The sequence below is a fragment of the Peromyscus californicus genome, unplaced genomic scaffold (genome assembly GCF_007827085.1).
Source record: "Peromyscus californicus insignis strain IS unplaced genomic scaffold, ASM782708v3 Scaffold_11__1_contigs__length_118956290, whole genome shotgun sequence".
Lineage (NCBI taxonomy): Eukaryota > Metazoa > Chordata > Mammalia > Rodentia > Cricetidae > Peromyscus > Peromyscus californicus.
Window position 1 is genome coordinate 19720012 of NW_026294402.1, and position 288358 is coordinate 20008369.

The 288358-nt window shown below is 41.9% G+C and overlaps 1 protein-coding gene across 1 annotated transcript; it reads left to right on the forward strand.

The window, feature by feature from the left end:
* Nucleotides 1-7420: 7420 nt before the first annotated feature.
* Npsr1 (neuropeptide S receptor 1) lies at nucleotides 7421-199575 on the forward strand. The gene is made up of 9 exons (XM_052754966.1): nucleotides 7421-7866; nucleotides 43788-43920; nucleotides 145089-145192; nucleotides 165504-165597; nucleotides 167320-167521; nucleotides 186182-186258; nucleotides 193499-193585; nucleotides 197068-197248; nucleotides 198230-199575. The coding sequence occupies exons 1-9, from the start codon at nucleotides 7720-7722 to the stop codon at nucleotides 198318-198320; spliced, it is 1116 nt and encodes a 371-aa protein (XP_052610926.1). The 5' UTR covers nucleotides 7421-7719; the 3' UTR covers nucleotides 198321-199575.
* The last annotated feature ends 88783 nt before the right edge of the window (nucleotides 199576-288358 follow it).

Below are 288358 nucleotides of genomic sequence, written 5' to 3' on the forward strand. Positions count from 1 at the left end.
CAGATACATTTAATAAGTGTTTTCTTCTGAACTTGCCTGTACACTATAACATCTTATCTTTTCTAAAAAGGCATTATCAAACATCTTTTAGTGAGCACAGCGTTTTCATTTCAGTAAAATCTAGCTTATTATTTTTCCATTCATAACAACTGGCTCTTGATCAGCATTGGGAAATGGATGCCTTGTCAAAGATATGCAACTATTCTTGGGTAGTTTCATCAGAACACACAGCCTTGAGCCTATGACCCACATTAAAGTGTTTGTTGGTCAAGTGTGAGATAGAGTTAGAGATTCATGTTCCTTTTGCACACCAGTTATGCACATCAGTTGTTTAGTACAGTTGTAAACTCCCTCCCCCGCCTTGAATTCTTTGGGCTCCTGTCAAAACCCAGATGCCTACATAGATGAGGTTTCATTTTTACATCCTGATGTTTTGATCTAATGATCTGTCTACCCATCCTATGTCACCACAGCATTATCTTGGCTTCCATAGCTTTCCAAGAAAATGAAATACCTTAAACTTTTGTTCCATGTTCTTCATTTTATGTTTTGTGGAGAGTTTAGATATGTTACTTTTCTACATAAATTATATCATTTTATCAACTTCTCCTGGGAATTTTGATTATGACTTCAACTTCATCAAATCCTCAGATAAGCTGGGCAAGAATTTGACCCTAATAATATCAAGTCACCCCACCCCCAAAGTGATGAACCTTTATTTTCTCACACCACATCCATTCTTCTCAGCACTGTTTCACAGATAGTTCACCTCTTTTGTTAGGTATGCCTAAGGTTTTACATTCCAAATTTAGACACATCTTATGAATGCAAAAAATGAAATCCTTTCACAAATATTTTCCCCAAGTCTCTCCAGTTATTTTTTTCTCTCCCACTGGGACTCATTATCCAGATATTCACATTTTTTCCTACTGGGAGGATTCCTTAATCATTTTTTCTCTCATTCTTCTCATAACTCTATAAGTGTTTATGTCTTCTGAGAGTTTTTACCTACCTTTAACTCGATATTGTTTCTCCCTATTCAAAATGTTTTATTTCTTTTTTATTCCAAACTACTTATTTTCATAAGTAAACTCAGTATTCTCGGTATGTGTAATTGCATCTCTGCCTCTAATCTTATCTTATTCAAAAGCTTCTTCTTTAAGTTATGAACAGAGAGGATCAGTGCAGAGGGTAGAAGTTCAGCTGCTCCTGCAATATCTGATGCCTGGAACATGCCCATGTGGTATCCCCTTCTCTTGAGTATGGGCACTCCTGACCTGAGGCTTGTTTCAGCTTCTTCTGCGATATGGTCTTACTTTCCCATAGTCATGAGCTGAGCCTGAGAGGTGACACTTCTTATAGTCTCTGCCGTCTCACCAAGTAGCCTGCTGCACTGTGAAGTAACACACAACCCCAGCACAGAAGTCATCTCTGAGCTATTCCCTGGACAGCAGGCCCAGGTGCAGTCACAGATGAGTCCTGATGGGAAGCAGAAGAAGGAGGCTGCTCTGATAAAAACCATCATCACCCAAGCCTAGGAAGACTCAGCCCTTTTGCATAAGAGCTCTGTCCACCAAACCCAAAGGAAAGTGTGTTTCAATGGCTTATTTCCTTTGAAGAAAACCCATATTGCTTTACTCAGCTTAGGATCTAGATTAAAGGATAAATGCATCAAATCCACAGAAACAATGAATTTCATGGATTTTCTACTTGAATTGTGTGATGGATGTCTTTGAAGCCCAACTTTCTTCCAAGTCTCTTTAACCAGTGACACAATTAATTTCTCCTTTGGCAACAGGAAACACTGTTATCTACACTGATATTCATCTTCCACGTGAGTTCATAGCATGACCATAGAGGCAGAGTTCCAGGTTCAGAATCAAAATGTCCCAGGATCTCTGTGACCTTGAGAAAATTACTAAAATTCTCCCAGCCTCAGTTTCCTTCCTGGACATAGGGGTTTGTCCTCTTCTCATAGAATATCCTGAGTGACTCCAGAACTAATCTCCTTGATGCTTTGTGATCCACATCTGTGAAAAAAAAAAAGTAGTAAGAATGGCTGCTGAAGTTCTGCCACAGGTGTGGCTGTGATGGCCTGTGTCCCCAAACACAGCCAGGCGGGCTTTCTCTAGGTGGAGGAAACAGAAAGGGTGGGGTGGGGAAACTCTTCATATCTCCACAGGAGCAAGCAGACAGGGTGCTCTGGATGGCAGCTAGGCACAATGAGATACTTGAGCCAATCAGGTGAGGAAAAGCCAATAAGTTGTGTGTGACATAATTGAGGACCCTGAAGACCACTGCATCCACCATGCCACACTGTCCCATTTCTGAGCCAGCTGTGAAGAACAAGCGCATGAGTTCTATGCCCAGGAGAATTCTGTCGGCAGTGTGTGGGAACCTAGAAGTGAAGCAAAAAGAAATCCTAGATGCCAGGTTTCCCATTTGTGTGTTGAGCTCACACATTGCCACTGTACACTCACCTGCTACCCTCAGGCCTGGCTTGGGTTGCTGCTGTTATTTTTCTGCTGTTTTATAACCTTAGGCTCACCCCCTGGGCAATACAGTATGTATAGAATCAAGTATGAATATAGTGTGAACAGGGTTGAGCCAGAAATCACTCTCTGCATATCACTTGCTCTCGTTAATCCTTTGCCTGCTCTGGGTAGCCCTTTCCCACTCTGACATCTGCCCTATCAAACAGAGTTCCAGTCGGCCTCTGAATGACTCCCTCCAGGATTCTCCCACAGCTTCTGGTGTGTAAGCTTGGCTAACATATATGCAGAAACTGTAAGTGTGTGAATCTCTATTTTCACAGGTAGAATATCCACATGCAACTATCACCCTAATCAGGGGAGAGGATATCTCAGTGCCCAAAATAATTCATTTTCATTATGGTGTGCTTTTGATTGTGCAAATATACTCCACTTTGTTTAGCACTTTGCTGTTCTTGGGTAATTAAGTTCTTTCTAGTTATGAGCAATTATCAACAGAACTGCTGGATTCGTTGTTATATTCTTTGGCTGACATATGTGCTCATTTGTGCTGGGCATTTTCCTAGCATGAAAACTGCTGGGTCATAGAGTGTACATATGCTCAGCTTTAGATAATGCTGCCAAGCCATTTTCTAAAGTGTTCTCTCCACGTGCTGTCCCTAGTAGAGCGTGCTAGCTCCTGAATGAACATGCATTTAGTGCACACAGTAATGAGTTTTATCATGACAGATCAATGAATGCATATAATGTGCTTTGATCACGTTCATCCCAGTTATGCTTTCTTGTGCCTCTCTCTGCTTTCCCCTTTTGTGTCCCCACACCCATTGCTTGCATGTGCTCCCCACACCTAAATTCTACAGAAGAGAGAATGCTTGTCTTTCTGGGTATGGCTTAGCTCACTGATCAGGATGAGCTCCAGTTCCATCCATTTTTTTTCTGTACATGACACCATTTTATTCTTCGTTGTGGTTGCATTAAGCTCCATTGTGCAGCTGTAGCATACTTTATCCATTCAGCCGGCAATGAACATTCAGACTGACTTTGTGACTTGCCAGTGTGAACATCGCAATGTCAAACACGTGTGTGCAGGCACCTCTGTAGTACAATAGTTGTGCTTATTCTGAGTACATACCCAGAGTGGCAAAGCTGGATCATGTGGGGCTTCTGGTTGGTCTTGGTTCTGAGGAACTTCTCTTCTGATTTCCAGAGGGTGTGGACAAAATTTCATTCCCATCAGTATCAAATAAGGAATATGATAGCCCCTGAGCTGGACCAACACGCAGAATTTTCACAATTATCACATAATCCCTTTTAGCAATTGACTTATGATTTTTAACCTATGCTCTGCATTTTGTCTGTGTCCCTAATTTTCTGTGGGATCTTGGGAGGAGGTCAGGTGAGGATCTAAAAGCCACATGTTGTAATCAACATTCTCCAAAGAAGCAGAACCAAGAGGCTCAAGACCCATGTTGGAAATCGAATTGGCTTGTGAGCATAGTCCAGTTCAATTGCAAAGGGGAGACAAGGGCAGCATCCCTTCTCCACAAAGGCAAGAGTTCCCTCTTTTTCAGGGAATCAGTCCTTTGTGGGTGACTTCAACTGAGTGACTGAGGGCTGTCCACAGGGAAGACACCTGTTTTACTGAGCCTCCCAATTCAAATGTTAATCTCATCCTTAACCACTCTTACACACATACCCAGAAAAATGCCTGACCACTCTCTAGCTACCCAGTAGCCCAGGGAAACTGACAAACATTATAGCGTGTTTGTCACATAGCCTGAAGCCGTAGTGTTATAATGTGTTTGTGTACATGCAGCTATGCCTTACAAAAATGAAACAACACATCCACAACGTTGTTTTGTAATGTACTTGTGAATTTAAACTACAGTGCCAATCATTCTCATTGCTATATAGTATTTCATTGGATAACTGCATAGAAATGTATTCACTCAGCTGAGAGGCCTGTGGGTAGTTTCTACCTTCAAATGTCTCATTATTTACAGTAATGCCAATATGTTTAACAGTGTTACAGAAGGTCTTTTTAAATATCCACTTGCATACATGTACAAGTGTATTTCTTGATTGAGAAGTCAAAAGTCAATGGTCTGCCTGATCATGCCGGAAAGTCCCTCACCATCTACCTACTGTCCATGACTAGTGCTATTTTCTCTCCTACTATTCCCATTACTCCATGACCTAACCAGTTTTTCCCTTCTCTCAGACATATCTCTTCAAAATGTTTAAAGAAATACTTTTGACAACAACTGCGTAATTAAATGGACATGCAGAAGTCAAGCTGGTGCCTACTTATAGCCTTCTCCCTGCTGAATATGGTTCATGGTACTGGAAAATTCTTTGGATACTTCCAGAAGAGAAGAGTAAACACCAACCCAGCTAATAAACCCTTCAATCTATAATTGTTACCTTCCTGCAAGATGAGCTGGTACAATTGTGCCATTAGAGTTGTTGTAGGAGTAGCAAACCACTATCTAACTGGATTTAAAGCCCACCCTACGAGATGTAACCCATCCCAGATACTGCTTGGGTGACCAAGAACCTGAGACTAGATAAGCCATGGACCTAGGGGAAAAACAACTACTACTATTCTGCTGAAGGAACACAGCAGTAAAATGACTCCTAATGATGTTCTGCTTGGCCCATAGATCAGTATCTAACTCAACCTTTAGAGTTCAGAGAAGCTTCCTCCTGTAGCAGATGGGAACAAATCAGAGACTGACAGCTGGACAATGTGTAGAGAATGAGAGACCATAGAACACTTGGTCCTAAGTGGGATGTCTCCATCAAATCTCTCCCCTCAGGGGTCAGGGAGGCAGAAAGATTGTAAGGGCCAGTGGGGATGACACCAAGGGACAAAGGTGTTTTGAATACAACAGGACTGATGCACACATGAACTCAGAGAGATGCTGGCAGCATGCACGGGATCTGTAGAGGTCTAAGTTGGATGGGGTCCCAGTGCTGAGAGGAAAAGTAGACACAGGCCCTCATCCCTAACACAGAAGCCATCTCCAACTAACAATGGGCCCCAAAGGAAAAATTCATTTTCTCTGACAGAATCTCACTAGGTATACGAACCACACTTGAGGGCAGGCCCCATACCCAGAAGTAGATGGTCAACACAAAATGAACTCAATGATATTTTCAGAGGTTATTTTTTTGTCTCATAATTCATAGTGCTTTGTCTGAGCATTTTTTTAACTTTATAGGTCTTTTGTTTACAAATTATGGTTTTTAATTTTGTATTTTCATGAGATTTCTGTATGTGCAAATGTGTGTCTCTGTGTCTGTATGTGTTTCTTTTGCTTTTTTTGCCTCTTTTTTCCCCTTCGTTCTGTCTCATTCTGGTGTCTTTGTTGCTGTTCTTTCTTCTTTGATGCCTATTGTTTTCTAATAAGAGAAGGAGAGAGAAAGAAAGGGTATGTATTTAAGAGTGGGGAAGTAGGGAGACACTGGGAAGAGCTGGGGGAGGGGAAACCACAATCAGAATATATCATATGGAAAAAAATCTATTTTTAATAAAAAAAGACTAGTGAAGTGAAAAATTCCCATAGGAAAATGCACATTTTAAAAATGTTAGTGTGATGACCATTCCCAAAGTAACACATTTAAATAACTGTGTAAGCAGAACCATGCATTGGAGCATGTGACTCCAACCTCCTGACATTCTTCTCTCTGAAGTAACCATGCCAACTACATTGCATCAGAATGAAAACGTATACTTTCTTTAGTTCCCTTAATCTTGAGAACATTTTGGGACTGCTGTCTCTTGTTTTCGTTGTGCTTGTGTGTTAAAGTTCTGCTTCAACTTCTTTGTTTGACTGCCAATGTGGTTGAGCATCTTCCCCTGGTCATTTGCCAGCTGGGCTTCTTGCACATGGAAGTGCTTTATCATTGAGTCCTTGCTTACTTTTGACCTTCCTCTAAGAATGCACACTTACCCAGCTCTGTCTTGTTGTCTTCCCATCTCCAGTGCACTGACCTCTGCATGGTGCTAGATAAGTCACACTAAAGTTTTCCCAGGGTATTTCACGATGGAAAAACGGCAGTGGTTACCAAGGGTAGTAAACCAATGGCTGGCCTGCATGGCTCACAGACTGGCTGTGAGTGGAAGGAACCAGGTGATGGGTTTGTGCCTGGCTTGCTACCTTATATATGTCAATCTCACGTCCTAGAGAGTATCTGAGACTGAATGCACATCAGTGTGTGTTACAGGAAATCACCACCATGTAGAAATTCAGGAGATACAGCCCGTTGCTCACCCTTCACCAGCTGGACGATGTTGGGCAGATCATCTCTCCTCTTGGTGTTAGTTTTATTCTGGGGCAAAATAAGAACATAAAAGCCTTCCCTACCTACCCCACAGCCTTTTTAGAAATCCAATGAAAGAATACATAATTGTGTAAGTTTGTTATCGAAGTGATGTGTTTGTTTGCTTACCTAGTCCTCTCTCTGGTACCAAGGATTCTGCTACTGTCCCGTTTCCGTCCTTACCCTGAGTACTCTGGGGGAGATGAGTTCACATAGGAAGCCCCTAATCACATTATGAGAGACTGTAGCTTATAGACAAACAGACCCCCCGCTTCCAAGTGAATGCAGCCTTGTGAAAACCTCAGTGGAAGCATGGGTACCGTTTGCCTGCATTTAGTGAAGCAACGTGTACATTGCCAACTGAATGACTGGGTGAGAATTCTAAGTCCGAGAGCAATCTCAGCTGAAACAAATGCATACCTCTGACTATTTCAGAGGTACAAACATGACCTGAATTAATGGAACAGCTAAACATCCCAATTACTGCTTAGTGGAAGCTGGAGCAAAGATGAGGGTCTACTGCATAGTCAGGAAAGCACTGGACAGGCAAGCCCTTCCTAGGGGGACACGAGCAGGGCCCTGGGGGATGCCCTTAGGATGAGGCCACCCAGGGCAGGTCTGTGGGAGGGTGAGGGCTGTGCTGGCTGCTGGATCATAACTGCAGAGGAGCGAGCAGCACACATGTGGATCTCCCTTGTTGTCAGGCAGAACTCTTCAATGAGGTGGGCTCAGGGAGGGCTCTGTGCCTCCGCTCCGGTGAGCAATAGCCAGAAGCCTTGAGAGGCAGAAGAGGCACTGAGCAATCGATCAGCAGCTAGATACTCTGACTCTCAGGAGGCCAACTGGACTCTCTCACCCGGCTGCAGGTGCAGGGGCCGTGAGACTCGACCCTGCCTGAGCCATGCCAGCCAACCTTACAGAGGGCAGCTCACATGCCAACCAGACTATGCCGACACCAGACTCTTCCCCAGTAGCTTGCACTGAAATTGTTACTTTCACTGAAGAGCTGGCGGCAGAGGAGTGGCGCTCCTTCTACTCCTCCTTCAAGGTAAGTGTCCTGGCTTTAAAAGACGGACCAGGTGGGACTGGAGAGGACTGGGAGTGTTAGCTGCTACTAGGGATGGTTTTCATTTCCCTTCCTTTTCCTTCTTTTTCTTTTCTCTTTTCTTTCTTTCTTTCTTTCTTTCTTTCTTTCTTTCTTTCTTTCTTTCTTTCTTTCTTTCTTTCTTTCTTTCTTTCTTTCTAATTAAGGAAGGGGGAATCCCCCAACATGATGAGTGTAAATAATTAGAGCTTCACAGTTTTCAAAGCTCAGCACTGTGGCGTCTTAAGAATGCAGATGTTTTTGCTGTTTCCGTGAAAATGTGTAACTCGTCAGAAACACTTCTCAATTTCACTGGCTGAGAGCACTGTGGTTAACCCTAGAGTAGTGTGTAAAGGGTCTGTCTCTAGCAAAAATAGTAAATTTTCTAAAACTAGACATTTTCCCTCAATGTAAACTCATTTAGCTGTTAGGGTTTTGTTTTGTATTTTTGAACATCAGAGGACTGGGAAACCACATCCCTAGGGGCAGTGGCTGACACCAGGAGAGAGAGAGCGGAAGGCAGGGAGGACCACTCTGTCTTTGCCGTGTCTTCTCAGTGAATATTAGTGAGAAACAAATTCTTTGAAGAGTTGGTGGTGGTGATATTTGCAACAGGTTGCTCCCTAGAATAAATCAAAAGAACCTGAGTTTGGTGGGCTTCCCCTCCGTAATATCAAAGGATGGTAGCCCTGTCATTGAGCTGGTGCTGTCCTGTTTTATAAAAGGATCTAGTGGACAGAAACAAATCAGGTGTCTAGAAAATATGAGCCTGCTGCTTCACACATGCAAACACTGGGTGGTGGGGCCGTTTCACACCCCTCCTGCCGAATGTGACTCACAGCCGGACCCTTAGTTGTCACCTTAAGTCCTTCATGTCCTAAGGAAAATTCTCCAAATAAACCCCAGCCTTTGCTGTGTTGCTCCTGCTGTTGTTAATAATCCTCTGGTGTGCTTGAGATGATTACGGTTTTACAGTTGGGCTTACGATTACCATGACATCCACTCTCTCCACTCTACAGATTCACTCCCCATTCCCAACTTTTAGAATAAAATTTTCAGCTGGGAGCTGTCCAGGGAGTCAGTCAGCCTCTTCTTCAAGGGCAGAGTCCTGCTGTGAATTACTGCTGTCTGGCTTGAGGGAACCCAGTCCCTTAGACCACACACACACACACACACACACACACACACACACACACACACACACACACCAGTGCTCTGAAGCTCCAGTTCATCACCACTGACTAGAATTTGAACAGTGCCTTTTCTGGAACCAGCCCGCTTTGTGTGCCGAGGAAGCATGGGCTCTGCAGGGCTCCTGCCCACTTGCCTTTGATGTTTATGAAACATGACAATAAGCATACTGAAGAGACTGGCCCTCCCCAAAGGGATAACAATCAACAATAATGCCATCATTCCAAGGCTCAGGCAGTAAGCATTCTCTGCTGAAGGCTCATTTGCCATCTTGGATCCCACCTGAGGGAATGTTTCGAACATGCAAACAAATCCCCATGCCCTGGCTCTCCACTAGTGTTAGCACCCTCTGTCCCAGCGATGTCTTTGTCACAAGACACTGGAGAATTACATCCTCTGTTTCATTCCTGCAGTTAAGCTGGTGCCAGTGCACAAAGAGAAACAGAGAGGAATTATGTCCATTGAAAACCAGGAGCGTTCAATACTCTGCTTCATTGAAAGAAATACACGAATTGACTAAAGCAGAAATTTGCAGATACACAAAAATCAGGGGAGAAGCCTTGGCAACCCAGCCTCAGTCTTAGTGGAACTTTGCTCTGTGGCTGCCTTTGAGCACAAGCAGTTCTGTTACACTGTGCATACACAAGCCTGTCTGCGATTGAAACCCTTGCTAGCCTTGGCTCCTTTTATACCACATAGTTCTAAGGTCAAATGCCTAAAACGTGCCCTATTTACTGCTTCGTCAGTGTGTCCCTCTAATTCATACTGCCTTTGTAAAAAGCAGTAAAAGGAACATAAAACAGAAATGGTGACAGCAGTCTAAGAGGCAGAAATCCCATCAATAGCAGTTGCCGTACATTGCACTTGTTCAACTTTGTGCCAAGAGCCTTGCTGTGTGACCTCCAGAAAGCAACTCTTGTTATTTTCATCCTCTCAGCAGAAGCCCTTGGCTTCTAGCTTCATCTGGGCTTATCTAAATTCTGCCTGTTCTTTAAGGTTCAGTAGGAGTTGCTTCCTCCAGAAAGTCCCCCACCCCCTGAGCTTCCGTGGGCTCTTGGACCGCACATCTTACTGCTTCAGGCAGCTGTCTTGGACTCCTGCTGTAGTATTTGTTAGACAAGTGTCTTACAGATTCTGAGCTTCTATATTGGTTTCACATTCTCTTCTGGACCCAGCACTTTGCTAGGCACATTGATAAACAGTTAGAGCATGAACAAAGTATTCTCATGCTGCTCCAATCCTCAACATTCATTGGAATGGGCAACAGGATGATGGGTTCATCTTGGAAGAAGTGGGGGGACCTGGTGAAACACCATTCATCCCACAGTTCGTCCTCATCCTACATGGTCTCTACCAACTATACTCACCAAGGGAAAGAACACATTCACCCAATGCCTACTTCATTTCAAAGCCAATGGAACTAAAGTCAGTCATGGATTCCCATGACTAGAGCCCTGAGATTCTGTCAATAGGTATGCTCCAGTGTCAGCATAAGTCCTGGGAAATTACACCCATCCCATCCTAGCCCCCATTGTCTCAACCCTTTTAGCCCACATCCCTGGGACTACTTAGCATTCATGTTCTTCTCTGACCCGAAGCTATGTTGGCAGAAGACACAATATCCCTGTTTCTGTCTTTCTAGCTTTTTCTTGACAAGCTTAGAACCTTTCCTCTTATCCCATTTCTATCCCTCCTGCCACTTGCCCCTTATTTTAAGATCTGCTCTCACTGTCTTGCCCTGCTGCATTGTCCTAAGCGTGTCAGATTCCTACAAAACTCAGAAGGGTAGTCAAGCACAGGCTTGCCTTCCACCTACCTGCATCTCTGTCCCCCCCAGCAGCTGTGTGTAGACACACAGCTGTAATCTGGAGGTTTTCAGTCAAAGCCTTGGTGTGCTTCAATTTCCAATTTCATCTACCTTAGATGTCACATCCAATCCGCCTCCCTGTGGTTGAGAAGTCCCAGTATTGAGAAATTATCTGAGCTTTGAGAACCTACCAGTTTTCAAATACGCAACTCATTAGAATATACATAGTTCTGTCCAAAATCAAGACAAAGGCAAAACACCTCCTACAAACGCCCTTCATCCTACAGGGGAGTTTGTTGGCATTGTTTCTGGAACTTAGTGAGTGATAAGCAATCTAATTTAAAGAGAGTGGGAGGGAGTGATGTCTGAATCAGGAAATTAGCTAAATTATAAAATGATGCAAATGAAACTCAGTCTTATTACTCATAGGTGAGGGGGGAAATGTGAATTAAGAATACTAAATATTACCTAACCATGATCTTCCATCAAGCCTCCTTCAGCACAGAGTTGCAAATGACATGCAATTAGTCTAACTATTGTTTGAATGTAAACGGTGGCTCCTGAGTGTGTGAGGGTGATGGGACACAGTTGGTCACTGTGTGTACCCACCCTTCCTGCCCTGCTGGCCTATCTATCACCAGTTTTCTAAACATTATCTTTCCTGCTGTTCTAACAAAAGTAAACTTTAACCTAACCTGTCCCAATGGTCTGCACCATGCGGCAACAATAAAGACTCTACTTAAGTTTCTTCACACTGCAAGCTCTGTATGGTCGGACAGTTCATTCCTAAGACCCCACCTGCCAGCTCTTCACCAACATTTCCACCTTCGTAGCTCTCGGCTCAATACCTCCTTTTGACCTGTCTCCCTCCCTGATGGTCCCCTTTTGTCCATTGGTACCCCATAAGCCTCGGTGGCCTCATTGCCTGCTGGAACCCATCATGCATTTTTAAAGTCTCTTCTAATTGGTTTCTCTCAGTTTGTTCACTTGGGATCCCTAGTTGCATACTACGGCTGTCTCTAAGGGGAAGTCTTACTTAGCACTACTCAAGCAAATGTCTAGTAAAGTTCTGCCCCTTGTTGATTTCTTATGCTATTCAGACCTAGTATACCTGTGGTGCCATCCTCCAGTCTGAGTGGGCTCAGTCACGCATGCAGTCAGTTGTCCAACTTCATGACCTGTAAGATAAGGGCATTGCTGATAACTTCCTAAGGATGGCACAGGATGGACTGGCTGTCTATTAGTGCATGAAGAGATTGTCTTCTGTTAATTTCTCTGCATTATTAACAAATTAGATATCAAGAAGCATCATCTTGGTTAATTCAGAGTAAACTTGGAGAGATTTTCAGTCTAGGGAGGATCTTCTCAGGCACTGGCTTAAGAAAATCATCTAACTCCAAGGATGACCTCCGATGTGTATGGTAAGCCGTGGTTAGGGGCATCCATCCAGTTAGCAACAGGGCAAGACAGCACTAACTGAAAGGAAGTTTTGTTAACCATCCAGAGCATTCATCCTTCTGAACTCCTGTCTGTCTCCTATCTGGAGAAGGGGCTATGTCCCTTTGTGACAGTTCCTTCAGGTTCCGGAATCTTGAACCTCCTCCTTTCCTTTTCTCTTTGCTGGATCTCTCTCTCTCTCTCTCTCTCTCTCTCTCTCTCTCTCTCTCTCTCTCTGTCTAATACACACACACACACACACACACACACACACACACACACACACAAGAATGGAAGTAAACAGTGGTTCTGTCTCTGTTCCCCTTTATCCCAACATTTGCATCTTAAATGTATATCTTCATGACATCTGGGGAATCTAGAGTCTCCCAATTCTTTTATCCTGTGGTCTTTTTGCCTACCAGGCACTTTCTCATCCAGTTCTCTCTCCCAGGAGGAAAAGCAACACAATTATTCTCTCCCCACATGTCTCCTCACATCTCACACTACATACCATCCAACAGTCCCTTCTCTTCAGCCTTCTTTCTGTGATGGGACAATTACTCCCTATGTTCTTCCATACTCATCACCAAGACTCTCTGATCTAAATGATCAAAGACACATCCTATGTATGTGAGAATGTGCACATGTATGTACACCTTTAAACCTATTTATTGAAAATCATTCTTATCATTTTTCACTTAATTTTTTTCATACAATATATTTTGATTATGTTTTTATCCCCCAACAACTCCAGATACTCTCCACCTTCTTACCTACCCAACTTCATGTCCCCTCTTCTCTCTCATAAACAAAAATGAAAATCAAAGTAAGCAAACAAAAAACAATAAAACAACAACAACAAAATAAAACACTCCCCTTCCCACATACACACACAAACAAAAGCATGGATTCAGTTTTGTGTTGGCCAACTACTCTCGGGCATTGGGCCGGCCCTGGAGTGTGGTTGATATACTCCTCAGTCTTGGTCAGTGTTTTATTGCTGGGAAGAGAGACACCCTGTCTAGGGCAACTCTTATAAAAGTAAGCATTAATTGGAGCTTGCTTACAGGTTCAAATGTTTAGTTCATTGTCATCATGGCGGGGACCATGGCAGCATGCAGGCAGACAAGGTGCTGCAGAACTAGCTGAGAGTTCTACATTCAGATCCATAGGCAGCAGGAAGAGAGAGATAGAAGCCCACCCCCAGTGACACAATTCCCACAACAAGGCCACACCTCCTAATCCTTTCAAATGGCGCCACTCCCTGATGACCAAGTATTCAAATCTCTGAGTCTATGGGGGCCATTCCCATTCCAGCTGCCACACCAGGGACATTTCATTGGTTCCAATGGATTTTCCCCTTTCTCAGCAGTATCAGTTGCAAATAGCTTCTTGCTTAAGGTGGGACTTTGAAGGTACATTCTTTTATAATGGAAAAAAAATCACTTCCCTTCAAGTTTTTTCCAATCTTCTCCATGACATGTTCAGATGTTCAGTATTGGGTTGTTTCTGATCTATTCTGTATGGGTACAATCAAGGTTATACATCAAGGGAAAGGGGTACTTGGGCTGTAGTGGGAGGAAGCATATTACTTGATGCTTCAAAGTATCACTTTATCATCCTGGAAATAATTTCCTGTTTATGCAGTGGGTGGCAGTGTCCCAGCTACAGACTCAAGTGAATGGGAAAGTCACTTTGTTTTTCTTCAGTGAGATGCAGTTTCTCTGTGTTTCAGCCTTCTCACTGCAGGGAGAAGTAACTGACTCATCACTAGGTAAAGCTGGGTTCTCAAGTTTTCTCTTTCAATGCATTGCTAGAGCAGAGAAGCTGAGAATACAGCCCTGAGCTGATCTGCACGAGACTTACTTCCCACATTCTCAGTGACTGTGTGACTGGTCTGTTCATCCCTTTTCCAGCCTTGGTTTCCCCATCCGAATGAAGCTTTAGCACATGACCCTTTGGGGGACTGTTGTGAAACTTAAGGGATAAAATGCTCAAAGCTTAAAGAGCATCAAGTGGCTTAGAATAGTATTTAATTTTAGCAATTATAGTCTCAGAATATAATCCTTTTACTACTTCCTGATACTATCTACTGATCTATGAGCTGTGTGGAAGAAGCTTGATGACACCTGGAGACCCTGGAGCACACCACAGTGGTTGTTAATACCAAGTGTGTGGCATGTACCACTCTTTTTAATCTTCATTTTCAATTTTAATTAAACTGCCAAACATTTGGAATAAGATACAGATATCTAGGGAAGATGATATTTCTTACCTTATTATTCTGTTACTGGCTCAATGGCCACTTCATGGAGGGCTCTTTGCCAAGATGAGAAGCTCTGTCTTGCTCAGAAAGTGAATGGGCCCCTACTATGGAAAGAAGTAAGAGTTTTCTAGGCCACCATATAGTAAAGTTACCCAAGGTCATAAATATTTCCAGTTCTTATTTCCCAACTTAATCAATATTGATGCCTACCTGAAACATAATGAATCCCTCAATCTTCTCAGCATTTTACAGTTGGCAAATGATTTCCTTTTACTGCATTGAAACTTCCTCCGTGCTCTTAGGGATGTTAAAAGAACATTCACTTTTTTGAACCAGATGTGAAAATGAAGACAGAGAGAAGTTAAAAGGAGAGACTTCCAAACAAAGGGAACACCGTAAAACCAAAAGGAACTAGGATTTCAGGCTGATGTGAGGACAAAGTAAATGCTGCAGAAATAGAGCATCAAGCCTAGACTCCCAGTGGTTTCATACAGCTCAGGTCATTCCCCTCATGTCCCAGTGACTAGCAGGTCAACCTGTAACCATGTCTTCACATAGCTTCCAAGAGAGATGGCCCCGATCTCCTGCTGGCTGAAGCTGAAATGACTCAGAATTTCACATTGAGCCATGGAGATCAGGAACCCCTTCATGATAAGTATGGAAAATAGGCCTCCCCTGTACCTCTATGCAGGCTCCAAAGCTCCACTTAGTCCTTCTGTAGGATATGACCCTGCAGAAGTCTTCCCAGCCTTTCACGCCACCCTCTAGGCTCCCCTTCTCGCTTTCTGCACTGCATGTACCAGATGTTCCGCCACCTTTGTCTTCTGATAACGACTCTGAGTTCTGTTGACCCCTTGCTCTTCTGTGAAGCCTTAAGGTTCACGGTGCCCACCAGCACCACCATCCTAGTGTAAATCACTCACTATCTGTGAAAACTGATGCTTTCTCTGGACTGCACCCTGCATTAAGTAGTAGAGAGCCAAAGAGGAGTGATTACTGTACTAAGGGGCAGGCAAACTAATACAGCAACTCGGGGAATAGTATTAAAACGATTCTCAGCTTTTTACAACCCTAACTCACAAGGCAGCATAAATATGCCTCATTCTTATTCAATGTAATAGAAAACTTTAAATAAATGTCACATCTAAAATTAAAGTGTAATATTGCAAAATCCAGTCTTATGAACTGTGTTTTTTCTTTCCCATTTTGGTGAGTACCCTTTCCTCTACTAAGTTAAGAATCGTAGATGCATTTGCCTGAGTGATATGCTAGGCGCTGGGGGTGCATGGGCAAATGAAACAGACACCTGAGCCTCAGGCAGGTCTGTCCCCTGGGGGAGACAGATACAGTTGGTGGCCACTTCTGATATCAGTGTGAAAGAAGATGCAGTCAATTAGATAATGAAAAGCAAGGTGCTCAGCAGGGTCATAAACATATGGTCCAGAAGGACTCTAGAGAAAGCCAGTGCCCCACCTAGGAAGCTGGGTCTAGGTAGAGACAGGAGAAAGAACTTGGATCATGTGGCCCATCACACTAATATTCCAGTATTTTTTCTTCCAAACAAGAAGAAATCTTTGATGCTTTATCAGAAAAAAAAAACTGTTAACAGTTCAGACTGTATTTTGGAGCATTTAATCAGAATAACATCAAGATCCAGGGAGAATGCATGTGGGTATAAGAGCTGCATGCTCAGCTACTCACTGGGCATGTGAGATTGGAAAGGAAGAATCCACAGGCATCAGGAGGGATTACAGGAGTGTGAACCTTGGGGAATCAGGCTGGAAAAGGCAGAGGAGGAAAATGAGGTGTGGGTTTAAACAGAAAAGCTGGTTCTAAAGTTTGTATGGGAAGGAAAAGAAAATTATAACAGTGGTGACCTTAGAACACAATAAAGCTTGTTTACAGTCATAACATAAACTGCAGTGTAGATTAAAGAAGCCAGATGGGGAAGAGAGCCCAGAAATCAGCTCACGTATGTGCTTGCATTGCATTCTGATCAAGGTGAGAAGGGAATTCAGTAGAGAACAGGGACAAACCGAATGGGTCTGAGCCATAGCAGCCATGTTGGAAAGTGAAGCTGCCCTATGTGTACAGTCTGTAAAATCAGTTCCAGCTGCATCATATGCCCAAGTGAGAACCCTAATGCCAAACACAGGGAAATACTGGGAAGGCCTTTGTAGCATTGGATTGGTCAAGGGTTTCTTCCAACCAGCTCCGAAAGCTCAACCACACAGAAGAGTTTAGATAAACTGGGCTTCACTGAAATCAAGCGCGACACCATTAAAAGAAGGCGAGTCCTAAGAGATGAGGAAATATTTTAAACTTCCCAAGTCTGATAGAGTGTTTGTATCTAGGACATGTTGAGAATACTCAAAACTCAATAAAAAGAGGATCAATCGTTCAAAATAATGACAAAATATCTGAACAGAGACGTCACCAAAGAAAATGCAAGGAAAGTCCATGCAGCAAACACCACAAAGCCATCCTTCACTCAGGAATGGAGAAGGAGAGCCATAAAAGGAATGACACAATGTGCTGACCTTACACTACTGACAAGACCAAGTACTGGCGAGGAAATTGAGTGTGCTGGTGGGATGGTAAAGGTGAAGGTAATTTTGAAAAACTGGCCATGTTCGTTATATAAAGTTAATCATGCTTTTACTATGTAAGATCAAACCCTCTTTCTAGGGATTTCCCAAGGAAAATAGAACATATTCATTCCTATAATTGGCTTCATTTGATTGCCAAAAACTAGGGAGATAAAAACAAACGTTCTCAAAATGAGAAGTGAATAAACTAACTGTGGTAAAGCCTGTGATGAAAATTACTCAGCAATGAAAAATAATCCAACTTTCTTATGTACACAGCATCATGAATGGACTCTTTCTGTTAGATGGATCCAGTTTCAAAAATGCTACTTGATATAATAATTTCATTTATCTGACACCATTTTCTTTTTGTTCTTTAAATATTTTAATCAATTTCTCATACAACATATTTACCTCCTCCAACTGCTCCTAGATCCTACCCACCTCCTTACTCACCCAACATTATGTTATTTTTAAAAGAAACAAGCAAAAAAACAACAATAACACAAAAACTACAATCAAAACAAATAGGCAAGGCAAAAGGCCAATAAGACAAAGATGCCAAAACAATGAAAAATGAAATTAAGAACTCCATAAAAATTCCATGGAGTTTGTTTTGTATTAACCAACTACTCCTGGATATGGGTCCTGCCCTGGAATAATAAATCCGGGGTGACACTCCATTTGAAAAACAAAACTGATTTCCCCTTTGCTAGTGGGTATCAACTACAGATAGCTTCTTGGTTAGGGGTGGGAGCCCATGTCTACTTCCCTCTCAGCGCTGGGACCCCAATTGACATGAGCCTCTGCAGGGCCTCTGTGTGCTCCCACGATGTCTGTGAATTCATACGTACTTCAGTCGTGTATTTGGAAGACACTGTTTCTTTGTTCATCACCTCTGGCTCTTACAGTCTTTCTGCCTCCTCTTCTGCATAGATCCCTGAGCCTTGAGAGGAGGACTTTTGATGAAAACATCCCTTTTAGTGCTGAGTGGTCCAAAGCCTCCCATTTTCTGCACATCGTTTGGTTTGGGGGTTTCTATGTTGATTCTCATCTACTACAAGAAACTTCTTGGATGTGTGTTGAGTGAGGTACTGATTAGCAAATTACATTCAACAAACTTTTCAACAACAGAAACCAAATGATTGTCATGATTAAGGATGGGGGAGAGAGGTGTGCCTGAAAAGGCACAGGGGAACATCCCTGGATGATTGAATTGTTCTGTATTTTTATTGCAGAGACTGTACACATATCAAAACTCACAGAGCTATACACTAAGGGGGTGAATTTGCCTTCACATAAATTATTCCTTCATACAAATTTTTAGATAGATTAATAGCATGAGTAGTTTTCACAAACCATGCTTAATTAAGGTCACAAATGCTGAGCGACAGTGTAGGAGAAGCACAACTCAGGCTTCAAAAGGACCTGGGAGGAAGGTTAGCCCAGAGCTAACAACAGAGGGAGCTGGGCAGCAGGTATGGCCCAAGATAAGTGTCAGGGGGCCACAGAGCATTGCTCAAACACTGCCTCCTCTGTCTCCTCGGCTCTCCTTGAACAAGGACACTTTTCATTCTGTTCCCTGTGGCTCATTGGTTTTCTTCTCCTCAGGACACATTTGTGATATCTCATATTGTGTGCGTCCTGTGTCACCTCTCAGCTTCTAGTAATGATGTTCCTCAAAGACAGAACTGTCACTTGTCTCTGACTATGTTCCCATCTCAGCAGCTGTGCCTGAGACTCTTACACAGTAAATGATCCTCTTATAGACTGAGCACTGTGCTGAAGGTCTCTTGACAGAGAATTCCTGGGAGAGTTGTGAGGTTCTCCCAGGGTCCTCTTCACCATGCTTTACATGAAGACTTTGGTATGTACATTTTCTCAGAAGTCTCATAATACAATATGCAGTGAGAGTGAAAAATGATGACGGTTCTGTGAACATATGGGATAAATGAGTAAGGGGAAGGATGTAGGACCTGAGCCTGGAGAAGGAACTTGGAAGGAAGAAGCTTCTGGAAACAGCTGTTAGGATGACTCTGGAGTCGGCTTTAACTCTCGCCTTGCTGTTCCTGTTGAAACTCATCTGAATTTTCTCTACCATTAATAGTGGCTTGGTGTAAGGAAATAGGTTGGAAAGTCTTTGAGGTATCAAATGAAGGCTTTTCTTTATCTGAAAAGATAGGAAGAGGACTGGATTTTTACTTCCCCACCTTGAGCTCAGATACAATGTGTGAAGCTGCACCAGCTGCTCTGCTACCAAAAGAGGAAAAGAAAAGAAATTTCAGAGACCAGGGACAGCAGCAACCTGCCTTCAGGTTTCTAATTATATGAGAAAAGGCAGAAGCATTTTTGTTTAAGTGGTTTTATTGTGAATAGAAATTCTTTCCTTTTAAGCTGAAAACTTTATTGGTATAAATATCAAATGAAATGGACATGTTGAGTTGCGAAGCTGAAGCCTTGCAAATGAAGTACAGAGCCAAGCAGTCATTTCAGGAGTCTTTCACTTTGGCAGTGGGAAAGCTGGCTATGTCCAGTTTCCTGTTCCCGTTATCTAGACGGCAACAGGTCCAGCATAGCTTGTATGATTCTGAGTAACAAGAAAAAGATTCTTCCTCTGGGGAGAAAAAGTTTTAAATTTCCTTTAGATGATCCTCATTCCAGATATTAAAAATGTCATTTGCTTAAATAACTTTGGTGTGTGTGGGGGCGCTAGTGAGCATAACAGTGACTCACTTTTCCATCATAGCTCCCTAAGATTTTTTTTAAAAGCCTTCCAAAAGCACAAACTGAAATCAACCAAGAAAATGCAGCTTTAAAGCTTCTGCGGATACTCCGCCTCACGATGTACACTCTTGGGTACTTTGCAGGGCTGTTCAGCCAGGCTTTGCAACTCTGTCTCAGTGTCCTGCACTGGAGAAGGCCTCAATGTGACAGTTCTCCTCGGCTCAGCATTGTTTTAGGGGGAGAAGGAGGAGGCCATCACGGGGGAGTCATGAGGACTAGTCTGAGATAGTCTCAACAAGCCCAGAGCAGATGGCTGATGGGGAAGGGGGAGGTGTTTCCTCAAGGCCTGGCTGCCCAGGTCCCATATATCTTTGTACCTGGCTTACCATGTTCTCTGCCTTTTCCCTCTATCCATCTCAGTACTGACCAATGGCCAGGCTCTCTGCCCTTCCTTTCAGATTCCCCACATATCCATCTGGGCTCTCTGCTTTTCAGGTTCTGGGACCTCTCGGACTTTTCACCCACCAAGACCACTTATTTGCCAACCACAAATGCAAACAGAGGTTTCATGGGATGCTTTCCCTCTTTAATTCTGTCTTTGGAAGTGTAGAAACTTCCCCTCTATGGAGGAATAGATGGCAGGGGAGGAGTAAGAATTGAGTGGATCCTTTACAGAATCCCAGGAAGTCAGGAAAGTCCTTTCCCCCTCAGACCACTCCTTTGACGGTGTCCCTGGTGGCCTTCTCACCCTCCTCAGGACATTCTGCTTACACCTTACATGCTTGGTTAATCCCACCACCTTTACTTTAATCTCATTTCACATCATTTAAACCTTTTCCTCAATCAGCGAGTACTAGCATCGAAACCTTTTTGAACAAACTGATTCTGTACCTCCAGGGTCTTTCCCTACAACTTGTTTTCTAGACTTCCAGAATGAGTTTCATTTCAAAGGAAGCCTTGGGTCACTGAAGATAAGACCCTCGCAGCATGAGCTTCCTGGACACTAGTGACAGACAGTCTATTTTAAAGATTCAGGCTGGGGCGTAGCTCAGTCATTAGAGTGCTTGCCTAGCACATGAAAAACCCTTGTTAGATCCCCAACGCCATATAAACTGGGTGCGTTGGTGCATACCTGTAATCCTAGCATTTGAGAGATGAAGACAGGAGGATTAGAAGTTCAACATCATACTTAACTAGCAAGTTAATTAGGAGATTCTAGAAGTTTCTGAGAGAAGCTAGAACTGTTCTGTTAAACTGGTGCTTGAGTCACTCAAGCCTCTAAAACACGTAAAAGGTCTCCAATAATACTGGGAATTCCATTCACATACAGTTATTGAACCAATGTGTTTGCTCATGAATACTGTTCACCTAATCTACAAGTTAATAAATAATTGAAAGGAATAGTGTGTGTGCTCAAATACGGCTTCCGTCTGATCATCTGCTACTGTAGACTCCAACCTCTGGCAAGACAAGCAATCCATACGCAAGAAGATGCTCTTTGGCCAAGAATAAATTTGATTCCTTTCCCAACACATTTAGTATCTTTTGAGGAGTTTTTGCTTAAACCGAGTAAACATTCAAAGGAAATTCAAGAACACAGAAACTATTAGCCCATAATAAAGCTTAACAATAATTTCTAGAATGCTAATTCTGCCAAGTATTTTGTTGCTTCCATTGATCATTTCATTTGTTTCTTCATTGATTGTGTTTAAGTTAGATTAGGCTGAGTTAACCTGCAAGCCCACACTGTCATGTTCTCGTGTCTGTTTTTTATGTCAGCCCCATGATGTAACATAGTGATAAGATCTCTGATTATTGTAATGGATGTCCCACCCAACACAGACTTCTAGAACCCTAGATAAGGAGAAGAAGGAAAACAAGGAAAGCTAAAGGAGAGAAAATTGGAGGGAGAGAGAAACCGGTTTATAGTAACAGAAGAATTCTAATATTATCAAAAAGAAATAAGCATGACATTATTCTAGGAAGCATCCTGCCCTCAAGCTCCTTCAAAGCATTTCCCCCCTGGCTCAAGAGACTCAGTGTTCCCTAAGGTTGGTGGACCACACACAACAGAGGGGCCTGTGGGACAGGGAACCCCCAAGGAGAAGGCAGGAACTCAACTTTGTCAGCTCAGAGACTGACAAAAGGAGACAGGAACTCCCCTACCAGTGACCAAGGAACATCAATCCACACTCAACAGTACAGAGTCAGTGCAACAAGCCTGTGATCGATAGTGAAAAATGGTTTGTCCTGAAAAGGAAACATTGGGGCATAAGTGAACTTAATAATACAATATTGCCAAAATAGAGAAAGGAAGGAATATTTGGACAATAAAAATAAAGGGGGTGGGCAGGCACGTGATGGATCTTACACCCAAGGAATTTCTAAGAAAAAGTAAAATGATGGAAATAAATTTTTACAAAGTTGATAGAATAAATATTGGGCATAAACAAAGACTGTCCAGGTCTATAAAAAATTTTGAAGGAAATAAATAACAGAAAATAAACATTAAAAATACACATGGAATCTTATGATTCATAGTATATATAATGGTTCTGTGACAAATATAACATGTTGAAGGTCTTTAATAAATAAAGTTCTTGGAGGAGAACACGTTTTTTAATAGAAACATGAACAAACACATTAAATGCAGAGTTAAAAGAATGTAGGAAAAATGTTACTAGTAACCTAAGTAATAAAAATTCAGTAATAAACATGGAGAAAAACAAGCTGACAAGAGTAAGGAAAATTAACATGTAGTTAACAGCTAATGTTCCCAGCATCCTCTTATCTCAAGGAAGGATCGAAAAGTCCTCGGAATACAGATACCTTTGTGATAATAAAGTCTGTCAAACTGGATGTTAGTCAGGGCTCTCTATAGGAAAAGAACTGAGAGAAAACACACACACACACACACACACACACACACACACACACACACACACATACCACATAGACACACAGACACATACACATATACACATTGACACACACACACATATACACATTGACATACACAAACACACACACACACACCACATGGACACACAGACACACACATATACGCATTCATACACACACATACACACATTGACACACACACACACACTACATGGACACACAGACACATACACCACGTGGACACACAGACACACACACATATACACATTGACACACACACACAAACACACACACACACACACACCACGTGGACACACAGACACACACACATATACACATTGACACACACACACAAACACACACACACACACACACACACCACATGGACACACACACACATACACACTGAGACACACACAGAGACACACACAAAAGTAAGTATATGTATGATTTATTAGATTGGCTTTGGTATGAGTAGTCCAGTAATCCAACATGGTTGCCTCATACTGGAGAGACCAAGCAGTTATTTAGTCCAAAAGGCTGATGTTCCTATACTTCCATTCTGGTCTGGAGGCCCGGAGAATTCCTAGAGAGTTGCTGGATTTAGGCTTAATATCACGAGCAGCAACAGGATAAATGAACTTGACAGTGAGAGTAGTGGCAAGCAGGCAAAATACCAAGTTTCTTTTGTGCATAGCCTTTGATCTGGGCTGCCACCAGAAGGTGCCTTCCAAATTTAGAGTGGTCTTCTTGCTTCAGATAGTCTGATGAAGAAAATTCCTCACAGGAGTGCCCGGCAGCTTGTCTTTCAGTTGATTCCAGTTGCAGTTAAATTGATAAGCAAGACTAGGAGATTAGCCATCACACGGGATGTTCAGATAACAGCCCCCATGACCACACAGAGACAGGTTTGGGGTGTTCCCATACCTCCTTACAAACACTGTGTGGTAAGAGATGGACACTGTCTTAAAATTATTAAGCCATCATTATGGCAGGGGCAAGGATATGTGGGAGGATGCAGGGATACCATCCGGAATCACAAAGACTGGACGCTGCTCCATTCTTCATGCTCTTAAGTTGTATGACTGCTGTGTTGTGTAGTTTCTGGTGTGCAGAAATCAAGCAGGAATATTTCAATGAGCTACACTAGTTTTCCCATTTTGCTTCTTTCCCCAACTTCTTATATTAATACCTTTTTAATTTTTCATATTCCAGTTCCAAGTTGAGTTCTTGGTAGTCATCAGGCTACCAAGGCTGTGAAGTACCTAGTCCTTTCAATAGCTACTTTCTCAAAAACGCTGGCTCTCCAACATTCTGCTGTCTTCCATCATCATTGTTCACGGATGAGCCACTCATTGGGCTGGACTTCCATGTCTAGTAGTGAAGAAAAGGGAGATGGATTAGATAGTGTTGGACATCAGGCTACAGGAATAACCTGGTCCAGAGCACTGGCTTCTACTGGAGTAACCAAGGTTTCATCAAAATCCAAGACTTGGATTAGAGTGGCAGTTGGAGCCTGGCAGCTGAATCTGTAGATCTCAGAAAGATGCAATACATCCAACTGGAGGGTGAATAAAATGTGTCTGACCCTTGGCAAGGAAACTGTGCAAGGCTCAGATTGTGCATAACGGACCCAGGAGTTCAGCTAGGGAAGTGAGAGAAAATAGAAAGCTGTGTGAATAGGCTGAACCCTAACAACAAGTTGATGAACAGTCATGCAACCCAGATGAATGAAGAATGGAGCTTCCAGTCTTTGTGATTTGGGGTGGTTTCCCTGCATCCCCCTACACAGCCTTACCTCTGCCCTGTGCCTCTTCTCATCTGCCAGGACTCTCAGCCTCACATTCTGGCCCTTGCATCTGCCTCTGGCCTCTCACATGTCAGCAGTCCCTGCTATATGGTTTGTTTGTTTTAGCTGTTTGATTTTGAGCCTTCTGAATGAGCTAGAAATATTAGAGTCTGAGGTGGGTTGGCCTGTCCATGAGAATCCCTCAGACACCACCTTCCAGACCAGAAGACAAGTTCCTACTACCCTAGTTTTATCAATTACATGCTTCATCAGGAAGAATGTTATCTTTTTAATTTGTTTTACAGCAATTACAGTTGGCCCTCCATATCTGTGGATTCTGCATCCACATCCAAACACCAAAAATTAATAACAAAAATGTCCATTCTGAACACATACAGGCTTGTTTTCTTGTCATTTTTCTCCAAGAAATATAGTGTAACAGTCACTTATACAGAATTTGCATTGACCTGCATAAATAATCCAGGGATGAGCTGAGGCACATGGGAGGATGGGCAAGAGATATGTGCTAAGATTACACCGTTTTAGAACAGATTTGAGTACAGGTGGAATGTGGCAGGCAAAAGGCTGAAACCAATTCCATGTGGGCTTTGAAGGACAGAGTCGTTTGACTTCTACTAGATTGTAGAGATTTGGATCTGATTTATCCAAATGTTAGTTTTTTATTATCTCAAGAGTCTAGAGCTTAAATAGCAATTTAAATGTTAATCCCAGTTCTTGGTACAGAGCAGACACTTCATTTGTTTATTCAGCAAATATTAATTACTCCATAGACTCAAGGCACAATAGGTTTTCAGATGATTTCTAACAGCTGTGGCTTGATGCATTGTGGGAATTCAAATGGAAGCTCAGAATTTAATTGTTTCAAAGCTTCCAATCCACCTCATTTGTGGCTAATAAGGACATCCTCTTGTGGGCCAAGAAATAGGCACAGAGGCCTCTGTTGAGGTGCATATGGAACGTTGGTACTTCTGTTGCTGGTGAATCTAGAGTTTCCTGGCAACCAGAACACTGAGTCTCATAGTATATGAATCTCATGGAGCATACATAGCTCCATGCTCCAAGTCCTTACTGACATGAGAACAATAAGGGAATGAGAAATTAACACAGCCACTAAAGCCTGGTCTGTGGTTTTCAGCACTGCTGATTACACACTCCAGACCAGCTGACTAATGGTTCCTGCACAGACTAGAAATATACCTCCAGTCAGTGAACATGTTCTAGAGACTAAACTAAGAAACACATTGTAAATGGTTATCTGGAGTAGGTTGAATAGCTTTCCTGCTTGGTCCCCGTGGGAAGAAGCACATGTTTAATTCTGTCACCTGTTAAGATGGTTTTGTCACTGAAGAAGATCCAGCAGATGGACAGTCTTTTCTCTGAGAAGCAGTTCTCCTAACGTAGGACAGGACCTAGTGCAGACATCCCGTTCTGAGACTTGGCTTTCAGGGTTCAACTCTGGTCCTCATTATCAGTCTTCCTCTGCTCAGTGCCCTCCCCTCGTGTGTCTGTATAGCCAAAGTTGCTCCTCCCAAAGTGCACTTTGCTCACTCTGTCTGTGAATTCTTTGCTTGGCTATATTCCAGGGTTTCAAACTTGGCTCACCTCATGAGTTTGTAGTTTTACAATGTAGGTTCTGACCAACCATGACTATCTCACCACAGGTCTCTTATTTGGGATGCTGTAACAGTTTGTTCATAGACATTTCCCTGGAAACATTAGTTTGTAATCTCTGCCCCCACCATTTGACTGCAGATTCTGGTTTAGACTACCCTATAACCATCCCCAAAGCTGTAAGCCTACTGAATCATGCCTACAGCTACACCACTTCTGAGACAGCTTTCCCTTTTTGTTCTAACCATCATTTCTGTAAAACTGTGTATCAGCCAAGTCTCCCCTCAATGTGAATACCTCCCCTGGTTCAATCCTCAAAAGTTCATAGAATGACTCTTAGTCCACAGCTACTCTAGATAGCCTGATCCACAGCTCTGCTATACTGTGGAGGCCCAGCCCTCCATTTTTCATGCAGAAGGTCAGCCAATTTGCTTTGCCAGTCCCCAGACAGGTCCAGATATTTCAGAGGTGCTGTTTCCATTTCTGTTCTGGATATCTGTGAAAGAATTATGAAAAGCCTTCAATAGAATAATAGTTGGATTAAGTGCCCATTTATGCATCGCTTAATAGTATTTTTTCTCACAGTGTATGAGTATGAAGATGACATAGATAACACAATGTAGAAACCCTCCTCTCGCTCTAGATGAAAGAGCTGGAAAAGGTGAATATAGAAGACTAGCTGGAATGACAATGTTTCAATTGTAATGCAAAGATATCCCAGCTGGGTTGTGGGAGGGAAGTCAGTTACTCAAAACAAACAAACAATAAGACAGGCTTTTCAAGACTGCATCAGCCGAAGATGGCTTTACAGAAGATTGAAGGTGGCCCTCTGAGAAGAGCATTCCTGCCACGGGGCCTCCATGTCGGCCAGATGGCTACTGACCACTTGGCAGAGCTTCTAAAACAATATGGGATGAGAGAGGATAAGGCAAAGTTCTGAGTACAAGATTCCTAACTGTTCAGTAACTGCCCAGAAGTCCCCAAAGCTTAGCAGAATGGCAAACTATCCATGTCTAATTAAGCATCTTTAGGGATCAAAGATTTGCAGTCTGTCTTTGTCTGTCTCACTGAAATGTCCATTTGGACATACGGTCATCTCTGTTCCAATGGAATTAAGAATTCATATTTCTGCTTTTGGTATTCCAGTCAACCAAAACAATCCAAGAGGGTTTTACTTGGGGCTCAGTACTTGGGTGATATGAACAGTAAAAGCCAAAAAGCTCTCAGTAACAGGAAAATCCTTGCTCCATGCTGAGAACTGAGGTTTTATGAATTTATCATTGAACTTTTCTCTGCAATTTCATTTCCTGACTTGGAAAGTAACAGATCTTTTACTCCTTCCTGTTTTTGAAATACCAGTCTTCAACATCACACAAATAACTGCATCCATAAGAGAAACCATGAAAATGTGAGGGCGCGGCAGTTCTCTAACCCTCACTCAGAGCAGATGATGTAGCTGAATCTTTCTGTCACGTTTGTGATTACTGTCATATGGAAGCCACACATTGCTCCAGCATCCAAACTATGTAATCAGCATTGACCTAAGTCTTACTCTAACCCAGCTCCAGAGTCAAGGTTTGAATCAGAATGAAGATGAAGATGGTTTTCAATGTGAAGGCATAAAGTAAGTCGATGAGGCAATGTCATCGCTTTATGTCAATCTCTACCCAAGATGTGACAGAAATCCACTAAATGGACATGCATAGCATGAATGTTTCCATGAGTAAAGCCACAATGAGAATCCTGGCTGCAGCATTTATAAACCAAGAGACCCACTTGTCTCGGCTGCTTTTCCTTATTTGCAAGACTGAGCAGGTAGACACCACTGACCAAGTTCTGATGGGTAAGTCACCAACATGGAAGGCTTCCCCAGGGATGTTCAGAGCCTGGCATCTGATGACAGAGAACACACGGCTACGTACCGTATATGACAAGCCAGAGAAGCTGTTCACCCTCCAACTGGTAAATAAATACACTTTAAGCTTTTGTTTTCCACTTTCCAGGCCTTCTGTGGAAAAGAGGATTTCAATTACATCTGGATAAATTATGGCTTCCAGTCCAGACAATCCTGACACATAGAGTCAAGTAGAGTGACTAAATGTTTTAGCTTTCCTGACATACTTTCCATTGCAAATGAACCCCTCTGCGTTTGTCATCTACTATTTATTTATTTAACATGTTTATTAACATTTTCTGTGGGCCATTGTCTTGGGCTTCTATTGCTATGATAAAAGACCATGACCGAAAAAGCAACTTGGGGAGGAAAGAGTTGATGATTTACCTTACACTTCCAGATAATAGTCCATCAGTGAGGGAAGCCAGGGCAGGAACTCCAAAAGGGCAGAAACCTGGAGACAAGAATTGAAGGGTAGGCCATGGAGGAGTGCTGCTTGCTGGCTTGCTTCCCGTGGTTTGCTCAGCCTGTCTAGGACCACAAGGACTTAGGCTTACCAGCCCAGAAAGAAGCACAGTTCATGATGAGCTGGGCCCTCACACATCAAACATCAATCAAGAAACTGTCTTCCAGCCAATCTGGTGGGGGAAATCTCTCAACTGAGGCTCCTTTTTACCAAATTACTCTAGCTTCTGTCAGATTGACCTCAAACTAGTCAGCACAGCCATACAGATGCCGACCTCATCAAGGAGATTCAGACTCAGCATCACATTTATGAGCATCCTTTTGAAACTATCCTACTCCCGACCACCCACACATACACCATGTGTCGGTCCTGTGTCAGCTCTGACCGACATGATGTCCATCATGGGACCTTGTGATTCACCTCTTCAAAACTAAGCTGCAGTACCCTGAGACTCCCACACAAGTTGCTGACATTGCCACATCAACCAATTGTCTTGAGTTTCAAGGCCATTGGTTGTAAGTCAGCAATCACGCCACTGAGAGCACTCTGGCTTTAGGCACCAAAAATTCTACATTCAGGCCATAGACAGGCCTCTGTAGGAAACAGTACCTTGTTCCATTGAGGAACTCATATGGTAGAAGAGAACTGACTTCCTTGGTTGTTCTCTTCCCTCTGCATGAACATCATGAAATGAGATAGTGCGCGTGCGCACACACACACACACACACACACACACACACACACACACACACACACACACAGATGCATAAATAGGTCATATATAAGTCAATGCAAAAATATATTTAAAAAGAAAAAAATTACAAATTCAAGTATTGTTTTCAACACAGTTGTTATGCATCTGACTGGAAATTTGCTTCATATGACCACTAGGGGGCATTTAGTCCTCGACTATATTCTGTGAAGGTCAAGAATGAATGATGGTATTGGGTGCCATCAGGATGGGGTGGAGGTAGGATCACAGGCAGAGATACTGCTAAACTTAGATGACAGGGCAACAGATTGATACAGATAACAGGAAGAATTTGAGCAGCGTGTGCAAAGGTAGTGACCCATCCAGCACTAAGCTAAACCTCTCCACCATCATAACCTCAGTCAACCACCAAGTTAGTTTCAGACAGATTTTATTTTTATCGTTATTCTGGTAATAAGAAAACCAAAGTTAGAGAAGGTCTTGCCTACAATATGCCTCACTTGGGCATGGACCAAGATTCAGTCAGACTCTACCATTCGACTTATGTGTGGGAGGTGCTATTCCTGTGACCCTGTTTCCTCAAGTCCTGATACCATAACTCTCCAAATCCTCATGTTACCCTGGTGTGTGGTGTGTGGGTGTGTGGTGTGTGTGTGTGTGTGTGTGTGTGTGTGTGTGTGTGTGTGTGTGTGTAAATACCATGGAAAATTCTCCAGCAGCTAAGTGTGTTCATAGATGAATTTGATAAGGCAGGATTAAACGTGACTGGCTACAACTGCCTTATGCTTTATTATCCCTTGAAGCATCAATACTTTAGGTTATTTAATCTGGTACACAATGGGCAATTAAGAGATGTTGTATGAACTCATAAATAAGTAAATAAATAAAATCAACTCTTAGGGCAAGCCCAGAAATCTACAGTACTGGACTTCCTCCACCTGGAAGTTTCCTGAAGGCGACATCTGAATCCTCAGATGGGGAGGACCTGTGCAGACTATTTGTACAGCATCTGCCCATCGAACCCAGAGGAAAAGAAACCTTGATCTATTGACAGAGCTGTTCACACCTGCAAATCCAATCTCCAGCTCTAAAGCAAGTTCAGCCCAAGATTACACTGACTTCCCAGCACTCCTGAAGACCGGCTTGCTTTTCACTGACACGGCAAACTAGTCAATGATTATGCCTTTAGTCACTGGGTGCACCCAGTGGAGCAGATCTGAGCCCCAAGCCTATTCGGAGCAAAGATTCATGAGTCTGAAATGTGCTGCTAGTTTATACAAAAAGCTGACCCCCACTACAGTCCCAGTAGACAGAAAATGAACTGCTGGAAATGTGTCTTTTGGTGTCACTACTGTCCTTGTGCATGCACCATGCAAACAGTGGACCATTTACACCTGTCACTGTTGACTTTTCTGGAGCCAAGATCTGACTGCCCTCACCGCAGGCTTTATGTGAGGGAAGAAGAACATGAAAGAGATTTAATCTGGAAAGATAACATTGAGTTTCAGTACTGACAACCTGAATTCTCTTGTTCAGGTTTCCTCCTCTTTTGACTTGCCTGTGAAAGACCACTAGAGTGTACATATAATTGAAAAACTTCCTGTATCAAAAAGAGAAAGTAGGAAGCCAGGTTAGAGGGCACTGGCTTCTAATCTCAGCTATTTGGGAAACTGGAAAGAAGGTTGGCAAGTTCAAGACCACTCTGAGTCCAATTTGGGCAATTCAGTGATTCTCTATCTCAAAATTAGGAGGAAAAATGAGGTCTGTGAATGTGCTCAGCACTAGAATGCTTACTGGCATGATCAAGGCCCTAAATGCACTCCAAACAAACAAACAAAAAAAAAAAAAACAGGAGAAGATGTAGCTAGAGTTTTCCTGCCTGGCCCACAGTCAGGACAAATCTCTGTCACCCGCCAGTACCACAGTCGCTCAGACCCAACCAAGTAAACACAGAGACTTATATTGCTTACAAACTGTATGGCCATGGCAGGCTTTTTGCTACCTGTTCTTATATCTTAAATTAACCCATTTCTATAAATCTATACCTTGCCACGTGGCTCATGGCTTACCAGCATCTTCATATACTGCTTGTCATGGCGGAAGCTGGCAGTCTCTCTGTCTCAGCCTTCCACTTCCCAGAATTCTTCTCCTCCTTGTCCTACCTATACTTCCTCCTGCCTGGCTGCTGACCAATCAGTGTTTTATTTATTAACCAATCAGAGCAACACATTTGACACACAGAACATCCCACAGCACTAGAAGAGGATGAGGAAGATGAAGTTAAAGCCTTCCCTGGTAGAGAGGAAACATCACAAACAATCTAACTTTCCCTTTCTTATTCACCTGAGATTGGAAGAGATAGATCAATAGAGATCAAAGACCTTCAAGGCAGGAGTAGAAAAAAAATCACTCCTCTCGCTCTCCATACAGTTTGAGAAAAAAATGCTGGGTATGTACAGAATCAAATAATTTTCATGAAAGAAAATTGCTCTAGGTATCAAAATGCTTCACTCTATAAAACTGATTTCCTGAAAGAAATGGGAAAGTCTTAGAAACTCATCTATATTCTCAGCAGACTTGAATGGACACTGCATTAAAAAGAGGGCATGGATGGGTTCAGAAAAATATTGTTTTAACATGAAAATACCATTACTTCAAAAATCTAGAGTGAAAAGATAATTCGATAGGTAAGACAGAAGAGGACTTAATAAATTCTTATAAAAGTCACAGCAAAGGAGGGAAAGCTAAATATGATGAATACAGGCAGAAAAGAGATGCAGAAAATCTAGGAGGTCCACACAATCACCTAGCCATGGCAGAGGTCAGAGGAAAATTGGCAGGAAACCATAATAGAAGTCGATTTACCTGACTCTTAAAGTTGTATCTTTTAATATTAAAAAAAGTGTCAAGAAGATTCACAGTGAAAGAAGACCAAATCCAATAACTTGGTGTCTAAGTCTCAGAAACACTGAAGGAAAGAATAAAACACCAAACATCTAACTATAAAAATGAGCAGCTGCAAAGACAAAGAAAACATGAGAAGCAAGGCTGTTCTGCACATCGGTGTTTGTAATGCACCTCTGCAGGGTATAAACTGAACACATTGCTGCTCCCTGGCCCAGCATCAGCGGCTGTGCAGGTACAGGAGAATTCCCTCTACCACAGAGGGTTCAGATCCTGCCTTAAACTTCCTAAGTAAAGCTGACAATGCTGTAGCCAGAAATTAAGCAAAACAGAGGCATGGTCTTGAAAAAGCATAATTAATAGCTAAATAATTCTTGGTTTATGACACTTTAATACACCTGCCAAAAGTGACTGCTCAGAAGGTATGTTAAAATTTATTAAGAATCTGAGGAATGTTGTTCATAAATTATTTCAGCATAACTCAGGGGCTTGGGAGGGAATGAAAAGTAAATAATTTGCAAGTTGGGTAACTTCAAAGAAATATATAAAGTGGGTCGCTGTCATATAAGTCACCTTTGTCAATTGGGAAAAAAGTTAAATAAAAGATACCACTTCAAAAAGAAAATATTAAATACAACAAGTGATAAAGTGTTTCAGAAGACTGAAGTCATACTTTGGCATCATCTAGTCAAGGGTTGATGTGGTTCCTCTGCCCCACAATCTCCATACCCATAAACACGAGCAAGAGGTACCCAGGACAGCACTGTCTCTAACAGCTGCAAGCCATGTGTCTATTGAAGTGCATGGAACAGATAACTGGATGCCTGGGGAGGTGACTCTGGCTAAAGCTTGCCTGAAAGCTTCAGAAATCATGTAAAAACCAGGACAGATTTAGCAGCAGCCTGTGATCCCAGCAGTTTAGAGGTGGAGACAAAGGACAAGCTGAGAGTTCCAAGTTCAGTGGGACACTCTGCCTCAGTTTGAAAAACTAAAAGGAGAATAATCAAAGAATGCATCCAATATCAACCTTGGGCTTCCACACATACACACAAGTGCTTGCATGCACACGCGCGTGCACACACACACACACACACACACACACACAGAGAGAGAGAGAGAGAGAGAGAGAGAGAGAGAGAGAGAGAACTGTACATATGTGACTACCCATAGTTACAGACAAATAAGAGAATTATGAATAAATTGAAATAGAGTCATAGAGCAATACTATGCTACAATAAAGCCCTATAATCATTCAACAACATTTATGACCTTTATTATAAACTGAATAGGCAAGAGTCTACAACTGAGACATGTGTTGAATGTGTCCCCCAAAGGTTAATATGTAAACTTGGTCTCCAGAGTGGTGATGTTGTAGTGGCTGAACCTTAATGAAGTAGGACCTTGTCGCAGGCAGTTAAGCTACAATAGCTTAATTATAGTGTTAACTGGAAGGAATTGTTGGAGAGAATAGGTCCCATGGCCTGGCTCATAAATCATGCTTGCTTATTGTCTTAATATGATCCCTCCTTTTATCAATGTTCCCATCACAATGGTGTCTGCCAACTTGTAATGTAGCCAGGAGCCCTCACCAGAGTCAAGAAGATGCAGATCATATATCATGCTCCTGAATCACCAAAGCTTTGGGTAAATGAATCACTTTATGCATTACCCCTCAGGATCAGGGACTTTGCTATAGCAATCAAAGCAGGCAAAAACATGAAGTATAAAGAACATACAAGGTTTGCCTGGAGACATGGCTTGGTTGGTAAAGTACTTGCTTCACAAGCATTAGGACCTGAGTTGGGATCTCCAGCACCCACGTGAAACCCTGTATCTGAAACCCCAGTGCTGGAAGGAAGGAGAATGCAGACAGGCAGGCCAAAAACTCTAAGTATTTGTCACGCACAGAACTGGAACACATTTATAAAAGGTAGTTCCTGTCTTTGTGGGGACACTGAAAACACTCATTTCCATCCTTCAGCAATGGGAAGAATGGATTCCCGGGTTAATTAGCAATTCTGCAATATCTGGATATCTACTACTACTTTGATTCACTCTCTCCCATCTAGGAATGGTGTTGTTGGAATTAGATGCATGTATGCATATGGTAGGTGTTTGTAGATCTTTTGTAGGTAGGTTTACGATTTAAAACAACAGCTAAACTTCCATTAAGTCCAATAGAGAGTCACTTTAATAGCTTTCAATGTGTCTTAATATTAGAAGGCAAGTAGCTACTAAATAGATCAGAGGAAGTGTTTCCTGCTGTTACAGTCCAAATGGCAGAGCAAGGAAAGTAACTCAGGTCAGATTTCATTTGAAATTAGGTTTGCTTTGCAATGGTCTCATCCATAAACCTGAGAACAAGGCTCCCTTATTTGGGTGCTAGGAAGATCAAATAAGGGGATATATATCAAGTGCCAGGAAGTCCCTCATTCAATATACTGTGATGTAAGAAAAACGTCACAGTTATGTGGCTGCTAAGACATTCATTCTGATACTTCAGTTGGACATGGGTGATTTTTCTTTGTGTTGGCATATCTGTGTTAATTTGAATGTATTGGCTCCCATAATCTCAGAGGGAGTGGTGCTACTTGGAGGTGTGACTTTGCTGAAGTGGGTATGGCCTTGTTGGAGGAAGTGTGTCACTGTGGAGGTGGGCTTTGAGGTCTTTTGCTTAAGCTTCACTCAGTGTCTCCATCTCCTTCTTGTTGCCTGCAAGATGTAAGACTCTCAGCTACTACTCCAGTACCATATTTGCATGCATTCCACCGTGCTCCTCATCATGATGATAATGAACTGAATCTCTAAAAGTGTAAGTGAACCACCCCAACTAAATGTTTTCTTTGTAGGAGTTGCCGTGGTCATGGTGTCTCTTCACAGCGATAAAAAACGCAACTAAGACAAAATCTTGTTATTTTTGATATCATGTATTGATGGAATTTTTATTATTAAGAGAGATCCCTCAAGATGATCTCATCAGCTTTTTCAAATCTAATTGCCACAGCAAACACAACACCCTTGAATGACAGTTCTTAGCCCAGCCTCATTGCTGGTTAGTGCTTCAACCCAGGCCTTTGGATTGTTAGCTCAAGTAGGCCATCTGCACAGCCCTGAACTCTTGACTTCCTGTTTCATTTCTTGACACTCTATTTTGGAGGCATTGCCATCTCTTACAGACTAAATGTCTGTGCTGTCCCTTTCTTTCCAAAACCTGAGTGAGAGACACATCTATTTCTTTTTTGTGGGAATGGAGAAGTCCAGCCTTCCCCCATCTCTTCATTCCTATCATATTGATGCAAAGTTGTACTCTCCCTGTTATGGTGAGCACAGGGATAAGCAGGCAGCCTTACCTCCCACGCAGCTTTAAACATGGTAAACAGCAGTTCACCTTGAAGCTTTAGACATGGTAAACAGCAGTTCACCTTGACCTCTGGTAATCTTTTTATGGTATGTCAACAAATGTGGGGGAGCAAGTTCACGTAAGTACCAGGAAAGTGAAAGTGTGCAAGACCTTGTGAAGAACAAGGCACTACAGGCAATAGTGTCCTTTCTTGGATTTTTCAATGGTATCCACGATGAAATCCCAAAGAAATAGTACATCTGGAGTCTCTGTGTGGGATAATGGAGGTGGCTACTGGTGACCCACCTCCTTTTTACACTAGGGTTGAAATGAATGTGTTGCAATGTTCAGTGAGTGCAGTATTGGAGAGATCTCTATGGGCCTACCATTATCAGATATTAAGTGGCCCAACCCTACAGTCTCTCGAGACAGAGTAATTGTTAAGTGCTGATGAACGCTGGAGTATATCATTTGAAGCCCACACAATGTCCCACTCAGACTAGGGTTGGCTTATAATTTACTATTCAAATCGTGACACTTGAGGACATAAAGGTCAGTTTACATAACTATTTGGTAAATGTCCATACAAGGATCATCCTAAACAAACCATACTATGAAGTTACCTAAGTCATAACCCAAACTTTGAGAAATACTTTTCAAAGGCCTCCAACACACACAATGCCTTGTAGCTGTGATCATAGTTCACAGACAAGAATTGTTTACGGGGGATTGTGGACTTCCCTGACAGTCTAACCTGTTTGGAACATATGGGGCACGGAGATAACTACATAAATACCTTAGAGAAAGATAGCCCACACTGGTGTCTCAGCACTGTATGAATCCATCAACCCCTGCAGCTCCTTCCATGGGCTGAGCAAGAGTACTCTGTGGCCCCACTGACTTTACATACCATATCACCTGCCCAAGGCCTCCTTCACCCTTTCCTGAACCACAGGCACCTCCCTCACCATCCTTCCTGACAGTACAGTCCACAAGGACTGTATTCAGGACATACACACTTGGTCCCCTCCCTAGCCCTCTATTGTATCAATATCCGTCAGCTCCACAAACGCACCTTCCAAGCAAAATTAGCAGCTTTTACATCATTCTCCAAGTTGATCTACAATGTTTAAAAGATAAGTTCTCTATGATCAAATCGATTGTTCATGCCCCACTACCGGAACACCATTTGCTGAGTGGGAAGTGTCAGTATGATACATGGAAGAACCCCTTGCTGTGTCAGCCCCTGGCAGGGAGTTGTCTGTCTAGCTCAAAGCAGCATTTCTCTAACAAACTAAATTTCCCCATTAGAGCCCAAAGAATCCTTTCCAGGCTAATAACGTTACCTCCTTGGGCTTTCTTGATGCCATTCATAGGAAGATTGCTTCTGAAGTAGCGGGTTATCCAGACATATAACCTTTCAGGTGAGCAGAGGACAAGAGTCAAGGCCTCTGACGTGACAGTTAGCAAGGAAGTGATTCTCTAAGTGGGAAATGACAAGCACATGGGAGGTAAGGTATAGGTTATGTGTAGCCTCCAAAACAGCGAAGATCAGCCCTGTGGTTCTCCCATTCTGTCTCCCTCTTCTCTCCACTGCCAGTCTGCCCCACTTCTCTTTCATGATGCGCAAGGCCCTGGTCTATCCAGAAACTCTGGTCTCCATCTGCAAATCTAGGATAGAGAACTGAAATATTGCCTGATATACTCTAGGATTCACATAAGTGCTAGATTTATTCTGGACTTCTGACAAGGATGGAGACTTCTGGGATATCCTAAGAACTTCCTTCCATCTCTGTAACCTGGCAGGGAGGCTTAGGATTTAATATGGCAACCAAAGGGACCACATTCTGTCATGCTTAGGAGCAAGTGAGTGAGACAGTCTGACTCCACCCAACTCGTTGCCCAGTGTGCTCCACTCCCACAGCCTTAGAAGCTTCTCAACATTCTATTTTTACTAGATTGTGTGTGTGTGTGTGTGTGTGTGTGTGTTCTATGCCAGATGTTGACATCATTATTCTCCATATAACATTTTAAAAACATTTTTATTAATTCATTGAGAATTTCATAAAATGTACTTTGAACATATTTTCTTCCCTCCCCCAACCCCACCTGTAACCTTTACCTTCCCCTCCCTTACAACCCAACCTTGAGATTTCTTTTTATTGGCCCCACTGAGCCTGGTTTGTGTTGTCCAATTCATCTTAGGAGTGGAGCCTGCCCTGGCATGTGGAAGACCTGTAGAAGTTGTATCTTTAAAGAAATCAGATCTTCTGCCTCCTGCAAGCTGTCAAGTACCAATAGCTCCTCAAATAGCGGTGGGATTTCATGCCCCCATCCCCCTTTGCATGCTGGAACTTTGTCTAGCTTGAATTTGCAAAGGTTTTGTATAGATCTGTCACAATTGCTATGAGTGAACATACGCAACTGTGTCTAGAAAAACAGCGTCCCCTTGAAATTACCCAGCATCTCTGGCTCTTGCAATCTCTCTTTCCCCTCTTCTGAAATCTAGTCAGTAGGGGTGAAGCATCCAAGTTAGTACCAACTCAGTTTCTCCATGCTCTATGACTCGAATGTGGTGTCTTTAGCCATAGGGTAAGCCTATACTGTATGATTATCTACAGGTTTAGCAAGAAACTTTGTCTCAAAACAATTTAGGATGTTACTGTCATTTGCTGACCAGTGAACTCCAGGGATCTCTCTACCTATCCAAAGTTAAGATTATAGACATGTACAACTGTGTCTAGCTTTCACCTGTGTGCTAGGAGTCATAACTCAGGTCCTCATATTGTCACAAGAAGCACTTAACCCACTGAGCCATCTCCCCATCCTCCGTTCATCTATTTTGTTACATTAATGCATGTATGTATCTTTGTATGTGTATTATGTATTGCATGTGTATATTTGTATACAAATATGTCACAGCACATGTGTAGAGAGCATAAACAGTTTGTTGGAGTCAGTTCTCTTCTTCCACCATGTGGGTCACAGAAATCCAAGTCAGGTTCCCAGGCTTGGCAGTAAATGCCTTTACCCACTGAAGCATCTTTCACTTCCCATCAATGCACTTTGAAGTGAAATATTTTATTCTCTTGTGTGAAAGTATCACTCTTATTTAGCCACTTCTGCTGAGCAAAACAAACAAGTTGTACAATCTGTTGACTGTAGTAAATAACAAACAAATATACATACAACATATTTGTTATTTCATGCATATGTTTATAAACTATTATCCAAAGCACAAACAGGATATACACTATAATCAAAATTATATTTTCTTAGAACCACATTTGGCTATAAAGAAAAATATGTGAGTAAAGTCTAAAAGTTTAGAAAGGAAATCAAGAAAGAGGCACATAAGCCATGAAACAAAATACATAGCTTTTTTTTTTTTCTAGTTTTAACTCTGTTATGGCTTCCACCAGCTGTGGTAACTATGTGAATTCAACTCTCCACTTATTGCAGTAGCAAGAACCATTTTCGCATTGCTAAGGAATCCAGCATGCATTATCCCTTTGATGTGGTGGCTGTAAACCTGGGCTTCCTTTTTAATTCCACGGCCAGTCACTGCAATGGAACTAGCCATGGCTAGTCATTGAATACATTTCTTGTATTGACCAACTTAGGAAAAGTAATTTTTAAAAATAATTGATCTGGAGAGAGGAACTTTGTAACCTGAAACAGTTTCCTGTTTTCTTCTGTTTAAAACTGCAATCTCTTAGGTCTGGGAGTGGTGGGGCGTACTTTTAACCCCAACACCCCAGTGGTAGAGGCAGGAAGATCTACATATTGAATTCCAGGCCAGCCAGAGATACACAATGAGAATCCCTCTTTTAAAAAAATAATAAAGTAACCAAAAAACCCAAACTTTAAAGAACTATATTATTCTAGTGAGAATGTAAAACCTTGCTCCTTCCAAATGGCCACTCTAACTGGATAGAAATTCATTGAGATGTGTGGACTTTGATTCTGCCTAATTTCAGCATGTAATGTATTTTATTTGCAAATTCTTCACAATAAAATTTTAATTATTAGATAAATAAATGAAATGAAAAACAATAACATGATATATAAATCACCTTGCTATTCATAAAGTATGCTTTTAAAATCTAAAATAAAATAAAACTGTGAAAATTTCAGGACAACAAATAAATCTGGAAAGAATTATATAAAGTGAGCTGAGCCAGACACAAAAAGACACATATCATAGATTCTTCTCCCTGCTGGGAAGCATGGCCTTTAATAAGATCTGATTATGTGTGCAGGTCTGAATGTGGGCATTGGCTATGAAAAACATAAAGGAGTCCTCGTGAGAGGAAAAAAAACTGTTTAGGGAGCCGATTCCTAGGTGAGCAATTGAACACATGGACACGACAGTGGGAAGCAGGTGTCTGGGGAAGGCCACAAGTGGGGTCAGGGAAATGGAGAAGCTGGGAGGAGGGGACTCAGCAAAAACACATTTAAAATGTCATAATGAACCTAATGTTTTGTGTGCTAATTGACAGTAAAAAAACGTTTTGATGATGTTTGCCTTGGGAAGGGAAGTTGATTAAAATGGAAAGGCAACTGAAAAGGATATGGTCTGCATTGTTCCAGTTTCTTAAAAAGGAATCAATTCTTCTGTTATCACATAACTTAGAATTAATTTCTATGTTAATTGGCAAATGGTGTTAGTTTTGAGCTTGGCATGCACAGAGAGTATCAGTGAAAGGCTTATGAGTGTGAGCATATATACAGATATATAAATGTGTGTGTGTGTGTGTGTGTGTGTGTGTGTGTGTGTGTGTGTGTGTGTGTATTCCTTGGTTTAGTGATGCTTCAGCTCCTGAGTTTTTTACTTTATGGTGGTGTGAAAGAACTCAGTATAATTTTTTGTGTGTGTTTGTGTGGTGCTGAGGCTACCACCCATGGCTCTGTCAAGGGTAAGTAAGCACTTGACACTGAGCTAAACTCCCAGCTCTATAAATGGTGCTTTGAATTTTGAATATGGAATTTTTTTCCTGGGATAGCAATGAGCAGTTTGATTTTCTTTATGATGCTGGTGTGTAGCTGGAGAATTTCTCTCCAGCTCCTGCCAAGTCCCGCCACTTCCAAAGCCCACTTATAAAATAAACACACAGACTCTTACATTATTTAAACTGCTTGGCCATTAGCTCAGGCCTATCATTGTCTAGCTCTTACTCTTATATTTAGCCCATTTCTATTAATCTATACTTTGCCACATGGCTCGTGGCTTATCGGTACCTTACATCTTCCTTGTCCTGGTGGAGGCTCCAGGCCACCTCTCCCTTCCCTTCCTGTTTCCTCAATTCTCCTCTCTGTTAGTCCCGCCTATACTTCCTGTCTGGCTATTGGCCAATCAGTGTTTATTTATACGGACTGATATCCACAGTACTTCCCCTTTTCTTCTTTTTCAAAAAGGAAAGTTTTAACTTTAACATAGTGAAATTACATATAACAAAACAATTATTGAGAAAGAATTACAGTTACAATATTAAAGAAGATATTTTATCTATCTTATATTTGTGAGTTTAAGATTTTATATCTAACTTATCTTTTATCATAACTAAGGAAAATTGTAACTATCTAGCTTCAACTACATCAAAGACCTTAGAAGGATATAATATTACCTGAGAAACGGGAGAATACAAACAACTTTCGGGAGTCTTGCAGGGTAGACAGAGACAGCTGACAGCCTGGACAGTCATCCAAAGTTCTCTTGTAAAGTTGGGACATCTGTCTTCAGCCCACAGGGCTAGAGTTTTTAGTCATTTTTTTCTGTGTCCTGTAGAATATCTGACAGGTTTTTTTTTGTGTGTGTGTGTGAAACAGGAACCTAAAGGACCATTTTGTCAAACAAAATTCAGTGGTCACCTTTTTATGGGTCTTGTATGTCCAGTCAATCAAGCAGTCCAGGAAAGAACAGTTTCTTGCCCAAATGGCTATTTTTGCCAAGGTGAAGATAAACTCCATACAGAGTGTCTTCGATGCCCATTCTCCTTTCTGAAGTAAATCGGTGATGCCAGGAGCAGACATGTCTCATTGTCCAGAAAATCTAAATTTTTAAAACATTTTAAATGCCATATTCTGTAGGTCTTTGAAGTGTTTGAAGATTAACTATCTATCTGAAATACATCTATGTATACCTAGAAAACTTAACTAACATGGCTACAAGTTTGACTATCATAGAAGACTAATTATTAATCTATATTTCTTAATTATCCATTATAATCTAAATGAGTTACATAAATATAATACCTCAAATGAGAATAAAAATATATATACAGTATAGCAAAATTAACTTTAAGTTTGTATCAATAAACTAAAATCTATACCAATGTAAAACATTTTAAACATAAACTAAAATGTATACCAATGTAAAACATTTTAAACAAGTTGTTGTTCTTTAAAAGTAGGTTCATTAATCTACCCTTTTATCCTATCATATCTATACCCTATATATCTATATCACTGGTGGGAACAGGGAGGGTGGTGCTCAGTGAGCCACACTGTCATGAAAGGAAGCAGTTGTTTGCTATGATTTTCCAAAGATTGCATATAATATTTAATACTTTCTCATAAAATAGATTTTTATGTTAGATAATTGTGTCTAAGTGTGACTTAATGTGAGTGTTCCGAACACAGCTAAGGTTGGCTAAGCTATGGTACAGGCTGGAAAGTATTTTTCTGGACCCTTCCTTACTCCCTTCCCCACCCCTGCCCAGGGAAGCTTGACCCCTTACAGAAGCAGTGGAGTAAATTGATGCAAACAAAAATTCTTCTTCTTTGGCAAGGAATTTTAACTTTGTGTGAGAGGTTAGGTTATATAAAAGAACACCACAGTCACAAGATGTGAAAAGAAGTGTTTAAAGATAATAAGATAGGTAAGTAAACTCTTCAATTTGGTGAACTATTGTGCAGCTATCAAAGGTGAAGTGATGAAGACTTGGTAGTGACGTTGAAAATACTCATAGTATAATATTTAAATGGGAAACCATGATAAAATTGTATATTGGGTATGACTACAACTTTGCAAAATTACACATATAGGGACAGAAATGAAGTGCACTAAAATGTTAATGTAAATGTAAATGTACTATGATGATTGATGTGTTAGATATACTAAATACACACATGAAGTGATATTTTCAACTTTAAAGGGGTTTGTTAGTACACGATCCCATTGAAAGCCCACTCACTGCACAAGTCTGCTCACATTGTGGAGGAGAATCCCCTTCACCCAAAATCAACTGCTAATGGATGCTAATCACGTCAATAAAAATACTTGCTTTCAATGTCTCAGACTCATGTTTGGCCAAGCAGCAGAGTTTCCGAATCTAGCTACCTAACACATGGAATTTGATCTGTACTTGAGATTCTTACATTCTTGGCCCACTCCTAAAATGATCTCACCTGGATTGCTTTGGCTGATTTGGTTTTGATTTCTGGCTTCCTCTGGATTCCTTTGGGCCCATGTCCTTTCCCCACAAGCCTCACAATATATCTCACCTTGAGTCTAGCCTAGGCAGTCCCTCTGTTTATTCTGTGCTATGGATATCAAACAGATAAAATGCTCCATTTGAAGTGAGCATAAAAAACATCTTCTGAGGGACTTGGCATTTTAAGTGAGTGGCATCCCTGCTCTTCTTTTTATTAATTATACATTATTCAGCAGAACTTTAATATTACCATCTTATGAAATTTGTCAAAGGAAAAGAGAGAGATAACCCATAATCATACTACCTAAAATAACCACTGTTAACATTTTAGTGCACTTCATTTCTGTCCCTATATGTGTAATTTTGCAAAGTTGTAGTCATACCCAATATACAATTTTATCATGGTTTCCCATTTAAATATTATACTATGAGTATTTTCAACGTCACTACCAAGTCTTCATCACTTCACCTTTGATAGCTGCACAATAGTTCACCAAATTGAAGAGTTTACTTACCTATCTTATTACCTTTAAACACTTCTTTTCACATCTTGTGACTGTGGTGTTCTTTTATATAACCTAACCTCTCACACAAAGTTAAAATTCCTTGCCAAAGAAGAAGAATTTTTGTTTGCATCAATTTACTCCACTGCTTCTGTAAGGGGTCAAGCTTCCCTGGGCAGGGGTGGGGAAGGGAGTAAGGAAGGGTCCAGAAAAACACTTTCCAGCCTGTACCATCCATCCTGGGAAGCACCTGGTCCTTTACCTGCTCTGTTTCAAGCTATTCTATTTCTTGCAGACAGAACAGCTGATAACCCTGTGGGTCCTGTTTGTCTTCACCATTGTGGGAAACTCTGTTGTGCTGTTCTCCACTTGGAGAAGGAAAAGAAAGTCCAGAATGACCTTCTTTGTGACTCAATTGGCCATCACGGGTAAGTGACTATACCAGCAGGAGAGAAGAAAACTGTATGCAAAATTCCTGAAGCATTATCAAGTCTGATAATTTCTATAGGGATATAAAGGCCATGTTGGAACATTTCCTCTAACAAGTTTAGCACATTTACATGTCCATAAGATTCCATCATAAAAATTCCTCTGTTAACAACGTGAAAATGCTGCCTTCAGTGTCGCCACAGAAGATCTGTAGGGCTTCAACCTTGCTATACACAATAGCCTCCAGGTCATTTGATTTTATCATCCTATTTTTAAGAGCATGAGGAATATATTCTTCCTAGAAAATCAACCACCATAGTCTACGTTTGATGATAAAATGTGACATCTCTAGTCCTTTGCAGATTAAAGTCTATGGACATTGCTTTCAAAATACAAGTGATGTGGAAAACCTCTGCTGGAGAGAGCATGAAAATAAGTTGATATCCCGGATCTGAAAGATCAAATATGGGCATTGGGAATGTCCGGTTCAAAAGGTGTGAACACAGCACATCTGGAAGGGGAAAGGACAAATATGCCATGTGAGAAACTGCACTTTAAAGGAAGGTCCCAAGCCAAGGTCACAGTGGTAGAGGGCCTACTCAAAAAGGACAGGAAGGGGTGAGGAGGGAGGGAACACTGCTCCACAGGCCTGAGAGAGACTGGCCAAATGAGGCTCACCGAGAGTCCATGCAGAACCAGGCATGGGGCCCAGGGGTATGCTAGCAAGATGGATGCCACAGCAGTTTAACTGGTGTTAAATTATAGGAAAAGTGTAAAAGCAAAAAAGATTGTAATGTGCTACAGGAAAGATGGTAAATGTTCACAGGGGCTGCTCATCTCATCTCAACATGTGCTACTTACTGCCTCAGCTACAACAATGCCTGGGACTTCTTGGGAATTTAGTTTGAGCCATGATATGAGAAATAAAATACTATTTTTTTCTCTTAAAGAAAATTGGTGTACATTGTATTTCTTTAATAATGTTGCAATTAATTTTTAAAAATTCTTGCAATGTATTTTAATCATATTCACTCCCCTCCTCCAACTACTCCAACACATCCTTGCCCACCCAACTTTATGTTCTGTCTATCTAACCATATCCGTAATATATATTATATAATATATATATATATACATGGGTGTATATTATATATGCATATATTACACATATGTATAGAATATATGATATATAGAGAGAGAGGGAGAGAGAGATCTATATAGAAGGATAGGTAACCATCTCTTTATATCATCTCCACCTCTATCACCCCCATCTCTATCATTTCTATCTCCATCTATATCTCTATCACCTGCTTTTCTACCATCTCCATCTCTAACTCTATCATTCCTTTCTCTGTCTCTTTTTATTTCTCTTTCTCAATCTCTCTTTAAACCCACTGATTCCAGTTTGTTTTAGTCAACTACTCTTAGGTATGGGCATGCCCTAGAGTGTGGTCAACCTATTAGTGGTCACATAGTTGAAGGAAACTAAGACTGTCCTTCCCAGAACCTATCAAATGCTAATAGCTCCCCAGCTAGAGATGCTAGAGATGGGATTTTATACTCACTTTCCCCTTTCCATTCTGGGGTTATTTTTCCGGCCTGCATTTGAGCAGTTCTTATGCATGCTGTTACAATCACTGTGAGTTCATATGTGCAACTGCCTTGCTGTGTTCAGAAAATACTGCTTTCTTGAAGTCATCCACTACCTGTGTCTCTTACATTTTCCTACTCCCCTCAACCCCTGAGAAGATCCCTGAGCCTTGAGGTAGAGTGTTGGCTTAGTTAGGGTTTCTATTGCTGTGAAGAGACACCATGACCACAGCAACTTTAATAAAGGAAAATATTTATTTGGGGTGGCTTACATTTTCAGAGGTTCAGTCCATTATCATCATGGAACATAGCAGTGTGCAGGCAGACATGGTGCTGGAGAAGTAGCTGAGAGTCCTACATCTTGCAGGGAACAGGAAGTGGTCTCTCTCACTGGGCACAGCTTGGGCATATATGAGCCCCCAAAGCCTGCATCCACAGTGATACACTTCTTCCAATAAGGTCTCACCTACTGCAACAAAGTCACATCTCCTAATAGTACCACTCCCTATGAGCTTAGGGGCCAATTACATTCAAACTACAAAATTACACTCGCTGGCCCCCATAAGCTTGTAACAATATAATGCCAAATGCATTTAGTCTAACTTCAAGAGTCCCCATAGTCTATCACAGTCTCAACAATGTTTAGTCTATTCTGAGACTCTCTTAACCATAATCTCCTATAAAATAAAAATAAAAAGAACAGATTATATACTTCCAACATATAATGGCACAGGATATACATTACCATTCTAAAACATAGGGAAGGGAGCATAGTGAGAAAATACCTAACCACAAGAAGACAAAAAACCAGTTAGGCAAACTCTAAATTTTGCAGCTCCATGCCTGGTATCAAAGCACTCTTCAGAACTCCAACTCCTTTCAGCTTTGTTGACTGCAACGCACTTTGGTCTGGTTCCACTCCCTATTAACAGCTTTCCTCAGCAGGTAACCCATGGCTCTGGCATCTCCAATGTCTTGGGTTCTCCAAGGTAATCTAGGCTTCAACTTCACAGCTTCACACAATGGCCTCTCTGGGCCTCCATTCAGGGTCATCCCTGACACATGCCTGGCTTCAGTGGCTTTCCTTAGTCACAGAGGAAGATTCCATCACCCCTTTCATGTATCCTTAACTCCAGAACCACGTGACCAGAGTTGCTAAGTTCTGCTGTTTACTAGGGCTGGAACATGCCCCCCGCCCTTCAATTACATCTTCACCAACTTTCTGTTTTTGATGGTTAGACCAGGCTGGCCTCAAACTCAGCAATCTGCCAGCTTCTGCCTTCCCAGGTCAGACAGGCTGTTCTCCCTAGTACCTGCTGAATGCTCCTTGAGGAGGGATCTTATAAATTGTTATTTTTTGGTTCTCAGAGATGCCTAAGATTGTTCCTTCCTGAGTTATGTGATTCTCCTTTCTCCCACCAGAAGGGCATGTTTCAATTCAAAGAAAATCACTAGTAACAGGCCTCTACTCTTGCCTGTGGAGGACTACTTTTATTATGTTAATTAATGTGTGATGATACCTCTTACTTGTGAGGGGACTATTCCTTGGGCAGGAGATCATGGTCTGTATAAAATGGGGAAGGGGAGCTGAGTACCACCATCCATCTGTTGCTCTCTGCTTCTTGACCATGGATGCAAAGTGACCATTTGCTTCCAGCTTCTGCTGCCTCTACTTCCCTCCCATGAAACCTGGAGCTGTGAATTAAAGAAAGCATCTTCCCTACATTGCTTTTATCTGTGCATTTTATTATAGCAATAGGAAAAGAAATTAAACCTAAAGCCCCCCCCCACTTCATTTTCTAACAACTTGCTGTGAATTGTACTACTTGAGTTGTGAAAACCAATGCCACCATTAAAAAGATATGAGAAGTTAAAGGGACCTCTAGTCAAGAAGATGAGGTATGTGATGGAAGTCTCTCCCACCAACGGAAGTCCTACTTCTCACTCTTAGTGTCATCCAGCTCATGCTAAAATGCAAAAGACCACAAGAGAGGGTGATAGAGCTGTCTTTCATTGTGTTTCTTGGGCTGCAATGTTGGAATCCACACTAAAGAATTGTGTATTTCATTATAGTATGAAAACTTAGAGGTGGGAAGGATATTGACCTGACATTTAAACTTTTTCCCACAAATCACAAAAGAATAATTGAAATTTTATCATCTATCACCAAATAGGGAAGATGAATATCCTATTTTAATTCATAATCTGATTAACCAGGATAGAATTTATCGTGGTGTTGTAGACAATGTTTTTATATTTTAAAACCTTTAAAGGGTCACATCAGAAGTATTTCAAGTGAAGAAAAATTTTGAACAAGTAGAATATTCCATAAGTCTAAGATTGAGGTTCAGGGTCCTAAAATGTGGTATATATGGAAGCTATTGAAAGGACTCCACAAACAAGGAGCGATGATCTCTGAGGCTTTGGTAGCAAAGCTGAGAAGATGTGAGTAAGGATGGAGGACATAAACAGATGCAGGCATCCTTGAGGAACCCCATTCTTAAGAGTATATGCACCTATCCACATCCCTGTGACTCCTCCAAGGTTCCCTAGCCCCAAACCCCTGTTATTGTTGTCTTTGGCTGCCTGTCTCCCCTGGTTCCTCCAGGTCTCCTCCCAGCCCTGGCTTTCATTCTCATAGACATCTCATTTTTATCAGATCATGTAACCCAGTACACTCTTCTTTTGTTTTCTTTAAGATTACCTGTAGAAATATGAATTTTTGTGCTTAAAAGATTTTAGTGAACATTTTAAGAAACATAATGAGATTATTGAAAAGCAAATACCAAAAAATTGCATACTTTATGTTCTCTCAACTGTCAACTGCCACTAGAATTTCTCAGTTCTATGTTGACTCAATCTTGGGTCTTATGTTTACTTTTTAAAAACTTTTTATTTCTAAATGTCTGTTCTCATATGTCAAAGATGTCTAATTTTTCTTTGTATTTTATTTTTGCCTTATTTTTTACTCTTACCAAATCATACCATTTAGATTTCCAAGACAATAGGTTTCAGTCTTTTTATAGAGAGAAAATAAGTTCCTATCTAAAGAAAGAACATCAGAGCCAGTTACAGTGAGGGACACACCAGCAAACACCAGAGTCAGTTATACTGAGGGACACACCAGCAAATACATGGATTCACATTTATGCTTAAAATTCTCATGGCCAAAAACAAAAGCCTTCTGAATTATTTTAAATTGTGAGCTACATGGTTCCAGTTATGAGCATCTTGTGTGGTCTTATTTCAAATAATTTGAACTTGTCAGTTTATACCAAATACTATAACCTATAATAATTAGAAAGAACTTTATCTTTATTACTAAGTGTCCATCAATACTAAAGTGAGCTCAGATTTGAAGGTAAATACGAATTTTTTTTAATCCAAAAGAGTTATAAAATATAGTCCTCAATAAGTGCAAAAATATATAAATTTTTACATAGCATATTGTATAATATACACTTACTCTAAAGGAGGTTAGTTAAGAAAGGAGATAAAAATTTTAGAGTTATTAGACCAAAAGATCAACTATAATAATAGTTGCGTTTTGTACAGACTAAATAATCAAACCAAAATAACAAGTTCATCATATTTTAAAATTTACCAGTTATACTCTGAAAAGATACATGTCTTAAATGTAGCATACAAAAGTTTAAAATTGAAGAGGAAAAGAAAAGGATAGTGAATGAGTATTGGTTAGCTTTCCATTACTGTGACAAAGTAGACAATTACCTTGTAAAAAGACATTGTTTGCTTTGGTTTATGATTTCATAGACTTCAGTCCATTGTGACAGGGCTGTGTTTCCTTTGGGACTCTGAAGAGACAGAAAATTATGGTGGGAGCATTTGACCAAAGACCCGCTCACCTCCCGATGGCCAGAACAAAGAGAGGTAGAGGAGGAAACAGAGTACCAATGTCCCCTTCAAGGGCACACACCCAGTGGTCTAACTTTCTTCTACTAGGCTCTAACTCCTAAAGATGCTGTCACCTCGAAAGAGGACCACAGGTGAGGAATCACCCCTTTACCAGCACATGGGCTTTGAAAGAACATTCAAGGTCCAAGCTACAGAGATCAGGTAAAGGAATTAAAAATCGCTAATATCTCAAAGTTAGAGGCAAAACAGACAGTGCCCGTTAGGCTATTCCCAGTGAAGCCTTATCACACAAAAGACCACAGAACTGTATGTATGTCTGTTGGCATACAATCCAGCCTGGCACAAGATTCCAAGCATGAGGTATGCTCTACAGCTCTCCACTCAAGGGGGCATGTATGCCTGAGACCGGAACCCTAAACCCTAGATTGTTCTAGCTGTAATATGATTTGTCTTGCTGGGTTTTGGACTTAACTGGGTTTGTTATTTCTCTTTCCATGTTTATTAATTTTGGAGCAGAGTACCTATCTCACCATGATGTTTTAGAAATGTGTTGCCTATGTTGACTTTACAAGTTCACCGCTCTCTCAAGACATGCTGTCAGAGAACACATGCCGTGGCTTCCCCATTTAGATCACACTCAAGTTTATAGGGTTTTTTGAGTGAAATGAACATATTTCCCATGAGACAAGGACAATCAGTTCTGAGAGCTGAGAGGAGTGATATGGTTTGTTTGGTGCATGGTGTTAATTAAGGCCCAATGCCATCAATGTGGCATTTCCAGACATGATTGGGTCACATTGGCTCTATCTTCACAAATGGGTTATCATGGGAGTAGAGTGAAGAAATTAGCCTCTCTCTCCTCTGTGTGTGTGTGTGTGTGTGTGTGTGTGTGTGTGTGTGTGTGTGTGTGTCTGTCTGTCTGTCTGTCTCTCTGTCTCTCTTTCTCCTCCCTACCTCTTTGATTCTCTATCAATCACCATGATACAGAAAGAAAGTTATGACCAGATTTTATCATGTGACTTTTTTTTGTTTGTTGTTTTTGTTTTTCGAGACAGGGTTTCCCTGTGTAGCTTTGGTGCCTTTCTGGAATTCACTCTGTAGCCCAAGTTGACCTTGAACTCATAGAGATCCACCTGTCTCTGCCTCCTGAGTGCTGGGATTAAAGGCATATCATGTGATCTTTGACTTCTTGGCTTCTAGACTGTGAGGAAATAAGTCTCTATCCTTTATAAATTATTCAGTCTCAAGCATTTTGTAACAGTAGCACCAACAGACCAAGATATTAAAACCAGAAAGCAAACTCTACAGCTGCAGTAAATGTTTGTATATTCATAGTTCTTCTTCTATTCTCAAGAGATTCTCGTACCTTTAGCTTTGTCTTGTTATTTGCTTTGAAGGAACACAAAGGGAGATAAGAGGGCTTCTAATGCTAAGCCTGATCTATTTATTGGCAACTTGGCTTGTAAATTCACAACTGTATTTCTCTTGAAACAATTCATCACATGTACACTCAGAATTATTCTCTATGCAGTTTATTTGCAGAGCATTTCACGCCAGTGCAGAGCGGAGGTTTCGATCTCAGAAGCCTTCAGGGGTCCAGCAGGCAGTGAAAATGAGTGAGACAGGCACAGTGGAGGCCCAGCTGACTGCAGCGAGCACCCTGCCTGAGGCATTCAGACCCGATTTTTCTCAAAGACTATGCTGATCAAACAAAATGCACACTACACATGATGACCATATTTGGCCTGAGGGTAATTTGTTAATAACCACAGATATAAAATTAAAATTAAGAATTTGAAAAGCTTGTGTCATTATAAAAGTCTGGCACACAAAGCATGGATACCATCTGCAATCCATGAGGGCCAATATTAAGCTGCTCAGTTTAGCTTGTGAGGAATGAAGGACAGGGATGGAGGAATTTTTATTTTCAATGGTTTGCACAGAGTTCATTTGAGAAAATTTAAAATCTGTTGTCCATATTGACCATGCCACAGTAAGATCTCTCCAAAGTTCTTAATTGTATTTTAAAAAAATAAACCTAAAACATTCTGTGCTCAGTGATCCTAACAGTAGAAATAAATATATAATGGAAAAATTCCTACCAACAACACGATGATCACATAGCCATCTAGGTTAAAGAGAAAAATCCAGATCAGCTGATATATGCTGAGCACTGGGATTCTGATAGGAACTCTGTGTATTGAGTTTCTCCACATAAAGGAGAAAACTCTTTAAGACACTGGACCTGGAGCAGAGGCTTCTGGTTTAAGCGCATCAGAGTGAGCTGTTCTCACTTAAAGGTGATGATATTAGCATGTTCATGCAAAGAACAAGACTGCAAAGTACAGCTGTCATTTATAGGTGACTTCCTCCTGGCATCAAGGAGAATATTTTAATTTAAGGGGCTGTATTAGTTACTCTTCTGTTGCTGTGAGAACACCATCTTCCATGATGTTCCCTGAGCCATAGGTGCAAGAGTTGTGATGTACATGTGCTGAGCTCCTCATGATCTGTGGATATCTCTATTGGGGTCAGTGTGATTTTGAGTGTTGGTCTCCATTTGCCGTAAAGAAATGCTTCTTTGATAAGAGGTGGTAGTTACACTTACCCGTGGATATAAGGATGAGGGTTAACATGTAATAAGGGATTACATTGGCCTACCAAAGTGGCGGTAGTAGATTCTTTCATAAGGCCATGACCTCACTAGCCCAGGAAGCTGGTTAGGTTTCCAGTACCAGCCATAGTTTCTCTCCTATTGAGATGGTCTTAAGGCCAACTGCACAGTTATTGTAGCTGGAGAATTTCTCTCCAGCTCTCGTCAAGTCCCGCCAGTCCCGGAGCCCACTTATAAAATAAACACCCAGACTCTTACATTATTTAAACTGCTTGGTCATTAGCTCAGGCCTATCATTGTCTAGCTCTTACTCTTATATTTAGCCCACTTCTATTAATCTATACTTTGCCAGATGGCTCGTGGCTTATCGGTACCTTACATCTTCCTTGTTCTGGAGGCGGCGGCTCCAGGCAATCTCTCCCTTCCCTTCCTGTTTCCTCAATTCTCCTCTCTGTTAGTCCCACTTATACTTCCTGTCTGGCTATTGGCCAATCAGTGTTTATTTATACAGAGTGATATCCACAACAGTTATTGTCACTGACATGTGAATGCCACTTATTGTACTTTTATGCATATCTTACCAAGCTGGTAATTTCAATGGTTCATAGATGTTGCAGCTGGGTAGGTCTGTTTAATTGATTCTCTCCCTTGGTACCTTGCATAGTATTTTCTGGAATCATAAAGCTAGACTGCAGGAAATCAGCTTAAAGGTCAGAACAAGATTGAATCATCTCAGTCCTGTGTTAAGTGTGTGGTGTCTTCAGCAATAGGAGCTGGCCACTCTCAACCCCCGAGAAGCAACCAAAAGTTGCATGAGTTGTTTATATTGTTTGTGGAGTTACTTGGACTACCCTGACCAACGGAATCTCATGCTTGGCTTTGTTAGTCTATGGTTCTTGTAGGGACCATTGTCAGCCCAAGCTTAATGTCTTTACACATATACTTCTTTATAAAATAATATTACTTAAGGCTTTATCAAGTAATTTTGGTGTTCATTGTTCCTCATCCCTACTTCTCTTATATTTATAGTGAGGGAAATTAATGTGCAAAGAGAGCTTGCCCTAGGTTATACAGTGAGTGGGAGACAAGAAATTCAAACTCGGGTACTCCTTTTTCCAATTCTGAGCTTTCAATCACTCTACACTGTACCTCCCCAGTAATGCAGAGGTGTAGGTGGGTGCTCCATGATTCAGGAACTACTGTAGAATAATGGAAGTGGATGTTTCGAAATTGAGAGGCTGATGCCAACATATTTAACAAATGAGTGGGTTTAGGCAAGATAGAACATGAGAGTGACTAGGGGCAGAGAGAAGTAAGAGCTAAGTATAGAAATCTCAAAATTTGAAAGTACGATGACTCAGCTAAAATATCTATAGCTGAGCAGCTGGCTGGATTTCCAGCCTGAACAGTGAGTGTCAGGGTTGCCTGGCTGGGGGAACTACTAATGGAGGATGGGACACAGGAAGTTCCTGCATACCCCAGTCCCTCCCAAGCCTGCTCTCATTGGCTGAAATGTGTGTCTCTGCAGACATTTCTCTGCATATCTTTAATAAACATGCATGCCATGCTTTATGGTTATCATCTCCTCCTAGATGGAAGGGATTTCTGAGAGTCAATAGAAAGAGAAGCATGGTAGGACTGTGGGTGGCTGGGGTAGAAATTTCCACCCATTTTGCTCTCCATCATCTCACCAGAGTTCTGTTATTTCCTGTGCCTATGAATGACCCGTCCCACTGGAGAAGGAGATTTTCTAAGGATTAAAGGCTCAGGATTGGGAAGAACACTGTTTGGGTTTCAGTCCAGTTTACTGTCTACTCATTCCCTAGAGAAAGGGGTGGGGAAGTGCCAATGCCACAGAAGACAGGTTTCACACATGTGAAAATGTTCTGATTCAGGGGCTAGAGAGGTGCCTCAGCTGATAGAACTTGCTGCTCTCACAGAGGACCCTTGTGGTTGATATATTGTGCACCCCAATAAACTTATCTGGGGGTCAGAGAACAGAACAGCCATAATATTAAACATAGAGGTTAGGCAGTGGTAGCACACACCTTTAATCCTAGCATTCCAGAGGCAGAGATCCATTTGGATCTCTGTGAGTTCAAAGCCACACTGGAAACAGCCAGGTGTGGTGACTCACGCCTTTAATCCCAGGAAGTGATGGCAGAAAAGCAGAAAAGTACATAAGGCATGAAAACCAGGAACTAGAGCTGGTTAAGCTTTCAAGCTTTTGAGCAGCAATTCAGCTGAGATCCATTCTGAATGAGGACTCAGAGGCTTCCAGTCTGAGGAAACAGGATCCGCTGAGGAACTGTCGAGGTGAGGAAGCTGTGGCATGTTCTGCTTCTCTGAACTTCTAGCGGTCACCCCAATACCTAGCTCTGGGTTTGTTCTTATTAATAAGACCTTCTAAGATTCATGCTACAGACCCTGGTTCACTTCCCAGTACTTACAGCAGATGGCATATAACCTCCTGTAACTTCAGCTCCAGGGGACTCAATGCCTTCTTCAGAAATGTGGACACCTCTACACATGAGGCATGCATTTATAAAGACACATTCACTACACATAAGTGGAAATAAACTTTGGTTTAAAAAATTTCCTGCTTCAAATTCATATTCATTGTAAGGCACACTGGGATTTACAGAAAGGCAGATAGTTTTGTTTGTGGGTTGTGGGGTTTTTTTTTCCTCAAAAATTGGAGAGGCTCGGGCCTAGAAGCATTTTCATTGTTAATTTACCTGGAGATAATTGGCAACATTATTATTTCAAAGAATGTGTTCCTCTATAAACTATTGTATACAAAAGTGTTCACAATCTCATTCATTCATGAACATTTTGACTTGCCAGCACCTTGAGTTGGATAACTTGGTTAGAATTGCAAGCAATTTTACCCCTGACTTGGAAGAGTGAAAATGTCTATGAACATTTATGTTCGAGTTAGCTTTCTATTGCTTTGCTAAAACATTATGACAAAAATCAGCTGGGATCTCCCGCTCCCTCAAGCTCTCTTTCCCTCGACCCTCGCCTTTCACTACCCCCACTCATGTCCAGGCTGTTCATGTAGATCTCATTCCATTTCTCTGTCATTGGGCGATCCCTGTGTCTTTCTTGGGGTCCTGTTTTCCAGGTAGCCTCCCTGGTGATGTGAGTAGCAGACAAGTCATCCTTGTTTCATGTCTAGTATCCTGCTATGAGTGAGTACATACCATGTTTGTCTTTCTTAGTCTGGGTTACCTCACTCAGGATGATTTTTTCTAGATCCATCCATTTGTCTGCAAACCTCATGATGTCATTGTTTTTCTCTGCTGAGTAGTATTCCATTGTGTATATGTACCACATTTTGTTTATCCATTCTTCAGTTGAAGGGCATCTAGCTTGGGGGAGCGGGAGATCCCAGCTGGATCAACAACAGAGAGGGAGAACAAGGAATAGGAGACCATGGTAAATGAAGACCACATGAGAACAGGAAGAAGCAAAGTGCTAGAGAGGCCCACAGAAATCCACAAAGATACCCCCACAACAGACTGCTGGCAATGGTCGAGAGACAGCCCAAACTGACCTACTCTGGTGATGTGATGGCCAAACACCCTAATTGTTGTGCTAGAAACCTCATCCAACTACTGAGGGATCTGGATGCAGAGATCCATAACTAGGCCCTGGGTGGATCTCTGGGAGTCCAATTAGCGAGAATGATGAGGGTTTATATGAGCGAGAATTGTTGAGACCAAGGTTGGATAAAGCACAGGGACAAATAGCCAAATGAATGGAAACACATGAACTATGAACCAATGGCTGAGGGGTCCCCACTGGATCAGGCCCTCTGAATGGGTGAGACAGTTGATTGGCTTGATCTGTTTGGGAGGCATCCAGGCAGTGGGACCAGGTCCTGTGCTCATTGCATGAGATGGCTGTTTGAAACCTGGGGCCTATGCAGGATTGTTTGGCTCGGCCTGGGAGGAGAGGACTAGACCTACCTGGACTGAGTCTACCAGGTTGACCTCAGTCTGTGGGGAAGGCTTTGCCCTGGAGGAGATGGGAATGGGGGGGGTTGGGGGGAAAGTGAGGGGGACGGGAGGGGGGAGAACAAGGGAATCCATGGCTGATATGTAGAACTGAATTGTATTGCAAAATAAATAAAAAAAAGAAGGAAAAAAAAAAGAAAACATTGACCATTGTAAAAAAAAAAATCAGTAGGGATGAACAGGTTTATTGGCTTACAGGTCTGGATCATAGTCCATCATTGTAAGAAACCAAGGCAAGGACTCAAGGCAGGAAACTGGAACCAGGAACTGAGGCATGGAAGAAAGCTACTTACTGGATTGTTGTTGATGGCTTGCACATCTTGTTTTCTTATGCTTACCCATGCCCACATGGCTAGGAGTGATATCACCCACAATGGGCTGGGCCCTCCCACATCAATCATTAGTCAAAAAAAAAAAAAAAAAAGATACCACACACGCTTACCTACAGGTCAAGCTAATGGGGAAATTTTCTCAAGTGAAATGTCATCTTCCCAGATAACTCAAACTTGTGTCAAGTTAACAAAAAACTAACCAGCTCAATTGGTTTATCAATCCAAAGGGGGGAACACCATTTAGGGTTGTGGTGAGGACTTAGGAAGGTAGCATGAATGGGGTACCTGGTCCAAGGAGAGGTACCTGTTGCTCGGGGATGCCATCTGTGAATGACTCCTGCAGTTGCCGAAGAGCAAGTTCTCCCAAAGTCCCGGACCCCACCATGGGTCCCCTCACTCATTCTGCTGTCAACTTGGGATTTGACACAAGGTCCATCTCTGAATCTTAGTATGACTGTGGGGGACACACCAACTTTCTCACGTAACATATGCAGAATGAGTTCAGGACATGCCACCTTAAGTGCCTAGCCTGGTTGTATTGATTATTTAGAACTGAAGGCAGTTGAAAATCAGAAAACACTGGAGAGATTTTTCCCTCCATACCTCTTATCTACCTAAAGACAAATTCTCCACTAAGAACCCACTGGGCATGAATCCTTCCTTGGGGAATTTTATTACCCCAAGGAGATGGACTTTCCAGAGAGCAAATGGGAAGGTTCTGCATCATGCTCTGGTGGTCTGTCATACCTGCATCTAGTCTGCTAATGGCTCATTGATTTTTCTTTAAAATATTTGCTGCCTTCTAAAGTAATTAGGTAGATATCCTACCCTGGTATGTACCCTTCTGCACCTAATGTTAAAAATGAGTAAATTTGTCTGCCTTTCTATCTGTTATTTCTTATTTCCTAAACCCAGTTATTGTATACAGAGGGAGCCTCTTTTTTCCCTTACATTATCAAATCATCCAATTCAGGGGACATCATCAATGACAGAATATTTGAAAAACTATTTTCAGAAGCATTGTTAGTGGCCCTTCCGAGGCAGGGAATAAGTGCAAGCAGTCATAGTGAGGTAAACATTCCTCATTAAACTGCTCTGTCAGGACCCACATCTGCAAAACAGCCTCCTACTCACATACCAGTAGCTCTGAGTAATTCTGGAAGAACATTCTTGTTTCCATTTTGTCTTTTATTCATTTAGCTGGTAAATCAATTGGAGTTAGATTCAGTGGCACATGTATAAAATGTAGATAATGGAAGCTTAAATTTATATGGATTCATTTTCTTCTCAGATAAGGAAGTTCAGACCTAGGTGATTCAGGGCTCATATCATGGTTTCTTATCACTGGGGACCCAGACATCTCTACATACTTCATCCTCAAGGTTAGTTCATGGTATGGATGGCTATTGGCTTAAGACAGTTGCTAGAATTCCTGCTATCATGCTCAAATTCCAATCAACAGAAGACAAAAAGAAGAGCAGAGGGATTCCTGCCAATAATCTGTCCCCCTTTTACCTAGAACTTCCACCTGCTAACTTTACCTTGAGTTTTACTTACTGTCTCTAACTGAAGGAAAGACTAGACAACGCATTTATTGATTTCGCTTCTAATGTGAGCTGCTTGGCCAGAAGAAAATAAGGGTTTTTTGTTTTGTTCTGTGTTTTGTTGTTTTTTTTTTTTCCTGAAGGATGAGAGAAGGCTGGGAGTGGGATGGGGAGAAGTCTGTCATGCCTCCGGTCACAGCTCATATTCTGTCCTTTTTCAAGAACTAAGGCATCCAGGCAATGGATTTCTGACTACTCACTCCTTTCCCCCTTTGCGAAGGCTTCTCTAAGAGTGCCACTGTGCAAGAAAAGCTTTTCTTTGCCCTCACACAGCAGTGAATACAGAAGACATCTGTGGCCCCAAAATACATGAGGAATTGTCTCCACTGAAAGCAAGCCATTAATTTCCAACACACTTAGTGGGTGTTCTCTAACCCAATGTAAACCTGAGACTACCTGGAGACTGGACCCCAGGCTGAGGATTGTTCCCTACAACTTCAGATGCCTGTTGAGGCTTGTGTGTTTCTCTTGAGCTTCTGAGAAAGATTTACAGCCCTAACTTCCCATTCCCCCTTCTTAGATTCCATTAGCTCCCTATAGCAGCTCACAGAGCACAGGGAGACTTGTGTTCACGGGATTATTCCAAGGGAAAGTTAAAGAGATGCAAATGAACAGCTAGATGAAAATATGCTCAGGACAAAGTGTAGGGGGAGGGAGCAGAGCTTCTGTGCCTTCGCCAAAGGGCTACCCTAAGAATCCCCAAAGGCTCAGGTGTCTGGAAGCTCCCCAACACCTGTCTGTGTGCGGTTTTTAGGAGGCGTGGTCGGTTGAATCACTGGCCCTTGCTTATCACGTAATCTTCAACTACTGGTCCCTCCCAGAGGTTGAGGGATGGAATGGACAATTCCAGTCTCCACTAGTCCTGCTTTGGTCTTTCTAGTGAGCAGTCCTGCTTCTGAAACTCTCAGGCACTGGCAGCCATCACCAAATTCATCCACATTCCAAAAGATACTTATTTCTTTAAAGACTGAAAGGACTTTGGGAGTTGCACACCACGAACGGGGACTGGAACCCAAATGTACTTCACCTTGTCACAGCCATACTGTCCTCTTCTGACCTTTCACACTGTCAGCTTCTCTTGGCATACTCTATATACTATACTGTCCACTGAAGGCTCCTACCATTGCACAGAACAATTCCTGTATTGCTAACTACGGATTGTTTCATCCCAACTTGAGGCTATTAGCAATATTCAGTGAACATCCTTTCAATGAAATCTTTGTGAACATTCATTGTAACATATTGAGAGATGATTTATGAAAGAGTACTTATTACACCAAAGAAAGACACTCATCTGGCTTTCAAACTGGCAAATGGCCTTCCAGGCCACCCAGGTCAAAGAGAATCTGCTTGGAATCTTGGCTTGAGGCTAAATCTTGAACTTGCAAGAAAAACAGCTGCTATTTTGGCACATCCTGTGGTTTTTAGCACCGCCATTCTAACAATTTTCTGGATGAATTTAATGACTGTTTTTATTTTATGAGCTAAAGTGCCAATTAAAATTTATTAGTCATTTATCATCTTCAAGACTTACTTGTCTGTTTTATTCACATGCAATAGGGAGGGAGCCCTGATGAGAGAGAGGCACTCCCATTGAGTGTGCAGCAAAGATGGGAAGGAAAACACATTTTCTGGCACACATTCAAATCGTCTCCTCCTCCTGGGAGGGCCCAACCTTCAAATACTGCTAAAGGAATTAGCTGAAGAACAATTTACTGACAAACCTAGGAACTCTCCCCCTTTGTTATTCTGCAAAAATCACATGTGGGCAGAGGAAGTGAGGCATCTACCTGGAGCAGGGAGGGCAGAGGCTGGAAGTGCTGCAGCTCCCCTGTGGGGACACCATTCATTTGATTCCCATACTTAATTCATTTGTGTATCATTAACACTTAAAATAGTGAAACTGAGTTTTTCCCCAAATCTGTACATTTTAAATGAAATGCTATTGTTTTAATTTTCTCAGTGTTCTCCTTCACGCAATCAATGATCAGTTGATAGTTTTAGCCATTTGTCTTTTGTTCATAAGAGATTTTATTTAACAGTTTGTAATCAAAAACAGCCATCCTTTGAACTGATTGAAAGTATTTTGATGGGGATGGTGAGATGTCTCAGTGGGTAAATGTGCCTGTTGCCAATCCTGAAAACCCGAGATTGGTAACTGGGTATCACGCAGTGGAAGCAGGAAACTGATTCCTGTAAGTTGTCCCTTACCTGTACACACACTAAATAAATAAAGTAATAAACAACTATTAAACACATTTTAAATTTAGAATATGCAATTATATTTTAAAACCCTTTTTATTTATTCTTTGACGATTGTATAATGTGCATAATGTATTTTATCATTATCTGATACCCCACACCCTTTCTTATCCTCTCTCTCATTCTCTGTAAAACAATTTTTCGCTCCAACATATCCTCTCCCTATGTTCATGTCTTTTACAGTATTTTCATTTTTGTTTTATGTATATGAATATTTGCTGCAGATGTGTCTACTTGTCATGTTAGTACCTGGGTGTAAGTGTTGCAGCTCGGACAGAAAGGTATCCTGGCAGTCAGGGGCCAAGGAATACCATAAAGTCACACCACACAACAAACCTCACACAAGAGATTTATTGGGAGGGAAGAAATCAGGAGAGTGGCTGCCTCTGCTTAGGCAAGAAACAGCAGAGAACTGAGCAGAAGATGGGATTTATATAGCTTCTTTTTTTGAGGGGTAGGATGGGATGGAGCTTTCCAGGAGAGAAATTTGTGGGATTTCAAATCCAGAACCTCAGCTCATTTCTCTGTAGGGAGTAGTCAGGGCCCAGCTGTTAGGGCACTTAGAGTGTTCTGTGGGTGGAACCTGGCAGTTGGAGGTCCTCAGGGAGGGACCTGGTCACTTGTGTACCTTGAGGGCCTTATACCTGGTACCTTTGGAAGCCTAAAGGGGTTGTTGGATCCCCTGGAATTGGAGTTAGAGGCAGTTGTGAGCTGCTATGCTGCTTCAAGAAACTGAACAGAGGTCCTCTGGAAGAGCAGCAGTGCTCTTAAGCACCAAGACATCTCTCCAATGCCCACACACTTTTTAGTAACCCACCAAGTTATTAGGATCCTAGGTAATTTACCAGTGCCTACACCCTAGAAGAAAAATTATTCCACAGAATCCAGAAGCTATTAACTGCCAATAGCTGCTCAGCAGGGGGTGGAGCCTCATGAGCTCCTCCCACACCTACGCTGGAATTTTTGTGGGCATGGTCTTGTGCAGCCCTTGGACAGGTAACCACAGCCCCTGTGAATTCATGAGTGCAATGGCCACGTCATGTGCAGAAAATAGTATTTCATAATACTCTTCCCTCTCCCCAGCTCTTAGCTTGAAAAACAATTAACATATACAAAAACTAGGACACAAACGATGTTTTAGAAATACAAATACCAGCCAAAAAAGGATGCACAATGGGCATTTTACTCACAGACTGCTGTGTCAGAGTCAGCCACTGTCATTTGCCTTGGGCGAGATCGAGAAGCAGCAATGAGTTGGACATTTTCTGGTGAAAAGGAGTGAATTCTTCTATGTACCCTCACAGGAAGAGACTGGGCTTGAGGAAGTGGGAAAGGGAACTAGGAAGACGTCCATTCTATAGGAATGGTCAGTGTACCATATATGTGATGTCCTGTTGACTCAACCTTATGAAGTTCTTGATGTTTGGGATTGATGACTTCAGTAGAGTTACGGTTCTCTTCTGGCTTCTATGGGCAACAGGCTGGCTTCCTAGGCTGGTAGCTGTAGATTAGTGGCTAAGGATATGTTCCTGTAGTCAACATTGTTATTACACATACACTTATGTGCATACACACACACACATATTATACATACACATATGTACAAAGTACATAATATACTTAGTCTCTCAGTGTATTCTTAGTACCTATTTGTATTTGAATTTGTATTCTTGGTTGCCAATTATCTTAGTGTTTCTATTGCTGTGATGAAACACCATGACAAAAATCAAGTTGGGGATGAAAGAGCTGAATTGGCTTATACTTTCATATTGCTGTTCATCATTGAAAGAATTCAGGATGGGAACTCAAATGGGAAAGAACCTGGAGGCAGGAGCTGATGCAGAGGCCATGGAGGGGTGCTGCTTACTGGTTTGCTCCCCAAGGCTTGCTCAACCTGCCTTCTTCTAGAACCCAAGACCAGCAGCCAAGGAATGATCCCACCCACAGTTAGTTGCCCCCCCCCATCAATCACTAATTAAGAACATGCCTTACAGCAGCAGATCTTATGAAGGCATCTTCTCAGTTGAGGTTCCTTTCTTCCTGATGACTCTAGTTTGTGTATCAAGTTGCCTTCAAACTAGTCAGCCCAGCAATTATTTTTTCTTTCATTAGTGAGAATTTTTCATCATATATCCAGTTCTCCTATAATTTCCATGTTTAATCGTGTCCCATAGATTTTTCACATTTTTTTCATGTTGTAAAGTTATTGAGTCTGTTGCTAAAACTGCCTCTCAGATTTTGCCTTTTATTTTGTTCTTCATTTCTAGGATTACCACTAACATCTTCCTCATGATTTCTATTTCTTTATTCAACTGCTCATGTTATCTTATTTATCAATTGCATTTAATTATCTATCTATATATTCTTGCATTTCACAGAGTTTCTTTAAAATAATAATTGCGAATTTATTTACAAACAACTCATTTACCTTCATGAAGTTTGTGGGAATTGTATGTCTTTTTTGACATCACATGTGTCCGAGCCTTTGTTACCTGTGTAATAAAGGTCTTGCCTGTATGTGGGAAGGAGCAAGCCTCTCTTTTCATCTTTGCAGAATGATTTCTTCAAGCTAAACTCTTTTCCCAGTCAGTCTCTGGGCTGAAGAGATAGCCTCTTGGGTCATCATAGAGTGGGATTTGATCTAGTAACATGTACTGTGCTGAGCTAACAGAGGGAACCACAGTTGGTAGGCCTATGCTCCAAGATGTTCTAATGAGTGGAGCCTGTGGTCACTAGGTGTATTGATTTATTTCTAAGACTTTCTTCTGTTGGGCTGGCACAAATGTGAGCATCAACTTCAGGAGCAGCACACAGAGGACCTCTCCTCAGGTGCATAGGGAGCTGTGGTTTTCCAGGTCTCTAGGAAGACTTCATTGTATTCCTGAATGGGCCTCTATTCCATCTTCATTGCCCCTGGCTATGGCTAAAATGGGCAGAAACTAAAGCAGGGCTGTTTCAAGTCCACCAGAGATTGAGATATCTAAGCCTTCCTGTGGGGTCACAGATAGGCTTGTCTCCTGGTGGGTTCCTGCATGAGTAGGCCTGTACTCAGACTTCAGGTAAGAAGGTATGGAGCAAATTTATTGGGCCATTTCAAGATCCACCATGAGTATGAGATCAGAGTATCTCTATGCATGAACTCTAATTGATGTGCCACACTTCTGAAACCTAGGTGAGCAGAACTATTCTTAACCTAGTAACAGAAGGGGTCAAGAGTATCCACTGAGCTACAGAAGTTAACTCTCCTGCTGAGGGTACTCAAATAGCTACATCTCCCAGTGGAACTTTTCTTGGACAGAATTGCTCCCAGATAACAAGGAAATGTTGGAATCAAGTCTCAAAGTGAATCCATAATTTTCCACGGCAATGATCTCAGCACAAACTGACATCAGTCGAAGAATCCCGATGGTTTGCCTATGTGGACAAGATGCACACATATCACACCTGCTCTCTCATCTACAGCCGTGAGTAAGGGATGGTTTAGAAACTGCTACAGGCCACAGCAGGCAACCTTTTCTGTATGTACTGCTCAGGAATTCCAAGCATGGGTACAGTAGCAGGAAAGGACTAGTGCCTAGAGAAAGTCACTTCAAGTTTGCTGTGTAATAGAAGCTGGGACTCTGGTCACGTTGACAGCAGTAGATAGGTCTCCTTGCAAGTCTGTGTAGACAGTGCTACTCAGGGACCATGGCTGAACAGAGGTGAAGATAAGTTATAGGGCTGTTTGGGGGTCCACTGCAGGAAAGGAAGTCAGCAGTAGACAGACCTGTATGTCAATGCAATAGAAGACTCTGATCTGATTCCTCCAAAGATGGTTTGAGCAGCGGACTCAAGGATCAATGATGCTTGGAGAACACAGCAGTTTCTAGGTCTAAACCCATGAGCAACACCATTGGGCCTCTATGTGAAGTGGCTCTGAACTCTTAAAATGACCCTCCTAAGTCATGGGATACACTAGGATTCATAATCTGCACTCAAGGGCCCCCACAGTGGCAGTTCAGGTTCTGTATAGCTGAGAAAACCTTGCATTTGTCAGGAAAATTCAAGTGGCTGATGCCTATTCTGCTGTCTGGTAACATCACTTCTACTTTTCCTGTTCATAAGTATTTTAAAAATTGCTTTGCCTGTGACAAGTTCCAAAACATTCATTTTTTATATTTTCTAGTGTCTTTTTTTAATGTCAGCTTCATGGTAATTTCCTTTTCACAACTTATTTAATGTCTTATTATCTTGTCATTCACCTCTTATTCTATAATGCCAGAGTACTCCCCAAATATAAAAGAATGCAAAACAGACATTGTCTAAAACTTAAATATGTTCCCTGCACTAAAGTTTTCTGGAATGCATATTTTTTGTCTGACAAGTCTGTGCTTTTTTTCTACATGTTCAATGCTAGAGAATCTATCCTACAATGTGTTCCACCAAAGTTTAATTGTCTAACATCTGAATACATGTGTAAACCTTTTATTTAGATGCTCCTTGGAGTGCTTGCACAGTACACTAACATCCTCTACTTAGAGAGAGGTGGTTATGTTCATGATGAAAACCAATTTTCCTCAAGCAGAAAAAAAAATTACCACCCTATCATTCTGAGAATAATTTAACCAAAGGGAATGAATTCTTCTCCCAATAAACATTTTCTTCTTTAGAAATATTTCACCTGTCTTTGTTCCTTGGCTTTGTTTTAGCGTTAGTACACTGTGTGGCTCTTAAAAGGCTCTTTGCTGGTAAGCCTTTGCCTTCTCCTCTCTAAAATGGAGAGGCTAACTCCATCATCTTCAGAAGGCCAAAAGCTACCTAGCTAGTCGAAGAATCTTATGTTTCTAAATTGCAAAATTCAAGTTGTAAAATTGAAGTGAACTTTTACATTTTTCACAAGTCTGCTAAAGTAACAACTTTTTGCTGCAAGGAATGAAGGCCACCTCCATGAATTAACTTTGCATGCAATAATAGCAAATATGTGATTTCTGGCCCAAATAGAGGGAATAGGGCTGATTTAAGGTAACATTAAGCATGACTTCTGTTTTACTGTGGTTCTATTGCTTCACTCAGTTTCCAAGTTACACTGGGATTCCACAATTCACCCATTTTCATTCCTTCCTTCCCAAGCTGAGTCATTTAATTAATGGTTCTAGGAGCTGAGGGTCTATGCTTGATGCTGTCCTAGCTTGAAGAATAAAACATACCACTTTGTTTTCCTCCTAGAAAGTTCTATGGTAGAATGGGCTTGGTTTACTATGGCAATTTAGTCATGTAAGGAGGCAGGTGCCTCATCCTGAGCTTTTCTCAGTTTCCTGGCAGAAGGTGCCATATCAGTTTGCTGGAGCCCCTATAACAAAAAGCCTAGACTGAATGGTTTAAAAAGCTGAAGTTTTTCTTACAGTCCTGGAGGATGGAAGTTACAAATTGGATTTGTGAGCAGAATCAAGTTTACTTGAGGCTTCTCTGTGTCTTGTAGCTGCTGTCTTTTCCTGTCTGTGTCTCATTGGTTTGTCCACTGTGCATGTATGTCCCATCTGCTCTTCATTTACAGACACCAATATTATTTGACTTCTGCTGACCCCCATGACTTCTTTCACTTTGATTACCTCTTCAGTTATCCATTGTGCCATCATATTTGGAGGTCCTATGAGGACTTCAACATACAAATTTTGGGAGGGACACAATTCAGTCCCTAACAGGTTCTTATTAATAACTTCTGGTCAACTCTTGTCCATACGCACAGAAAAAGCATATGGCTTCCAGAAGCTTTCTCAGAGTAGGAAGGAACCCTGCCCTGCACTGTTTGCCAAATGTTGCACATGCTTCACTGACCTCACTTGAGTTATATGTTCATAATTACAACAATCAATGTAAATAAAACATGAAGTTAGATGGAGGCTGCAACAAAGGGGCCAGTCTCTGAGATCCAACTTTCCACACAACACAGGGAATTTGCAGGTATCATGAGTGTTTAAATTAGACAGAGAGATGATAGGGAAGGACTTTCAATGTGTTCTGAGTATTAAGAGGAAAAGTGTAGAGTTGCCACCATTCAACAGCTTGTGATCAGAAGAAAGCAAAATGCAGTTGTCTACAGGGCTTCAGTACTGGGGCCACTGGACACTCAGGGCCTGGATTCAAGAGCTGAACAGAAGAACTTCCAAGAGCTCAAAGCCTCCTGAATGTCATATATATATGGAAGTGTCCTGCCTGGTCAGCAGCCGCTCAGACCCAAGTAAACACACAGAAGCTTATATTAATTAAAACTGCTCAGCCGTTAGCTCAGGCTTACTACTGACTAGCTCTTACACTTAAATTCAGTCCATTTCTGTTCATCTATATGTCGCCATGTTTTCCATGGCTTTACCTGTGTGCCTTTACATGCTGTTCCCTGGACAGAAGGCTGGCGTCTCCTGACTCAGCCTTCCTCTTCCCAGAATTCTCCTTGTCTGCTTATCCCACCTATACTTACTGCCTGGATCCAGTGTATAAAAACATTATCCCACAGCATTTCCCCTATTCTGTTTAATTAAAAAGGGAGGTTTTAACTTTAACATAGTAAAATTACATATAACAAACAGTTATCAAGCAAGAATTACAGTTACAATATATGTATTTTTAAATTCATGTGTATGCATGTGTTTCTTCTTGGCATTATGTGCACTTCATGTGTATAGTATTATCAGAGGCCAAAATAGGGAATCAAATTTCCTGGAACAGGATTTATACATGGTTGTGATCCTTCCATTGTCAGTGCTGGGAACCAAACCCAGGTCTTCTGAAAGAGCACATATACTTTTAACCACGGAACCATCTCTCCATCTCCCATCTCTTGAGAATCTTGAAAGGTTAAAATATCCTAGCACTGTCTGAAAAGAGCCACACATGTTAATTATAATATTAGAAATTTATCTTATTCCATTCAATACAGGCAACTTACTGGGATCCAATAAGTTGGGACAGTGTTTCTCTCATCAATGCTCCTGCAAGTTGGTGAGAGGTGAGCGCTAACCTGGATGTTCACACAGTCACTGCTTCCATCTTATACCAGCCTTGTGGGGTGAATTCTCCCAGGTTCTGATGAGGTTAATGAGATGGAAAGAGCAAACAGATTGTCAAGGTGTCCCAGCTGGTCTGCAGCTTTGGTGCCCACCATCTTGTGTCTCCATGGTAAAGGGCACAGAGAACCAGGGGTGCAGGTGGTCACTTTCCCCTGAAGTGACTTCAGAATGACTAAACATATGTTGGAGACACTGATCAGAGTCTGGCAGTCTCCCTTCAACTTCACAAGTTCTTAAAGTTCCACATTTGGGATACTCAGGGGAATAACTTAATATGTAGATTTGATTTCATGCTCTGTAATTGTGCCCTTGGCTTAGCAAATAGTGATTCCATTCCAGTGAGTGCTGCCAACCACTTGTAGCAGAGAGAATTGTTGTCTATTCTTGGCTTTTTAATAATAAGCTTTTTATAAATTCCAGTGACTTTTAACTCAACTCTCTTGGACTTACTGTCTCTAAGGCTATGGAATTGTGGCTACTGGTGTACAGACAGATGTAGGGTATGATTGATGATCAGCCTTTCCCTCCACACTGATCTCACTTAATCCCTTAGGTTTTTCTACAATTTCATCATTGTTTCAAAAGTTAGCAAATCAACAAGCACATTTACAATGTGTTCATGTGACATACATTTAAGCCAAACCAATTAATAATACTGCAGAGTAATATACCCAACTTCTTGACTAGCATATCTAAAACTTCTTTTCTGGAAAAAAATACTATATTGACTTCTGATCTAAACAGACTCACACACATACACCAACACCCCACACTCTTCTTCATATATAGCTTTCCCCAACTTAGCTGAAACTAACACTTCACTGTGCAATTTCTGAGGAAAAACACAAAGCACAGGTATGTTGGCATGTATGACTTTTTTTCAAGTCATGCCATTTCTTTCTTGGATGTTTCTATACCGTAGATCTTCCTGTTTCTATATTTTCTTCTTAAAGCCTGTGCCAGGGATAGAAAACTCTGATCCACAAGCCAATCAAGCTATAAGCTTGCTTTTATTAATCAAAACTTTATGAATAAAGTTTTATTGGAATACAGTCAGCCTCATTTATATATGTGTTGTCTATCGCTGTTTTTGTATTGACATGGCAGGGTTCAATAGAAGTGGCACAGTATTTTAATTTGAGTCTGAAATGTCCCCTACAGGCTTAAATATTGAACACTTGATGGTGATAATGGGGGTGTGAGGGTTGTAAAACCTTTGGTGTAGGAAGCACAGCTGGTAGAAGTGGGTCATTAAACCTGGACCTTTAAGGGTTATAAAATAGCTTCACTCTTCACCTGAACACCAGGTTTCTCCAATATGTGAATAAGCCAGGTCACCTACTTCTGCTGCCAATGACTGATTTGACCTACTCTCGCTGCTGTGCCTCCCCCACTATGGTGGACTGATGTACTCCAAAACAGAATCAAAATAAAATCATTGCTCCCATAAGTTATTTCTATAAGATGTTCTGTCACAGTGATGAGAAGAGTAACAGAAAATTGGTGCTGAGAAGTTCTTTAGTGAAGGAAAGGCTGTAGCTCATAGGTCTTTGGAAGTTAGTTGTAGGAGGAATGTGAAATACTTGAAGCTGCTGGCTTGAGAAGCCCTAACATGATGGAAGCAGAGCTTTACAGCCCTTCTGATGGATGTTCAGGGGATCAGAATGCAGATACAAATGTGAACAGTAAAAGCTGCACTCACAGGGTGCCAGAGGGAATGAGATTATTGGGAATCAGTCTAGAAGCCATTTATGTTACATTTTAGCAATGACATAAGCTGTATCATATTCATATTCTGAAATTTTTTTGTTTTTGTGTTTCAGTTTTTGTTTTTCGAGACAGAGTTTCTCTGTGTAGCTTTGCGCCTTTCCTGGAACTCACTCTGTAGTCCAGGCTAGCCTCAAACTCACAGAGATCTGCCTGCCTCTGCCTCCCGAGTGCTGGGATTAAAGGCATGTGCCACCACCGCCCAGCTCATGTTTTGAAATTTTATGTTGAGCTAAGTTAAAAAGTAATAAAATGGTTAATTTAACAGAAGAAATTTCAGGGCAGCGTAATAGTGAGGCTATAATTTATGGTTACTATTCACTGCTCTTAGTCAAATTTACAGTGTGAATTTAGAACAAGTAGAATAGAACAGATATGGAATGATATACCATGGGCAGTCCTCACTTCAGGCCCAAGCTCTCTGCTTCCTCATCTGGCAACTTGGGAGCAACCAGCTGCACACTTCTGCTGCTACCGACTGAACAATTGCTGTCGCTACACCTTCCTTGCCACGATGAGCCCATACCCCCTAGCACTGAACCAGATTAAATCTCCCATCCGTTAAGTTGCTTCTGCCAAATATTTTCTCACATCAGTAAGAATAGTAACTAACAGAAAGAATGTGCACGATTTGAAAAACCTAAAATATTTACTCTCTGACCCTTTAAAGAAAAGGTTTGCTCACCTCTGAACTACTCTCAATTTTTCAAGCAGAAAGGAAGATCCTTTTCAAATAAAAAGAAAAGCAAATCATGCTTCTGCAAACATCCCTCTCACAACTCTGCCTGCTACACAGAATAAAATTTGGAAGACTTCACAAAGCCCTCAAAGCTACATGCTCTAGATTTGCCTTCATGTCTCTTTCACGTCTACCATTCTCCCCACTTGGCTCCACCCAAAGGCTCTCTTGCTACCTTTTGTCAAGCCAGGTTGACTCAGAACCTCTGCATATGCAATTATTTCTGTCCAAAGAAGTCCTTTCCACTAGATAATCTTCCTGGATTCCTTTCTTAACTTCCTCAAAGCTTTGCTGAAATATCAGTTTCATGTAACATGCAATGACCAATCTAATTAGTAAACCCTGTGAGTTCAAGACCTTAAAATTCCTGACTTTCTTGTGTCTTGCTTTCTCTTCTTGCCTACAATATCCATCAAACTCTATTCGGCTATGATTAATTTACTTATGGAATTTATAGTTGATTGTTTGCCTGCCATGTGAATAATATAAAGCAGAGATTTTGTTTTGTTCTATGAGTATGGAATAGTGGATATTCAATAAATATCTGTTGATGAAGTGAATAAGCAAAAGAAGAGATGAAATGAGTACAGATTTACTCATAAGTCTTATTTATCAAGCACTATGGGGGAATATTATCTACATGAGTAAAAGAATTTAAGAACACTGGGTCAGAATATAATCAATGTTGATACTAGTTGCACAACTGAATGTATACAGCAAATGGGAATAAGAGAGCAATGCAATGTAAAATTATTTGAGAAATCTTCTTGAAACAACATGAACCATTCCCAGACAGATGGAGAAAATAACAGAGAGCTAAGTGGAGGATTCTATGGGGCCTATGTGGAAGGCATGGGGTACAGGAATACTAATTCCTACCATGTCAGAAACTCAGCACATCACCATTCAGCCTTAACACAGCAGTCCAGTTTGAAGCTGTGGTCCTCCTTTATCAATTTAGGAATCAATCAATGGAATAATAGGGATCTTGTTCTAACTTTCTCAAAAGGTCTCTGCTGAAAGGGGAGCTGCAAGAAATATCACGGAAGCTTCTGGAAAACAGTTAGGAAGATAGTTTGGGAAGATAGCAGCAAAGGACATAGCTGTAGCATATATATATTAATATATATATTAATAATGGATGCACATTTATCAAACATATAATATTATAGATAAAGACAGATGGATGCTCGGATGGATGGATGGATGGATGGTGGATGGATACTGTGATGGATAATCTTGATGAGATTTGGAATAATCCTGAATATGGGCCTCTAGGCATATCTCTGGGCATATCATTGATTAGGCTAATTGAGGTGGGAAGCCCTATCTAAGATCGGTGGTACCATTCCCTGGGCTATGATTATGAACTGTATAAAAAGGGGAAAGTATGCCTAGTGTGCAAGCATTCATTCCTCTCTGGGATTCCTCTGTGGTGTAGTCCATGTCCTCAAGCTCCTTCTGCTTTGATGGCCTCATTCTGGTAGACTGTACTTTAAACTGTGAGGCAAAATACATCCTTACTTGTAACTGAAGTTTTCCTGTATCCCACCTGGCCCACAGTCAGGACAAATCTCTCTCACCCACCAGTCCTGCAGCCTCTCAGACCCAAGTAAACACACAGAGGCTTATATTAATTAAACTGCTCAGCCATTAGCTCAGGCCTACCACTGACTAGTTCTTACATTTAAACTGACCCATAATTCTTATTTATGTTTAGCCACATGGCTTGGTACCTTTTCCCAGTTCTGCCTTCACATCTTGCTTCCTCTTTGTCTAGCTGGCAACTCCTCACTTAGAATTTCTCTTCCCAGAATTCTCTTCTCTCTTGCCCCACCTATGCTTCCTATGTGGCTACTGGCCAATCAGCATTTTATTTATTAACCAATCATAGCAACACATTCACAGCATACAGAGTGATATCCGCAGCCCTTGCTCTTTTAAGTTGCCTTTGCCAAAGTATTTTATTAAAACAAAGGAAGCCAAGGCTGCTATTTATAAATATAAAGATATCAATATAGAAATCAATGTATATATTATTGAAAGTGATTGACAATCTATGATGCTTTCTAGTAAGAATGAATAACTGATGTCTGCTACAGATCAAGAGATAGAGGAACATTAAATTAGATTACTCTCATAACATTTTTTCCTTCAACTGAATTATACGTCACCAGTCATCACAATGACTATACATTCATTAAATTGACCAAAATATACAGAGCATCTGTTATTGCTAATCTTGTGCTAAATGCCAGGCCAATATACCTACACTGTGGAACGTGCCTGGCAAAGACAGCAGAGATTCAATATCCTGGATAAGGATGGGATAAGGGGCTCTGAGACCCGCCATCTTTTCTTCTTCTGATTCTGTCTGTGATGATGAATCACTTCCAGTGATTTCTTGATTATCTTCTGCAGACTACTAGAAAACCATGTGAGTTTGTGGGGTGTGATATACATTATATTATATTGATAAACTGCTACATGTTTAAGCTTGCTTAAAAGTAGACTCTGGAAGCAAGGTGAGCCATTTTATTTCAGAAGCAGAAGACCAACATGTGTATTTCAAATGTCTTCTAAAACTCCCCGTCCTGAGGCAAACTAGCCTCCTTAACACTGTGAGAAAGGAACATTTCAGTTAGCTGAGGGTTAAAAACATCACACCCTTGAGTGAAGCTAGGTTAATCTTTTCCATCATAGGATGCTTTTTAACTCTTGGTATATAAATGCCACCAGTGGAAACATGAACATAGAACATCATGAAAACAAAGTTTGCAACCTGAAGGTCTCCCAATCAGGGACTCCATCCTGACTCTCCCATCAGGGTTTAATAGTTGTTTCCTAGTGATGGTGTAAGTGCTCGATTTGATGATGCCACTTCAGCTTGCACTCCCCATCTGAAGACACCATCATTTCTGCTGGCTGATGTAGGTTGATGATTTGTACTACCTGTGTGATTCTATCTGCTACTTGCTGATTTTTTTTCTTTCACAATTTCTCACCGCATGTCTAATAAAATGACTCATTCAAAGCCAAAGTATGGCTATTGTAGATCATTTTTCATAGAGAAAGGGGGTAGGTAGGCCTAGACTTGTTGAGATGGGAGCTATCCTCAGGCCCTGGCAAATTCGTGCCAGGGGAGTCACTCAAGTCTTTGAGAAGCAAGTGCACGTGTAAGAATCTCTGTTCTTTTCCACTGGTTCCTGGAAAGCAAGCGCCCTCTTGGTACCTCCAAATATTCTTGAACTGTACAAAGACTGCATGGTGGTCACCTTTTGGGTTGGTACATGAGATGAGCTGGTGGCAGTGGCTGTCAACACTTCAAGTACTTGCATTTTATGAACTTGGGCAACAGTTCACCAGTTGCCCCTGCCTGAGTCTTCCTTGGTTTCTACTTCCCTGTATCCAAAGCCTTTCCTACTCCTTTATGTCTATGGTCCTATTTTCTGATAAAATTCCACATATCCTGTAGGTTTCTAGAGGAGTGGTTGTTACTGGTTCTTTGTTTGTCATATTTTATTGTCATCTTATGTTTATGATTTCCTTATTTCTATAAGGTATCTTACCTTTCTGGAAGGGAGATGAAGTGGACAAAGTATGGAAGGAAACACTGTCTATATTTTCTGTCTCTAGAGTCCACAATTGGCGTGACTGAACTTCCCTTTGAAGTTTCTAGATTAACTTGTAAAGAATAAGAACAATTCAAAGTTTGGGAAAATGTCCTTCACTCAAACAAGAAAATCAGCCTGATTCAAGTAGGAAATTCTAATTTGTGGGATATTGCACATCAAGAGTGCTCCTAGGTAGAGCAGAGAAGTGGGCTGATCATGGGAAACAGTCATTTTCTCAGAGGCATCTATGAAGTAGGGAGAATAAATCAAAGTTGTAAACTGAAATGGTGTAAGAAAAAAGGAAAGGTCATAAGAAAAAATCAATAAAATAAGTGCTAAGAGGGCTTCACAGACAGTAAAATTATATCCTGATAAAAGAATTTTCAGAAAGGCTTTCCTGAAAGAGATGGATCACAAGTGATGGATAATGTTCACAAAAAGATAGATGGGGAGGCCATTCTGGTGTTTTCAGAAAAATGGTTTATAAGTTTCCTTGAGGTTCCAAAGGAATGATTCATTAATACAGTCCTATGTCACTTAATGATGGGCATGGCTTTGACAGATATCGTTAACGATCTCATCTGAGCATCATAATATGCACTGCACAAGCTAAGATGGCACTAGTCACTTCCTATAGCCTCACTGTGATCCACACACGCACACAAACACATACACACACAGAAGCATACATACACACATACATATAGATATACAGACATACTAATGCATTCATACTAATGCACATACAAACAAACATATACATTCACACATATGCAAACATGCACACATGTACATTCATACACAAATACATACACACACAAACACATATATACACATACACTAGCATATATACACACATATATATACAAATGGACACACATACACGTAGAACACATCAGTATGTTCACTCACTCACACTCCCTGAGGGCAGAGCCTGGGCATCAGCATTTTCCCAACAGCCACCACGTAGACTGCTGCCCTTGTCATCATGTTAGTTCCGGTTGATTCCCGTTTCTTCATGCAGTGCAGTTTTCACAATGTATTTGTTTTCATTTCTTCCATTTTTTAAAATCCCTTCCTTTGTTTCCTTTCTTTGTTACCATTGCCCTCTGCCTTCGCACAAAGCAGATGTCTAAGGTATGGTATGAAGTAAAACTCCTTTACTCATTTGGCTACAGATGCTAGACTGAAGCCTCTCAAAGTTCTGCTCATACGCTGTGTTTTATGTGCTGTTGTTGTGTCTGTGTCCTTTATTCACTCAGTAACCAAGTGATCTTCTCGAAAATCCAAGTACATTTAATTGGTGAGGTAGGGGATAGTGTCAATAGTGTGCAGTTAGTTCTAACAGTACTGTTACTTCAGTGTATACATAATGGCATCGATAGCCTATAAAGTGCTCTGGTGATTGACAGCTGAGGCAGACTATAGGGGTACGGATGCTGCTCTAAACAATGGTACAAACAACCTAAGACGAGAGATGTTTAAGCTTAAGAGCCAATGTCCTGTGTGTGGATTCTAGGGCTAGAGTTAATTACTTCTGAGAAAATCCATTCTATTTGTCTCTCAATGAGATCCTGTAACCACCTCATTGCTGTTTCTGATTTCCTTCCTTCCATAATTATTTTTCTTCATTTGCTTTTCCTGATAGCCTTATGTTCATCTGAGTATCTGTCAAAAGGCTGTATTTCAGTACACTGACTCTTGCCAAATGGTAGAGCTTGCCTTCCATCTGCTAGTTTTATTAAAATCTAAACAGGAAAAAAATACCTCTCTACATATTATCTGATGATTCATGTGAACTGCCTGTCTGGGGAAGTTAAGGTGGTAAGTGGTGGGACTCTGGGGAAATAACCCTCTGATGATTGGTAATAAGGATCACATCAGGGCACTGGTTTAACAACCATCATAATCACCATCAGCCTCCAGACTGAACAGAATTTCAACTGTCAGGTCCACCCTGTTGCCAACATAGACTACAACTGTGAACTTAATAGGCTTAGGTTTCTGAATGATTCTGCATCTTTTAAAATCTGTTAACATATTCATGATTTTGCTAGCATAGTCCTATCATATGGGGAAAATGTCCTCAAAATATCCTAGACAGAAGATAGGGGATTCAAGAGAAAATGCCAGACTGAGCAGGCTCTAGAATTCCTCCTTTGTAGCTTGTTTTTAGACTGAGTCTAAAGTAGAAATTTAAAAAATAAATAATTTAGCACATAAGCAGTGAGTGAGTAAAATTTGTTCCCATCAGAAATGGAGAACAGGCTTTAAGTGGGACAGAGATAGCCGCTGAAGCTCTGTACCACATAGTAAGGATACACATTTAACAGTTAGGGGTGAGGGAGTTCCCTCCTTCACAGAGAATTGAAGGTTGCTGGTCAAATGCTTAATTGGATTCTCAGATAAGCCAGCACCCTCTGTGACCAGGGAATAGGAAATCTCCCTACTGTCCAGGAAGCTGGCCATCTTTGTTCAGGTACCCCAAGAACCAGCGTCCACCAGAATGCAGGCCCCTAGAGGAGATGCAAGAGTCACTGGTTGCATTCACGGAATATTACAGTTTCCTAGTTCAGGTCATTACTGGAACAAAATATTCCACATGCTCGTGGCTGGTTTTATTGCCTCTTGTGCTTCCGAGGGACAAATTTTTAAACAAGACCTTTCATAATCTCTCATCTTTGTCCAGTGATACTGGGACCTTAGCAAAGACAGTCAGACACATCCCTTAGTCCCTCTTGATGGTTCTTTCTGCAGTTTCCTTGTTGGGTGAATATGTGTTCTAAGAACACCAAGTAGATACTGCAAGCATTCCTGTGACCCAGGCTGTGAAATTTTTAAAGTGTCTCTTTGGCTTCATTCCACTGGTCCAACTACTCCATCAGTAGCCAAGATTAATGGAAAGGAAGCCACAATGAGATGCAATTAGCATGAAGTGCGGCTCACAATGGGCAACAACACTGCTGGGATTTGAACAGTATGTCCCTACTTAGCTATGGTTATGAAAATCTAGGTGAGCACATTAGAGCATGCATTAATAACAAGTCAAACAAACGGTGGCACTCTTTAGAGATGGCCATAAAAGTACCCCACAGTACAGTTGTTCTCAACCTTCCTAATGCATCGACCTTAATACAGTTCCTTATGTTGTGCTAATCCCCAACCATAAAATTATTTTTGTTGCAACTTCACAACTGTAATTTTGCCACTGTGAGGAATCATAATGTAAATATCTGCTATGTGGGATATCTGATATGCAACCCCTGTGAAAAGGTTGTTGGAAAGGGGTCACAGCCCACAGGTTGAGAACCACTGCCATGGAAAGACCTGACAGCACACAACAGAGCACCCACAAGACTCCCTGAGTTTCCGAAGGTAAGAGGTCATCTAGAAGATGAATTCGAAGAGAAGGAATGTCATTATCACAGCTGGCCTGTGACCTCCAAGCTGACCCTACTCCAAGCCTTGCCTGGTGAGATCCACAAGGTTATCCATTTCAGACTCTGCCTGCAATTATTGACCAGACTCAGGAGTAGATCAAGCTTCTGGCTGAACTGCACAGGCAAGTTTCCCTCTACCTCCAGATATGTACTGAGGAGTGAAGTGGATGCTAGGATCCCAGTGGAGGAAGATTACTGTTATTCCAAATGCAAGAGACCATCAGGCACACCTATGAGAAACTGGGCCAGGTTCTCAACCTTCCTTCTCTGCCCAGAAAAAGAGAAGCTCTACCCTGACCACCCAGGCTGGTACAATTCAAAGGAAGATGTGTACTCAGGACAACACAAATGGCATGTGATATTGTGCTCCCTCAACCTAGAGGAAGATCAACTGAGGATGCTTGGCAGAGGGAAGTGTATAATGGATGCTGGCAGTCAGAGCAGGTATTCTGTGTGTGGCAGGCCCTCTTCTGCCTGTCTGATGCCTTAGAATAGAGCACAGATATAGTCTCCGAATTTGGATAGCTTGAGAGCTATCGGATAAAGAAAGAACACCAGGCAAGCATGTAAAAGGCAATGCTAACCCAAGCGAGCACCCTCTTGAAGTTTGCAGATGAGAATATGGTTCCAGAAACTTCTCCCAAAGAAACCTTCCTTTGACAGCCAGTCAGGCCCAAGTGGATCATAAAGTATCCCAGGCATAAAAAACATTTAAGAGAGTTGGAAAACCCTGGCACATATATCAAGCAGCCTAGTCATGGATTAACAGCAGTCAGAGCTTGCTCATTTTTTGGTAGGCACCATAAATGTTGCCTATTCTATTACTTCAAAAACATAGAAGGCTTACATTTGTAGCCCAGGGACATCCAGATGTTGGGGACTCTATGTGGGAAGGCTGTCTCTGGTGGAAGCACCCCAGAAGAGAAGCTCTGTTTACCATGGAGGGACTTTGCTGATGTAATTCTGGGGTGCCCTGCTGTGAGAAGAAAACTGAGTAATGGCAAAATCAGCATGAGTGCAATTGTGTCAGTTAAATTCAAAGACAGAAACATAACCAGCCTGGAAGACTGCTCAGTGCATTTCTACAGACTGGAGATGTACAGACACACTTGCTCACTGAGACGGCTTCATCCACAGCAGACAGGCAGCCTGTGCCTGTGTGCCCACTAGGGGCAGAGCACACTGGAGGTGACAGTCTCTGCTCCATGGTGGACAGTCATGCTGCTTGGCCTTGAAGATGAAGGTAACAGAGGCACTGGCATTCACCTGCGGACAGATGCATGGCCCAAACCCAAAGGAATGAGGGAAACGTCATGGGCCCTCCTGACTCTGTATGTGGGGCTGCTCATTTCCTACTTGAGCTTTTGCTGAAGAAGAAGGAGGAGGAAGAGAAGAAAAAGAAGAAGAAGAAGAAGAAGAAGAAGAAGAGGAGGAGGAGGAGGAGGAGGAGGAGGAGGAAGAGGAGGAGGATGAGGAGGAGGAGGAAGAGGAAGAGGAAGGAGGAGGAGGAAGAGGAGGAGGAGGAGGAGGAGGAGGAGGAGGAGGAGGAGGAGGAGGAGGAGGAGGAGGAAAGAGATAACAGTCATTCATTTGGGAGCTGATTCCAGAAATCCTTTCTGGTTCTGATCCTGCCTCTCCTGGTTTCTGTTATTTAAAAAAAATTGCAAAGGAATTGCTTAGTTCTTTCTGCTTCAGCTACCTCATCTGTGAAGAAAGCAGCTACTTTTTCATGAGGACAAAATATGATGTCATAAAGAAAGGTACTTACTACTGTGTCTGCCACATAAGTCCTAGAAATGTTAGAATATGATAATTTCCCAGGACCCTTTAAAGTACTGTCCAGGAAACACACACCTATGCCTTCACCTTTGGTTCTTCTAAATGCCCAAAAGAGGCGGTGCTGTCCCTTTCCACACTGACTATGTAGACACTGGGGTCTCCACTCCTGTCCTAGAGTACCCAGTTTAAGGACCCTGTGCCGTGCTCTGTGTCTAGATGCTCCAAATCTGACTTGACATTCTCTTTGCTTACTTTGCACTGAGACTGGGGTGTCAGAGTCAACCTTTACTCTGAATCTCATCACTGTTGCCCTAGGAACAAGCCTTCTCTAAGGGGAAATTTAGTGTCCCTCCATGGCATGCTTAGTATCCAGGACCAAGAACACATTCTCTCTCCTGTCGCCTTTCTAGTGCTGGGAGTCCTAGCAAATAGAGCACATTCATTTGACTCAAATTCAGAACTTCCAGGACAAGCACATGTAGCAAGTATCCTCAGTTATACTCACTTCGTTATATATGAATTCTCAGATTCTGTTCCTCAAGGCAGGTTAAAGGAGGAAGACATATCAGTAAGGATGGAGGACTTATTCTGTGGGATAATGCTTTTGTTCACTGGTTTAAAATAAACACTGATTGGCTAGTAGCCAGGCAGGAAGTATAGGCAGGATAAGTAGACAAGGAGAATTCTGGGAAGAGGAAGGCTGAGTCAGGAGACGCTATCCCGCCATCCAGGGAGCAGCATGTAATGGCACACAGGTAAAGCCACGGAACACGTGGCAACATATAGATTAACAAAAAAATGGGCTGAGTTTAAATGTAAGAGCTAGTCATTGGTAGGCCTGAGCTAATGGTCAAGCAGTTTTAATTAATATAAGCCTCTGTGTATTTACTTGGGTCTGAGCGGCTGCAGACTGGGTGGGACACAGGAAAACTCCAACTACAGATTTGGTGTCCTGAGGGTTGGCTTGAAAAGGGAAGGATCTGAATGAGGACTCTGAAGACCTAGAAAGTCTACCCACAAGGCACAGAACTCCACCTGCTGCTGTTCCCACTGTCCATGCTCCCAAAGAGGCAAACCCCAAAGTCCCACAGGGCTTCCAGCAGCCCACTTGGTTAGAAAACTCACCATGGTGACTGAGGGATGGAACTGGGACAAAGGTCAGCGATCAGATCCCAGCCTGGGAAACAGGAGAGCCAGCACAGAGGCATCTTTTCAGGACTCATCTGTCCCACACAGGAAATATGTGTATCAAGCATGTCAGATGCTGCCTTTCCATTTATTATCAGAACCAAGACTTCTCTGGCCCAAGAAGATTGCCAAATAATATAGAGGAAATCCGATGGGCTAGCTAATCTTCACAGGTTTTATCATTTTAAAATTTAAATTAAGAGTAGCAAGTGCGGCAGCATACGCCTATGGTCTCAGCCCTCGGTGGGTTGAGACTGGTGAATCAGAGACTGGAGGCTAGCCTGGGCTGCATAATGAGAACCTGTCATAAAAATAATAAAATTAAAATATTTGTAGAAATCATGATCACATATTAAATTACAAGAAAATGCTAAAACAAACAAAAGTCATTATGAAACTAGGTTTTTTTTTTCAATAAACATTTTTCAACAAATCATTTCTTCCATAACTTGCTCCTTCCAACACCTCAGTGACATTTGTGTCCCTCTTGCCTGTGCTGTCACTTCCTGTACAGCACAGGCAGAGCTCCGCTGCACACATGGAAGTCACAGCTAAGGGTCGCTGGGAAATACTACAGACTTCGCAGACTGTGGTGATTTGAATGAGAATGTCCCTCATGGGCTCACCTCTTTGACCATTTGGTCTGCAGTTGGTGGCCCTTTGTAGGAGGGTCATGGACCCTTTAGTAGGTAGAGACTTGCTGGAGAAAGTAAGTCATTAGGGGGATGGGGCTGAGGGTTTATAGCCTGCCCCCCCAACTTCCTGTTTTTTTCTCTCTCTACTTCCTGTGTGTGGATGACATATGGCCTGTTGGCTTTGTGATTGTTAGTCCAGCCTCACATTCTGCTGTCAGGCCTTCCCCGCCGTGAAGCACTGCATCCCCTTTATAAATAGAACCCAAAACAAACTGTCTCTCCCTTAAATTGTTTTGTGTCATATTTTGTCACAGCAACAGAAAAGAAACCAATATGTAGACACCCCCCCACACACACACACATCCCACACACCCATCCCCACACACCATCTAATGTCAAGGACCAGAAAATCACCTGACACCACTTGAGACCTCTGTGCTAGAGGGCTGCTTGGTTGACTGGGCTGTTCTGAAAGCTGACACATGTCTCCAGCACTGATGTCATCAGATCTCATGGTTATGAGAATGCTTGGACTTAAGACCAAGGAGTTTCATATTTGGTAGAATGATCACAGCATAGAATAAGGTAGTTGGAGGACTCTTTGCTGAACTTCCATGTTTTCTGATCTATGACCCAGAGGAGAAGCGACTAATGCCTAGGGACACAGAGTGAAAGGTCCTAGGATCTAGGACCCAGCTGCTGCACAGATGTGAGAAGGTGGTGACATCCAGTTAAGCTTTTTCTGGTCTGTAGAATGGGACTGAGAGCTGCATACCTCACAGACATAGCCTTACTCATATCACACACAAGAATGGAGAACTTAAGTTACACCCACAAAATATCTAGTAGACACAAAGGACAGAGTCCTGACTTGGACAGAAGTTTGTAGACCTCAGAATCCATTGTTACCAGTCCAGCCCACTTCATGAGAAGATGCTCAGTGGCAGGGGTGGGAGACAGGGGCAAGGATGGGACTCGCTTGCTGTGTGTGTGTGTAACTGGGTTCTGGGCCTCTGATACTATGAAAGAGGCTGAACCATCTGCAAGGCCAATTGACTAATTGGGACTTCAGTGATATGGGTAGGTTGAAGTGTTGCAGGTCCAGAGCCAGATAACAATTTATCCTGGACTATCTTTAACCCTTAAATAGCCATTTCTTGCCCACATCTCTATTGTCCCTAACATTCTGTAACTAGCAGATAAAGATCTTCAGAATGTGTTTACAAAGTCCTAGTTTCCACCAGCCAAAAGGCTAAGATCACCATCAGGTAGATAGCTCCTGAGACCTGTAGCACAGGCTTCTCTGCCTTTGCTGTACCACCTACTCAATGTTTCCATGGACGTATTTTAAAAGTGACTTGATTTATGCCTTTCTTTGGTCTGTTACCATAAATGCTTCATGAAACTGCTTTCATGTTGGAACATAATATTTGGAATTACTTAAATCTGTGTTCCCAGGCCATTGCCACTCATATTTGGTTCCAGAATAAACTGTCTGTTATCCCGTTTAATGGAGTTTGTGTTTTTGTGCTGACAACACTGTGTTCCCCAAAGACTCATTTTCTGGAAGCTTAGTCCACAGTGTAATGGCAGTAACAGGCAATATGACTATTAAGAGAGGCGGTGTCATGGAAGACAGCAGAAATGACCCCCAACGTGAAATGAATAGCATTTGTCTCATAGCATGTGTTAGGGCTTTCAGAGGTGAATCTAATGTTACAAGAGACAGTTGTGGCCTTTCCCTAGCCTGCTTGCTCTCTTGTCATGTGACCCCTTCCTCTTGCTCCTGTCACATGTGTCCCCACTATACACAGCATGTGGCCTTTGCCAGATGAGGGAGCATGATCTTCCCTCTAGAAATTTGAGCTACAAGACTCCTTTCTTTGCAAACCACATAGGCTCAGGTATTGTGCTACATTTACATAAACCAAAGCATTCTGCCAGGAGTATGAGCAATTAACACGTTGTAGCTGAAAGTTTTCCTATGTCCAGCCTGGCCCAAAGTCAGAACAAATCTCTCTCACCTGCCAGTCCTGCAGCTGCTCAGACCTGAATAAACACACAGAGGCTTATATTAATTAAAACTACTCGGCCATTAGCTCAGGCTAACTACTGACTAGTTCTTACACTTAAACTCAGCACATTTCTGTTAATCTATATGTCACTACATGTTCTGTGGCTTTACCTGTGCGCCACTATATGCTTCTCCCTGGACAGCGGGCTGGTATCTCCTGACTCAGCCTTTCTGTTCCCAGAATTCTCCTTGTCTGCTTATCCTGCCAATACTTCCAGCCTGGCTACCGGCCAATTAGCATATTATTTATCAACCAATCAGAGCAACATATTTTCACAACATACAAAAAGACATTCCCCCATCAACACCTACTAACTGTCTGTGCAGAATGTACAAGCCAAGGATGGGATGGTCATCTGGCTGCTGGCAGAGAGGCCTCAGTGATGGTCCACACTCTCAGAGTCCATGCACATATGTGCATATGTGTATGTTATACCTCAAGAAGGAGGGATGGGAGGGGGGCTTCTTCCTCTCTTTTCAATCAGAAACTAATGTCTGAAGTAATTTGTCACCAAGCGGTCTCCTCTCATATGGCAGAAGGCAGAAGGTCAACACACTAGATTGTTCAGGGCCTTAGTAACACAGCAAGTGAGTGACCCAGTAAAGATCCCTCCTAAGAAAAAAATGTCATAGCATGCCCTCCCTATATTACAATGACATTCTATCTCCACACACTGATGAGGAGTTTCAGAAATATTATGGGAAATGAGGAAGAGATTTTTCAACAACTAACAACTTCCTAAATAAATATATATTCCATACCTGCTACTTTCAATGAGCGTTTTAAATGTCTTCTCATATTGTTGCCAGAGTATATCCCTAAATCACAGCAGACTGCTTCCATTCTCTCACGCAAAATGTTGCTGGACTTCCAGCCCAGTCTCATGCCTGGCTGACAGCCCTGCTTGCAACCTGTCCCATTTTCTCACTTTCAAAATGTGAGGGAAAAAATGAAAATTCTCATTACTGTGGCAAACCACAGTGACAGACAATCTACTGTCAGACTCAGAGAGAAACTGGCACTAATTATGAAGCAGATGGCGCTGCATTAAGAAGCACCAAGCCCAGGAGCCCTCTATGCCACACCTAAATTCAATCTGCAAAATACAGACAGCCAGACAAAGGAAGACAGAGATTGGAATCTGCTGAAATCTGACCCAGTAGACGGAAGAACTAAGCCTCAGATACTGCCAGCCTGTGAAGCAGCAGATTACAGACTCTCTGCTTTCAAGAAAGGGATGCAAGTCCCACCGGGAAAACAGTCAGGGTACGGGGCAGACACCGGGCACAGTGTTGTTCAGGATACAGGGCAGACACCGGGCACAGTGTTCAGGATACAGGGCAGACACCGGGCACAGTGTTGTGCTCATTCCCATAACTACGCAGCTAGATGTATACATGGAGAGTTCTTTTAAGCACGGCTAAGTGTATAGCAGTGTTAAGAGATGTATGTGGTATGTGTGTATATGCTGTGTGTGTGCACGTGTGCATGTGTGCAAGTGTATGTGTCGGTGTGTGTGTGAAGAGCAATTCACAGTCCTAAAGAATAGTGCAATTGAGAGGGAGAAAGACTTGGATAAAGACACATATGAAACTTGGGGGTGTTCTGGCATTGCCTACCCTGATCTGCATCCAGATGCGCCTTGGGAAACAGGGAACATGACATGAAGGAGAGGAATTCATTGCCGTATCAGCTTCTGATCATCAAATCTGGAAAAGAAATCTGGATTATTTTCTCTGAGAAAAGCAATGAAGACAACAAACGCATAAGAACTTCAGAAACAAACTTCATACCAAGAAAATGAAAATAAAATCTGGAAGGCTCAAAAGAAAAAGACATCTCTGAAGGGGAAATATATATATATATATATATATATATATATATATATATATATATATATATATATGCATGCTAGTGAAAGATCTCTCAAGGGGATATTTTCATGTCATCTAAAGATGTAAGATGGCATAGACAGAAACGTGTTATAAATAGAAGGAAAAGAGGAGAGAATTCTCTATTAGTTGACAGGGCCCTGAAGGACAGAGCTAGACTTGGGGTGCAGAGAGGAGCTGCATTAGGGAAGATGGTCACCAGGTATAGTACGATGGAGGTCCTGAAGTGAAGAGCATTCGCTCTTCAGAACAAAGGGGTTTCCAACTCTCAGAAGTTTCCAGAAGTGGGGGGTAAGCTTCATTCCACATAGCCTAGCCTATATGACTCCTGGCAAAGACAGGCACTGTGGAGGAACATAGGTTACAAGGAGTAGGGCCTTGGTTGCTTTTCCCAGGATGCATCTGTCAGTTCTCTGATTTAGGGACAGACTATAACGGTGTGGGTTAATTTTGACAAGAGAGAGAAAGGCTGCTAGAGGGTCTGTGCTAAAGCAGAATAGTATCATAAAAAAGAAGAAAAATGGTGTGGAGAGAGCAAGGGTGATAGACAGATGGGGTGGAAACAACGAAGGAAACAATGACCTAAAGGTGAGATTTGTTATACGGAAAATGCAGTCAATTACGGAAACACTAAGTCTGAGAGGCTTCCCAGGAGGTCATGAAAGGGTTAATAGAAATAAAAAAAGGTTGGTGGAAGCACTGGAAGAGGACACAGAATGGAAAAGTGTTCTGGGTACAGAAGCAAAGGTAAGTACAAGAAACACAGACATGGGTCAGAATGGAACCATCTCTGCAGGTCACATGGGCAGCGAAGACGGCTTGAGGGTTTACCGCCTTAACTATCTAAGGGTTTGCCTCCTTAAACATGTGAATGGAAAAGAGACTACCTGCCAGTTCCCCCAACAGATCGGGCTGAAGCACTTTATACATTCACCCCCAAAATACTTCATTTCAGTTCTGCACTGAGCAACAAAACTATGAAGGACATAGAAAGCATTTACAAAGTGCTAGCCCCGGTCATGCATGTGTGCTCATGCATGCATGAGTGTGTGTGTGTGTGTGTGTGTGTGTGTGTGTGTGTGTGTTATGTATGTGCATACATATGTATTTTCATATAGATGCCAGAGATCAACCACAAGTGTCTTCCTTGATTGCTCTCCCAGAGTCTATCACTGAACGTAAAGTTCATTGACTCGGGTAGGCTGCCTGACCAACCAACTCTAGTGACATATCTGTCTCTACTTCCCAACACTTGGGTTGCAGATATGCCCTGACACACCCAGCTTTTGTGTGGGTGCTTGCCATTCAAACTCAGGCACTCACATTTCTGTGGCAGTTCCTTCATCTCCCCAGGCCTATTCTAAAGTTAAAGGAAGAAGAAAACTGTTATTGACAACCCTGCAATTGTAATGCTTTGCCAAACCAAAGATGAAAACACTGTGGAAAGACACTCACAGTTTTAGAAGCATAGGTTTTAAAAGCATAGTTCATAGTTTATATGATACCGTGTTACCTTTCATGCGTCATGAATACTAAATGACACATGCAGAAATCAGTGTTTTAAAGACCATGGTATTAATGTGGAATGGCTTAAAAACTCTTAAGGTTGTTTCACAATCAACAGAGTGGGAGCAGAGTTAGATCACAGTAGAGAAGTCTTGAAACTACTGAGATGCAGGTAAGTATAAATAATCAGTACATGTGATTAGACAGTGAAAATAAATGTAGAATAGTACACCAAAAAAAAAAAGGAACATACGTAAATATGCATATGCTTGACTCAACAATTCTATTGGCAGGATAATTTCCCAAAGATCTAATTAATGATGGATATAATGGCTTCCAAACAAGGATACAATGTACAATGTGATTTACATTACAATGTAAAAAGAATTGAAATATGAACAATAATGAAGTTGTATATAGAAAAAAATAGCCTTTATGTACAAAGAAATAATATAGAAAATACAGATAAAATTCGGGTACAGGATAAAAAGATGTGAGACTGTCACATAACAAAGAGAAAACACTGTGTGACAGTGTAATTCAACTTTTGGAAGGCATGTGTACATGCATGCAAACAGAAAATGAAGTCAGGAAACCTCTGGAGTTGATGTCAGAAGCTATTGTGGCTTCATGAAAAGATTTGTCATGCTTGTTATTTCTGTTTTATGCTGGTTTGCTTTTGACCAACTTGGATTTTCTAGTTTTAATACAAATTGTATGTAAGAGTTAAACAAGGATAGGATGTATGTACTTATTCAAAGGTGGAGACAGGAATACAGTGGCTACTATGAGAGACAAGATAATTGATGCAAATCCAGTGAGTGGCAGTAAGCCAAACAATGGCATCTGGAGTGAGCAGACATAGGAGGGTACAACAGCTCTGAGGGGAAGAGGTTGGATGGTGAGGAGAAAGCAAGCAAGTCAGGCTGCAGATAATTACCTTGCAGTCTGCCAGCATCAATGCAGATGGAGATGTTTCAGCCATAGATCCATCTGCAAGGAGTTGGCAAGTCTTAGAAGAAACTGTGCCTCCTACCAGCTTTAAAGGATAAGCAAGAGTCTATAGGACAGCGAGACAAGGAAGCTAGTTCTGCCAGAAGTCTATGTTCTCTCCTCCGGCTTGTCTAACGGCAGCCATCCCCAGCCAAATCACAAACACAGTCACCAAGTTTGAATTTACATTTTCAAGTGGGAACAGGAGCACTGTTCCCTCTGGAACCCATGGGCACATTAAGTCAGAGTCTGTTCTCCCATCCAGGATCTAGCAATCCCCACACACCTCTGCCCAAGGCCAGATTGTGTCACAAGAAGGGACTACACTGTCAAGCTCCTGTTTTCTCCTGTGTGGGGAGCTCCTGGGAATAGCAAAGCAGCCAAGCACAGCACAGTTACTATTTTTAGGAAATTTTCATTTGACTCCAGTGACTTACAATGATAAACTGATGTTTCATTGCCCAATAATAATCAACATGACCTTGGAGACCAAGGTATCCTTTCCCTCAGGACCTGCTCCAAACACCATCCAGCAGACTGGAGTGCCTGTACGGACACAATCATCACACTGACAGGTTCTGGCTGAGGACTCTGAGTGCTTGAGGATTTGAACAAAGCATGGTTTTCTATGCAGGATGGAAGGAATGCACATTTTCAAACAGAGAATAAAGGTGATCTATTGCTTACAAACACTTGAAACAGGAACAAGCCATTGGTATTCTTGTTCACATCTTCACTGAAATTCTTCGTCAGACAATTTTTCACATGATCTAATTAGCATTTTTACTGGTTATGATTTATAGCAACAATAATGGCAATAATTAAAATAATGAAGATATTTGCTACTGTGTGTCAAGCCCTGTTTAATCTTTATAGGAACCACACAAGGAAGATACCTTAATTTCTACATTTATCAGAGAGAGAATGTATCCACGTGGTTGATCTGAAGCCCATCTACCTCTCATGTGATGACTTACTCTTTCATGATTGTCTTCAGTTATGTACCCAACAGTGACCCCACCATGCTCCAAGGAAGAATTCCAAATATGTGGCCAAACAGATTATCTTGTCTTAAACCACCTAACAAAACACAAAGACAGGAACATGGGAAAGTGTCTTATGGGGGAGGGGACTGATAGCAATGAGGAGAGGGTAAAAAGGGTAGGAAAGGGGGAGGGAAGTGGGGGGAGATGACAGGAGACAAAATGCCTTATCTACATGAATGAAGTTGCCAAACAGCAAATTCAATGAATGAAAATTTCACATTGACCTTTCCCCTCAATGTCACACAAGCCTAAATTGTTAGTGAGTTTTTCCAAACATGTAATTAAATATTGACTTTCTTGGTTTATCACCACTTCTGACTGGATCTTGAAATCCATGTTAGCTCACGTAAAGGGTAACTCCTGGACTCTTCAGCTATTTTACCACACAAAGTGGTGCCAAAAATACACCTGAAAATGCTGGAAAAATAACTCACATCATGTAACTTCCAGCCTAGAGCTGACAGCCTTTGTTCCAAGCTAGACATAAATCTCCCAGTTCTACCCATAAGCCCCCATAACTTTATTTCTGACATGCACGATCTCCTTCCAAGATCCGGAAAGTCTCTTCTAATACAGTGTGAGACATCTGTAAGGACAATGTATGTTTAGAACATACTATACAGGGATAGGACATATGGCTATGTCCTCAAGAGGCCTGGGGCAGGACCCAGGAATCTCACTTTCAGTTCTCACTCTGTCAAAGTCATCATTGCTCAGGTAGTTTTGAAAACATATTTTAAAACCTGTGAAGTAGAGAGAGCACTTTGTAGTGAGCACATAATCGTTACCAGCATAGAGTTATAAGGTCTTAGGTCAAATCTCATCTCTGCACCGAAACAGCTGATTATCATAGCAAGTCACTTAATTTCGAAAGCTCCAATTTCTTTGCTTTTAAATGAGGAAGCAATATTATACAATTACGAAATAACATTTTTATATGCAAATATTTAGCGTTAGTGTCCAGGTTATAATACGTTAGCAATAAGGAGTGTTATTGCTACTATGTTATGTGAAAAGAACAGACAACTAGCACTACAGTGTGTAAGTCTCCTCACTGTAGTGGACAGTAGTGACTACATCCAAGTCCCTGAACATCTGCTGCCTGTGGGGTCAGGTGAGGGAATTATCGGAATAAAAGTAGCAGCAAGGTACTCAAATGGATGGTACACTTAGATTTCCACTTGAAAAGGGAATAAAACGTGGCAAGTTTCTCTGAAGTCTCCTTAGTACACTGAGCTCTTGGCACAGTACTCTGCTGGCTGCCACAGCATTTTCCAAGAAGAGACAATGCCACAAGAGTGAAGTATAATACACTAGAGCTGGGGATAGACATCACAGTACACCTCATCTTACCCACAGCATGGACGTGGAGTTCCTAGGTCTTGTTACTTACAGCAATGCCCCTGGGATTGGGTCATACTGACGACCATATGATGACCTTGGTTTATCTCTCCTGAAGGTTCTGAATAGTGGGAGACTAGTTCACTTTATAGTGAAGCTGGGGTTCATGCCCTAGTTAACAGACTCCAGAGCCTGTGCTCCTAACCATAGTCTCCACATAACTGCCCATGGGACCTAGAGCTCAGCGAGGACACCAGGATGTGGGTGGAGGCTAGGAGAGATGGTTTCTGCTCCAGACAGGATGCTATTGCCAGCTTCTCAGTAAGGGAAGTCAGACCTGGAGAAAACACTTGCCAAAGATACATCACTAAAAGTCTATTGCCCAAGATACACACAGAATTCCAAATTTCAGCAGTAGGAAAGGGGAACAATAAGGAAGGGAAGAACCTGATTTGAAATGGACAGAAAGATCAAGATCCCTCCCCAGTGACAACATGCAGACAGTGGGTGCTTCATGTCACTTATTGGCAAACACAAGCCAAGAACGTGAGAAATCCTGTATGCCTAGCAGAATGAACCAAACCCAGAACAACTGGGTCCATGGGCAGGAGGAAGAGATTTTCAAAATCTAAAAGGTTTTAGTGACACACTTCCTCCAACAAGGTCACACCTCCTAATCCTTTCAAATAATGCCACTTCCTGGTGACCAAACATTCAAACCTATTAGCTTATGGGGACTGTTCTCACTCAAGCCACCACAGCAACTATGTGAAGATATTGGTACTATGCTGGCTATGTTTGTGTCAACTTAACACAAACTAGAGTCATCCCAGAGGAGGGAACCTCAATTGAGAAAATGCCTCCAGGAGACTGGGCTGGAGGTCAGCCTGTAGGGCATTTTCTTAGTGATTGATGGGAGAAGATGAAGCCCACTGTGGGTCTTGTCATCCTTGGGCTGGTGGTCCTGGGTGTTATAAGAAAGCATACTGAGCAAGCAGTGAGGAGCAAGCCAGTAAGCAGCACCTCTCTATGGTCTTGGCATCAGGTTTTGCCTCTAGGTTCTTGTCCTGCTTGAGTTCCTGTCTTGCCCTCTTTCTATGATGAACTGTGATAAGAAAGTGTAAGCAGAATAAACCCTTTCCCCCCCCCCCCCCAAGTTGCTTTTAGTCATGGTGTTTCCTCACAGCAGTAGTAACCTTGCCTTAGACAGTACTAAGAGCAAGGGAAAGATAGCTTAGCAGAATTAGGGTAGTGCAACTGTTCTGTGTGATACAGCAGAAGAGGATGCAGGTGGCTGAACAGCCATCAAACCCCATAGATGTAGAACACTGAGACTGAACCGTGAATACATGGCATAGTCTGGGTGCTGGCAATGTGTTCATGGTGCATGAATTTTCTCCAGTCACAGTTCACAGATTTGGTGCTGATGCTGACGGTTATACCTGTACAGGGCAGAGTGTGTACAAGGCCTCTTCTTTCTTCTTCCTCAGTTTTGCTCTGATGCTAAAACCAGTCTTAGAAACAAGCTCTTTTTTTTAAAGATACATCCTGATTGGGATTTCCTAAAAAAAAAAAAAAAAAAAAAAAAAAAAAAAATTCTGGAAGGACAAAATAGATAAGGAGTTACAAACACATGTACAGGATCTCCAATTGGCAAGAATCATGTTTAGTATTTATCTTGCTCCTATTTTTTAATTAAGATTTGTTTTATTTTATTTAAATGTGTGCAGGAAGCCATGGATATCAGAAGGGGGTTCTTGGATTCCTTGGAGCTGGAATTACAGGCACCCTTCTTCCAACTGCTATCAGCCACCTGGGCTCTTTAGAGTCTCTTATTCACAGCCACCAGATGTTGGCCAGGGGTTCAGATACGCAAAGGAGGCAGACGCTACAAATGGTTGAAGACCCGTGTATTTGGGCTATGCCTAAAACAGTTGTGCGCCTACAAACCGGACTCGAATACAGCTGGCTTCTGAGTCTGCAGGTGCCCACTAGTTGGAAGTAGCCAATGTGGCTCTGCAGGGATGCCCTGCTCCACCCTGCTCTGCCACAGCCCTCTTCTGCTCCCAGCTTCTCACCACTACACCGTGGCATAGCACCTGCCACCCTGTGACATCACAGTATGCATTTGTTAGACTTTGTGTTTCTCATCTGCAGAACAATGGAAACACGGACTAGATCATCTTCATTTTACCTCCCTCAGAGCCCAAAGGATGGCTGCTGGAGCACACTGCAGTCCTAAGAAACAGCTACTGAAGGAACAAGGAAAACAGGGAGATGGGAAGCACACTAAACAGAAGACACGTTACAACACTGTCGGAACATTAGTTTGGAAAGGAAATTTAAGGGTGGGGAAGAATTTCCTAAGTGTAATACCAATGTATAAATTACTAAGACTAACACTTGGGCTAAAACATATAAAACTCATGACATTAAAGCTACAAAGATAAAATATTTAAATAAAATTATAAATTAATTCAAATATTTACAATATGAGCAGTATCTACACAGCTGATAGATGATGTGCTTACTAAAATAAGGATTTCTGGTGCATCAATCAATAAGGATAAATATTTAATAGAGAAATCAGCACAAATACATAAATAGCTAAGATGCAAATGAAAATGTAATTCACCAGCAGACATATTTTAAATGTTTATTCTTACTACAGATAAACTAAATGCAAACAGAATCTCAATGGATCATCTTATCTTCCAGTAAGAAAAGAAAGTAGGTTTCAGGAAATCAGTAGTATAATACATGTGTCTATTCTTATTAAATACTATGGGATATGATGTAAAATGTTTAAAAATACTTATCTTTAGTTCATAGTTTTCTTACTCATAGTTTTTAGTTATTAATGAATATGCATTACTTACACAATAAAACTAAGATTGCACATAAAAAAGATGATGTCCACCCATTGGTACATGCCTAGAAGACTAACACTTGCAAGGCAGGGCGACTGGTATTTTAAGGTTAGATCTGGTCTCAGAAGAAAAGTATGAATACAAGAAGACTTTGACTTCCAGGGTAGGTCAATCCTGGACAACACCTAGGTACCAATAACAAGCAGACACATTGTACCTTCTAATACCACAGAGATGGACATAATGCTTCCCTGCTTTGGATCAGGGCTGGACGGGGGGGGGGGGGGGGGGGGGGGGGGTTAGGGTCAGCAATGCAGAGGTAAACCTTAAAGGACAAATAGCAGTTATCACATAGCCAAAGAAGAAAGAGGCCATAGGACAAAGAATGGGATTGGAATGTGCAGAGAGAGTAGAGCAGTGTGTCACAGAACAATGTGGTACCCTAAGAAAGCATGTGACACTGGATACTGTCAGTGTCCAGAAATCATACCTGATCATAAATCCCATCCTGTAACAGAGCCTAGGCTGAGATTCACCTCACTGGGTATGTGTTAGGACAGGGCTGTGCGTGAGCCTTACAGAGCAGAGTGGACAGGAAAGTAACTGTCAAGGCAGGTGTGTTCTTCCTGGAAATATTCCTAGCCTTCTTTCTCAGTCAGCAAACAGTTCATTTATCAAGACATAGAGAAAGAAGTGAGTTAGCTCAGTGATAGGACACTGCTTAGGGTATGTAAAGTTTGGGTTCAATTTCAATTCCCATCGAGAGAGAGAGACAGAGAGAGACAGAGAGACAGAGAGAGAGACAGAGAGAGAGTTGAGAACTATCATTTGGAGGACAGTACAGTACCTGGAACAGTTTAAGAAAGTCAACTGTCTACCTGATACCAGAGCAGGCTACACATTGGCGACTAGACGGAGAAACTCACTCTCTTCATTAACCCATCATCCAGAAACCACAGAAAATCCCTCAATGTGGATTTTGGACTATGTTATTTGCCATACTGGAGGTCTATGACACTATATAGCTTTTGGTTTAATCAAGGCTAGTTTTGCCTGATTCAGGCAGCAGGTTGTGGTGGAGACAACAAACACATCAAAAACTAGCAAGTGAGTCTAGGTGACCACCCAGCAGTCATAGCTCTGCCGGATGTCCTGTGTGTGCATCAGCACACTTGACTGTGGAGTTTGTGGGCTGCAAGTGGTAGCTATAAAAGGGAAACTGATAGGCAGTTTGGGGACTTTTAGATAAAGAAAGTGAAATATTAATTCAGCTAAAATATGGATGTTAATAAGTATAGCATTTGGAAGGAAGATGATTTAGGAAATGATTCAGCGAGTGATTGCCTGAGCCAATCCAAAATCCGCTCCTCAGATGAGGGCTGAGAAATGGGGTTAGGCAGCAGTGGAGACAGGTGCCTTCACACAAACCCACACAGAGCCGAAGCATCCTCAGCCACGGGGAACAGCACACACAGCAAAACAAAAGCAGAAACTCTTAACAAATCATTTTCTTTGCAGAACTCAGACAAAAGGTTTTTGTGAGGAGAAGTTCTCATAATCACACCTCTATACAGATGTGGACTCTATAGGAATACCAGCACCGTTCATCACTCCTGATCAGTGTTGCTATGGAGACGCATCTCTATACTGTGCAGAGATTAGTCTCATGACAAAGTACGCTATAATTTCTATTTAATTTGCACCTTTCGTTTTGCTTTTATAGGCTCATCATGAAGTCACAAAATGTTCTTGTATAATTTATTGTATTGTATAGAAAGAAATTAAATGACCTTCAAGAAAATGGACGTTCACACTGTCGTGCTGAAGACTGTGTGGTTTCTGCTGTAAGAAAACTCAGAGTGGGGAGGGACGGGGATGGTGCTGAGATGAGGGAGAGGCAGACCCTGTAGCTGTCATTCAAGAAATTCTTAGAATCACCAAAGAGTCAGTCACAGGAGTTGTAGAATCAAACAAGGTTTTCATGAAGATTCCCCAGAAATGGTATGAAGAATCGACTAGGAGGGAACCAGAGTGGAGGAGGTGATTCTTGGGAGGTAGGAATAACAGTTATGAAAGGACAGTGACAATCTACAGTTAGCCCCGCATCTACCAATGGTCCTCAACCCTGGTGTACCATTACACTTTTAAATTATGGATGCCTGGGGCTGTTGTTCTGGCCCATTACATCAGCATATGTGGGTCTGAAACCTGGTGTTATAGTTTGTCAAAGCTCTCAGACGATTCTGATGCCTGAGAGGTAAGGATGCTTCTCTAACTAAGCAAAGGCAGCCAAGTATGGATACATTAATAAAACATCCTCTGGTGTTGACTGACATGGGGGAAAGGAGGAGCCCTGGTGACTAATTCAGAGCTGAGCAGACGTAGGGGTTTTCCTGTTAGATCACACTCCAGAGTGTTCTCTTAAAACTCTACTTGCCTTACATGCCAACCTAGGCTGGCAGTCTATAACTAAATCTTAATTATTACTCAGCCTATAAAAGACACCTGTATGAATTTTTTGAATGAAGTTAAGAATTTTAATTTCATTCATCTGAAGAAAATTCTTCTGCCACTGTTGGGAAAATTGTATCTTCTTAGGTCTCAAATGAAAAGGAGGGCTTGACTGGATGCCCTCCTCAGCCCATAACAGGAATTTTTCTCAGATCTGACATTGAATGATTTCTTTAATGCAGGGGTAGAGAGGTGTAGTAGGTACCTGTTTCACCTATGACCTTAAGGTACCAGCCCCTAGGTGTGGCCTCGGGCCTAGCTTAAGACTGGAGGGGCATGTACACCTTCTCTCTCTCATGGGCTTGGATGGTGTGGACTGACTCAGGTGGCAGAAGCAGCGTGGGACTAGTCATCAGCCTTCCAGGACTCTGCGATGATTTTGCCTGTCCTGTTGAGCGAGTTGTTCTCCCCAATGTATACCATAATAAACTCCCTATACTCCTTAAGCAGATTTCCTTGAATTTCTTATTATAGAGAGGGTCTCTCCTCCGAGAAGTTTTTCTCAGAAAAAGGGTCTAAGGGATGTACAGGATTTTTTCTTTTTAATTTCCAGATTTCAATTTCTTAAATACCATGTTCACCTACATGTGTGTTCTCTGTCATCTCCTGCCACCCTTCTCCATTCCTGTGTTAGCTCCGTTGTTTCTCTGCTATTTTTCTCCACCAGGATCTCTCCACAAAGGACTCCAGCAGCACTAGGTTTACCTGACCCTCAGGGCTCAGTAGCCAATAGCTGTGGTCATTGCATGGTTGACTCTGGTCACCTCAGCATGGAACATTAGTTACCAGAATAGGGAGATGAAGGCGAGGAGCTGCTTTGTGCAAAGATAATTGAGGTTCTTTGTTCAGAAGAAGAAACGTGTGTAAAATAGATGAACACAAAAGACTAGGAGCAAAACCAGAGATCCCAAGTCCCCATTTCTCTGACTGTCCCCGTCAGACAAATTCCATGGCCCTCGGGAATGTTCCATGAGTTATACTGTTCCTTCCCTGGTTGACATGCACAGTTGTCTGTACAAGGAGCAAGCACCATACTTCACAGGGACATCCCAGAGGCTTAGAAAAAGTACCATGCTGAAAGTGCAGGCCAAAAGGAAGGTTAACATGCTGTTCTTGGCAAAAGCCCTCTTGCTTCTCATAATGGAGCCCACTTCTTTCCAGTTTTGAAGATTTTGATCAAGGAAAAATAAGTAGATAGACAGATAGATAGATAGATGTATGGGGGGGGGTCACAAGTGTTCCCCTCACACTCTGTGCTAGCCTCCCAGTTCCTCCAAATAACCAATTGAGTACTACTGGGAAAGGGGAGCTAAAATTGGGAGAATAGCCTGCTGGGATCTGGAGAAGCCATCAGAGCATATTTACTGGGTTACTTCTAAAAGACTGGTACTGACTAGGAAATGTGCATTTCTTTTAAGCAATAGCTAAAGGGTTCATGATCTATTCCAAGGAAATCATCTAAAATTGCTGTCAAAACTTTGGGTAAACAGATCACTCAGCTATTTACAGCATCCAAAAACTGTAAACAACTTCAACTTATACTACAGAAAGAATAGTTAACTAACATATGTGAATGAACTAAGAAATACTGCAGACCATACAAAATAAAGTTAATTGTAACTGTGGTAAATCAAGACAGAAAACTATATATGTACTAAGAGCTCTGCCTAAATTAAAAAAAAAAGTAAAGCCTTATATTAAGAAGAAAAAAAGATGATGGGCTAGAGTTAAGAACAGGGGCAGAAGTTAAGAACACTTGTTGCTCTTTCAGAGGTCCAGGGTTCGGTTTCCAGCACCCACATCAGGCAGCTCTCTACTGCCTCTAATTCCAGTTACAGAGGATCTGATGCCCTCTTCTGGCTTCCACAGGGATCTGCAGGCACACTCAAGCATATACACAAACATATAAAAATAAATAAAAAATCTTAAAATAAGATGGAAAAGATCACCAAAGAATGATCATCTTATATGATAATAAAACCTAAGTTACCACATTTCTCAGTCTCCGTGTCTTCAGTCAGAATAACCCATGGACAGTTCTCAATGCATCTTGGCCCACTTTGGTGCCACTGATGGCTCCCTCCTCTCTATAGTCCTTTCACGGCTCACCTTTCAGAGCAGCCTGTTCTTTAGGGTGCTCACCGGCTTCTTTGGTCTCTTCTTTCTCGTCTTCTTTCTTTGCATCCCATCTTCTTCCTGGCCTGTTATAGCATGGATGTCTAAGGACTTGTTTTTGTTTGTTTGTTTGTTTTTCCAAAGAGACACACTGTTTCATCAGTGATTTCATACAACAGTTTCCTAAACCCTCAACTTCAGTATACAACCCTGTTACATCTCAGTACACCCACACACACACACACACACACACACACAGAGAGAGAGAGAGAGAGAGAGAGAGAGAGAGAGAGAGAGAGACAGAGAGACAGAGAGACAGAGAGACAGAGAGACAGAGAGACAGAGAGAGAGAGTCTCGGTTTATGAGTTCTTGATCATTACCCTCCAGACCTACTCCTTCTTCATCCTCTCTTTCTTGTCTAATTTGGTCTAGATTTGATCAAGGAACCAGAGTCTCACTAGATGTTATAGGAGTTAAAGGATTTAGTACATGGATTGGTGTTTCCTCACATGTGGACAGAGTTCAAAGAGTAAAGATTTAGAAAGAAGCCAGATCCACAAAAACTAATGGTCTTTGAAAATTCTCTAGAGAAGACAGGTGACTCACAAGTCCCCAGAAAAGGTCCCTGGAAGCATGTCTCAACATCAGCCACAAAGCAGCCAGTCCCACAGGCCTAGGAAGGTGCTGTAGACAATGCAGCTAGCACTCCTCCCCCACCCACAGCCCTCTCACAAGAAGAGTCTGTCTTCGTGCACACTGCTCAAGCCTCTTGCTGATGTCTCTCACTGAAAACGTCTAACCCTGGATCAGTTGTAGGCAAATATTTAACCTACTGTAAAGTTCCTGAGCTTTTCCTCTCTCATGCACAGTAGGCCAACAGAAGTAGAAGGATGCTATGTCAGCCAGGAAATTGAGCACACATCTCAACAAATGACAAATCATTTTTCTAGCTTTCAGCCAAAAACTTATAGGCATCTTTGACTATCTCTTATTTTTGTCACTCAGTACTTGAATCTGTCAGTAAAGCAGTCATTTTCTTTCAAATATTCAGAGGACTGACAGCTTCAGCCAATACCTCCTTGGTCTATGTCATCCACTAAAATCCTTACCCTGGACTCTTATTGCATCGTCTATGTGCCCTGATTCTGTCCTAGCTATCTGCACTCTCAGACAATTGTCGTAACAGCATCGAGAGAGACTATCTGAAAGCATGGCAGAGTGTGTGATTTCACTCAGTGAGAGGCTTGCCATCCTCAAAAGGTACTAAATAGCCTCCCCACCCTTGCTGACTCTCTTGATCTCATCTACTCACCTCCCTTTGGGGATAAGTAAAAAAAAATGATGATGATAATTATAGTAATAGTGATAATAAATAACAAATTAACCCAAAAACTCAGTTGGCTACAGAACAAACATGTAATTCTGGCCATGACATGCAAGTCAGCTGGAGAACTGTCTGGGTCAGGCTATCTGCAAGTTTTTCTGGTTGTGACTTGAGTATGCTAAGTAGCCCTCTAATTTTGATTGCAAGAGAACAATAGGGCTTGTTCCTTCCAGGGTGATAGAACATGTGTGGGAAGTGAAGTAAAAGACAGACATTTGTTTCAAGAATTTGTCATGTCTGCCTACACTCTATTCATCAAAGTAAACCTCATAATCCAGCTCATTATCAATTGGGCAGGTAACTATGCTACCAAAAACCATTTGAACATCAACTCAGGGACATAAAGACCTGGGGACCATGTTGCAGCCTGTGGTGTTTTGAATAGGAATGGCCCCCATAGGTCATATATTTGAATGTCTGGACATCAGAGAGTGGCATTTCTTGACAGGGATTAGGAGGTGTGATCTCGTTGGAGTAGGTGTGGCCTTGTTGGAGGAACAGTCACTGTGGCTGAGCTTTGAGGTTTCAAAAGCCCAAACCAGGCCCAGAGTCACTCTCTTCCTGTTGCCTGTGGATCCAGATGAGGAACTCTCAGATACTTCTCCAGCACCATGTCTGACTGCATGCTGCCATGTTAGACTAAACCCCTGACACTATAAGCAAGCCTCAGTTAAATGCTTTGCTTTCCAAGAGTTGGCATGGCCATGGTGCCTTTTCACAGCAATAGAACACTGACTAAGACACAGTGCATCATGTCACTCAACACTTCTGTCTGTTTTTCAGTCCCATTAGGTATCTCCAGCCACAAAGAAAAAGAATACATTGGCTGTCACCTCTGTCAACACCAGTTTTCCCAGAGGAGTATGTCCCATCTGTGTGACAAATCCACTCAACATTCTTCAAACCTTTGCTGTACTTGATAAACTTAAGCAAACACTGAACTCATCCTCCTACAAACTGCCTGGCAGAACTACTTTAAACCACTTTGTTTATTCTTAAAGCACTTCTGACTTGCCACAAGTTTTTTTTTTCTTTTTTCTTTTTTACTTATTTTTATACTTACTATTCATCTTGCTTGTGTTCTCTCTTTCTCCATGAGAATAGAGACCTTAGCGTATCTGTGGGATTTGAAATGTTGCATGCACATAGGAAGTGCCCAGGAAATACCCATTACATTAATATAAAGAAACATCCAAAGAATGATGACCCTCACTTCAGCTTGAAATTAAAGACCTGCAGGGGGAAAGCATTTCACTAGAGTTTAGTCAATCTCATCATAAGCTTTACCAAGACCCATGTTCAAGCAAGAGTTGATGCCAATAGCACATTGCTTTGGTTACTTGAACTAGGCTTTTCCTTTTGGGCCACCAACCAGCTCCCAAATCATGACACAGAGACTTATTGTTAGTTATGAAGGTTTGGTCTTAGCTTAGGCTTATTTCTTGCTAGCTCTTATAACTTAATGTGTTTCTCTTCATCCATGTTTTGCCTCATGCTTTTTACCTTTCTTTCATTTTGTATATCTTACTTTCCTGCTATCTCCATGGCTGGCTGGCTGGCTGGCTAGCAGTAGCCTGGCTTCTGGCTCTGGGTATGTCCCTCTTTTTCTCCCTCATTCTCTTCTGCCTCTTCTCGTCTTATTCTTCTCATACTTATTCTATCTGCTAGCCCTGCCTATCCCTCTCCTGACTAGCTATTGACCGTTCAACTTTTTACTAAACCAGTCAGGTGCATTCAGCAGGCAAGGTGTAACAAATGCAACACATCTTTACATAATTAAACAAATGCAGCACAAACAAATGTAACACATCCTTACATTGTCAACAAAGGCAGTGGAAACAAAGGTAAAACACCTTCTCACAGTTAAAAAGTAATATTCCACAGCATAAACAAATATAACACAACTTTGTCTAGATAAAATAATATTCCACAACAGTTAATGTACTTATAAATAATGCTGGAATAAAAAAAACTTTTCAACTTAATTTTTATATTCCAATATTATTTTTTGCCATTTAAAGTCCTTTTCGATTTAATGCAAATTTTAGGATCAACTTTTCCATTTTTTTCTTCTCTTGTTTTTTAAGTTGAACATTATTTTGAGCATTTTCACAACTTTACACATGTATGCTGTGATCATATTCACTCCTCATTACACTCCCCTGTGCCTGCCTGTCCTGTCCTTACTGACCCCTCACTTCCAAGCTGGTCTCTCTCCTACACGTTTTTTGGTTTTTGACCTACTGTGCTTAATTAGAGTTGTATAGAGAGCATGGGTAGGGTTATTTTCTGAAGCAATTTTCTGACAATTTACCAAGGGCTATACCATTCCCATACAATGCCCCCTTTCCCAGCAACCATTAACAGTCAAGGGCTCTCCAGGGAGGAGTGGGCCCTCTAGTATCCTCCCCCATCCATGATGGGATGTTGAAGGGCCAATCAGCTGGTACCCACAGCTGCTGTGTGTCCATGTTGGCTTGGCCATGAAATAGAAGACAGAGTCTTCAGCAGTTCTTCCCACCTTCTAGCTCTCATGTTCTTGCTACCTCCTCTTCTGCAATGTTTTCCAGGCCTTGGAGGGAGTGACGAAGATGTTCAGTTTAAGAACTGAGCACTCGACAGACACTTATTCATAACACTCTCACCAGCTGTGAATGTCTAAAAAGACCATTTGGATTTTTATAGCATTTACATTGAATTTAGATGAATTTAGGAAGTATTGTCTTCATAATAGTATTAAAATCTCCCAATCCATAGATAAAATATTTTCAACTTATTTAGGCATTTATTAATATATTAAGCAATGTTTTGTCATTTTCAGAGTGATTGCCTTATGTTAAAGTTGTTTCTATGTGTTTTGGGTTTTGATGCAGTTGTACAGATGAATTTATTTTGTATTCAGATTGTTATTAACATTCAAAAACACATATTTCTTGTCTGTTTGCCTTATAGTCTGCAACCTTACAGAATATACTATGAGTGCTGATAGATTTTGATGCAGTATTTAAATTTTCCTACACACAGTATGATATCTGTGTGAATAATTTACTTCCCCTTTCCAATTTGGGTGCCATTTATTTATCTACTTGCATGCCTAATTGTTTTGACTAGAAATTCCAGGTCAGCATTGAAAGTGGGTGTGCTAGTCACTTTTCTCTTGCAGTGATAACACAACATGACCAAAAGATGCTTATAGAAAATTTGTTTCAGCTTACTTTCCAGAAGGAGCATCCACTTTGGAGGGCAAAGCATGGCAGCAGGTAGTCAGAACAAGAAGCTAAGAGAAAATGTCTCAACTATATACAGGAAGCAGATCAAGCAGGAAGTGGAATAAGACCATAAGCCCTCAAAACCCACCCTCAGTGAAGCAGTACTTTTAATAAGACTACACCGGCTGAAGGTTTCCTAACTTCCCGAAACAGTGCCGCCAAAGAGGAAACTAAGAGTTCACACACTTGAGCCTATGAGAGTCGTTTCTCATTCAAACTATAAGGGGCATTCTCACTTATGTCTTGGTGTTAGTGTGTGTGTGTGTGGGGGGATACAAACTTTTGCTACTGAATAGAGATTTTTCTACTGAATATAAATTTTCACACATGGTTCTTTTTATGTTGAGTTCTCTTTCTATTCTTAGTTTGTTGAGCAATGATTTTAAGAAAGTTTAGGTTGTAGTTATATAGGTTTCTTCATCTCCTAAAATGTGAGACTACATTTTCTCTCCCTTCATTCTATTTATGTGATAAACAATCTTGCTCGATTTCCAATTAACCTCATGGGCCATGATACATAATCTCATTAGTATACTGCTGAGTTTGGTATACTAATTTTTCTTAAAAACAGCTTTCTGTTTCTGATGGGTTCCCTCACTGTATAAGCTTGGCTGTCCTGAAACTTGATCTATAGATACCAGACTGTCCTCAAAATCAAAAAATCTTCCTGCCTCTGCCTCTAGAGTACTGGGATTCAAAGAGTGCACCACTATACCCAGCTCTAAGCTTTGTGTTAATTCCTTTTCACAAATTGGAAGCTTAGCTGGGTAGAAATGGTGAGGTCATCACAACATTTAAAATCAGGATTTTTGTGTTAATTCCTTTTCACAAATTGTAAGCTTAGCTGGGTAGGAATAGTGAGGTCATTACATCCATTTAACATCAGGATTTTCTTTAATCTGTTTATCTCCTTGAACACAGGAGTTAGCTCTATTCCACTTCCCTGTGCCCCCTTTCTCCTCAAATTTTGTACTTTGTAACTTTCCTTACTCAGATTGCTCCTTTTCATTACAGATCTGCATAAGCATGGCCACTAACAACCACAGGGCACTGTCCACAGTAGGCTGTTTGAAAAATCTCCTTTGCAAACACAATTAACCCTAAACTCTTCAATTTAGTCTCAGGCAGATTTTTCTTTGGATAAAGGCAGAAAGCAGTTGTGTTATTCACCAAAAGATCACAATAGCACTCTCTAGGCTACATACTAACATTCTCCTATGAAACCTCTTGAGTGGGCTTTTACAGTTTAATCACCCTCAACACCACTGTCTTCCATACTCCTACCGGTATGGCCATTAAGACATGCTTAAAGCATTCCACTGCTTTCCTATTCCAAAGTCCACATTCTTCCAAACAAAAACATGGTTCACCTATTATAGCAGTACCTCAGTCCCTGGTACCAACTTCTGTCTTAGAGTTTTTATTTCTGTGAAAAGACACCATGCCCACTGCAACTCTTATAAAAGAAAACATTTAACTGGGGTTGGCTTAGAGTTTCACAGGTTTAGTCCATGGTAGGAAGTTGGCAGCATGCAGGTAAACATGGTGCTGGAGAAGGAGCTGGGAGTTCTACATGCAGATCAGCAGCAACAGGACGAGGAAGAGACTGAGCCTGGCTTGTGTATCTGAAATCTCAAAGTCCACCCTCAGTGGCTAGATAGACTAGGCTCTACCCCGCACACTTCTTCCAACAAGGCCACAACTACTCCAATGATGCCACACCTCCCAATAGTGCCACTCCCTATGAGCCTATGGGGGCCAATTATATTCAAACCACTGCAGATATGTCTATAAGTTGTGCTTTTGTCTTTATTTTTCTAAATGTATCTTTATCTTTGATCCATTGGTTTCTATGAATATGATGTTTTATTTCATATATTTGTGAAATTTTTATTTTTCCATTTTCATTGATTTCTAGATGTAGTCCACTGTGGTTGGAGGAAATACTTTATATGATTTTAATAACTAGTATATACTGAAATTGTTTTTTGACCTCACATATTGTTTATATTGAATGATATTCAATGTGAACTATATCTTCTGCTGCTGAGTGGACTGTGACATAGACTTCTGCCTGTCTAGTTGGTATGAATAGTATTGCATGTGACTGTTGTTTCTATGGTGATATCTGTGCAGATGACAGGCACATTGCTGGAGGTAGAAAATTAAGTTGCAATTATCACTATAGAGATATTTTTCCATTTAATCTTATTAATTTACTTTTTATATTTTGGAGTTCTGCTGCTTAATTCCTTATGTGCATACCTATTATAGCTTCTTTATGAATGAAAATTTTATTATCATATAATATTCTCATTTGACTCATAATATTTGTCTTAGGGTCTATTTTATCTGATATTAGTACTATCTGCCTTTTAGTCATTATCCACAGGAATTGCTTTTTCTGTCTGTTCTGATTAGTTTTGTGTTGATTTGACGCAGGCTAGAGTCATCTGGAAAGAAGGATTATTGACTGAGAAAATGCTTCCATAAGATCAAGCTACAGGCAGGCCTGTAGGGAGCATTTTCTTAGCTAGTAATTTATATGGGAGGGCCCAGCCAACTGTGGGCAGTGCCATTCCTGAGCTGGTGATCCTGGCTGCAGTAAGAAAACAGGCTAACTAAGCCATGAGGGGCAAGCCAGTACGTAGTATTTCTTCTTGACCTCTGCATCTGCTCCTGTTTGACTTGCTCTTCCCTAGGTGAGGGATAGTGATAGCCATCACAGTCCTATAAGCTAAAATAATAAACCATTTCCTCCACAAGTTGCCTTTGACCATGGTGCCTTGTCATTGCAATAGAAATCCTATCTAAGACACTGTCCTTTGACTTCATTCTTATTTTTGTATTTTAATCTTAAATAACTCTCCTTTAAGAGGCATATAATTAAATACTGATTCTCCATAACACCAATCTCCGCTTTTTTTTTTTTTTTTTTTTTTGGTTTTTCGAGACAGGGTTTCTCTGTGTAGCTTTGCGCCTTTTCCTGGAACTCACTTGGTAGCCCAGGCTGGCCTCGAACTCACAGAGATCCGCCTGGCTCTGCCTCCCGAGTGCTGGGATTAAAGGTGTGTGCCACCACCGCCCGGCTCAATCTCCGCTTTTTAAGTGGAAAGGTTAATCCATTTACATTCAAAGTAATTGTTGACTCCCAGGTAAGATGGCTGATTATATGCTGTCTCTGTATACCTTGAGGAAGGAAGAGTTTTTTTTTTGGGGGGGGGGGCAATGGAGAGAGAGAGAGAGAGAGAGAGAGAGAGAGAGAGAGAGAGAGAGAGAGAGAGAGAGAGTATAGGCTCTATCCCAAAGACAGAAGGAACAGGAAAGGGAGAGGAAGACTATCAGAAAACACACAGGAATGATGGAATGGCTTGACAATGTGGAGAAACAGATGTTTGATGCAGCAGAAAGAAGTAAGCTGAGCTGAGGACTTCAAATTTTACCACAGGAACAGCTAGTTCTCATCCTTGATCCTTCCTTTAGCCTTGGGGCATAGTAACTTCAGTGTTCCCTGGAGTGAGCTGTCATCTAGCTGGCCCCAGATGTCACTGGAACCTTCAGTAAGGTATAGGCTGAGTGGGCTGGGTGAAATGGGGCCAGTTCTAAGAGTGTCAAGCCACTGGCTGCAGAGATTCTCAAAACTGGGTTTCAGAAGGGAATGATGCAAGCACACTTCTATCTCTGTGGACCCTGAAGAATCTATGGACCCAAATGCCATACAGGTGAGCACTAGCCTGGCAGCATTAGACATGAGCTAACCACCATAGTCTCATGTGTAAATGTGACTGTTGTTAGGCATAGACTCTGGAACACTGGCCAACGCAGCCCGGATCTGAGTTAAAAGAGAACACCCCACAGCAAAGATAAACACAGCCCTCTTACCACCCACCTCCTCAGAGCCGTACACCAAGAGAAGCAGGCTGGGAAAGCATGGTTACTCAGCACAGGGGGAGAGAGAGTTGCAGCTGGCAGGTGGGCACAAGATGCTAACAGAGGCATCCTGTGCCCAGAATAGGGATGCACCTACTGAAAGATGCATCTGACACAAAAATTTCTCTCAGTGGAGAGGACACCCTGCCTAACTTGCTTGTGGTATTGAGACTAGCAGCCATCTTCCCATTTGCAGATCCAGCTATAAAAGACAATGTAGGGAGCAGGACATGTGGCGGGAGCTAGCACAGTCTGATGCATGCTCGCACAATCACTGTGGGTTTGTACATGAATCTGCTCTGTTGTCTGGAAAACGCTATTTTCTTGGTATTGTCCACAATCTCTGGCTAAACAGTCTTTCCACTCCCCTTCTGCAAAGATCCCTGCCCATCTTTGTATTCTAAATGTTTAGATGTCCTGACACAGCTGGTGCCTTGCTTTGATAGGTCTTCGTGACTGCCTGGGTTTTTTGTACTTACTTTTTATTTTGCCTGCTATTTTTCATACTAATAAAGCAATACACTTTCTCTCATTTCTACTTTATTCTTTTCTCCCACTTTCTCTTATTTTTAATTCTCATTGTTAATATTTTTAATAATTTGACATATTTTAATGAAATAATTCTAATAGCTCTTAAAGTTAATGAATTATTTTTTTCTGAGCAGTCTCCTGGCCCTTCTGCCTTGAATCGAATCAGGGGCTGTAACTGAAGTACACAAGTATTTTTGCTGTATGCTGCAGGGTAAGCCTATTGTTAGATCATTGTTTCTATCACTTCCCAACCCCAGTAGGGACAATTCACTGTAAAAATTCACACAAAATAAAACCAAGAGAAGAAGGAAGGGGAAACCCCTGGAGTACACAGCTATTCCAACACCTAACAGAATAAGTGAATAAACACAAAAACAGAGGGGAAAGCCACTGTGGCAACTCCACAAGGTCTCAATTCCTCCAAACCAGAAAAAAACAAACATGACTGCCAGGGTCCAGCCTCAGCTCAGATTGGGTCCTTAGACCAGGAAGGGGCATCTGAGCAAGCAAAACTTCTGACCACCAAGTGGATTGTGCTCAAGTGGCCCTGAATAGCTCAGGCTATCTTTATTTATACTTACACAGAGTTTTTCTTACCAGGGTTACATGAACAGCTTTATTATTGGTTTCTATTTTTGCCTTTAAGAAATGCATCATAATTTAAGAAATATATCGTGACCATTATGAAAGCCCCCATTGTTCCCCTTTATGCTTCCCCAAATATACCTTTCCACTCCTTGCATAACTTTATTCTAGACATAGAGTTCAGCATTTTTGCAAGCTTAACTAAATATCGAGCCTGACACATCCTGCTCTCGCAGCACTTCGGTCAGCTGGCAGCTACTTGTGGTTAGAAAGATAAAAGGTAGTAGACATGGGAACGATGCTTTGGGGACAACAATATTCAAATCCAAACAGTTCTTTCATGTTTTCAAGACTTGCTTTTATACAGTTCCCTTTTCAACAAGAGGGTCCACGTCTCAATCTCTCTGTAAAAGGCAGACTTTGACAAAGCACTCTTTCCCCATCTCACTACACCATACTTCTTCCACCAATAGAAGCTCCTAAGTATGGTAAAGATGAATCTATCCACCCGACATTTTACATTGTACTTTTTTCTCTTGGAGCATACCATTTCCTACCAGTGATTCTATGCTTGGTGTCCAGGGAACGTATTCTCAACAGTTGGCACTATGTGTACTCCTGAGGCTTTCTTCCTAGTCTGTGTATGCATGCCTTATTCTCCTTTCCAGAACTGTAAGATACGGCTAATGTTCCAAGTGTTGTTTTCTCCTATGTACCTAACCATGTCTATTGAGTCAGAAAAGTTATCAGGGTTGAGAGTTCTAGTTAGTAATTCCAGATAAGAGATTTAAGAAGCATTAGCCCCCTGTTGAATCTTAGGGGAAAATATTCAAGAAAGGGCAGAATTTTCAGGGAAAATTACAGCTATTGCATGTGTGACTGACAAAGTAAAACCAAACCGCCCAAAGAGTCAATAGTATAACGAGACAGAAAAGAGCCTGCAAACTGCATGAACTTTGAAAATTCCTATACTGTACTGTGGACTACTGGTCCTTGCCAAGTGAGAGTCTGTTTCCATCCATGGGACAGGTAGTCATATGCTGATCCAAGACTAGGCTGCATGGCTCCTGACAGAGACAAAATAGCTAAAATGCTACAAAAATATTTTAGAATTCTGCTTTTAAAAGTGCTGGTGGATACATAGAGGACTGGAGCAGATGAAGGAAGGAAGGAAATCAATCAAAACAGGATCTAAAAAAACAAGCCAAGAGTATGGAAAGCTCAATGCTGCAGAGAAGAAACTCAAAAGCAAGCAAGAATTCAGCAAGGAAACAAATTCTTAAGGAGAAACAAACAGAAGTGGACAGACAGACAATGTGGAGCAGAAGAGAGTGTCCGGGATGGGAGGAAAATGGAGAAAATACTCTGCTGGGGGTGCAGTAGAGAAATCATGCACAAGCACGGCCACACATGCACTCATCTGCCCAAACCACAGAACAAAAGCAGGAACGAAAACCGAAGGCACAGAGACTGCAATCAGTGGAGCAGTTACTATCTGGTGCCTACCTGCCGTGCTCAAGCCATTCCATCCGGAAACTCGCTACAGGTTGAAACACAGCCATGTATCTTGGAGAACAGGGTCCGTATTTACCCCTCCGTGTCAGTAGACACCTGCACCGATAGTGCAACGGCTTGTGGCACCAGTGACCTGGGGAGAGAGTGGCAAGTGGGCAATTCAGGGTGCTTGAGCACTCTCTCAACGTGGCGTGGCTGGCGGCTTCGGCTTCTCCGTAAGCTTTGCTCTGCTTGTCAGGTCTGGACTGTATCGCACAGATCGGGTCTGTTGTTGTTTATTTATTCCTTTGTTTACTTCTTTCTACCAGCTTCTTAGTTTCTGGAGGAATGCAGCCCTGGAGTTTCCTACTGTGCTACTTTTGGTAACATCACTTTCACTTTTCTCGAACTTTTAAAAATATTTGTATTAATTCTTTGAGAATTTCAGGAAATGTATTTTGATCATACTCATCCCCCTCTCCCAACTCCTCCCATATTCACCCTCTCCCACCCATCATGTCCTTACCCACTGAAATCTACTTTCTCCTCTCCCCACATCTAGTCTATCTTTGTTGCCTAAATACTCTTGGGAATGGAGCCTGCCCTGTAGTGTGGTAGTATACCAGAGACCAGACCATTAAAGAAAACTGACTTGCCCCCTCCCAGCAGCTACCAAATACTACTAGTTCGTCCTTCATGCCCACCTCCCCATCCTGAAAATTTTGTCTGCTATCATAATCACTGATTTTACATGTGTCCCAGGAAAACACTGTTTCCTTTATGTTACCCACAACCTCTGGCTCTCACAGTCTTTCTTCCCCCTTTTCCTCAAAGATTCCTGAGTTTTAAGGGAAAGTACTGTAAATCCCATTTGAGGCTGAGCACTTCACTGCCTTTTATTTTCTGAATGTTCATTGGCCAGTTGAAGGCTTCTATGTTAATTGGCAGCTAGTTACTCCATGAAGAAGCTTCTTTGATGAAGGTGAAGAGGTGAACTGATTCATGTGTATAGCTATAATTCATTAGGAAGCATTTTAATACTATACACATTTAGTGGAATAATAGTATTGGATTCTCTCACAGGGCCTAGGCCTATTTAGCCGCAGGTTCTTGAACCTGTTAACAGTACCAGGCATGGGTTCTATCTCATGGAGTGGGCTGGAATCCGTCAGAAGTTGGTTGGTTACTCCAATAACATTTGTGCCACTACTGTGCCAATGGGCATATTGTGCCAAGTCAGTAGTTACTGTAGCTTGCTGAGTTCTTGGTTGTGTGAGAGTGATAATAATTCCCCCAAGCCCTGGTATTCTGCACAGTACCTGAAAACTAGTCAGTGGAGATGAAGCTTCCAGGTGAGTACCAGCTTGATTTCTCTCTATGCTGAATGTAGTGTATTCAGGAATGGGGTCTTCTTCAGTTAGATGTTTTTACAGTTTATTTTTCACTTTTTTCTTTTATAATTCTAGCATGTAGAGATTATAGACATCCTCAAAGACTGTTTAGTTTCATCTCAGTAGTTCTCATATGTTATTTTCATACCACCTCATTTTGATTCCATTTTTATTTATTTTTTGTTATTTTTGACCAATTTATTATTTACCAGTATTTTTAGTTTTAGTTTTCAAATGTTCTAAGGTTGTTGACTTATATTTTTGCTATTATTCTAAATTAATTGCTCACTTTGAATATTTAAATTAAACTTTGTTATTATTTAATAAATAATAATAGGTACTATTTCAGGTTTGAAAAGTACCATTATAGAGGATGTCAACTGAACTGTCAACGTAAGTTTAGATGGTCAGTTTCATCATGCGGTAGCCACACATCCAGATGATTCTCTTTAAGGCTTGTGTGCATTTGAAACCCGAGGTGTCCCACAGGAGTCCCTGTCCTAAGGCCATCTTTAATTGTGAGTCATCAGTGGGATTATAGTTCCAGACAGCCGCCATCTTTGTGAAACCACCTCATCACCCTAAATTTGGGGCACTCTCTGACAATCACTGTGGCAGAATATTTGTTTACACTGTGAAGATGTGTCTTTGCCAAGGCACCTTCTGATTGGTTTAATAAGAGCTGAATGGTCAATAGCTAGGCAGGAAGAGGTCAGATGGGACTTCCAGAGATAGAGAGGACTCTGGGAAGAAGAAAGGCAGAGTCTTCAGCCAGACATGGAGAGGAGACAGGAGGTGCAAGATGGAAGAGAGGTAACACCATGTGGCAGAACACACATTTAAAAATATGGGTTAATTAAAATTATAAGAGCTAGTTGAGACAAGCCTAACCTAAAGGCCAAGGTTTCATAATTAATAATAAGTCCCTGGGTCATTATTTGCAGGCTGGCCGTCCAGAGACAGTCTGACAGGAAAGCTTGTCACAAATCACATACGATAGAACTTTACTATGTCTTAGTATTGCTACCTTGGATCAGTTACAGAAAATCTATAGCCATGAGCTCAATGCCTCTTCCATTCTCTACTAGCTCCTTCTGGAATCCCAGTGAGATTTTTATGGGATTTTCTTATTTTGTATGTCTTGGTTTCTATTATATATACTCTTTATTGCTCTTTGTGGCCTCTGGGTAATTTCATCTGACCAATCTTCAGGTTGCTAATTTTCATCAGGCTCCGATCTTCTAAGTAACATGGTCATTGACATTCTAACTTTACTTACTATATAATTTTTCATTATTTCTATCACTTTGTTTATGTTCTTTTTAAAATACATCTGGAGATGTGGCTTGGGCATTAACGGTGAGGCTCACAAACCAAAAATATAGAATTTGTCTTGCTGATTAAACATACTTTTTAATCTCATCAAATTTATATTCACCTAATTTTAAAAATATATTTTAAAATAAAACATTGTCTCATTCACCTAGTGTTTTCACTGAATGGAATTTTTGTTCATCTGGTTTATGAGTGAACAAATGTTTGTAATCATAGAGGAAGAATTTTACAAAAGCCACTGTGTACTCATGAGAGATAGAAAGTAAAAAATGTAGGCAAATTATTGCTATTATTATTAAAATAGTTTTGACCTGATAAGTACGGGGTCTTGGTGACCCTAAGAGATTTTCCAAGCACACTTGAGTGTTACCTCCCTGAAATATTCACTGATGCAGTAGATTACTTCTCTCTGATGCATCTAGAATCACCCCACTTAGGTGCCAACCTTGGGAAATTTGATAAGACAAATAGAAGCTCCAATCATTTTTCCAGGGTCCAATTTTCTCTGGAATTCTTAAAACAGCAGGCAACTTTTCAAAACCTAACTTAGCTTTATAATGTTCTCCTTCTTGCCCAATGAGCCATGCTTGCATTTAGCATTTTTACCAGTATGGCATCCTCCTTTTAGAATCTGCACCATGAGCCCTTCACTGCCACAATTCACCTCAAATTAAAGAACCATGGAAAACAGGACAGACTTAGTTTAGTTTCCCATAATCTGAGTGTGAAGATAAAAGCAAATTATAGAAGTCTAAGAATGGGTAAGATGCAGGGCATGCAAGGAGGCAGCAAACTTAAGTACAAAGTGCTGCTAAGAAAGAGATCTTGAGCCCACAACACCCTATGGTTGACTCTGAAAGAGCAAGAAACTCCATTTGGAAAAAGCCAAAATTCACAGGGCTTTGAAATAAGATAGCACTGAAAGCAGAATGAGAATCGCTTCCTTTCCCTAAGCACAAGCCAGTGGGCAGTGATGAAAAATAACACAGACTCACAAAAAGAAATCAACACATCGCCATTGGTCCAAGACACCATGTCTCAGAAGCAGTCCAAATCCCATCAGGAGAGAAATACACTTGGCCATTCTGCCATCAACAAGTTGCCCTGACCACTGAGTCAGCCGTGGAGGAGACAGAAAACAGCACAGAGTGAAAGTAAAGTCAACAAGCTCCTGGCCAAATGGGCTGTAAGGAAGTTCTGACATTGACATGACAAGGTCAACATTCTGAAGAGACTTGAGTGAGAGAAAAAGGCACAGATTTCTGTAGCTCTTAATTATGATACTTTGGATGTTACCAACAAAACTGAAACCATGTGAACTAAGTGCCACAGATAAATCTAAATATACTGTCCCTCGTCATTAAAAAATGAAAAAGAGCTATGGGATCCATAAACCCACTCAATCTTTCTCAAAGGACAGTCCAGAATGTGAATGAAGCATGGTGCCTCCTTTGTATGAAAGGGAAGGTGAGAGAAGATGATGGAGTGTGTAGGCAGAGCAGGAAGCTGCCTCACCAGGCTAATGTTCTGGCTTCTCAATTAATGGATCAGAGGAATGTGTTCTGAAGTCTAGCCACACCTCATCTGTGGCCTGGGAACACTCTGCTACTGGAAAGAGGAGGTAAGTGATATTCTGATCTGATGACAGATACCAGCAAGAGAGGACCAGAGATGTCTCATTAGATACCAATGATGAAAGCTGACACCAGGGATGAGACGCAGGGCTCACATGTCTACTTGTACACATCTGCATGTGTGCACATTCACATATGTGTGTGCATACACACATATACCGTTATTCTGCGTAATTAATCTAGAGCTTAAAGATTAATACAAATTCACAAATGTGGGCGAAAACTTTATTGAGTTCAATTAAGTTTTTGAAAGATTAATATAAGTACACAAACGTGGGAGAAAACTTTATTGAGTTCAATTAAGTTTTTTGATACCCAGCTGAGTATAAGTTAATACTAGCAATTAATTTCAGTTCTAGAAAATTAAGAACATTATTTTTCTTATGTAACTACAAAAATGTAATGAATAGCTAGATTCCAAGACTACAGAGCTGGAGAAACAGGAAGGAAGCCGTGAAGGGAAGGGAACTGGGTACCACTTCCTCAGCATCCTCTTTCTATGAAGACCATATCACAAATGAGGGTCATTATACTGCTGGGCATGTTTACTGCCTAGTCCCACACAGCAAGGCTCTCAGCCAGGGAACATAATTGATGTACACAGGGTTGGAGCTTTTGCCAGCTCACAGAGGAAGTGCCTCTAATTCAGGGAGAAAGGAGCTGGGCCTCTGCCAGTCATCTACCTTTTATGCTTTCATACAGGCATCACTCAGACCCTGATTTTCACTCTGACAAAACAGGACAAATAAAACTGTCAGAATCAAGGCAGACTCTTTACTGGGACAGTTAGCCCAGTAATGGAGAGGAATGTTATTGCTCAAGGCATTTGCATAATATCTATTGATCAAGCTTCCTCCAAGCTGCTGTTCTTCACTTTAGCTCCTAGCCATGGAGGAGGACTGCTGCAGATCTCACTATGGAAGGCTCTTCACACTCAGGCCAGGCCATACAGAGCAAGTCTCCTGGGTGATTAAACAGAACATAGCTTCAGGGAGAGTCAAGAGCAGGAGGGAAGCTGCTTTTCATTCTCACCTTGCTGTGTGACCTTGGGTGATCTGCCAGCCCACAGTGTTCCTTTCCACATTATATGCTGCCTGGAATCCCTTCATCAGTGTTGCTTCTGGGTCAAGGCTGGATGTCCCATTAAAATGAAAGTGTAGTTGGGAGGAGTGCTTTAATCATTAGCTCTAGAGAATGAGTTCATCAGTTAGATTTGCTCAGGCTTTAGCGTTCTTTCAGTTTGGTGAGGTGTTAGCAGGTAGACAGGTTAAGAGGGAAGCCTTGCTTCAGAGTGGGGTGGATAGCACAGAAGACCCAAGTGAGTCATTACAGAATGATGGACAGGACAATATGAAAGGTACAATACAGGTATCACATTCATGTTCCCAGGTGCTTGTCACTCTTGAATGGTCTAGGGATCTTTGCTGGATTGCCTCCAGTGTTGGGGTAACCCCTCCTCTTAAGACCTACTTAAAATCTCCAGATATTACCAAGAAGAGACCCCAAACCTGGCACTGTGCTCTGATCTACTGATGGATGGGCTTTGCGGGTGTCAATGAGAGGCACCATGTCCCCGGATCTTGTCTTTCTCCAGAGAGATCTGCTCAGTCCTTCATCTGCAATGTGCAAACCAAGCAGAGCTTGGTCTCTCTGGCAGCAGCTGTGCCCAGTGCTGTGCCCCAAAGAGGTCTGGGATTTCTGTCTTAATCCTTGAAGTGAGAAGATTTGTGGAAAACTGCATACAACTCAAAAATATAGGAAAATTTCCTAAAGTTCCTCTCTTCCTATCTTTGTAGCTCTCCTGAGTCACAGATGGTCAGAATCTTGTTCTTTGTCTCCTAGGCTCTCTTCCTAAAAATCCCCTCCTAAACTTCCAAGGAAGAAAAGGATGGAAAGAAATCCTGGGGTCAGGGGAGCTAATGAAAAGAAAGCTTTCATCATTGGGAGATTTTTATGATCCAAAAGGTATGCTACTTAGCAATCTCCTCTTCCACAGACAAGCTATTTGGAGGCACCAGGTATAACTAAGATATATCTTAACAAAGGAAGTATAGCGGTCTCCACTTTCTACGGTAGCAAGTAAGACCTGAGATGTCTAGGAAACTCAACTAAGGTCACAGAGTGACGGGGACAAGCAGTTCATATAGGATCTGCATCACAGACTGGGCTCCCTTACATAACATGATTCTAGCTCTCCTAAGAGGAAGGCTGATTATAAGCATTACAGCTCAGAAGGAAAGGTATCCTGGCAGCTGGAAGCCAAGGAATACTTCAAAGTCACATCACACAACAAACCTCACACAAGAGATTTATTGGGAGGGAAAAAACCAGGAGGCTGGCTGCCTCTGCTCTGGTGAGAAACAGCAGAGAGGTAAACAGAAGGCAGGGCTTATATAGAGTTTCTTGGGGAGCAAGGTGGAACTTTTCAGAGTAAAGCTTTCCAGGGTGGTGATTGGTGGGACTTCACGTCCAGAGATGGAACTTTTTACTCTGTAGGGCAAGAGCAGGGTCCAGCAGTTAGAGCAGTTAGTGTGTTCTGTGGGTGGAACCTGTCAGTTAGAGGTCCTTGGGGGAGGAGCCTGGTCACTAGTGTGACTTGAGGGGCTTACACTGATGACCAGGAATGGGCATTGAATGGGGCAGAAAGTACAGAGATGATAATTTTGTCTTCATTTTAATAACTTATAATTAAGGGTGAATTTCATATCCTTGTGAAGTTTCCTTTATACTCCGAGACTGACAGGACATTTGTATTTTTAAAATGGAAATCTGTTCCATGGTCAACATTTGGGCTTTTAAGACAGCTCATCCTGAGTTTTCCCTTAGTCCTTTATTTCTAACTAATCTGGGGGCTCATACTTGATCCAGTATTTGAGGCAGGGATATGCAGAAGCCTGAGTCAGAAATCTTACCCATGAGTTTTTCACAATCTAATTTTAAAAATAAGTGAATACAAAGAAACCTTTTAAGGCCTATATTTCCATGTTTGACCTGAGTGTTCTTCATACCGCAGCTGGCAAAATCCCATTCATCCTTTAGACACAATGTTCACAGAGACTCTGTAAAACCCGCTAGTCCACACAGTTTCTCCTCTATCCAAGCTGATCAGACGCCTCTTATATGGGCAAATATTGTGCAACCTGGTATTTGTCATCATACATGACTCTGTTTAGTACTAAAATGTGAGAAAGTTGAAGATAAAAATGGCCTTTTCTTCCTGTATACCTAGCGTGTGCCTAACTATGTGAAACCAAGTCATCAGTGTAAGGATTATGAGAGAACACAACTACTGGATCTTCACTGAGGCCGAAGAGCAAAGCTTTATTGAGGCACAACCTGCTGGGCTGTCTCTAAGAGAGGGGAGAGCAGCCCTGCCCAAAGGGAGTTTGGACATTTTATAGTGTGGTTTAAGTTTGGCCAGAGAGCATTGGGGGGAAAGGAAAAGCTGCATGCAATATTCTTAGGAAGGACTTCTGATGTTGAGATGCCAGGATGCTGTGGTCAAGCTGCTCTGCTGAGATAAGGGTCAGGTGACATCTCAGAAGTGCACAACGTTGAGTAACATTTGGTCTGTCAATACTACCCAATACGGGAGAATGCCAATCAATGAGAATGGCAGGGAGACATAAAAAACCAGGAATGCAAGCTTGTCTTTCTAGCTCTATGGTGGCCCTAGATTCAAATATCCCACTTGGAGGGGGCCTGGGAAGACAAGTCAGCACCCATAAAAAAGCTAGGCACAGCCTCATGTGCTTGGAACCCCAGTGTCAGGGATGTAGAGACAGGAGGATCTTGGGAGCTCTTTGGCCAGCCAGTCTGCAGAAGTGGTGGGCTTAAATTCAGTGAAAGACCCTGTCTCAAGACAATAACATAGACAGTGATAGCGGAAGAAACTCAATATTCCCCTTCAGCCTGCACATGTGCACCTGCACATATATGTCACACATTTACATACAGCACACATGTATCACCAAAAAAAAGAAACAGAATAAATCATTGTATTATTCCAGAACGTTGATGATTCATGGTGAGAAAAAAATGATTTTCCAGAGAAGATGGTTATTTTATATCACAAACAGGTGAATTCTCTTCCCGAACGGAAGTGTCTGGGAACCAGGGCTGCCCAAAGAGACACTGAGAGTTTCAAATACAGAGAAAGTATACCTTGGCTCCTCGGACTCCAAAACAAATGCTGGGAATGAGTCTGTATGCCTACAGAACCTAAACACATTTTGGTAGCTCCCTGTATATTAGCTGCAACCTTGCCTGGTTCAAGGTCACCGAACACTGGACTTCTTCCATTTCCTCTGTGACCCTGTTCTCTTCCTGGGATTTGTGGCCACTTTTGAAGCAGGTGACAGGCTAGACATTGGATGAGAGACATCAAAACACATGGGACCTAAGAAGAGAAGAGACTCAAGTTGCTCCACCTTAGTCCCTGCCTCTGGGTCTTTGGGTAGATAGTAAGGGGACAGTGGTTACTTCTGAGAAAGAGGCTGAGTGACTGATAATCTCAGGTAGAAATGAACCTTCTATATTCTTAGGTTTTATTATTTTTATTAAAGTGTGAAATCTCATTTTGTAAACAGATTGTTTTCAAGTAATACACACGCTGTTACTAGCAGCCAGGAAACAGGATTACCAAATTTTCTCAAGCCCTACCCCTGCCTTGTCCAGTATGGCTTGGCTCTTGGAACCTGATGCAGGGTGGTAAGGAGATGAAGAAAGGACAGACACACAGACGTATGTTCAGAAAAGCTGGGGTTAGGTGGGCTTTGCATTCTCTGATGGAGTCACACCTACTGTCACCACAACCAAGCACCTTAATGTGTTTAATATGTAAGCAGAGGGCGGGAGGACTTAGCTAGTCTGTAGGAGGTCTCTGTAGGTGAGCAGGCTTGGGGTACAAACATCTCAAAGAAGAAAGCTGCTGCCCTTGCTATAGTTTGTATACACTGGTCAGTTGTTCCTTAAAACTAGTTCTTGGACCAGCAGGAGGCTTTGTCTTTATGAGCCTGACCCAGGGGAAAGGCTTTGCCTGTTTCCCACGGGTCTGAGGCCCACGGTCCTTGGGTCATGCCATGTAAATTATACACGTTCACTCAGGACCTCACCCACTCTTTACATATTCACCGAAGGCTTCCTCCGGTCCCCACATACTCAACCAGCTCCCACCTCACCCCACCAAAGGTGACATCTGCAGCTAAGACAGACTCACTCAGGACCTCACCCACTCTTTATATATTCACTGAAGGCTTCCTCCGGTTCCCACATACTCAACCAGCCCCCACCTCACCCCACCAAAGGTGACATCTGCAGCTAAGACAGACTCACTCCTTTTAGACTGTATACACACACACACACACACACACACACACACACACACACACACACACACACAAATAAATGGAATCATGTAGTTTGTGTGCTTCTACATGAGGCTTCTTTGAATCATCACAGTGTTCACAACATCCAGGATTGCTGCCATACTGCCCACTATTTACTGTCCTTCTGGAGTGGTGTCCCAGTGTGTGACACTCTAACAAGTGCTTTCTCCGTGCTTCTAGTGCTGAATTGTTGCATATGTTCCAGGTTAGGGCTGTTCTGAGCAGCAAGCATTCTCAGACACATTGTTTTCTGAGACACTGTTTTTGTGATTTCTGATTTGAGTTCTGCATGCTGTGCATAAATTAGGTTTGTAAAAATTGCAACGATATTATCCAGGCCTTTTAATTCACTATGTAGACCAGGCTGAGCTTGAACTCATGGAGATCCTCAGGACTTTTTAATTCGGGTCCGAGACTTGGCTCCTTAGATGCTGGCAAGTAGATAGAAAACTAACCAAAACCAAAACAAACAAACAAATATGAAATGTACAAACATACAGTGTTTGTTAACATGTAATGAATCCTCATTGAGCCAAAATTTTGAAGGGAAAATAGAATCCTGCAAATTATGTAGAGCCACAGATATGCTCATTACTCCCGTTGTAGGCCTATGGGAACTGAAACTGAGAAGTGAGGTAAAAAATCTCTCAGAGTCATAGAGCCGGCTAGTGCAGATGCAAGGCTGACGCGGAGCTTATGCACTCAGCCTCCAACCGCACAGTGATTAGACAGGCTGGGAGCTCCGGGGGCCTGTCAGGCAAGGGAGAGGGGAGCTGAAATTGCAGAGCCAGTACAGCCCAGCAACAGGGACTGTCATTTCCCTCCCTTCATGTCCTAATTAATCAAATCCTCTTGAACATGAAAGAGAGTGAGATTGGATTTTTGATAAGATGAATGAAAGAAATCAGTTCCCATCTGGAGCCTTGAAAACTCCCCTGTTTAAGTCAACAGGGGACCCTTCAGTGCAACCTGCAAGGTAATTTCCTAATTTCCCAAGAATGCTAGAAGATTTGGCTATGTCAAGACCAATCCAGATCTGCAAGCCTTTGAGAACAGCCGAGCAAGCAGGGTCAAAGGCCTACAGCAAAGGTAGGCCAACTTCTGTTACATAAAGACCTCACTACAAAATGATACAATCTCATTCTCTTCTACTCAATTGAGCCAATATAGCCAGAAAAGTCATGGGCCTCATGTGAGTGAGCAAGCCTGGCTATGGGCAGAGAAAACTTTATTGCAGAAATTAAAACCTGAGTTTCTTATGATTTCCATGTACTCAGAAGTGTACTACTTCTCTTTATTATTTTTTTTCTTTTAGTCAGTGAAACATTTCAGATCCATCCTTCATTTGAAAGCTACACAAAAATACATGTGCAGAAAGCAGAGACCGGCGTTTTGATCATGGCTCTACCATTTGTTATTTCTGAGGCTTTACATTTTTTAAAATTGCATTGATTGACTGACTAATGTTTAATTGATGATTGATTGATTTGAGGAGGACACACACATACCATGGTATATGTGTGGAGTTAGAGGACAACTTGCTGGAGTCAGCTCTCTCCTTTCACCATGTGGGATCTGGTGTGGAGCTTCCATCACCAGGTTTTCAGACAGGGCCTTTACCAACTGAGTCAGTCATGCAGGCCCATCTGTGGCTTTTGATAGATGCTTAAATAATCCCAGTTTCAGTTCTTTTCTGTGGAGATGGGCACATCAGGTGTTGTGTATTTAGAATCTCCTTTGTAGCTAGCATGGAGCCTCATGCTTTATATTCTTGCCTCACACTATTCTCATAATGGCCACAGGAGGCTAAGGGGCTCAGAATGTAGGCCACGGAAAGAATAGGTATTTAGCATGTATGCAGCCCTAACTTCAGTTGTCGGTGCAGCAAAGAGAAAGAAACCCAGAAGCTGAAATAGCAGTGTTCCTTTCTTGGGGCAGCTGTGGTAATGAGAAGAGAGCCTGCAACCTTGTCTGGCCTTCCCTGTTCCTTGATGCTGGTGCTTCTGCTGTGGGACGTGGTGGCTCAGGGGGTATAATGGTTAAAGGGGCTTTGACCTAGAGGCTGGTCACACGGCCTGTCCTACTTCCTGATGAGGATAAGAGAGAGTCACCTGGAAAGAAGAACCTCATAAGGGATAATAAGCAAGGTTTTGAGGAACCAAGTCTAGATTGTCTATCCTATGTGACATTCCTTGTTCTGAAGCTCCCCAGTTCTCTTGTTTCTGGAATGACCACGAGTTTCCCCTTCTCCACTAGACATTGCTTCCTCTCTCTGCTAACTAGTGACTTCATGATGACCCAAACACCCAAGTGTTCTTCTGGCCCTGGGGTTAGGCTGTTACTCTCCTGTCTGTACTTACTCCTGACTTCTGATATCCCTGCTGAGCTCCGACTCCATTCCCCATGCAGCACAGACAATACATTTCTGTTCCCAAACTGAGTGTGGTCCCTCAAGTACATCTATAAAATATGCATTCTCTGCTCCTCAGTCTATTTTCCAGTCATAACATGGAAGGTTAAGTCTCATTGCTCAGAGCCCCTGGGCAGGCCAGCTAAAGCAGTCACAAAGGGAAAGCCAGGCCCCCAGAACCATCCTGCATGCTTTGAACCACCTTTGCTCTGAATCTAGCAGCTGCAGGTTATTCACTCTGTCTATGTGGCCGTTTCTTCAGCTGCAAAGCAAGGCCTAGAATAACTTTGTAGAGTTTGGGTAGCAATTACATTAATTCTTCCAACTCAGGCAGGTTCCTTCAGTGACACTTAACGCCCAGTGACATAGTGTTCGGTGTTGTGATTGTCATTAATGTCATCTGTATCTCTGGATCCCAGACTTCCCCATCACCTGAGAATGTGAAGGTGCAGTGTATTATGGGAATAGCTATCAGCGCACACCCTCTAAAGCTCTTTGGCTAACAATGAACACACCCTTGCAGAGAACTTGCCAGGAAAGCCTCCACTATTTGAATGAGAAGGAGGAATGATTAAACCGTTCTAAACGCTCTTTCCAATATAACATTATCTTTTCTCTTAATAGCTCTTTGCCCATGTCTTCAGTACTGTGAAGAATTCAGAACCACTGAAACATGCTAACTCCCCTGTTTGGGTTGAGCAATGATGTCAGGCATCCTCCCAACCAGGAAAGCTTTGGCTGTTAGCTGAGTGTTTAGTATAATTTCAGGATTATGGAAAACTTCAGTTGCCATCTACCTGTAGTCTCTTTATGTGCTAGATGTTTAGTCTATGCTTTGTGACATCAGTGGTTTTAATGGTACAGGTAGATGTTCTGTGAACTGTCCCTTGATTAGAAGTTATTTAAACTTCCTGCTCATTAGATGTAGATGATGGACCTTAAAGAGATACACCAGGAGGTCTATTTGCACTGTTACAATGATGTTATCATCAGGCTTTTCTGCTGCAATATACTGTTTCCCATTTGCAATGAACAAGAGTTATGAAATTGCATAATCACTTGGTTACACAAACTTTCACTCTCAGGTCTTGGCATGCAAAAATCAATGCTGGAAAGGTTTCCAAGTTCTGGTTTGCTATTGATATTATTCCTTCTGTGCTTATTATTTGGCTTATCTAGTATAGGAAAGAATTTTCCATTGTCTTCCATTTATTTATTTTTATCAGTATAGGGAAACTGATTCTTATTTTTTTCAAGAGATTTTAATTTGCCACTATCATTTAATTTGGAGCACAGATTGCCAGTTGGTCAGGGAAAGCCCCAGGATTTGGCTCCAGTTCCTTTTGAAATGTTCTTAAGCAACCTTTGGGTAATTCTTTACTTTCTAGCACAATAGGAGCTCAAGCCTACTTTGTGCTTTTTTGCAGCCCAGACGTGGAATCATCCATTGCTACATAGCCATGTACATAAGGGCAAGTTTGAATGAAAGAGTCACAGGCATAAACATGACTGCTAGAGATTAGGACTATTCTAGAGATTATTGGGTCTCAAATGACTTCTAGATTGTGGTGGTATTGTGTTCCCCAAAATATTATATACCCTAGTAAACTTATCTGGGGTCAGAGAACAGAACAGCCACTAGATACAGAGGCCAGAAAATGGTGGTGCACACGCCTTTAATCCTATCACTTGGAAGGCAGAGATCCATCCGGATCTCTGTGAGTTTAAAGCCACACTGGAAACAGCCAGGCATGGTGACTCACACCTTTAATCCCAAAAAAGTGAGCCTTTAATCCCAGGAAGCGAGGGCAGAGAGCAGAAAGGTATATAAGGCATGAAAACCAGGAACTAGACTGGTTATGCTTTTAGGCTTTTGAGCAGCAGTTCAGCTGGGATCTAGTTTGAATGAGGACAAAGGCCTCCAGTCTGAGGAAACAGGATCAGCTGAGGAATTGGCAAGTTGAGGTGGCTGTGGTTTGTTCTGCTTCTCTGATCTTCCAGCATTCATCCCAATACCTGGCTCCAGGTTTGTTTTTATTAATAAGACCTTCTAACAATTTGTGCTACATCTACATAGTTTTCATTGATCTTAATTGGAGACCATCCAGATGTATGGATAATTGGAAGTTATCATAAAGATAGAGACAAGGAAGCTACTTCTAATATTTAGTAAGTGAAGTCAGGAATGAAAAATTGCTTGCAATGCACAGAACCATCTAGCCTAACAATAAATTGCCCTACAATACCCGCCCTAATAAATGGTAGCCCAGCCCCTAGACCACTCACTGCAACTAGTCTTTCTTGTGTTTTAATCTCATGAGGACTGGTTTCACTCTTTTCAACTATCTATTGACTTAACCACTATTTTTTCTTCTATTTGGTATCAAGTGAATTAGGTTAACTACCATGTAGTCTAAGAAACAAGAGACGTCATCATGGTAGATCTAGTATAGCAAAGCCTCTACTTCTCATTCACCAGTTGCTTTTGAGAAGACCCTCTTCTACAAGTTGCCTAGGATCCCAAGACTTCTGGTAGGTCATACCCTCTCATCACACAGTGTGCATACAATAATCTATCTAGTGCTTGGTTCTGCTTACTACACCAGCACTGCAAGGAGCACCTAGGGGTTATGTGCTGAGCATTGCACTAAGCCCTTGACAAGCAGTATCTCATTTAACCTCTATGGTAGCCCTATATAAATCAAGTAGTTTCATTACCCAGTCATACAAAGGATGTAGGATTTGTGAGGACAACAACATGCCCAGGACTATACAGCTTTACTGTACAGCAGAGCCAGAATTCAACACTCCACAGGCAAATGCCACAGTGCATATTCAGCCTGACCATGTGAGGACATCTCCAGTAAAATGGAAAATATAAAATTAAATAGCTGTGTCTCAAAAATATTAAACCTTTACCACAGAGGGATAAATCATAGAACCAAATTAGGCTTTGAGGCCCTGCAAAGCCACTGCAGCTCTCTAGGGGCTTAAACTATGGTCAAAATTAATCAGATAAGGATTTGCTATAGTCTTGAGGGAAATGCACAGTGAGATGTCTCCTGACAAAGAACATTGATTCTGTGGAGCTCTTCTATAGGACATCAGTGCAGCAGTAAACGTGCTCAGCAATGTCACTACAGTGAGTAAATTGGTGACTCTTCCAGACCTGCACAGAGACCAGAAACATGATGCCCAAGGCACAGGCTGCATGGCCAACACCTGTGCAAGTCTTATGATGCAGTACTCCCTATCATATCAGTACTGTTCTTAGTGCTTCACATTTTGAGCTGATAGCTATTTGCTAAGATCTTAGCATGTCCATCCAAATAGCATAAGGCCATCCCTAGAATGACCCCATCCCTTCCTGCCTTATCTCCTGATGCATATTGAGTTCCTTTTATCCCCTTATATTGAAAATAGACTTTTTCTCATATATCCTGATTATGGTCTCCCCTCCCTCTACTCCTCCCAGTTCCTCCTCACCTCCCTGCCCATCCAGGTCTACCCCTTTCTGTCTCTCATTAGAAAACAGAGGACCAAAAAAAAGAAAGAAAGAAAACAAGAGACTTTTGAAGGAATATAATTAATATAATATAATAACATCAGAATAGGACAAAACAAACAAACAGAAGGAAAAGAACCCAAGAAAAGATACAAGAAACAGATATAGATGCAGAGACCCATTCATTCACACACTCAGGAAACCCCAAAAAACACTAAACTGGAAGCCAGAATATATATATATATATATATATATATATATATATATATATATATATATATATATATATATATATGACCTGTAGAGCAAAAACAGAGAATTTTTTTTAAATCCCTGACACAACATTATGAGACAAGGAACCTCCCCAACTGCCATTGAGTTTGTTTTCTGTTGGCCATCTCCTGCTGGATGTGTGGTCTACCTTTAAGAGTAGTGTGTTTCTCCAGTGAGACTCCCTTGAAGGAAACTAGTTTTTATTTACAAGTTTTTATCAATTGGAGACAGCTTCTGGGTTAGGGATAGGGGCGTGTGTCCACTTCTCCTTTTAGCTCCAGGATCCCATCTGGTACATCCCTGTGCAGACCCTGTGCATGTTGCCTCAGTCTCTGTGAATTCATATGTGCATCAATCCTGTTGATTAGAGGGCCTTGTTTTCTGGTGTCCTCCTTCTCCTCTGGCTCTTACACTCTAAGCCTCCTCTTCTTCAGATTCCCTGAGCCCTAAGGGGAGGAATTTGATGGATACATCTCGTTTAGGGCTGAATGTTTGAAGGTCTCTGACTCTCTGCATGTTGTCTGCCTGTGGTCTGTATTTGTTACCATCTGCTACATGAAGAAGCTTCCCTGATGATGGCTCAGCAAGGCACCCATCTGCTTCCCTAGCTGGGGTTGCATATTGTGTTCTTTAGAAGTGATTCCTGAAACAGAATTAGGTACACAAGGCCTTGGTAAAAGTAACACCTTTGAAACGTGATGGAGTAGGATTGACAGGAAAACACAGCATCTCACAATGTCAACTTTGTCCTCGCCAGCTCACTAGAGTATTTTCCCAATGGATGGAGATGACTGGACCTTTGCACCCCCAGTTCACTTAGTTCTTGGCAGAGGTTGTGAACTGCATCATCTCAACCAGAAACCCAAGGTGAAACTTCAAGGACCCAATAGCTAAAAGATGCCACCAAACCGTATTGTTTGTAGACAAAATTCTAAACAGTCTTAGTAAATAAGAAACACAGAACCAAATACAGAGGTAATAGTCAAAGAGATCACAGAGCCATGACTACCTTATCTTACCACCTCGCCGCCATCATTTCCCCAGAGAGAGCTTTTTCCTGTCTGATTTGTCTTTTTATTGCCTTTCTGTTTGGCTTTCTCATTGGCTCTAAGCCCAGCTACATGATTTCCTCATCACTGCCTGTCTATACAGACCTCCAGGTCTCTATGGGTACTGGGATTAAAAGCTCGTGTCACCATGCTTGGCTGTGTCCTTAACCACACAGAGACTCTGCCTGCCACGTGATAGGATTAAGGGTGTGTGCTACCACCACCAGACTTCTGCTTATGGCTCGCTATGTGACCTGTGATCTCCAGGCAAACTTTAGTTATTAACATACAAATAAAATCACATTTCAGCACCATTAAAGTATCACCACAATGGTTCACCACTACACAGAGTTCTTTGAAGAGGGATCTGGAGAAAAAGCTCTATGCATGTCTATATCACCTCTCTGTGCACAAGCCTGTGTGTAGAGGCCATAAGGTGACATGACAGTCAACACAACTACAATGGAAGTGTCCCCTCTATCACTTGAGTTCCTAAACCCCACAGACCATTTATGTAAAGTCTGCTTACTAGGAAAACAAAATTTCACTAAAAGGAAGCAAATTGTCCATTTCTTTCCTCTATTCACCCTCAGTCAGTCTGAGCTGTAGGACGATGACTACACAGCACTCTTCCTCATCCTTTCCCCTTAGAGCAGACAGGAGCAGCAGTGGCAAGGCCAGGCCTTCTCTTAAGGGATTGTTTGCTCTTAGTAACTCGAGGCTTCCACACACTAGCATGAGATTTTAGCGTCCAGTAGCAACCAACAACCCAGACAGGTTGTCAGCCTCCCTTAATGACATAGTTGCTTTCAGAACACAAGATATAAAAGGAGAATAAATTTGAGAAGGAATCGGGTTTCTTCAATTAAATATGAGATTTGTTTGTTGGAAAGCATTCCTAGTGGGGAAAAGAAAACACTGGTAGCATTTGTGACTTGGTGAGATGTTATGAAAAATCTCAGGAACAAAGATTCCTATGAAGAACCTGCTCCAATGAGAATGGATGTGATGATTTCTTTCCTAATTGAGCAATAATGACTGAGGTGCAGGCCACTTCCCCAGATTAATAAAGAGCCAAGGAGTTGACAGTTTAGGCCATTAAGCTCAGCTGGTACTTCATCTTGGTGAAGGGCACAATGCCAGACTCATGTTAATATTGTAAGAATAAGCCCAAAACAGTAAGACAGAATTTATTTTTGAGAAAAAATTTTATGTGGCAATTAGGTACCTGACACAAAGTTGGGCAATGCCAGATCTATCATGAAATAAACTTTCACATGAATTCTTCAAGACCTGTTCCATTCATAATGTCTTCAAGTATTTGGTTGTCAAGAAAATAGTGAGAGGAAAAGGGACCCTTGGCAACAAAAAAAAATAGTTTCATGAACAGTCACATGCAAATAAGCTATTCTGACTTACTGTCCCCCACTCTCCATTCTAGACTTAAAACAATACTCAAGACATTGGGTTGACCCTGGAGCACCGCACATTCTAGAGATACACCACTGCTACTGTTTTCTGGTGTCCTCCAGGAAAATCAGAGTGCATCTCACTAGAGGACCACAGTTGAGCTAAAAGAATCATTTGTTATCAGAAATGTCAAAAAATTTTATGCACACCCAAGCAAGACATAACCTCTATTGCTCCAAAGACTCAATTCTGTAGAGATCTTAGAGTCCAGGAAACGTATTTTTACAATTCTGATTGAGGATCAAAATTCCAAATCACTCTCTGCCTTCTAGCATCGAGATTCCATAGTCATTATTTCAATCTACAGTGAAGGAAATGGTTGATGAATCTGCCCTGTGAAATTGCCTATGCCTTAATCAAATACTAATGTACCCATTCATTCAATCGAATTTTACAAAGCTGTTACTGTGTAATGTCATGATTCTGGGGACTAAAGATGCGGAGCTGAATAAAATATAATCTCTGCTGCTATGCAGGATAGTAGAGCCTAAAATATTAAGAAAAAATGCATTAAGGTCATAGGTACTATTAAAGGAGGATGGGAGAAATACAGAGTGAGGGGATAATCTTGCCAGGCTCAGTAGGCAGAGAGGGAAGTAACCTTGAATCTCAATAGAAGACGCTCTCAGGCAGAGTTCATAAAGGGCTCTCCAGGCCAACAGAGAAGGTGAATGAAGAGCTGGGCATGCTGGAGAACACGAAGGGGATTCCACGGCCACTCTCATCAGCATCTCTGAGTGCTGATACTCCTATTCTTTCAGCAAATACCCTTACTAACCAAGTGTGTGACTAGCAGCATGGTCCCTAATGAGCCTGCTCATTTCTGCTCTTACATCTTGCCTTATGAGAGTCGGAGATGTTTACTCCCAAACTGGTTTCTGCCAGTCATACTCATTATTAAGAGTGTGCAATTTAGCTAACATTAAAGAGCTGCTGTTTCTGTGAAAATTGAGATAGATACTTTGCAAAGTCTTGACATTTTTTAGGGAGTCACTAAAAAAGCTGCAGTAGAATTAAGCTCAAGGGATCCAGCTATAAAAGATGAAGGAGGATTATAAAAATCCCTCCAATAACATCCTGCCTCAGATGGCTTTGCTGGTGTCTCAACTTCTCACTCTAATTTAAAGAAACCAAAATTGGAAATAGTAAAAGACACATTATGGGTATGTTTTATACAAAAATGATGAGGAATGAAATTCAATAAAAGTCCTGGCCTTATGCTAAAGAAATGACAAACAAATGTACATTTTTTATTGTGTATTAATATGCTTCAGGCAGATTGTGTGTATGCCTCATTTCTTTAGACAATGTTTTCTATCAATTAACCAGATGCTAGCATTAGTGTGCTGGCTGAGAGGTTCCTGTACTAGAATAAAATTACAGTGGGATGAGAAAAGATACCAGTGAAGAAGACTAGCGGCTTCCAGAAGCCAGTGGAGGGCATTTGGAGTTTATTCTGCAAACTGGGAGTGGAAAAGCAGTGTGCCAGCCAAATGCAGCCTGCAGCTGATTTTCAGAGTCTTACTGGGACACAGCCATATCTACTCAGTCTACACTTGTTTGTAGCTGCTTCCAAATGACAGCAGCAGAACTGAATAAGTGTTACAGATATTATATGCAGGCATTCAGAAAAGGTTAGTGTGCATTTTCATCAAAGCTTGAGATCCTACCCTTCTGCATAGACAATTCTCCCAATAAAAACCTCAGCCATGTGGGACCAAACCCTGATGCCTAGTCCCCAGCACCAGGAGAGAATAATAAACACAAGGATAGAAACCTCACCTCTTGTGAACACATAGAAAAACGACAACTCTAATACCATTAGAAATCTCTATGTTCTATCATATGCAACATTCATGATGGATCCAAGGCAGGAGCTGGGTTTTCATGGGAGAAGAATTTGCAAAGCTGAGGCTATCCCACCCACACTGGCCAGCCACACTGGCCTACAGAGTTGAGAGAGGTAGAGGGATGATATCCATCCTCTCGTAAGCACTGAGTCTCAATCTGCAGCAGTGTCACCCTAGCAGAGATGCAGCGGGCTGCAGAGCAGGCAGTGGAACACCCACCCTGAGTAAGCACCCAGCTCCCACCCTAACAAAGCACCCAAGGAGAAATTCAAAGCCTGTGGCTGACTAAGGAACACTATACAGACAACCAACGCAGGCGTGCTAAATGCCTGAATAGATTAATTCACCATTTCCCTTGAACATCTCTGGAGAAATGTAGCCATTCTCAATATATACTTTATTACAAAAAGCTGCCCAAAAATCACAAATCAAAGTAACTAGGCCCAATGTCTACACATAGTAATGAAATTATACACAGTTAGAATAGCCATTCTGAAGCTGTGGAGCTTTGCATTGGAGTTTACACTTTCACTATCTAATATATTTTTATGCACTTATCCACTACAAAAAAAAAGAAAAATCTGAGACAGAGTTAGAACTAGAAACATAATTAGTTTTATATCCTTTTTCATAACTCATATTCATTACCTGGATTCAGTCCTTCATATCCTAATATTTAGCCTTTTATGTTCTTCTTTGAACATATTATAGTGTGCCCCGTTTTAAGCACAAATACTATCTTTACCTCTAATATTTGTGTGTGTGTGTGTGTGTGTGTGTGTGTGTGTGTGTGTGTGTGTGTGTGTGTGTATGTGTGTGTGTGTGTGCAGGACAACTTCAACGTGTTTATCTGAATTTTGTTTTTGAGGCAAGAACTTTCACTGGCTTGAAACTCACAGATTCAGCTGGGCTGGTGCCCAGTGAACCCCAGGAATCTGCCTGTCTCCCTGCCTCCCCAACATGGGTATTACAACATGCAGCATTGTGCCTGACTTTTTTTGTAGGTCCTGGGGGTGGAACTCAGGTCCACGTGATTCCACGGCAACCACTTTACAAAAAGAGCATCATCCCAGGCTGCCCTTGTGCTCCTCTGTACACTGTCCCATGTCTGTCACTCAATCAAAATGACACACGAGTCTCAAAGGAAACTGAAGTCCACCCCATGTCTGTCACTCAATCAAAATGACACACGAGTCTCAAAAGAAACTGAAGTCCATTGTTAAGAGCCAAAGCAACCAAAAGAATTAGCTAGAGAGGGGAGTCCAGTGCTTAGACAAGGCCTTTAAGAAAAGTATTATAAAGGAAGAAAAAAAACCTTAAAATAGTTATTATGAAGGAGGATATATAGAAATATAGAAAGTAAGCCATGGTAAGATACTATTCCCTATTAACAGAACAACAAAATGAAAACATACTGACAGTATAAAGTGTGACAAGGACAGAGAGCCACAGTGTCTCATACGTTGTTGAGGGAAAGTATAGACGTTGCATGAATACTGGAAGACACTTTGGGCTGTTTTCTGTGGTGAGACCTTCGCTTACCCTGTGTTCTGACAATTTCACTTCCTTCCTCACTAGAAGAAGAAAAAAGGATAACCACACAAAGTCTGTACATAAGTGTTTATCAACTTTGTCTGAAATAGTTAAAAATTGGGAATAAGCCAGATGTCTTCCAATGGATTAATGGATAAACAGACTTTACTTCCACACCTTTTAACACTATTCAGAAGGAGAAAAGAAGAAACGAACCATATGTGACTTGGCTGGATCCCAAAAGCATCATGCTGTTTAAAAAATGAAGTTAGTACCTAATAAATAGAGACTAGCCTTCTACTTGCATCAATTCTGAAAATAACAAGCTACAATGAAGAACAGATCAGTGGTTTCTAGAGAATAGAGATGTGTACAGAGTGTAGTTAACATGGAGAATCTATTCAGCTATGAAACATTCCTGCATCCTGACTGTGGGGTTAATGTTATGACCATGTATGAGGCTAAATACATGGACATCAAGAGGGGCTAGAGAAAGAGATCAGCAGTTCAAAGTACTTGCAGTTCTCAGCTCCCCGCACCACTTGCCACTCCAGCTCCAGAGAATCCCATGCTCTCCTCTGGCCTCTACAGGCACCCACATATACTTGCACACACACACACACACACACACACACACACACACACACACACACACACACACACACACACAGTGGGGGGGGCATAGAGAGAGGGAGATAGTAACAGGGAGAGAGAGGAACAGAGAGAGACATACATATAAATAATACATAAACAAACAAATGCTTGTGAAAACTGGCAATACACAAAATAAGCAATGTTATTTAGTCCATAGCCTAATACCAACATCTGTTTCCAGGTTTTCATCTTTGTATTAAGGTTGCTAGGGTCAAAGAACATGCTGTTCTAGTTTTCCCACTTCCTTTAAATTTACATGTATATTAATTGTGTGCATGTGCACACATGAAGATGAGCAGAAGCCGAAGGAGTACGCTGACTGCCCTGAGCAGAAGTTACAGGCAGCTGTTAGTTATATGAGGTGGGTGCCGGGAACCAAACCAGGGTTCTCTGCAAGAGCAGTACCAGCTCTTAGCCACTGAGCCATCTCTCTAGCCTTTTTTTTTTTTTTTTTACTTCTAAAACGACTTTAAAACAAAAGCTGCTTAACATCTAGTGAATAAACGTGATCAACAGAGGGAACCATTCTAGGAGAGGGGGACATCAGGGAACAGTATAAACGTTTTGATAGACAGGGAATATCTACTGAAGTGGAAGTTTGAGAAAAACTTTAAAAGTTCACAAAATTAATCTGAGGGACCATCTCTTGGCTTTGAGAAGCAAAAGCAAAAATTAAGAATTTCAGGGGCAGGCCCCATGCCCGGAAGCAGTGGGCCGACACAAAAGAAACTCAACATTCCTGTAGACTTTTTTTCTGGTTTCGCTTTGTTTGGGCTTTTTTTTTTTTTTTTTTTTTTTTTGTCTTATTGATTCTTCGCATGTTTATTTTGTGTGGTTTTTTCTGTGTGTATTTCTTGGTGTTTTTTGTTTGTTTTGAGAGAGAGAGAGGGAGAGAGAGAAAGAGAACATAAATGGGAATAGGCGACACAAAACCCTGGATCAAACATAGTGCATCAAAAAATTTCCATCAAAGTTTTTTAAATGATGGAAAAGAAAGATAAGGAAGAAAACATATGAATTAGCTTGAGAGTTGACTTTCTACACAATTGCACATATATTTAAAACTAAATTTTTACTTACATAAGAAAGTAAAGTTGGTTTGAATATTCCTACAATAAACAATCTAAGAAAATGTCAAAAGAAGGAACCTTGAGTAGGGCTGTGATGAGACACACCACAGAGCCAGGCAGATTTCTGTGAGTTCAAGGCCAGCCTGGTCTACAGGGCAAGCTCCAGGACAGCCAAGACTACACAGAGAAACCCTGTCTCAAAAAAACAAAACAAAACAAAGGAAGGGAGAGAGAGAGAGAGAGAGAGAGAGAGAGAGAGAGAGAGAGAGAGAGAGAGAGAGAGAGAGGCTTGAAGTAGTTCAATACTATTTCCTTAAAATAAACCTCATTAAGAAAAGAGAGCTAGAAGAAGAGGGGGAAGGAAAGTGGGAAGGAAAGAAAGAGAATGAAGTAAGAATAAGTGATGGAATTATTTGCATAATCACTACAATACTCAAAAAAAAAATCAATGAATGGACTCAAATCATAGACCTAAAATTTTTAACCTGAAGCAGAATAATTATTTTAAAAAGAGTAAGCAAAACTGTATCAAAATTCTGGGAAAGATAAGTAGAAAGCTTGAAGGCAGCTAGGTGAAGAGATACAGGCACACCACATAAAAGAAACAAAGGTAAGATTTGCCCAGACATCTAGTCAGAAACCGTTCAAGACAAAAGATGAAACAGCATCTTTAAAGCCAACTGGAGAGGAAAAGATCACTCAGACTTCTACATCTGGAAGAAAAAAAATCCAGATTTTTTTTTTGAAGCAAAAATAAAATGGGAAGCATTCCATCAAGGATCTATTTCAAGGCATGTTAGAGGAAGGTGGAGCCATAGCTCAGCAGTTAGGCACTCAAACTGCTCTTGCAGAGGACCCGAGTTCACCTCACAGCATCCATGATGGGCAGCTCACAGTCATCCCCAACTCCAGTTCCAAGAGATTCAACACTCTCTTCTGGATGCTTCTGGTACCTACACTGATGTATACACATGCATACTTTCATACACACACTTAACAACAAAAATCAATCTTTAAACAAAGAAAGAAATGTGAAATGGGTATCTGATGGGATGATAGTGACCCCAGATCACACATGAAGAGCTCTGAAAAAAAATTTAAAAATGGAAGAATAGTGCAAAAAAAAGGTTTTTTTTTAATATGTTTACTAATTCTTTGAGAATTTCATGCATTGTATTTTCATCCACATCCACATTCACATCCCTATTCACCCAACTTTTTGTTTCATTCATTTTTTTGTTTTGTTTTCCCATTGAATCCAGTTTGTGTTGCTCATCCACTCTTCTATGGGGGCCAACTACGAACTGTGATTTATAAACCAGACACAAGACCAGTAAAATAAATAAATAAAAACCTGACTCTCATTGAATCAGACACTAACAAGTGGTCAACAACCCCTCTGCTGGGGGTGACACTTGATGCTCACTGTCCCCACTCCATGCTGGGATTTTTGTCTCGCCTGATCTGCACAGGTCTTTTGCATGCTGTCACAGCAGCGTTGTGGATGCTGTCACAACCGCTGTGAGTTCCTATGTGCACCTGCCCTGCTGTGTCTGTGAAAACACGGTTTCCTTGGAGTCACCCACTACTTCTGGATCTTAAAAATCTCCCCACTCCATCTTCCACAAAAACCCCTGAGACTTGGGGGAAGGTATGTGACAAATACATCCCATTTAGAGTCAAATAATCCATAGTCTCTTGTCCTCTGCATGTTAACCCCTGGAGGGTCTCTGTGTTAATTGTCCTCAGGGTTGGTTCTCCACACCTTCGCCTTCAGAGCCAGCTCTACTGTGCCAGTCAGGTGTGGTATAGGAGCCACTTTCCTGAATACTGCCGCTGATGAGGGGCATAGCCAGCTCTCCCTCTCTTATGACCTCAGGGTCAGCTCTCCCACCTGCCTCAGGCATTGATGGGTGGGGGGTTTCTTCCCTGCCCATGTTGTCATATGGCAGACGAGAATTGGGTCCAGATCTCCCATGTTCATGGTCTCAGGGTGGTTCACCCACTTCCCTGTCAATAGGGTCAGCTCTACTGTGCTGCCCAGGAGAGGTTCAGGGTTCACTTTCCTGAGTGCTGCAGCTGGTGTGACGGAGGGTCAGCTTGTTTACCCACCACAGGTAGCAGGGGTAAGAAGGAAGGGCATCTTTCCCTCACCCTCACCACCACATGGAAGACAAGGGGATGTAGCCAGGTATCCCACTCTCACACCCTCAGGGCCAGCTCACCTGCCTCTGCCAATAGGGTCAGCTCTACTGTGCTGCCCAGGCAAAGAACAGAGCCCACTTTCCTGAGTGCTGCAGCTGGTAAGGGGGATGGTCAGCTCCCTCACCTCTCACAGGCAGTGTGGAGTAGGGGTAATGGGGGGGCATGTCTTTCCTGCCCACACTACCACACTAGTCATGGGGACAGCTGTCCTATTCTCACAGCCTCAGGCTGACTCATCCATACCTCCATCAACAGGGTTACCTCTATTGTGCTGCCCAGGCCAGGTGCAGGGCCTGCTCTCCCGAGTGTGGCAGCTGGTGGGGGGCAGGGGCAGAGGTGGGAGAATTTGTAATTACTATTTTGTCTGATTTTTTGTTATGAATCTACTTAAATTTTTTACTTCATCTTGATTTAATAAATCATATTTATAAATCCACCATTCTTTTCTAGATTTTTCCAGTTCAGTGAAGTATAGGTTTGTTTTGTTTGTTTGTTTGTTTGTTTGTTTTGGTTTTTTGAGACAGAGTTTCTCTGTGTAGCTTTGCACCTTTCCTGGAACTTGCTTTGGAGACCATGCTGGCCTCGAACTCGCAGAGATCCTCCTGCCTCTGCCTCCCGAGTGCTGGGATTAAAGGCATGCGCCACCATCGGCTGGCATGCAGTATAGGTTTTTAAATTATGTCCTTATAACTTTCTAAATTGCCTCAGTATATTTTGTAGTCTCCCTTTTCATCTAATATTTTATTAACTTCTTGCTTCTTTAATTCTGGTTGCTTGGAATGACTTTTTCCATCATTTTATCCTAAGGTGGCATCAATTGTTAATGACAAGGTGCATTCTTGGAGGCAGCCAAAGATGGATCCTGTTTTCTAATCTAATCTGTTACTTTGTGTCATTTATTTAATTGTGAAATTGAAACTATTAATAAAGTTATTATTGAATAATGTTAAATAATTCCTTTTATTTTTTGTTGATACTGTGGTGTTTTCCTATATCATTTCAGTTAACTGTTCTTTGAGATTATATATTCTTTGTGCCCTCTTGTTTATGTTTAATCTTAAGAGTAAAGTATTTCTTCTAGCATCCTATGTAGAGCCAGCTTTGTACATAAAAGTTCCTCAAATCAGTTTTTATCATGAGAAGGTTTTACTTCTCCTTTGATTATGATGGATAGTTTTGCTGGGTATCGTAATTTGGCCTGTAATCTGTGGTCTTTCAGAACTTGTAGAACATCTGTCCAAGCCCTTCTTGCTTTCTAAGGTTCCACTGAATATTTTATTCCTTGTTTGTTGATTCCTTCAATGTCCTTTCTTTGTTCTGTGCATTTAGTGTTTTTATTATGTGGCATGGGGGTTTCTTTCCCCCTCCTGTCTGTTTGATCTTCTCTATGATTCTTGTACCTTAATAAGCATTTACCCGTTAGATTTCAGATTTTTTTCTCATGATTCTGTTAATTTTTGTCTGTATCCTTAACCTGGGCACAGAAAAAAATTCCTTCTATACCTATTATTCATAGGGTTGTTCTTTCACAATGTCTCAGAATTTCTAAGTGTTCCATTCAATTCCTGGTTGTAGTTTTTTTTTTTAAGATTTTAACATTTTCTTTAACTTCTCTTCTATCTTTTCCTTGAGACCTGACATTCTCTCCTCTACTTAACTGAATCTGTTGGTGAAATGTTTCTAAGAGCTGTTCATTTGACTTCCTAAGTTTTTCATTTCAATTTTTATTTCATTTGAGCTTTTTTCAGAGAGTCTATCTATTAAATTTCCATATTTAGAGTGAATTTCCTTCTTTCACTCAAGTGTTTGTGTTTTCAGGGCCTCCTTCTGTCATTTGCTCAAGCCCTCTCTAGTTCCTTGAACATCTCACTGCTGCTTTGAAATCATTGCTCTGTGCATGAGCTGAGTGGCTTTTCTCAGGGGACCTTACAGTGACGTGCTGATTTCTGGGGGAAATGCATTGTTTTGTGTATTCCTGTTTGTGTTTTTGCAATGGAACCCAGGCATCTGGAGTTAGGTCATTGGTGGTGTGTCTTGATCTGGCTATCTTGCCTTTGTTGAGTGGTTGGTCATTTGATATTACCCTCATCTTGTTAAGTTGTGGACAAGCTGAATGGTGCTCAGTGTTCTTGGGGCCACTCTGTGTTGGTGTGCAAATGGGGTGTCAGACATAGTCTCAGCTCAGCTGGGGACAGGTACAATTTCTGAGCCTAGGGGTAAACTTTCCACAGCCTTAGAAAATTGTGTCCATCAATCTTTCGAAGTTTGCAGAGGGCTTTCCAGGTTCTGAAGGTGGTCCATCAGTTTTGAATCAGACTTCATGTGCCAAGCAAGACAGTGTGTGAGATGGACATTGGACAGGTAGGTGGGGGAATCAGTTTGGGGATCTATCTGGAGTTCAAGGTCAGGCTCGACATTGAACTGTGCTGAGCAGAATGGTGGATTATGTATCTCATAGGCCAGCAGGCAAGGGACCATTTTTCATATTTTTAAATAATAACTGTAAAGGGTAATTTTATAATAAAATTGTAATGGCGTATTTTATAATATATGTAAACCCCAAATACATAAACAGTAGCACAAAATTTGTGAGTGACTTGGCCATAGAAGTCTGCACATTATAGAAAAATGTATACAATATTAGATGAAAGTAAACTATGAAAAATCAAAGCTATACAATACAAACCTCCAGTTAATACCAAACAAAATAGAGTTGATAAGATAATAGCAAGTAGAAAAATGAAATGAAAAGATCAATTATGACAGGAAGAAATTGAAGAGAGGAAAGGCACAACAATATGAAAAAAATACAAAAACAGTATATCTCAATCTGACTCTATCAATGATAGCACTGCAGGTTGATTGCCCAATGCCCTAGGAAAGCCCAAACTCATTAATGTTCCATCTTAATGAGTTTATCCTCTGGCATCCTCAGAATTAATTGAAGGCACTACCGTCTACCAGTGATACCCATGGAAGGAATGCTAAAAACTATAACGATCGTTTATTAAATCCTCATTTCGCCACATTAAGATTATCCAAGCATACACCATTCCCCACACCCCCACTTCTGCTTACAAACATGAGACCAATGATCTGTTTCTCAGACTTCTAAACAGTTCTCCAACTAGTCCAATGTTAATTCCAGTAGCTGACCTACCAAACTGATCCTTTCCCCAATATGAAAATGAGTCTCTCTGTAAAGAATTTCAGGATACAGTGTTTAATATCTCCTCTGTTTGAAGAAGAATGGAGTTCTTTCAGGTAGCATCACTCTTGCCACTTGCTAGCTCCTGTTTCAGCTTTAGAATCAGCAAACTGATGTCACTATATATAGATGCATGTTATTTCTGACATCTACCCCTTCATCATTCACTTCCTCACTCAGAGCCACTGTCCCTCATGACCTTTTGACCTGTCTGCCTTCCTATCCTTTGGGTTTGACCACACTGTGGCATCACCCTTTGCTTCTCCCTACTTTACTTATGTGTTGGCTTCACTTTAGAACCCACATTCGCATTTACAGGATGCCCTCAAAGAAGCAAAAATGCCCAGTGCACTCTGCTGTGGTTTTCTGCATTTCACTATTTTCTGGTATCTTCTATGTAATGAATTATAGGAAACAGGGGCAATCTATGCACACAATTAGATCTTTAAAAGTGTACCCTTTGTTCCCAAGGTCCTATTAATTACCTCTTAGGAGCATTTTGTTTGTAATGTACTCAATTACTAAGGTAACTAAATAGCTTTTACTGATCAGAGCTAGCATCATTTGCTTAATAGCAACTAGCAAATGCTATAGCACAGTTCCATGGCTACTGCACTACCAGAAATAGGCTTATTTAAGATTAAGCTTGAGGGGAGAAACAGATTTTACCAGAGTACACTGTAATTGTTCATAGAGCCTCTTAGATCTACAGAAGCATCAGTATTTTCCCCATTATTTTGCAATGAGGGAAAAAGTAAACCAACAGAAAATATCCAAATAAGTCCACCATCCATTCCACTCACTCAGCACACCATTCTCCCTAAGAGAAGCTCCTTTTTGGTTCTGTTTGATTGGTCACAGTCCACAGTTCTCAGGCTCTTCATTGCCCTGATCAGCAGTAACTGTTCTCATAGAGGCATCTGATAGGGAGATGGCTCATTGGGTAAAACCACTTGCTGAGCAAGCATGAGGACCTGAGTATGGACCACTAGAACCATGTAAACAGTTAGATGTGACTGTGTGATCCCACAGAGACAAAAGGATCAGAGCTGGGTGGCTAGCTACTCTAGCTGAAAAAAAAAATGGCAAGCTTAGTTCATTCAGTTAGAGACCTTTCTCAAGGAAATAAAGTGGAGAGAGATTAAGAAGGACACCTGATAGCCTCCTCTGGCTTCTGTGGGCACATGCATCTGCACAGACATGTGCACTTCACCACACATTCATATACCACACCACACACACCTACTTACACACACACACACACACACACACACACACACACACACACACACACACACACACGAAGGAAGGAAGGAAAAAAAGAAATGGAAATAGAGAGGCAAGGAAGGAAAAAGGATATCTCTTACAGCTCGGGATTGCCACAGGGTTTATTTTCTCCCAGACTGCAGCAATTCTCTTGTAGTGCCTGGGTACTTGTCTTTGATACTTATTGTTGTTACCGACAGAGAAACAAAATGGCTGACATAGCGGCAGGAACAAGACTTGGAGGCTCCCAGTCCGGCCACTGGGAGGGAGGTGAAGTGAGGCCTTCCTCCCTTCTACCTATTGGTTCTAAGACCTTTGTGAGCTTCTGGTAAGAGATACAACACCAGAAAGAGGGATCTAATCACATGAGACGCATTCCAAAGGATTATCATCCTGTCCTTTTGGAGCCCTGTCTTTAACCGCTACTTCATGGGAGGCTTCAGAAGTTCATTCCAGGACTCTTCAAGAACAGCTGCTGTGAGGTGCATGATTCGAACTGAGTTCCGGGGTCATGAGCCCAATCATAGGCTCCCTGTGCTGTGAGGCCAGGTCTCTAGTCACTTACCCCGTTGTGTGGGTTTCCACATACTTAAGAAATCTGAAAGTCCCAGTGGGTGGTGGGTGGTGCTGACCATCTCAGGGGTCAGAGAAAGTGAGGGTCAGAGATGGGGTGCACTGCCCATAAACGGCTACAGCACTGGGAGAAGAGGCAGCGGCTCTTGCAGGACAGAAAGTGCCCAGTAACAACGTGATGCAGAGTAACTACTTGCTCTCAAGACATCCTCCTTTTAAAAAATGAAAAGTGCTTTAAGATTCCATAGTGCCCATCAGAAAGTCTATCAAGAAAACAAATAAAATAGTAAAATAAATAGATAGACAGACAGATAGATAGATAGATAGATAGATAGATAGATAGATAGATAGATAGATAGATAGGTAGGTAGATAAAAATGTGAAGCAAAAATAAAATTAACAAACATAAATGCTGTATGCGGACAAAGCTTTTCCCAGAAGCCATGAGTTATTGAACAAAAGCCCCAGTGACAGAGGTAGGACCCCCTCCTTTTTTGAATTTTTGGTCAGAGAAGCCCCAGAGGCCCCCCAAATCATAAAAGGCTCTTGCCTTTCATTTAAAAAAAGTTATTTATGCGTTTATGTGTTTTGTCTGCATGTATGTGTGCCATATGTGTGTCCAGTGCCCACAGAGTTCAGAGGAGGGTCCCCTGCCCTCTGGAACTAGAACTGCAGACAGCTATGAGTCAGCCTACCTGTGGGTGCTTGGAACCAAGACTGGGTCCTCTGCAACAGAAGCAAGTTATTCCTAAAAGCTGAGCCATCTCTCCATTTCCTGGCCATTATTGTTGGTTCCCCACCAGAAATGGATGATAAGACCCAATTGCTGAAGACACAGCTTACCTGAGCTGTGTACTACAGAGAAAACAAGCTGAAACTGAGCCACGATTATCCTCCTTCCCAACTGCTTGCATTTCATAGTCCCAGAAGGTGCTCTCCAGGTTTCTGGGGGTAGAAACCCTATCATTTGCCTTACTCAGGTGTTAGTCCTATGAGGTAACAGAACAATCTGCCATGTAAGATGTGCTCACTTGTACAATAGTGGCTGTCCAGTTATGGGAATAATAAATTGCTCTCTGGATTTGAGGTACTAGAAACCTGGTCAATAACCCATTGCAGGGGGAGACCAGGGGCTCTGGAAGGAATGGAATAATTGTTTGGCTAGATTGACACAATGTCAAGCTGCCCTCTGAATGTTATGTTTATACCCATAGATAAACTTTACTATTAGACTTAATCAGGAAATCCTCTCTTTCCAGTGAACCATGATAAACATTCATGGCTGCACAAGGTGAGTATAAGTGATGAATGAGTGCTCAGCCCTAAAAAGACATTTATACCACCCTCTCTAAGGCTCAGGGAACACTGCAAAGAGGGGCTGGAAAAAGTGTAAAACCTAAAAATTAGGAGAAGGGCTGGAAAGTATGCAACTGGGCAAGACAGGTCATTCCAATCATAATCTCACAGCAACCATGGATGTTTGTACCATGTAAGAAGAATGGGCCAATCAACAGTCAGGAAGGGATGGAGGAGGAGCTCAAGTCCCTATCCTTCACTGCTCAACTATTTACTACTGTTAACCTCAAGGAGAAAGGAAATCATTGCCTCTGTTTTATCCCCACTGAAGTCCCAGCCAAATTCCAGTACATGGTTTCAATCCAATTGTCACACAGGCGATCCTGGTTAAATGGGTCACAGAACAAAACCAAAAGTCATGAAACTGGAATGGATGAAAGATCACAGAAAGTGGAGGGAGGGAGGCATGGGGGTTCAAGTACATTATACACATGTATGAAACAGTCAAATATCAAAATTAATCAGAATAAAAGAAAGGAAGGAAGGAAGGGAGAGAAGGAGGAAAGAAGGAAGGAGGGAGGGAGGGATGGAGGGAGGGAGGGAAAAAAGAAGGAAAAAATGCAAACCAAAAGAGAAGAAATGTTCTCAAGATTCAAGGAAAAGAGACCCTTTTAGTGGGGCAGTGGTGGTGCACTCCTTTAATTCCAGCACTCAGGAAGCAGAAGCAGGTGGATCTCTGTGACTTCTAGGCCATAGGCCAGCATGGTCTAAAGAGATAGTTCCAGGACAGCCAAGGCTACATAGAGAAATCCTGTCTCGAGAAACCAGAGAGAGACAGAGGCGGGGGTGGGGGGTGGGGGGGTGGGGAATAAATGTTGCCAAGTAGAAATATAAATTAGTCCCACTACTGTGAAAATCAGTATGGAGGTTCCTCAAAAGCCAAAGCAATTTGCCATAACCTAGAATCACGTGACAAGGAGTCTTAGATGAGGAATTGTCTAGGTCAGAATGGCCTGTGAGCACACCTATGGAGAATTGTGTGGATTGTTTAGTGGGGTTAGAGACCCACCCTGAGCATAGGTGGATCCTTTTCACTGGATAGGCTCTGCATGAGGGTGGAGAAAACCAGCTAAGCAGAGGCTGCAAGAAAACAAGCAAGTGTCCAGTTTCTCTCTTCTCTTGACTAGACCACCTGCATGAATTTCTGCCTTGATTGCCCTCAAAGATAGGCTGAACCTGGAATCGAAGCCACTAAGTTGTTCTTTGTTAGGATATTTTATCACAATGGAAATGAAACTAGAATACTAAAACAAACCATAATATAACCCCCTTTGCCAGCCCTGAGTATATACCAAAGGAATCAAAACCAGCATATGGAAGAGATACCTGGATGTTATTGTGAAACTACGCACAAAGCCCACTTATGGCAACAGCCTAGGTGTTTATCAATGGAGAAATGGATTTTTCATTGATCCAGAAATAGTCCTGTTAAGTAAAATAAGCCAGACCCAGAAAACAAATATTGTGTTTTCTCTCATGTGGCAAGTCTATACTTGAAGGGGGCATGAAAATATAATGATGAGTTAAATGGGAAATTTTAAGATGTGAATAAGTTTCATAGAGAGATGTGACAGGAGATGATAACAGGTATGCATGTTATTAAAGTGTGGTATGTACAAGTCTGAAAATTAAATGATGGGACCCATTATTTTGAACAGCTAATTTACTTTAAGAGAAGTAAACTAGGCCCTGGCATGTAGCTCAGTGTTAGAGCACATTGCTAGCATCTGTAAGGTCTTGGGTTTAAGTTGCAATGCTACAAGCGTTTCATCAACCCTAGGTAAAGAGCTACTAATGCAGGAAAACTCAAAGAAGTAAAACTGATGCTATAAAGGATTGACTCATAAACTTGCTGCTTTTGTTGAGGTTTTATTGTTGTGAAGAGGCACCATGACCACAGCAACTCTTATAAATGAAAACATTTCATTGGTGGCTTGCCTACAGTTTCAGAGGTTCCATCCATTATCACAACAGGGAGCATTGTGGCATGCAGGCAGATGTGGTGCTGGAGCTGAGAGTATTACATCACGTTGACTCAACAGGAAGTTGACTCAAAGTCACACTGAGGGCAACTTGAACAAGAGACCTCAAGTCCAACCTCACAGTGACACACTTCCTCCAACAAGGCCACACCTCCTAAAAGTGCCACTCCCATTGGGGGCCATTCTCTTTCAAACCACCACACTTGCTTAGGAAATATTAAATTACACAAAGAAATTGGCTAAAGGAGTGTTACCTCCAATGGTCATGGCAGATAATAGTGTACTCGTCAGGCTTGTTAGAAACTGTAAGAATATTTTGTATAATAATTGAAGTGTGGTGTTGCAAAGAAAGTTTCTGCTAACATTTATTCACTAAGATTGATTTCCAGTTAGGCCCCATCCCATAATAGAAGGAAACAACCTTGACTTACTGCTAGCCATTAGGCCCATTCTTATACCAAAGAATATTCCTCTATCATCAGCACAAGGGGGCAGCTCAGGGTCACAGCCACCAATAACTCCTTGTCTCCCATTAAGTCCCCTGTGTTCCTATCAGATGAAGCATAATTCTGTCAGGTGAGCAAGGTGAACCTGGGTAACAACTATTTGAAAAGAGCAATTCTGCTGCACTTAAGTAATTATGGAAGTATATTTGCTTGTAAATCTCTCATCCACCCAGTGGCCAGACATGCAATTTCTGTTTAAATTGTAGAAACAGAGGGGGCTAGATCTGAAAGAGACTTAAGGATGACAGTGTGTATGGAAGGCATGAGTCTAAGGCCTATATAAGCCAGTAGAACTTCCTGTTCCAGGCCAACTCCTCTGAGCACTAGCCAGAGCTAGATGTAAGCTACTATTTATTTTTACCATTATTATTATTTTACCATTATTATTATTTTTAAAAATTTATTCTATGTGTCTTTTTCATCATGTATCTTGATTCCATTCATTTCCCCATCCCTTTACATTTGCCCTCCGCCCCTGCACAATCCCCCCAAATAAAACAAAATTTAAGAGGAAAAAAAGAAAAAAAATTGAAAAAATTTCATCATGGAAGCTGCAGTGTGACACAGTGAGTTACACCATAAATTCCTTTGTCCATATACTTGCAAATGTTCATTGTAAAGAGTCCTTGGTTTGGTTTGAGATCTCTGGTTTCCATTACACTATTGATTCTGGGTCCTCACTAAGACTCTTCCTGGATATCCTGTTGTTGCCCTGTTTCATGGAGATCCTGCAGCTTTGGGTCTGCGGGTCATGTTCCTTCATGTGCTCAAGAAGGTCATAGGTGGGGTGGATGTTGGGGCGGGCCAACATCCCTGAGTCTAGGCCTGGGCAACTGTAGTGTTGGTCTGCCAGATGAGAAATGGGGGCAGCTCTCTCATGGTTACAACTTTGGGGCTGGCTCACCCACACCTGCACTAATAGGGTTGGTTGGCTCTCCCATTCTTATGACCATGGGGCCAGCTCTCCTACCTGCCGCAAGCATTAATGGGCAGAAGTGGGGGGCCACTCTACCCTGCCCATGCTACCACAAGACAGATGGGCAATGGGGACAGCTCTCCCATGCTCACAATTTCGGGGCTGGCTCACCCACATCTGCACTGACAGGGTTGGCTCTACTGGGCTGCCCTGGTGAGGTACAGGGCCTGCTCTCCTGAGGGTTGCAGCTGGCAGGGATCAGGGACCGCTCTCCTGCTCTTATGATCACAGGAACAGCTCTCCCACCTGTCGTGGGTGCACATGGGCTGGGTGCAGGCAAGGGTGGGGGCTGGCTATTATTAAAGAGCTCGTTCTTAACTAATCTCTAAGTGTGTGGAATAATTTATCACTAGGAAGGCATATTGATTCTACAACACGATAGCAAAAATGGCTGCTGAGAGAAAGAGAAAAGCAAGTTTTCTCTAGGCATAAGGTCCCCTTTAGGTTACCAAGTCTACACATCCATATCCAAAACACACAAAATGCTCTTAGAGATTGAGCATTGGCAGGTAGGGAACATGAGGGGGGATAGAAGGGGAGGAGGATGAAGTTATGTAAATAGAGTGTTCATGTACGAAATTCTCAAGAAAAGTAAAGTCTAAATTAAAAATAAAGTATTCTATGAGACAAATCAAGATTCAAAATTTCCAGTAGTTGTCTTCACCCATGTTAGACAGGCAACGAGATGATAGTCTGCCCTGTGTAGGACAGTGTTGTAGAATATTATTTTAAGTTGTGTTACTTTTGTGTATGTTGCATTTATTTAACTCTGTGAAGCTGTGTTACTTTGCCTGTCTAGAACACCTGATGGTCTAATAAAGAGCTTAAGGGCCAACAAGCAAGGCAGGAGAAAGGATAGGTGGGGTTGGCAGGCAGAGAGAGTTACAGAAGGAGAAATCTGGGAGGGAAAGAGATCTGGGAGTGAGAGAAGGAGGAGGACATCAGGGGCCGGCCACCCAGCTACACAACCAGCAACAGAATAAGAAAGAAAGGTGTACAGAAACAGAGAAGGTAAAAGCCCAGAGGCAAAAGACAGATGGGTTAATTTAAAGTTAAGAAAAGCTGGCAAGAAACAAGCCAAAGTAAGGCCAGGCATTTATAATAAGAATAAGCCTTCATGTGTGTATTTATTTGGGAGCTGGATGGCCAGCCACCCCAAAAAAAAGAGCAAAAACAAACAATAACAGGGCAGAAATGAATTCTGTAAGCATTTGTTGTCTTAAGTTTTGTCTTCTTTTGAACCTTCTCACAGTGCTTGCATTAGTATGGAAGCCCCTCTCCTGGGACTATTGATTCCTCTTTAGTCACAGCTGAAATCCTTTCTAGGTGAAAACAAATTCTGATATTTAAAGACAAGGAGCTCCTGCTTCACTTTTCCTCTGTAGCCATCTGCTAAGCTAAGAGAAAATAAAACCAACCCAGGAATTTGTTTTCACTGCAGTGTACCCACAAATTTTGGAGAGATTGAAACATGTGTTCTTGTTAGATTCCTTCACAGGACTGATCAACATCCTGACAGATATTATTTGGCGATTCACTGGAGACTTCCTGGCCCCAGACCTGGTCTGCAGAGTCATCCGCTATTTGCAGGTATGGGAATCACCTCCCCAGTGTGATGAGCCACACTGGAGCCACACATCATCAGCTCTGGAAATAACATGAAGGGAATAACTACTAAACCTTTGTTCATGGGCAACCAATCACTCCCTTCTTCCTAAGTGAAAGGACAACCAAATTTTCTGTAATTTATAAAACATGGGTATTTCTTTTTCTATAAATAATGTATATGCAAAGCAACAATTAAGAAAATCACAAATACAGCATTGAGTGAAACGGTGGTAAGTAGTAACATTTTTGACATGTTACACTTAAATAATGCCCAAAAGTTCTATCAATGCTTACTGTTTTATCCTCAGTCTCCTCTTCTAGAAAAATGTTAACAAGGTCTGAATAATAAATATTAACCACCTGAATACCAAATAAACTCACTTTCTCAAATATCTATTAGTATTTGAACACCTTATCTAAATTATTCTCCTTCTTCAAATATTTTATAGCTGGGTACTTACTATATCTTCAACTTTGCTAAGATCTACTTTTAAATCTATACACACAGGGCCTGTTGATATGCTTTGATATAAACTGCATATATAGGTAATATGCATATATGGTTTACAACATAGCATAAGATGATTTGAACAGTACTGGGGAGAAGGCCTTGTGGGCAAAGTGCCTGCAATGCATGCATGAGGAACTGAGTTTGTATTCCCAACATCCACATCAAATCTGGACAAGATCATGTGCATCTGTAACCCCAGCAGTGGAGAGACAGAGACTGTCCAACCCCTAAAGTTCACTGACCAGCAAGTCTAGGCAATCTGTGAGCCGTGGTTCAGTGAGAGACCCTGTGCTTCAAATCTTATAATTATATCCCATTAATGTGTTTCTAGTGCAGTTTTTATGCAGTTCTTCAGGTCTAAATTATTTCAGCTTTACAGAAGTATAACAGCACATCTGGAAAGCATTGCCCTCTTAGAGTCCACTTGGTAGGGATTTTAGGATATCTGTATACATATTCAAAAGTAAGATTGTAGTTTCATTCATTTTATTACATTTGGGTCTTGGTAACACTTGTTTCATTGTTCAGAAACAAATGAGAAAAGTTGTGATGTTAATATTTTTGTACTCTGAATATAACTTGAAAAGGAGTCATTGCAGAGGGACACTATTTTATTAGAGTGAATTTGTTTCAAATCCTTTGAGCATGCCAGGGGTATGGTCATCAATATGCAATACTTACATGAAAAATGTCTTCTACCTTCTTGTTGAGAATATTTTTGTGAAGAGAGCTGATTTTAATTATTATATTACTATAATAGTAATTGATTGCAGAATTGCAAATTATAACCAGGCTTAGTAGCCTAAAACAATATGTATTTATCCTTTTGTGGTATCTGTTATTCAAAAATTCAAGAATAGGTTTCTTGGGCTAGATGTAAGTTCATCAAATGGTCCATGGCACTGAGCCTCTGTAGGACAGATCTGGGATCAGGCAATTCTCTTCCAAGGTGGTCACTTATATAACTGACAGCTAATGTGTGGTCTGAGAAGAATGTTCACTTTCTTTCCAATGGGCCTCTGCAATTGTCAGGAGGAAATGGGGATGGTCCAAAGCTATTGCTCTTGACTGAGACATCTGACAAAGATTAATATCTTTTCATAATTAAAAAAAGTTCAAGAAATTAGGAATAGGAAGGAAGCAACTCAATGCAAGAAATGTTGTATGTGGCAGGACCACAACTAACACCACACTCAACAGTGATGATAGTACAATGCTCCTTCTCGAAGATCACCAGCAGACAAGGATACCAGCCTTGCCTCTTCCACTCACCTGGAAAGGCTGCCAACAGGAAGAAATGAAAACTTCCAAATTAGAGATGCAGAAGCAGAAATGCCTCTAAGGAACCTGCCAGAAAGTTAGAATTATAAATAAAGCCAAGAAATTGCAGATATAAAATCAAAACACAAAAATATGGAGCATACCTACACACAAAAGTATTCAAAAGAGGAATTGTGAAAACCACTATACTTATAATAGCTACAAAAATATAATAAAACACTGAGGAATATATTTGGATAAGTATTTGTCAGGTCTAAAAGCTAGTAATTATAAATCTACAATTAAATAAGTTAAAGGAAAAAAGAAACAAGAGACAAGTGAATGGAAAGAGAGTTAACACCCATGGATCAGAAGAAATGCTTTTTCTAAAACTGTTTTAAACGATCCATAGATGCAATGGAATCCAAGTAGAACTCCAACTACATTTCTCACACAAATAGAAAACACAACTACAATACATACAGAATCATAAAGACCCCATATAGATGAATCAGTATTGAACAAGGAGATAAAAGCTACCTCTGTCATACAGCTTGATTTGAGAAATACATGGTAATGTCACCTACAATTAGTGGATTAGTGTTAATCTCTGTCTTTAGTTTCAATACTGCACTTTTATGAAACTTGGTGCAGCAGAGTTTGGTGTATACATATTTATAATTGGATTGTAATGTCTTTGATAACTGTCCCCTTGACTAGAATGAACTGACCACCTGTATTTCTTCTGGTTACTTTTAGTTTGAAGTCTATGTTGTTAGATATTAGAATAGTGACGTCTGCCTGCATCCCAGTCCCATTTCCTTGGAATACTTTTTTATGTCCTTTCACTTTTAGGTGGTCCCCATCTTTTGAGTTAAGATGAGTCTCTTGTAGACAATATAAAGACAGATTTTGTTTCTCAACCCATTCAACTAGCTTGTGTTTTAAGATTGAAGAGTTGAAGCCGTTAATATGATTGAGAAGTGTTGATGTCACGTTGTTTTGTTTTGCTGTCTGTGTCTTTAGTTGTTAGTGTTTCAGCTGTTGCGGCTTCATTTACTATCTTTCTAGAGTCGCTTCCCTGTACTTAATCCTCTCTTCATTCTGAAATGTTCAAGAGATTAGCAATAGGAAGAGAGTAACTCAACACCATTTCTTCTTTTTTAATATTTAAAAACATTAGTTATTTAAAAATAGAGAACCTGCAAACCACCAAAGCTTCTTAGAGACAGCAACCACACATTTTACCTCTAAAGCACTCACAATAGCTGTTAAGAGTATTAGAGCAGGGAGAAGTGTGCCTACAGTGAGTCTGGTCACTTTTACATCCACTAAGCAGCCATCAGCTGCCAGAATAACTACTTTTAAAATTTCTTTTAAGCTCTCTCTGTCTAATCCCAGCTATTTTCTGTGGGAAAATTAAACTATTTTTTTATTCTTCTCTCATGTATTACATCCTGAACACAGTTTCCTCTCCATTCCCTCTGCCCAGCTCCTCCCATTGCCTCCCCTCTCCCTGAGGTTCCCCTCTGACCCCATGCCCATGCTTGCTTACCCTCTGAAAAGAGCAGGTCTCCCAGGGACATCAGCCAAACACAGCATAAAAGCTACAATAAGACCAGGCACATACCATCAAATCAAGGCCGGACAAGGCAACCTAGTAGTAAGAGAAGAGTCCCGTGTGTAGGCAAAAAGAGTCAGAGACCACCCCTGCTTCTACTGTTAGGAATCCCACAAGAACACTAAGCTACTCAACCATAACATATATGCAGAGAAGCCTTACAGACCCTGATATATATGTAAGATGCTTACAGGGTTCCCTGATCTCTGTAAGCTCCCATGAGTCCTGGTCAGTTGATTCTGTGGGCCATGTTCTCATGGTGTCCATGACCCCCCTAATTCCTAGGATCCTTCCTCCCCATCCTCTGCAAGGGCTCCCTGATGTTTGGGTCTCTGCATCTGCTCTCATCAGCTGATGGTCTCTCTGGTCCCTTTGATGACAATTCTGCTAGGCTCCAGTCCCAGAACACTCTACAGGCAGGACAAACTGTGGGTCGAGGCCTTGCCTGGTTACAGAAGATGGCTGGTTCAGGTTCCTTGTACCCCATTTGGCTTACTGAGTTTTTCAATTCCATTATCATTTACATTTGAGTTCTATTTAATATTGATATATCTTTATTGAATTCAGTCTTCAAATCCTGGATTTTCTTTGTCAATTCATTCATCTGTATATTTGTGTTTTCCTGGGAATCTCTCAGGCATTTATTACTATTCTCTTTAAGCTCATTGAACTATTTGTCTTCTTCTAATTCCTTGAATTATTTGATGAAGTTTATGGTTGTTCTTTTGAGTTCTGCATCCTCTAATTCTTTTAGGTAATTCTCATTGGAGAAAATTTCTATAGGAATGATGGATTTGAGGGAAATATACTGTCTTGGCCTTTTGCATTGTTTGTGTTTTTGTGACGAGACCTGGCTATGTGGATTTCTCTGTTTATCTAAGATTTTAAACTTGCAAACTGAATACAGGCACATAGAAAAAATTCTGTGCGCCATAATCACATTAGCTTTATCTCAGAGATTTGGGGATGATTCAATATATAAGTCAAAAAAGTAATAAATCATATGATGGACTTAAAGACAAAAACTACATGGTCATCTCAATAGATGCAGAAAAAGCTTTTGACAAAATATCCAACATACCTTCATGATAAAAGTCTTCAATAGCGTAGGACTAGAGGAAACACAGTTCAACATAGTAAGGGCTGTATATGACAAACCCAAAGTCAACAGCATCCTAAATGAATAAAACCTCAAAGCAACCCCATTAAAATCAATAAGGACACATGGCTGTTCACTTGTTCACCAATCATCGCTCTTTTTCAATATGGTTCTTGAAGCACTAGCTAAATCAGTAAGTAAAAAGAAGGAAATGGACAAATGTATTAAATGGATACAAATTGGAAAAGAACTATTCAAATTATCCCTTTGTTCAGATGATATATTAAACACAGAGATCCCAAAATTTTCATCAGAAAACTTTTGAAAACTATCAACAAATTCAGCAAAGTGACAGGATACAGAATCAACTTACAAAGATCAGTAGACTTTCTCGACAGCAACACAAACATGCTAAGAAATAAGTCATGCACAAAGTGTTCACAATAGCTTCAGAGGATATCTAGTAATAACTAACAAAAGAAGTAAAAGACATCTATAGTGAAAACTTTAAATAAGTGAAGAAAGAGGTTGAGAAAGAGGTGGGGGACTATGCCCATGGTTTGGTGGAATTAATATTGTGAAATGACAATTCTATCAAGAGCAATGTACATATTCAACACAATCCTAATCAAAATCCTCACAATATTTTTCACGTAAGTAGGAAAAATAGTCCTACAGTTTATATATATATATATATATATATATATATATATATATATATATATATATATATATATATACACACATACATATATTAGTCAAGGTTCTCTAGAGGAACAGATATGATAGAATAAATGAATATATACATATATATGAAATGGGATTTATTAGAATGGCTTACAGGCTGTGGTTCAGCTAATCCAACAACAATCTCTGTGGCAGAATATTATTTTAAGATATGTTACTTTTGTTTATGTTGCATTTGTTTAACTCTGTGAAACTGTGTTACTGGGCTTGTCTAAAACACCTGATGATATAATAAAGAACTGAATGACCAATGGCAAGGCAGGAAAAAGGATAGATATGGCTGACAGGCAGAGGGCATAAATAGAAGAAGAAATCTAGGGAAGAGAGAATTGAAACAGAGGAGCCAGAGAAGGAGGACATCAGGGGTTACCCACCCAGTTACACAGCAAGCCACAGAGTAAGAGTAAGATTTACAGAAATAAGAGAACAGGAAAAGCCCAGAGGCAAATGGTAGATGGAATAAGTCAAGTTAAGAAAAGCTGGCTAGAAGCTTAGCCAAGCTAAGGCTAGGCATTTACAAGTAAGAATAAGCCTCTGTGCATGATTTATTTGGGAGCTTGGTGGCAGGCCCCCAAAAAGAGAGAAAAAAAAACAGCAACACATCTTCTGGTTGAAAGGCCCAGGAGCTGGATGTCTCATCTGGTCTTCTGTGTTTAAACAATGGGCTGTGGCCCTGAATAGAAAGTTCTTAAAGGAAGAAATTAAAATGACTAATAAATAGCTTAGAAAGTATTCATCATCCATAGCAATTAGGGAAATGCAAAATAAAGCAACCTTGAGATTTCATCTCACTCCAGTCAGAATGGCTAATATTAAGAAAATAACTTAAAAGAAATGCTGGTGAGGTTGGAGGGAAAGGAGAACCTGTATTCACTGTGGGTGGAATTGCAAACTGATCCAGGCTCCCTGGGAATCACTGAAGAGAATTTTTAAAAAGCCAAAAATAAATCTACCATATGTCATAGCTATACCCCAGCCTGGCTGATGTCCAATATTTTCTCAGCCATGTTCATTGCTGATCTGTTCAACAATAACTAGGAAATGGAACAACCTAAGCATCCTTCATTCAATGACTGAATAATAAAAATATGGTACATATCTACAAGGGAATTCTACTCATCTGTAAAGAAAAATGAAATCAAGTACTTTCCAGGTAAATGTATGACACTGGGCATATTATACTGAGTGAGGTAATCCAGACCCAGAAAGGCAAACTTCATATAGTCTCTCTAATTTGTGGTTGTTAGCTCCAAATCTATAGGTGTGAGTATATACCCTGGAGTAATCACAAAAATAAGGAAAGTAAAAGGGAACAGAGATTGGAGGAGAAGGCCTAGAATGCGGACCAGCAGGATATAGATGTTATGAAGAGAGAAATGGGAGAGGGGGTAACTGGGGAAGGAGGAGAGAAGGCAATAGAGGAGAGGATGCTTCTAAAGATGTTTTAAAAAGATGTAAGGAGTCATTATATTTACCTAAACTTATACTACGTGTGTGTGTGTGTGTGTGTGTGTGTGTGTGTGTGTGTGTGTGTGTGTGTGTGTGTATAATTAAGCTTGAACTGATCCAGAGCTTCATCCCTGAGGAATGGCTCTCACAGTATCAGAAGGTGCTGTGCAATTTGCCAAGGGAGAGGAACATTCTGTAGTCTTACTCTGCTGTCAAGCACATTAATTACAATAAGGACTGTTGTGCATTGGTGAAGGACATTCCCACATTGGTGAAACAGTGGCATTTTTATCTTGGGGTTGCCAACTGCTATCTAAATGGATTTAAAGTCTTCTCAACAGGAGAGAAATTATGACTGGTACTATAAGCCTAGCCAATGACCTGTGGCTAGTGAGATCATAGACCTGAGATAAGAACGAATTGCTGCAACTTTGCTAAGTCAGTGTCATTCTCCAACTGCACTCTAAATACTCATCCTTATGCCCTCAGATGAGGTTAGCTCTCATGCCTCATCAAAGAGACTTCTTTTCTGCCGTAAAGAGACTGTCACAGAAATGCTAACTAGTCGAATGCAGAGAACAACTGGCTGTGGGCTCCCAGCCCCATCTACAACACAACCTCTGCACTTAAGGCTCAGGAAACATACACACTTTGGAAGAGGAGGCAGAAGGGTTGTTAGAACCAGAGGACCAGGAGGTCTACTGTGAGACTGTGCATTCTATCTATGACAGGGAATCTATACCCAGGAAATCTCAACTACATAGGTGCCTGAAGAAGACCTGGAAAATCCCAACAACAGCTGACATCCCACCATAGATGGAGGAAATCCAATGGGACTTTGTATTTCCACCCTAGATGAATACCTACAAGCAATTAACAACTGCTGTGAGACGGAGAATCGGGCTTCTCCAGGGATGTGCCCCCTGATTGGTTATTCAATACCACGTGGTCATCCCTGGGACCGTGCACGTATAGGCAGCACTGAACTGAGTCAGAAGGTTTCAGGAATATGTTTATTTACTTATATGTATACATGACTACAGTGGTTAAAGAAGAGGAAGCCATGAATTTGGAAGAGAGTGAAGAGGAAGTGGGAGGGAAAAGAGGGAGGAGAGAAGGGGTAAATGATAGAATCATAGTTTTTTTTTTTTTAAATATGATGAAGCTTTAAGAGCCAAAACGCATTGTGCTTCCATAATCCAGATGTATAGGCCAGTAAAACCAAGTAGAAATTACCAAAGTAAATGCATTTGTGTCCAACTGATTTTCAGTAATGATCCCAGAAATACACAAAGGGCAAAGGTTATGCTCCTCAGAGACTGACACTGGGGAGAGCAGATGTATGTGAAGAAGAATGAAATCAGTCCTTTATCTCACATCAAATACACAATGAAACTCAAAATGCATTAAAAATTTAGACAGATGACTCAAAATTGTAAAACTACCAAAATAAAATATAAAACAGAAATCTCCATGGAATTTTTCCAGGCGAGAAAAATTTCAATATGATCTTAAAAACACAAGTAACAAAAACAAAAACAGACACATGGGGGAATATATCAACCTAGGAAATGTTTCTGCCTATCAAAACGAATAATAAAATGAGGCAAAAACCTATGAGATGGGAGAATATTTGTAAACCAAACTCTGATTTTTTTTACAAAGGCATTATTAACAAGGGCTAAAGACATGGCTCAGTGGTTAAAAGCACAGCCTGCTCTTTCAGAGGACCCCAGTTCAGTTCCTAGCACCCACATAGTGGCTCACACCTGTCTCTACCTCAAGTTCTAGGGGATTCAACACCCCTTTCTGTTCTCCCTGGGCCCTGAGTGCATGTTGTATCTATACATTCATCCAGACAAAACACAAATACACGTAAAGTGAAAATAAATCTTAAAGAAGTATTACCAGAGTACATAAGGAATCAAAGCAAGCCAGTAACGAGTGCTACAGCTTATGTCTAGTTGAACTTTATCCTTCCAGGGTTTATATGACTGAAAGTTGGGCCATGAAGGAGGGGGAATATTGGAAGTGCCAGAACCTGTCAGAGGTGGGGCCTAGTGGAAGGCCCCTGGTCATCGGGAATGTGCTCTTGGGAGGTAGTTCCTGTAAAAGATGTAAAACCAGGTTCCATTCCTGTTTCCTATTCAACCTGTGGTCCTGCTTGCATTCCCTTTCCACCATTGACCATCAGCCACAGAGTCCTTGTCAAAGCCAGAGCTCAGCTTAACAGACCCTAGCTCTACTATAAACTCTTTCCTTTATAACATTAGTCAATGTTGGATATTTCATGATAGCAATGAAAATCTGACTAATACAGTCAAAAAAATCAATAAAACCCAAAGGACATGAATATCCATTTCTCAGAAGGAGGCATACAGATAGCCAATAGAGACTGAAAAAAAACACTCAGCCTCCCTAATCATCAGGAAATGCAAATAGAAACTGTAATAATATATATAACCTCTTACCTTTTAGATAAGGATGGCTGTTATTAAAGGCAAAAATTATCAAGGGTTGGCAAGGGGATGGGAAACAGGCAACACTGATGCCTCTAGTATATGGAACATCCTAGGAGTTCATCACGAAATGAGTGGATAAAGAAATGGGATATTCTCTCTCTCTCTCTCTCTCTCTCTCTCTCTCTCTCTCTCTCTCTCTCTCTCTCTCACACACACACACACACACACACACACACACACACACACACACACACACTTGCACACGTGTACACATACCCATATATACTCATATACACAAACACATACATATATAACAAAAACACGTGTGTACATACACTCATACACACAGACACTCAGTGAAGTGTTATTCAGAAGTTAAAAGAGAAGAAACCTTATAATCTGCACCATAAGTGGAATAGGGCAGGCACAGAAAGAAATATACAGTATGATCCCTCTTATGTTAAGCTGATGTAAACAGAGCAAAGTTCTTACCAGATTCTGTAGAACGGACACACTAGAAAGATGCTGGTCAAAGGACATGACATTTCACCTACAGGTTTAAGTTCAAGAGAACTATCATTGCATGTTATAATGCTCACAGTTGATGAAATATTTTGTGTACTGGGCAATTGCTAAAAGGTTGGAGTTTATGTAGTCTTACCACAGAAAATAAGCATGTGATGGAAGACTTGTTAACAGCCTGCTTTAGCCAGCCCTTGGTGAGCACAGGTGCACATCTTGCTGTGAGCTGTGAATTTAAAAAGGTTGACCTGTCAGTTTAAATACATGAGTAAGGAAGTAAATAAACAAAAACTCAATGACTTCAGAACTGCTGGTTTTCAACAAAAAATATGAAATATGAAAAGCAGCAAGAGAGAAGGTCTCATTTACAGGAAACATTACAAAACATGAAATTTTTCATGAGGAATTCCAGCCAGTGAGTGTGCCACATGAAGATTTAGGATAAGCTCTTTACATATGGCCAGTGAACTGAAGTACATAAGCCATTTTTTTGCTAAGTGGTAAATAGCAATAAACATTTAGAATGTTAAAATGGATCATACAGAAATCTGAGAATAGGAAGACAAAAACTTAAAAGAAAAAAATCATTTGCCGTGTGAAAAACAGTCCCAAGATCAACCACATTCACAGCACAGATGTAATAAGCTAAGTTTTAATAAACTGAAAATCTAAATGAATCCACACAACTTTCCCAACTGCTCTGGTAGAAAACTAGAAGGCAATCAGTAAAGGGCAAAATGTTTCAAAATAATCTAGGGATTTTTAAAAATTCAAAGGGCCTTTAATGATTTTGAAACAAATTGAAATACAAGGGGTACATACATAAAGATATTTTAAAACCAGTGAGCAGGAGTGTATTAGCAACAATAAATTGTACTAAGAAAGGAGAGAGAAACACAGTGCATAGCCTGGCTTCGTGCCTCAAGGAGTGAAGGAAAGGATAAAATCAACCCACACTCAGCAGAAGGAAGGACTCATGCTGCAAGAGAACAGGGAAGGGGAAACTGGAGAGTCAACAGTACGGAGGGGAGATCAATGAAAGAGAGTTCCTTGATGAAAACGAAAATTAAATTCATCATTTTCACTCATAAAAATAAAAATTCATATCAATAAAATTAGATGTTATAGAGAAAACATTAACACTAACATCACAGAAATCACCAACAGTCCTGGGACAACTATGAATCAGTATATGCCAACAAATCAGGTCACATGAAAGAAACTGATAAACTCCTAGAAATGCCCAAACCACAAAGATGAAGCAATCAATTAATATAAAGTTTAAAGAGAGCAATAATGAATACCAGATTGGATAGTAATCAAACAACTCCCCACTAAGAAAAGCCTAGGCCCAGATGTCTTTATTGATTTATTCTCCAAAATATTTTAAAAAAGAATTAGCACCCATCTATCTCAAACTCTTCCAAAAATTTGGGAACTAGGGAACACATCCAAATTCATTTTATAAGACTGGTGTCATCTTCATACCAAAACAGAAGCACTACAAGAAACAAAACCAAGAGGCTAATGTCCCCTATCAGCAGAAATGCAAGAAAATAAAAAAGATGCTAGTGAAACAATTTCCATAATACATTGAGGATCCCACATCTTAAACAGGTGAAAGTTACTTCACAGGATGCAAGAAGAGCTCAATACTCAGAAGTTACTCTGTGTGTGTGTGTGTGTGTGTGTGTGTGTGTGTGTGTGTGTGTGTGTGTATAATATATTTATATACATGTTATATATAAATATACAGAACATGATACATCTTAAGATCTGGAATGGCAATCCATCCAGCATTCTTTTTTTTCACTGCAGGATTGTTTGGCTATATGAGATCTTTTGTGGTTACATGTGAATATCAATTTTAGGATAGCATTTTTCTATTTTTGTGAAAAATGATCCAGAGATTTTGATTGTATTGAATCTATAAATAGCTTTTGGTAAAATGGTCATTTTCACATTATTAATTCTACCAATCCCTGAGCATGAGATGTCTTTCCATTTTCTAGTGTCTTTCTCTATCTCTTTTTTCAGATATTTGAAGTTTCCATTGCAGAGGTGCTTCATTCTCTCAGTTCTGTTCATTCTCCTTTTTATTTTCTTTAAGTCCCTTGTGAATGGAAGCATGTCCATGACCTCTTTCTCTATATGTTTGTTGTTGGTTATAGTGATGTCTTCTTGGCTAACTGATCCCTTGATCAGAATGACTTGTCCTACTTTATCTCTTTGATTACTTTTAGTTTGAAGTCTATTTTGTCAGATAGTAAGATAGTGATGCTTGCTTGCTTCGTGGTCCCATTCGAGTAGAGTACTTTTATCCATCTTTTTACTCTAAAGTGGTACCTGTCTTTAAAGCTAAGGTGTGTTTCCTGCTGAGAACATGGAGATGGGCTTTATTTCTTGTCTCCCATATTCATATGTGGGGGCCATCCACTGGAGTGTTAGAATCCCAAGTTGTCACATCTTCAAAAAGAATGACTCTCCCTATCCTGGAAACTATCTCTTGCATAGTCCCCAGTAAACAGTGGGTCCTGGACATCATCTACCATGTCTACGTGGGTTTGATTGATTTATCAGGTCTTGTATAGGTGACCCCTGCTGCTGTTAGTTCATGATTATGACAGTCATATCATGTCCAAAAGACAGAGCTTTGCATCACTCTTCTCTTTCCCCTGGATCTTGCATTCATTCTGCTTCCTCTTCCAAGATCTTCCCTGAGGCTTGGGTGGGAGCTAGCTGAGGGGATGATATAGATGACCTGTTGGGGCTGAGCACTAAGTCTCTTATTGTCAGTACTTTGAAAGTCATGCATCACTCCACTGATTACTGCCCACTGCAAAAAGAAGCTTCTCTGACCAAGGTTGAGAGCAGCCCACATCTATGTATATAAGCAGGGGCTTATATAACCATTTACCAAAATAACAGCAGCAGATTCTACCCTGGGGCTTATGAGCTCCACAGCCATGGACTTTTGACCAGGATTACAGTTTGAGGCATGAATCTCCTTCTGTGGAACAGACTTTAAATCTGGTAAGAAAGTGGTTAGTTACCCCCATAACTCTTGTGCCACTATTGCACCAGTAGGCACATCTTACCTGACAAGTCACTACTGCAGCATGCAGGGTCCAATGGTGAGTACAACCACTGATGTGTTTTCTTCCCCAGCAGCCCCCACAGTGCCGTCCAACATCATGACACGAAAGCTAGCCAACGTGAAGGAACTTTGCTGGCCGGTTTGAGGTAGACTTCTGTACCCTTCAATCAAAGTGTGTTGTACCTTGATATGAGTTTCTGGGTCACCTGTGTTGAATTGGTGTTTGAATTTGTAATTTTTTGTTATTCTAATTTTGCTGGGTTTGGAATAGCTAGGATATACTTGAAACTCAGTCCTGTGGCCAGTTGGTGATCATTCGTGAGACAGGTAGCTGAGGCAATTCCATTTCAGCTTGGGAAAGGCACAGGCTCTGACCTGCCCAGCAGGGGCTTTGTGTGGGTTAGGAGAGAAGAGAGTGAACTATGGGGTGTGGCCTCTGATCTGAGGGGCAATTACTCCAGGCACTGCTAAGCCAGAGGGCCTGGGAGGTTCAGGTACTGGAGATATGGCTTCTGATTGGGGAAGCTGACTGATGCTCCACAGGAGTCCTGACATGCAATAGTTTGAGTACCAGTGAGTAGAGGAGGTAGCCAACATATGTCTTGATACAGAGATGTAAGGTGCCATCAAGGGGATAGGTGAGATCACTTCCTGTGCGGCAAGCAGATGCTCCATACAGGCTCTCAGATAGTAGGGTTAGACTGCCAGACAGAGAGACTGAAGTGATGGCTCTAGAGTCATGATCATTTACTCTTCTTCTGGGGGACCTGGACTTGATTTCCAATACCCACATGGCAGTTAACCATTGCCTGAAACTGCAGTGCCAGAGGATATGATGTCTTCTGGCCTCTGCAGGTACTGCATGGATATAGTGCACAGACATACATGTAGGCAAAACATCTATATCCATAAAATAAAAATAAATAACTCTTTTATTGAAATACCAAAGAGAAATGAGGGTTTTACCTGTGCAGTGAGTAGGGGCTTGCCCAGGTCTTCAGATGGTGGGAATGGAGTGCCAGGGGACAGGGTAGACAAGTACTCTGCCTGTCGAGCAAGTAAATCCCTCTGAGGGTCCTGGATGGTGGACTTGAAGGACCAGAAGGAGGGGAGAGTATACCCTTCCTAAGAGGAAGGGACTGGCATTCCCTCCAGAGGGAAAGCAGGGCTCAACTTTCAAAGCAAGAGGTAAAGTTCTGCAGGGAACAGCTTGAGACATGGCCTGGGATGGTGGCATTCATGTGCCCAAGGGAGGTGAGAGTGAGGGCCCTGCCTGGAAAGACAACAGCATGAGTCCTGCAAAGTAGAAGACTTCACCAGCAATACAGGCAGTGGGGTTCTGGGAAGGCGACATGGTTGTGGTTCCAGAGGGAGGAGAATGGGCCTACTAGCAAGATAAGCAACCAGAGTTCTGGGAAGGCTGTCGGATTCCAGAGGGAAGAGGAAGAATGAGTTCCACAGACAGTATGAGCAGTGGAGGAAGGAATGAAGGTCAAGAAGTTCTAGATGCCCACCCACTGAGAAATAGATAAGCAAATTTGGGTGTGTAGTGATTGATATCTTAAACTTCTACATAACCATTAAATAATACTCACATATGTAAAATTGAAAAAAAAGTTTAAATGAGTATCAAAACCAGTTAATTGCAACACAAATTCTGTCTACTGAGAATGATTTTAATGCCTTAGGTCTCTTCACAGAAAAGAACTGGTCACAATAGTTGCAGTTACCACTAAGGTGTTCTGTAAAATATTTATGTGTGCAATAAAAATAAAATATTTAAACATAAACACAGATATTGAACCTTTTAAAATATTCACTATGAATCACAAACATAAATGTAATACTATAAAACTACTAGGGGATAACTGGACAGTTTAAAAGACAATAATATAAAAAGCAACCCTCTTAAAATAGGGAAAAATAGAAATATCACTGAAGATGGCAAACAAGGGTCTCATTTGGGGAATTGCAAATCAGAACCATACGGTACCACTATTCCTGTGTTACACAATGGCCAGCTTAAAGAGAAGATAACAACACCAAACATTAGTAAGGATGTATATTAACAAAAACTTGCACTCACTGTTGATAGAGCTAAAAATGAAAACCAGCTTGACAGATCCTTACAAAGTTAAGCATAATCTCACTGCACAGTTGGACAATTATGATCATAGATATTTATGCAATTGACTGGACAACTTATGTCCACACAACCTGCACAAAGGTAGTTTTAGCAGCTCTTGTAATAGTCACCAAAACCTGCTACTAACCAAGATGTTCATCAACAGCTCAATGGATGAACAAAGTTTGTCATGTCCGTGTAATATGACGATGAATATTTTTTCTAAAATAAAGGAAAAGAAACTGCCAAAGCACATGGAGGAATATTAAATCACATATTTACATGAAAGGAGCCAATCTGGTCGGCTAAATACCATGTGACTCCAGCTATGTCACAGCCCCAGAAAGGCAAAGCTGCGTTAAAAAATAAATCAGTGGTTATCAGGGATTTTTAAGAAGAAAGGATGACTAGTCACACATAGGGCATGGCTAGGTCAGTGGTGATCATCTGGATAAAACTGATGGCAGATATGTGCCATCACTCCACTGCCAAAGTCCACAGACTGTAGTGAGGAAGACTGAACCTTAGTTATTGATAATGTATCAAGACTAATCAATCAGTTTAATACCACACCAACGCCAGATATTGACAGCAGTGGACATGTGTAAATGTGATGTGGGCAGCACAGGAATTCTCTGTACTATTTACAGGATTTCGTAAACCTAAACTTTCTCTAAAACACAAAGGGCATGATTTTAAAGTCAGTCCAAGAATACTAGTGTACATGAACACAATCTGGCATTTTTCTGAGTAAAATCTCAGCAGTCGAGTCTCACTTCCCTTTGCAGAATTCCCTTGCATGTCACATTCCCTGGGTCATGTCTGTCAGAGTCGGGGGTGGGGTGGCGGGAAGGCAGACTTGTCCTCGGGCAGCCATCTGCTCTCTGAATGGCACCCCATATGCTGTTGGTGTATAGAGTTCCCATTGTTGACATTTATGAATTGACTGTAATTGTACTGTGATTTCCTTCTTTGCTTGAGTTAATTAGGAAGATGTTTAAATTTCTAAGTGGTATTTTTTAAATGTTACTTATTTCAGCTTCATCGTTTGTTTGAGATATGTGAGTTGAATACAGCCCACTTTTTGGATTCTATGACAATTTTCCTTTGTTGGTAACTCAGTATCTGACCAAATTTTTTTTATATCGTCTAGAGTCTAGATATTTTGCATTCTGTACTATGGAGCTCAATTTTTCCTGTTTGCATTCTGTAGGCTATTTTAGCTGTAAAGTCTTGAACATTTATTTTTATTATATATATTTAGTGTTACATCACTTATTACATCTAAGTTTATCAATATTCTAACACCATTATGTGTTGTATCTTTTATCACCTTTTCACATGGGATGTAGCTAGCTTTGAATTTGATTGGTATCATGCAGTATTTTAATAAAGGCCTTTTAAATTGTGTTAGTTGTTTGATATGCCCCTGACCACTCTTTTGATTTTAAATTTCAATGATATTTGTTTTTATTGGTTTTTATTCTGAATAGAATATAGTTAGACCATGGGGAAGATTTTTGTTTTGAATAGTCTTTGTTTGAATGAAAGAGATTAGGCCATTTATATTTATAAGGGGAAACAGTGCCTAGTATTATCCCAGTACCTCGGTGTCACTGTTCTCTTTGAAGTCTTGCTCTTTGAGTATTTGTTTCAGATGTAGTTAGTAAATATGGGAAGCTAAAATAATTTTCTCCCAGGACATCTGCACCTTAACTCTGGGAGCCTATGCCTACTACCCACCATATGTGACAGAAAGGGATTTGGCATTGTGACTAAGGATTAGAAATGTGAGATTCTCCTAAATTAATTCAGGAAATCCTAAAATGTAATTGTAAGAGGAAAATACAGATCTGACATACAAGCAGAAGAGGGGAGAGTGTAGCATGAGGGAAGGGACTGCATTGAAGGCCACGAGGGTAGGATGCTGGCAGCTGCCTGAAGCTCAGACACTGGGCATGGATTCTCCCCCAGAGTCTTCAGAAGAGGCATAGCCCTGCAAACATCTTGATATGGGGCTAGTAGAATTGTTTTAGATTTCTTGTCTCCAAAGCTCTGAGAGAAATAAACTGATGTTATTTAAGCCACCAAGCCTGTAGCTATTGCCACAGTAACCACAGAAGGCAGAGAAATTCATTTTTCTCCATTTTAAGTTTACTTTGTTGTAACTTCCCTTTTGTCTTTAGATGTATCTCTATCAATGGCAAATAGAAAACTATATAAATAGCATCCTGAGTGAGGTAACCCAGACTCAGAAGGACAAACATGGTATGGACTCACTCATAAGTGGATACTAAATGTAAAGCAAAGGATAACCAGACTACAATCCACAGCTCTAGAGAAGCTAGCTAACAAGGAGGATCCAAAGAGGGACGAATGGATCTCCCTGGGAAGGGGAAATAGATGAGATCTCCATGAGTAAACTGAGGACGAGGGGTGGGCAATGGAGGGTAGGAGATGGGGGATGAGAACATAAGGGAATGCGATGGTCGAGCTGGAACAGAGATGGAGTGGGAGAGCAATGAAAGAGATACCATGATAGAGGGAGACATCATGGAGATAGGGAGAAACTGGGTGCTAGGGAAGTTCTCAGGAATCTACAAGGATGACCCCAGCTTAGACTACTAGCAATAGTGGAGAGGGTGCTAAACTGACTTACCCCAGTTAATCAGATCAGTGAACACTCTAACTGTCATCACAGAGCCTTTCTCCAGTAACTGATGGAAGCAGATGCAGAGATCCATAGCCAAACACCAGGCCAAGCTCCAGGAGTCCAGTTGAAGAGAGAAAAGAGGGATTCTACAAGCAAAGGGCATCAAAATCATGATGGGGAAACCTACTAAGACCAACAAACCAAACTAGTGGGAACTCATGAAATTTAGATCAACAGCTGTGGAGCCTCCATGGGACTGGACCAGGTCATCTGCATAGTGAAACAGTTGTGTAGCATGATCTGCTTGGGGGCCCCCTGGCAGTAGGATCAGAATCCATTCCTGGTGCATGAGCAGGCCTTTTGGAGCCCACTTCTATGATGGTACACCTCACACAGCCTTGAGGCAGGGAGAGGGGCTTGGACCTGCCTCTGCTGAATGTACCTCCCCATGGGAGGCCTTGCCTTCTTGTAGGGGGAATGGGGGATGGGCTGGGAGGGGGAGGATGGAAGGGCAGGAGGAAGGAAGAAGGGGATCTTTGATATGTAAAATGAACTTTTTTCTTAATTTAAAAAAAAGAAAATTATATAAATATCCAAGTGAGGACTTAACAACACCTTGCTCTTATACTCTCCCCTCACACCTCTCTCCGGATTCTTCCCTGGAATATTCATTCCATCTTTATATTCCTAACTATCTGGTAAGCATCTTGTATTTTGATGTCTTCCTTATATGACATTGTTATTTTATCCCCTTTATTCTTAATTTTGAAACAGTTCTTACTCAGTTTCCTCATGAGAATTTTGGAAGAGGGGGGGGTGTTATATTTCCTTCCTTCATACATATCCAAAAAAAGCTGTTCTGTGCATTGGCATCGAAATTAAATTTACAAAATTCTTGGATCACAACTTTTCTTTCAAAATCCTGAACACATTCTCTGGCATTTGCTTTTTTTACGGAGAAGCATGATAATTTGTGATGTATTTCTTTTAGATAGGCTTATTTTATTTTACTGCACCACCTAGATGTTTGAAGATGTTTCATCTCCAAAGTTAAATACTCTTCTCAGCTATGTCTCAATGTTAGTTAGTATCATCTTTGTTAATATTGCCCACAGCCCTGAAAATCTGTTTTCAGTGACTTTTCTTCCTGTCCCAGATTCTGAACTGGGGCACCACCTCCCTCAGGACAACACAGATGTTCAAGACTCTTAGAAACTGCCCACTATGATCTTCTCCCCTGCTGCCCACCCCCCCCCCGTCCTTTGATGCCACGTTCTGGGCACCATGTGGTCAGCCTAGGCCACTCTAAATCCACGGCTCACACACAGAACACCAGTTCTCTTGAAGGAGGCATTGGTCTGACTTTTCTCTTTAAACTTAATCAAACTCTTTTAGTTTCTCCTTTGGTTACTTTTTACACAAGAAAAATTCTTTTCATGTCTTTCAGGGAATGGGGCATCCATCTCTGATCATTCTTTACAACTCTCTCCCTGCAACATTAATTCTGGAATGTGTTTGTGGTTATGTTATAGAGATTTTAAAAAAAAGAAAGAATGGCACAGATGGTCCTAACTTCTGATGACCCAGTGTGTGATTTTTAGAATGTATGATAGGACGCCCTTGTAATGAGGGTTTTTGCGTTCAGCACAGGAGCTCGCCAACTTTATAGTATGAGATAGGTTGTGTGTGATAATTCTGCCCAATTGGAGGCTAATATAAGTGTTCTCAACATTTGTAAAGCAGGGTAAGCTATGATGTTCACAGGATTAGTGTTGTCAAATGCTATATCAAATGACTACATTTCAGGTAGCAGTAACCTAAACTGAAGTGCAACTATAATGGGCTGATCTAGTATAGTTGATTATAATGCAATTATAATTTGTTTGAGCTACAGAAAGAACAACAAAGATACAAACTCCAAATAAATATGATCACCAAAGAGAAAGCCAGACTCTCACCCCTATACTCCCATCTTCTATGGCCCCTATATTCATCCACAAAAGGAAATAACCTCGCTGAGGTTACTCCAAAAATTTCCATTGAGATCAGACTTTCTGACATATTTAATCTAATTATATTCTAAATACGAACCTGTCACAGAAGAGATGTTAGCTTGCATCCCAATTTCTTCCTCTACAGAGAAGGCAAATAAGACCGTGTCTATGATATGTAGAGGGTATGGATGAGGTTAGCCAACGGAGAGTAGGAGGAGGGAAGCCAGGTTCAGAAGCTCAGGCCACATACAGCTCTAGAGCCCTGGAGGAAGGGGTGAGCTCTCCAAGAGTGACGCTGGGGTAAATGACTGGAACAGCATGTCGACTCCAGGAAACCAGAACCCTTTTCCACCTCTCAACTACTCTCACTGATAAAAGGCAAATGAACTTTTGTTTCTAATGATTCTGGAATGTCAACTGTGGCAGAGAAAATTCGTTTAACTTTAAAAGTCAATTACAGATAAATGTACCAAGCAAATGTCAAGAGAGACTGATCCTGAAATCTGGAATTTCCAAGAAGCCAATGAATGCATTGAGGGAGCCATGACCATTCTCACACTCTCTCTGGTAGCAATGCAAAGTCTAGCAGCAAAGCCCAGATCTGCTTCCAGCAGGGAGGGCCTGACAGCGCCTCTCTCTCCCTCAGCCCTCATGGGCACCTTGGTTCAATCCTCTGGTCTCTAAATAGCAAGAATGCTATGTGAATTACCTCTCCCATGTGAAGTCACAGATGTCCTCTGCTTCCTGCCTTAGGTTGTCCTGCTCTATGCCTCTACCTACGTCCTGGTGTCCCTCAGCATAGACAGGTACCATGCCATCGTTTACCCCATGAAGTTTCTTCAAGGAGGTGAGCAAGCGTTCTTTCATAAAGATCCTTTCATGGAGTAGGATTATTTTGTTAATATTTTATTAATATTTTTTCTCTGCTCCAACCACGCCCTTCTTTTCTTTCTCTTCTCTTTGTTCTCTTTCTCCTCTTCATTCACTGCCTAATGGATCTGAGTGTCCACATATACACAAAGAAAGTTGGGGTGTCTGGGGAATGCTACCTGATCCTGCCCCCATGAGAGAACTCCTTGGTGGCCCCATGCTGTGACTCTTCACCTCAGGGATGTGTTTCCACCTAGTTCCTTACAGCCCTGGCAGCAAGCATACCCTTACGATGAAATGTGTATTGTCTCTTCATGTTCTTCATTTTCAAGAAACAAACACCTGGCTTTCCTTACTTCAAATCCACAAAACTGGAAAAGTGTTGTTAATTTACTGAAAACAAAGGAACTTCTCCTTAGTACAGGATCCCTAAAAGAAAAAAAGCAGATGGCGCAAAACATACTGTGATGCTCACAGTAATGAGTGGTGCTAGGAATGTTTCTTAATGGTGTCTGGTGCACAGAGCAGGAGGGGAGGCAGAGCCTAGGAAGCTGGGAGTCCTGAGGTATGGAGGCACCACGAAGGCTCACCCACAGCCAGCTCCTGTGTTCTGCACTTTCTGACTGGACAGTAGGGGTGGAAGAACTTGAAGATGCTGCTGATGAAGAGACTCTGTGAGTTCCCAAGAGCCATCAGTGATTGGCAATGAGCTCTGTAGAGGACCAGCTAGCTGCCCTCTGCTCTGCACACAGGCAGACCTGGCCTCATGGGTCCCTAGCCTTCTCATATACCCATAGAAACTGAAATATCGTTGGAAAGACAGGCAGAAATCAGTTATCTTTTAAAAGCTAAACTGGAGAAAATATATAATGCATTTAAAATGCTCCCAAAGAATTCACACACACACACACACACACACACACACACGGCAAATTAAATCCATTGGAAAAGAACAGGTTTGTTAATACATAATATTGGACTAGCTCTACAGCCAGTTGAAAACGTTAATTCCCCATGTCACAGCTAATTAAAAACAGACCCTGGTGGACCAGAAAAGTCAGTCATTCAAATATGAAGGACTAAGAGAACATAATGACAAACCTTCCATCATCTTAACAAGGAAAGGGACTTTCTAGGAACCACGCTGGAAGCAGAAGCAGTAAAGGAAACCATTTGTCACTTCATCAAGGTCCTAAATGATTTATACAAATAAAAACCATGAACTACAGCACAGGGACACATGGATGAGAAAAAATAAAAAGACGAAGAGCTAATATCTTTCTTATGACAATTTTGGCAAAGACATAAGAACATCGACTGAAAAAAATAGAAAAGAAGTAAGCACAGATCAAGAAACAAAGAAATAATTAGGAGACACACAGAAGTGTTCATTTTGACTGCTAATTAAAGAATTGCAAAGATTAAACATGGGGAGAGGAAATTGTACCAGCCAGCTAAATGAGATTAAAAGAGGAATCGCAGAGCTGTGTATAGTGGGATACATGTGGGCCTGTACCCCCACATGGGAGCTTTACCCTACAGCAAAAGGCTCACACCCATTTCCTTATGAGGAAACTGAGGCTTCTGGGGACACTGACAGGTCCCAGTAGCTCTCAGAAATCAGTCTCTATAGTGGCCTTTGTGTGCTCCCCAAGCATGTTCCCAGGTGCCCAGACATCTTTCTCTTTTCTTTAAGCAGAGAAGCAAGCCAAAGTCCTCATTGGGATAGCCTGGAGCCTCTCATTCCTGTTCTCCATCCCCACACTGATCATATTTGGGAAAAGGACACTCTCCAATGGCGAGGTGCAGTGCTGGGCACTGTGGCCAGATGACTCCTACTGGACCCCGTACATGACCATCGTGGCCTTTCTGGTGTACTTCATTCCACTGACCATTATCAGGTGAGAGCCCAGTGGGCTGGACCCAATCCGATTGCTTTTGTACTTTACATCTTCAGATCAGTCATTGTTCCAAAGTCCTTTGGGAACTAGTTGGGGTGCAGGATTCTATCTAAAACTCCCATGGGCTAAGCCCTGTTCTCCTGTAGCAGTTTAGGAAAGCAAAACATTTATGGATCGTGTACTCAGATGCATGCATTGTGCCAAGTGGCTGATCCCAGCTTCACAGTGCCATCCTGTGAAATAAATTACTTCATTTTCTGAAAAGTAAAACTCAAGATTGGAGCGGTTAAGGAACTTAACATCACATAGTATTGAAATCCTGGTCTGTCTGATTACACACCCTGTTCTTTCTTTTATATCATATGACCTTTCAAATACAAATTATAATACTGGCTTTAGGGATCTTGTAAATTAAAAACAGACATACTTAAAACAAATTAAACAAGAACATGCTATAGGATATTAGTGCATGCTTGAGTATATGGGCACTGGGATCTGATGTCACCAACACTTCTCGCACACCACCACTGAAGGACAAAAGGACTCCAGGAAGAGACACCAAAGGCAAGGGTGCTGTGGGATGTTCTGTATGGCAAATATGTTAATAAATAAAACACTGATTGGCCAGTGGCCAGGCAGGAAGTATAGGTGGGATAAGGAGAGAGGAGAATTCTGGGAAGTGGAAGGCTGAGTGAGAAATACATTGCCAGCCACAGCCATGACAAGCAGGATGTGAAGATGCCAGTAAGCCACAAGCCATGTGGCAAGGTATAGATTTATAAAAATGGATTAATTTAAGGTATAAGAACAGTTAGCAAGAAGCCTGCCACGGCCATACAGTTTATAAGCAATATAAGTCTCTGTGTTTACTTGGTTGGGTCTGAGCAGCTGTGGGACTGGCGGGTGTCAGAGATTTGTCCTGATTGTGGGCCAGGAAGGGAAACTCTAGCTACACAAGGGAGGAAGCAAGCTCCTTGGTGACCAAAAGTTAGAACAGGATGGAGGCAGTAAGTGAGCAGGCAGACAGTGTCTGCCAGGGAGAAATAGACAATGACCTCCCCTCTATGGCTGGAAGAAGGAAGAGGCAGTTTATTGCAAAAGGCCTTGGCAATCAAGTCACAGAATGTTCCCTCAGTCCTAGGGCCATAGATGACCACAACAGCCTGCTCAAGGTAGGGTCTCACTCACTCACATAGCAAGACACCAGAGCAACAGTGACCCTACCTGTGTGGATGGGGTGCATGGAGAGAAATCCCATGGCAGGTGTACACATGGGCCATGGTAGTCCTGAAGTGTTTGAGTGTCCCTTACCTACCAGAATGGATCACATCAAGCCATAGAAAAAGCAGGTCAGTCTTTGGATTGTAGTAGTACACAGCATAGTGAAAGAAACAAAAGAGAAATTCCCTCTAATTAAAATTTTGAATGGACCCTTGGTTGTTGCCTAGGAACTCATAGAGCAGGATTTCCAGGTCAAAGATGGCTCACTTTAAGACTTTTGATGCATGTACACTCTACAAACTTGAGTTCTGACAATGTGGAGGATCTTGGCTCTTCTCCCAGCCCAGAGAAAGGTAGTACTATTTCTTTATTTGATCTTTCCCAAACTGTGAGTTAAGAAAATACACCTCATTGCTTTAATGTGCATCTGTTTTACTTACCAGTCAGCTTGGCTATTCCTAAGTGTCTCCTGACATCATGGGAAATCACTTGCTTTGTGCTCAGTGTTCATCTTTAGTCTCCTGAAACCCTAAGGCTGGGAGGAACGCAAGGCCTCACCATCCAGTTCTGACATTTTCTCAAGGCTTGTCTTACAGCTAAAGATGGCAGTGGCAGTGATTGGGATAGCCAGGTCACTACCTCATCTGAGGTGGGTAGCTGTCCAGTCATCTTGGCTGAACTGACAAATTAGCATCCACATTTGTTTCAACTTACTGCTGTCCTCTTCACCAGTGTGAATGGGAGAAGACTGGTGGAAAGAGGAAGTCTAAGTTTATGTGGAGAAATTGAGTGGAAGCAGAGAGGCTGGGCTCAAAGCAGAAAAACTATTAGAAGGAGTGTCTGGCACAGCTCAGTAAAGGGAACAGATTCCAGGGGCCGGACTTGGGTGGGGCTTTGCTCCTAATTGACTTCCCAGACTTCACCAAGCCACTCCTCCTAAGTCCCCATCCACCAGGCAGGTGCCTGCCCCAGGAGCCCTGCGCAGCTCTGAATGGCCCTTTCCTGGCTGATTTGTCAGGAGACCCGTGACTCTGAAATCTCTTTCCCACATTCATTTGGCTGCTTTTTGCAGGAGAACCGCTCCTCCTGCCTGCCTGCTGCTTAACTCATGGCTTGTGAATGTGCTTCCAAAGTCAAGACCGAATCTGTTTGGGAAATAGTTTCGGAGGGGAGTTTCACTCTGCTCTCACCACACCAGGGCCTCCATTAGACCTGCTCCTGCTTCCTGGCTGTTGGTGACCTTCCATGTCCTTGAGCTTCTTGGAAGCATTTCCTGTCTGACAGGAAGCCAGAGGGTCAGCAAGCAGGTGTGCTTCTTTCTAGGCCAACTGGCTTCTCCCTCTGGGGGCCAAGCGTCCTCCACCTCTTCACCAAGCTCCAGCACTCACTGCACTGGCTTAGACTCCCTCTGGCTCTCTCTGTGTGTGTCTCTTTCTGTCTCTACCTCTCTGGGTGTCTCTGTGTGTTTCTGTATCTCTCCTTCTCTTTCTTCACCCCCCCCACTTCCTTCTTTCTTCTTTCTTTATTTCTTCTTTATTCTGACCTCCCTTGACTTGACTCTCTTGTTGATAGCTCTTTTAGGTAAGGTTAAATAAACTCTTAATTCCATGCTTCCCTAAACTAAGGAATAACTCAGGGGCATTCGCTCACTTTGGTGGCCATGCCCCACAACTCCTAAGCCACGCTAAATATGTTTCCAAATTGAATGTGATGATAGGCAAAAGAAAATGGAATCTTTCTTTGAGTGTTTGTTAGTAGTGTTGTTTTATTTGATTATTTGAGGTGTTTTATTTGCTTTGTTGGGAGACCTGAGGTTGTGGGGGGGGCGGATTTTGAGAAAATGTCACTTTGTAACCCAGACCATCCCACATATCACTACATAGCCCAGGCTAGCCTAGGACTCATCACAGCACAGCACCTACTTCAGCCTCACAAGTGGTGGGAGTATAGAGGTGAGCCACCACATTTAACTGCTCTTTTTGTTTTAGGTTGCATTTCCTTCACCACAAATGAGGTGAAAACATTTATGCGTTATCACCCTTTTTCGTGTTTTTCAAGTAAAACACATCCTAACTCATTTATGTGTGAAAGTTCTCATTTTCTCCATCCTATATCCTTAGAGATATGCTTTTACAGACAGCCTTTTCCATTTTTAATGTGTTGCGAGGGACTTTGCATTGGCCGGTCCAGAGTGCTGATGTGCCCACCTTGGGCCTTCTGCTCCACCCATAGTAACTGTTTCCAGAGGACACCTCCCTTCTGCCACCCAGCCCTCAGTGAATCATTCCTCACACCTCATGGTGACTATTTCAGGATCACCCTGCCTTGGTTAGGACGAACTCCTTTATGTCCTCCATTTCTCCTCTCCACTAAGCCATGGGAGAGTTGTCTGCCAGCCCCAGAGAGAGGAACACCTGGGACCTCTACTTCCTGGGCTTCATTCTCACTTCCTTCTAGTCCTCTTTAGAGGTTTGGGATAATGGAGTTGGCAGTATCTATGAATGCAGACTGTTATCTTTTGTTTTCTTGGCCCCCAGTCTGGTGTACAATAAACATTTGGTAAATGTTGGAAGAGTTGAGCAATGCAGCCCACATAGTAACCTGTACTATTTGTGGCACATGTGTGTCCTGGTCTCTGTTATCTGTGTCTCTCTCTGTCTCTCTGTCTCTGTCTCTCTGTCTCTGTCTCTCTGTCTCTGTCTCTGTCTTTCTCTCTCTCTCTCTCTCTCTCTCTCTCTCTCTCTCTCTCTCTCACACACACACACACACACACACACACACACACACACACACACACACACACTTCACATGCCTGATCCTAACACAGAAATTTCAGATTATTTCATGCCCACATCACTTTGGGGTATGTTAGTTCATCTATTAGTATATATGTATGGAAGGAAGGAGAAGGCGACTTCGTGCCACCTGTGCGAGCTCTCTTGAGAGTTGTGCATGAATAAAATTGTCACAGTGCCATCATCGACTAAATCCATTCCCAAGGCTTGAAGTCACTGTGACTGACAGCAAAGGCAACACTCGGCTTTTCTGGGTCAAAACAACCCCTGTGGTTTTCAGGTTCCCTTGGTGGGGCTGTCTAATTGTTGCAGCAAGGTTGTTTGCCCGGGTGTAATTGCTCGCCTTTCACTGAGCTTAATTTCTTGTGACCCAATTGATTTCTCACCTTCCTATCATTTTTTTCTCCCTGAGACAAAGGTAGAGGCAGAAAAGATCCATGGTCACGATTGCAAAGGGACAAGTGGGAACGTGCACATTAGTTACAGAGCACTGGTTTGTTGTATGTGAGGAAAGTCCACTTATTTTGCTTGGGCAAGAGGGCTCAGACTGTGGGGAAGCCCCATGCCAAGGGAGTTTCCGTGGAGTACAAGGCCTCTGTGATTAAAAGGGACTCAAAGACTTGGCCAGCACTAGCCATGAGTATGAGGCCTAAGACCAAGGAGCATAGTGGGGCCTGAGTCAATCCATCTTACCAGGAAAGGAAGTGACACCCTAAATACCATGATCTAGCAGGTAGGGAAAGTTTTCTGTTTTTAAAACATGCTCATTAGTTCCCTCCATGAGAGTGGATGTTTGTGTGGGATGTCCAGCCTCCATTCCACTTCCACTCCTGGATTCTCTTAGCAGCCCCTCCCCTTGGCACGACTATAGCTCAAGGATGGATGACCCAGTTCAAGCCAAAGAGCTGAAGAGAATGTGTTCAGGAAAAGGACTCTGGTTTTTAACAAGGAGTCTGAGGATTGGGTCTTCTCTGCTCCCTTCCTCTCCGTGTAGATGCAGAACTGACATGAAGAACCTGCACTGAAGAGCAGCCTGGGAGCTGTGGGAGGGACTGGGGACTTGAACACCTGGACAACCTGCATTTGAGTTTGCATTTATGAGAAATGCATAGTGTCCCAACTACATGACCTGCTCCAGAGCTTTCTGTAGTTTGCTCCAGCGTACTCTCTTCCTGACACCCAACTCTTAATACTTGGTGGCACCAGACTTCATCAGCAACAATGGGAGCTTTAGAGTGACTCTTTTCCTCTGCTAACCTTAGAAAAAGCTCAGCTAATTCCATGGCACCAAGTGACGTACGGGGGCCATTCAAGACTTTCTCTATTCCAAGAGTCCATGGAGCCTGGTACCAGCTGTAGATATAAAACATGCAGTTTTCTTCTAAGTTCCTTAAGGAACAAGTTGTCTCAGCATCCTCTCTCAGAGATTGATTCTTCCTTCATCCCTCCCAAACCCAGCTGCACACAGACCAGCTCATGGCCCTGTTATTCCTCATGCCTTTTTATAGGTTCATTTTTCTAGATATTCCTGTACACATGAGCTACAGCAATGGTGAGCCATTCTGGCTTCAAGAATATTCCTGTGTGCCTTAGGTACTTTTCTTGTTGCCTAGAATAAAATATCCTGACAAAAGTAGCTTAAGGGAGAAAGGGTTTATTTTGGCTTACAGTTTAAAGTTACAGTTCATCATGGTGCTCCTCATGTCACGGTAGCAGGAGCTTGACACACTGGTCACATCATATTCACACTCAGGAAGCAGAAAGTGGGACTGGAGAGATGGTTCAGCAGCTAAGAGCTCTTACTGCTCTTTCAGAGGATCTAGTGAACAATTCCCAGTACCAGCATGTGGCTCTCAACCATCTGTAGCCCTAGGCCCTCTTCTGGGCTCCTTGAGCATCAGACATGCATGTGATATATACATGTAAATACAAGTAGGAACACACCCATACCCATAAACACAAAATAAGATCACACACACACACACACACACACACACACACACATATATATATATACATACATACATACATACATATACATATATGTATTATAAAAGCAAAGAGTGGTGAATGCTTGTGTTCATCTCATGTTCTTTTCATATAGTCAAGGATCTCAGCCCAGGGATGGTTTCCACCCTACCTGTAGTAGACCAGTTTTTCCACCTTTACCATCCTCCTTAAGATAATCCCAGTAAAAATGCCCAGAGGCCCATCTTTTAGGTGATTCTGGTCACCAAGTTGACCATCAGGATCAGCCATCATACTATATAATGTAAAAGATATGGTGAGTGTTAAGACCAGTTAAGGTGGACAGTTCCATAGGATCTACAGAAGAGATACAAACATGCTCTATGGGTTGAAGGTATCAGGAGGATGTCTAGAGGTACAAGTGGCACATGCAATTCTTATGTATCCTAAGAGAAACCTGTGGTGCTCTGTTGGTGAGATAGCACCAGGTGATGGTTAATGGCCCGGGCTGTGGTCTATCTCTGACACTCTCTACCTGGGTATGGAAACAACCACCAGCACTAACCACAAAATGTTATTGGTGACAGTAAATGGGATAATGTTTAAGAGAGGCTAGCATCATGGTTGACTTTTTATTACACAGAGTATGAGGTTCTCTGTTCTACACTCAGAGCTTCCCTAGCAAACAGACCTTAATTTCAATCTCTCTGACACATCCTAATTGTGGGACCCTAGCTTTGCCATCCATAAAGTGGGGGCTTTATGTGTTTATTCCCATAGTTCATATATGAAATCACAAAGTGCGAGCTTGTATGAAACAGAAAGAAAACACTCACAATTGGCATAGATTGTTGTTATATGGTTCCCAGAACCATATTAAGAGATGGGGCTAATGAGACGAGGAACGCTTTATGGAGAGCCAGAGTCAGCAGGCTCACCACAGATTAATTACCTCAATGACAGAGTGCTAAGACATGAGGTAAGAGCCATGACTTCCTTTCCCATCTCGGCACCCCTGAGATAAATGGCAAGGGTTCTCCTGGGTGTATTCTCTCCTCCTTTGCATCAGGTCACTCCAAATGTGCAACACCAGATCAAGGACAAGTGAGTAAACTGGCATGACTGTTACTTCTTTCACTAGGCTAATGCAAAAGCTTCCTGTCCATTGTCTACCTCTTGTAAATCTCTACTGCATGCCTTAGCTGCTGCTTAGTAGGGACATATAAGACTACATTTAGTGTTCAGTGAGTTAAAATGAGTCTGGGATATTGGGAAGATGATCACACAATCCAAAGTATTTTGGCAAGGTAATAAGGTTTATTTCTGCAGAGGGTGCTTAACTACATCAAATCCAGCAAAGAAGCACAGCCAATGTGATACCAATATTCCTAATGCAAAGGGGTCCTGTGCATCATTCTCAGCGGTCAGAGTTCAGCCTCATATTCTAACACTATTGGTTAATTCTAAATGGTACAGTTGATACACAAAATACAAATCTGAGCACCAAATGAAACCCTGGACAGAAATTTTGATTTCAGGAAGAGCTGACCCTGGCAGAACCAGAATTTCCACCAAGTGGCCTCTTTAGAATACTGTTTGAATGGAGTTTTGTCTTACATAACCCTTTTGTAGAAAAGACAGTACATTTATTTTACATTTCTCACAAGCACATGTAGGCATGAAATAAAAACTAGAGATCTTCCTCCAGTCAACCTCTTGTCCTCAGAAACACAGATGAGTGCTGCTGGTCTGTGCTATCCCAGGACTTAATTGTGCATAAACAAGAATATATATGCGTGTTTCTTTCTTTCATCTGTTTGCACAAATGTAAACAAATTATATATATTGAACCAAGTCCAAACTTCAAAAAATTTATTCTGCCACTTCACTGTCGCTCTCCCAGGAGCCCAGAGTTCCTGTTGTTTGAGTACAGAAGCAGCCTGTGAAAGCACAAACTCTGTGGGTTCTGATCTTCTCATCATTCTGATCCAAAATGAAGGCATGTGGTCTATCCCTAGGATCTTCCAAGAGGGACCTACAAGACTGGCTCTAGGGATAACTAGGACATCCGCAGTCCTAAACTGCCTCTGAACAGCATAAAGGAGAATGGGCGGTTTAGACTGCCTTCTGTATGTTCAGGAAGTAAACTAGACAGTTATAGGATGGGGTGCTCTCAGGCAGAGAAATCCTTCAGTTTTCACATTTTCAAGGAGCTAAAGTCACCTGAAAAAAGTTACTGAAATCCAAGACACGGGAGAAGTTGTATTCAAAATATCTAAGACTTCCTTTCCTTTCCAAGCCACATGACCTTCAGCACCAGACTGTCATAGACAAGGCTCAACATAGCCTGTGTTTTTCCAACAGGGTGTTCCAAGGAAGAAAAGCTGACTGTGAAATAATAACAGGACAAGGAGTGTTTCACTGCAAAGCAGCATATAGAGAATGATTGACTATAAACAGACAAAAGGAAATGTATCCCAGGAACAGAACAAGGAAGGGTGAAAAACCCTGGAACTCATTCTTAACAGAGTCCACTGTTCAGGAAAGGGGGTCCCATACTCATTTGGTTGTCCTGCTCCTGTTGGCTGAGAAACCTAGGGCAAAGATAAGTCAAGAAGCCATGAGGTGGGAAGAGGCAGCAGGGTGTCGCAAAATGAGGCAATAGTGGAAAGTTTTGATGCCCTGATGGTGTTAGCAACTCATAGAAATGAACTTGCCAGGTGGGATCAGGGGTCAAGCTAGAGAGCAGCCATCTATCCTGCATCGCCATCACTAATGATGCGTGGTCTCGGCTACAACAGCAAAACAGGGATGTTTGAAGATTATGATATTGCCAGGGAAGAGGTTAGAAGGTTCATGTATTTCCAGAGTACATGAACTAAAGTTGGGGAGATTGTCATGGCTCCCACAAAGGGATGATATGCAGATTCATGACACATTTCCTTTTGTTTGATAGGGACAGTATTTGACAGATGTGGTGGTTTAAATGAGAATGGCCTCTATAGACTCCTATGTCTGAATGCTTGGTCCCAGTTAGTGGAACCGTTTGGGAAGGATTAGGAAGAGTGTCCTTGTTGGGTCACTGTAGGGTGGGCTTTGAGGTTACAAAAGCCCACTGCAGGCACAGTGTCTTTCTCTCTGACTGCTGCCTGTGAATCAGGATGAAAAGCTCCTGCTCCATTACCATGCATGTCTGCTTCCCCCCATGATGGTCATGGACTAACCCTCTGAATCTGGAAGCAAGCTCCCCACTAAATGCTTTATTTTATGAGTTGCCTTAGTCATGGTATCTCTTCACAGAAATAGAACAGTAACTAAGACATCAGAGAAGACCTCCAACTTAACATTAAAAAAAAAACCTTCCTCAACCTCACTTTTCTCAACTTCAATAGGCTCTTTCCCCTAATTATCCATCGAACCTTGCCTGCTAAAACCCTAACAATAAGCTGATAAATTCTATAGACAAGCAGGGGTGACAGTCAAACAGCAGTTACGGGACAACTTAATCTGTGTGTATTTTATCACAGTAAAAGAATGTTTCTAAAAAAGAGAGATTGCAAAGACTTGTACTAATGGTGAGAAGACAGGAAGGAAGGTGCAGCTTCTGGGGTCATTCTAAGTGAGCATTTGCTCACTCATTAGATGGAAAAGTGGAGAAAAATGCAAAGAAGCTATTTTGGGTGAGTGACTGTTGCTCCTAAGAAGCAGCTTGCCTGGAACAGTAAAGGACAAAGATACATATGCAGTAGCTCCATTTGTCCAGTTAACTGTCAGGGATGGCCTGGCTTTGTGCTCTTCTTTGTGCCTGTAAGTAGAAAAAGGGTTAATTAGCCCCAAGTCCTTCCTGCATAAGACCCTTCTTAATGTTTCCATCATGTATAGAACTAATTGTCAATAACATTTGAATTAGCGATGAGTTAAATACTGGAATCATTGCCAGGTAGCATTAATGTCTCATGGTGGTCAGGACCTTACCTTGCACTGTGGTTTGCATGTACAATGTCCCCTACAGGCTCATGTGGTCTCCTGCTCTTTGGGGAGGTTGTGGAACCTTTGGCTGATGAAACTGAACTGAAGGAAGTGGATCTTGGAAGGGATGGAGGTGGGATTCTTAAGGTTAAGAGCCCAACCCCACCTTCTATTCTACCTCTAAACGACACAAATGTGGGCAAGCAGCCTCTCGTGACTGCTGACGTAGCTGGGAGCTATTCTGGTCTCCATGTGTTCTTACACCAGAGCTGAATTTACCCTTCTTCCTCAAGGTTTTTTCTTATCAGATCCTTGGTAACAACTAGAAAAGTAACTTATACACCTTGTGTCTCCTTTACCTGGGAAATGAGTTCTGATCTAACAAATGTTCTATTTTGAGCAAAAAAGAGCCTCACTGCTAGCCTTTCTCATTTTTTTCCTTCATGGGGATATATAGACTACAGGAAAATCCCTAGATACGCCACCAAGGTCTGAGATTCCCTGAGGCACTAAGAGGAGCTCCCAGAGCAAGAATAGCAAAAGCAATAAGAAACAAAGTTTTAACATCACCATTAATTAAGTTATAGTCTAAAGCCCATTAGAATCCATTAGTGCTTTGTCAGCTTCTACAAATTGGAACTCTGATTTTTTTTTAACTACCAATTCTCAAGAGGAAAGATTATGCAGTTTAAAAATAAGGCAGTGTTTTCCCAAAGTTTTTAGTTAAAATGTTCTGTAAACTTTGAATGTCAAGTAGCATTAGGGAGAGTTCAAATTTTTGCATTTATCAAAGGAGATGGGAAATAGAAAATTTGCTGATGTGTGTATGTTATTAACATTCTGCTGGCACACACCTCATCACTGAAGAAGTGGGTGAGATGGAATGTGGAAAACTGGGCGGGCGTGGGGGGCGACAGCAAGAAGAAGGAAAATTATACTCTTAAGTCCACTGATATTCAAGCATTATGCATGCTCAACTCCTTAAATGTGATCACATTTGACACTCAAAATTTCAAGAGGCTTGTGCTACAGAATCTCAGCTTAGGTTCTGAGTGTTGGTTATCAATTACTGTATAGCAGGTTATGACAAACTGAGTGCACTGAAACGGTGTACATCTCTGATCTGTAGTGTCTGTGTTAGGGTCTGGACAAGGCTAACTGGGTCTGCATTTGGGTAAAGTGATCGTCAAGGGGCCGAGTAGGTATGGAAGGTCACCAGAGGCACAACTGGGGAAGGGTCTTTCCAAGGTTCCTCATATTTTTGCAGAATTAATTTCACTGGGGCTGCAGGATTAAAGGCAGCCTTGCCTTGAGAAACACACAGTTAGACAGTTGCTCCATTCTGTGTAGCCTCAGGACCGTAATCAACTTAGCTGAGGCCAGCAACAACAGATCCCTGTTGAACTCAAGGAGACAAGATCACCTACGGCAAGGATACAAGGGAGGGTTGCAGAGGCTGTTCTATAGTAAGGGGGTATGGTGGCATATGCCTATAAGCCCAGTCTGTAGGGAGTGTATTCAGGAGGACTGTGAGCTTGAAGCCAGCCTGGGCTACATAATAGACATTTTCCTAGCATTTGCAAGGTCCCTATGTAAATCCAGCCTTGGAATTCAAGGCAGAGACAGAGGATCCCAAAAGCAAGCTGGCTGGTGAAATAAACCATGTCTTAATCTGGGGTTAAGAAACTCAACTTTGCTTGCCCCAGACCCCATCCCTGGGCACCAGCCACTCCAGGGAAGACCTGCCCAACTTGGCCCCAGGTTCAGGCCACCGGGCAGGTTCCCTGCTAGCCCCACCGGGAAGGATCCCCTTCTCCAAGACCCCTGGCAGACCCTGCAGTCTCCACGCCCTGCCCCCATGCCCATCCGCCTGAGCCCCAAGCCTCTTCCTGAGACTTAGAGGCCGGCCCCCAGCTCCCATCTTGCTCCAGACTTCCCTTTTACAACACTGGTGAGTGCCCGTCCTTGCCCCAGACCCCATCCCTGGGCACCAGCCACTCCAGGGAAGACCTGCCCAACTTGGCCCCAGGTTCTGGCCACCGGGCAGGTTCCCTGCTATCCCCACCGGGAAGGATCCCCTTCTCCAAGACCCCTGGCAGACCCTGCAGTCTCCACGCCCTGCCCCCACGCCCATCCGCCTGAGCCCCAAGCCTCTTCCTGAGACTTAGAGGCCGGCCCCCAGCTCCCATCTGGCTCCGGACTTCCCTTTTGGAACACTGACTTCCCTTTTGGAACACTGGTCTGTCTGAACCAAGTGTGCGGATAAGGCCAAGAACGAACCACAAGGAGATGGGCAGACGTCAAGGCAGAAACATATACAACAAAATGAATAGCAATACAGCATCACCAGGCCCTAGCCCTCCTCCAACACCTAGACCTGAATATCAGAAATTGGAAGAAGCAGAAGAAAACAGCCTTATGAATGACATCATGAAGAAGCTAGAAGCTTGTGTAGAGGAAAAGACAAAAAAATGTGAAGAACGCTGTAAACAACTAGAGGAAAGGGCAAACAAATTAGAAGAAATCAATAAAGTCCTGGAAGAAAACAATAAAATACTGAGAGAAAATCAAGAAAAATCAATGAAACAAATGAAGGAAACAGTCCAAGACCTGAAAAGGGAAATAGAAAAAATGAAGAAGACACAAACAGAGGGAATGCTGGAAATAGAAAATCTGAGAAAACGATTGGGAACTTCAGATGCAAGTATAATCAACAGAATGCAAGAGATGGAAGAGAGGATCTCTAGCGTTGAAGATACAGTAGAAGAAATACATTCATCAGTCAAAGAAAACACTAAAGCCAACAAAGTCATGAACCAAAATGTCCAAGAAATTTGGGACACCATGAAAAGACCAAACCTAAGAATAATAGGGGTCGAAGAAGGAGAAGAATACCAACTCAAGGGCACAGAAAATATATTCAACAAGATCATAGAAGAAAACTTTCCCAACTTAAAGAAGGAAATGCCTATGAAGATACAAGAAGCTTATAGAACACCAAACAGACTAGACCCCCCAAAAAAGTCCCCTCGCCACATAATAGTTAAACAACTAAACGTACAGAATAAAGAAAGAATATTAAGAGCAGCAAAGGAAAAAGGCCAAGTGACATATAAAGGCAAACCCATCAGAATAACACCCGATTTCTCAATGGAGACTTTGAAAGCCAGAAGAACCTGGACAGATGCAATGCAGACACTAAGAGACCATGGATGTCAACCTAGACTAATATACCCAGCAAAACTTTCAATCACCATAGATGGAGTGAACAAGACATTCCATGACAAAGCCAGATTTAAACAATACTTATCCACAAACCCAGCCCTACAGAAAGCACTAGAAGGAAAATTCCAACCTAAGGAAGTCAGATACACCCTCGAAAACACAGGCAACAGATAAAGCCACAGCAGTAAACCCCAACGTATAGAAGTACCCACACATCACCACCAAAAATTAACAGGAATGAACAATCACTGGTCATTAATTTCCCTCAATATCAATGGACTTAATTCACCTATAAAAAGACATAGGCTTACAGAATGGATACGAAAGCAGGACCCATCTTTCTGCTGCATACAAGAAACACATCTCAAATTCAAAGATAGACACTACCTAAAAATAAAAGGCTGGGAAAAGACTTTCCAATCAAACGGTCTTAAGAAACAAGCGGGTGTAGCCATCCTGATATCCAGCAAAATAGACTTCAAACTAAAATCAATCAAAAGAGATCAAGAAGGGCATTACATACTCATCACAGGAAAGATCCACCAAGATGAAGTCTCAATTCTGAATATTTATGCCCCAAACACAAGGGCACCCACATATGTAAAAGAAACATTACTAAAGCTTAAATCACATATAAAACCTCACACATTAATAGTGGGAGACCTCAACACCCCACTTTCACCACTGGACAGATCTCCCAAATTGAAACTTAACAGAGAAATAAAGAACTTAACTGATGTCATGACTCAAATGGACTTAATCGATATCTACAGAACATTCCATCCTAACAAAAAAGAATATACCTTCTTCTCAGCACCCCATGGAACCTTCTCTAAAATTGACCACATACTTGGCCACAAAACAAATCTAAACAGATACAAAACAATTGGAATAACCTCCTGTGTTCTATCAGACCACCATGGTCTAAAGTTGGATTTCAACAACAACAAAAACTACAGAAAACCTGCAAACTCATGGAAACTGAATAATACCCAACTGAATCACCAATGGGTTAAGGAAGAAATAAAGAAAGAAATTAAAGACTTCCTAGAGATCAATGAAAATGAAGACACCACATATCCAAATTTATGGGACACTATGAAAGCAGTACTAAGAGGGAAATTCATAGCACTAAATGCCCACATAAATAAGTTGGAGAAATCTCACACTAGAGACTTAACAGCATACCTGAAAGCTCTAGAACAAGAAGAAGCACAGTCTCCCAGGAAAAATAGATGCCAGGAAATTATCAAAGTGAGAGCTGAAATCAATCAAATAGAAACAAAGAGAACAATACAAAAAATTAATGAAACAAAGAGTTGGTTCTTTGAGAAAATCAACAAGATAGACAAGCCCTTATCCAAACTAACCAAAAGACAGAGAGAGAGCATCCAAATCAACAAAATCAGAAATGAAAAGGGGGACATAACAACAGACATTGAGGAAATCCAGAGAATCATCAGGTCATACTTCAAAAACCTCTATTCGACAAAACTGGAAAACCTAAAAGAAATGGATAACTTTCTGGATAGGTACCACATACCTAAGTTAAATCAAGACCAGATAAACTATTTAAATAGTCCAATAACCCCTAACGAAATAGAAACAGTCATTAAAAGTCTCCCAACCAAAAAAAGCCCAGGACCAGATGGTTTCAGCACAGAATTCTACCAGATCTTCAAAGAAGAGTTAATACCAATACTCTCTAAATTGTTCCACACAATAGAAACAGAAGGAACATTACCAAACTCCTTCTACGAGGCTACAATTACCCTAATTCCTAAACCAAACAAGGATACAACAAAGAAAGAGAACTACAGACCGATCTCCGTCATGAACATTGATGCAAAATTACTCAATAAAATACTGGCAAACAGACTCCAAGAACACATCAAAACAATTATCCACCATGATCAAGTAGGATTCATTCCAGGGATGCAAGGGTGGTTCAACATACGAAAGTCCGTCAATGTAATACACCATATAAACAAACTCAAAGAAAAAAACCATATGATCATCTCACTGGATGCAGAAAAGGCATTTGACAAAATCCAACACCCCTTTATGATAAAGGTATTGGAGCGATCAGGAATACAGGGAACATACCTAAACATAATAAAGGCAATTTACAGCAAGCCAACATCAAATTAAATGGAGAGAAACTCAAAGCAATTCCACTAAAATCAGGAACGAGGCAAGGCTGTCCACTCTCCCCATACTTATTCAATATAGTACTTGAAGTTCTAGCCAGAGCAATAAGACAACATAAGGAGATTAAGGGGATACAAATTGGAAAGGAAGAAGTCAAGCTTTCCCTATTTGCAGATGACATGATAGTATACTTGAGCGACCCCAAAGATTCCACCAAGGAACTGATACAGCTTATAAACACCTTCAGCAACATAGCAGGATACAAGATCAACTCAAAAAAATCAGTAGCCCTCCTATATACAATGGACAAAGAAGCAGAGAAGGAAATCAGAGATACATCACCCTTTACTATAGCCACAAATGACATAAAATACCTTGGGGTAACACTAACCAAGCAAGTGAAGGACCTATATGACAAGAACTTTAAGTCCCTGAAAAAAGAAATTGAAGAAGATGTCAGAAAATGGAAAGATCTCCCATGCTCATGGATAGGCAGGACTAACATAGTAAAAATGGCAATCTTACCAAAAGCAATCTACAGATTCAATGCAATCCCCATCAAAATACCAACACAATTCTTCACAGACCTGGAAAAAATAATACTCAACTTCATATGGAAAAACAAAAAACCCAGGATAGCCAAAGGAATCCTGTACAATAACACAACTTCTGGAGGCATCACGATCCCTGACTTCAAGCTCTACTATAGAGCTACAGTAATAAAAACAGCTTGGTACTGGCATAAAAACTGACATGTGGACCAATGGAATCGAATTGAAGACCCTGACATTAATCCGCACACCTATGAACATATAATTTTTGACAAAGAAGCCAAAAGTGCACAATGGAAAAAAGAAAGCATCTTCAACAAATGGTGCTGGCAAAACTGGATATCAACATGTAGAAGGCTGCAAATAGATCCATATCTATCACCGTGCACAAAACTTAAGTCCAAGTGGATCAAGGACCTCAACATAAATCCAGCTACTCTGAACCTGCTAGAAGAGAAAGTAGGAAGTAGTCTTGAACGCATTGGCATAGGAGATCACTTCCTAAATAGAACACCAGTAGCACAGACTCTGAGAGAAACAATCAATCAATGGGACCTCTTGAAACTGAGAAGCTTTTGTAGAGCAAAGGATACGGTCAACAAGGCAAAGCGACAGCCTACAGAATGGGAAAAGATCTTCACCAACCCCACATCTGACAGAGGACTGATATCCAGAATATATAAGGAATTCAAGAAATTAGACATCAAAATGTCCAACAGTCCAATTAAGAAATGGGCTATAGAACTAAACAGAGAATTCTCAACAGAGGAAACTCAAATGGCCGAAAGACATTTAAGGAACTGCTCAACATCCCTAATCATCAGGGAAATGCAAATCAAAACAACTCTGAGATACCACCTTACGCCTGTCAGAATGGCTAAGATCAAAAACACTGAAGACACCTTATGCTGGAGAGGATGTGGAGCTAGGGGAACTCTCCTCCACTGCTGGTGGGAATGCAAGCTTGTACAACCACTTTGGAAATCAATATGGCGCTTTCTTAGAAAATTGGGAATCAATCTCCCCCAAGATCCAGCTATACCACTCTTGGGCATATACCCAAGAAATGCTCAACCACACCATAAGAGCACTTGTTCAGCTATGTTCATATCAGCATTGTTTGTAATAGCCAGAACATGGAAACAACCCAGATGCCCTTCAACTGAAGAATGGATAAACAAAATGTGGTACATATACACAATGGAATACTACTCAGCAGAGAAAAACAATGGCATCATGAGGTTTGCAGACAAATGGATGGATCTAGAAAAAATCATCCTGAGTGAGGTAACCCAGACTCAGAAAGACAAACATGGTATGTACTCACTCATAGCAGGATACTAGACATGAAACAAGGATGACTTGTCTGCTACTCACATCACCAGGGAGGCTACCTGGAAAACAGGACCCCAAGAAAGACACAGGGATCACCCAATGACAGAGAAATGGAATGAGATCTACATGAACAGCCTGGACATGAGTGGGGGTAATGAAAGGCGAGGGTTGAGGGAAAGAGAGCTTGGGGGAGCAGGAGATCCCAGCTGGATCAACAACAGAGAGGGAGAACAAGGAATAGGAGACCATGGTAAATGAAGACCACATGAGAATAGGAAGAAGCAAAGTGCTAGAGAGGCCCACAGAAATCCACAAAGATACCCACACAACAGACTGCTGGCAATGGTCGAGAGACAGCCCGAACTGACCTACTCTGGTGATGGGATGGCCAAACACCCTAATTGTTGTGCTAGAAACTTCATCCAACTACTGAGGGATCTGGATGCAGAGATCCATGACTAGGCCCTGGGTGGATCTCTGGGAGTCCAATTAGCGAGAATGAGGAGGGTTTATATGAGCGAGAATTGTTGAGACCAAGGTTGGATAAAGCACAGGGACAAATAGCCAAATGAATGGAAACACATGAACTATGAACCAATGGCTGAGGGGTCCCCACTGGATCAGGCCCTCTGAATGGGTGAGACAGCTGATTGGCTTGATCTGTTTGGGAGGCATCCAGGCAGTGGGACCAGATCTTGTGCTCATTGCATGAGTTGGCTGTTTGAAACCTGGGGCCTATGCAGGATTTTTTGGCTCGGCCTGGGAGGAGGGGACTAGACCTACCTGGACTGAGTCTACCAGGTTGACCTCAGTCTGTGGGGAAGGCTTTGCCCTGGAGGAGATGGGAATGGGGGGGGGGGGTTGGGGGGAAGGTGAGGGGGACAGGAGGGGGGGAACAAGGGAATCCGTGGCTGATATGTAGAACTGAATTGTATTGCAAAATAAATTTAAAAAAAAAAAAAAAAGAAACTCAACTTCATTGAAAAAGAAGAAGATAAATATGGAGGTTGACTTCTGATATCAACCATAGGCCTCTACATACTTCCTCTCCTCCCACCCACCCCCACACACTCACTGGAAAGTATGAAAACTAAATAATATATATATATATATATATATATATATATATATATATATACATAACCCTATGTACATAACCCTCTTTCTACCTTCAAAGGTTATGTTGTTTGAATTATAATCCATGCTATACTGCTGAATATCTAGATTATTTGACTCCTTCAGGTTTTCATCTCTTCATTGAAGAGACTAGCAGCTCCCTCCACCTCACTCTTATGGTCTCGGCAGGATAGCAAGCATAGCTGGCAGGGACAGTCGAGACCCCTCCAGTGCACCTTTTCAAGGGGAAATGGGGGTAGTTAGTCCTCTGGATCCTCACACTAGGGACTGATCAGCCATGTTAATGTTTCCTCTGGTTCCTTCTGCAGTGTCATCTATGGCCTTGTGATCCGAACTATTTGGATTAAAAGCAAAGCCCATGAGACAGTGATTTCCAACTGCTCAGGTAAGGCTCCGAGTCTCTCAACTCTCCTGCAGAACTTCTCCTCTAGCGGTACAATCTGTGACTGCCTGGATCCACAAGCCTCCTTGGTTACAGAAAGACTCAACAACAGAGCCCCCCAAAATCTTCCCAGAGGGCTCTGTCTTCCATTCAGCCTCCCTGAAAACTCTGGAAGAAGGCAGGCAAGATGGTTCAGGATATTAAGGCATTTGTTGCCAAACCTGAGAACCTGAGTTCAACACCCAAAATTCACATAGTAGAAAGAGAGAATGGACTCCAGAAAGTTGTCTGCTAAACCCCACACAAATAAGTAATAAATAAAATGCAAAAGGAAGAGGGCACTTTGAGCTTGTTCGATTGTACAAATGTAGTCCCTTGAAGCAGCACTTGAGGCAGCATGGGGAGTGACCCCAGTTGTGTACCAGGCACGAAGAAGCTTGAGAGTACAACACATCTACCAAACCTGAAGATGGGCTTCTCTGTTTGGCTGGAATTTAGAAATCGGTAAATCTACCATCTGATTACAGGATGATCTTAGCCTTGAAGTCAGGTGCAACTCAGTCCACATGTTTTCTCTGATATTTAGCCCAACAAGACTGGAACTGAGACAGCCCTTCCCCAAGTTCCATTTCACTGAACTTAGTTACAGGGCACCTCTAGGAGTACTATATCTGGTTAGGTTACACTGGAAAAGACCCAACCAACCAATGAGCCAGAAAGAAGAAAGGTTTCTGGCTTTTCTATAATGTGGCATTTATGGAGAATGAGACTACTCAGCTTAGGTCCCACACTTCTCCTATCCCTTATGTGAACACACACATACCCTGCAGGCGCACATGCACAAAATATCTACAAATGTTCACACACTTAAACTTCTACATACTATAACACACACACACACACACACACACACACACACACACACACACACACACACACACACACACCACAGCACACATGCCATCTGCACTTAGACAAGGACCATAAAGTGCTATACAAAACATTAGAAGAAGCTAGCTTCTGCTCCGGATCTATCACGGTGAGCTACACCACCTTACAAAGTCATGTGACTTCCCTGGGCTCCAGTGAGTTAACTGAGTAGCTGCATTAGATTCTTTCTAACATTTGTTTAGACTTGGGCACCCCAAATCTGCCCTAGCCATAGATGGACCTTGGTTTATCATGGTGGAAATTTCTTTCCCCATGTGATAGGAGATAACCAAGAGGCTCCACAAGGTTTATTGGATGTGAGCCTATGTGTCTCTTTCCCTAGAGAATTCAGAGAGGTATGCAAAGCTTGGCATCTCCATCTTAGTGCAGGTGAGTTCTGCTGTGTTCTCCTGTGTACCTGAAGCAGTACAGGGCAATGGGCACAAATCCCAGTGGTACAGTCAGGACAGAGGGACAGACAGAGCATCTGCTATTGACCACTGCACATCCTTCCCATTTGTTACTCCTCTAAGCCCTGCCCAACTTCTAAGGTGCTATTTTGCAGATTAAAAAAAAAAAATGGCCTGAAGGTGAGGTGTCTTGCAGTTTCTCTATGTAGCACATGGTGACATGACCAGGATTCAAGTGCACGTGACTGATCAGAATACCCAGCTGTTCCACTTAAGCCAGTCCACCTCCCACGGGGAAGGAAATGATTGGAAGAGAACTGATAAATGACTTGTAAAAGAGCTCAAATTCACCCCTCCCAAAAAAGGTTTTTATTAAAAATTCAAACTCAAGATCTTTGGCCCAGCATACCATCCACAGCACTCCCCTGGAGCAGCCTCCCTGGCCCATCCCTAAAGCATTTTTCTCTCTTTGAAGGTTCAGGGTCTGGTTTGGTTGAGGTAGCTAGGGTCCTGTTGTTCCAGATTTCAACCCTCTATCCTGTGATTTCCGCCCATTGAGGAAGGTTGGTGTGCTCCTCCCTGCCTATCCCTCTGAGCTCTCACCCTCCCTTCCTCACTCCCAACAGCTCTCCTGTTGCCTGCACTCCTCACCCCATGAGCTATGATGAAGCTTACCTCATTTTCCATGAGTTCAACAATCAGAAAATGAAGCAAGACACACACAGCCAGAGCGATCTGGGGTGATCCTCAGCAGACCTCCCTATCCACTGTTGTGGCTAGCTCCTTTCTCTCCGTAGAGTCCCTTATATCTCCTTTCTGTTGTATTTTTTAGTGGCAGCATTGGACTTTCCCAACCTCCAAGACTGAATCAGTACAAAGCCACTTAGAGATGTACGTCCACTAAAGGCACAGCATTGCCTTTCCCTAAATTAGAAAAGTTAGAAATGGCTACTGTCAGTTTTCACTACTTAATATAATTTTGAGTCTCCATTACACCTGTGTTTAGCTTGTCACCATCTGTGGCCTCCTTCCAGAACGAGGCTAGCTGCTATTCTCAGACTATCATATCCTGACTGTGTTTTATTCATCAATGGACTTGCTTTGACATCCCTTGTGTCAGGACAGCCAAGCCTCTCAGGAGTTGGATGGTAATGGGGTCTCCAGTAGTGCTGACATGCCAGAGTTATTGCTCATCAACAAGGTACATTGGCTAAGATTAGTGTGAACAGACGCTCACTTTGTAAACACTGCCTGCCAAGCCCAAGTCACTCTTAGTGTGGAGCCCTTCTTCTTGCTGACAAGTGTGTTTACTTTTTCCCACCCAGAGGCTGACTCAAAGAAAAAAGAAAAGGAACAGTTTCACAAATGACCCAAAGGCTTTCCCACACACAGATGTCATAGACCTCAAACATTAGCTCTTATGAGGTTGGATGTGTTTGAATTCTAGAAGAAACTATACCTTATGGTGAGGGCATTTACTGCATGAGGATGGGAGATTGGGAAGGGAAAGCCATGAAACTGACAAATTATAACATTTCTGGAGAGAACTGGGTCTCACCATCATGGCTTTGATGGTATGATGTGATCAATACTTCATCACACTGCATGTTTCAAATTCTATGAGGCAGAATGAGGTAGAGAAAAAAACTTTAGACTAGGAACTAGGTTAACTTTCTGCTTTGCAGCTTGATGGCTTTATGATGAGCCCATGAAGTGCTCTCAGCACCAGCTTCTTTAGTAGCTAAAAACAAAATGCCTTTACACCTGTTTCTAACAAAATGCATGAGAGATAAGTATAAGGATAGGAGCAAATGGCTAGTGTGGATTTTGTAGCTAGAGAGATTCCATATCATTAATATGTTGGCTTGTCCCAGCTGATCTGCAAACTAATACAATTCCTTTCAAAGGAGAATGAAAACATTTTATTGTGTCTGGCAGATGTTTTTTAAGACAGATAGAAACATTCAAGAGCCAAGAAAAATCCAAATTATTCCTGGAAAAATAGAACAAAGTAGAAATATTTTTCTGTGCCAAATATGAGTTTATTGTAAAGGCAAAGCTATTAGTACAGGGTTGCTGACATAAAATACATAACAGTAGAAAATAATGTGCTCCCAAACCGATCTATACATGCATAAATTCTTGACATATGTCAGAAGATGGTGGGGAAAGAAATTAAAACTTTACTTCAATCCATAGACAAACATAACTTCAGGGAAATTAGTGTTATATGTAAAAAAGTTTTTTTTAATTTTTAAACAAAAGCTAGATAATATCTTTATGACATTGGAAAAGATTTTTAAGACAAGATAGATGCTACATTAAATTGCAAATGAAAATGGGTTTGTTTGACTGTGTGTGGGCATTGTAAAAGCCAGTCTGCACACTCGAGGAGTGTGACCAGAAAAAGGTGAACAGAGAGAAGGCATGGAGAACTCCTAAAGATCAACTGGAAAGGAGATTTTAAAGACAATCACATGTAAAAACTCAGCAAAACATGAGCAGGCATTTGTCAGAAAGGAAAACCAGACTCACAGCTCCATTAATAATTAGGGAAGTGTGGGTTTAATTCCCAAGTAGACCCAACTGTCCGCCCACAGAATTGGTTTAAAAAAAATGATCTGATGAATCTAAGGACTGGCATGCACATGAATCTCATGGTTTTCAGTTTGCTTGGCAGTAACATTCCTCACGCATGCATCAGGTGGCTGGTCTGTTTGCTTCTAATCTGTCTCACATGCTGGCAACCATCAAGCTCTAAAACCCTCAGATCTAAACCTTGCTTTTCTTCCCTTCCTGGTCCCCATCTCTCCACTCAGTAGACATCATTCTTGGGCCTCTGAAGCAACAAGTGGGAAGCCAAGTCCTTGGTCTGATCTTTGCCTCAAGGATAAATCTTAAAAGGATATTTTCTGGTTAAAATTCCTCAATGTTAATAGCTTCATTGGGGAACGGGGCTGTTCTTGTCTGGATCTGCACATTTAGAAAGGGCCACTGGCTGATTGAAGGCTGCTTTGTATTTTCACTTCACATGAGGCCATACAAGAAATATGTCCAGGGCATTCCAGAGGCAGTTGGTATTTAAAACTCTATAAAATGAGAAATTTGGAGACTTTCTCTAACTCCTTCATTGTCCTTGTTAAGTCAACCAACTCCAATTGAAGCTCATCTCTTTTTCTCCAGTTCCTTCCTAAACACGGCCGGCAACAAATCAATACCATAACCATCAAGCTAATACACTATTAGCACTCAGTTTACCTCCCTCATCTCCTGTGCTCTGACAGAGTGGGCACACAGATCATCTTGCCAGACTCAGCATGTGGCTCATCCCTACACAGATCACCAGTATCCCAGGTTCCCGCCACGGGCTCCCTGCCTTCTCAGTGTCTTGTGTTCTGTGTTTCTATTATGACAACATTACATATACAGTACCAATGTCTGCTAGGGGATGGGAAACTCTAGCAGCTATAAAAACTCTAAAACAAGAGCACCCTTAACAAAACAGAAGGGCTTTTAAATATTTATTTATTTTTATTTTATGTGTGAGTATTTCCCAGCATGTGTGTATGTGCACTATGATCATGCTTGGTACCCATGAAAGCCAGAAGAGGGCATGGATTCCTTGGGGCTGGAGGGGTTTTTTGCCTAAAATAAAGGGCAGAGTACAAAAACAACTAACCTGTGCGACAGGAAGAGAATTCACCTCTATTCAAATTCACCTCTTTCAAAATTCACCAGAGGGTAGTGTTTCCGTAGCATAGAGGTTAAAGGTCCAGAGGACCAGTCCCCAGATCCAGGTGCTGAGCCCACATGGAGAATGGCATTCTGGGCCAGCAAGAAGGCTCAGTGAATAAAGGTGCCTTCTGCTTAAGCCAGAGTCAATCCCTGGAAGCTATGTAGAGGTGGAAGGACAAATCCAACTCCACAAACATGTCCCCTGACCTCCAAATATTCATCATGGCATTCGTGTTCTGTTCTCCACAATAATAAGTATACAGTTAGAGGCTGGTGAGGTGGCTCAGCAGTTAAGAGCACTAACCACTCTCCCAGAGGTCCTGAGTTCAATTCCCTGCAACCACAAGGTGGCTCACAACCATCTATAAATGGGATCTGATGCCCTCTTCTGGCAGGCAGGTGTTCATACAGACAGAGCACTCACATTAAAAAAAAAAAAAAAAACAAATAAAACTTCAAAGAAAAAGTAGGAAAAAATAATTACATAATTACATAAACAAACAAGAAATAATGACATCCTGGTAACTCTGAAGGAGCCTGAATCTTTGGGTAGGTTTAAAACTGGAGCTGACCCTTTAGAGATCAAATCTCTGGCATGAACCCACTACAGTTACACTCTGGAACTAAGGCGGTGTTAGCAAGCATGCTTTTTCCAGCTTCAGATCTAATGAGCCCGCTGCCTCCCAGCGTCCCAAGCCATTCATCCAGTGACAGCTGAATTTCACTGCTTTCAGTACAGCTCAGTGCCAAGTCCTGAGTAGAATAATCCTTTTATCTTCCAATAAAGGGGAATTACCTGCATTCTGTAACTCAGCTCGCTTTGAAGAGCTGTCTTTGGAGCTGGAGGCTTTGCATTTCCTGCAGTGGTCACATTAAAGATGATTCTCACTGATCTCATTGGGAGATCCAGAGGGCAGGGAGTTGATGATATTGTCAACTAGTCATCCTGTGGCAAGTGTTGAGATTTTCCATTTTTAAAGATTTCAGAGCACAAATGTCATTCTCAAAAACTTTTCTGAAAGACAAATTAAGTTTTCAAAGCCACACTGTTTAGGGACCAGCTGTTACCTTGGGCCAGCATGTGGGGACACTTCGAAAGAACATAATTTGATCTGCTATCATCTTTCCCTGCCCCTGTGGAGATAATCTCACCCTGATAATTTCCTGCTGTCTATGGCAACACCATTGTATAATAGACTGTCTAGAGTAGTAACACTCTCAGTTTTCTTCTACAAAGACAGCTCACGTTCATCCCCAAACACTGTTAAAACATAATTCATTCCTAGTGGCGAGATGATTGACATGCCAGGATAGAGCTTGACATCTGAAATACATTTTTATTTTATTTTCCAAATTAGGAAACAAAGGCTGGGAACTTTAGGCAACTTTCCCAAGTTTTCCAAAGGCTTGTTCACTGAGTGTGTGTAAAGGTTTCATGTCCTATGAGATGGGAAGCTCTGAGAGTACCAACTTCTTCAGACCAATGTTCCATCCCCTAGTCCCCTTCTCTTTACTCATGTCATTAGATCTAGTGCACTTTCCACACATCTTAATCAACCATAGTTTTTATAACTACTTCTCCATTGTAAGAAGTAGGTGTTGATCTATTCAACACGCATTTGTCAATCCTTCAATCCATGGACTTGAATTATGACAAAAGCCCTCTCCACAGATTATCATAGTCATCCCTTGTCTGGTTTGCCTTCAGATACTAGTCATGTATGATTGGAGTTTATGTGTAGGTTCAGATGTGCCTGTGTCCTGCAACTTGGGCTTTACAGAGAGCAGAGTTTCACAGGGAGATCAGTGAATTGGTCTGGAGAAGCCATTCTAGGGGGTAGCTGAAGTGACTACATGGGTGTCTCAGCACAGCTCAAGCCTGAGAGCAGCCCTCAACAAGTGGCCTCCACCCCTTGTAGCTCTGTGGCCTAACTCTAGCTCTGGCTGATTCGGGTAGTCTGACCTTAGCTTCTAAGAGAGTGTGGGCACCCTGTGGCAGTTGCATGAGGTTGCAAATTGAACAGCTCCTAACAGCCCTTCCTGAGCCACCTTAGTCTAAGAATGTCCCAGAGGAGCAGGACATCAGCAGGTCTGTAAGTCTAACCTTCAGACTTCCTGTTGACAGAAATCGTCTTCTCCATTTTACCATCCTCTCTTTCTATCTACAGGTGGCAAACTATGCAGCAGCTACAACCGAGGGCTCATCTCCAAAGCAAAAATCAAGGCCATCAAGTATAGCATCGTCATTATCCTCGGTGAGCAATGACCCTCCTTGTGTCACAAATCTGTACAAACATTCCGAAAGCAAGCTGGGGATGGGCAGGCCATGCAGGGAAGGAATGTGTTACAGACACTTCCACCTTTCACTAGAACAAAAGGCACAGGATTCACCAGTGTGTCTGGCTGCTTCAAGAGCCAATAACTGGCTCCTAATCCCTCTCTCTGTGAGTATAGTTGCCCACCAAAATCATGGGCTGGATCACTCAGAAACGATCTGATTAGGACTGAACTACCTGGAGCTTATATTCAAATCACCCTTGTATCGGTTATTTCATTTAAGACATTGTCTCCCCACAAAAAAAAGTAGATGTGCATTCTTTTTCTTCTGGATATTTAATTTTGGAGTCAATAATACCTCCCTTATGGCCACAACTTATATTCCTCACCCTTCTTGTCTTCTGTTCTTTACTTTCTACACTTAGAATCCATAAAATCAGTTTGCACTGCTGTCTGTCCAAAATGCTCAGGCAGATGCATGGCTTACTTCCTCTTACTTTGTTCCCCAACAATGACACCTCCTCAGGCTTCCCTGACAGGTCTTTTTAAATAACTCTCCTCTAGTTTCATTTCAACTTGATGATTCTTCCCTGTTTCCTATTTGTATCTAACATGAGACACATTCGTAAATATAGTTTAATTAAGATATACCTTAATATAGGGTATATTATATATAATATATATATATTATATATATATAGTCTGCCTTTCCTGTCACAATTATAAATCCATAAGGGCAATGACTTGCCCTTGAGTTACTCATCTTATCCCAAAGCCTAAAGTTAGGTTATACACACACTACTGAGTTAATATTTATATACTAAACAAACGGATGCAGATATAGAAGGGAAGGAATTTGTGCTGCTTCCTTTTTATTTAGCTGATATACCTCATCTCTGCTTCTTTAGAAGCACTTAGAAGCCCCAAGAAGGCCTGAGTTGTGTGTCAAATCACAAGAATAGCTCTTTTCCCCTTTCTAAAATACAAAATGCCAAACAGACCCCATTGAGCATGACTCAGACATCAGAGTATAGACACACAGCACACAGCCATCTGAGCTGCAGAGGCAGTCACAGCTCACCAAGGCTCTAGGAACTCGTCCAGAAGCTTCTGAAGGAGATCAAAGATTCCTTGCCTTCATAACCAGAATCACAAATGCCCATTTTCTGGATTATGAGAAAGGGGATGAATGCCTAAACATGGAATCTCAAGCTGGTGTGTCCCTGTTCAATCAGAAATTATATCGACAGCCATATGAGGTCTGTTCAGCACACAGACAGGGGTGCCCACATGCAGGTCAGCATGCTGTCATAAGGAGATGGCCTATCTATAACAAATATTTTTATAATGCCCTTTAACCATCCTAAAGTGATAAGTATCAATGACACTAACTACTATGTTCTTTAAAGTCACCATACTGCTCTAATAATTAGCTACAGTAAGAGTAAAATTTAAAAAAAACTTACAATAGAGCAATGCCAGTTTCTATATGTAACTATATGGGCATAACTACACTGGAAGGGTAATAAAGAAATCATATGCCTACACCTGTACAGCTACAAATGACAACCAATACAGATGTTTTCATGGAGCCACACAAGTATCAGCAGTTTTACTGTCACTAACCTGATTTTCTGAGCAGGAAAAGAAACCCTGTTAAGGTTTCAAATTAAACAAACTCATCTCTCCTCTGTCTATAAGGGAACTGTATTTCTGAAAGCTTCAACATGTATTAAAAATATCCAGATGTACCTATAAAAATGGTTAACTCTCTAAACTACAGTGATTATATGCAGGATCCTCTCATACATAAATGCCAAGTTGATCATTTAAAAGATGTGTGGACAATATTGACTGACTGAACTGCTGCTTCCAACATGTGGAAGGACTGACATTCCTGCAAAACACACACACTGACACGCACACACACATGCATACACACACGCACACACACGTGCACACAGAAGCAGTGTTGCTCTTGGTGCACAACAATTATTCCACCAATGGGATTAACCACCCAGAGTGCAGAAAGATGGTGATCTTAGTTTTTTAATGACTCCCATTTAAGACATCAACAATGCTTATGGGGAGGAAATCATGAATTAATTTCTCATTTCCAAATTCTGAATCAAGTTCCTAAATCCCTATCAAATGATAATGGAAGATAGTTGTCCCTGCATGTAGATATTCATGGGTGCTGAACTTCCATTCTGGGAATAACTCTGGGGGTGAGAAAGGGTCAGGGAAATAAATTTACAATGATGTGACAAGATAGAAGGGAAGCAGGTTTGTGTACAGGTACCCAAGACTATACACAGTTCTGTGTTTGCCTGTATTAGCCAGAGAAATGGCAGGTAAATAGATGATAGCTAGCTCTGTGACAGAGAGATAGATGACACTAATAGAAGATAGATAGATAGATAGATAGATAGATAGATAGATAGATAGATAGATAGATGTTTTCCATAAGATTTTGCTTCATGGGCTCATGAAGGCCAAGAAATCTCAAGCTCCATGGTGAGGTGGGAAACTTGGGATAGCCACTAATGTGAATTCAAGTCCAGATCTGAACCCAAAGTTTCGAGAATAAAGTTGACTCTATGTTCCTGTTTAACTCCAAATGTTGGCCAGTATTCCACACTTGGTTCTCAAAGAGAACCAAGCAGAGAGAAGAAATTCTCACAGGTCCTTCTTGTTATAGTTGTACCTTCAATAGATCATATGAGGCCTATTCACCAGCAGAAGGCAAAAATCTCTCTCAGACACATCTAGAGTAATATTTAATCAAATGTCTGGGAACCTTGGATCCCTGTCAAGTTGACACATAAATCAATCATACAACAGTCATTCCCATATTCCATTTCTATCCTTTGAGGCATTGAACTCACATACAGTTGATCTGGACAAGAGTATTGGGTGAGTGATTTTGGGAGAGGTTAACTTTGACATAGAAAAGAAACGAGATCATAATGATCTCATTTATAGTTCATGCTTTAAAAATATCAGCAACAATTTATCTGCTGTATGTCCTAGAACTAGTGATCAATATGGTCAGATTTCATCCTGTTCTGTCTGTGGCAAGGGGTCTCTAAAGAGTCTTTCTCATTTTCCTTCAGCATTGTGATGGATGGGAGGCCCTGGCTGTTTCTGTCAGATCCCAGATTTTCTGCAATAAGTCTACACCAGCAGAAATCAGAACCACCTTTCCAGACAGAGAGGATCCAGAAAATCTCAGCTTAGGAATGTTGTCTCTGAGACATGTGCATATCCATACACATATTTAAGCAAGCATGTTTCAAACACATCAAACTGTTCACAACAGCATACCCAGGCCAGTATTTCTGAGAGAGCTCTAAGTGCCAAAGAACATCCCAGTTAAAATTCCAGTCATGATCATGATCAACCAAGAATGATACTTCAGGTGTGGCCACGATGGTGCTAATGGTTCTCTTCTCCCTAGCTTTCATCTGCTGCTGGAGCCCATACTTCCTCTTTGACATGTTGGACAATTTCAACCTCCTTCCAGACACCAAGGAGCGTTTCTATGCCTCCGTGATCATCCAGAACCTGCCAGCCCTGAACAGTGCCATCAACCCCCTCATCTACTGCATCTTCAGCAGCTCCATCTGCTTCCCCTGCAAGTAAGCTGTGTTCTCATTGGTGCCTAACACACCACCGGTTTTTACATCTAGACCCTGATTCTCACTTGCTTCCCAAAGCTCATCAGCGGGCAACACAACTCCCATTTCATGGATGAGGTGCTCAATGGTTAGGAAGTCCTCACTAGTTTGATGAATTCAATCCAGGGTTCAGGCCATGGCAGTGCTGTACAGGTGCAAGGCCTTGATTTTGATGGAAGCTTCCCCACATGAACTGCCTCAGTGTAAGCCTACTGGGAATATGATAGGGGACATTTTTACTACTTCAGAGGTGGTTTTACAAAGTAAGGCTCGCAAGACTGAGTGACATTGCTGAGGTTATACTGATCATTAGTAGCTGAGCTGAAATGTAATCCCCTGACAACTACTGTCATTCTGCTGTTTTTCATCTGTTCTCATCAGATATGGAGTAAATCGAGAAATTCATAGCACAGAGAATAATAATAGGATGGTTTAAGGCAGTGGGTCTCAACCTTCCTAATGCTGTGACTTTTAATACAAATCCTCATGCGGTGGTGACCCCCAACCATAAACTTACTTTGTTGCTACTTCATAACTGTAATTTTGCTACTGTTATGAATCATAATGTAAATATCTGATATGAGACTCCCAAGGGAGGTCATGACCCACAGGTTGGGCACCACTGGTTTAAGGCTTTGCCTAATGGCAGCAGCTGAGGTTCAGATCCTGCTTCTAGAAAGTCATGTGTGAACTTGGGCTGTGAACATCCGTAGGCCTCCTTTCTATATGTGAAAGTGGGGCAAAGAGCAGAGTCTCCTTGGCAATGATGTGTCCGTCCACTGGACTGTAACGACAGGTGCTGGAGAAAGAGGTTTGGTTGCTAAAGCTTAACAGGTGTCTGATCTTTAATGACCTTTCTTAACCATTATCTGTTAGCATCTATGCTGCTTTTGCATCAGGCTAAATCATGTCCCTTTGCTTCTTTATTCTGACTTTCTCTAGGGAGCAGAGGTCACAGGACTCCAGAATGACATACCGAGAGAGAAGCGAGAGGCAAGAGATGCAGATTCTCTCCAAGCCGGAATTCATCTAAACCCCGAAGCAGCAGTGCTAGGCTGAGCTCATTCAGTCCTCCTGGGTCTCCATCACCAGTCAGTGGATGTGCATGAAGCTTGAGCCACCCTGTCCCAGTCCTGTGTCACTTAACAGATGCATGAGGCAAACTTCCCAGTGAGGTCTTTCCAGCTGCAATGCGAGCACTAGCCAACATGAAACCATCACCTCTTCATGTCAGCTAGGGAAGATATTTCTCTCTTCCTAATTTTTCCCAGCCCTCCTTCCCACAGCTCAGCTTCTTGTGAACTGATGACACAGACAAGCAGAAAGATCTTGAAGGGCTCTCCCTGAGTCATCTAATTACAAGATTGAAAGTAAATACAAGAACTAACAAAGAGTAGACAGCTTTCCCCCAGTTTTGTATTAGAAATTTGGTGGGGATAGATGAGATATTTGCCCCTGAAATGCCAAGAAATTCACTTCTAGACCCTGGTACTGTACACATCCTCTATGTGCAGGAAGAGGTGTTGGCAGGAACAAGCTCCCAAGGCCATTGCATTGTGATTTCTGAAAGGGACAGTATAGCTTCCTGCTGAGCAAGGTCACCATGCAGGCACATTCTCACCTAGCAGAAAGATCACACTAAATAGTGATAGATCCTTGACCGTGAATCCCAGAGAGAGCTGAGACCTGGAACTCACAGGTCTTTGAGGCTGTGCTAAGGCTCTTTCCCTCCCTGTAGTCAACATCCAAGCCACTCTGAGCTCCATTCCACACACCTCGGGGACATTTTTGCCCAGCTTCACTCTCAGAAACCTCTTTACCTGGGAGTTAGCTCTATGGCCTTCCCAACATGATGTTCTTGCAAGCTCTTTGCTGCCTGTGTGCTGCAGCCTCTGTCCATCTGGTACCTCTGCAAGGAAGTGCTGGTTGGGCTTATTTTGACAGGTCTGCAATTCAGTATTTATAAGTATAATTCAAATGAAATATGATTAAATGTTTTCTAGTCAATTTTTTTTCTTCAGATATTGCCAGAAGTGGAAATGGCATCATTTGACTGTGTGTACGTCTCCACCCACGGCCCTGTGACGCGTGTGAGCATTCCTATATTTAGCTTCTCATACAGTCCTTGACATTGAAATCTCCTTGGCAAAATCCTCCCTTCCAGAGTTTAAACCTTTTCTTGTCCTTTCGGCTGACTGCTGGGTGCAGTCATTAATATGCTCAGTCTATTTTAACAACACCTTATTCCTCATTATTGTATCAGCTCAAAGACTGCTTGCTTAAGGTCATGGTGGCAATTTTTCCACAAATTTCTTTTTCAATTCCATCTGACTTTAGGGAAAGCATCTCTTTAGGCAGAAATCAGACACTTTACCAACTGTCTCTCAAAAAAAAATTATTCCCTAAGTTTGAGGAGACAGATTAATTTACCTTTCTGTCCGCACAACAGTTTTGAAGGCCACTTACTCTTCCTCCAATCAGCTAAACGTGAGCGAACAGGAGCTCTGAGTGGCTGAGAAGTGCTTTTCAGCATTTCCCTTTAAATCAAGATGTGCCACAGAAGACTCACAGAACTGTTGCTGAAATAGCTGCCTGCACAGGATCCAATTAACAAGCCGAATCTGGCGGGTGTCCTAGCAAGCAAAACAGGAGGCCCGGGCTTCTGATAGATGTTCTCCATCTCTGTCAGGTTCTGGTCTGCAGGACGTGTCACATGTCTACCATCCATCAATCGATCCTTAAAGTTAAAGAGAGAGTGCAGTGAGGGCCATCGTGCCGTCTGTGGACTGTTGGGAGGATGTATCTCTCATCCCCAGAGGAGCTTGGAAAAATAATGGGGCAGATTTTTGTAGGAAGCTGCCATTTGTGCAGAACTTGCTTTACACTGATACAGGGTCTGAAATCTTCACTGACATTATTTTCCAAACTTGGAAAATAGTTTAAGCATGGTAGTCATTAGTCTTATGACCTTGGATGAATCATCTCGTGTCCCTGGGCATCACTTGTCTATCTGTAACATGGGGCCAAAATAACACTGAAGCAGAGGATGTTGAGGTTTGCAGACTGTGATGGATTAAATTAGCCCTGCAGAGAGTGCTGCTAGGATTCTTCCCTTTGAAGACCAACACTTTAGTGACTCAAGGTTTAGTCATTTGCCTTTTAGAGATATAACTTTTCTCCCTACCACATAAACTCAGAAACTAATATAACATCCCAACTAGGAAAGAGTGTAATCTTGTGTAGAAAAATAGAATGGAAGCTACAATGTTGCTGTCTATAGCCTTTGATGCTACAGATGGGACTAAAAAAGACAGCATAGTGGTGCATAAAATGAAAGGGCCTACTTTCCACACCAAGATGTCAAGAAATGTGTGGATACAGTATTACACAGCTTCAGGGATAGGTAAAGGTTTAGGTTAACAGAGTGGCTGTGTTTAATATATTCACTCACATTATAGAAAATGTCTCTGCTTTACTGAACTAAATGCAACATGGTTAAAGACTCTCTTCTTTCAGGGCATATTTGCAGCACAATTTAATTGAGGTTTAATTTCATCAAGGAACAGCTCCCACAGGCCACCCCGCCCCTACTCCAAAGCACTAATACCTTATGACTGACTTTCCACTGTGATAATCATGAGAATAAAGAACCTTTGAACTAGTCTAACATACATCTCAGGTTTCTTCCCAGTCTCATTCAGACAAGTCTGCATAGAAACATTCAGAAATGACCTTGTCTCCTCCTCCTATATTCACAGTGTGGATTTAAAAGGGCTGTAGGCCTCCATTTGATGAGAAAATAGGAAAATGAAACATATTCTTTTGTCAGGAAATAAAGTGATTCTAATCTTGTGTTTTTGTTGACATTTCAGACTGACCACAGACCTGCTGCTGACAGCCTGAGTCTGGGTTTATGTATTGTTTTGTTTCGTTCCAATCATCATTTGAGTATAGCTCATTGTGTATGCAACTCTATCAACAGTTCCTACAGCTTGGCAACCTTCATTCCCATAAAAAGAGATGGCCCTTACCAAACTGCCAACCTTCTTGCTTGGAGAAATATGAAACAGCTATGCCTCATTTAAGAATTGATCATTCACAATAGGGCTGGAATAGTTAACATTTCAACATGCAATTCCATCCTTACAGAATGTTTAAATGAATGGAAGTCTTCTCAGAGACTCCTAAAAAAGGTCCCAGGGGGTAACCCAAAGTTCCTAACACAATTGCATATGAACCTAAAGGTGATTAAATATAATGAAAGTATTTCAAGTTCCTTGAATTACTTTAAATGAACATAGAATGTAGATTAGGATTACACATTGATATATCAAGAATATACAAAAGGTTTCAGGATAATTGCTGGAAGATCAGAAGCAATACATAACTTCCAGATTAAAAGAAGATAATGCTTGACACAGTGGCAGATACTGCAAACCTAGCACTTGGCAGATAGAGGCAGGAGGATCAGGATTCAAAGCCATCCTCATCTACATAGAGCTGGAGGCCATCCCTGTCTGAAAGAGAGAAAGAGCAGGAGAGGGAGTGGAAAGAGAAAATCCTTGCACTTGTCCTGTTCCCCACCCAGCCCCACCCCCTAGTATCTCCTCAGCCTTGGACAGTCAATATTTTCTTTTACAAGTGAGATAATGAGACATTTGCTTTTCTGTGCCTGGTTTATTTGACTTAACTCAGTATTTTCTAGACTCCGTGTGTTTTTGCTAATAACAGGATTCCATTCTCTTTAAGTTGCAGAAAACCCTAACTTTTTAATCCACCTCTACGTCAATGAACTCATTGTTAGATTATACATCTTGGCTGCAATGAATACAGGAATGCAGGTTAACCCTTAGAAAGTGTCTTAGTTAGGGTTTCTATTGCTGTGAAGAGACACCATGACCATGGCAACTCTTAGAAAGGAAAATATTTAACTGGATGACTTACAATTCAGAGGTTTAGTCCATTATCGTTACTATAGGACATGACAGTGTACAGGCAGACATGGTACTGAAGTAGCTGAGACTTCTGCATCTTTTCCAGGCAACAGGAAGTGGTATGAGACATGGGTATGGCTTGAGCAAATATGAGACCTCAAAGCCCACCTCCACAGTGACACACTTCCTCCACTTCCTAATAGTGCCACTCCCATTCGGGGCCATTTTCTTTCAAATCACCACATCAAGCTTTGTAATTTAACTGATAACCATGTGCTAGTTTATTTTAAAAATAAATAAATAAAAAGAAGACAAGAATAAGAGGATTAGCCGGGCAGTGGTGGCGCACGCCTTTAATCCCAGCACTCGGGAGGCAGAGCCAGGCAGATCTCTGTGAGTTCGAGGCCAGCCTGGTCTACAAAGCGAGTTCCAGGAAAGGCGCAAAGCTACACAGAGAAACCCTGTCTCAAAAAAACAAAACAAAACAAAACAAAAAGAATAAGAGGATTATAGAATTAGCTAGGACAAATAGAAAGGACATAAGAAGATGATGGATTTTCATCCAAATTTAACAACTACGGTAAAAGAAAATAATTTTTTCAGTTGGTAATAAAAAGTTTTCATATCATATTTTTAAGTATGCCATTGTCTGTTCCTTGTATAATAACAATAGTAAAAATAATAATAAACCTAAAACAGAAGGATTCAATAAACTTGAAAATAAATGATGAGCCCAGGTAGACCATGGAAACATTAGCCAAAAGAAAGCTACTGTACTCCACTGACACAGTCTGAGCAAACATCATGTCTAACAATAGGCAGAGCTAAACAGAGAAACTTCATAATGATAAGTGTTTTAGTTTAATTAGATGGAAAAGAATTCTAAATTTCTCTGCATTTAAATACACAGCCTCAGGATGTATGCTTTGAAGGGGTGTCAGAAATAGGAGAAAATGGAATACAAATACAAAATGCACAACTATAGTGAAGAATTTTATCTCACTTAATTTCAATAATTGCAAGCAGGCAAAACTCAAGAAAAGGCTGGATAAACCACCTATGCCCTCTACTTTCCTGAGGACCACCTGTCCTGTACCTGCCTTCAGACTCTCCTTCCAGCCCTTCCCCCTTAGGTAGGGACTACAGACTCACCACCAACCTGGGCTCCATCTCTAGACTGGAACCCTTGACTCTCTCCCTCTAACCACAGCCATCTCATGGCCTGAGGGCAATTCCTCTCCAAGCATAGAGACTAGACTCATGCTACCAACTTCATTCATCTCTTCAGCCAGGCCTCCACTCACCCTCTCTAGTTCAGGACCCTAAACTCACACTGTCTACCCAGCCTACCCTTGCAACCTACCTGAGTAACACATGTCCCCTACCTGCCTTTAGGCAAATGCCTTCAGCCTTCACTTTCTATGTATGGAGCCTAGACTCACACTGTCAACTCCACTGCAAAACTCAGCCCAACCTCTGACTGCCCCTCCCCAGGTTGGGACCCTAGATTCACATTACCAACTACACTGATTCCCACTGCCTGAGGAAAAGTCCAGAGTACCTTCTTTGGACTCCTGAAGACTAGCTGTGAGACTCTAACTCTACAGAAGGTCTGGTTCTGAGGTTAGAAACTTCACCTGGCTGGAGCTGAGTTGTGACTACTTTCCATAACACATTCAAATATCGATACTGATTTGTCTTAAAATCTAAGGCCCATTCACCATGTCAACAGCCTGACAAGTGAGGGTAATAGGAAACAGACCCAACACCAACTTAACAAAGGAGAGAAAAATTTCCATACCATGATACACTACCAAAAACCTATCATCAGATAGCTAGGTCCAATCTCCAAAACATAAACATGAATAATGAAGATAATAGGTCTCTACAAAAATTTTGTACTTCCACAGTATTGTTTCTAGAGAAGGTGACTTAGATGATGTATGAAGACAAGGATTTTGAAATAGGAAGAATAACCATAGTCATGGAACTCAATGAATGATGAGTAAATGCCAGAATGAAGACAACAAAACACAACAGTTGAATGAAATAATGAAAACAATTCATCCAGTGACTGATGGAAGCAGGTGCAGAGATCCATGGCCAAGCCCCAGGTGAAGCTCCAGGAGTCCCATCGGCGAGAGAGAGGAGGGACTATATGAGCAAGAGATATTGAGACCATGACTAGAAAAAGCACAGGGAAAATAGCCAAAATACTGGAAACACATGAACTACGAACCAATAGCTGAGGAGCCCCCACGGAACTGAACCAGGCCCTCTGGATAAGTGAGATAGTTGATTAGCTTGAACCATTTAGGAGGCCCCTAGGCAGTAGGACCGGGACCTGTCCTTAGTGCATGAGCTGGCTTTCTGGAACCTAGGGCCTATGCTGGGACACTTTGCTCAGTCCAGGTGAAGGGAGGAGGGGACTGGACCTGCCTCAACTGAATCTACCAGGCTGAGCTGAATCCCCATGGGAGACCTTGCCTTGGAGGAAGTGGGAATGGGGGGAGGATTGGGGAATCCATAGCTGATATGTAAAATTAAATTAATTATAAAATAAAATAAAAAGAAAGGTTGAGAACCACTGCACTAAAAAAAAAAGAAAGAAAAAAGAAAATTCAAGAAACATAAATATTGTGGAATATTCCTTTACACCCTGTGAAAATATGTCACTGTGATTGGTTTAATAAAAAGATAAATGACCAATAGCTAGGCAGGATTTTCAGGGCAGAGAATGTTGGGAAGAAGGACAGAAAAGCCAGACAGAAGCAGAATAAATCAGACACACAAAATAGGATAGAGGTAAAATCCACATGGAAGCAAGTAGATTAATAAAAATATGGGTTAATTTAAGTTATAAGAGCTAGTTAGAAACAAGCCTAAGCTATCAGCCAAGCTTTCATAATTAGTAAGAAGTCTCCCTGTGGTTCTTTGGGAGCTGGCTGGTAGGACAAAAAAATCAGAGTGCACAAAAAATAGAATTTAGTAAAGTGATAGAATCTCTTAAATAAGGGTCAAAATGAAATAAAACTCTAAATATAAAGGCCAGAAATTCAAACTCCCCCAAAATGAGAGGAAAGCCTCAACAGCAGACTTGGTCAAGTAGAAGAGAGAATAGTAGGCCTGGAAGGCAAAGCACATGAACAGTATACTCAAAGAAAAGGTCAAAACCAAATACATGTTTGTGTGTGTGTGTGTGTGTGTGTGTGTGTGTGTGTGTGTGTGTGTGTGTGTCTGTGTAATGCAGGAACTCTGAAACCCTATAAAAGTCCAAACCTAACTAAAAATAAGTATAGATGAGTTCCAGCTCAAAAGCATAGAAAATATTTCCAACAAAATCACAGAAGAAGCCTTCCAAAACCTAAGGTTCAAAAGGCATACAGAACACCAAATAGGATCAGAAAAGAAACACCATACATCATGACAATAGTCAAAACACTAAATATACAAAAGAAAGAAAAGACATTGAAAGTTTCAAGAGAGAAAGATCAGCTCAAACATAAAATGAAAATACCACATACTAATATCTATGGGGCATAATAAGGCTGCCCTGAGGTAAAAGATTATATCACTGAGTACCTACACTAAAAAACTAGAGAGATCTCAACAAACTGATTTAATGATGCACCTATATCTTAAATAAATGTCCTAATTATGCATCTGGAAAAATTTAGGGAAACAAGAACAAACAACACCCCCTAAGATAGATGGGACGAAAATAATCAAAACCAGAGGTGATTTTTAGTAGAATTGCTCAAGGCTGTTCACTCTCTCCATATCTATCCAACATAGTACTTGAAGTTCTAGACAGAGCAATAAGACAACTAAAGGAGATCAAGGGGATACAAATTGGAAAGGAACAAGTCAAAAGTATCACTATTTGCAGATGATATGCGATATACATACATAAGCGACCCAAAAAAACTCTACTATGGAATTCCTACAGCTAATAAACATCTTTGGTAAAGTACTGGATACAAAATTAACTAAAAAGATCAGTAAATCAGTAACCCTCTTATATGAAAATGATAAATGAGATAAGAAAGAAATTAGGGAAACAACACCCTTCACAATAGCCACATATAATATAAAATATCTTGGGTACCTCTAACCAAGCAAGTGAGAGATCTGTATGACAAGAGCTTCAACCTTTGAAGAAAGAAATTGGAGAAGATATCAGAAGATAGAAAGATCTCCCATGCACATGGACCAGTAGGATTAGCAGCGTAAAAACGGCCATCTTACTATAAGCAATCTCAGATTCAATGCAATCACCATCAAAATTCCAACACAATTCTTTAGAGAGCTTGAAAGAACAATACTCAATTTCATGTGGGAAAAAACCCAGGATAGCTAAAAACAATCCTGTACAATAAAAGAACTTCCACTGGTATCACTGTCCCTGACTTCAAGCTCTACTATAGAGCAATAGTAACAAAACAGCATGTGATGCATAAAAACAGACAGGTGGACAAATGGAATTGAATCAAAGACCCAGACATAAACCGACACATGCCAAAGTCCAGCTCCAATAAGGTTCTGAGCCATGGGACGGAGGTGTGAAGTCAGCAAAAAGTGAAGAGTCTGATCACCGATTGTCTTTCAAACAGATGGAGTAATTTGAAAACTGCAGCCATTTTTTTTCAATAAACAAGTTCTAACGCATTCAAGCATGAGCAGTTGCAATACATTTCTCTTTAACCATTTTCCAATCATTAACATTTACCCATTTTAGTTTCTTTTTCTCTCCCTTGATGTCACTGACCTTTACCCTATATCATTAATTTTTGTATTATAAGCCAAATGATTATATCTAGCCAGGTACATCTTTTTCATAATGTGCCCTAGCCAGCAGCAAACATGCAGTTACAAAAAAAGAGAGTCAAGCCTGCTGTGGGATGTCCTGTATGTTGTAAATATATGTTATTATGATTGACTGATAAATAAAACACTGATTGACCAGTAGCCAGGCAGGAAGTATAGGTTAGGCGGGACAAACAGAGAAGAGAGGCTGGGAGGTGGAAGCCGGAAAGAGACACCAGCCTGCCGTCCAGGGAGCAGCATGTAAAGGCAACAGGTAAAGCCACAGAACATGTGGTGATATATAGATTAACAGAAATAGGTTAATTTAAGATAGAAGAACTAGATAACAAGAAGCCTGCCACAGCCATACAGTTTGTAAGCAATATAAGTGTCTCTGTATGTTTACTCAGTTGAGTCTGAGCGGCTGCAGGACTGGTGGGTGGGAGAGATTTGTCCTGACCATGGGCCAGGCAGGACTGGAGAAAACTTCAGCTACACAAGCCTTTTGATTAACCAGTAACAATGTGATATCTTTTATATTTTTGTAATCAGTTGAGTGTATGATGCCATACCTAGCATATTATTTTCAGGTGTAAGTCAATCTCTAAATAATCTGTATATCACTTTTATGTGGACAACAGTTGTAATCCTATTCTTTATAAATTATCAAAGAGTAATGATTGCCTAACTCTTTAACTATTTGGACCAAGTTTCTATTCCTCCTGGCAGTTTCTACATGTCCTTTTTACTTCCAAGGGAACTGGGAGTTTTAACTGAAAGAAAAAAAAAAAACATTCATGTCCTGGCACCAGAGAAATGTTTGACCTTTCATATCTTCTACCTTTTCCTTATGTTTTCCTGTCAGTTTTTAATGTCATCTTTTAAGAAACTGTGTCCCAAGTCCTAAAGTTCTTTGGAATATAGTTATCTCTTCTTTAGGATAGTTAAATAAGCAATTATCATTAATCTTAGTGAGTACCTCCTGTTTACTCAGAATGACTACAAAGGCAGCCAGGGGCAACGAGGGGAACTGGTTTCTGTGATCAACTGCAAAGATACCTTTTTTTTTTTTGCAGAAACTTTTAGAAAAATTATCAACTTTTTTTTTTTTTTTTTTTTTTGGTTTTTCAAGACAGGGTTTCTCTGTGTAGCTTTGCACCTTTCCTGGAACTCACTTGGTAGCCCAGGCTGGCCTCGAACTCACAGAGATCCGCCTGGCTCTGCCTCCCGAGTGCTGGGATTAAAGGCGTGCGCCACCACCGCCCGGCTAAATTATCAACTTTTATTCATAGTAAACTCAGCTATAATCACACCTGACAAAGCAAAACTAAAAATTACTATTATAATAAGTATAGTTAGAGAGGCCTGAAGCCCATGGGCTCCCTAGGATCAGTGCAGGGGGCTGCAGCATCCCTTCTATAGGTCCTTGCCAGGTGGATAGGATTCTCCAAAGGGCCTTGCCTTAAAGAGCTCATTCACAAAACATTTATGCAACATTTCCAGGGGTGACAGCATGGGTTCCACCACACACACCTATGGACACCTGATTTTTGACAAAGAAGCCAAAATTATAAATGGAAAAAAGAAAGCATCTTCAACAAATGACACTGGCATAACTGGATGTTGGCATGTAGAAAATTGCAAATAGATCCATATCTATCACCCTGCACAAAACTCAAGTCTAAGTAGATAAAAAACCTCAACATAAATCCAGTTACACTGAACCTGATAGAAGAGAAAGTGGGGAATAGCTTTGAACTTATTGGCAAAGGAAACAACTTCCTGAATAGAATACCACTAGTACAAACACCAAAGTTAACAATTAATAAATGGGACCTTGTGAAACTGAAAAACTTCTGTAAAACAAAGGACACTGTCAATAGGACAAAATGGCAACCTATAGAATGGGAAAAGATCTTCACCAACCCCTCATCTGACAGAGAACTGATCTCAAAATACATAAAGAACTCAAGAAACTAGACGTAAAAAAATAAATAATCCAATTAAAAAATGAGATACAGATCTAAACAGAATTCTCAACAGAAGAATCTCAAATGGCCAAGAAATACTTAAAGAAATGCTCAACATCATTAGCCATCATGGAAATGCAAATCAAGGTGACTTACACCTGTCAGAGTGGATAAGATCTAAAACAAAAATGACAACTTATGCTGGAGAGGATATGGAGCAAGAGGAACACTTCTCCATTGCTGGTGGGAGTCCAAACATGTACAGCCACTATGGAAATCAACATGGCAATTTCTCAGAAAATTGGGAATCAATATACCTCATGACCTAGCAATACCACTCTTGGACATATACCCAAAGGATGTTGAATCATATCACAAGGACAGTTGCTCAACTATGTTCGTAGAAGCTTTATTCATAATAGTCAGAACCTGGAAACAACCTAGATGTCCCTCAACCAAAGAATGGATAAAGAAAATGTGATACATTTACACAATGTAATGTTATTCAGCTGTTAAAAACAATAACATCAGGAAATTTGAAGGCAAATGGATGAAGCTAGAAAAAATCATCCTGAGTGAGGTAACCCAGACCCAGAAAGACAAAAATGGTATGTACTCATGTATAAGTGGATATTAGCTGTAAATAAAGGATAGCTATGCTATACTGCACAAACCCAGAGAGGCTAGGTAACAAGGAGGACTTAAGGGGGGTTGCTCCTATCTCCCTGAGAAGAGGAAATAGAAGAGATTTCAAGGGTGGACTGGGGATGGGTGGGAACATGGGGAATCAAGTTAGGGGTGGATGGAGGAGGAGAGTACTAAAAGAGATGACTGGAAAGGAGGGAGTATTTCAGGGTCAGGTAGAAACCTGGTGCAAAGGAAACTTCCAGGAATCTACAAGCATGGCCCCAGTTAAGACTCCTAGCATTAGCAGATACATAGCCTGAAATGGCCATCACCTGTGACTAGGCAAGACTTTCAGTGGAGGGATTGGGAAACCAATCCAGCCACATAACCTTTGACCTAAAGTCTGCCATGCTTATGGGATATGATGGGATATGGGTTGCTCAGAGACTGTGGGAGTGGCCAACCAATGACTGGGCCAGCCTGAGACCCATGCCATGAGAGTGAGCCCAACCTTGACACTGCCTGGATTGCAGACCCAGATGCAGATGGCCCAGAGACCTAGAATAGAACAAAACACTATCAGAGGAAAAAATGTCAACATAATGATGCTGTGGTGGTTTGAAAGAAAATGGCTCCCAAAGGGAGTGGCACTACTAGGAGGTATGGCCTTGTTAGAGTAAGTGTGTCACTGTGGGGACCAGCTTTGAGGTCCCTTTTTCTCAAGTCTTCCTCAGTGTGACAGTTAATTGACTTCCCATTGCCTGCAATATGTAGTACTCTCAGCTGCAGTATCATGTCTGCCTGCACATTGCCATGCTCCTCTTCATGATCATAATGGACTGAGCCTCTGAAACTGAAAGCAAGCCACCCTCAATTAAATGTTTTCTTTATAAGAGTTGCTGTAGTCATGGTGTCTCTTCACATCAAGAGTAAACCCTAACTAAAACAGAAGTCTAATAATATTCCACCATATTCATAGACTGGTGAATACCCCAGTTGTCATCAGAGAGCCTTTATCAAATAACTGCTGGAAACACATGTAGAGACCCATAGCTGAACATTAGGCAGAGCTCAAGGAATCCTGCTGAAGAGAGGAAGGATTGTATGAGCCAAAGGCATCAAGGACACCAAAACAAATCCCACAGAATCAACTAACCTAGGCTCAGAGGAACTCACAGAGTCTGAACCAACAACCAGGGAGCCTGAATGGGACTGACCTATGCCCTCTACATATACATGACAGTTGTGTAGCTTGGTATACTTGTGGGACTCCTAATAGTGGAAGCAGGGGCTGTCCCGAACACTTTGGCTGGCTTTTGGGAATCTGTTCCTCATACTTGCCCAGCCTTAATATAAGGGGAGGTGCTTAGTCTTACTGCAACTTGATATGCCATGTTTATAGGTATCCATGGGAGGATGGCCCCTTTCTGAACAAAATGGAGGAGTGGATGAGGGAACAGAGGGGAAGTGAGGAGAGGGAATGGGAGGACAGGAAGGAGAAGAATCTGTGGTCAGTATGAAGAATAAATAAATAAATTTAATTAATAAAAAATTTGGAGGTGAAATTATTGAAATATAAATAGAAAAAAAATGAAATACAAAGAATCAGTAAAGCAAAAGGTTGGTTCTTTATAAAGATTAACAAGATTAACAAATTGTTATCCAAATTAACCAAAAGAAAGAGAGAGGGGATCAAAATTAATAAAATTGAAAGTGAAAGGGCAATTATTAAAAAAGACACTGAGGAAAACCAAAGAATCATATGGACATACTTTAAAAATCTATTTGCCCCTAAACTAAAAATATTAAAAGACATGAAGGGATTTCTAAGTATATACAATATACAAAAATTAAATTGTGAATAATGATGAAGTAAATAATTTAAGTAGACCCTTAACATTGAATAAGATAAAAGCAATAATGAAAAATCTCCAAACTAAAAAAAATCCCAAAGCCAGATGGATTGAACTCAGAATTCTATCAGACCTTCAATGAACTAACACTGTTTTGCAAAACAGAAAATGAGTAAACATTTCCAAATTCCTTTCAGAAGCCAGTGTCACACTGATACCCAAACCAGACAAAAATCGAACAAGAAAATAATATTATAGTCTAAAGTTCTGAGTAACAGGGTTGCAAAAATCTAAATAAAAGACTAATAAGCCATATTTGAGGACACATCAAAACAATCCTCTATCATAATCAAGTCAGCCTCATCTCAACATGTAAGGATGGTTTAATGTATGTAAATCCATAGATGTAGACCACCATATAAATAGACTAAGCTAGTCTATTTATGATACCACATGATCATCTCATTAATCTCATTATATGTACGAAAATCCTTCAACAAAATCCAACATTCATTCATGATGAAAGTCCTGGAGAATTTCAGGCAATAGGGGCTATATCTCATCATAATAAAGACAATGTACAAGAAGCCAATATCATCATAAATAGAGAAAAACTCAAAGCATTTGCACTTAAATCAGATTTAACATAGTGCTGTTCAGCATAGTGCTTCAAGTATTAACTAGAGCAATAAGACAAATGAAGGAGATAAAAGGACTACAAATTGAAAAGGGAGAAGTCAAAATGTCTTTATTTGCATATGATATGATATAAAAGACCTTAAAGACTCCACCAGAAAACTAATATATACAGCTAATAAATACAACCAGCAAAGGATCAGGTTATAAAAAATTAGCACAGAAAAATCAGTAGCCTTTTTATATACTACATAGAAAGGACAAACAGTGAGAAGGGAATTAAGGAAACAATAGCATTCACAATTGCCTCAGAAAAATAAAAGAAAATATCCTGGAGTAAATCTACCAAAGAAGTGAAAGACTGTATAATGAAAACCTTAATACATTGAAAAAATAAACTAAAGAAGACATCAAAAGATGATGGAAAGGCCCTTTACTCATAGATCAGTGGGATTAATATTGTGAAAATGGCCATCCTACCAAAAGAATCTGCAGGTTCAATGAAATCCTTATTAAAATCTCAGAACAATTATTCACAGAAATAGAAAAAAAATCTTAAATTTTATATGGAAATATAAATTACCAGGATAGCCAGAACAAAATCCTAAACAATAAAATAAATAAATAGATGGATAAATAAATAAATAAAATAAAGACTTCTAGATGTGTCAACAACCTTTCAAGATTTCAAGTTATACTACAAAGTTCTAGTAATAAGAGCAGCATGGTACTGGCATAAAGACAGACACATTGGTCATTAGGGTAGAATTGGGGCCCCACACATAAGTCCACACTCCTAGAGACACCTGATTTTTCACAAAGTGGCCAATGATACACATCGGAGAAAAGACATGTTCAACAAATGATACTAGTCAAACTGGATGGCTACATGTGAAAGAATGGAACCATATCCTTATCTCTCACCCTGCACAAAATTCTACCCCAAGTGGATCAAGACCCTCAACATAAGACCTCATGCTCTGAATCTGATAAAAGAAACTAGGGAACACACTTAAACTGATTGGCACAGGAGAGGGCTTTCTGTATAGGACCCAGGTAGCACAGACATCAAGACTACCAATACTAAATTACCTCATGCAACTAAAAAGCTTCTACACAGCAAAGGACACTGTCATTCCAGCAAAGAGGCAGACGACAGAGTGAGAAAGAGTCTTTATCAATTGTACACCCGGCATAGGATTATCTAGAATATGCAAGGAATTTAACATGCTAAACACCAAAAACCAAGCAGTCCAATTAAAAACTGGGGCATGGAACTCAACAGAGAGTTATCAAAATTGAAATATAAATAAAAGAGAACATTTTTTAAAATGTTCAACATCCTTAGCCATCAGGGACATGCAAATTAAAATTTCTTTGAGATTTCACCTTACCCCATTCAAAATGGATAAGATCAAAAACCTAAATGACAACAGATGCTGGTGCAGGTGTGGGGAAAGGGGAATATTTATTCACTGCTGGTGGGAGTGCCAACTGGTAAAGCCACCAAGAAAGTCAGTGCCAGTTGGAAATCAGTGTTGAGGTTCTTCCAAAAGCTATAAGCCTATCACATGATCCAGCTCTACTCTTGGGCTCTATATACTATTGTAGAGATACCTGATCATCCATATTCACTGCTTCCCTAGTCACAATAGCCAGAAAATAGAAATAACTCAGATGTCAATCAACGTATGAATAGATAATGAAAATGTGGTACATTTATACAATAGATATCATTTAGCTCTCGAGAAAACTGAAATTATGGAACTCACAGGTGAATGGATAAATCTGAATATAGAGAATAATAATTCTGAGTGACGCAACCAGACACAAAAGGATAAACATTGTGTGGTACATGTTAGCTATGAATATTCAGACATATGACTTTCATTTGGAATACCCACACAGGTCTAGAAATTTGTAAGGTGTCATGGTTTTTAAAAGAGGAAAGATAAAGCACAGTGGCCTAAAGGGTTAAAGGGTGAAATAGGAAGGGTTAAATTAGCATGGGGAAGGTAAAGGATGGGCTATGGAGAAGGATAACTCTCAAAAAAGTTCTTTCAAAAAAGCCATGGGGTAGGGGGACTGTAGAGATGGCTCAGCAGTTAAGAGTACTGGTTACCCTCGCAGAGGACGCAGGTTCAGTTCAGTACCCATTTGTGGTTCACAGTTACTCATAACTCCAGTTCCAGGGGAAACAACACCCCCTTCTGATCTCTGCAGGTACCAGGTATTCATGTTTTACACATATATACATGCAGGTAAGCACTAATATGTGTAAATAATAATTTCTCATAAAAGACATATGGAAACCTACTACTATAGTGTGTGTGTGTGTGTGTGTGTGTGTGTGTGTGTGTGTGTGTGTGTGTGTGTACATACAGAGAGACACATACATAAAGAGTCACCTTGTAACTGGGTGACAATGTTCCTATTAGACACAAAAGACTAGCAAATAAAAAAATCCAATGCCAGTAATGGGTTACCTCTTTTAAGGTTGCTGCCAGTGAGCTTCCATTGACTCCCCAAACATTACAGCTATTACCACTCCTCTATTGCTGAAAATGACACATACTTAAGTCATAGAACATAAAGAGATCAAGTTGGTACTGATCTGACTGGTCTACTAGCTAGTTTTCATGGTACTGGATGATGTTGTGGATGCTACCAGAGGGGGGAACAGCTATCATCACACTTACCCAGATGTGAATTCTGCAAGTTATTGTAATGAATGGCCTGACCAGCATATCCACTGGTACAACAGTGGCACAAAGTCATGGGAGTAGCCAACTACTTTCTAGTTGGGTTTAAAGCCCCCTGCCTAAGTTGAAACCCGAACAGTGGCACTGCTTTGAAGGCTAATAGCCTGTAGCTAGGCAGGTCACAAGCCATAGGAGAGAACCTAATATTATTATTCTGCAAAATGGGTATGATATTAAACTGCCTCCTAATGACTTACCATTCTACCTATAGATCAGTGTATCTATTAATCCTCGTCATAGAAGCTTCTATTAGCATCAACACAGAGACCCACAACTTGCCACGATACAGAGAATAAGAGACTGTGGAATGCCCATCCCTAATTGGGGTGCCTATCAATCACACCTTCTTTTCCAGTGCTCAGGGATCATTGCTGAAAAGGATCAGAAAGAGTATAGAGCTAGAGGGCAGCTTCATGTGTAAGCTCACAGAAGATTTGACAACTTTCACAAGGCCTCTGAAAGCTTACTCTGAACCAACTCCCCACATGGAGAGGGGAGGTAGGCACAAAAATTCAACCCCTAGCTGAGGAGCTATTTTTTAATTGATAGCTACAGGGAGAGGAAGAGTCAATTTTCTTTAAGAATGTTGTCACTGGTAGGTTGACCACACTCCAGTAGAAGGCCACACATCCAAGACTATATGGACAGCATAAATTGTATTTTATGGGTTTAAAATAAAGGAGAAGACACAGTCAAGTGGGTAGGGAAGGGAGGGTGGATGCTGTCTTAGTGTCTTACTGCTGTGAAGAGACACCATGACCAAGGTAACTCTTATAAGAGAAAACATTTGATTAGGGCTTGTTTACAGTTTCAGAAATTCAGTCCATTATCATCATGGTGGGGAGCATGGTGACATGCAGGCACACAGTGCTGGAGAAGTAGCTGCTGAGAGTTCTATACCTGGATCCATAGGCAACAGGAAGAGAGAGCCACTGGGCCTGGCTTGGGCTTTTGAAATATCAGTGCCCACCCCCAATGATACACTTCCTCCAACAAGGCCACACCTTCCAACAAGGCCACACCTCCTAATCCTTAAAAATAATGCCATTCCCTAGTAACCCTCTAGGGACCTTCAAATATATGACCCTATAGGGACTATTCGCAGTTAAACCACCACAGACATGGAAAGAGTTAAAGCTGTGTGTGAAAAATGTCAAAATACATAGTAAGAAATCCTTAATTAATTAAAAATTAATTTTAAAATTGAATGGCCTGGACAAGTCAAATGATATAATTAACATGGGTAGGGTGCTTACTGTCAAGGGTAGACATTGCTTTTCAAGTTCATATGTAGCAGTTACATGTGTGCCCTGCAAACTTGAGGACTTGAGATTGGATCCCCAGCAGTCACCTAAAAAGCTTGTCGTGATGGTACATACCAGCAATCCTAGCTCTGGGGTAGTAGAGACTGGAGGATACTTGGAGCTCACTCACCAACTGACATAACTGAATCAGTGAGAGACCTTGTCTCAAAAACTAAGGTACAGAGCCATCAAGGAAGACACAGATGTCAACTCTGGCCTACACAAGCATACACGAATGCACACTCACATAAACACACATTACTATTTGTAAGGGTCCAAATTGCAACTCCACATGAGAAGTGGAGGGATCTGAATTTGGGGATGGGTATACAGGAGGAGAGCCAGTGGGGTTCTATGTCCTACTAGAGCTACATGGAAACAGAAATGACCAGTTTGGCCTCCAGCACAAGCAGGAAACATGGCCAAAGATCTTTTTATGCACACAGAGATATCATCAGTCATTAGTATCCACTGACTGCATGAACGCTGGTGCCAACGTTTTTCAAAGTTGGCAGAAGCAACCATGATCCTCCACAGAGCCCTGTGAGTCAATGCAGCAGAAATCAATATCCACATTCTGCTCTCTTGCTGCTCTGCATGGTGGCCTGCAGCCCTGTGGTATTTGCTGCTAGACACTCCTGCCCATGCCTATCCAAAGGACCTCTCTTCCTTATTTCTCCATACTCCCTCACCCCGGAGGTGGAGCGGATATACCATAGACCTGCTGATATGAAGCCCCTGAGGAAGAGGGAGCACATTGCACCCCTCGGGAGAGGGTTGTTTTATAAGTAGGGGACGCTGGACATAGGGCCTCCCTAATCCAAGAGACCTAATCACCAAAGGCAGGTAGTCAAAGCCTGCAGTAGATGGCAGGGAGTAGTACTGGCTGCAAGTAATAAACCCCACATTTCCATAACTATTGGACAGACTTTTAAAAAGGCTGTTCTAAAGCCAATCCTGGTTGCTTCAAAAAAAATCACTCTAGAAATTGAAAACATGAAGGTTTCTGGACTCCACTCACAAAGTTCTAGTTCATTAAGTTTCAGGTAGAGTGCATAAATCTATGATTGTACCATCCAGTTCATGTGAATTGATACTCAGCAACGGCTTCTTAATGGGCTGGTGCACTCATTAGAGTGTCCAGGGTGTTAGAGCCAGGCTCCTCACGGCAGGTTGCTCCCACCCACAGGGTTTCCTTGTCCATTCTGACCATGGATATGTTCTCCTAAGTGTCCAACGCCCTATCTCCACAACTCTCCAGAAACCTGTAGGCAAAAGTGCATTTTGTAGAGGGCTAGGGATGTGGTTCAAGGGTATAGTACCTGCCTATATTGAGCAAGGTCCTCCCTAGTACCTCAAAAATGTACTTTTCCCTGAAGGTAGACCTTAATCCGAAGTTGTTTTGCACATCTATAGATGACCAAAAGACAAGCAAGCTGGGAGACGATTGAGTGCTTACATGATATCTTGGAACAAGGAAATGGGGTCTGAAAGCAGCCTTCTGGGGGATATACCACAGCATGACGAGGGGCTCTTCATCAAAACCTTCCAAGGCACGCACCCTCACATTTCAGAACCTCAAAATGCCAAACAAGCCCCCATTTTTGTGTATGTGGATTATATGTGTTATAATTAATTTATTAAAAACTAAAATTGTGGGAAAATTTAAAGTTTATGAATGATTTACAAGTAAAAACAAGCTTCTATATTAACATAAATCTGCCTTATATAAAAAGCAACTTCATTTTCAAAAAAGTATTTAGTGAGAAGAGTGACATGTTGTAACTTTCTGCAAATCTCTTTAAGTTTGGCTTAATAGATGACAGCTGGATTCCCATACTCTTGCACTCAATCTGTTGTAATATGTTATTTTGATGGAAGTATATAAAGAGAATCATGACTCACACAAATATGTAGCTGGAAAAGAGAGGGCTTCAATTTGCTTCTGAACTTAATCTATTTTTCTATGACATGCCATATAACTTCTGGAAAATTCAACCAGAAAAAAAAATTTACATGGGAGGATGAAACCGAAAAGGTCAGTAAAAGCTTATTGCTTTGCAAATGCTTGCCCCTTCACAGACCCTTTGAAAGGCTCCAAGTCTTCCCTGGTGTGGGCTGAGCACCAGTCTGAACGCTCCTTTGGCAGAAAGCAAAACGAATCCACCAGGCTCATTTGTTGCAGTTATTCAGCTGTAATTTTTGTTGTTTGGGATGTGAGGCTGATATAAGGGAGGTAAGTGAGCCGGGAGTCCCTCCACACACTTGCAAAGCTACTTAAGGTGCTAAGTATAGACACAGTTGACAGCTTTGCTCACATGGGAGCCATGGATGCTACCTGGACCCACAGGCTGTGCCCACATCAGCTGCTCAGTGACTGTTCAGGACTGGAGACAAGTGAAGGCTCAGAACCGGAGAATGAATAGTTGGGAAGATTCACCTCAGAAGCCTGTGACTGCTGGGGTCCTGAACAGCAGCTGTCCTTTGTGTTGATGTGGGCCTGTGGACCTCTCCCTGTCCCCTTCGGTCTCCCTTCTTTCTGTGGACCCTGTCCCTGCTTGCTGCCCCTCACATACACTGGGCATACACACAGGTCTTTTTCAGACATAACTCCCCCAGACGACTACCTGTCCAATGTCTTTGTTTTCTTCAGGAAGCTCATCTCAACTATGTTGCTTAGTACTACTGCTGCCAGTTCGGCAGTCTTAGTCCCTCACAACCATCTTACTTCTGGCTTTACCTTTAAAAACAGTCTTCATTACATTTTATTTAAGTATAAAACATGAGACTATTATTTAAACTACCCTTCAGTACTTTACGTTTGAATAATAAATATTAGGTGTACATGTGTGCACAGGTGCAAGTATGTAGGGGCTGGAAGACAACCTAATGGAATTGGTTCTCTCCTTCCACATTGTGAGTCTGGGGATAGAAATCGCTTCTGTTTATTTCACTTGTTTTTCTATTTAATATGGTATTTTTTATTGTCTCTGTGTATTGCTTCTTGTCTGTAGCTGAATGTTTTCCTGGTCCTGTCCGACACCCGAGGCCCCAAGGTCCGCAGCTGCTCAGACCCAAGTAAAAAGACACAGGCTTATATTAATTAAAACCACTCGGCCATTAGTTCAGACTTACTATTGACTAGCTCTTACACTTAAACTCAGCCCATTTCTGTTATTCTATATGTCGCCACATGTTCCATGGCTTTACCTGTGTGCCATTACATGCTGCTCCCTGGACGGCATGCTGGCATCTCCTGACTCAGCCTTCCTCTTTCCAGAATTCTCTTTGTCTGCTTATTCCACCTATACTTCCTGCCTGGCTACTGGCCAATCAGCATTTTATTTATCAACCGATCAGAGCAACACATTCACAGCATACAAAGCAATATCCGGCCAAGGCAGAACTGGAAAAAACTTTTAGCTACACTTGTCTGTATCTCCTATAAGACAAGGATCATTATCTTTTCTGTTCAGTCTGATGTCCCTGAGACCAGAACAGTCAGAATAGGGGAAGTGTTCATACATACTAGTTAGAGGAATTCAGAAGTAAGGTTTACATTGAAGAGACATTGGGCAGCACTAACTTTGCACATGGAGCATGCTCCCAGGAGGAAGAGAAGGCAGAGCTGAGCACACCCAGTTTACTATCCCCAAATTCAGGACACAGGTTAAGCCATTTCTGCTTTTCCAGGTCATTGGAAGACAAATATAAAAATGGGAATGTGACAACTCTACAACGAAAAGAAATTTCAGGAAGGGAGAAGGTGCCCACCACCAGCAGGCTTCAACAGTACATTATACTCACATATGTGGTCAGCCAGAGGTGTCGTGGTCTCAGAGTGGAGATCCACAGTTCCAGGTTGAACGTTCTGTTCCCTTCACCAGGTGCCCCTCCAGAGCCAAGCACTCCACATGCCCATTATTTACCACAGTTAATCATTTCTATGCAACATTCCCTTTCACTCTTTCTGCCGTCCATCAGGTGGGCTACCAGCCCCACACTGAGTGTCCTCCGTCTGAAACACTGGCCTTTGCTTCTGATTTCCTACTGAATGTACCTTAACCCACTTGCTTTTGGGGGGAATCCTCTGGGAACCATCACTAGAGAAGTTTGAAGTTATGCCAGGGAATTTTTATGTGGATAAGAAATTGTGATGCATTAAATCTTTTACAGTCTTGATTCAGTTCCCATCCCATCACTCTTTCCTAATTATGTCTTTCCACATCATCCAATATTTCTAGAATGACCATACATCTCAGTTCATCCAAAATAGTGGCAGTTTGTACCTGTTGTTCCTGTGTAATTATTAATAGATGCTTTTCTTTCTCAAAACCATTCTGTTTTGGGTGACAGATCAAACAGCTACTCTAAATACAGTGTCTTATATTTCTACAATGAAATTCAGTGACAACATTAAGAGACTTCAACAATGAAATACCAATTAGAAGATGTCCCAATTTGAATACAAACTAATTCTCAACACGAATTTTCTTGGAAAAAAATTAAAGTTCAATGATAAAAGTACAAAGATATCAAAGTCCAAATTCATATTCTCTTTTACCCAAGTGATTTAAAGTTCAAAGAAAATTGATGTCCAAGATCCACCCTGATTTTCTTTTTCAACTCATTCCTGTGTTTTTTGTTTTTTGTTTTTTTTCCCTAATGTTCCCAGACCATGGGCAAAACGTCAGAATCAAGATGTCCAAAAAATAGGTTCTGTCTTCCACATGAGAGTTTTGAATGGGTGATAAAATGATGTATTATAGGAGGGAATTAAAACAACACCTTTGTCATCAGCAAATACAATTTGTATTTGCAAACAAGAGAGTCTACGGATAATAATCCAGTGTGGCCTTCCTCATATGTGGCATCTACCATTTACCAACATCTATATTCTACCTCTCTTCTAGTCACAATTATACTATATATTTCTCAGCCTGTCTTTTAATTAACTGTAAGTCATGTGATTGGGGTAACCACTACAGTCATGGGATTGAGTTTTAACAAATGAATTGCGAAGTCAGGTACACCCTCAAACATACACCCCAAACTTCTCATGAGTATTTCTTTCATGTTTACAAGCTTAATAGACAAGGTAGTAGCCTTAGCAATTCCATAGACAGGAAGACACCAAATGTCTGAAATACTGTATGGAACAGAGCCCACTTCTCTGCCACTACCCACATTAAACAGGCACATGAGTAAGAAAGAAATATTTTTTTGGTTTTGGTAAGCTACTGAACTGCTGGAAGTGGTCTACTGTAATGTGTCATAGTTTATCTTTTATTACTATAACAAAACACCTAACACTGCATACTTTATGTAGAAATTTTTTTTTCTGCAGAGATGATTTTTTTTTTAATTCACAGTTCTGGAGGTCCAAGAGCAAGTTGTCAACCTTTGCTTCTAGTGTGGGTGGCATCATATGGTGTAACAAAAGTAGAAGCCAGGGATCCTGCTGTGAAAGTTAACATACTTCATTACAACCTGGTCTCATGGCAACTAATCCAGTATAGTCCCACCAAAATGATAATTTATTCCTGAAGAAGAGTTTACTCAGTCTCAAAGATTTATCATCCTTTAAGAGCTTCCATGGACAGTTACATTGGGACCAAGATTTCACCATAAAGTTTTATTGAACAAAGCACACATCCAAATCACAGCACAGCAGTTGACTCCCCTGGCTGATATTCAAAGACCTAGAAGTCTTGATTTACCCAATGGGCAAACCAAACTGAAACAGAGACAGTCTGTCTGTCCTAAGCATGCTAAATTTTCAACATTCAAAATGGTCAGGCTATGCCCCATTTTTTCCTAAGTTAGGAATGAGGAAACATTTTCTCACCAGAGGCAAAAGTAAAACCCTACCTGGACAGAAACAACTTCTCCACAAAAACTGTGTTTTTATTTCAAGTGCCTCTTTTCTTGATCTCTGGAGATTTTTTTCCTTTGCTCCACTACACACCAGATTCTATTTGCCACTTCTCCAAACACATCCCCTAGCTTCCTGAACAGGTGCAAAGCAAAAGGAATCAATATCCTTCCTCTCCTCTGTCCAAGTGTGGAAGGCCAGCCAGCCAGTTCCCTCCTGGCATGACTGCTAGAGGTGACAGAGAACCAGGAGTCTTGACAACTCTTCTCACATGCTCCACATTCAAATGGTCAGACTCTTCTTTCTTCATTGTATACATTGGCTTTTCTTACGGGACATCTGTGTCTTCCCCTATTCCTAACTCCCAAAGTCCACATCCACTATGAACCTACCTTCTTTTCCTTGCCTTTATTTGAAAATAAGTAAAAAAGGCTCAGATCCTAACCACCCCCAAGAATAATTGTGAGGCAGAGTGCTTCAATGGGCCTGTCATAGCCAAACACAAACTATGTTTTGAGTGATACTATGCTACCACAGCTTTTGACCCATGCTGGGTCACCTCCTGGACCAAGCAGTTTAGACAGCAGTGGACACCTGATGGGTGGTGTCCATCCATAGACTAGTGAGTAAACTATGACTAAAAGACCTAGTCAATGAATGGGAACAGAAAATTCAAATGCGAGGGAACACAATGACTCCTCTCAATCCTTAAGGCATCAGGGCCCATGAGTAAGCAGAGGAGGTCAGCTGATGGAGACAGGACAATAGGGCAGTGTATAAAGCACAAATGTGAGAGGAAGAGAAAGGAATAGAGAGGGAGAGGAGGGGGCAGTTTGGAGGAAGCCAACTACAAAGGTATCATGGATCCCACAGCTGCTTGGTTCTTTCCATCTACTGGACAGTGTTCTAATCTACCATTACAATAACAGCCTTTCACTGGACCCATCTCAAAGGGGTAGCTGCCTGGCTGCACTAACACAAAGTTCCTTTCTGGGCTCCATCATGAGACTGCAGCAGAAATCCCCTGGAAAAATGGTTACACCAGTTTTTCTCTTTTCCTACCTAAATTATCAGATGCCTAAAACTACAAACTTTGGGAGAAGGCATGAATAAATGATGGCCCTTTGGAAGATTTGCACTTTGAGAGAAAGTCAATTAAGCCAGGGAAATGTTTGAGATATTTTTCAGAATACAGGGAGGGCTTGCAGATTATAGTAGAGGAGAAGTTGCCTATGGCCAAACTCACACCAGACTGAAGAGTCTTCCAGAGCACAAGAGACAATGCGTTTCCTCAAGAACACCGCACTGGTGAAAAGTGAGTTTACTTTCTCTTTGGCCAGGAAAGGGAGAGCAAAAGCTAGTCCCCATTGTCACCCTGTGACCTGGGAAGGACACCAATTCCTTCTGCTGTGGGATGCTGAGGTGTGTATGAGACTCTTCTGTGAATAATAACTAAGGCTCTGAGCGCAGGTGCCCGTAAACAAGACCTGATATGAGTTAGGACTCAGAACCATGGTCATCAAGACCCTCTGATGCCCCTAAGTAAAGGAGCAGTTACTTACCCTGACAGAGCTGTAACAGCAAGAGGCTTTGTGTATAACCCCAAAGCAGAGTAAATGGAGGAGGACCAAGAAAGAGGACATACTCATAAGCCACACCCTGGAATGGATGGCAAAATATTAGGGACAAGACTAGGAGATGTGGACTCCATTTAAGATAACCCAAACCATCTAGTGCCTCAAAAGAAAGGCCAATACTTACAGACTCTCTAAGCACTTCCTTCCCGGGCCTTCAATAACGACTTTGGGTGAAGTGGGGAGATAGTTCAATTGGCAATAAGCTTGATCACCCCATGCAAACATGAGAAGCTGAGTTCAATCCCCAGTACCCATATTAAAAGACAGATGTGTAGATCCCTAGAAGTCACTGACCAGTCATCCCAATCTAATCAGCAAGCCGCAGGTGTCAGCAAGAGAGCTTACCTCAAAACAGAAAAAAATGTGGATGACTCTTCAGGAATGACGACACCCAAGGCTGACTCGTCTCTACATGTAGGAGTACTCACACAGAAAGAGAAAGAAAGAGATTTGGGAAACAGAAGCAAGAAGCTGAAGGGGACAGGCAATTGGCCCAGTTAATCCATCAGCCTAAGCAATGCAGATCTGGGGGCGATGTCTATGTCCCAGTGCAGAGACACATACAAGTCCCCATGACCCACGTGAGTCAGCTGAGAAGTGGAGTCATCTTTCTTTCTAAAGATTACCTTGTCACCCCAGGAGCAAAAAGGATGATTGATTTCCTCTGGAAATAAGGAAAAGGTTATTCCGGACATTAACAGAGCTATGGCTCTTCCAATAAGCAGAGTCAAGAGATTATAAAACAAGTGTTACCCTGTTCAGCAATGTCCTTGTCATGCAGTTTCCTGCTCATGTTTCAGAATACAATCAAGACAGTGTGGCTTTCAGTCAGCAACACTTTATGAAAAGGAGGCACTCCAGAGTCTGCACGGGAATTGAACAATGGGGGCCTGCCTATCTGAAATGGGGAAGGTCCATTTGTTTAATCAAAAGTTTCATGTCTTTGTGGTCAATAGCATGGGAAGTTACAGTATCTGGCCGTGCCATGAGTGGGAGGTGTGAAATGATACTTATCTACCCCAAGTGAGTTCCCTTTATTCCAGAGTGAGGAATCACCGGGAGAAAGGTGGGTTTGGGAAGTGTGTGGAATTTTTTGCTCTTTTGGCTATGTCTGGAAGAATACATGGAGAGAGATTTGGAATTCTTGTTCCTCTTCTACTGAGTATGCAACTTAGGGGATTGCAGGTCCCCTCCCACCTCACAGAGCTCCTTAGACCATCGAGCCTATCACTGTAGTTCTCACAGCCTCACCTCAGGAACTCTGACACAAATGGATGGAAACCATGAAGTTGGAAAATGTCAGCGTTCTTCACCCATGAGAGGTGACATCACTCCACAAAGGGTGAACTCCCAGAGATGGATATGGATACACAGTTATGCTGGCATGTGGTATGAATCTTTGCAGTACCCACCATCAGGAACAGCATTGTCCACACTTGCCTAGCAGATGGGACACTACAAGAAGGTAAGTTGTTATGTTGTGTGAGAATACTCACAGTGATAAAAGCAGGAACAGGAGGAGACTCGGCAAAAGACTGAGTCAGCCAAACATGCTTCCTTCCTAGAGGTTACAAGCAACTATGAGCACAGGGCAGTGTCAGTCACGTGCTTTTTGTTATGTTTTTGTTTTTGTTTTTTCCTTGATCCAGTTCCCATGGACTCCAGTTTAAACCCTGGTTTAAATTCAGGCCCTTCTATGTCTATTAAGCAGCAGGACTGCTTTATCTGTTGCTGTCAAAATTAACACAGACGGAGAAATGGGTGCCTGGTCTCCAGTCACCAAAGAGCTGGGTAGAATGACCTAGAGCAGCGGGCAGTCCCATGCACAACAGGCCTCTCACAGCTATGGGTAAAAAGGAAATCAACCACTCAAGAGGAACTAGACAAACATGACCTGCATAGGTTACCCTACTTAACATCATGGGCCAAGTTCCCCCAGAAATTAGATCCACTCTGCACCTGGGGAAATGATCCAACCTACCATCCTCCAAACCCAGACTTCCTCAATGCAGTAGCGGATACAGTTACTGAAGGACCATACCCTCTGGAAATCATTGAGGAGGAAGCATCTTCTATGGTTGGGTGGAGGCGAAACTCGCTGAAGTATGGATTAGACAATGCAACAATTCAAGTAAAACAAGAAAATGATTCAAAGGGAGAAAACACAGGCCCTGTCATTGACAGTGCTCTCAACTAGTTGTTCTGAAATGCAGATTTGATGACTTCAGATCCTGTGAAACCCTCTGCCCCTTCCTCAGTCTCCTGCATCCTGCCTCAGCTCATCCATTTAGCAAATTACTGCAGGTGTTCCCAAACAGCCATCTCACCTTACATTTCCCTACCTGATGGCTTTCAGAACAGTCTTTCTTTATAAATATTCGAATTTGTCACTCTACTCCACTCTTTTAGAAATACTCCACAGCTTCCATCACCCCAGAAGTGAAAGTCTCAGGGCTTTGCAGGCTTTAGAACACCGTCCATTTATTCATTCATTCAAAAATACTTACTGACTATATCCTCTCTACCAACTACTATTAAAAGTCCAAGGAGATGACAGTAAACCACAAAACAAAAGTCTGTGGCTTTAGAAAGTCACTTTTTCGGGCAAAACCCTTACCCTGACTATTCAGCCTCTTGGATACCCTATAGTCACCAGTGTGGCAATTGGCTTCTATCAGCTCTTGGAGACCAGACACTCACATCTCTTTCTAACTCTGTATCCAAAGCTGTTTTGGCAGCTTGACCTCAGTCATGGTGGGAGGTCGCTAACCACTTGCTAGCATGGCCTCCTTCCATCCAACAAGATACAACCACTTCACCCTCAAAAATCTCCCAAATGAATGTATGCCTCCCTGTGCCTGAGCACATGTGCTCTGTGCACAGAATCTCTCCTCCTTGTCTGCCTGTGAAACTTGTCTTCAAGCCTCAACTCTGAAAATATCATCTGTGTGAAGCAGCTTCGGCCCCCAGGGTAGAGCTGACTCCTCTGCAGCCTGCACGGACCTGGAAATTCTTCAGCGCTCACCTCCTCTTGCGGTCACCTTCTGTTATACTGCACATTTCTCAAAGCTCCTAACCGCAAATTTCCTGGCCCAGCTTTTGGACCACTCTAAAATAAATTCTTAATGAATAAATTTGAAGCTAAGAGGGAAATTATTTTATTTTAACAGTTTTCTTCAGACTTCATTTTTGAAATCAATTGTGGACTAAGATGAGCCCGGAGCCCAAATTGTGGAAATGACCACGAGATTTATAAAGTATAGGACCATGAACCACTGAGTGCTATATTTATTCCATGTCTATGAAAAGTGCACAATACAAATTCTTGTATGATGAGTGACAGAGTTGGGGGATACTGAGGAACATGGCTGAGTCTTATGACTTCGCTCATGGGTACAGGCTGGGAGGATGTGAGCAACAAGCAGGGTGACCCCTTGAGGCAGTTGAGATGTCCCCCTTATTCTCAGGCACTTCAATATGTAGTCCTCAATAGGTGTTGCTATGTGGGGAGGCTTAGGAAGTGTGGCCTTGCTGGAGGAAGGAAGTCACTGGTCGGGGGTGTGGCTTTGTGATTAAAGTCTCCGCCCACAGCTTGTCTTCTCCATTTCCTGATTGTGGTTTCTGATGAGTGCTTTCAGCTGCTGCTGCTGCCATGCCTGGTGCTCACTTTTAGGCTTCCCTGCTGTGACAGTGACAGACTCTCACCCCTCTGGAGCTGTATGCCCAAGTAAAGCCTTTGCTCTATAAATGACTTTGGTCATGGTTTTATCAGAGCAGTTAAAAAATACATCCTTGACTAAGTCCACTCAGTGGAATAAAAAGCCAAGAGCCAGGTGGCATCACAAATCATAAGTCCCCTGGGAATTTATAGAAATCCTGAAGAGGCTTTCGTCTTTCCGATTCCTTGTGTCAGTGTTTTTCTGGCTCAAACTGTTGACAATGGACAGTGAGGCACTGTGAGACTGAGGAAGGAAGCTAACACTTCCACAGTGTGGTCCTAGGTATCAGAAAGACCTGGAGATTCTTGTGATGTGGGTCCGAAGAGCTTACCAAGTCATCAGGACAAAGGTGACTCCATCTAAGCCAGAATGAACCGGATTTGCCTCAAGCTAACATCAAAAGGTCAGGTGTTTTCCTGAAGCTAAAGTCTCCGGTTGACATCTTTGTCAGAAAAGAGTGTGATGGAGGGACAGATGCTAATATTGTGAGGGGCTTCGTGGAAGTGTGACAGGCCAGGACCAAGGTACAGCAAGGTGCTACAGACACACCTGGAGAAGAGGCAGGAAGACAGCACTATAGGAAACAGCAGAAAACACAACCTGTTCCTCATCAGTCAAGTTTCTCTGAGCACAGCAGCAGGAATTTGCACCCAGCCCTTCAGATGACAACTGATGAGAGGCTAAAGCTGCAACAATTTGTACCAACACAGACCATTGTGAAGAGCTGGCAAAAGTCCAAATGCCCCACACTTCTTTCACTGAGTTCAGGAGTTATGAGCAAACTCTCCAGGAGCAGAAATCCCAGGACTGAATTTGATAGAGTACTGAACATTTACATTGAGGGGCCTGTGGGCACTCTAGCCACAACCAGCAGAGTGACATTAGGGAAGTGTTTGTCTGTGCCAGTTTGGCTCATACATAATATAGAAGCAATAATGTTGCCTGCCAGGTTTTTCTAGTAGGAATTAAATGGATTAAATTTTTGAATAGAGTGGTGTCATGTCTGAACCCTGGCCATGCTAAAATCCATCCTGTTAAAGGGTTGCTCCAGGAGAATGAAAGGAAATTTAAGGACACAGCCTGAGGGAGGATGCTGCGCTGGGGAAGCGTCACTTGTAATGTCCCCAGATGGGATGCTTGGAATTATACAAGGACCCAAATCAAAGGTGGATATCCATTGGGCAGTTCAGTAAAAGTATAGGCTACTTTATCTCATTGCTTAAACTATATGAAAATCGCAAGGGCTAACTAGCTTGCTTCATGGAACTCCCAGTGACAGTCTCTGGAAACCCTGGGAATGAGAAGTATGGGAGACAAAGGGTAGGAGGGGAATTGTGAAGGAGCAGGTGAAAACACTCTCTCCCTCTGACCTACAGAGACCCATGCCTTGTGTGGACAGGACAGGCACAGACCACACCTACTCCATCCCCACTTACGATGATGCTGCCTTCAGGACTAAATAGATTATCAGGCCTTATTTTCCTCTGTTCTTCTGGCTCCTCTCTCAGCATAGAGGCCTTGATAAGACTCCAGTCCTGGGTCCTACTTCCTCTGTTATCTCTTTATCTGGCCTGACACACTGTGCCTTAATTATCTATTTAATTGCCTGCATCTACTCCCTACAGCTACAGGCAGGACTTCCATCTTCATCCCTGTGGCGTCCTCGTCTTGAGACAATAGTGGACCTTTTTGCATATTTATTGGATGAATGAATAAATGAGTGAGTGAGCAAAACTCTTGACAATATAATTCATGCCTAGCCCCATGAATAAGCAATTAAAGGTCAGAGTGACTGGATGAGCCCCAGCCACTGAAAACATAGTCCATGTACCAGGAACATTGCCTAATCTCCCTCAGAGGCTCATTAGAAATGCACTCTCAGACTGAAACCAACTTTGCACACTAAAAAAGATCCCTGCATTGGGTCCCATATCCACTAAAGTTTCAGAAGATCTATCCTAAGGGTAGTGTCCTTGGAAGAGAGAGAGTGCTTCCTGTACCCAATATGCAAAAGCCAATGGAACAAATGAACTGGAAGTACAAATGCCTCTGAAATGGGGCCATGGACCTATGTCCCATATCTATCTACCCTGTACCCCATAACTATTTACCCTACACCCCATAACCATGTACCCTACATTCCACACTGGCCTAAAGGCCCCCAAGTTAAAATAAGGAATCAAGCTTCCTACACAATCCAGTATGTCCTGGGGCCTCCATCTGCACCAAGTCATTCCTTTAGCAACACCTGGCTGCTAATGTTAAGGAAGAATAAGGACCAGCAGGGACAGTGACGCTGCCATGGTTGTCTGCCATGACAATGACAGGCCCAATTTTGTCTGAAGAAGCACAATAGCCTTTTATTATAGGATTTCAATGGCATGAACTTGCCAATGGACCAGGAAGAGACAAAAAGCAAGGCATCCTGGGAATGGCAAATCTTATTTTAACAGCCAGTGTTCCCATCTCCCCCGCCTGAGCCCACTGCCTTCCTCAGAAACTCTGTAGGTTCTTCAGGGAGGGGTGTAGATAACAAGACCCATTACATGTTTTGTAACAACTTTTAGGGGAGTAGAAAAGGATGAGGGCAGAGAAATACAGCATTGCCCAGGCCAGGAGACAGGTTTTCCTGAAGCTCAAGCTTAACATCTTTGCCCAATTCATTGGCTACTTAGCTAGCTTATCTTTTCTGGGTCTTATTCTGTGATCTGCAAAATGTCAGTGCTGAATTTGCCACATGAACAAAGAGATGGTGAAATAAAATTAACTGAGGTGTATGGAAGTACACAGCATTGCACTGGACACATGCATAGCAAGTTTTAGTTCAGAAAGTTGTTCATATTGTCCACCAACTAGTATTTCATCTATCCATAGCACCCCTGAGAAAGGTTGAAGGTATGGTTCCTCTCAAGATGTCCGTATTTTGGGAGGGATTCCAAAGCAATCAAGGCTTCTGATACAAAGGGAATAACCTCTAATGATAGAAACAGCACAGGGGAGGCTGGGATCTTGAGGTCACTGAGTGCAGATGAGTCGAGTCCCATTTCCAGGTGGGTGGAGCTGGAAAGGTAAAGTCAGACAGGAGATGGGGCTGCCAGAAGGTGAAAACTTAAGATTGCAACGCCTAATTGAAAGCACAGTGATGGCTCCTGATTCCGAACCCAACACAGAAGAGCATAGCCACACCCATTCTTTACAGGTAGCCTTGAGAGAAGGCAATGAAGGAAAAGGGCTTCTAGAAAGAGCTCGGCAGCCAGGCCCCATGACTTAGAGCAAGTTCACTGCTCTAGTAGGAGTGGAGGTAGGGGAAGAGATATTGAAGTCAAAGGCACAAGCCTCATGAAGTTTTGACAGGTGACAGAAGACTCCTATTAAGGACAAATCATAGGAGTCCAAGGACCACAGAAGATAGGACCCAGGAACCAAAGGGTAGGGGCAGCTAGTAAGGAAATGTCTGTGCCATCAAACCAGGACACTTGAATTCCTGTGATATAACTACACCACAGGGCATGTGCAAGGCTTCCTGAGAGCTGGTCAGCAGCCATAAATATGTCCTCCCCAATCTGTGGGAGTGTCCATATGTTCCTGCTGAGAACTAGAATATGTAGCAGGTGCAGCCATCGAGAAAGAGCTAGAAAGCTCAAAGGACAAAACACGGTTGTTCTCAAGGAAAGATTTTTAGTGCTATTAGACAGAAAGCAAACAATGAGGTTGCAAGCAGACAGTGTGTCTTCTGGGAATAACTAAAAGGAGTACAAACCCCTCTTTAGAGGTAGAACATGTGGGATCTCATCCACTTTGACAGGCATGTCTCTGTAGCAAGTCTTTCTCTGTCCTACCAGCCAGTTCCCAAATCACAACAAAGAGATGTATGAAATATGAAAGCTCAATCGATAGCTTAGGCTTGTGTTTTAGCTAGCTCTTATAACTTAAACTATCCCATTTCTATTAGTCTATGTGCTTCCCTGAGTCTCGTTTACCTCATCTACATGCTGTCCATCTTGCTTTCCTCTGCATCTCATGGTATCTCCCTGGCATCTCCACCTTCTTCTTCCCAGTATCCTCTCTGCTCTGAAATTCCTGCCTAGCTATTGGCCACTCAGCTTTTCATTAAACTAATGGAAGTGACACATCTTCACAGTGTACAAAAAGGTTATTCCACAACATTTCCTCCTTTTTGTCTAAATGAAAAGGTAAGGTTTTAACTCTAACATAGTAAAACTATAAACAATAAGAACAATTATTAGGTAAGAATTACATTCACAATGTCTAGTTCATATGTATTTGGCAAATTTGGAGAAAATACTCTATTATCTATCTTATCTTGATGAATTTAAAGTTTTATACTTAAATCGTTTTTATCATAACTTGTATTACAATCTTAAAACTGTTTTTTAGACATCAAAATATTTTCTTAAACAATTTAAGCTTGCATGTTTCTCAACCTTATACACTTTACATCTCTTAGGTAAGTTTCTTTTTTGAATTTGGTGACAAGGAAAACTGTACAACTGTTACTATCTAGTCTTTAATCCCCATCAGAGCTACAGGAAAGATAAAATATTACCTGACTAAACAGGAAGTGGAGAGAAAGCAACTTCCAAAACTATTGAAATGATGGAAACATCTGGCTGCCTAGACAGCCACCCCAAGGTTCCTCTGCAATGTTGTGGCATCCATCTTTGACCTACAGGCCTAGAATATCTGACAGACATTTCTGTAAAGCATGAATTTTGAAGGACTGTCCTACCTTGTCTTGGTAAAGTTCGGCAGTTGCTTTCTTTTGTGTCTTGCTTGTTCAGATTGGATGGCATACTGTCAGCAGCTCAGGCAAAGGCAGTTTCTTGCCCAAATGGCTAGTTTTTGCCACAAAGAAAGCAAACTCAAAATGGAGGTTCTTTGATGTCCATCATCCTTTTTGAAGTAAATTGGTGCTGCCAGGAGCAGACATGTGTCACTGTCAAAAAAAGCCTTATGTTATTGAAGCATTTTAAATGCCATATTCTATAAGTCTTTGAAATGTTTGAACAACCAAAGACCACCCATCCCACCACTTGGGAATGTGGATGTTGTGTTCCCTAGACTGTTTTCTATTGTCTGAGGGTACTGGAATCTTTAGGGGGCACTAAGAAAATTAGGATAATGGTCAAGGCCTGGCTAGAATAGTCTGTGAGACTGGACCATCTCAGCTAGCAGCCTTGAAGCTGTTCTGGGTGCAAAATATTGAGGAAACTATACAGAGGTGCTGTGGGATGGCCTGTGTGCTGTGAATATATGTTGCTATGGTTGATTGATAAATAAAACTCTGGTTGGCCAGTAGCCAGGCAGGAAGGATAGTGTAGGCAGGACAAGGAGAGAGGAGAATGCTGGGTGGAAGAAGACTGAGGCAGAGAGACACTGCCAGCCACTGCCATGGGGAGCAGGATGTAAAGTACCAGTAAGCCATGAGCCACATGGCAAGGTATAGATTTATAGAAATGGGTTAATTTAAGATATAACAACTAGATAGCAAGAAGCCTGAGCTATTAGGCCAAACAGTTTAAATAATACAAGCTTCTGTGTGTTTATTGGAGCCTGAGTGGTTGCTGGGCAGAACTGGAGATAACTCCAGCTACACAGAGGCACTTTGAGAAGCTGAATCACTTGGGTCACCCATTTTCATTGCTGTCTGGCCCCCTCAATCTGAAAACACATAAACTTTCAAAGGTACCATACATATCTGCATTAACACAAGTATAGACTGTATATTGTACACAAGCCAGCCCAAGATGATTTTTTGTTTTGTGTTTGAGCAGGTAAAATATACATCACCTATCTTGTAGTTTTCTAGGTTTATTTCTTTATGTCTGTAGTCATGATTTTCAGAGTTTTCCCCCTGATCAAATCTGATCTCTATCAACCTGGAATGAATGCATAGCCTTGGAGTAGATCAGAATGACATATAGATCTCATCCTTTCGACCAGGAAGAAATAGTTTTCTCTCTGTGGGCCTCAACAGAGCCCATCCTCAGTGGCCTGGCAGGATACTATAACATTACCCCATTAGGAGTACAGAGTAGTTACATTCTTAGGCGACACCCTGAAATGGAAGAACAGATCTGGTACACTTCCTCCATGGTTCCAAAGATGTTCTCCAGAAGGGATCCTTGCCTGTGCCGGCGTTCCAGTCACCCCTCCACATACAGCCTTCAGGAGAAGGTACTCATTTAGGAGGAGATAAAGAATCAGGACCTCCTCCTGACAGAGCCTCCAGCCAGGACAGAACCAAAGGTATTTCCTGCTTCTGACCAAGGAAGAGAATTGCATCTGTTCACTTTTGCTGTCCCTGCCCTAAACTGCCTGACCAGTTTCTATGTCCTCCTCGTGACAATGGGTCAAGGTGGTCCTATGCCTGGTGTCACTTCCCACAGTTGGACAGACATCATCTGAATCATCAGGAGGATGGAATTATTCAGCTGCCAGGTGACTATAGAACATATCTGGACTTGGAAAGTCCTGAGAGACACAAGTGGGACCACTGGCCAACAAGGAAAACTGATTTAACAGAAAGCAAAGGTCAGTCAATATTACAAAATGTAGAGCTTCATATTGTGGGACATGCTAAATAACAGAATCTTATTTTGTAAGTGCATGTCACACACACATACACACACACACACACACACATATTCCCTAGTGGCAGGATGATGTGAATAGGGGTTTCTTCATAATTCCTTTCTGTTTCCTAGATGTTCCATAATGAACATACATCACACTTGTAATGAAGGTCTCTTTTGTGAATGCTAGGGAGCAAATCCTGACAAATTTGTGACCACAGAACTGTAACATGGCTTATCTACAACTCAGTGTGCCTCTAGGAACATAGTCTCTCCAGACACAGACAGCCCCTGCTTTACTCCTGAAGTGAGTTCACTCATATTCACTTCACAACATTCTCATTAAGGCTTGTGGATTATACAGCCCAGTTCTGTGACCAAACTCTCATGGCATGGTATGTAATGAATGCATAGACTTTGGTTTTAACAAGAGTTGAGGAGGGGCCCAATCTCCTGGGTGTGCATGTGAGACAAACTCTAGGGAGCAGAAAAAGGAAGGACTGAGTTGGGAAATTAAGACCAACATCAACATGAAGGTGAGGAAGGGCAGTGCTGTCGTAGGAAGACTTCCAAGGATGCCTCAGAGACTTTGGTGCCAGAGCCACAACAGGCTATGACTGAGTACACAGCTCTTCTTCCTTCCAGGGGCAGGTGATGGGCACTGAATCTGCCTGGAGCACTTCCCGGTGGTGGTCCCCCTGGGGGTCCAGCTGAATGCTTCTTATCTATATCCTCTCACCTACAAATGGAAAGAACAAACCCCCTCTCAAATCCATAGTGGTGACAGCTTATAAGGTGTCTTAAAGGTGCAGTGTGTGGTAGAGGACCCTCCCTCAATACCCCTTTGTAGCAGGCTTTTTCTTTGGGGCCACCATCCAGCTCCTAAATCGTGACACAGAGACTTGCTATTAGTTATGAATGCTCAGCCTTAGCTTAGCTCTCGTTTTAATCTGTTTCTTTCTACCTATGCTTTGCCTCAGGGCTTTTTACCTTTCTTTCTTTCTGTATGTCCCACTTTCACTGCTTCTTGTGTCTGGCTGGCTGGCAAGCTGCCTGGCTTCTGCCCCAGACATGTCCCTCTCTTCCTCCCTTGATCTCTTTAATCTCTTCTCTCGTTCCTCTTGAGCCTAGATTTCTCCTCCTGTTTATTCTCTCTGTCTACCAGTCCCGCCTATCCCTATCCTGCTTAGCTATTGGCTACTCAGCTTTTTATTAGACCAGTCAGGTGCCTTAGGAAAGCAAGGTGAAATAGCAACAAATCTTTACATAATTAAACAAATGCAGCATAAACAAATGCAACATACTTTACACAGCTAAAGTAATATTCCACAACATAAACAAATTAACCCATCTTTACATAGTTAAAATAATATTCCACAACACCCCTTCCCTACCATTCAAACAACTTTAAGCAGTAGATAGGAGTAGATGTTATTCAATGTTTCCTGTCACCTTAACATATACTGAGACAGATCAACTTGCAGAGGAATAGGTTTTACTGAGGCTCACAGTTTGGGAGGTATTTGTCTGTGACTGAGGGTTGCTGCCTGATGTCTTTCTGTATGCTGTGAATATATGTTGCTCTTATTGGTTGATAAATAAAGCTGCATTGACCTATGACAAGGCAGCTTAGAGGCAGGTGGGAAATCTAAGGAGAGAGACAGGAAGAAATGCAGAGGCGGGACAGGCGCCAGCCGCCACCAAAGGAGAAGCAAGATGCCAGCAGACCGGTAAAGCCACGGTATACGTGGCAAAACATAGATTAATAGAAATGGGTTAATTTAAGATATAAGAGCTAGCTAGCAAGAAGCCTGATCCATAGGCCATACAGTTTGCAAATAATATAAGCCTCTGTGTGTTTACTTGGGAACAAGTGGCTGCAAGACATGGGAAGGGGAGATTCATCCCAACTGCCGGACTGGAGAAACCTTCCAGCTCTAGATGGGCACATTGCTTTGGGCCTGCAGCAAGACAACTAGTCATGGTAAATGTAAGTGGCCTAGCAGAGCTGTGCAGCTCTGTGTGAAAGAGAAGAGGAACGAAGAGGTCACACAATCCATTCCACCTGTACACCCCCGATGACCAGGAGACCTCCCTCTAGGTAGGCCACACCTCTGAGAGTTTCTACCACCTTGAAGTAGCACCAAACTGAGGACAAGGCGTTAGCATGTGGGCTTTGGGGATATTCTCCAGCCCCAAGCTACAAAGGTGGCGTTGCAAGGGCAGGCACCAGGAGCTCTCCCAGAGAATCTGGGAGGGGAAGCACAAACAGAGCATGATGGACAAAGGGCTTCTGTGCATGGTCAGGGAAAAGGACATGTCCTTTGTGAGAACCAAAGTTACGCTTTAAGTTTTAATTACTGTGCCTGAAAAAAAATCCATAAAACAAAATGCCTCTAACCAGTAAACCTCTTGCCCAAGGACAGATACTTTCTGAGATGCTGGAGGCTGTTGTTCATCTAAGACAAGGAGACACATGTTTTCACTTCCCTAAACAAGTTTGGTTGACCCAACTGCACAGATGTGCTCAATCAGATGTAGGCAGAAGGTACATGGGCAAGGAACCCCAGAATGGGCCTGGCCAGAGTCCATCATTCTGGTCAGTATTTAATTCAAGCTTGCTTCAAATTTGGCTCCAAATTGTGGTAGTGCTCCTGTTCTTGCCTGGTGGGATTGACAAATCGTCTGTGAAATGAGAATATTCCGGAGGCTCAGTCCCTCACATGCTCTTGCTTTCCCCCTTCTTTACTACCCCAAAGGCAAGTTGTACCCTAAGGTTGCCCTTGCCCCCAAACATGGGTCTGATGTGCTGGGGTCAGGAAGGCTGTGAGCAACAGACTCATACATCAGCTTTCACCTCATCACTGATAAGCTGGGTAAGAGATTTCATCTTTCGTGCCTTGACTTCTCTGTCTGTCAAATGTCCTTAAATGGCATCTTCTTGTTCCTTATAAAGGGCATAATGTGGACATTTAATAAAAGTTTCTCCTTCTTCCTCTTTTACTAGTAAAGAGACAGTTACTGCCATATTTGACAGCAGGGGATTCTCTGGACTCTAGCGTCTAAAGACTAGAATATGCAATAATATTCATTGCATTTATCTGTTGGAGTACAGACATTTTTCTCTGGTTAAGCATGAAATATATGAACTTGGCCATGTTGTAGTTTTGTCAGGAGACCCAACCCAGGTCACCAAGATGTAAGGCCACTAGGCATGCAGCATTTCCACCCTGTGTTCTCTCATAAAAGGGAAGGAAAAGACTTTAATAATCTAAATGTAATTGGCTGCCACAAGCTCATAGGGAGTGATCCTATTGGAAGGTGTGGCCTTGTTGAAGGAAGTGTGTCACTGTGGAGGTGGGCTTTGAGGTCTCTTTTGTTTAAGCTTTGCTTGGTATCACAGTCCACTTCCTGTTGCCTGCAAGATGTAGGAATCTCAATACCTCTGCAGCACTCTGTCTGCATGCCACCATGCTCCTCGCCATGAAGATAATGGACTGAACCTCTGAAACTATAAGTGAGCCACCCAAATTAAATGTTTTCCTTATAAGAATTGCTGTGGTCATGGTGTCTCTTCACAGCAACAGAAACCCTAACTAAGACAGGGCTCTTATATTATCTTCCCTCCAACACACACACACTCACACACACACACACACACACACACACACACACACACACACACACACTTCCTTTAACCAGATATGTTGAGTACTTGTCAAACTCTGAAATGTCACTAGGGTGTTTAAACTTCACTGAGAACAACAAATTACAAATCAAAACACCTTGAACATTCTTGGCATATTTTCTTCTTTACTTTATTTCATTTCCACCCTGTGACATAGGTTTTTGGGTCCCCACTCAGTTAACACAGAAGCAGGCTGGCAGAGGGATGGCACAGAAGAAGGAAATAGAAGGCTAATAGAGCACCTGGGAGGCCCTTCCAAGGGGCATGTGGCATCATCTGAATTCACAGAGCAGGCCTTGGAGGCTCACACACCAAGTCCCCTGGTCAAGGCTGGAAGTTGGCGTGGATAGGATGTTGACTCCTATCAGTCTTATCTTCAAACTCATACCCTTGCCACTATATTCACTGACTTAGGCAACAATGTTGAGCCTGAAAAACTCCAGACACTCTGAAACCCAAAGCTGAGCAAAGAAAGTGTGGTCTCTTCCCTTAGAGAGCTCACAGACCAGAAGAGGAGAAAATACAACAGTAAGGTAACAACAAAAGTGAAATCATATTATGCTAAATCATTTGAGGAAACATTTCTATGATACTGTGTGAGATGACCTCCAAAATCCTGGGCCAGGAGCTCTAAGCCAAGGTCAATTGCATTAGACCAGGTACCCAAGATGCTTCCTTTTCTAGGTTAAGACCTGAAAAAAAAATGCTCTGTCCCCCAATCTCCCAGATGCTTGTATGTATGTGTGTGCTCAGTATGGAAGTGGCCGTCTCTAAATGAAGCAGATGACTTTAGGTACAGTTAATCAGCCATAAAGGACAAATAAGAGCCTAAGTATGGTCTATTGGAAACAGAGTGACTATGACCACAGAGAGCCTTAAAGCGAAGCCATTCTATGAAAACAGACTTGGGCTGAACATAAGAGCCATTGTCTGCATATGCCAGGCGCCGTCATCACCCAGCTTCCTCAGGCTAGAGTAGCAACATAACCTACTCTAAAGACCTGGGGCTGCAAAGGAAATTTTCTCCACTTCAGCCACTGAAAATATATTTGTTGCCAACAGCAAGATTCTTCCTCCTCTTCCTTAATTCTGTCTGGGAACACATGAAGGGGAGAGTTTGACAAGGCAAGCCACTAGGAAAGGCAGCTTGCTTCTGAAGCAGAATCCCCATGTCTTAGTCCATTTCAAAGTCTAGAAAATCTCAGGTCAGGTATTTTTTAAAGAAGGAGTTTAATCTGGCTCAGGCTTCTGGGGGTTCAAAGGTATGGCACCGGGCTCTAGCTCTGGTGAAGGCACAAGGTTTGAGGTCAATGCTCTGCCCTTTGAAGGGGTCAATGCTCTCTCTGGAATAGGGGTCAATGCTCTGCCCTTTGAAGGGGTCAATGCTCTCTCTGGAATAGGTCAGGCCATACAGCACTGGGTTAATTCACATGAGAGCAGATGATGTTTAGTGAGTCTGGAACTTCCCCTGAATTTTGAATGTGCTGCTGCCGCTCAGGTGTGTGCTGCTGCCGCTCAGGTGTGCGCTGCTGCTGCTCAGGTGTGTGCTGCTGGCACTCAGGTGTGTGCTGCTGCCATTTCTTTCAGGTCCTGCCATCTCGAGCACCATCACACTGGGGACCACGCTTCCAGTGCATAGAAAGTGGGAGTGCACACTCAAACTTTGTCCAAACCATTCTACATGGGAGGAGACACTGGGCCCTAACTGTAATGCCTGAAACTGCTCAGCTGACTGTAGATGGGGCTGAGCAGACAATAAGAACTGGGTCCTTAATGTCGCAACCATGCTACCAATTAGTTCAATTGCTTCAAAAATGTCTCAGGTAATCAAGTTCTTTAAACCAGTTTGAGTTGGAGATGGCCACTTTTTTAACATAAAATGTGTTTTAGCTAATATAGAAGAGTAAATTTTAGTTTTTGGAACTAAAACTATGATTGGTCTATAATTTCAGTCACAGAAAGCTCCAAAGATCTTCTGCCCAGATCAAAAGTCCTTCTGAAGTAAAATTTTAACTGACTACAACATACATACAAAATACAACATCGAAGTAAACAATTTGATGGATTACACTGAGGAAGGACACCCATCCAACCACTGTGTAAATACCTCTCTTCATCCCAGAACCCTGCTAAGATACTGCCCCACTCACATCCCTAAAGCAAGGGACAAGGAAAGTCAGAAAAAGGAGAACCCTCTGAGCCAATCCTGGCAGCCCAGAGAAGGTTCTGGAAACACAATGACCACATTCATTTCCTGGACTGCCACAGACACCACAAACCAGGTGCTCAAAGCACCAAGGTTTACTGTTATCCAGGTCTGAGGCTGTTGAAGAAGGCCCAGGGCCCCTTGGAAGTGTCTAGCGAGGGTCCATCTTGGGCCTCTTGCAACACTGTTTTCTGTAGACATCCCTTGGCTCAGGCAACCTCAGTCCAGCCTCTGCCTCTGTTTTCACATCTTCCTATGCTGTGTCACTGTAGGACATGCTTATGTGTCTCTGTGTCCTCATTTCTCTCATCCCAGAGGACACCAGTAGCACTGGAGTAAGGCCCACCCTACTCCAGTAAACCTCAGACTCCTTGTTAAAAGCAGATATTCTCACTCCCAAATAAACTAGCATATTTTCTTTCTTTCTTTTTTTTTTTTTTTTTTGGTTTTTCGAGACAGGGTTTCTCTGTGTAGATTGCGCCTTTCCTGGATCTCGCTCTGTAGACCAGGCTGGCCTTGAACTCACAAAGATCCGCCTGCCTCTGCCTCCCAAGTGCTGGGATTAAAGGTGCAGGGGACAAAAACCCAGTCCATGACAACTAAACATAATATCCTGATGAATAAAAAGAAACATCAGAAAGTTTCAGTAGTGAAGAAGATAGAAAGGACTTTCAGTCAATAATAACACCATCACTATTGGCTCATCAGTTCCGGCAAGCATACCACAGCAAAGTAAGACACAGGTGATGGGAACTGGGGAGAGAGAAGCATGAGAATGCTGTGCCCTCTTCATAATTTCTCCATAAGTCCAATGCTATCCTAAAATTAAAAGTTTATTTTAAAAAGGAGAGTCTTTAGGTTGGGAGTTCAAGGACAGTTGAAAAGTCTCTTGTAGAGAAGTCTGCTGTGTCCTTGGCCCCTCGTCGGTGTCTTGTGAATGTGGATGTCAGAGAAAGGTGGCTGACGAATGAACAGAAATAGATTGCATTTTATGTGTTATTATAGAACCTTCCTATGGCTATCTCTTTCTATCTCTCTTTTATGTATTTAGCTAGAGATAGATAACAGAAGGATGTCAGTCTAGATTTAGTCTTTACACAAGATATTTTAGCTCTATGAATCTTTGTACTGACTGCCACCCCCATCCTACAAATGATCAACCTGGGACTCAGAGACAAGCCACTGGCTCAAAAACAGGGCATCCAAGGTAGGAACCACATGATATCAGCCCAGCTCTCAGCCATGGCTTTCCCATCACACTCTGCGGCCCTCATTACCCAGTAAATGCTCTCCAGCCTCTAACTTCACTGTTCATCTTGTTCCAGTTATAAATGAACAAACTAAAGTCTTGGCAGGTGGGCAGGTGTTCACCAAAACCAAACGGGAAAATCGGACAACAGGCTTTGAGACGGGGACTTTAAAACGTAAAAAGTCACTTACTATCCGCCAGCTATGTGCCAAGAGGAGAGAGGAGGATAACAGAGGAGGGAGACTAAGAGAAGAGGAGGGAGGTTGGGGGGAAGAAAAGAGAGGTGGGGTAGGGAGAAGGCAATTGGGAGTTAGTGGTAGGTGGTTCAAAGGACCTTGCATTTCCAGCAAACAGTTGCTTGAGAAACTGGGTCTTCACCTGTCCTTCCCCCCAACCCCAGTCTCTCTTTCATGTTTCCCTCTCTCAAAACAGTTGGAGGAAAGATAGACAAACAGAGAAAGGAAAGGACACAGGAGGGAGAGAAGGAAGAAGAAGACAGATCTCCAAATAGGTCTTCTATTTCCTGTCACTCGGCAGGAGCAAGGTGTTGAGGGTTTCACAGGGTAATTAACTAGACAACCACACCAGAGAATAATCTCTATCCTCTTTGCCTAGGAAAATTCCATGTGTTTTCCTCTATGACTGGGCTATTGGCCTGGGCAAGCATCTTTGTGTTTGATTTTATAAAGGTAACACACATGAGAAAGAAGCTGAAATGTTGCTGTGATCACTTCTCCCTGTTCAACAGTCATTAAAAACAAACAACAATAAAAACGGATGGGAAGATGATGTGCTGTGTGTGCTATACATGCTTCTGGGGGAGAAAAGTAGTGGTCAAACTTACTCAGCTGTGAACACTGCAAGTTATAATAATGCTGGCCAGCAAGACAGGCCCACTTGTGCAGTAGTGGCATGAGCATCATGGAGTAGCAGGCCACTTTCTGATTGGATTAAAATCCTGCTCCACAAGATAAAACTCATACCTGGCACCACTGTGGGGCTAAGAACCTATGTGCAGTAGTTTGAATGGGAACGATTCCCATACGTTCTTCACAGCCATAGAACAGTAACTAAGACAGAAGTTGATACCAGCAAGTGAGATATTGTTGTGACAAGTCTGATTATGCTGTTGTTTGGAGGAATATGGAAGACTTTGGACTTGAAAAGTGGTTGAACTCTTTAAGCAGGACTTAATGGGCCATGTTAGTGGGATCATGGAAGACCGTAGTGCTGAAGGCAAAGTGAACTATGCAAATCCATCTCAAGAGCTTTCAGAGGGGAAACATATTAGCAAGGGGCCTAGACACAATTCTTGTGATATTTTGGCAAAGAATGGTTTTTGCCCTTGTCCCGAAATTTTTCTAGAGGATAAGTTGAAGAACTTTGGCTTAATGTTGTCTACAGATGAGACTTCAAGAAATCCTTTTATTGCCTTGTCATATGGTTATTAGTGATCACTCTTACAAAGATCTACAAGAAGAAAAAGAGCAAATGGGGCAAGAAGGGGCACAAAATGTAGTTTGAGAGGAAAGAGTGTGGCTGTGTGTCTTCCTCCAGATCGTTGGCTGCATTGGTCCACAAGGGTAGAGGGAACAGAAGCAGGGAACAGGGTTCAAGATGGCTGTGGGTATGAAATGAGACAGCCCTCTGGGAGACAGATTTTGATGAATCAGTTCAACTTTATTCCAGAGTATAAGGAACATATAGGATTGGGGAGCCTAGGGACAAACCCTAATTTGCACTAAGTGGCACACTCCTATCACAAGGCTTAGTCTGTGGCAGCAGGGTCCTATATAGTAGAGCCCCTAGCACAAGTCTTCTCAGAAGGGATCTGTGCCAAGGGTCAAGCTAAAGTTGAATCAGGCATCATCAAGTTTAGAGACAGATTTTAGATAAGGTCAGTCCTCCATGCCCAGGGACATCCTCCAGATAAGGCCAGGTCGAGGCAGGAAGCTTTGCTGGAGGGAGGGAGCTCCATTTTGCTGAGCTATTGAGATAAGCTGCCAGGCCATGGGAAGACTGAAACCTCTACCAGTCAGCAAAAAAATCTGACAAAAGAGAACCAGGAAATGCCATATTGGAGCCAAGCTCTGTGCTCAAGGAGATGAGAAGTTTAAAGAAAGCTTGATGCTAAATGAAATTAAGAGAAATCCTGCTACCTGTGAAAGGAAAAGGTTTGAGAGGTTTTCTAGGCCAGAACAACAATGGAAAGCTTATTCATATGTAATTCAAGTATGGGACCAGATTCTAGCCCCAGCAGGCAGAAGAACTTGGCAGCTTAGGACACATGGTTCTGGATTAGGATTTAGAAAGATAACAGGAAATGGGTTATGACATTTTCTTCCATAGTTAAGGAAAGCCACTGAGGTCAGGCAGACAGCAGGGGAGTCATTGCATGAAAGCCCAGAGAGACCATTACCTGAAGCTGTGAAGGTAAAGCCTGGATTGCCTTGGAGACCTCAATGTGAGATATGCCAAAACCGTGGGATACCTGGCCAAGAAGATCTGCTGACAATGCACAGAACCGGCCCAAGAGAGAGAAGTGTGTTGCAGTCATCAAAGCTAGAAGGAGTTGGAGATCTGAAGAATGCTTTGACATTAGACATACAGATAGGGGATTTGAAGTTTGTCCTGCTCGTTTTCAGTCTTTCTTTGGTCCAATGTTTCCTCACCGTGCCTTCCCTCCTTTTGGGAACAATAATGTCTATCTTGTGCCATTGTTTGCTGGAAGTATGTGATGTGCGCTTTGATTCTGATTTTATAGGGGGTTATAATTAAGAGATTACCCTGAGTCTCTGAAGAGACTTGAGACTTTTAACGTTAAGGCAACATTGAGACTGAAGGACTGTGAGCACTTTTGAAGTTGGACGGAATGCACTTTTGTTACAAGGAGCTTAACACAGAGGACTACTCAGACACAGGTTACAGCCAATCAAAAGTCTGTATTCCATCCAATGGGGTCACAGTCAAGTGTTCGGGGACCTATGTGTAGCCTTGAGTCTCCAGAATATGGAGTTTTTAAAGACAGAAATCACTTCCTGGTATCTTGTTTGGCAACTGAAGGGGAACTTGACAGACATTAGCAGTTTGAAGCAACCAGTTTTAACAGAAGCTATGAAAAGTTAGCTAGGACATCCTGACCTTTGCTTTCTAGAATAGAGCTGGATAGTTTCCCTTGGGATTCTCCATGAAGAAGATCAGATTCTAATTAAACCTGGAATGGCTTCAGCAAGAATACAAAATGGAGAAACCTCTGTACTGTCTTGCCCCAGTCAAATTCCTCATTGGTTCTATGGGCACAAGTCAAAGAGTTGACTCATCCTGTTCTAGGAGGACTTGGTTGGCCCTAAGGACCAGTAGCTTAACTGAGTTTATTCTCTGATGCAACTGGTCATGCAGTTGAGGATACAGGATCCCACCATTAGCCCAATCAGGGTAAGAATCAACAGTCTGGCTAATGCTAACAGTAAGGTGGTCAGTCATGGGGACCAGGTGAACAGAAAGTGATACCAATCATCTGATTTATGCCCCCTTCTTCCCTATCTTTGAGGTTTTCCCTGACAATGGCAAGTTTTCCCTCATTATGCCTGATGATTGGCATAGAAACAGAAGATTTCTCTTAAAGACATAACCTGTCTTCTTTCATCAAGAGAAGATCTAAGCCTCCTTGATTGCAGAGCCACTTCTGCTGAAGACTCTACTTGCTTCTCTAGTCTGGATATGGCATCCTCTAATATCTTTAAGTCTTGGTCCACTTGTTTACATCATTCTTTCGAGTTTTTATTACTGACCCTGAGAGCCAATGTTCCTACGGCTGTTGCCCCAGCAACGCCAGCTCCAACAAGGAGTGGAATGAGGATAGGTCAGCTCCCTTTTCCTGCTGTAGCCTGGGGTCCATGTTAAAGTGTGCCCTTCCTTCTTTCCCACTATATAAGTACACTAGGGGCATAATGTGTACTTTGACACACAGAAGGGGCTTACTGTTTTGAAAAGCCTCAGAAGGGGCACAGTTAGTTAAAACACTTGTGCCTGCTCTCCAAGTAGTCTCAGAGCCCACAGAATAAAGCTGTAGATGAGAAGAATTGACCTGGAAAGTGGAATGTCGAACACTGAGATAAAACCAGACTTCTAGGTAAGAAGTCCTGGATACCAGGCAGGTTCTAGCTCCCTGCAGGCCCATCACTGTTAGCTTAGGCTGTTCCCAGTGACAGTTGTTTTTATCTACTGGTTCACTGATTGCCTACCTGTTCCCTAGCCCTATGTAGTAAGAGGGTTGAGGGTTAAAGTTCAGCCAGCAATACTGACATAGTCCTTACTGGGAGTGATTAAGCAAATGTTGAACCTTGTCAGAGGTAGAGAGTATGGAATTTCCAGTCCCAGTGCCCGTGGGGCCTAGGTTGGTAACACTTTTGGTGCTGGTTGGGGCCAATCTTGTGGAAGGGAGCATTGGTTAGGGTGCTCCCCTCAAGAGAGCCTCAATAGATTGTGGGGCTGTCAGGAACAGGTTTTGCCCTAAAGTTTATTGGTCAGTTTCTTTTACCAGCAGACAGTGGTGGTTATGGCCCTATACATGTCATCTATCTAGCTGCAACTGGGTCAAGTCTCTTGGACAAATATGCCACTAGTCTTTTCCAGGGTCCCATGGTTTGCATGAGGATTCACTTGGCAATGCCTCTGAACTCATCCACATACACGTGGAAGGGCCAGGGCAGACAGTAGGGCCTTTTTCAAGGCTTCTAAGCCCCCCATAATTTCATATGGAGTGGCACTATTAGGAGGTGTTGCCTTGTTGGAATGGTTATGGCCTTGTTGGAGGAGTTGTGTTACTGTTGGGGCAGGCTTTGAGGTTTTTCCATGCTCAGGATACTTCCCAATGTCTTGGTTGACTTCCTGTTGCCTTCTGATCAAGATGTAGCCAGCACCAAGTCTTCTTGCATGCTGCCATGCTCCCCACCATGATGATAATGGACTGAACCTCTGAAACTGTAAGCTGCCACCTCTATTAAATGGTTTCCTTTATAAGAATTGCCATGTGTCTCTTGAATTGGTCATGGTATTTTTTCACAGCAATAAAAACCCTAACTAAGACACCATCTAAGTCTGTTCTCTCAGGTAAGGGTCCAGCACACTGACTCTACTTCTCTATAGAATATACGTCAGTCTTACAGGTGACATCCTTTCATAGAAACAAAGTCACTAAAACAGGAACAAGGAACATTCTAACGTACACACACAGTAAACCTGAAAGTGGAGCTCGAATTTTGCCCAGGAAACAAAACAGCAAATAAACCTGACCCATCAACATTATGGTCTTCAGACCAGTGAGGGAATGTTATCTTGGGCTGTGAAATAGAGAAGTATGAAATCTCAGAGGCCTGAAGGAAGAGGAAGGGGTATGCTGTTGTGCTCTATGCTGTCATTTGGAAGCACCTAAAATGCTATAAGCTAACACATAAGCCACAAGAGGGTATCTTTATTAGCTCAGTCTCCTGATGCAAGTACCAAAAACCCAACTCAAAATCACATGAACAATACAATGTGTTGACTCAGTTACTGGATTTTTTTGTAGTAGAGCGGCCACAGTCCTGGCTGCACCGGGCAGCACTCCAACCAACCACTCAGGTTCTTTCAAGATCGCCTTTCATCTCCTTCTTTCAGTAAATTGGCTCCATGCTTAGCTGGAGTTTCTTCACCACACAGGTAAGTCAGCCACAGGCTTGTGACTGAAGAAGAAAGGGGACTTTCCTCTCTCAGTGTCCAGTGACCTCACTTGGTTCACATTTCCATCTCCAGATTCTTTCATTCATTCACTCATATCATCATTTGTTAAACATACACATGCTGAATGTGTGTAATGTACTGTTTTAGCTAGGATGCTTTGTGAGAAGGTAAGTCTACTTGGCTCATGGTTTCAGAGGGTTTGAATTCGTCATGGTTGGGAAGGCAAGTCAGCAGGGACATCTCCATCTGTGGTGGCAGGAGAATACACCAGTGGCTTCTTTATGTGGTGCAGACCAGGAAGGAAAGAATGTGGCTGAACCAGAAGCAAGTATAACCAATGCCTTACTCCTCCTGACACATTCTACTGGCCAGGCTCCATCTCCCACTTCACAGGTATTTCAAAATAGCACCACAACTCAGGAAACAGTTGCTCAAAATGTAAGCCTGTGGTAGACATTGAAGATTCAAACAGTACAACTTAATATTCACTGAAGAAGAAAAGATGTCGTAAGAGGGGACAAGGTTATTGCAAGGGAAGCTATTTTATGTACAATGTCAGGGGCGGTGTCTAATAAAGTAATATTTGAACAAATACCTAAAGGATATCAGAAGAACATCTTATTTGTAGGAAGGAACAACACAGATTTAGGATAGAATAAATTTTGAAGCCCTAGGAGAGTAAGAAGTTCATCATGTTTAAGACACCACAAAGAAAGCCCTGCATCTAGCATAGATGAAACAAAGGATCATGTGGCAGGAAATGATGACTATCATACAGAGTCCTGGGGGCTGTGGTGAGGGATTGGACTTAGTGCTCTAAGTAAGATCAGAAGCTGATAGAGAGAGTCAAACTGAACAGTGACATATCACTTCAGAGGATCCATGTGCTGCTACACAGAGATAATTCCATGGAGGGTATGAGCATCCCCCAGCTGAATATCACCCACCTGCAGTTGGTTTTGATGTCTTTTGCAGCAGGGATAAGTGGGACCATTTCAGCGGAGTATTGTAGGAAAGGACTTACTACAGGATTTAGTGATATGTCTGGTCATTTGGAACATGTAGTTTAGGAAGAAGGCCTTTGCTCTGGATTAGACACTGTGGGGCTAACCAGTGAATAAGTATATTAATAATTCTTATCACAAATATGATAGTAGAGGGGGCTACTTCTGTGATTTACAGAAAGAAGCAGAAGTCATACATGTTAACCAGGCTAGGCTGAGGTACAATCTCTTGTGTTCTTGCATCTTCATGTTTTTGTTGTGACCCATCTCAGTCACAGAGTAATTTTTTCTATTTTTGTATCCAACAATGACTCCTGGGAAAATTCCTGCTATAAGGGTTGCTTTTCCCTTCTTCTGGAAACAAAAGAGTATCAAGAAATCAAAGATAATTTATCGAAAGTTGGCACTGTGGCTATCTAGACTATAACATTTCAAGTGCGGTTGTAGGATTTGGGGTATATTTTTAAAGTATGGCTGATTAAATTTATGATTGTGTCAAAGAACACAAGAAATTTAAGGTGACATTAAGGATCTTCAAATGATGAAATGAGTTACATTTATTAAAATGCAATAAGGCTACAGAGCTGAGAATAAGTTACTGTGAGTGCTCATCCACAGATGAGATATCTATATCATCCTCTCCCACGCAAGACTCAAAGACCATCATGAAAATGGGGCAGAAAGAACTTAAGAACCAGAGGATGGGGAAGAGTGCTGTGAAATGCTGCCTTTGGGATATGACATGGCTATCACACCCACAAACTCATAGCAGCTGTGGTTATCTGTATAAGACCTACACAAGATCAAGCCAACCAAAATTGTAGAATGGATTGGGGAAGACCTCACAAGGTCCCACCCCTAACTGAGGAGCTATTAGAAGCTGACAGCTGCCAGAGGAAAGGGTGTGTCTTAGTAAATGTTCTATTGCTGTGAAGAGACACCATGACCATGGCAATTCTTATAAAGGAAAGCATTTAATTGGGCCTGGCTTACAGTTTCAGAGGTTTAGTTCATTATCATCATGGTGGGAAGCATAGCAGTGTGCAGGTAGACATGGTGCTGGAGAAGGAGCTGAGAGTTCTGTATCTGGATCCGAAGGCAGCAATAAGAGAAGAGACACTGGGTCTGGCTTGATCATTTGAAATCCCAAAGCCCACCCTCAGTGACACACTTCCTCCAACATGGCCACATCTCCTCCAACAAGGCTACACTCCCTAGTCCCTGTCAAGTAACACCACTCCCAATGACCAAACTTTCAAATATATGAGCTTATGAGGGGCATTCCTATTCAAATCATGACAGGGTATCATTTTCCTTGGGGATGTGGCCACTATTCATTTCCTATGCCCCAGTGGACAGCCCCATATCAGTGTACAAATGAGCAGCACTTAGACCCAATGGATAATTGAATTAAAAACACAACAGGGCACAACATTAGAAATGGTTGTTAAAATTAGTTTTATGTTGGGGAAGATGCTGAGGGAGTTGGAGGAGGAGAAGGATAGATACATTTTATACATGTGTGAAGTTTTCAAAGACTAAATAAAAATACTTGCAAAAACAGCTTGACCAGAAGATAGGTGAAAATGTATTACGTGTATTACATGAGTAGTAAAGTGGAGTTTCCGCTTCAGTCAGAAGATTCCACTGATACAGGGAGATTCATCTGACTCGGGAGCTTTGTCTGAAGAGGATATGACTCTTAATGTGAGCCTGTATATCATGGCTTACATCTGAAGCAGCACTGCCTCCTGTTTAGAGTTACGGTCTCAGGAAAGGCACAGTGAAAGTGAGCATGGAAGACTTAATTTCTCCAGCTGGTTCACAACTTCCTTGGTGGTTTTCTGTCTTCCTTTACCAGACTAATCAATGTAGAAGAATTAGGAGGCTCAGTTTCCTGGAGAGACATATCCCCAGACCCAAGGCACGAGGGATGCTGTTTCTTCAGGACAGTCTGTGACATTTGCCATTATTTTTTTTATCTCTTGTGGCTCCATGGCCTATTGCATTACTTTATTTCAAACAAAAATATTTTCAGATTTTTATGATAGCAAGAGAAATAAGGAAAACAAATAATAAATAAAAAGTAAGTGCAATAGCTGATGGGAGAACATGCTGAATGTAGTGTATTTGAGACATCCGTTCTAGGCATGGTGATATTTTATTTGTGCTGAAATGTGATTTTACTTGTATGTTAATAAGTAAAGTTGCCTGGGGATCAGAGCTAAAAGCAAGCCATTTAGCAGAAGTCCAGCGGTGGTGGCACATGCCCTTAATCCGATCACATGGCAGACAGTCTCTGTGTGTTCAAGGACACAGCCAAGCGGTGACCCAAACCTTTAATCCCAGTACCAACCATAGAGACCTAGAGGTCTGTATAGACAGGTAGTGATGAGGAAATCATGTGGTTGGGTTTAGAGCCAATGAGAAGGTAGAACAGAAAGGCACTAAAAAGACAGATACACAGGAGAAGGTATCTCTCTCAGGGGAAGGACGGCAGCGAGTGGTAAGCTAAAGGCTATTCACTAATGCTCTGATCTCTTGGACTTTTAACTCTGCATTTGGCTCTGTGTTTCTTATTTAATAAGACCATTTAGTTTAGAATTTCATCTACAGGTATGTGAGAGAGAACCAAGAGAAAGTATTGAACAGTGATTACACACACAAGTCAGGGGAGTAGATGAGCACACCATTCTAAGAATTCTAGGTGATGAGTGGAGACAAAGACCTATGGCATCACTAAGAAATTGTATGTGGGGAAAGAAAATGCAACGGCTCTGAGTATGAGATACTCCAAAATTTACTGCCTGTCATGGTGATTGTGGGGAGAGTATTCCTAATGGCCAGCCTGACTCACGTTCACATGATTGACAGCTCCATTCACCCTACATGATGTGGGAAAGAGGGGGTTTCCTGCAGCAAAGACTTTAGTTTTCTTCTAAATTGGTCTATATTCATTTTTATAGCAAAGAATTTATAATTAACAAATCCCATTTGTCTACCATGTCTCCTAATGAAGAACTTCTCTTCTGTAATCATTGTTTAGTTAATTAACAGGCCCTCAGAACTAGCACATATGACATAGACTTATATAAATCTTAGGAGTGTGAGTGTAATTTAAATACTGGTCATCTTGGATTCAAGATCACAGGACCTTTTTCCACATTGAAAAGAGATTCACTTTCTCCTGCACAGCCCCTTGAAAGTAGATGAGGAATAAATGTTTGGTGTTTCAAAGGCAGACAATTCGGCTCAGTATAAATCACTTAGTTATAACTACAGACTTCTCACTAGTGTAATGGAACGTTCCAAATGAGTGAACCCTCCCTTGGCACAGACACAGTCATCAGAGAGGATGCTGGGAGGTGTTTCAGGAAGCCTGAGTTTACACTTGGAAGGCAGAGATTCAGGTTCTCATCTCCCTTCATCATTTACTGAGTGACCTTGGGCGAGTCATTTCTTTCCTTGATCTGGTCTAAATAATTGCACCCCCTAAAATTCATTATGAAACTTAACCTACCATACAATAGTATTGAGAAATAAAGAGTCTTTGGGGTTAATAATACCTGTCAGCCTTTGCTCCATTTGAATAGAAATGAAGAAAAGGCAAAGGGCAGCTTCTCTGGTGTCAGCAGCTCTCGGTGCTCACAGCTCTTAGCACTACCGGCTCTTAGCACCACCCTCTCAACTGGAGGCCCTTCTGCTCAGTTCCAAACAGAAATCATGAAAAGACACATCAATGCCATCTGAATAAGACTGCTCTAGGCCAACACTGCAGCACATGGGACAGAGTCCCCAAGCTGGCGTCTTAAGATGTAAGGAGTGACGTTTATACACCAAAACAGAGGCCAGTTTAGATCAGTGATTCTCAACATGAGGGTCGTGACCCCTTTGGGAGGTGAATGACCCTTTCACAGGGGTCACATATCAGATGTACTGCATATCAGATATTTACATTATGATTCGTAACAGTAGTAAAATTATAGTTATGAAGTAGCAATGAAAATAATTTTATAGTTAGAGGGTCACTACAACGTGAGGAACTGTATTAAAGGGTTGCAACATTAGGAAGGTTGAGGATCACTGGTTTAGATGGACATGGAGAATAGGCAAAGTGCAACTCTCTGAGTTCACCAACTCCAAGCCTAGGACTAGGAACCCTCAGTACTATAGATCCTGGGTATTATGGGTGGTATCTCTCAATAGCTTTTCAGAACTCTTGCAGTAGCCAGGATCTACAATTCCCTAGCTGTAGCCCTTCATGGCTCTTTACCTTCTATAACTCCTACAGAGCTGCATTGTCTCTAGCCTCAACATTTCCGTAGTTCTTCAAAGTCTCAGCCCTCTAGAGTCTGTGCTTTACTTTCCTAAAATTCTTCCACTATCTTCTAGCTGCCAGCTGACACTAGGTATGCCTAAGACTGGTAGCCCCAATGGTTGTCCATTCCGTGTACTACCAGTTCACCTCATCTCACCATGGCAAAGACCACAAGCAATAAAACATTAGAACAAGGCCCAGTTTGCTATAGCACAAAGGAGTAGTGGCTCATAGGAAAGAGGTCTCCCCAGACTGCTCCCAAAACGTAAGAGAACTGTCGTTCATACAGCCAGTTACACAGTTAACCAGCTATCACGGGCAGATAGGGGAGCTACTATTTCCTAATGAGATTGACAGCTGTTAATAGGCAATCTGGAGCTGGTGTAGGTTGGATCATCTAAACTAGACAGAGACAAAATGACATCTGGACCAGAGTAGCTGTGACTGAAAGCTGTGACCCAAAGCCATGGTTTGGGCAGCCATAGCAGCTGTGGTAGTTCCCCTAACTAGAGCAAAGTTTCTTCCGGGAGTCAGGCGCTGGTCTGTTGTCTCCTCAGGACATCTGCAGGTGGATCAAAGTCTTCTCAAGAACAGCCATAGCTGTGATGAGGAAAGCTGAAGAAATCCTGGAGAAGTGGCTGTTCCACTGATGGCTCCTGGAGTTTGGGGAAAATGGCAGCGCTGCAGTCAAGGCTGTCACACCAAGTGAACCTTCAGCCATTCCTTCACAGCCCCTGCTGTACTCAAAAGTACTTGTAATAGTCCTGGTGCAGCCACTGTCCCCACATGCCTTAGGGAAGTCACCTGAACTTCACCTCTCAAGCAACTGTTGTTATAGTTAGGTCTGGGAGAAGCATGTAACATCTGTTATTTAAGCAACTGAGATACCCGTCTTAACAGTTTTATCTTGTAATCTTTTCACATAGTACATTGATCCATCCTTTGAGGAAGCAGGTCTCCAACCTCATCTCCTAAAGTAAAGGGAGCTGAGCTCCAGGCAGATGTTATACAGTGGGCCCAGGGACTTTGAACTTTCCTCTTGGGCTTTCAGTCAAATGGCCTACACAGTACCAGTGCATTGCATTTTCAGTAAAAAGCAACAGGCTGGAGTTCCATGAGTTGACTGACACAAAAGAGACACCATTCATGGGTTCAGAATAGCACTAATAGATGAGAACTTTGAATAATTTCAGTCTGGGGACAGAGAGTTTGAGTACCATGGACTTAAAGTCTCAAAGAGGTAAATGAGTTCTGCAAATGTATGCACACCCCCTAACACACACATTTCACCAAGGGTGCCCTGCAAGCAGCTATGGGGGATCTTTAGTCAAACATCTGTGAGATGAGCACTTAAAGCTGCAGAGGTGAGGAACACAGAGGAATGTTCCTCAAATTATACTTATTCAATAATAAATAAACAGAATCCTGAACACTCTATATTATTTTAAGCTGATCCTTGATGAATCATTTTATATATAAATATTTCAATATGTGTCGCCAATAGATGAGAGCTATAAAAATATATGCAATGCACTGTAATGTAGATACACATGTGACTTTAAGTAAGAGTATATTCTATATGTTTGAGGAAATATTTTTAAGGCAAAGGAAGCTATTTTTCTGCTTACAAAGTTCTCTGGTCTAGGGGTTGACATCAGGTAGCCCCTGTCCGTGTTAAGTAGGTAAGTGTCTCATACAGAGCGTAATGGCTGATTTGTTTAGCAAGAAAGAATACTTAACATAAGCTCTTTAGAGGAATTTGTGCATTCATGATAGGTCAGCAAACCATAAGCAGTATGTAACACAAGAAGGAATCTGGGACTTTTAGAAAGTCCCGAGACAGCACCTGCCTCAGAGAGGCAGGCCTGAGCTTTCACCCCCTTGCAACCTTTCAGCTCTAATTTTATCTGGGTTTGACAATGAAGGTATCATCTTGGAATCATTAACTCTTACAAAGGATATGTTCTTCCTCCATCTACGATGTAGTCACCAGGACAGCAGAACAGGCAGGTTCATCCTCACTGGAAGTAGCTGTGGTAGTCAAGCTTCCTTTGATTCCAGCCCCTCCGATTTCCCGGAGAGAACATTCAATAACTACCCCAGGGGTCCACTCAGTGTGTTAGAAGTGTAAGTCACCAGTACAATTGAGAGCAGAGACATTTGTTCCTGAATCTTATCACTGTTGAAACGAATGTGTGGGATCCTCACAAAGGGGGCAGCCAGGAGTGAAAGACCATGGGCACAGCTGGTCCCAGCATAGTCCTCCCAGCTGTCTCCTCATGTCAAAAGGTAAGGAGGTACTATTGCGTTGGCCTAACAACCTTTCTCTTAAAAACTAGGTCATATAGCAGAATTGTGGCCATATATTCTTACTTATTAGATACCCATGCTAAAATATTATGGATAAAATAATTAGTTTCCAATAATACAGAATGTATAGGATTCTGTTTATATTAAGCAGAAAATGTTGCTTTCGGTCTGCTCAAGTCAGTGGCATGGAACTGTTGGCGGGCAATGAGGGTGCTGTGCTTCAGCTTATGAAAATGACATTGCATTATGTTTACAATACTTGTACTTTTCTATGAATATATCTATACACGATGTGCACATATATCATACTTCAAAGAGTTTCTAGAAAAATTATAATAAAGAGGAGTAATAGATACAAGAAGTTAGAGGGAAGGGATTGGCTGACACCCTGTAGACTTAATTTGAGTGTTGGCATAAAGGGATTCATTAAACTACTCTCCTGCCACAGATTAGAGAGTCCCAACTCTTTCTAGGGCATTTAGCAGGGAGTTAAACACAGTTAAGCTCTGTAAAGCACTATTCAACATGCCATTCCCACGCTACTTCTTTGATGCATATATGTCCCTTGATAGTTTCCCTTTGGACAATTTGGACTGTTGGGAACAAGCCACTCAACTGCTTGAGCACCAGGTGTCTGAAGCCTGGGCATGGAAAGTAGGAGCTGCCCGCCAAACAAAATCCAGACTACCCTCGTGGTATGAGCTGTTTTGGACACTTTGTGATCACTTTGAGAACATGACAGCAGCTGTAGGGGATTATTTCAAGCATCACTATTGCCACAGGCACACAGCTCTGGCTTCGGTCATGAAGCCCATCCCAGACTTGGAAGGCATCCCTATAAGACAAGCCTCCACGAACTCCAGGTGACCCTGCTCCCTCTAACTTTTCTCACTCAGGCTTGGATGACCCACTGGAAAATTGTGACAGATATAGTGCAAAAGGACTATGGTTAGTCCTTTCATAAGACCAGTGATTGGTAGAACTCAAAGCTGTGCTGGGATTGGTGTAGATAGCAATTCTTCATTTGCATGTCCCGCCTCCTTCCTAGCGATAGAAACAGGCTCTTCATTTGGCTTACTTTTGAAATCAACCAGTCGCTTGTGATTCCCACGGGTGTACAACGTCAGCCTGGGCTTCTTCTGAATGGCCTTTTCTTGTGTACCTTGTAATTTCTGTCTTGAGTTGCCACAAGCTATGCTGGTGACATGAAAAGGAGGCAATAGCCCCACAGTAGCAGTGGCGATGACAGTGAGTCCCTGGCAGTGGTAGAAATGCTGGCATTAGTGCTAACAACAGGCAGGCAGCTGAAGATTCCAGAGAGTAACCACTGGCAGCCTGTCAGGGAGTAGAGAAGGCAGAGGTGATGAGGGAGAGAAGAAGAATAGAAAAGGTAGAATTCTATAAAGATCTAAAGACAAGAACTGCCAGTCTGGTGGCTGGATAGGTACCGGGGAGCAGCCAATCCCTGAGGGCCAAATATTCAAGGCCTGAAAGGTATTTTTTTTGATGAGTCCTGGGTCCTCATGCCCAAGGCTTGGGAGCTATAGTAGCTCCTACCAGCTCTTGCTCAGAGCTGAGAGGTTACACAGGGTGTGAACTGCCAAGCCACTGGGGATCACAGCCCAGAACAATAAGCTTCTAGCCTGAACATGTGGAGTCATAACTCTCAGCCCCTTAGAGCCTGGAACCACAAGTCTCTAGTTATTGGGACTCAGAACTATAAGCTCCGCATCTCTCAGGCCAGTGCTTAAGCTTTTGGTGCTCAAGAACCAGGATTCTGACACTAGAAGACCTATACCTTACCTGCTTCTCACCTACTCCAGATGATCAGTGATGCATCTGCTCTTGTAAGTGTTCATCAGTTTCACAAGAAAAATTTCATATGTGTGGCTAGTAAAACGAAATCTTTTCTATGCTTACATGTTAAATTTTAAACAAAATGGTCAATAAAACAGGTGTTGATACGATATTTTATTTGTGCTGAAATGTGATTTTATTTGTATGTTAATAAGTAAAAGTGCCTGGGGGTCAGAGCTAATAGCAAGCCATTTAGCAGAAGTCTGGCAATGGTAGCACACGCCCTTAATCCCAATCACATGACAGGCAGATCTCTGTGTGTTCAAGGATACAGCCAGCATGGAAACACATGCCTTTAATCTCAATACCAATCATAGAGACCTGGAGGTCTGTATAGACAGGCAGTGACAAGGAAGTCATATGGTTGGGTTTAAAACCAATGAGAAGGCAGAACAGGAAGTCAATAAAAAGACAGACACACAGGAAGTAGGTCTCTTTCTCAGGGGAAGGATGGCAGTGGAAGCAGGTGGTAAGAAGGCGGTCTTGGTCTCAGCTCTTAGCTACTGATCTCTGACCTCTGGGGCTTTTAACTCTGCCTTTGGCTCTGTGTTTCTTATTTAATAAAACCATTCAGAATTACATCTAAATGTTGAGGTTCTCAATAACTAGGAAAGAGTGTAGGTTATTTGGTGTAATTTGAAGTATGAATCAGACTATCTGCTGCATGTTTTCAAAATTGTAACCCTGCCCCCCCCACACACACACACAGTCACATACACAACAGGTAAAGACATTTTAGATTAGTGGTCAGCTACTTGGGTAATGAGTTTGACATCAGGCTGGAAAACAAAATGAGACTATATCTCAAAAATAAATAGTTTTTAAAAATCAAAGACATACATATAAATATTTAGCATTTGTCAGTATTTGTGCATATTTAGTAATGTGTGCTGTCTTAGTGTTCTATTGCTGTGAAGAGACAGCATGACTATGGCAACTCTTACAAAGGAAAATACATAACTGGGGCTGGTTTAGTCCGTTATCATAATGGTAGGAAGCATGGTGACACGTAGGCAGACATGGTGCTGGAGAGGTAGCTGAGAGTTCTACTCCTGGATCCAGAGACAGCAGGAAGAGAGAGCGACACTGGGCCTGGCTTGAGCTTCTGAAACTTCAGAGGCCACCCACTGTGGCACACTCCCTCCAAGGCCACACCTACTCCAACAGGCCACACCTCCAATAATGCCACTCCTCATGAGTCTATGGGAGCCATTTTCATTCAAACTACCACATGTGCTAATTAAACTACTAATCTAAATTTGGTACATACACTACAAACAAATGCTTTTTGATTTTTTTGATGGGACTGCACTCTGATAATATCATTCTAAGTTAAAAATGTGATATATCGAAAAGTGCACTCAACAAGCCTCCTCAACTCACCACAGCTTACGATGGGCTAATTAAAACATTCTCAGAATACTTTATATCTGCCTACTATTGGGAAAAACCTTCTAACACAAAACCTTTTTAAAAGGATATTTATTCACTCTCTCTCTGTGTGTGTGTGTGTGTGTGTGTGTGTGTGTGTGTGCGCGCGCGCACGCGCGCGCACCCACAGTATGCCAGCAGAGACCAGAAAAGGGCATCAAGTCCTCTGGAGCTGGAGTTACACACAGTTGTAAGCTGCTTGAAGCGAGTACTGGGAACCAAACTCAGGTCCTCTGGAAAAGCAGCAAAGATTCTTAACGTCTAAGCCCTCTCTGCAGCCCCCCATGTCTGTTTTTTCTTTTCTTTTCTCTCCTTTTCCTCTTTCTTTCTTTTTCTTTCTTTCTCTCTTTCTTTCTTTTTTGCTGTTGTTGTTGTGTGGTAGAGTGTGGGGGTGTTTTGCCAGCTTGTGTGTCTGTAGACCATGTGAGTATCTGATACCTTCAGAGGCCAGAAGAGTGGGGTAGATCCCCTGGAACTGGAGTTACAGATGGTTTGAGCCACCATGTGGGTTCAGGGAATTGAACCTGGGTCCTCTGCAAGAGCAACCAGTGTTCTTTACCTTGGAGCCATCTCTCTAGCCCCCATGGATTTTCTTCTTTTCAAGCATTGTATACCTCACACAGTTTTTTAACACACTGTGGACTACTGTTGGTGCCTGGTCCTGTAGATGACTACCTGAAGCTGACTGCCTCATCCTTGGAACATGGGAGCACTGAACTCATGTCACTAGCATAAAAAAAGACAGAAACTCCAAGTCGTGTTTCTGATGAATACACAACACTGTAACACAACTATCATATCTTTAAGATCAGAAAATTGAACCACTGTAAACTGGAGGCTATCTGTACAAATATATTTTGGATCATCTCACACACACACATGCACACACACATACACACACACACACACACACACACACACACACATGATCATAACACACACACACTCATGTGCACACACATGTGAAATCTCAAATGAAGAAATTAAAATATACATGTAGACAACCATTTGTGTTCATTCTATTATCAATAGATAGTAATGGAAGCTCTAAGACCATATAATTTGGAAAAATAGATTTAAGCTAAAATTAAAAAAAAACAGTAGTTGTTCATTGAATATCATCTATTAGCCAGATAGCCAGTTTTTCCCTGAGAATATGATCACACATTGCCTTGAAGAGTATCAGTCTAATGAGTGAGAAGACGCACAAAGACACGACTCCAGTATAGTATGCAGCAACACCAAGATGAAAACAGAACAGGATGACCTGGTACTCTGGAAGTCCCAAGAGGAGGCAGGAAACATAATGGAGAACTTGACAAGCAAACAAATGGAAGGAATATATTTCCAAATCTTGTGATTTTAATTGTGTTATCAGAAATACGGATGAATATTCTAATCCAAGTACTGACACTGTTACCTCATTTGGAAATAGTCTTCCCAGTGGACTCGCGTCATGATAAAGTCATTAGGCCAGAACCTAAACTAATGTGATTTGACTGGTGTCTCAAAGAAGAAAAGAGACACATCGCCAGGTACCCTGAGAAAATCACATGACTACACAACATGTGGGGGAGTTCATGCTGGTGGTGGTAGTGTGTGTGTGTGTGTGTGTGTGTGTGTGTGTGTGTGTGTGTGTGTGTGTGTGTGTGTGTTTTGCTCACACACCCACTTGGATATGGAGGCAGAGGAGGTCATCAGATGTTTTTCTCTATCATTCTTCTTATTCCCTTGAGACAGGACCGATTACTTGGCCTTGTGCTCACTGTTTTCCGAATGGCTAGACGGCCAGCAAGCCCCAGCGATCTTTCCATCTCCCTGTTTCAGCTCTTGGATTACAGGTGCACACAGCCATACCTGGCTGTTTTATGTGGTCTGGTGACCCAAACTCTGTACAACAGATATTTTTTTATCCACTGAGTCATCTTTCCAACCTATGAGTGCTATTTTGGGAGACACTGTGGACCCTTTAGGAGATGAGGCCTGGGTTGTAAATCGTTCAGGGCCAATAAGAACAAGGCTTTGAAGGCTGCACCAGCTCCCAGCTCCTGCCAAGCTCTTTCTTTTCTGGTTTTGTGTCATGTGAATAGCCTCCAGCCCACACTCCTGCCGCCATGAGCTGAACTCTTCCACCAAGCCTTCCCTGCAATGATGGACTGAAAACCCCTGAATCCACAAGCTAACGTAAATGCTTCCTCTTTATCTATGGAAAGGTATCTGTGCTGGGTGTTTTGGTCACCAAGTCACTAGTACATCAAAGATGGCTTGCCTCCACAAGACTAGGAGCATGAACATGGTTCTGCTTATTGGTAATTTCAGACTTCTCCCTTCCAGAACCATTGGAGGATAGATTCATTGCTTTAGTCACTCAACTAGTGGTATTTTGTTTACAGCAGCCTTAGTAAACTGATAGATCAATAAGGAGAACTGACCAGTGAGTAGGCACCAAAACCATGTGTGGTAGTGGTTGTCCTCGCATATCCCTGAGCCTAGAAGGCAAAGGAGGAGCTCTAGCAGATGAGAACAGAAGAACCACTCAAGCTAAACCCCAAGTCAGAGGCTGTGCAAGTGGTTCCAGTGAGCGGTGATGGAGCCTGATTAGGATCACAGAGATAAGATGGGACAGAGGAGTCAGATACCATAGAGGGTACAAAAGAGATAAGACTGGGTGATTTGATGTGGGAAAGACAAAGACATAACTGAAACCTCAGGTTGATAGCCATCTCACAACAAAAGTAAAAAATGAAAGCTAGTCAGGAGCAAATGGGGAGATGATGGATTCAGTTTTCAACGGACTGATTTTTGAGATGCTTTTAGACGTACAAATGTGTTGAGAAAGCAGTTGAATATAATGAATATAAAGCTTGGGGGAGATGCAATACAGAGAGATAGATGTCTGGGAGACAGCAGTACAAATGTCCATTGAAATCACGGAGAGTAAGTTCCAAAGAGAATCCTGAGCCACAGTAGCATGTAAGTGATGGGCAAAGGAGCCCAGTGAAAGACGGGAAGTGAATGGTGACGCTAATAGGGAGCATCACGAGGGAGGGGTGCTGGATGCTGTGGAGTAGAGTCACAGAGGCTGGTGTGGAGAGCGGGCTCTAACAGGCCAGACTGGGAAGGTCCAGCACGAACAGTCCTGGGCTGGGAAATGGCAGTGGTGATAGAGACAAGAGAGACTCTTAGGAGACTGAGTGAAAGGGAAGAAGAGGGCAAACCGGGGCTGGCACCACTGATCTGACCACAGCACTGCAGGAGAGACCGGGCTGGCCAGGAGGCAGACATTTGTACAGGAAGTTTATATTTTTAAATTGATTTTGGAGGGTGTTTTTAACTGACGCACACCTCATGCTGGAGAACAGGTAGGGTGGTAGGTGCTAAGGAAGGAGACCTTTAAGGTCACTCTTCCAGTTTCCTGGTCTTCTTCTTGGTTTGTCCTCTGGCTTTAGATCACAACCTGCCCTCTTAGGACTGAAGGTGACTCCCACACAGCAGAGGCTCCCTCCCTGACCCCCGATTAGGCACAGACCACACTCAAACACCTGTTTTCACAGAGAGAGCCTTTATTAAGTGGGGAAGAAAAGTTACAGCGGCCGCTTCTGACTCAGGCAGAAAACAGCAGCAAGTGACCTGCAGTGGAATGTTTAAGAGGAGGAAAAGGGAGGTCTGTGTTAGAATGGGCTAGGATGGGGTGGGAAAGGGGATAGGGGGTGAGGGGGAAGGGGACAAGGGAAAGGGGCAGGGGTATTTGTCCCAGAGGGACAGAGGACTGCCTCTGGATAGAGAGGAGACAGACAGGGCACATAAGCAAATGGCAGTTTACAAAGGTAAAGGGGGAAACCTGTGTTAGGATGAGGTGTTTGATTTTAATTGGCCATGTTAATTACATGAGTCAAAGGGGGCTTTTGATTGCTGGACTTTGGGAGTCAGCCTCAGGAGGAGGAAGTGGCCAAATAAGGGAATAGACCTTGGTGGCTAGCTTTAGGAATGTAATCTAGAGTTTTTTTGCCAAGGCAGAGGGAATGGGGGAGGGCAAGGCCTGCCAGAGCCACATGCTTGAGTGGGCTCGTGTCCCTTCAAGGACTAGACCCCAAATGCCTGAAAAAAAATTCTGTCCCAGAAACTGCCACTCTGAGATGAATCTCTTATTAGCACACCCCCTCACCACATCCCAGAGTGCCTCATCCATTTTCCAGACTTTTCTAAGCAGGTCTTCCTCTGAGGCAGCCGAACCAATTACAAATTTCCCTGCCTCCTGTCCCCATGATGCCCAGGTGACTAATTTCCTTCTGCCTCTGTTTGTGAGTCTTGATGCTTCGTTTCTAAGGTGGCAGGAAGCACCATGGCCTCATCCCTGTTAGACAGCTACTCCTACTTTTACCTTTGCCTTCTGGAGCAACCTAGATCCTACCTGGATGTTACAACATGTGGCCAAACTTCCCCACACGTTTAAAGCCACTGTGTGCTTTCCAAAGGAAAATGTTTCACTGAGATGGGATCACAGGTTAGAGAGGCAGATTACAAATAAGGGAAATCAGCCTAGCAGTTTAAAAAGGAAGAATAAACAGTCGGAAGGTCATAGGAGAGTAAATATGGACAGGGGAAGTTCAGGGTGGCTACTGAAGGCCTGGCCTAGCAGGAGGGGCGAGGCCCCTTATTTGGACATAGAGTACACTGTGGAGCAGACTAAGTACATGTTGCATGGCTGTACGAGGTTTGCTTGCTAGTGTTCTCCTAATCCCACTCCACCAGCTGGAGCCCTCAGGACAGGTTCAATAGCATCCCCCTCCAAACTGTCCATATCCTAACCTTGGAACCTGCTCCATTAGCCAGGTGGGCCCCAACCACCAAAGGAGGCCTAATGAGAGGGAGTGGGTGGGAGGGAGCTTTGGACTCTAACAGAACTCCAGGGGACACAAAACACTGCTAGATGGTCCTCTTTATCCCTGCTTTACATTGTCCTCTGTTCCTTCTCTGGCTTTTTTCACCACATAGCAGCATGCTCTTCAATTACATATATATTTTTTTCTGTATATTGTATTTTAACAGGGTTGTTGGGGAGACAGACACAGAAATTGGGAATAAAATACAAAAGCAATCCTTTCTGGTAAGGATTGATGCCTATCCTAGGCCAGCCAATTGCTTGAGAGATAGCAGATAGCCTGGCCAAGGGCCTGACTTTGCCATGCAGAACACCCAGCCCATGGTCACATCTCCTCTCTCTGTCCTATTCGGCCCAGAAATCAGCCGCTATTCCTTTGTCTCTATCATCCCAGGACCAGAAACAGAAAACCAACTGCATAGTCAGTCACCGTACCTCATGACCTGCCTCCCATTCCAATGCCTGGGGCGCTGGGATAGCTGCTCTTCCTCCCTAATTCACACCAGGGGATGCAGAGCATCAGGACAGCCAGTGCAGGCAGGCCGCGGATGAAAGCAGGGCGGCTCACCCTCCCTGGCAGCCTGCAAAGCCAGCATCCAACAATAACACCCAGTGGCAGCCCTGCCAAAGGCAACGGGCATCCCAGGCACTGCCAGTTGGAGGTGAGGAGACCAGAGACTGCTGGCTGCCAGCAGGCTTCGTTCCCCACTCTGTGTGTCTCCCTCCCACCATGAGCAATCTCCTCCCTCCCTGCAGGGCATCCGCATAACAGGCTGTAACCTAGCAATACCATCATGATTCCTTTATCTGAAACACATGCTCATCATAGACTCTCTCTCTGAAATAAATCATACTGTGGTCTCCAAAGGAGAGTATTACTCTGGGCTCAAACAACAACCCGAGAAATGCCAGCAGTATCCCATTCTCCATTGCATGCCAGTCACTAGAGTTTCAAAATCTGAGATTCCGCTGTACTCCTAAAATAAGAAATTCTGATTTGTAGGTGCTTGTTCCAGAGAATAGTAGTTTACATGCATATGCCCTTCTTAAAGGAGGCTGGAATGGCAAGACATCAAGGACAGACGTCCTGGCTAGGGCCTGGAAGGCTATAGGAAGTGATGTCTTAGGCACAGATCGCGTGGACAATCATTTTTCCGAAGGCCCCCAAATTCCAGTATTCCTTCTAAGACTATCACTCTACACCTGACATTCATGTGGACCACTTAAATTCATGTTGGCTACAACCTTCTTTTGCCTAACTAAGCTGGACTAAGGGGAAAGCTACTGGTGACAGGTTGGTCAGAACCCAGGGCATCCACTTGGCGTGTTTCCTTAGAAGATGGGATTACTGGGCCTCCAAGGTAAGCCCTGGGCACTCAGGCAGCTGTGCATTCCGGTGGGCCCAGCTGCCTTCAAAGAAGCCCAGGCTCTCGTGGATTCTGTTTCTGCACTAGGTATGTATGTAAGGAGTTACTACAACAGGCACGCATATGGAGGAGGCCTGCCAATTTCCATTTAGCTTCTTGGTAGTCCCCTCACCAGGTGTCCACATGGAGAAACAAAGTCACTGATCCCAGAATATTTAATGATTCCTCTCTTCCAGAAAATAAACCATCAAGGGTCACGTAACAGGCTTTGGCCTTGGTCGGTAATTATCATCAACAAGGACTGAAATGAGTTCTGTATTTTGAACAGTCCACATTTAATTTTACTAAGATCATATCATGGTATCCCAAGATTACAAAAATTTCCTGAAAATCAGGCTTGATAAAAGCAGTAAATTATTTGATTTAGGATTAGAATATAGCTAAAATTTTTGTGACAAGGAGAAGACCTTTGTAGTAGGCAAAATAATGATCAGTAAAGATGTTCCCAGTCTGACTTCCGACCCTCTGAGCATGCTAAGTGACATGGAAAAGGGAATTCAGGCTGCAGGTGGGATGGAATCTGCTACCCAGGTTGCCTGACTTCAAGGAGATTATCCTGTGATGGGGGAGAGTCCTTGCCAGCACATGGGGCCTTGTAAATGAAAGAAGGGGCACTAGAAGTGATGTAGACTGGGGATGCTCTAGCTTAATATTGCTGTCTTCAAAGAGGAAAAGAGGGGCCTCATACAAGGAGAGGGAGTATCCTTTAGATGCCGAGAAATCTGAGGATGTAGATTCCCCACAGAAACTCCAAAAGGAAGGCATGTGATGATGACTCCTCAGTGTTACCCAATGAGGCCTTCTGGAGAACTGTGTGATGATAAGTGTGTGCTGTGTTAAGCCCCTATGTCTATGGACATGCATTATGGCAGCAACAGGAAGTGGAAGTCCCCTCTCAGTCTAGTTTCTCAGAGTCAGCAGTGTTTGTGTTTTGGTCTAGAGAGTCCATGTTGTGGATACTGCCGTGAACTGTGCGGTACTTAGTGGGCTCCCACCCACTAGATGCCCTCAAAGACTTCTCTTGAAGTAGTAATGCTGTAGGATAATCCTCTTGTGCACTACAAAGATTTGTCACTCAAATTGGTTTAATAAATGCTGATTGGCAGGAAGTTAGGCGGGACAACCAAACTAAGGACTGGGATGAACAAGGACTGAGTCAAGAAAGACTCGATCTAGCTGCCCAAGAAGCAAGATGCCAAAGAACCAGTAAAGTCACAGCCACATGGCAAAACATTGATTAACAGAGATGGGTTAATTTAAATGTAAAAACTAGTTAGTAATAAGCTTTAGTTATCGGCCAAGCATTCTGAAATTAATATAAGCTTTTGTGTGTTTATTTGGAAGCAGGTTGTCGGAACAGAAAGCTCCACCTCTGTTTACATGGTAACAACAAAAGATGTTTCCAGACACTATGGAAGATGGGGTGGGATAACCGCCAGGGTCCCTCATCTTAATATGAACCAACCCTTGTACAGGTAGCATCCCCCAACCCCTTGAAACTCTTGTTACTGACACTGAGGCTTTTGATCTTGGATAAGATTAAATTCCCAAGGATATAACATGCAAAGCTCTCATGAATCTTTAATGCTCAAAGACAGTACCCATAATTCCAACCAAGGAGGTTGGTTAGGAGAAAGAAAACATAGTTCTTATGTACCAGTCAAAAGCAGGACATAGTTCTGGGAGCTGAAGGACACAGAGTGGACTTTACCGGCTTCATGCATTGCTCTTTACACAATTTGCCTTGGGCACAGTCCCCAGCCAGGCTCTGCCCTGCAATGTACGACTGAGTGAACCATGATTTCTGGACTGAGGGACATCACTGTCTCATAGGAGAGATTTGTGCATAATTTGAGAAAATCCTCCCTAGAGACTAGAAAGCTTAAAAACATACCACAGTGATATATCCAGAGTCAAGAACCCTCAATCTGTCCACAAGTGAAAATAAAACATTGGGGCCAAATGTTTGAAATCAAGGTTGCATAAGAAATGTAGCCATGTTTCCTGAAAAGGGTGTACTCAGATTGTTCCATGAGGGAATTGAGACCCAGAATGTGCAGAAGTAAAGAGGGGGAGGAGAGACCATAATCCTCCAACTGCAGAAGGACCATGTGCCCAAGAAAGGAAGTTCCATGTGGCACACTGTGAAGACTCAACCAGCAGTCCCAGACAGCTGTGACTATTTGAAGGTATGCCTAAGTTTAGCAATAGATTTTAAAAAGGGGAATCGTTCCTATTTAGAAAAAAAATGCTGGCTAAGAGGGCATTCAAATGCTCCCAAAAATTTAGCATAGAATCCTCTCTCCCCAGTCAGTCTCCAAGAAACCTTATGTGAGGTACTTCATCTCCTTGTGTTTCTGTATCTATAAAATGAGAACAGTGATGTCAAGGCCCACCTCCACTAAAAGAGTTACAAAAAGCTCTTGACAGTGTGTCTAGAACACAGGAATGGTTTTTAAGTTCCTATTCTTGGTGGGTTTTAAGTTCCCATTTGTGGTGTTTAAAATAGTGTGAACAGTGTCTAGCTAATGGACAGATTGAGTTCGCCTACAGGATTCCTCCACACAGGGTTTGATCAAGCAAAGTCGCCAGCACAGAGTTTGGGGAGGAGATATGGTAGGAAGCAGAGAAGCCATGCTCAAGAGTACTTCTGTGTGGTTTATAAACCTGGTGGAGTACCAGCAAGCAAGTTCAAGAGTCCTTGGCAATCCAGGAGGAGTGCCTATACCTACAGCCACCTGCGTACATGGGGTCTCAGACTACAATGTCCCTGGACTAATGACACAAGGAGCCCCTTTAAAGAATACTCATCAAGACTTCTCCAGCTCCAGCTGGGATGGTCACAAGGAAACAGTCAGGCTTGTAATGAACCAGGCATGCAAATGTCTTTGATTGTTGTATCAGAATATTAATAGACCTTTTCGTTTTCGAGAAAAGGAGGGAGGAAGGCATTGGGCAGGAAGTTATTGGGAACTTCCCAGTTTGAAAATGCAGCCAGGTGAATGAGGCAGTTGCTGGCCAGTCACAGATGTGTGACCCTGGGTTAGAGCCTTATAAAATAATCCTCTCACGAACCCCTTTGAAGTGAGAGCCCACAGGCAGGAAGTCTGAATACTTTCCTTGTAAGTCTCTAATGAGTCCCAGAGGAAGAAATTCCTCCTGACTTCTCTGAAAAGAAAATCTATATATCGATTAAAGAGGTGTTGCTACTTTGAACATCATTCCTCTTCCACTTTGGCTGGCTCAGTGGGCTGCTCAGCAGTTTCCTCAAGGTCACGACACTGGGAGTCTGCTGCTATCCCCTTCACTTGCCCATTGCAGCCATCTGTGCCCAAGTCCTAGGATGTCTCCTCCAGTCTCAGATCTATTGCTGCCCTGCCATTTGGGCTGAGACATCCTCTTCCCTCATCCGTGCTTCCTCACTGGTCCTCGCGTCACTCCCTGCCCATGGCCTCATGGACAGTCCACTCTGTGGTTGCCATCTGGTTGCCAATTTTATTGGATCTAGAATCAACTAAAGGACATTCCTCTAGTTTGACTTGTGAGAGAATTTCCAGGAAGGACTAACTTAGAAAACTTACAAGTCTTCCCCAGAGAGGGCAGCACCTTCCGGCAGCTCAGACAAAAAGAGGCCCTAGGATAGTGGTTTTTAACCAGTGGGTTGTGACCCTTCGACCCTTTCATGGGGATCATATATCAGATATCCTGCATATCAGATATTTACATTACGATTCACAACAGTAGCAAAATTTCAGTTATGAAGTAGCAACAAAATAATTTTATGACTGGGGGTCGCTACATGAGGAACTATATTAAAGGGTCCTAGCATTAGGAAGGTTGAGAACCACGGCCCTGGGAGGAGCAATGCTGCTCTAGCCTGCCACCTTTGCTTCCTGCTGGTAAGTGCATCTGTTCAGCTGCTATCATCCTTCACTGTAGTAGGACTTTCCTTGGACCACCAGCCTGCAAATTATGACACAGAGACTTAATATTAATCATGAAAGCTTGGTCTTTAGCTTAGGCTTGTCCCACTAGCTCTTATAACTTAAATTAACTTGTTTTATTAATCTATGTTTTTCTATGTGGCGTTTTTTACCTCTTTCTTTCTGTATGCCCAACTTGTTCTGCGTCTCTCTAGCATCTGTTGCCTGTTTAGATTCTAATCCTCTGAGTTCCTCTCTCTGCCCAAAAGTCCTGTCTAACCTCTCCTGCTTAGCTATTGGCCATTCAGCTTTTCATTTAAACCGATCGTAATGACACATCTTCACACAGTATAAACAAATATTCCACAACACTTCACTAACCTCAAAATCTAGCTTCTTCAGCATTGCAGCAAAGACTAAAAAGATCAGCAGGTCCCCAGGAGTGACACCCCAGGCTTTAGTACCAGGTTAGGACTGCTCATGCACCCACTCTTAGGGACTGATCAGTTACCAGGTTCTCAGTGTCTCTCCAGTGCACAGGCTAAATTGTTGGACTATCCAACCTGTACAGTGTAAATCAATCTAATAAACCTCCTTTGTGATATTTATTCATTCTATAGGGTCTGTTCCTATAGGGCAGTAGTTCTCAACCTGTAGGTCATGACCTCTTTGGTATCAAATGTACCTTTCACCTGCATCATCTAAGACCATCTGCATATCAAAGATTTACATTACAGTTCATAACAGTAGCAAAATTACAATTATGAAGTAGCAATGAAAATAACTTATGGTTAGGGTCATCACAACATGAGGAACCGTATTAAAGGATCACAGCATTAGGAAGGTTGAGAACCACTGCTCTAGAGAATCCTAACACAACTTCCACATCCTACAGCCAGTGATAATGTGTCACACTGTGTGTGAGGCCACTCAAAGACTCCCTATGGGACATCATAGATGCCCATGGAGCAGAGAGTAGTTAGCTGTGCTTGATATACTGGGGGACATCAGTGGCTGAGAGCATCAACCAGAAGCCATCCTGTGGAGGATTCAAATGTCATGCTAATGATTAGGGCCACACTGTCCAGTCAATGGAGAGCTACGGAAGATTTGAAGCAGGAAAGAACTTCATCTGGTCTAAATTCTGTGAATTTTGACATTCTGTTTCCTTCAAAACATCCTTTGCAGTTTATAGTTATTTGCATTGTCCCCATGCCTAACACCAAATATTAACCTGTAAGAAGAAAAGAACCATTTCTGTTTTATTCACAACTATGTCTACTACCCTGTGAGTATTTGGAACATAACATTAATAAAAGGTTGTTGGATGAATGAGTTAATGAATGATGATGAGAATGGACAAGTGTAATCAACACCTAATTAACCACTAGTTCCACATAATGCATATCTCATCCTCTTTGTGTGTCACATGCCTCTGAAATAAAAGAATGTGCATGGTAGTGACTTACGGATGCACTGGCAGACAGCAGCAGTGACTAGACCTTTTGTGCACAATATTTAATAAAGCATGATACAGGGCAGCACCAAGCAAGTAATTAGAGGAATAACACCTTCCAACATGTACCCACACCACAACTAATTGAAAAAATGTTTGCAATATTGCTGAGAGCACAAATAACAAGGTTTGGTTTCAGTTCTGTCCATAAGCATGAAAGACAAAGAGAATAAGCCATTTCTACTCAGGTATGCCTCACTTCAATTAAAATCAATCAGGTTCATTAATAGTTTGGGAAAGCAGCAAAGTACTAGTGGAACCTATTATGAGTACTGGAATATTTCCAATTATGCAGATTTTTATTTTAAAGACCAGACAACCAATAAGATATCAAGAATGATTTTCAAAATTAAATCAATTTAAGTATGTGTTGTATGAAATCTCATAGTTAATGTATTTAAACCATGTCAATACCATTTTGGTCCTGAGGATCTTGAATGTCTAAAGGAAATAGACATTTTGCAAGAGCATCACTTGTTACACAGGTATGCTTTTCATGACCTTGTGTCTGCCCCTGCCCCCATGGCACAGGATTCTAATATCACTGTCAGTCACAGGGATGGGCAGGGTCTGAGGAGGATACAAAGAAGAAGAGGAAAAAAATTTAAACCTAAAAAGCACTGAGCACCCAGAATAATATACATATTTTATTTTTCTGGAAGGAGTAATTAAGACAGAAGTGTTGGCATTGCTCATGCTACATCCATTAGGTCACTGCTGTTGGACAGGGGTTAGTCTCTTTATCTTAGACTTAAGCCACAAGACAATGTATCAGTCAAACATGAGTGACAAATTGACCTGGCCCAATTTCTTGGACTTCTCAAAAGAGCATTAAGCCAGTAAATTTTCCTTGTTGCTGAAGGCTGTAATTTGTTTTCTGTACCATGCTTCAGAAAGAAGTTTTAATAAATAGCCACCCATAACTAATGCCACCTGTCCACTTAAAGCAGGAGACCTTCTCCGAATCCCTGAGTCTACCATATCATTGATTGTTTTTTTTTAAATGGTGACACAAAAAGAGCAATTCTTTATGTTTGACATACATTTTCTCCAATATCCTTAGCTTCAAGATTTCTGTTTCCACCCGAGAAATAATAATAGAAATTGGATGTACATTCCCAAAGAAATAAGTGAGAAGAGCAGGCAAAATATATGAAACAAAAATTTTCAACTCACTAGCTATTATTAGTCATCAGCAACAAAGGCCAGCATCTCTGAGATATCAAATTAATAAGGTGAGCCCTTTACTTGCCCCAGATTATTATCTTCAGAGAGTTTACAGGCTGCAGATTAAAAGAGATCCGAGACAGAGCCTGATAAAATCTTTGAAGCAAGGAAATACAGCTGAGAGTCTGGGAAATAAAGAGAAACCAAGCTTGCAAGACAGACTACCTTAAGGGAGAGAGGTACACAGGCAGTGATCTGGGGACTTTGTCTCAAATATTCAAGAGAACACAACTAGATAGACATTTAGAGAAAGTAAAAGGACTTCTGGTGGTCTTGGAGAGCAGTGTCCACAGAGCTGTGCCTGGTGCTTATCTCTACTAGCCAGACTGCAAATGGAGAGTGCTCAGGAGTACTGTTCTAGACCTTCTTTAAAAAATCAGAAAAGCAAGACCCAAAGGATCAAATACTCCAGTGTAGCTTAGCTGCATCCAAGAACGAAGCTTAAAGCTACTTATGGGAATAAAAAAAAATAATCCGGATCCAACAAGATAAAATTCACAATGTCTGGCACCCAATCAAAGATTATTAGATGAGCAAAAAAAAGCAGGGAAACATAATTCATAATTAAAAGAATAATCTATCAACCAAAATGGGCACAGATGGTATAACAAACAAGGAGACAGGAAAGTTTTTATTACAACTACATGCCAATATGTTCACAAGGTAAGTAGAGACATGGCAGATACTTTTTAAAGACACAAATACAGGCCTGAGGAAATGGCTCAGTGGGTAAGAATGCTTGCTCTGCAAGCATGCAAACCTGAGTTCAAATCTCCAGCATCCATATAGAAAGCCAAGCATGAAGGCCTGTTCCTGTGACCTCAGGATTGGGGGTGCCAAGACAGGTGGATTCTGAGGGGGTGAGGGCTAGCCAGTCTAGCACAACCAGTGATCTCCAGGTTCAGTGATAGACACTATATTAAATGAACAAAGTGAAGTGTGACAGAAGGTACCTGATGCCCTGGCCTCTACATGTGTTCACATGGGCACATGCACCTACACACTTTTGTATAGATACTGCACATACATGCACAGATACACACACACACACACACACACACACACATACACACACAGACACGCCAGTCAAATGTACTTTTAGAGAATAAAAACTGTAGCTTTTATTATAAAAAATACATTGTGGCATGCACAAAGACATTTCAATGAAAAAGATTAGCAAAGACTATAGTAATATAACTCTTCAAAATGAAAAAGAGACTAAAAGAACTCCTTCCTACAGCTCCCCTCCAAAATGAGAACTTTGGCAAGCCACAAGACACTGATGTTCATAGCTGGCATCTCCCAGAAACAACAAGGGAAAAACATGTTTGAAGAATTAATGTCTGATCAAAGAAGTTCAAAAACAGAACAACTCTGGAACAAGGAAAAATAAAAGTAAAGCAAACTATACCATGACACATTACTATCAAGTTACTTAAAACCAATAATAAAAGGCAAATCGGGAAACATCTAGAGAGCAGTGGGACTTTACAGATGGAGGGGCCAAAATGAGAACCACAGATTTCTCCTTAGACGGAGTGAAAACAGAAAGACTATTAGCCAAGTCATGGAAGTGCTGAGAGAAAAAAACATAAGCCTAGATACTAGGCCCATAAAAACATGTCCAAAAACTGGCAAAATAAGACATTTTCATAAGACAATAGCTGACAGATGATCACCAGCAAACACACAGCAGGAAAAGAGTTGTTCCATGAGGTCCTTCTGAGAGAATGGGAAATGTGAGCACGAGGAAACAAGGAACCCAGAAAGGAACAGCATGGGAAATATTTGCTTTCTTTTCTCTTATTTAAATTTCAGATTTCTGTCCTAACTTGTTGTCCATGACCTCCAATTCCTCAGTAAACCACATTATATAAGTAGAGAGCAACCATATTGACTGTTGCCCATCTCTCCTTCTAACTTAGCATCTCCACATTTACTCATACATTTAGAGCCTTGTTGCTCTTCACATCTCCCATGCCTTCTTGAAGCGTGTGGTCACATGTTCAGGAGGAGTGCTAGATGGCACTAAGCCAGTACGATAAGCCTGATCCATCACAAGACTTTTGGTGCTGATGGTAATTTTCATATCATTGTTCTTCAAGTCCATGTCATATACTAACATATTAAATTTTCTGAGAAGTCATTACTTCCAAGTTGTTTGCTCCAGCTCTTCTTCCACTCTTCGGAACACAGTTTGAAAATCATTTACCTCATTTAGTATCCTCACTTTGCGAGAAAACTTAGTCCAAAGAAGTAATTTGCCCAAGAGCACATGGGAGGTCACATGTTTGAGAAGACACCAATATTTAAGCTTCTGGAGTAGGAAATCCAGTGTTCTTTACTCACATTCATCTCAGAAATCTTGGAATTCTGGAATTTTCCTTATGAATTCCTCATCTCTTTGTCATCTTCAGCTTTCCATTACCAAAACAGATATTTGAGATAAATCAATTTAAAAAGAAAAAAATGTCTATATTGGCACACAGTTTCAGAGCCTGGAGTTCTCATTGGCCCTGTTGATTAGGACCTTGGGTCCTTCACAGAAGGAGCAGATCACAGCAAAAGTGTTCACTCATGGAGGCAGGGAAATTGCTAGGGGTGGCATATAAGGTCCCAATATCCCCTTCAAGGACACTTGGCTCCACCTCTTAAGGGCTCTGCTATCTTCCAGTAAGTACCATGCTGTAAGCCAAACCCCTTACTGTTTGCCCTTTGAGGAACATTCCAAATCCAAACTACAGCACCCTTCCAATCAACCTGACAGCCTACGACTTTGCTCTTTGCTCTGATGTCTTCCAGTTTGCTTGGTGGGATCCTCCAGCACAACGCTCCATAGCTCTGTGGATCCAGGCAATCTTGTGCGTGTGGACAGGAATCAAAGCTTCCGGTGTGCAGGCCCTGCTGGGAGAGCAGGCTCGTGCTGAAAACACCGTCTGTATAGATGGTGCTGTGGCTTCTCAGAGGTGGCAAGTCTGCTTGGAGCTGGCAGCCATTTTTCTGTCATCACTCAGTCATTTCCCTGCACAGCTCAAAAGGCAGTCTGGCTCAGATGGGAGTGACAGATGCCGTGCTGTGTGGAGCCTCCAGCCCACTCCACCTGCCAGTCCTAAGTGGAGAAAAGACTGAGTGAAAGGGGCAGGTGTTGAACTGAAGAGCCATCTACTTACTCTTGTGTGCCCCACCCTAAATTTCCATATGTTTGAATTATTTCTATTCTAAACGAAAAGCAAAGGGAAATGGCAAGAAATTATTCTGGGTGGGTCAGCAAGGCACCTAGGAGGAAATGATCAAAAGGAAATCTCTGGGGATTTTTGGTATTAAAATGATTAGGGATGAGGCCTGCCCAGCCCCAATTTACTCATTTGTGCTGGGCATTGTGATTAAAGAAAGAGAAAGTAGCAAGATATTATTTGTATATTAAGATATTATTATTTGTATGTTCTTTGTATATAAAATGCCTCCTATTTAAGCTTAATGGTCAGAGAATTCATCTTTTAGATGAGGCATCTGTTGAACAAAACAACCGAGAGGACGTGTTTGGCTGTGAGCATGAAGCCCCTTAGGAAGAGGGGACCCCAATCAGAAGATCAGACAAACAGCACATAAAATGTTCAGCTTAACGAACGGGAATTTAGGCTTTGCCCAAAAGCAGCTCTGCGATGACTTGTTGACAAGAGGAGGAATGAGATAGAGACCCCCAACAGCAGTAGGACAGAGAGCGAGTGCTGAAGAAGGAATCTTAGTCAGTGAGAAATGTCCATGTTAGAAGAGGCAACATAATAGCAGTCATATGGCATAGCCCTTCTCTTGTCTGGACCCCAGCAGAGGTCTTCACCTTGCTGCACCTCCAACTGACTTACAGACAAACAGGCTACCTGATTAGTTCCTGGAGAGGAAGAGGGAAAAGTCACAGAAGAGATGTTGACCTGTTTGTCTCCATCTCTTAGAGCCCTTTTAATGCTAAGTGAAAGACTAAACATTGACAGCTAGTAATAGCAAAATAATGTCCCATTAAGATGTACCTCATACACAGGTGCTGTAGAATCATTATTTAGAAATGTTATCATATTGCTGAGGTCCACTCAGGCTTTCCTAGAAAATGGTCAAGGCACAATGCAGTCCCTGTTCTGGCCCACTCCAGCCTAGTTCTTTGGCCTTAACTAACTTGGTTTTGATGAAGCTCCTATGTCCCCAACATAACTGTGGGCATCTTTACTGATATGAAGTGTGGCATTTATTCTACAATGATTGCCCAATCCCTGACGTGCAGCAGGTACTTCATATGGTTATGCTAAATAGGATCACAGAAATTAAATCCTATAGGTTATGACATGGAGAATATTCCACAGCTAGCTGAAAGCTAAGTTACTTGGTTTGCAGTCATGCAGCCAGGATGTGATGCACTGTAATGCAGCCCCATCAGCCCTAAGTAAACACAAACTTTATTTAATTCTGGTAGAGGTAGTAAAAAAAACAAAACAAAACAAAAAAACCCAGTCAGCATTTGACAATGGACACACCCAAGTGTTAAGGGAGTACCACCACCACATCCACCTAACTTGGAGGAGGAAGTGGGTAAATGCTACTTTTTCATACCTGACTAGTGAGTGAGAGATGGCCAAGACATGTCCAGCAATGGCCAAGATTAAAGCAGAGAGACACAGAAGGAAGAGATAACTTCTTTTTCCGGGTAAGATGGGTCAAGATTTCACTACTTCAGAAAAGACAAAAGCCCAGTCTTAAAGTTTGGGTCTCAGAAACTGTCCACCCTCACTCTGTGGAATGTAATCAGTCCAAGAGACCCAGCTCTTACCGCTATGAGCAGCTAGACTTTTGGGGGGCTACACTGTCCAAGATGGTAGCCACTAGCACCCCCTGTATAATAGCAGCTATTTAAACTTGGTTAGAAATCAAATTAAATTTGAAATAAATTTCATATCAGCCACATTTCAAATGCTCTACACTCATGTGTGGCCAAGAGCTGCACTGGGTAGGACAGACATAGAATACTTCCACTGGTACGGAGAGCTGCTGCACTGTGAGATGATCTTAGAAATCCTCCTGGCTTCTCCAGACAGCTTTATTCCGAAGGGTGCCAATGCTACACTTGATGAAGGCATGCAATGTCTTCCTGCAGGCTTTGCACATTCATCCTTCCGTCTTCTTTACTCCCCACCCTCATGATGTTCTTAGGGCTGACACTAGCCTCATAAACACTGTGCTTGCTTTCTCTTCCTAAAACAAATACTTGAGATAATCACATTAAAGGAAGAGGTTTGGAGGTTTCCATCCATGACTCCATTGCTTTTGAGCCTGTGATGAGGCAGCATATCAGAATAGGAGTGAGTGACTGAGTAAAACTGCTCATTCATGGGGGAGCCACACAATGAGAATAGAGAGAGGGTTCCACAATACCTTCCGGAGAACACCCCAATTACCTCAAGACTCCCAGTCAGCCCCACTTCCTAAACATTCCTCTACCTTGTAAGCTGATCTAAGCCGTCAACTTGGGCTCACAGGGGCACATGCCAGATCTAAATTATATCATCTACTCTTTGGTACTTTGAGAAAACTCTGGCTTACCAGGCCTGACTTTTCCTAAAAGTTACCACCAAAGAAACCATGACATGAGGTGTGGAAAGCTCAGACACAAGAATGAAGGCCGTTCTTGTCTCCAAGCTGCAGCTGTCTGTCTTCATAAGCTCCATGATGCCTTTTTGGTGCTTTAGAACACTCAAAGTTGCCCAAAGTCCCTCGCACTGCTCCCTGGAAGAGTCTTTTGCTGGCCTTCTGCAGTCAGTCTCTTTAAGACACTTTCCACACAGATACCAATAATGATTAGATTTTGGAATGCCTATGCTGTGAGTGCTGAGCACTGTGTGAGGTATCCTCACATTCTCTCCAATGACAACTCTGCAGGACAGAGAGTATTGATCCCACAGTTTCTGAGGAGAAAAATTAGGCCCCCAATCAACTGAAGACTTCAGAGAGCAAATGCTCAAACTAGAATAAGAAGTCACCTGGCTCCTCACTGACATGCCCCTTGCCCAGTCTCTACTGTTAATTACTCAGAGGAATTTAAGTGTCTTACACCTTCAGGGTAATGGGCTTTCTTTTTCAGAACTCTAGAAATGAGCCTAAATTCAAAGATTCTCTTTCTAATGGTTGGTTTATGGACACCTTGTCAGAGAAGTCATATTACTTTATAGGCAACTTCCTGGTCACCCTGTGCGCACATTACAAAGCTCTAGTCTCTCCATCTGCTTTGGGTCAATAACAGGGATCTAAGTGGGAGCAGAGAGGTGATATTACATAGGGACCTCAGTGGTAGTGAATGCCTTACCAGTTCTTTCTTGCTTAGTGTAAGATCCTTGTGTTGGTTAGTTTTTTGTCAACTTGATACACGCTAGAATCATCTAGAAAGAGGGCCATCAATTGAGGAACAACCTATATCAGATTCGTCTGTGGGACTGTTTCTAGATTAATGATTGATGTGGGATGATGCAGCTCACTATGAGTGGTACCACCCCTTGGCAGGTTGTCCTTAGTTGAATAAGAAAGCAAACTGAGCAAGCCATGGAGAGCAAGCCAGTAGGCAGCATTCCTCCCTGGCCTCTGCTTCATTTCATGATTCTAGGTTTCTGCCCTGCTGGAGTTCGTGCCCGACTTCACCTCATGATGGACTATAAGATGAAAGAAATCCTTTCTCCCCTAATTGTTTTTGGTCAGTGTTTTGCCGAAGCAATAAAGAAACAAACTAGGATGATTCCAAAGCAAGGAAAGAGAGCTGGCAACTGGGGTTGGGAATACTGAACAACAGAGCCAGCCATTCTTGAGAAGAGGGTGGGGAAGAGAAAAAAGGGGAGGCCTGTCGACTATGAATGCTAAAGCCTGCTTAGGAAACAAGTTCAGTTTGATTCATTTGATCCCATAAGGAAAGCTTTGTGGGTCTGGAGTAAATGAAAAACAAAAACAAAAGCCCACCATTGTTGTTTTCACACCTGCTGTGGGAGGTTCTGTATGCTGTGGATGTGTTGCTCTGATTGGTTGATAAATAAAAAGCTGATTGGCCAGTAACCAGGCAGGAAGTATAGGTGGGATAAACAGACAAAGAGAATTCTGGGAAGAGGATGGCTGAGTCGGGAGATGGCCAACCCGCCGTCCAGGGAGCAGCATGTAATGGCACACAGGTAAAGCCACAGAACACGTGGCAACATACAGATTAACAGAAATGGGCTGAGTTTAAGTGTCAGAGCTAGTCAGTGGAAAGCCTGAGCTAATGGCTGAGGAGTTTTAATTAATATAAGCCTCTGTGTGCATACTTTGGTCTGAGGAGCTGCAGACCAGGTGGGACACAGGAAAACATTCAGCTATACACACCTGCAAAATAAAGGTCTACTCGTGTAACTGAAAATAAATTCAGCATGAACATTAAACTAAATGCAAGGGGCACCAAGAAGCTACTGAACACTGGTGTGCCCTACCATCAGCAAGCACACCCAGAGAAACCTGGCCTCTCACAGCAGTGTGGGGGCTCCCGACCTGCTGTGCGTTGGGATGACAATGCTGTCAGGCTCCTTGTCTCCAGACCTTCTGAGTCAGACGTGAGGGAAGCAGCTAGCATCTGCGGCACCCAAACAAGAAGCTTGTACACAACAATCTAACCTTCCTAACAGCCACCTGCCCCTGCATTGTTCTTTACAGTTTCTCCAGAAGAAAATGAGCTTTGGGGACTGGAACTGTCCTGTGCAGAATCTCACATCAAGGAAATTGGACTTTCAGCAATCAATTCTCAAGCGAATGTTTCTTTTCCCACTCCGTGGCACACGGAGTGGCATGGGCTAGGACCAAGGGCCCATCTTTCTCATTTCGGCTTCATTACTCATTTCTTGTGTAAGCTGAAGTGAATAAATAGGTCACTCAGAGCCTCATTTCTTCTAGAAAATGCAGTGTTGGTTTCAATCTTATCAAAAAATGTGGTCTTGCCATAATATCTGGATTAATTATCTTACATGGTCACTGATGCTCTTATGAATAAGACATCTGTGCTCTTCATTTGGCTTTCCACTTTTCACAGAACTAAGGGGCCACCAAGACACGAAGGGAAATGTGTCTTACCTTCTGTGTTTGCTAGAGAAACTGAAGATTGACTCTCAATTCCTGACAAACCTGTTTTGGATAGTTCTTTTCATCTGGATTAGCATCTAAGAGTCTCTCACCTCCCTCAGTATTGAATGGATAATTATAAAATATGGATGAGGCATAATTACATGCACTTTTGACTTACAGTGGTTTAATTTGGGACTTTTCAACTTTGCAAAAGTGCAAAATGATATGCTCTTGGTAGAAACTGTGCTGTAAATGTTGATTTCTTTTTTTTTCTGCAGTTGGAGACTGAGCTAGAGCTTCATGCATGTTAGCAAGAGTACTACCAAGCAAGAATTTTGAATTTTAATCTTCTCCCACATTAATGATAAGTAGAAGTTGTAGCTTGAGTTTTCCTGCCTGGCCCACAGTCAGGACAAATCTCACCTGCCAGTCCCTCAGCCGCTCAGACCCGACCAAGTTAACACAGAGACTTATATTTCTTACAAACTGTATGGCCGTGGCAGGCTTCTTGCTAACTGTTCTTACAGCTTAAATTAATCCATTTCCATTAATCTACACCTTGCCACATGGCTTGTGGCTTACCGGCATCTTCACATGCTGTTTGTCATCGTGGTGGCTGGCAGTGTCTCTTTGACTCAGCCTTCCACTTCCCAGCTTTATTCTCCTCCTTGTCCCACCTACACTTTCTGCCTAGCCAATGGCCAATCAGTGTTTTATTTTTTGACTAATCAGCAACACATTTGCCATATAGACCATCCCACAGCACTTCCCCCCCTTTTTTTTTCAAAAAGGAAGGTTTTAACCTTAACAAAGTAAAATTACATATAATTTGGGAATTTGGGCGTAGCTTCTCTTACTACTTCCTGCTGGAGGGGGGCCCTGTATCTTATGGGGACACAAAGAAAATTTTAGGATCATGGAGTAGTCCGTGAGGCTGTATCATCTGAGCCAGTTGCCTTGAAACCATTCTGGATGTTGGATCATCTGGGCCATGGTGTCATCGGAGACCTTTCAGGGGGTCTTGGCTGGTAAAACCTGATGTATCTTAATCTGGAACAAATCCATAGCCTCTGGCTTTCTGTGGGAACAAAAGCAGAGTCTCCTTTCCAAAGCAACATATCCTTATATCCAAATTTTGAAGTCAGGGTATCTTTAAAATATACATTTTGGCATAACTCAACAGCTTTTACAATCAAATGTTTTTCTGCAGTTAAAAATCCCAAAGACAACACAATCCAGATTCTCTGTGTAATATTCATCTTTACATGGCTTATTTTTTATATTACTTTTACTGTCTTTTTAAAGACTTTATTTTTTAAAACTATGTATTTGTTTCTATAACTGTATATATCACTTTGTCTCTTTTAAGCCTACGTATATTTTACACACATTGTAAACTATTACATCTGAATCTGTCTTATTGTGAATCTATTGCTTTAAACTGCAGCAGCTGTGGCTGCTGGCTCCACCCACCTCAGCTTCCCTAACATGGCGGTGTTACATTTTCCACCAGCTCTGGGAGTTATCGTGGGTCTATGCTTTTATCCAAGCAGCGTGTAGCCCAGAAACCTCTTTTTTTATTTTGTGCTAGCAAAGACTAAATCCACCACGCAGCTTAATATGCCATTTGCAGAGGCCTCATTCCTGCCATACTGCAGGTCTAGCACGCACACCAGGAACCCACCAGTAGCTCAAACCAGCAGCTGCCGCTCATTTGAGAGAGACAATTAGGAATTGTTTTTAGCTCCGTCTTAGAATCTTTTTTCTCAGTTTTTAGGTGGAAACTCTTGCCCCACGTTGGACGCCATTTGTAGCTAGAGATTTGTCCTGACTGTGGGCCAGGCAGGAAAACTCTAGCTACAAGAATTTCCCCCTTGTGTTACTGCACAGCCACAGCAAACCACAGCTCCAAGTCAGCCACATATCACAAGGGACACAAATGACACCTGCCACTTTAATGTGCTGCTATGACTCTCAGTAGATTAGGTGAATTCAATGCATTTTTCAAGTAAAGATATTTTCAAAGAAATGATAGATTTACCAGTACACAACCTCATTATAAGTCAGGGAGCATCTTACAAGCAAAATTACTCCACATACTCACTTGCTCAATCTTAAAGAATATAATCTTTAATCCTGAAGACCCTTCATGTCCCGCTCCAGCCCATCTTCTGAGAGATGGCTGCTAATGTAACTTCATATTTATCATTCAATTGTTCAATTGCTTTTCTTCACCATTTACCATATTTTACCCATTAAAACACTAAGGTTGGGTGTACAGATCAGTTGTAGAAAGTGTGCTTAACATGTTTGGGCATAATCCTCAGTACCACATATACAAATTAACTTTGCATGTTGTTGAAATTTCTATAAGTGAATTCATGGCATATAAATTCTTCTGCAAATTACACTTTTGCCTTTTAACTAATTTTTTTTTTTTGAGAATTACTGAAGCTGTATACTGCTGTGCATGGTCCACTGCTAATACTTGGTGTCCTTGTCCAATCCAATTTTTGCTCCTGCAAAGCATGGAAGAAAATTTCTGGCTTTCTGTTTCTGTGAACCATGATACAGAAAATATTTTACAGATGTCCACTGGCCTAGACATGTTTCTGGAATTAGATAAGAGAGGGAGGAAATAATAGTGGGCCACAGAATGAAAATTCTCAAATGTATTGGGTAGTCGTTATTTCAAAGTGGTTCCTTTTCCAGCAGAAGTCAGTACTATGTGCACTATTCTGCTTGCTTCTCAGCACTAAACATTTAACAAGTTTTACAAGTTAAAATGATAACATTAGAAAAAACTGATTTTTCCTTTCCCAGAAGGAATCAATGAAAAGTTGCTTCTTGATTAGGGGTGAACTTTATCCACTTCCCCTTCTTAGTGCTGGGATTCAGTTTGGTTTGAGCCTGTGAAGATCTTGTGCACACTGTCACAGTCTGTGGGTTCATGTGTGTGGCAATCCTGTTGCGTATGGAAGACATTGTTTTCTTGGAATCATTCACCACCTCTGCCTCTTACAATATTTCTACATCCTCTTCCTCACAGATCCCTGAGCATTTTGGGGGGGGGGGGATTGATAAAGACATTCCATTCAGGATTGAATATTCCAAAGTCTCTCACTCTCTGCACATTGTCCAGTTGTGGGTCTCTTTGTTAATTACCATCTACTGCAAGAAGAAACTTCTCTGATGAGGGTTGAATGATGTTCGGTACGGTGGGTATAGCAATATGGCATTAGGAGTCATTTTATTGCTATTTTCCTTTTAAAGGAAAACTTGAAGTTTAGCAGAATAATAGTAGCAAGTTTTCCCCTATGCCCATGACCTGTCTAGTCTCAGGTTCTTGGCCACTTTAGCAGTGTCAAGCATGGGTTCTATCTCATGGAGTATGCCTTAAATCCAATTAAAAAGCAGTTGGTAACTGTCTTAGTTACTGTTCTATTACTATGAATAGAACACCATAACCAAAGCAACTTATAAGAGAAAATCATTTCATCAGGGCTTTGCTTGGTGGGTAAGTCCATGACCATGATGATGGGGAGCATGGCACCAGGCAGGCATGGTACTGGAGCAGTAGCTGAGAGTTTACATCCTGACCAGAGTGCAGCAGGCAACAAAGAGAGAGACACTGGACCCGACATCAGCTTTGGTATCTCAACACCTATGCCCAATGATACGTCCTCCTCCAATAAGGTCACACCTACTCCAGCAAGGCCACACCTTCTAATCCTTCCCAAACAGTTCCACTCACTGGTGACTAAGCATTCAAATATATGGGCCTGCAGGGGCCACTCTTACTCAAACCACAGCAGTTACTCTCATAATATTAGTATCACTATTTTGGGCAGGTCGCTACTGTAAGTTGCAGTGTTTGTAGCTGGGTGAAACTGATGGTTACTTTTCTCCTCCAGTGTCACGAGAGTACCTTCTAACACCATGAAGCTAGTCAGTAGGGGTGAAGCTTCCAGTTGGGCACCAGCTAGATTTCTCCATGTTTGATGACATAAGGAAGTTGTGTCTTTAGCAATAAGGCCCTACCATCGGGTTATGGAGAGCAACTAATAGCTTTGACAATACCTGTGATATTCTGGATAGGGGTTGTCTATGGGGCCCCATTGGCCAATGACTCAACAAGGTGTCAACCACTCCTGGCACTGGAGGTTTCACTTGGTGTCATTAAGATGTCTAGTTAGGGCACTGTCTCCCCACTCTATGGGGACTCTATTTAAACAGTTTTCATACATGTATAATTTTAGGAACCTTCAACAGTGGCAGTTTCCATACAGCTTTTCAGCTAGGTATATCAACCAGACTCCAGGGCAGGCCGCATGCTTAGGAGTAGCTGACCAACACTCCTTGGTTTTTGTGTGTGTGTGTGTGTGTGTGTGTGTGTGTGTGTATGTGCAATTTTTTGTTTCTTTTGGTACTGTGTTATTGATTTTTACTTTTTTTTGGTTTGTTTTTTGCTAATCTTTCCTTCTTTCATTTTTGAGAGAGGTAGAAAAAGGACTACAAATTAGGTGGGTAGGGAGGTGAGGAGGAGTTGGGATGAGTTGGAGGAAGGGAGAAAATATGGTTAGAATGTATTATTGCATAAAAAATTAAAATGAACAACAAAATGGCAACAATATAGTTGTATTTTGTAAATCATTAATAGAGAAAATTTGGATGTTGTTATGTTTATGAGCCTCTTGAATTTGCCCAAGGCTTTTGGTTTTATAATGGGTCCTGCGTGCTTCCTAAACTTTTCCTCATTCTCTATTCTAGTCCTTCTTCAGGTGTACAGTGGTGAGTCTCTCCTGTGCATCCTGATGGCTGTGCTCCTTTTTATACCAGTAACAGTGAGCTACTGATCCTTCTTTACACAGTGTTGGGGCAGGGACTTGGGAACTCTTAGGGGGAGGAAAATCTTCCCTGAGGAGGTAGACAGCATTCTATTTGGTCTTCTAACTCTTACACTGTTCTCTGTGAGTTCAGGAATTTAATCCACCCAGAATTTTATTTTTGTGTGTGGGAAATGAGGACTTAATTCTATAGCTTCACACAGCTTCTTTTGTTCATTGCACATTTGTTCCCACGCTGTTTCCTGTTGTTAGTCAACTGTCTCTGCTCCTGTGCAGGTATGCCACTTCCATAGCTGATACAGTGAAACTTGCTGTCTGGTAAAAAGAAAAAAAAATCCCTTATTTCAGGTTCATCGGACTTACCTTGATTGTATTTCACCAATAAGCATTTTGCCATTTGCCAACTACCATAAAAGAGTCTTATTTGGATTTGATTAAATATATAGACAAATTTGAAAAAGCCTGATTTTTTTTACATTTTAAGTTTATCCCTGGCTTCTCATCTGCATCTTTACTCTTAAATATCAGAGACCCACAGTTTTCCTTCATGGCACTGACCCTAGTCTGCTTTTTTTAAAAAAAATATATATATATATTTATTTTAATTTTAATTTTATGTGCATGGATATTTTGCCTGCATCATGTGCATGGCCCACAACTTATAGAAGAGGGCTTTGGATCATCTGGAACTGGAGTTACAGACAGTTGTGAGCCACCATGTGGATACTGGGAATAGAATCTTGGTCCTCTGGGAGGGCTTTGGATCATCTGGAACTGGAGTTACAGACAGTTGTGAGCCACCATGTGGATACTGGGAATAGAATCTTGGTCCTCTGGAAGGGCTTTGGATCATCTGGAACTGGAGTTACAGACAGTTGTGAGCCACCATGTGGATACTGGGGATAGAATCTTGGTCCTCTGGGAGAGTAACCAGTTCTAACCTCTGAGCCATCTCTCCAGGCCTGTACCTGCTATTAGTGCTGTGATTATCTGAAAGACTAAATTCTGGGCCTGATGAGATGGCTCAGTTGGTAAAGTTCCTTGCCAAAAAACATAATAGTCTGAGTTTAATCATTGGGTCCCATTTTGTAGGAGGACACAAACTCCTCAAAAGTTGTCTTCTACCCTCCACATATAGAACATGGTATATGTACACACATTACCACACATACATGCACACTAAACAAATAAAAAGTTTTGAAAATTAAGTTTCTTTATTTCCTTGTCTCTAGACTAGGATGGCAACATCATTTGTGTTAGTTAGGGTTTTTATTGCTGTGATGAAACAGCACGACCAAGCTGAGGGAGGAAATAGCTTATTTCAGCTTACAGTTTCAATCATAGTCTATCGCTGAGGGAAGTCAGGGCAGGAACTCAAACAACCAGGAGCCTAGAGGCAAGAGTTGATGCAGAGGCCGTGGCTGACTGCTGCTTACTGGCTTGCTTCTGATAGTTTGCTCAGCCTGCCTTCTTAAAGCATCCAGGAACACCTGCCCAGGCGTTGGCACTGCCCACAATGAGCTGGGCCCTCCCACATCAGTCATCAATCAAAAACCACAGGCTTGCCAATGGAGGATCTGTTAAGGGTATTTTCTCAATTGAGAGTTCCTAACCCCAAATAACTTAAGCCTATGCCAAGTTGACATAAAACTAGCCAGTATGTCATTGTTCTGAAGGCATAAGAAGACTGGATATTTTCTTTGGGGGAAGACTTTTTTTTTCTTTTAAAGAAAAACTGCCTCAGTTTCTTTGCTGCATCTGACTTATTTGCGATTTCTATTTCCTCTTGGTTCAGTTCTGAAAACATGTATTTTTCAAAGAACGCAGCCTGATCTAAGTTTATTGTTCAAGTTGCTTCTGATTTCTTGCCATCTATTAGCTCTCTGCAAATTCCAAAATTTGCCATTTCTGGCTTTTTAACTTCCTGCTTTTCTCATGATCATAGTTTCAAAGAACAACTTTGAGTGTGCAGGTCTCTTCTATTTGTTTTTCTATTTCACCAATCTGTGCTCATTTTTTTTTTCAGATTTGACTAGGATAGACGGTTTTGCAATTATTTATCTATATTCCTGATATAGACATTTGAATTCATCAGTTTTTGGCTTTGTGCATGTATTTTAAAATAAGAGAAAGATAACTATTTTTGTACCCACTTTATATTCCTCAAGTTTTTTGTGGCTTCCTAGTTCCTTTTGTTCTTTCGATTTTTTATGATAGATTCTTCTTTGCTTTACTTAAAATTGTGTTTCTTCATTTTGTATTGATTTCCAACTTAAGGACTTCCAGTCCTCAATTTTGCTCCTGAGAATTGCTGTTTGGCCTTTTGTGTGACCAATTCCTTTATTCAACAAGTATCAGGCACCTGTGTGTCCAGAGATTGTTCTAGGTGCTTATCAAAGACTATGGGGGTCCAGCTCCTCTATAATCTTTTCCCATAGTTCCAGAAGAGATGCTACCAGTGGTGAGAATTAATCTGAGGGATGTCGAATGAATATAAATACACTGAGCTCTTTAGTCCATTCACTTTATTCTTCTAAGTCAAAATCTCTCTCCACAGCTTCAATTCTGTTTTCACACTTAGCTCCTCTCTGCCCCTTCCTCTCCTGTCCTCTCACTGCTTTATTTAAGTTCCTTCCATCTTCATCCTTTTTTCCTCTCTCCCCTGTCCAGTTTAAATACACATACAATCTGAAATTCTCTGGCTCCACTGCTTTCTGCTTGGGCAGGGCAAGTCTGCTAGGTAGCCAAGAAGCCTGAGTCAAAGCTTGATGCACCTGGGATGTGAAAGCCCGTTTGTTCTGAGTTAGTTGTTAAAGGGGAAGTCTAGAGACACCATTTGGGCTATGAGAGAAAGAAGGGTTAAGTTTAATTTGCACACGAAGCAAAGGTTGTACCTAACATCCGCCTGGCCTTGTCTCTGTGTGGATATTTGCCTTAATTTGGGGAGACTAGTAGGTGGTCTGGATGCTTATCTTATCTACAGTCTGTCCTGGGAGGTATCTCAAATAAAACACTTTTGTCTGGAGATGGCCTAGCCAGATACTTGCTAATGATGGTAATCACAGAAAGGCAGATTTCTGAGTCTAATGTTAAAAAAGTGAAGGAACAGAAGCCTGAAAAGAGGGGTCTTGACTGTGGGATTTGCCATCAACACAGTTGGGGGAAGTTATCCAAATATCCCAAGTAGAGGGGAAATTGTGCCCGATGAATGATCAAACATATTGTTCTAGGAATGGGAAACTACAGGAGCACATGAGAAATTCAGAGCAGGAAATGGCTAATATTCAAAAACCAATATCACCAAGACTCTGTAAGACCTGGCTTTGTCCTCTGGAAACACTCTTGGCTTCTTCCAGGTATAGCTTTGTCATAGTCAGCTGATTCCTACTTCGTATTTCTGCAGCTTATAGCAGGTGCTTGAGTTGAACTTGTGAACAAATAGGCCCAAAATTCATGTTTTCCTGGGTGTATGTTCCGTTGTCAGTTCTTGGAAAATCACATCATAGAATACCTGTTCTTTATCTGTTCAGTGCTCCTGTTCTATCTATACCTAGCTACTAAGTCAAGATTGCTTATTATTCACATCATATATTTTTATTTCTTTACTCATCTTTCAATCATATTGCATCAACTTCTAAAGAGTTATGTTAGAAGTCCCTGCTGTGGTTGTGAATTTGTCTGCCTCTTCTGTTTCTAATTACCATCTAGTAGGCAAATCATCTGACAGACAAGAAACTATGCTCAAACTATGAATCCAGGATCCCAGTTTAGTTGCTGTTATAAAAATGTGAACTGTTGTATGGTCACTGTCTTTTTGCCTAACAGTTTCAAGTAATAACTAATGCTAATCTCTTCTCATCTTCTGAGAAATGCCCCTTCCCTGATTCTAGCCACATAACCAGGTTTTTCCACACTTGAGTCAGAAGCACATTGTACCCTCAGCTAGCTATTGCAGTTCTGAGACATACAGTCCACCCAGGTTCATGAACCCATGACAGACACACTTGCCTTGGCCACCTTGCTTTCCAGTATTCTCCATAGCTAGCCTTCATAAATCTCCGTTTCTCTTAGTTTGAAAAATAAATTTTATATCCCCTAGAATTTATCACATTGTGTATATAAAATATACTTTATTTAAAATATCATTAAGCTTCATGACTTGCCAGGATCATTGCTAGGAGGCATGTGAAATCACAGTGAGATAAGACACATGTTCCTTCTGTGAGGATGCAATGTAGTACAGGGAAAGTCATGCTGGTAAGTGTACACAGCTCATGGATGATGAGACCATGGGGAGTGCTTAGTTCACTTGGACAGGCAGTCGGGAAAGGCTTTAAAGGAAGGGACACTTGAGCTGCATCTTCAAGTAGACACTGGTAAAGAAAAGCATATTCTAAGAGAAAATATGCAAAGAGAAGGAAGTTGATTTTTCCTACATATTGAATTGCCAAAGTAACTTATAAGTATTTTTTTTCCTTTGGATTTCTACCCAACACACTAGTCAGGGCTTACAAATGACTGAAATTTTAACTCCCTCCTTCTTCAGCCCTTAAGGGGTTAAGAATGTAATGTAAGCTGTAATTGTACATGGATTCTTTCTTCAATAACGCACCACAATTTTTATTTGTGGGTTT

Coding starts and splice junctions, on each gene's coding strand:
- Npsr1 (XM_052754966.1), top strand. CDS start 7,720: ATGCCAGCCAACCTTACAGAGGGCAGCTCACATGCCAACCAGACTATG. Junction 167,522..186,181: donor ATTCCACTGACCATTATCAG/GTGAGAGCCCAG, acceptor TTCCTTCTGCAG/TGTCATCTATGGCCTTGTGA. Junction 193,586..197,067: donor TAGCATCGTCATTATCCTCG/GTGAGCAATGAC, acceptor TCTTCTCCCTAG/CTTTCATCTGCTGCTGGAGC.